Source organism: Athene noctua, chromosome 13 (assembly GCF_965140245.1).
Source record: "Athene noctua chromosome 13, bAthNoc1.hap1.1, whole genome shotgun sequence".
NCBI classification, from domain to species: Eukaryota; Metazoa; Chordata; class Aves; order Strigiformes; family Strigidae; genus Athene; species Athene noctua.
Window position 1 is genome coordinate 19,496,782 of NC_134049.1, and position 218,758 is coordinate 19,715,539.

Below are 218,758 nucleotides of genomic sequence, written 5' to 3' on the forward strand. Positions count from 1 at the left end.
TTTTGGAACCATGAGAACACATGAAACAGGGGGGAGTGAAAATTCATGAAGAAACAGCCCCAGAGTCTAATGTTATATTCCGGACATGTATGGAGAGGGGTAAAGAGGAGGACAGCATATAATTTAATGTATTCTTCTGAAGGTGACTGAGGAATAACCTCTTAAACTGAGAGCACCATGGATAGCTGAGGAGTGGAAGGTGGGACTGGTTTGTGTACATTATTATTTATAATTTTTATCAACTGCTTACTACATCTCAGTACCAGCTTTGTAGCATGTATTATTTTTGATTGGTCAAACTTTATTTTCACCATCTTTATTCATCATTCACAGTTTAATTGCTCAATGTTATTAGACTTGCTACCATCATTTGTGAAACTGGTAAAGGGAAGGGAAAGTTGACTGGAGCATGTCTCACTTCTGCCTAGATCCCAGGTAGAAACCTGCTGCAGAGCATGATTCTGGCCTGTTGCTGCTGTTCACCTGCAGCCCTGGCCTCCAAGCTAGGCAGAGGCAGGCTGCAGAGAGCAGCAGCAACTAACTAATGTCTTGTAGCCTTTTAGAAAGCAGCTGTGGTTGAGCTGACTCTGATACTCTGCTTAGTATTTTGTAAACCTAGATTGTAATTCTGCTTGTTTTGGTTCAGCCAGATGTAATCTAGAGGGAGAAGGTGTGAGCTATAGTGAAAATGTGTTTAACGTGGCTTTTTAAGTGCGAATATCCAAAAAAGAGGAACACTACCATGTTTATACAGAGGGGCAAGCTGAGTGTGTTGAAGCATGTGGACTATCAGCACACAGTTGTTGCTGCATGCAGGACCTTCCCTAAACTGCTGGCAGTTTGGAAATACCATTTTGTAGGTTTCTGTAGAAGTAGTTGCTTTGTCATCAGCCTTCACATAAGTGGCAACATGTCTGACAAGCTGCTAAGGCTGGTATCAATTACACTTGAAAATTATCTCCTCTACAAAAAGACCCTGTTGTGTAGGAGTGTGGACTGAGCTATTTGCCAAACTGTGTTTCCCTATCTCCTTCCTCTTTTCTGCTAGTGTTCTTGAAAAAAAATCACCATGCTGAAGTATGTTCTGATTCCTAGAATCTCCCTCAGCTCTTTTTTGCATTTTCACAATCTACACCTCTCCTTCCCCAGTTTCAGCTATAGTTTGACTTCACATCCTCGGGAGGAATTCGAGGCAGTGCTTGTGCTTTCAAGGCTAGCTAGATAGAAAGCTCTTTGCTTGCAAAATACAAGTCACAGAAAAAGAAAAAAACCCTCCCTGACACAGTTACCTGCCTGTATTCTGCACAAACCATGCAGGCCTTGCCATTTTATTCTATCTTTAAGAAATTTTAGGTTGCTAGCAGTTGATTTTCATCTCAGCATCTGTCTGAGGTGGAGGCAGAGCAGGCTTTTCATAGATTGATGGGGCTCATGAGAAGCAGTAGATTTGGATCCCCAGTGTGAAAGGTCAGGTTGAAATTTTCTGGTTTGCGTTTCTGAATCTTCAACTTGTACTGTCTCCTAACTTCAGTGGTGTTTGTTAAGGCAGTAGTAACATATAGACTGATGTGATAGTCATTCTGGAAAGTGCACAGTGCAAGCTTAAGGCAACTCATTATGCTGAAAAAGATCTTCCATGAATGTGGGTGTTTGCCATATTAAAATATATATTTACAATGCAGTATGCAATAAGTAGAGCTAAGAGCAGGGAGGATGAAAGATGATGTGGATAATGGAAAAAAAAACCCAAACCACAACCACCCAGCAAGACCAAGGGCTTCAGAGGAGACTCAGTATTGCTGCGAGATTCCCTGTTGAATGGAAGCACAGAAGTGCTTACTGTAATGTAAGATGATTCCATATCCTGTTTCTTCCTAGTTGTGATTTCCCATTTTAAAGCTGGGGCAAAGGAATGCAAAGGATGAATGATAGGTGGAGATGTCCCGGTGTTGGAGAAGAATTGAGCTTACTGTCCCCAGAGTGTGAGGCCCTGCCCCCGTTAGCAGGCAGCACTCCCCACTTGATGCAATTAAGGATCATGAATCCTTTCTAAAAGCAAGATCAAGTGCAGAGTGCTATTTGCCCTGAATATATATTTGCTTAGCAGCTCCATTATGTCTGTTCCTTAGTTTTTCTAGCTTGTTTTTCTCGAGAGCAGTTCATTGCAAAACTCTCAGTTCTGCTGTTCTCAGCTGATGAGATGGTGGAGCTTGGCTGGTTTATGCTACAAGAGTTCCCTGTAGTAATGGTACCAAAATATTTTCACCATCCAACTGTGATCTCACTAACCAGGAGTTTGCACTACAGGCTGATTTTTCTCAAAATTACATGGAAACTTTGGCTTCTATGGCACCTCAACATGACAAACAATGAAGTAAACACTACCTCAGTCTCACAGTGTATGAACAAAACTGCTTTAAAACCAGGTAATTCCTTCTCTTGAGGGAAGGGCAGAAGATGCACTGTTACCGCACAGTTATTTTCAGTTATATTCTTCTGTACCAATTTTTCCTCGCAGTCTCTGGGTGTAGAACTGAGAACAGAACAAAGGCGGGACATTTCTACAGCACTATGCTCTGGGAAGCAATCAGACAATGATAGGGTAAATGGCCATTAGGTAAGGAATATCAGAGAACACACTTGTGAAGATGGCTATGGCACTGCCCAGGTGTAATCATAAACAACTCAGCCCTGTGTTACATCTGTTCAAGAGCTATGTATTTCTCCTATGCTTCAGGTTATATGGAGTCATCACACTGCAGACCATCCTCTGGAGCAACTTAGATTAGCAAAATACTAATTTAGTTTGAAATTTTACTCTAATGTTGTTTTTCATGATACAGTTGAACATGTGCTGTCCTTCAGGAGATACATACCTGAGCTCTATTGAATGTAGTACACTGAGACTGCTATGACCATCAGCCAAGATTGTTACTGCTGCTTTCTGCAGTGATTAGGCTTAAGCGTGCTAAAAAGAGCAGCTCCTTTCTCATATTTGAGTTTTCAGTATGGTAGCGGTTGCAGTGGACACAGAGGTTGCAAGTAGATGGACGTGGGTAAACATCTTCATGTGTAAATATCCTTGTTTTGAAAATGGCTGTGCACACTTAGTTGGCCGGCACATGTGGTTTATTGTCAAAGGAAATCCTGCTCCATCTCCCTTACCTTTAAGCTCTGCTAATCTGACCTCTTGGGTCCCCACTGCTTCTCTCCTCAAAATCCCCATCCCCACGTATTCATTTTGTCCAGCCCATAGCACACCAGACGCAGAACAAACTCCAAACTCCAAGTGCAGATTGACAGGCCAACAATGACACTTGGCTCTCATGTTGGGAAACTGCTTTCTGTTGGCTCATGTTTTCTAATTTGTCCTTCATTTTTGGATTAATAAATACTCTGTATTTGTTATTCCAAGAATTACTTCATCATGGCAATGCCCTTTACTATGATCACAGCAGGTATGAGAACAAGACACAGGAAAAAGAAATTTAAAATAACAAGTGATGCTGTCATCATTTACAATAAGTCAATACACCTTTAATGACTACATAATATACAAAATAGATTGTGCAGGGTTTTTTATGACAGCTGTTCGTATTATAAATGAGTCAGAACAGCCATTTTTCCAAACTATATGGAAAAAGTTAAATTACCTCTGCAGTTGAGATTCAAGGCTGCCACGAACAGCCATATTTCTGACATGCAAATTGCCAAGTCTATTTACTAAATCAAGCTCTGCCATTGTCAAACAGACACATTTGACAATGGTGGACTCAAAAATTTTGGAAAAAGGAAATGAAGCCGATACACTTCTAGCAATTCCAGATTGCAAGGAATTAGAAATACTCCCTGTATTTTTATGACTGGTTTGGCTTTGCTTGCACAGTTTTGACAGCATCATTCAACATATGCTCAGACAAAATTTCTTTTGTTTCTCTCCTGTCTTCACTGTGCTTTGCCCTGTTTTGTTTTTCCTATGGAATAGCTGTTGTGCAGGCGTTACTGTATATACCTTGTTATATCCTGTGGATTTTTTTGCAAATCAATTCCTTAAGTGCTTCCCATGCTAGAGCATGGGAAAGGGTCATATCATTCCAGTTATGCAGAAATCAAATGAAGAGTCATCTATTCTAGCAGGAAATCAGATTGGGAATGTGGGCTTTCAGATATTCTTCAAGGAGTGTCAACACATGAGTTGATGAGCAGGTATATGAGAGTTAGCTTTTAGTGCCTGTGAGAGCTCTCTGAAAAGTTAAAGGGAATGTTTTTTGTTTATCTTATTGCAAGCTGGTTAGCCCAGATGCTGATCTGTCAATATGCACAAGTGGCACTAAATATTTGATACTCTCTGCCTATTAAATGGATGAGAGGAGGCCTTCTCATAAGAGAGTACGTTTGGAGTTTTCACTTGCAAATTTTGTGATGATTTGACTGACCACCCTCACTCCCTATTCCTGGTGTGTTTAGCTGCAAAGATGAAGCTGAAATAAAGTGGAAAAGAAGGCTTTGATGTGGGGAGTGTCAAAGGTCAGAGGAGATGCTGATACTGGGTGGGTATTTTTCTTTAAAAAACGTTTTAGCAAACATATGGACAACTGGCCAGAACAAATAGACTCTTTATGGAACACCATGCATACTGTAAACAGAAAGCAAACAAGGTCAGCTGGATCAGAACCAAGAAATTAACTCAACGTCTACGATAACTAAAATGAGTCTGGGCCATAGTGCCATCTAGTGGGGTCTCACCCGTCCACCCCCCAGGTTTGTGAGGCTGGTGGGTGTTGGGGTGACTGCTGGTGATGAGGCCCAGTGAGACTGGGTGGGTGCAGGGTTCTGCTGCAGCCTTCTGTGGCACAAAAGATACAAACCCATGCTGGTTTACTGGTAATCTTCTGTGTGTAAGCCAAAGGTCTAAGCCCAGGACTGTCTCAGGAGTTTTGGAGACCACAGTCACAGCATTGACAGACAGATGTAGTCTAGTTGTCTCAGAAACCCTAACAATGCTTGAGGAGTCTTGGGTGTTGGGCAGTTTGCATCAGTGACCAAAGACAGAAGTCTTTAAACTGAATCCTATTTTCAAGTTTGAACTGTGCTGGAATATAAACCTTGATGTCTATATTTGAAATGTTAGTGCACACTGCCATTAAGTCCATCCTCTCAGAGTCTCTAGTTGTGTAGATAAAACAGTTTGGTCAGAGCTTCAATATTTGTTGACTTCTTTTTGACACTAGCTCTCCCAGAAAGGTCACTGTTGTTCAACTGGCCATTCCCAGGTTATGGGATTTTATGCGTGGTATTTTTATCTCAGGTAAGTTCTTGTTCCCTTGACATGCTCTTCCTTCAGGCCTTTCAGTGTCTCAGAACTACTGTGCAGTGCAGGAAATTGTTCACTATCTTTGCTTATATTTACTCTACTGAAAGTTCACATACCTTCAGTGAGTTGTTTGTCAAACAGACGAAGCTGAGAATAGTTAATCCTACCAGGTATTGCCTGTCTGCCTTTCACAGCCAAACCTTAGTGCTAGGAGTGCCTTCTGGCAACGTGCACAGGCAAGATGAATACCATAGGACTATCCTGCAGCAGTTGGCTCCAGTCACATTCAGAGATGCTTTGCTGTGTTCCAAAACTGAGGTCTTGCTGGCATCAGATGACTCTTCAAAAGGCATTTGAAAAGTGGGAACTGGGGATAGCTGTAATTTCATCACTGGAAATTAGTATTTAGTCTTCTTGGCTGTAGAACTAGGACTTGCACCTCAGGAGTCACTAGATGAGGACAGAGAGATTCCAGAAAATGTGTATATGAGAGGGAGCCCTTAAAAAAAACCTTATTAATATTTTGGATGTCTCAGAATAAGAATATGTAATAAATATGTAATAAAACAACTAGGAGGAGATGGACATATCCATTTAAATTTTTAAAGGGATACATCAGGATATAAAATCATAACTAGGTAGCTAGCTATTAAAGATAAATGCATATTAACTCCTTAATGACAGAGAGCAGGGTTTGAAGTGAACCTTGCATAATCAGATAAACTGTGGGGACAGTAGATAACCTTTTCTTTCCTGGCAAAGGCACTGAATGTGCCTCCTGAGGCACAATGCATAGTGGTAGAGTTTTTTCTTCTGTGTTTTCATTTTGTTCTTGCCTCATTTCCATTACATCAGCAAGTTTAGAAGGTAAGAACTACTTTTTTGAAAATCCTTTGTATTGGGGATGATGCACAAAACCAGGATATTGACCACTGGTCATTATAAGCCCCAGAGTTAGAGCAGGAATTCATAAATCCAGTGCCCTGCCCTCTAAATTATATTTTCTCTGAAATTCCTTGTGTTAGTCATTTTCCATCTACCCTCCCCAAAATATTATGCCCTTATGGAAGAAATTTCTGCTATGGCGGAATAGCCCAGTGAAGTAAAATTCAAGGGTTCTTGCGTGTTCTGAACTCTATGCTAGATGGGCTGGGAACTGGCAGACTGAGCAGAGCAGCACTCCAGGATTTCCTGGCCTGAGAAGGCCAGGCACAAATTCAAATCAATTTCCCCAACCTTTATTTCTGTTCAAACTAGTAATCAGATTTAGAGCCTGTCTGCCCTGAAGTCAGCTATCGAACTGATCTACAGGAGCATGGAAGATCACATCAGGCACAGAACTAAAACTCTGAGTGCATATGTTGGTTTGTTCAGAGAATGTTTTCAGAAGGATTCATTTCCCTTAGATGTCTGGGTTGAATTTAACCTATTACAGTAAAACATCACTGCAAAGCAGCTTGGCCATAGGTCCCAGCTGTTGGGAGAATCAACTTGTATTTAAACAGTAGACTAAACTGTGGTGCTTAGAATAGGTTAAGCAGCACCCATAAAAGAAGCAGGCTGAATGCTGTATTTACAGTGGCTGTGACTATAACCAGTCAGAAATATTTCTAATCTTGGCATGCATGTGAGTCAAAAGTCCAAATATATTGGCAGTTAATTTCAAGGCATTACATTTGGTTTCAGAGAAAAAGACCTGCCAAGTATCTACTTAGTTGCATGTGTGGAATATATGCAATGAATGAGAAACTCAGTATATACAGAGCTAAACATTAACCTTTTTGGTGCTGAGAGATAATATGACTTATCAGAGGTTCTTGGTCACAGGGATGAGGTAGATATGTTACTTTATAATGAACTGTAGGTGTAGGGACTGGCCAAGGTTGCTGTGTGCTCTGCAAGGGTATGGTTTATTCTACATAACTTTTAGGACATGAGGATTACCTTGTACACGTGTGGGTTCTCAGAGCCCACTCTGGGGAGTGACTGATGCTGGTTCCCTAGGACAGCAGCATTCTGCAGTGGGGCTGTGGAAAATTTCCCAAAGATTGTGGAAAACTGCTGGCTGTCTATTTTCAGTAAACAATATTTGTTGTGTTTTTTTTTTTTTTTCTTGAAAATAGGAAATAATTATAATAGCCTCTCTAGTCTTTTGTAGTTAAAGTATTCCTTTTTGAATACATGGTTAGTTCCTAAACCCATTCAACCTTCTAGGAACTGTGAACTGCAGGGCTGGAGGGAGCTGGCAGGAGGAAAATGAACTCTGCAGACAGGCCATTAAGCCTGACTCATTACTACTGAAATCTGTGTTTTAATATTGTGCTACATCCCTGCAGTGTTGCACTGTTTGCCTTTTGTAGGGTTTGGCAAAGGAAACAGGAAGATGCAATTTTTGCTGAAGGCCTAGATGTAGATGGGGAACACTGAGGACAGAACTGGTCAGCTTAAACTAAATGCAGCCCATCCCTACTAGGGCAGCCAGCCTGGTGAGGATCCTGGGTTTTGTAGACGTGGCCAGGGAATCGGTGCTCTGCACAGTAGAGTGCTCCCCTGCTTCTCTGCCAGTAATTCATCAAGAAGGTCCTTTAACGAGCTTGAGCCAGTCATTACAATGCCAACTGTTGGCAAATCAGGGGCAGGGGTGCCATGTGCCCACCTTTCTGCTTCCCATTTTCATGCATTAGTGACATCTTCAGGCTGCCCTTTCCCCCTCTTCAGCACATTTCAGTAGGAAAACACGAAAACAATACAAAAATTTTGGGTGGAGTGCTGCACGTGACCATTTAGTTTCTTTTGGGAAAAAAAAAAAAAAAAAGGCAGACATGTTCTTTTTACGTTATGCAACTGATCTTTACCTCATGGCTGGGGCAGAAGGGAGGGGAGCTCACTCAACAGTACCTCTCTGTTTTTCCAGCCTGATGTGTGGAGATGCATGAATTTACAGAGCTCTTGTAAAGCAGAGTCATCTTGTTTTGGTCTTTGGCTCAGAGCACTCTCTCTTCTGAGATGCTGCACTGTGGTACTGACTGAGCAATAATGATGGGGCATGAAGCTGAGAATATTTCACTGTGATTGTGTTCTGAAGCATATTAAAATGGGGTTTGTAAGGCAAATAGAGGAGAGGCGTTAAATGTTAACTGTCTTCATCTGTTGCATTTATCTGAATAATGGCATCCCTCTAGAGAAAGATTCCTCACTTTTTTTTCACATTACAGTATTTATCAGCCTGTCCTAGGTTCCACTTAATCAGGTACTCAAGATCTCTCCCCGTCATTAGAGTGGAGCTGGCGACCTAGGTCACTGAATGGGGGAATGGAGGAGAAGTGATGACTATATGAATGATGTGCAACAAGAACTGGTATCTAAAATAGGCTCCAACAAATTTCCTTGTCACCTGCCAGGATGGTGACCCCTTCCACCACATGAAAAACACAAATGGTATCCTACGTTATGAAAGGTTACCTAATAAAGCTGTATGAAATAAGAAAAGAATCTCTTTTTCTGTGGTCACGGCTGTGACTAACAGCGTTTCTCTGTACTCATTTAAAAACATGTTGAGGATTTGCTTGTGTGGGGGGGATGAGAAAGGATCCCTGCAAGGTGGCAACAGGCCAGAACAAATTTCCAGCATAAGTTTCCAGCAAATCTAAAACATGAATTCATGGTGCTCTCAGGTGGGCTTTATATAACAACAAAATAATAGGTATACACTTGTGAGTCACTATATTTGTCCTGTCTGCATACACTGGAAAGCCCAAAATTGTGGTTAAAAAAGGCTCAAGCAAACAAGTCAAGAAGCAGAGTACAGCAAAGTGAGGCATTCTGCTAAAGATGGAACACAGCTTTCTCCTCATTGCTTCGTGCTCTGGATCCTGCCAGAAATACTCCTCAGAATAACAAGATCTTTTTTGTTGCTGGTCTCTTCTCTGTCTGTTTCATTCACCACACATGGTCGTGATGTTGGCTCAAGAGCTTACATGTGAGACGCTGAAGGACTGGTCAGGCAACAGTCTTGCTATAGGGAAGACAGAGGCATTCAGATACATTGTCAGTTCTGGCCTTGTCTAGGTTCTAAGCTGAAGAAGGCACCAGGAGTCTCCATGTTGGATTTCAGTTTCTGTCTTTGTGACTGACTTCCTTCTGCTTAGTTTCTGTCTCTACACCTTTGTAGATATCTGTAGATGCAGCATACTTTTCACACTGCAGCCAGACAGACCCATAAAGCAGTATGAACTGGGGAAGTTTGGAAAAATGGCCTCACTGCTCAGTTTCCTCCTTCCACTGGTGCAGTTGTGCTCTTTGCTCTGAGCATAGAGGTTCGCTGCAGCTGCTGCTGCTGCACAGAGGATGAATGCAAAGGCCCCTTGTCACCCCTCCACTAGCTTCAGCAACACAGGATGGCTGGCTAGCATCGGACCAGAAGTCCTTGCGTTTCTCTTGGATCGTTTACATGGCTGAGGGATGTTATGTGCTCATTAACTTCTATGCAATGCTAGTTCTCCTTCTATTACAAAGCAAAAACCAATACCTAAGCCAAGTCTGCTTGTGAATGGAAAAAAAAAAAAAAAGAGAAAGAAAAACAAACCCAAAAACTCACTTTACAGCTTTTTCCAAAATATCTTTAAGCTGTCTGGAGTGAGTCACTGATGTCTGCTACACATCAAAGACCTAAAGGTATATTTAAAAATAAAACTAGAGAGATGAATATTCACTCTTCTTCAGCCTCATCTCCAGATGTATTTGTAGCTTAGTGTTCTGGGTTGAGACTGTTCTCAATCAGCAGGAGAACCTGTGCTTAAGCAACTACAGGATGATTTAAATAGCTGTCTCCTCATGTTGGGTTTTCAGAATGAGCTCTGCTCATGCAGAAACTCAAGGCAAGCTGTTCTCCAAGCAGTATTTTATTGGCTTTGGAGACATAAATGGCTTGCTTGGTCTGTCTTGCTGGTAAACACTTTGCCAGTCATATGTTGGCTTTAAAAGCCAATGTGAAAGAAGTCAGTGTTGTAGTTTTCCAGAAATGTAAATCTCTTAACAGTGACTGCAAATGCCAAGGAGTTACGGGTGTGGGAAGAGGGAGAGGGAAATAGTGGCCAGTTCTTTGTATGAAGGCATGAAAAGTGGGTGTGTTTTAAATGAAATGTATTCTGCTTATATTTTAATAATGTGTTCCAAAAAATCTTTAAAAATAATAACTGTCATCCAGGAATGCAGGGAGTCCACATCTTCTGGCCCATCCTCCCTCTGGGAAGGCAGTGCCCCAGTGGTGCAGCTGCTGGTGTGAAACCTCCCCACAAGAGGTTTTTTCATGCAGTCCCTGGAACATGGCCTGGAACATGGGGCTGTTGGAGTTCTCTCACCAGCTTGTTTACTGCAGCAGTCTTGTGTCCAGAGCTGCAACGCGATATTTCATATAGCGATAATCACATTATCATAGCAAATGGGGTAAAAGGAGACCAGCATAACCTAGCACTGTAGATTGTAAACATTCCTGAATAACCTCTCTTATCGTGAACTGCTGCAAGCCATTTGCTTACAGAAGTGCTGTTGGGAATGGGAATGACTTATTCACTAACAGGCAGCACGTGAAGAGTTTTTCCACATTAGCTGCACAAATCTGTCCAGGTGATAGTAAGTCACATGGATTTTTAATTTCACCCCTTAATTTCAGCCCTTAGTGATGCATCTTCAAATCCCTGATTTGTAGCCAGCTAAGTAAATATAATCTTAAACTGCCAAAACTCTGAAATGTTTGTGGGTCTCTCTGAGAACAGAATAATTTGCAAACAATATAAGCAGCATGTACCAACAACACATAAAAAAAGGACACAGTGCACAGACTTGCAGGAAGTAATTGTTAAGTCTTACTTTCCTTGTACATAGATACATTGTGGTTTTGTATGGGTAATATTTTTACAGCACCATCAACAATCTGCTCATTTTCCCACATGACAAGGTGATGTACCAGTTCTCTTTCTGTAGTTGACAGCCAGGGTTGACTCTAGACATTAACAAAATTAGCTGCCTGGAATAGCAGCAGCCTGCTGGCAACAGAAATACCTGTGCCACAACCCTGGACAGCCAGTCTGGTTGTGGCTACGGTTGGTGTTCAGGCAGAAGGAGACAGAATGGGTATGGCAAAGTTTGGAGTCAGACTGAGCAGCAGCCCAACAACTGAAGTTGCTGTTTCCAGGATTTTTTTCATTCCTTCCTGCCTTCATGGCTGCAGTGGCTCCATCCCAGCCTTTTATCCTAAAAATGGCAAAACGTAGTGTTGTCTATGTGTATGAGAAGCTGTAATGAGAAGTCAGGCTTGTTAACCTCTGTTTCCTTAGAGGAAGACTTTAATGAGAAACTTTATCTTCATGCAGAATACTGATAGCAGTGGTGTAAAGCTTAAGCCCTGAATCTGGGGTCAAGATTCATGATTACATGTCTTGCTTATGAGTACCTAAATGCTCTAGCTATTTAGATCAGCCTTTTGATCTACTACAGCTGTTACACCCATCAGAAGAAAATTATCTTACGTTTGGCAAGCATGTCCTGATTAACCCGTATTTCAAAGTTTTGGCCCTTATGTACCTGAAAGATGTTGAGCCTGCCATTTTCCCTTGGGCTTGCATGAATTAGCATTAAGTAACACGAAGGTGAATTGGGTGTCCTGAATTAAAAGCCCTTTTCTTAAACTACACTGCACAAGTTTAATGATTTCTTGGACTTGGATACTGAGCCATGTTTACAAGAGTAAAATCTCATTATGCTCTAAATACAGGCCTGTCAGTCTCTACCTTTAAATACAGTGCTTAGGATAGAGACTGTACAGCAGTGAAGTCTCACATTGCTTAGGCTTCAGTAATTTTTAGAACATGATGGAACATTCAGAGTGATCTTCTGCTGAAACAATAATAATTTAATGAAAGGATCACTATGACGAGATCCCGGCATCATTTTTCCAGCTGTTTGTTACTGTACAAAATTGTGTTAACATGCAGTAGGGCTAGATGGTGATTAGTCATCTGCTTTTAGCCTATTTTACATGGCTTGCATGTTTGAACTGTGGGAAGTGGTTCAGGTGAAATACAGAATGATGTTGATAGGGATAAATGAATCAGTAAAAACACCAGAATGTAGTTGTGCAGCTGCTGCTGAACTATAAGTGGCTAGTGATGGGGCAAGGAGGGACCACAAAATGCAGCAGTTCTCACCAAGCTTACTCATTTACTGACTGGAACATCTATTCTGGTCCCTGCTATTAAGGCACAATTTTAACAAAAGGGAATTATAGTAATGAAAGGTTTTTCTGCAGTTCTGGGTCACCTTAGATTCTTTTAGACACACAGATCGCAGAACATACAGAAAGGCATGTTAACATGGTACAGTGTCACAGTGAATTGGGGATGGTTGCATTATGTGAGCGTAGATGAGTTACTAAGCACTTCCTGAGGGAATGCCAATAAATCATTTTTCATGGTGCACCATAAATTCCTGGCCACACAGGCATTACAGACGTTAGCCTGGGTAAATTCTAGAGTCTAGCAGGTAGAGAAATAGTATTGTAGGCCTGTAGATATTTTGAAATAGTTGCCTTTGTTATATTGAGTCTAACTGTACAAGACTGAAAAAAATAATAGGCATTGCAGATTTAAAAATCTATAAACGGTCTTCAGATAGTTTTCTGGAGTGTGAATTGTATCATGCTATGTATGAACTTCCTGATCCTCCCCATCTACAAAATGCGTGAGTTTAAATGATTTAAAATATATTTAAGTGTTGACATTTAGTGTGAAACAAGTAAAATCACAGAAATCTCAGCTGCATCTCTGTTCTTTGAAATTCAGGGCTATCTGTGTCAGCAGTTCATAGAAGCTCTTTGATTACCGTGCTGAATAGCCACTGGCACCTTCACATTTTGCTGTAATGAGTAAATCAGTTTGGTGTTTGGACCTTAGAAAGACTGCTTTGAAACATCTAGTACTGCTCATAGGGTGTCCTGGTGCCTTCTTGTTTTTGAACAAGCTGAATATCTCCCTCACACTCTACTTCACCATCTCGGTTCCAAGTTCCAGCTAAAGCAGAAAAATTTCAGAAGGCCTTGTTCAGTCCTTGAATTAGCAGATGTGAAGTGAAGGGAGTGAGGAAAGGAAATCTCAACCAATGGTCTCCTTTTTCACAATTAAGATTGCTACCCAACATTGTGAATAACTGGGCCTAAAGAATAACATAATAACAAATAATATAATCCTAGAGACATGGCAAGAAAATTCCTATTTCCCTGGTAGTGAGCTGACCCCCAAACAGGATAAAATGCTGCCATTCGTGTGCTAACACAAGTCTCATTCAACTCAGTTATCAGTGAAGTGTATATACTGTCTTTGTGTGGCAGGTTTTTCCCAGGGATACTTTGCTTTGAAGTCAAAACACTTCAGAATCAAAATGCTCTGAGACATTACAATCTTTTGTGTTAATATTTACAGTTGTTTGTGATCATTAAAGTAGAACCAAGATTTCATATGTGTGCAGTATAGTTCAAAATTCTTTGTACAGAACTAGAAGCAAGTACATGCAGCAGAGAGACAGGTGGAATGCCTTTGTAGCTTACAGCAAACAAAGAAGCAAAAATAGCTTGTAGAGTATTTTGGCTATCAACAGTCTTGTTTAATATAAAGGGAAAAGTGATATTGTTTGTGTACAGTTACAGTTCACAGATATATATGATACTTTTACTGTAGTAATATTCTACAGATAAATATATATGTATAGATAGAATAGCAAATGTTAGAGGTGAAAAAAGTCATATTAGTTCACCCAGTTCATCCTGGGACTTTCCCATCAAGTGTTTGGAGTGGGACTTTAGAAATGAATTTAAATACTTCTTTTACAATATTTTCTTTACATGTTCTTTTCACAGGCAAATAGATTTCACATTCTGATTCCTGAATTTTATCTGAAATAGTATAATTCTGTGAGATGGTTCTCACTCTTTTCCCAGTCCTCCCAGATTATCATCAGAGTAATTCTTCTTTTAACTTTTGTGACTGGATTATTTCTGTTTTCCTTAGATTTGTTAACAAGCTAATTGTAGTGGTGAAATTGAAAACCTGTGTGCCATTTCAACATGCAGTCTTTGGGGCTTAGAAACATCTATGGTTTTGCCCCACATGACATAAGAAACAGCACTAATGAGTTTTAGTTTCTGGTATTACTCAAGTGCTTTTGAACAATTTCCCCTTCCTTGATCAAACAGATAGGCAGAAAGACTGGTTCCAACTATCACATTTTCCAGGCAAATAGGAAGTACTAGATTTTTTTTCAATAGGATGCTGGGGAGTTCTTCTGTGTGCTCTGGCACAGTATGTAAACTGAACGCCTATTATTTAAAAAAAATATATACTTCTATTTACCTGTAGTTCCAAATGCAAGACTGCGTTTGGAAACTATATAGAATATAAAATTTACGTAACTTATTACAGTAAAAGCTAGATGCCAGTGACATGAAATAATACTGCTGGGTGTCACCCTGATGGACTTGCATTATTGAACAGACTTGGGAGGACAGTATAACAATTGATAAAGCTGGTGTTGAAAGCTGCCAGATGTATGAGAACTTCCAGGCATTTGTTTAAAACATGAATTAAAAATAACCCTTCGTCTGTACAAATAACACCTTAAGAAAGCAATGTGGAGAATTCTAAAACCATTCAGTTTATTTGTATCGTTTACTTTTCACATCTCCCTTGGTTTGTTCAAAAGACCCACTACACAGAATAGTCACATTCACCTTTATACCTTGCATTGTGAGCAATCTGTGGTAGTGCAGACAAGGCAAATTTTGGATCAGAGTTAAAGCGTTGCCTTTGTTCAGTAAGATGCTTCTGAAATCCTTGGAAAGGTGATGTAAAATTAGCATAGGCTTTCAGAAATCAAAGCACTAGATCATACTGATATCTGTTATTTTTTGTTGAAAATGGGAATTCTGGTGAAGACTACAGCCCTTTGCTTGTCTTTGCACTACTCTCTTCTTTCTACTGCTGCTCTCTTTTCCCCAGCCACAGTTCTCAGAATATGGTGAACTAGAGCCATGTCCTCCGGATTTCAACCCACTCTTCTGGGAGATAGGCTGCAGCAGATCTCCCACTTTTTGTATTCCCGTTTAGCATTCTTAACACTGTGTTGCAAATGACAATATTATTTTGGAGAGCTTTTAATACTAAGGTACTGTTTGGTTCCTGCAGGAGTATCCGGTCTAGAGGACTGCATCACCTCAAAGTACTCTTTCCAAAATGTCCACTGGATTTTGCAGGCATGCTCAGCAACGGGAAAATCAGATCTTTTGCAGCAGACTTCATGGAATACCAAGTTGTTGTGAAGGCCCAGAAGATGCTGTGAAAAAGGACATGTTTTTTTCTGCCAGTAGCACATTACCAAATTGTGCCTTTGTCCCACTCCGGCTTAAAGGAGAGTGAAACCAGCTGTTGATTTCATTTGAAAGAAACACACAAAGGCAGCTCCTCAGCTAGTCTGAACTCATGTTAATAGAACAACTCCAGCATATACCACCTAGGGAATCTGACCCATAGTTCTGATTGTGTGACAGAACATCCTTCTAGAGGAACATACATATACACACAGAGGGAAACACACAAGGAAAACACCCATGTGTATGTGTGTGCACATTTGTACACAATCCAGCCCATATGGATCTTATTGATAGCATGCAATTTCTTTGGCCAGTTTCCTTCTTTTCTGCGTTTTAGGGAACACAGTTTCTCTGTAGGCCTCGGATACATACCTGAATTAGACTGAAAAAAAGTGCAATCTTCTGTTCCGATGGAATCTGTACCAGCCCAATACAATTGTACTGCTATAGTCAACGTTATTCCCCACAAGAAGCAACTAATTAAGAAAGATAGCACTGGAGAGAACCATTAATCCTACTGAAAGTAGAAGCTCAGGTAGTTTCTTACAGTGAAGGTGTAATCAGGGGGTAATGAAGAACTGTCTGTCCTTTGGCACTACCTGGTACCTTTGCACAATACTTTGTGTCACACCGCCCCCTCAAGGTATGTGTACAGAAGTGTCATGAAGGAAGTCATGCCTATTTACACACTTTTATCTCATGTTCTAAATACTGTCACAGATGCTTGTTCTGGGCATTTGCCTAGTTTTAAACTTTTGTCCTTCATCTTGGGCATCTCGTCTTTTAATGAAGAATCTTGAACCTGGTAAAGGGAGTTGCCTGTGGTGTTGTGATCAAACACGGGGAAGGTGTGTGACCTTTATTTTCAGAGGATGTACAGGAAATGGCAATAGATTTGGTAATGAGACAACATGCTGCTAGAAATGTGCGTGTGGTATTTAATGTGCTGTAGTGTACTCTCATACACTGATGCATGCAGCTAAGCTTCTGTCTGCTGCAGAGATGGCTGCTCACTGAGCTGCTAGGCCAGCTGCTAGTAAAGATGTTATCAGGCCGGGACCTTGTATTAGAACTTACCTATATTCTTATGCTTTCTGTTGATATTTTCCATGCCAGTTTTCTGCCTCAGAGTTGCAACCGCACTGACTAAAGAATTAATTTCCTTGTGGTGGTTTCTGTGTAGTCTCCATTGCTATTGCCAACACATCTGACTGTTTCACTTTTACACCTTTGGGAAATAAGAGGTGAAAGCCCAGTCTATCAAGTTTCGACTAGGTCTGGATTGACATGTAGTGTTTTCAGAGTGTTTACTGCTTTATGTGTTCAGAGCAAAAGGCTTGCTAATATCCTTTTCAGTTGAGTGTTCAGGGCTCTGCCAGTCTCATTCCACACATTCTGTGTATACCACTTAGAAAAGAAGAAACATGGGAGATGATATTCTTTCTATCTTTAGGCATTTAATCTAGAAATAGAGGATGGATGTTTAGCCACAGAGATAGGAAGACTCCAACATGTGTGGTCTGAACAGAGCTGGTCTCTCTTCCTCAGCTGTGGTTGAGGAGGTTAGGCTTTTAACTTAAACAAACAGGTGGAAAAAAAAAAAAACCCAACTTGCTAGGTAGCATGCAAGAATTATCTGGCAAAGACTGAATTAGAATTAGATTCTAGTTCTTCAGGTTAGCATTCATTCCACTCCTCCAGCATTGTCCCTTCTTCATTCCACACTCTCCAATTTCTACAGCAAATGAGGAAGTCATCTAAGACAACAATCTGCTTCACTCAATCCATTGAGTGATGTTCATTTAGTGATTTTGAAGGAAGCCACAATCATGTGAAAAAGTCTGCTACTACATCACTTGACCGCATCATAATACATACACAAGGGAGACAAGGTAATGTTTTCAAATATTTAAGACCACAGATTTTATTTCTGAGAAATACAGCAGAACTAAGGAACCCTCCAGGCAAACTTCTGCACTGTAAATTGTTAGTAAATATGCAAGATACCAATTCAGGGCCAAATTCTAAGATCACATACTCTCAGATGGAGCCTATAGTGTAGATGGATGAATACATATAACATATATCCCACAAGAGGATGTTGTGTGGACTCTGTTGTAGTAGAGCAATGATGTGCTATGTTAAATAGAAGTTTCTAATATATAGTACTGATTCTCAGGCTCTTGTTCTGCACTGATTGCACACATTATGAGCATGCCTGTAGGATTTACCTTAGCTGTCATTTAAATTACTCTGATCTGAGGAAGGATGGGAGCGGGAGATGGGACTCTAGTTTCAAATCAAGTGATCTGTACTCAAGAAATCTTACTGAAAAAGCAAACTGAAAAGGAAAATTATACCTAGAGCTTCTACTCCTCTGCATTCAACATGTATGCCTCACTGCGAGCTGCTTAAAACTACCCTTGCTGTAGTAACGCTTTTGAGATCCAAGTGCTCACAGAGTTGCATTATTGATCAATTATTTTTCAGTAGGCAAAGAGGCTGCATTACAAATACACTTACTGCTCTTCAAATTGTCCTTATGCATCCTCACATATGTAGTAAGTGCTATGCATCATGACTCCCTAACAGATTGAATCATCCTTTCTTAAGTATTTATCTTGGCAACCAGAGATAAAAAATGTAAAGGCTACCACATTCGCTGTGAGCATGGCAACTAAAATGAAGAAACATGGAAATATTTGGGGAAAATTACCCTGTTTAAAGAGTTTCACTGAATGGCTGTCAACCCACAAATGAAAGGAGGAATAGAATGCCATTATTATCTTGCAAAGGAACAAGGTGTCACAGTGGGGATGGTTTTGGTTCCTAAATGTGAAACATCAGGGATGGAAGATGAAGGGCCTATCTTGGTAAGCTGACACCTTTTTATTTACAGTTTTTCACAGCTAAATGCTGCCCAGAGAACTTATAACTGGTATCTGTCATTCTAGGAAATGCTGTGCTTAGCAGAGTTATGCAGTCCCTCCCAACCTCCTTGCAAGTCCAAGCACCTTTTGTTCTTTTGTTCTGGAGATCTTAATAACTCCGCAGCAAGGGAGAAAGGACATTTTTCTTTGTGTGCATTATTGCTAGTTGAATAGTCACAGCTTAAAATAAAGTTAATAGATGATGGCCAAAGGCCTCTTAAAATAAACCAAAGTCATGGTTTTATTTTTCTTTGAGAAGTCTGCAAGTTTGCACCCTTCTGGATTAAAAAGAACTCTAAGAGAAAGCAGTGCATAGGCTTTACATCTCTAGACATTTTTGAGGATGTCCTTCTTCCACAGTCCACTATGTTTATTAGTTTTGTTGCAAAGGATCATGCCTCCCCCCCCCCCCCCCCCCCCGAAATAGTAACACTCCTTCCTATCTGCTACCCCATTCCAACAGTTACTCTGTTAAACTCATGAGGGACTTGGGGATAAAAGATGGTCATCTCCTATTGACTCTTAACTCATACTTGGATCTATTAGTATCTTGCCAGAAGATACTCTTCCAACACGGCAATGCTTATAAAAAGTGTTCTGATAGAAGGTATTATAGCTCTACTGATTTCAATACATTACCTTTAGTAACAGTTCATACTGCCAGGGGTTCAACTCCAGTGACTGTGCAAGGCCATACTGTTCTTTTGAGATGGAGCCTGTTTTTTTTTTTTTTTTTTACTTAGGAAAGGAATTAGTTCTTCCCTCCAGATATATTGTATTAGCTGTAAAAGTCATGAATGGGAGTGCTAAAATGAAAGCAGATAATTAGAAATATTTAAATATGTTTATTTTACTATATTTTATCTTTGTTAACTGGTTCTTTACTTCTGAAAGACTAAATATACTCCTAACATAATTCACACAGTGAGATAAGAACTGACTGTTTTGGTTACTCTGGTTGCAAAATACTACCGAGAGAAAGCCAACTGACGCTGCTACGGAGGGGAAAACCAGAAGGGCAGATCTAAGTGAGGTTTGTTTCTCATTGTTTGTGTGTAAGGATGGGTGGAGCATGACAAGAGAATTAAACGTATGCATTGGTTAGAAAAGACAGAAAGCAACTGCAGTCAAACTGCTGCTTTAATTTAATGTATGTCTTCATTATGCTTTGTGGCAGAGAGTGGAGAAGAAACAAAAGGATCCCTTGACTAATATATAAACATGCTAACATGATCACCTTTGCTACACTGGAAGGGAGTATTCTGAATAGAACACTTGTACTGATCCAGCGTCATCATGCAAATTTCTGAGCCATAAAGTTGTTACTCTGTGTTGTCTGGAAAAGCTCTAACACAACATCTGTACTTTTACTACCACGTAACTTAAAGGCTACAGTCATGGAGTGGGAAATTCAGTAAGAGGCTAAATTTGAGGGCAGGTAACTCTCTGAGAAGTGAAGACGCCTGCGGTCAGCAGAGGCCCAGGGTGACTGCGCCCTGCCGTTGTCTCCAGGGGGAAGGCAAACCCGGAGCTTGTCACACAGAGCTGAGGCGGTGGGCGCGCCGCAGGCTGTGCGTGCTGGGGAGCCGACGGCTCGAGGGCAGCACCTGTCCCGCCACACACACACACGTCCGGGGGTCTCCCTTCGCCTGCGGGGGGCGTGCCGGGGAACCCCGCGGCCCCGGGCCGGGCCCACGCAGGCGCTGCGTCCCGCGCCCCGCCGAGCGAGGGCGGCTTGGGCCCGACATCGCCCGAGAGCCGGTGTCGGGGATGGTCGGGACGGAGCTCCGCGGCGCCGCGGGCCCGCTCCCGGGGCCGCCCGCAAGGCGCGGAGCGGCACGGCCCCACCTCGCGCGGACGGGAAGCGGCGGCGCGCAAGGCCCGGCGAGCGGATCGGCGGACGGGAGGGCGGCTGCTCGGAAAGCCCGGCGGGGAGGCGGGGTGAGGCGGCCGGCGGGCGCGGACGGGAGGGCGGCTGCCCGCAAAGCCCGGCGCGCGGATCGCGAGGTTGGCCCTAAGATGGCTGTTGTGCGCGGGGCGCCGTTGCTGTAGCGCCGCGAGGAGCCGCCCGGCCGTCTCGCCCGCCATGGAGTGCCCGCACCTCGGCTCCAGCGTCTGCATCGCGCCCGACTCGGCCAAGTTCCCGCAGGGCTCGCCCTCCTCCTGGTGCTGCAGCGGTGAGTGCGCCCGGCGCGGCCTAGGCTGCGCCGGCGCTCCTGGCCCGAGGTGGCCCGGCCGCCCCGCGGCCCTCCCGCGGCGGGCGGGCGCCTCTCGCCGCCGCCCGGCCGCTCCTTTGTTCCCCGCGGCCGGCGAGGGCCTCGCGGGGCTTCGCTGCCCCTCGGCGGGAGGGCGCCCCGCGGCCGGGGGAGGGCCTGGGGCCCCGGCGGCGGGAGGAGGGAAGGACGGAGGCAGGCTGCCCCGGCCCCCCCACCCCGCCGAGGGCCGCCCCGCGGGACCCCTTTCCCGGCGGGGTGGGGGTTGCTCCTGCGCCGCTCCTTCCACCCCTCCCGCTCCCCGCGGAGGAGCCGCGGACCGGCCGCCACATGTCGCGGGGGGGGGGGGTGGGTGGGGGGGTGTTGGGGGGGCAGCTTTGTCCGGCGCGGGAGCGCGGCCGGCCGGCCCGGGGCGGGCAGCGGACTTTGTCTCCGCCGGGGGCCGGCGCCCCCAGCCCCGCCGGGCGCGGCGGAATGCGAGACCGCGGCTCCGGGCTCCTTTTGTCTGCCGGCGGAGCTGCGTGCTGAGCCCGGCCCAGGGGAAGCCTGGCCGCGGGGACCGGCGCGGAGAGGAGCCGCTGGCTGCTGCGGGGTCAGTGTGTTCTTTAAGCAGTCTGAGATTACTTGTTTTTTTTTAATTTTTAGTAGACATCTTAGAAAGGACTTTAGAGAGTGTAGTTCTAATCAGACTGCGGGGCTGAAGGCGACGCTTGCGCCCCCCCCCCAACCGTTTTTCCCCCCGTTCAATCCAAGGAGCAGCGCAGTGAAGGTGGTCGGGGGCGGGGCGGGTCACGCTCACCTTCTGCTCTGTGGGTTAGGAGGGGTGTAGGGGGCATCTTTTTTTAGCACTTAGCTCGCTGATTTAATAATGCAAATTACCGTCTTTGAAATGTATCCCGTCTTCAGTACTGTCCCTCCCATGATCTTGTTTGTTCAGGGGCTTTCCCTTTAAAGGTGCCGTGCCCAAGGCGTTTTAAATTTAGCGTTCTAATGGATCATCGCAGGCTTCTACACAGATGACCTCCGGTGATTGCTGTCACTTTTGATACACGTTGTTGTTTGCTCTAACAGTAATGTATTTAGTTATGCTCGATATGACAGTAGACACAACTAAGTATGTTGGACGTGGGCAGTAGGCCCCACTTAGAGAAGCAGAGTGACTCCTCGTGCCCATGGGCACCGGGGAGAAAGCCTCCTTCGGGAATGACCGACCCGGGAGCACGGGAAGGCTAGATGTTAAGGTGTTCCTTTTTTAAAAGGAAAGCTTAGTTGCCCTTTGTCTCGCAGTATCGGTGCTTTCGTGTGGAAAGGCTGCTGCTTACTTGCGTTCTTCCCTGATTGCAGTTTCCTGCAGCCAAGGTGTGGTAGTGCTGCTGCTTCCTTTGGCAAAACCAGTTGTTTTACTCTGTAATGCTTTTGATTTTAGAGGGAGTACACTTTACAGTGGAATAATGGGGAGAATGATTAGAAGGAAAGGAATAGTACAGGAAAATCTGTTGTCCCTAATGTTTTTTCAATGAAAAAAAATTAATGACTAGAAGTCTTAACTCTGTAGGTTCATCTGTTATCTTCAGAGTATCAAGGGTAAGCCGACTTGTCAACCAGAAGCATATGGCAGTAGGGAACCACCCTTCAGGCAACTTAAAAAAGATAAAAGTGCCAAAACTAAAAATACACGCTCAGGTATTAATATAACTTTCCGACGTCAAAAATTAACCAGTTTACAGCTACAGGACCCTGTTAGGCATGCTGCTTCTCCACAAAGAAGTTCAGCGATTAGAACAGTTTTTTCTTTGTTGTTCAGAGGTGTTTTTCCCAAACCAGCACTTAGAGGGACACCCAGTTGCTGGGCAGTCAACTGATTTATTACAGCTGAGAGGCAGGAGGAAGGTGCTGAACACTTTGGAGAACTGAATAGACTGATGACGATACCGTGTCTAGGGGAGTGTCTCTGCTTGATAGGCTTTTTGAGAAAATTGAGACAAGTCACACAGTGCTCACATAGATAACTACTGAATTCTTAACATGTGGCTATAGAGGAAGGTAGGTGCCTTGAATTTAAAGCATTCCGGTGAACAAACAGCAGGCTCTTGTTAGTTTAAAGCAAATGAAAATTCTTCTTTTTAAAACTGGATTTTGCATTCCTACTAGTAGAGTAAATATAGTGCCTCCCTTTTTCAGTTCCAGCAATAATATGTGATTATTGTTACATTAAATCCCTAATGTTATATAGAGCACTGTCTCTTTCTTGTTTATTCTCATTTTATTGAGATCAATTTTTGTAAAGATATGTAATACTAGTTTCTTATTTGCTGCTTTTGCTGCAACTTGGTAATATAAAATCAAATGGAGAAAATGCCATGTATAAATCAGTATCTTCTCAAAATTTAATGCATTTTCTATTGCTTTTGACGCTGTTTTCTATGGTTCTGTGGGCTTGGTTATTTTTGTTGGTGGTGTTGCCTCAGTTGGAGAAAAATATTTAGAAGGTAATTTTCTGCAGTCTGTAATGGTAAGGCATCTCTCGTGAAGCACGTTGTGTTAAAATGACTCAGAACTTGTTGTCAGTCCTGTTTGGAGTTGCTGCTGACCTTTCCAGAAAAGGGGATAGAGTAAGTGAAGATACTGATACAGGAAGCTTTCTGGCAGCCACGTGATCTGCCAGTGATAGCAAAGCATTGCGAGTTCTTAGTTCAGTGACTATTTTTATCGTTATCCTGCGTTTCTCCGATTTGAGGAGCTGGCATTGACATGCTGAGTGATGCATAGTGGTAAAGTACATTTTCCTTGGCTCTCCACAAAAAAATCTCCTCTTGCAACAATACCTTCACAAGGCATTTTTGAACGTTGTTATTTGATACTGTGTATTGTGTCATTGTATAATGGAGCAGTGTTGCATTTGGCACTGATATTTGGAAGCTAGCTTTACTGAAGTTAGGGAGTTGATTAGAGGAGCATGTGCACCAGCCTGAATTGCTCTTTTGGCCTAAATCAGTTCCCCTTGAAGCTACCCAACAAAGTTGTTACAGAGGTCTTGTGATGAAGGAAGACTCCTAAAAAAGCAGTAAGAGGAAGCACTGACAACGAGTATGAATGCTTTTGCTCCAAATTAAAAAGTAATGATGTATATGTTCATTTTTAAGTGTCTTTAGGATGTCTGTTACTGTTGTGTAGTTTGGAAGTCTGAGAGTTTAAGCACTCTTGTTTAGAAAATGGCATGCTTTCCCCTGAGTATTTAAGCCAGTCAGGCATGCTCTGTAGAGTAAGTGATGCAGAAAGCAGCACACATTTGCTTTGAGGAGCTTTAAGACTATCAAAAGAGAGCACAGAATGCCTTTTTGCAGATCCAGAGGCAGTTCGCTGTTGTTGTAATTGAGCATTTAAGAGGAGATGAATATATAAAGTAGAAATTGTACAGAAACTGAAAATGGCTTTTAATCAGTGCTGTCACGTGAAATACTGCATGCAGATGTCTGCTAATTCCAATTAGAGTGCAGTCTTTTTGTGCACTTTAATTTCTGAAACTTCTGCTGAAGTTGGAAGCAGAGTAGCTGGAGGCGTTGGCAAGACTGCAAAGTGTCACAGACTAAATCAGTTGAATTTGTATGATGTGCCACACCTTCAGCACTGTTGTGCAAATCATGTAATTATGAAAAGTACTCTGGAACAGCTCAGATGTGGTATTTCTCAACAACTTTTCATAGACTCATGAAACCACAGGGAGCCATGCCTCACCTAAATGAGATTGCAATCTTCTAAGCACACCTGTGCAAGTCTGAAGAGTTTTAACAAGGTTTTTTTCTGCATGGTTGAGGATTCATTAGTTCTCACTGGACTCATTGATTGTTCAATGTATAATTTGGAGTTCTTTTTTTAGAAAAACAACTGCAGACAGATAGAATTGTGTCTGCTCAAATGGAGATTTGGTGTTTTGGTTATTAGATTTTGGGGGGGGGGTTGTTGGTTTTTTTTAAGGGGAATTGTACCTCTGAAGTATGCTTAAAAATGTTGCTTTTCAGATCACTGTCAGTTGAATACATCTTTTTTCTTCAATAATGTAATTTTGTTTGGTATTGAAGAGCAATTCTGGCTGTAGACTAGTATTTCCTCCAAAAGCTAAATATATTTGCCTGGCATCTATTTCTTGCATTCTAACTTCTGTTGAATAAGAGCTGTAGCTTCACAGTTGGTCAGAAACATACATTGTGGCATTTGCAAATGACGCTGGCACGGTAAAAAGTACAGAAAGTGAGCATGAGGAAGCTGTTTGAGGCCTAGTGAATGATGATTATGGTGGAAATCCACATGCTGAAATAGTGACTTTTTTTCTGTGTTTGAAGTAATTTACTAAATTACTTAGTAAATTCAGTTAGTTCACAATAACTCTGAATATCACTGAATGCTTTATATGTGAGAGCAAATGTTTTGGGCCAAGTAGGAGAACTTTCAAGAACATGACTGTACTGAGTCAGACTGCTTTTGATGGGATTTTTTTGTTTGCCTCCCCCCATCAGTTTTTGTTTTTGTTTTCTCAGTTAAATCAGTTACACTGTTCTCTTTTCATTGGGGTAGGTAACAGCATTCTGCCGCACTGTGTGTTTTGGCATTGGACTGTTACAGTCAGTGCCAACACAAATACACTGTAAAAGCTCAGGTACACAGACTTTAACCATCTTGGCTTTCCTTTACATCTCAGCTCCTTGTTACTGTTTTTTCTCCATCTCCATGAGTAACTGTCTCTCCTTTTGCTTTTTCCTTTTTATTACTGGAGGTCTTCATTTCCTCTTTCCTTCAGTTCTTACTAGAATACAGGAGGAGAGAACTCACCAAAACTGGAGAGGGGGAGGTAGGACCTTCTTCCTGTGAAAAATTCTGGTCAGCTACATGTAGGCCCAGGGTAAGCTCATGGACCTAATGGTCTGTATGAGTGAAGGTTATTTGTCACACTACATCTGGAAAATGAATTTGGCCTGGGAATTACCAGCTTTATTCTGAAATTTAAACAAGTATGTAAAAAAAGTTACCTTTTTTTAATTCAGTCACTTAAATTTAATTTCAAAGTTGGGTAGCCTTTCATCTGTTTCTCTGGGTCACTGCAATTCAGGAATGCTTGTTAGTAACTCTGCAGACCCTATAGATTGTTACATCTCTTTAGATTAATTCCCTGGCTGTCTTTTTAAGTATAGCTTGTTAGATTTGGGGTTTTTTAGACTCAGTCTTGTTTTCCTTAAAACTGTTTGGTTTGGTGGTTTGTTTTTTTTGTTTGGTGGTTTGTTTTTTGTTTTTGTTTTTTTTCCATTTGAATCAGCTACTGTCGGTGGGGGCAGTAGTTATCTTTGCCTGTGTGATAGAGCATAGTGCTTTGGAACTGATTCTATTAGAAGATGGGGTAAGGGTCTCAATTTTGGTCTTAGAAGCTAGAACTAATTTTCCTTTTAACTGCAAAAAAGGGGAGTCTTTGTTTTCAAATACTTGGTATCTTTTAAAAGTCAAGAAAAAATTTATGGTGATTAATATTTTATAGATTTTATTTTCAAAAATGTGTTTATGCTCAGCAAAATCACAATCCATCACAAAACTTGAATATTGGTTAGCTGAGGGAAGAGACTGCTTCAGTCTTTGTTTAGAAACTCGACCTAATCTTCATAATGATTTTGAAGATAAACTTTTAAGGAAAAAATTTTACTAGTGACTACTCCAAAGTATTTAATGATTAACTAAAATCAGTGTTTTGAAATGACTCTTTAAAGTGTACTGTACGGTAAGGAGACAGGATAGTCTCAGGCATTGTGGAAATGGGATGTATAAGGACACAAGTGTGTAGGAGAGAGTCTCATGTGCATGGCAGACTCTTGATTTATCCACAGATTAGTGCAAATCTCATTACAGCTGGTTTAAATGTAAGCAGGATAATTTTCACCTGCCTTTCCCAAGCCCTTCAAGATGTGCAGGTGTTAAACAAGATCAATGCATTATTCTTTGTTTTTCTGATAGTTGCTAAGGTGCTAAGGCTGACAGAGTTAGACTAGTTAATTTTTTTTGTCACATCCGTGACTGAGGTTCGTACAGTGAAAGTTTCAGACCCAACGTTTGGAATGAAATTAAACTTTGAGCCATTTCTCATTTGATAAGTACCACTTGCTTCATTTAGTAACTTGTTCACGCTTTGCTTTCTGTTTTAGCAAACATTCATTACCTAGGTAAAAAGTGGTTAAAGGCCATTAATTAGAATAATCCATGGAGGTTAGAAAGTACAACTTAATCAGGAATTTGGATCTGAAAACTAGTTAAGACTTTTCTGATTTTTATTTTGAGATTGTTGGAGGAAACAGTTCATACTGTAGAGTAAATTAGAATTATATCTGATAAAATACTCACTGCTTTATGTTACCCTTGTTATGGGAGCAGTGTAGGATTTTGTGTCCTGAATGATTCATTTCCTTGATTATAAGGGGTGTTTTAAACTGTACGTGACACAATGAATACACTTAACCACTTAGCAATCTTAAATGGTATGTCGTCCTTGGGTCCTGTCCTCCCCCCCCCCCCCCCCCCCCCCCCCCCGAATATCTTGCGTAAATTTTGGATCTTGTAAACATAGTTATGAAATTTCTGTGATGGATTTTATTACGCATTTGAATCTAAGCAGAGTACCCACAGGCAACCTGGCAAAAGAAGGTGATTCTTCTGGAAGTTAGCCTGCCCCCCCAATATTGCAAGTAGACAGCTTTTTTAATTTTAAAGCGACATGATACTGTCAGACTTGGGGGCAGGGCTTGGAGGTCCTTATCCATACCAAACAGGCAGATACTGATTTTTTTTTTTTTTTCAGGGTAGCTCATACCAACATTATTTAGGATTGTTTGTGAATGTAAGCATCTGCTTGTCTGTGTCAAGATACGGTGCATTTTCTCAAGATAGCCATGACCCTTTAAAAAATTTTTTTCTAACCTTCAGTTGATAAGTTCTTCATTTGGTAATGTTTTTGTCCACTGAGCATTTGATTTCTTTGTTGGTTAGTAATGTGTCTTTTCCTAGTATTGGAGAAATAGCAATGAAACAGTGGGGGCTACAAATAAGTAGATTAATCACTAGATTATATAAAGACACCAAGCACACTTCTTGCTGTCTTTCCCCTCTTTTCCCTCCTAATTCTAGCTTGAATATTTTGACCTGTGATTGATTGCTAACTGACTCAAAGATTCTTTTCCCTGAGGGTTTAAGAACTACATTACACTGTTGGCTTTGCTGTGTTTTTTCTGGCTGCTGTCTGAAAATGAATATTTGTGTGTCTCACTTTAACATAAAGATCGAATAACTTTTTTTTTTCTTGGCATGTTACCACTATAATGAGGAACAATATCTGTTTTCCTGTGAGGGCTGAAAGCATTTAATTTTAAAATATATAAGTATATATGTGTGTATGTATATATTTAAATTTGGATAGTAATTAGTTATCGAGGTAGCCAAACCATTAGAAGTTGTTTTTAGAGTGTAAAGAAGAAATAGAGGCAGTATTTAAAAATGCTTTTGGCCACAATTATTCAGTAAAATAAGCCTGCTACTGATGTGTTACTTGTGCAGGAAGATCAGCAGCTGACATTTCTTGACCTACGGTTTGACTTCGACGTGTAGCAAGACTAAATTACTGAAAAATAAGGCACTACTGTAGCCTGAGAGCTAAGCATCTGTATGTGTGATTGGTAGTGCTATAAGTGACCTTATTTCTTTACCATAACAATAGCAGGAGCACAGCATGCTCTGTATGTCTGTATATTGCTGCTATAGGTGGTCTGACTTTGGGTTTGCACCTTCCCCCCGCTCAGCCCCCAGTTCGTTTAACCACTTCCTCAGGAACTGACACGTCTGTTTACACTGGTTGAAAGAAGTTTCCCTTGCCTGCCTGTCTGCTTTTCCACTACTGGATTAAGAATACAGGCAAATAAAAAAGCACGCATTTTTTTAACTGCCAAGTTTTTCAGTGTGGAATTCTGATTGCATAATCAAAATACCAAACTTTAAGCTAATGTGGTTGAGCGTAACCGGGGAGGTGAATTACATGCAGATGAAGTTAATCACATTGTTCTCTGCAAACATTCTTCAATGTTAGGAATGTGTTGGGGACTTCAGTGACCTATTTATTCTATGAAAAATTGTTCACCTACCCATGTTTCATATTCTTACTCAGTAGTTGCTTAGTATGTCTGAATTATGTATGGTTTTCCATTGTAATAGAGTGGTTCACTGTAACCATCTGTGAAATTTCTTATATGAGACTGAGTGATGCTTTTATGTAGTGACAAAGAGGAGGGAAACCACATGTACCATTATGCTTGAGCACAAACGTTAGTTGATTTAAGTTCACTCACTGTCACTTAATGGCTTGTTACTTGTTTCTCACTAAAAATGTAATCTTTTCTGGTTTTAGCTGAAAGATTATAGCAGAAGAAATAACTGGGTTTTTTCCATAGCTGTAAGGTGAGGTTAGTTTGCTTGCTTGCTTGTTTGTTTCTTTCCCCCTTTAAATGTTTTTCAGATTGTATTTAAATTCTCTTACATTTGAATGGGATTTGAGTCAGGCTAAGACTTGATACTGTTAAGACTTTCCTTCATTGTGCATCTCTTTGTATGAGGGTATGAGACACTGAAATAATGGTTAACATTTTTGTATTGTTAGTAATGCTGACCAGGAAACTTGATTCCATGTAATTTCTCATGCTTTGAATGAAGTGTAATTTAAATTTCATCTTATCTTCTAGTATGTGGGTGTTAGCTGATTTTAAAACAAAACATTTAAAATAGTGTAATTAAAAACCATTTCCCCTTCTGTCTGGTTTCATTTTGACTTGAATGTTGTTTTTGTAAAATAGGCAATAAAGCTGTCTAACATGAAACTTACGTAAAATATTGTTTAAATAGAATATTTATTTTTCTAATATCAAACAGTTTAGAAGTTCAATCTATTTGTGAACTTCTTGTAATGGGGCTGAGGGTAGGATAGGAGGAAGAGCTTTGTGTGAAATTAAGTTTGAAAACAAGTGGGAATACTCTTTAAAACCTGAACAGTAAAGCAGTTGGCTTGTAAATAAGGTGTAGAACATGTCTCTAGTTTTCAAAGCCTGTAACGTTCTTTTCTCCTGCACTCTGTCTAGAATGGGGCTTTAGCCTACTCGAAGGTTTAAAAAATACCCTTGTAACATTTACTTCCTTTTTCAGTCACCTGGTTTTCATTAGTTACCCATCTTGGATTGACTGGTCTTAAGTTCTTAAAATGTAGAGCAGATACTTTTACCAGATGTGTATACAGTTTAAACACACCACGCCCCACCCCCAAAAAAACCCAACCCCAAACAAAAAAAAAAACCCAACCCAGTCAACAACCATAGACATGTAACTCAGTATTTTAAGTTCTGGAATCTACTTATAGATTATAAAATAATATTAGTGTTCTACTTGGACATAGCGCACTTCTGTGTATGTTAATGCCTGCCTTGTCTTATGGTTTTACCAAGGTGTTTAGTTGAGATACTTGTTTCAATATTTTTGATTCCTCCTGAATGTAAATGAACAATAGGGTTAGGTAATAAAGCTTGCATGTATATTTGTAGAAACTGTCTTTTTAAATGCAGAAAAGAATAGAAAGTCAAAAACTGGGAATGTGATCAGTTGTGTTAATACATGTGCACTAAGTAACTTACATTGCCTGTTAGGAATTTTTACATGCTGTCTGTAAAAATACTGACTTACCTTGGAGGACACCTGTATTTTTTTTAGACTTATTTGATTCTGCTAATAAAGTGTTTTTTCAGTGCCAGTCTCCAATTCTGCACATATCCAGATATCCTGTAGTCTTGACTGATGATCTGATTCAAATTTCTGCCCTGAGGAGATGTTTTATTGTATATGCTGGTTTATAACCAAGTTTATGGGCCAAAAGGAAAGCGTGCACATGGCTCCGTAATGTTGTGATTTGGACAGTTCATTGTAAGTGGGAAATACTTGATTTCGGTCTCAGTTCTAATGACTGAATGTTTCATCTCGTGGATTTTGAATGTAGAATACATGGATATTCATTGCTGCGGAGACTGCAGCCTAGGTAAAAGCTGTAAATGCTAGGCTTGGTGAAAGTCACACATTCTCTTGCTTTGTCTCACTCTTCCCCTGAATAACTACTTACTCGTGGGAAGTGCTCCCTTTAACAGAAGGAATTGTCGGTCCTCCCTCAGCACTTAGGAGTAGTCTGGAAGGAAGGTCTTCCAAGGGTAGGCATGAAACTTGAGGGATTCATGTCTTGAACGAATGAGAATTGTGTGGACAAAACTCCTCAGCTGATTTATTCAGTCTTTGAAAAGATATGCCTGCGTCCAGAGGGAGTTTGAGCTGTAAATTCCAGTGGTGGGCAGTCTTTTTGCAGCCCCGGCATATAAGCCTAGAGGAGGAGGGACCACATCCGACATGGTTGTCTCCTTTGAATTTTCTGGTAGGCTAATGTAATTCCCTACTTAGAATACCAGCTTTCAGAGATGACTCTCACAGGTGCCTGATACCTCTTGTATATTGCATATGGGAAGTTGTAGGTGTTTGATTCAGAGCTGTTTTGGCAAGTCACCTTAAAAGTTTTGTGTGGAGTTTTGGGATGTCTTACCCTTGCCTGCAAGTAAAACGACATAAAGCACTAAGGTGTTAGGGCTAGAAGGCTCAGTTCTGATCTATGCTGATAAAGTTCTTTTGGTGAATTGTTTGGTCTTATTCTCCATTGTTCAGCCGTAAAATGCAAGTGGGCTCTCTGAGAAATGCCCTGAATCCTGTGACTGAAAAACTTCGCATTTGAGATGTTGCTGCTAAAGGGGTTTGCATAATTTTGGTTAAATGTGCAGAGTTTTGTATTTCCACCACTTGTGATTGTTTCCCAGGATTTTTGCTTGCAAGTTTTTCTCACCTTTACTTCCAGATCTTTGGAGGAGTCAGCTTTTAGGTCTGATTATCACAGGGAGAAGGATTGTGTTTCACGAAGCAGGGGTTTTACATAGCAGGGGTTTCACGTTTTGGTATGCAGGTTGTTGCTGCATTTTTCTTCATATGTTGTTAATGGAGGCTGCCCAGCTCGCTTGTGCTGCATTTGTCAGGTTTTTAGGACCAAATTGTAGAGTAACATTGTCATGCTACCAAATTTTAGTTCAACAGGGCACTGAGGGATTGTTAGGCAAAATTAAATTAAAGGTATGGGAAAGGAGAAGTAAATATCTTTCTCTTGAATACATAAACAGTAGTATTGCTTTTTTTGGTTTGAGATGCGTGTGTGTATACGCACATGCATACAGTGTGTATACATGCTACACATACAGCATGCTGTACATATGTAGCATATATACGTTTGTCACCAAGTGCTTATGTTGGTGGGACGATTTGCTCGGCACAGTGTCAGTGTAGCAATGCAGGCACAGCCATGTAAATACTGTTCCTTCTGCGGGTGCTGACAGGAGCAATAGTGTCCCCTTTCAGTTCAGCTGGTGTCAGTATGGCTGACCTACTATGTTGGCATAAACTGAAAAAAGGTACTTAGTCGCAAGATATTTCTGTGCAGGTCATTATGTTATTGTAGCTTAACTGTATAATTATACAAGTAAGATAGTAGTGTTCGTACAGCTCCTTTTGAGAATGAAGTCCAGGCTGTTTTGTAAAGGCTGTGGAGACTATTGGCAATAGTTTAGTGACCCGAATCTTGTTTCCATTCAGAGTGCTTTTTACAGAACGACCCAAGTATTGCTCTTACTGGGCTGACACTTTATGGCCTTTTCTTTAGTGCTGTAGTAAAGGACTATTTTAAAACTTGGACATAAGCACAGTTCTGTAATAGCTATGGCCTCAGGTCACTTGTGCTCCTGTGCCTGGCGAAGTCGCCAGTTTGTGTTGATCACATGGCTGTGCTACTGCCAGGTCTCTGGTGGACACTGTATCTTGCAGGTTTCTTAACTTGGCTGCCTTACAGAAACTGCTTCCTGTTTGTCTCCTCCTCTTCCTGCTTCTTTTTTCTTTTGCCAGTTTCTAAATTACACAGTGTGCTATTTAAACAAAACTGTTAGTTTCGCAGGTTGTTTGTATACTTCTACAGAGTTGTCACTTTCCTACAGTGGAAATCTGCAGCTTTGTTCTGTAAGGAATACCGTGTTTGCCAGGAGCATTCATGCTTCACAAGACTGCACTTGGAATCAGTTTTCAATAAGGAAAAAAAAAAGTCAAGATTCAGAAGTACCTATGTGAGTGATCATTAGGGTGAGATGGGGTGGGGGCCCTGTGATAAGAGTGCCAAACTGATTAGCCATATCTTAGTCATTCTACTTGGCATAACTCGATGAACGTTATCAGGATGATTTACAGAAAGTGGAAGCTGAAGGGATGGCTCTGAATGTTCCCATAGTTATGTATGAATCTGTATGTAGTGATGTTTGATTGTTTGTTCTCTTGAGGATGGGCTGATATTCCTCTTCCTTTACAGAGGGCTTTGTAGGCTGTATAACAAAGGAATATTCAGATTTCACTTGGAGAAATTATTCTGTAAAAGATAATATTTCCCCTTGCTGTTACGTGATGAAAAATTACGTTTCTAAGCTTCTGAATAACCTGTTATTGATGTAAAATGGCAAATGACTTACTGCTTCAGACAGCATTGTAGCATTGCAGACTTGCTTTCTCTTTTCTTTTGACATGTTAGTATCTTTGCCTAACCACTTGAAGCTATTCTAAAAATAAAGCAAAATGAGACAGTTGGTAACCATTGCAGCAGGCAGTGGTTCAAGCTGAGAGAGCAGCCCATGTTCCTTAGCCTGTATGCCAGTAAATAACGTATAACAAACACAGATAATTAAGGGGTTTTTAATGCGGTTAAGATGTTTGTTGTCCCTATTTTATTCCAAACTAGGGTGTGCTAATGTAGTGCACCCCTCCTCCTCTTTTTTTAAATAGCACTAAAAAAAATAAAAACCCAAATCCCAGTTGCAATCTTGATTATTGAGGGAAGACATATGTACCTGTGCAGATTGGGTTTGAGAGTCTTTCTTCACTACTCAGTGTAACTGTCTGACCCGAAAGTCCTGAACACCCAAGTCTGTTTTAAGGGCCAAGTTCCAGGGCTGTGTAATGTGCTTTAAATTGAGAAGGGATTTATGGATCTATGTCTCTTGTTTCTGGTCTACTTTTAAACCCAGTGCCTTCATGTCAGTACCACATCTGAAAGGAATAACATGCCCTTTCTTCGCACATGAAGCCAAACTGTCTACCTTTCATTTAGATTAGAAGCAGTTCAGGGCAGTGACTGCACTTTTGCTGTGTGTTCCACCGTGCCTGTCTTGTTAGAGCCCTGACTACGGCCTGAAACTCCCAGCCTAATTTAATTTATTAATAGTAAGTAACAGATGGTAGCTGCTTCAAGATCTGAATTGAGGAATACTTAGAGAGCCAAGCTTTAATGCAGGTATCTAAAAAGCCAACCTTGGAGAAATACAGATTGAAATCTTCAACAATCTTTAAAAAAATCAATTTGAGTAATCCTCTCAGAGCAGAGCAACTGTAGGTCACAAATTTAATACTGGCTTCTGTGTTTAATCTTAGTGGGAGTCACTTCTGTGTTATTTGAGTTCTTTGTGGGAGGAGATGTTTGTGTAGGAGATAAACTACACATTTCTAATGTGATGCAATTGGAACAAAGTTCTTCCTAAAAGTTAAAGCAAACAAATGAGCCATCTTTTCCTATTCCCTGATATGAAAGATGGAAAATTTTTGTGGATGCTGTTTTTTGGGGTTTTTTTTGGCATTGTGCAGAGTGGTGGACTTAGTTGTTGGCTTTGTGCAGAACACTTAAACCTGGTGGCAACGCTGCAGACTGAGCACTGCTTCAGTATAATTTAACACTTGACAAGCAAGCAGTGCAGGTATTTAAAATACCTGGATGTGAAACTGTAGTTGTCTGGCACATGGTGAAAAGTAAGACTAGCAGTTTGCATCATAATGCTTTGACCTACTGGTTGAGAACCGGTTCTGTCCACAGATGATAAAGTAGTGAAAGCGAAAATGTCATTTCAAAGTGGGAGATTTCTGCTGGGATTTTAATGCTAGAAGACTGTTTTGTGTTCCTGGCAAGGAAAGTGTAGGGTAGTGGTTTGTTCATGCAGCACTTAAGCTGTGTTTAAGTGTGTGAATAGTTTTGACTTCTGTTTCCTTCTCATTAATTTCTAAAATTTTCAGTTTGTGTGATTCAGAAAAATAAAATCGTATCAGTTTAGACCGGTGGTTCATTCAGTCCATTTTTAACTGATGATGGCTATTTAAGGTCTTCCATTTCTCTTCTGGTTGCCAGTGCCAAATGTTGATTTTCTCGACAGTGTTTGGTCAAATTAGACAAACTTCTTCCACTTTTCTAACTTGACATGAAAGCTCTACCTAGCTGTCCTTTTGCAAGACTGCAAGATTACCATCATAGTTGTGGGGACCCATCAACTTTAGAAATAGGAAAATTTGGTTTTGGAAAGCTGAAACCTGAAACTGAGACCTGTGAGAAAAATGTGTTTCTCAAATAAAGTAATAATTGCAGCAGTTGAAGAAAACAATTCTGGAGTCTTTTTTACTAAAGAGTTTAAAGTAATTGCTTTAAATAAGATTTCTGCGGAATGTGCTTTTTTTTCCAGCAAACACAGTAAAATTCTTAGTTTAAAACATTCCTTGGACTGGGCCTGTGAATTGAAATACAACTACTTGTAATAATGAATTCAAATCCAGAAAACAATTCTTAAGGAAGCACTGTTTTCTAGTTCATTTTTTCCATCTGATTGAAATAAAAAAGGTGAAATCTAATGGAGAAGATTATTAGCTCTTTGAAACAGCTAAGCTAATCGCTTTTCTCCTGATTAAAAATTGACCCCCTCCTTGCTTTTTCTTTTTAATTTGATAAACTTGTTTCACGTTTGTTAGCTTGATTTTTCTCTGATAGTCTTTGATCTTAACAGTTTGATATGTACCATGGTTTGATAGCTATTTTTGAGTTTTTCTGGAAGTCTGTATTAGCCTGCTTAGGTGATCCTGCCCTGGAGCAGCTTCTGTGCATGCTTCAGTTTCCCCAGTTCCTTTTTCTCAGGTGTGACTCCAGATAGAAGGTTGTTCTGAGGCTTTTCCACAATAAATAACAATATAATAGATTTTCATTATGCTAGGATTTAATCTACTTCACTTTGTCCCTTCTTCCCCCTGGCCTTACAGGTAGACAGTCATGTTTCTGATGTCTTGTTTTTCCTTTGTGACACTTTTGACTGGCTGCTCCAAGGAGCAGTTATTTATAGTGGGTAGAAAAATTAGGTGGCATCATACTCTTTTGTATTTTGGGGATAATTTTCTTTTTATGGTTGTTTTCTGCCATTGCAGAAGTGCACTTAGCGTTTTATTTTTCTTTTCTCATCATATTAGTTGGGTATTTGAAAGCGTAATGCTATTTCAGTAAATTCTGTGATAATGGATAGCAGTTAACAATTTTACTTCATTCAGATCTAAGCGTATATCATAGCATCCTTCCTTCAATGACATGATCCAAAGAGGAATTCCTCTCAAAATTTGAGAGTTCAATATCAGTTTAGTGTAGGTCCAAAATGGCTATTGTTTATAAAGCTGTATATACGGTTTTCTTGACTTGACTAATGGAAATTTTGCTCTGCTTGCCTGTTTTACTGTGTTCTGCCTACATGGGTTATATACTGAGATTTTGTTTCTAATCTGAATTTGCAGATTTTGCTACTGGGTTGAGGTAGGAGTTGGGATTATCCCATTTCTGTGACACCTGAGATGGTGTTTCATTATTTTCTAGTATCCACCGTTCTTTCCCTTTAAGCCATTTAGCTTAAAAAGATCCATGATGGTTTAATTTAAGTTTTCTAGACTTGGAAGACAGCTAAAAACTTAGGTAACATCTGATGGTTTGAATGGATTGGGAAGTTTAGCACTGCGTTACATTTTAACCTTTCGGCTTCTTGTGTGTGACTGGAAGGTTAAAATCTTTATGGATAAAGCCTTTACCAGCACTGCAGCATAAGAATATGTATTGTATAAATGGTGTGTATTATCATGCGTTGCACAGTAATTTATTCTGTGTGCTTCTTGTAAGATTTCCAAGCTTTCTTGCAATATTTTCTTTAAAATGGCATCTTGTATAATAAGTTTTACAAAGCAGAAGTGAAGTAGCTTTTTTCCCTGTGTTCGGTGGACTGCCTTATTAAAATCCAAAAGAAAGGCTTTTAGACTTCTACCAGTGTTTTTACTACTTGTGTTTGTGATATTTCTGTATTGTATTTCAAAATCAAGTAGACCTCATGTGGATGTAATACAAACAAAATAATTTAAATATTTCATGGGAAGTGACAGGTAAATGTGTAGCCTGTGGCTAAAACCCAAGCCAGGAGAAGGCTAAAGTGCTTTAGTGTCAATAGCTCTTCTGTCTGTTAGTTTAGTCCTTAATATAGGTTAATGAACATGACTGGCTATTTTATATAACTGTGCTGCTAAGGTGGAGTCAGCAGAGCTGTTGCTAGTGCTCAGGATGTGTTATACAACTGTAATATCAGGGCCAATACATTTGACGCTTTTTTTTTTTATTTAAATCTTTTATAGTGTGCCGGTCAAATAAAAGTCCGTGGGTCTGTCTGACGTGCTCAAGTGTCCATTGTGGAAGGTGGGTACAAAGTGTCAGTGTGCAAATCTTTTAATCAGACCTTTATCTTTTTCCTTTGTTCCTTGACTCTGAGACAATTTATCTGAAATTTTCCTGAAAGCCTTATAATTCCCTGGAATAAACCTTTCATGATCTCATTTAACACTATATGTTTATATGAAACACACTTCTTTACTACATTATGAGAGTCCAGAGATTATACTTAACTTTTTTTTTTTCCAAAAGAAAAGTGTACGGTGAATGGGATTACTCAACTCAAAAAGTGCCTGGAGAACTGCTGATTCAGTGGATTATTGTAAAGTTCCATTCTGTAGAAGATGTTATTGCCATAACATATAAGGACTAGCTACCATCAGAACTCCTTCAGAGTACACCTGGTTTTTTTTTGTCTGTGTTAGTTGAAGTACACCAAAAGAATTTGTAGAGGAATGATAGAGTCAATGCTGTTATTTATGTCAGGATAATTGTTGAAATTTGCTGCTACAGAAATGCTTGAGATGCACATATTAATGAGAATGAGTTAGTGTTGACATTTAGACAGTATCTGAGATGTGAACACGTTTTCATCTGTATGGTAGCATCTGTGCTGGTGTGCTTTTATTCTGGAAAAGCATCATTAAACTTAGTGACTTTGTCTTCTAAAGTGGATTCAGTAAACTCCAGGTTTTGTTTCTTTGATCTGGATAGCAGTAAGTGCCACAGTTTTAATGATGTCTCTTTCAGAGTTTTCAGCACAAACCCCTTTATTTCTCTTTTTATTCATTTATTTTATAAATTTGTATTTTGTGAGAGCTAAGAGAAGGGGAGCTACTTCATGTTATGTGATGGTGTGAAATAAATAGAATATTTTACTTGTTACTAATTTTTAATAAATATTGCTGTCCACATATGACCTTTCTTGTGTGCAGTTAGTAGACATTGAGTTGGTTATTTATGCAGTTTTGACTTGCCAAACTGTTCCCATCCTTAGAATGGAAAATAGTTGAATGAAAAGAATGTAATATACCTTGTAACAGGAGTAGTTCTGAACATGAAATCACACAGCATATTCTTCTGTTCAGATAATGCTTGAGATCGAAGGAAGAGAAATAGAGCTTTTCAGCTCTTGAAGTACATCCTCCAGGTTAGAGTCCTTGGGAACGTTACTGACCATGTTATAGCAGCAGAGCGTTTCTGGTGGAAGCATAGCTTTATAAACCTGTCATTTGCACTGTTAGGCAGAAAATGAACTCCTGCAAGCACAACTGTCTCATTTGGGTTATGACATAATTGCTGCAGGATTCTGCCAGCACAGCAATGTCAGTAACCCAGTGGCTTCAGTGCCTTAACAAGCACAGCTGCGTTAGCAGAACTGTTTACACCTGCATGTGAGAACAAGTGCAGACTAGGAAGACCTTCATGTGGAGCATGTCCAGAGTTCCTGTCTGGTAGTGTTACGGAGTTCGACAAGCAAGAAATGGGGGAGGAGGGAATTCACCTGAGGTCTGGCCATGCACTTCTAAGTCTAAATGATTTTCAGCTGATACTTAGGGCTCTTGCATTTGTAATGACACTTTTTAAATGAAAGATGCTTAATTTTGTAGATTTCAGATTTTGAGTGTGAAAATGCTCATTGTGTCAGCAAAAGAGCTGTAGGATTTTAGATTTCTTTTTCAGTTATGTGACCCCAAGCACTAGAGCCTTTCAAATTAACAAACTTCATAAAATGTAGAATGCTCTATTACTAAATCGTGCTGCAGAATGGGAAAACTGAAAATGGATCAGCACGCTGTTAAAGTAATCACAAACACGATGAGTGTTGAGTGGAGGAAAAAGTAGAGCTGTAAGAAAAGTATATGGGAAAGCAATGTGGAGAACTAATGACATTACAGGCATGGAAAAAGGGAGCTAATAATTTTCTTTGCTGCGAAGGTGCATCAGTCTGTTAAGGGCCCAGATCCTGGGGTTTGGTACAGGGATGCCAGTTTGTGGTTGCTGTGAAGGAGATGGAGAGATGAAATTTCTACAGTGTGGGAGAGTAAAGGGGTAAAAAGTTAGAAAATTTAACCAATGTTTTCACACAGGTGAATTGTCTATTTTAATGCCTGTCTAAATACTGGATGATTATTAGGCTGCCTTTTTTTCTTACTTTCAGTGAATGTTGGTTAAGTAACTGTTTAAAAGTATAAGACTTTTTGTTTTTCATTTATTTTAGATATGTGAATGGCCATGCAAAAAAGCATTATGAAGATGCACAGATTCCTATGACCAATCATAAGAAAACAGAAAAACAGGACAAAGTTCAGCATACTGTGTGTATGGATTGCAGTAGTTACAGTACATACTGGTAAGGGTTTAAACGCTGTAATTTGAAAACTTTTACCTACTAGAAGGTGAAAACTGTAGACTACTGTGAAACATTTTTCACACATTTTTGAGCACTTCATATCTTGATTTCCATACCTGGCTGTTTAAAAACAGCTTATGAAATAACCCTCTGCTTCTGCATGTGTATTGTAGAACTGATTGTGACTAAACTGCATTTCAACTGATTTAACAGAAATGTTTTGAAATAAACGCTATTTATGTGGTTTGGATATGCTGCTCTTTGCTTTGGGGTACGTTGAAAATCTAACCTTTTAATTGCAAAAGCTGCTGTTTGGTTGTAGTTACTCCTTCCATCAAATTGGTGAGCCTTTCATATATCCTTTATTGGACAGAATATCAGAAAGTAAAGTAATACACTATAGTTCCTGCCCAAGAGGTGTGTATGTGTGTGTTTTGTTTGGGTTTTTTCCCAATGCTGATTTTTTTTCTTCACTCTGAAAGGAAGGCTTCTTTCTTTTGGAGATTTGGTACAGCCTGTATGAGTTTGGAAAAAGGATGAATCCTGTTGGGAAGCAGCATCAACTCTGTGGCAAGATTAAGCTGCAGCATCACAGAAGTGATTCTTTTCACAGAAGAATGGTCTGGGCTGATTTATTCTATCAGTTGCTTGGGATGAGATATGAGCACTGTTTAGGGAGATTTAATAGTTACGTTGTTAATGTTGGGTTCCCCATCTTCCTCAGAGAGCAAAGACTGAAAGTCTACTGAAAGCAATGCTTCTGTGTGTTCAGCATCTTTCACCTTCTTCACCCCCAAGCAAAACTGTTGATAGGTGCTTCCCCATTTCCTCTTAACTTCATGGTTTCCCATGTATGTTGTTACTTGTGCAGTGTGGCAGTGCAGGATTTGAGCAGCGCAAATCTCAGGGAAATCTGTGTTACCGTTTTGTAAAATTACTGAATATACATCTTCACTGATGGGTATTTTATTCAAATAATTGGGTATCTTTTGTGTACTTCATCAGGTTTGCTGAAGTTTGGGTATCTAGTTTTATGGAGAATACTTCTGTAACAATATTTTTATCCCCTGCAAGTAAAATCACAGTTACGTGGTCTCCCCTGAATAAATTTTGTTTGGAGCAACTCAAAAATTATTCAAGATGGTGCATGCAGCTTTACGGATGTTAAACATAGAAGAAAGGTTTGAGTAGCTTTGTGATGTGTGTTGATTTTGCTTGTATATACATTTTATTTAAATGACCAGCATTTTTATCTGCTTCTATGTGAAGGCATTAGAAATGCATTAGAACGCATTTTTCTTAAGTCATACGTACGCACAGGTTATCAGCATTGGAACAGTTGTGGGAAGCTAATTCCACTTTCCTGATAAATGCAGTTGATAACTGAGATCTACATTGTAGCTTTTTTTTTTATTTGAAGTATGACTTGTCTCCTAGTCATGCTGAAGGTAATAACGTGTGGAGGAATTTCAGCAGGGTATTTGAAGTCATGATTATATCTCCATTTATTATGACAAACAGAATGTCCAACTTGCTGAGGCTTGATGAGTTATACTAGGAGCAAGTCAGAGCACCCTGCCGACCTTATCCCAAAGCCAGCAGGGGAATTGTAAAATGGCCACAGCCAAACTGAGGACTATGGGATCTATTACTGAAACAAACTATGCTTGTGAGGAGCAGGTAGGCATGCTCTTAGGAAGCTTGTTGGTGTTTCACAGCATATTTGTGGTAGGACAGATGAGAAGCATTTTAACATGTGATGTCTTTTCTGCTGCAATCAAATGGAAGGCTGAGTTGTCTGTGGATGAACTGGAACTAATTGTAGAGAGCATTGCCTTGGGGAGTTCCTGTTGTGTGTCATTCAGGAACAGATTATAACTCTCGTGCTAATGTGAAGCTGAGCAAGTTTCAAAGGCAGTGTCTCTTTGCTTTCATTTAGGGTATTCCAGTTTTCCCCCACCTGATAATCGGAAAAAGATACCTAGATTTGTTACTGCACCCAATTTTTTCAGTGGAAGTGAGCTTAGATAAGCTCAGATGTAAAGATGAAGCAGAAAGCATTCAGACCAGCTTCTGCCCCTTTTTTTCCAGACAGTACTGTAGGGGCTGCTGTCAAACAGTGCTTGCCAGTTAAAGCAAATAGTTGGGTGAATTCAAGTCATAGCTAGCTACTGTGGAGACTGAATTTTGAAATTTTATTTGTTAGCTTCTTCAGTGTAAACATAAATGCAGTGGACAGTGCTATGTTTATGCAATGATATTTCTTTTAAGTGAACTTCTATTTACAGATCAGTATTTTATGTTAGCAATGTGGGCAACGACAGTAATTCGAAAGTCAAGAAAATACCATCCTAAGACTTAATTGATTTTTTCTGCTGCTGAAAAATAATGGAGATATTTTGATGCAGTGCTGGCTTTTATATTTTTATTTGCAATTTTGCTTACTGCACAGAGTTAAGTAGAATATTCATGTTCTATTTTTATCCTATGGATTCCTATTTACTGTGTTCCTTAGCTTGCAAGATAGTAGCAGTGAACAGGCCTCTATGAGCTCTTTTTGAAGCAGAAGGCATTTAATCCTTTGCTTTTCTTTGGCCATGTCATAAACTTTCATGCAGTCATGAGAGCACAGTCCAGGGTTTGCCTTAGCTATTCTTGTCAGTCCAAGGGGAAGAAATACTATGTGACTTTTGAAGCTACCCTGGTTTATTGAATTTTGTTTCTAGCTCACATGCAATCTTGCTGTAAGCCAAAACCAGATCAAGCAGTCTCCATTAATTGTATTTCAGAGTGGAAGTCTAGGTGTGTATGTTTTCTTTTATGTGATCACAAGCTTTCAACATGGCTTTGAGAGGAAAATGTTTCAGTTCTGGTAGGATGATGGTTATCTGAGGTTTTTATTGTATTTGTGAATCTACTAATGTTTTGAAAAATTACAGGCATGCTTGAGGTATCATTAAGTATTGGGCAAGTAGGTGTTTGCTTTCCAGAGGGTTTTCATCTTTCTTCTATGTCCACCTGTTCAGTCTTGACAGTGAAAAATGTTGAGAGAATGTTAGCCTTCTATTTATTATGAGAGTACAACTCTCTTCTTGATTATTTGGTCACTTCTGAGACAGTAGATGCAATATTGAATATTCAGACTGAATTATGTTTGAGGCCCTAAGCACTGAGAAAAACAGAATTCCACTTTTTGGAGTTAATCAGCCTTTCAGTTAGTTCTAAAGTACTAAGCACAAAGAGTTTACAAGAAGCACAGATCTCTTTTCTCTTCAGGCTATTGTACGATGCTTTCTCCTGCTGTGTCAGTGGTGGTTTCTCTGTGCAGAAGTAAAACGATACATGTAAGAAGCCTGCTTTCAGAAATAGGTTTCCTGAAAGAGGACTCTTGTAAATTTGCTTTCTCTGTGCTAGTGCACAGACAGTTGGTTAGCACAGAAGAAGAAAGGCTGTTCTGTTTATGTATTTGCATAGTATGTTTCCCGAGTTCATTTAATCCTAGACACAATTTGCAGGTCAGATTTCTGATCCATTAGCCTCCTTGTTATCTCCTAAAGGGACATGGTTGTGCTAATGTCTGCACCACCACCCCCACCCCCCCCAAGTGTTTAAGTGTCAAGGAATTAAAAAAAATAATCTTTTAGTCTTTCTTTTAGTGATGGTGGTTCTATTTAAAAAACAGATTTACTGTGCTAGCACATCAGCATCCAAGAATGCGATTGCTTTGGACCTTTATTTTGCATTCTACAGTCAGTGGAAATTAAAGAAGGTAAAAAGCCTTTTATCGAAAAACTTGAGTTCTTAGTTTACTCATATAAGGTGTTAGCACAACTAAGGAAATTTGGATTTTCATAATTTTTCTTGTAATTCTTCAAATCTAATCAGGGCCTTTAAACATAGCATGAAGTTCTGCAACCTACAGAAACAGCCAGCACTAAGTATGTGTTTCCCAGAGCAGCGCATACCTTCAATGGCTTGCTGCCATTTTAGCAGCAAAGGAGGCCAGAAAAGACCAGGCCTCGGAGGTGGCAGAGATGTTAAAAATAGAAAGTGTGCAGAGGAAAATAGTTGTGCTGATCCATATAAGGCACCCTCCCCAAAGCACAGAATTTGTTCCGTACAATTGCTGTTAAAAGTGTATTGTAGAATCCCTGGATGCGAAAAGGTGTACTGTTAATTTGTGATAATTCTGAGGATCACAAACATCTGGTTTGAATGTTAGTTTTGCATATAGGAAGTAATGTCTCAGCAGTTTACTTTTAAGGTGTGTGCGCTTAACAAATTCTAAGCTATTAAAGCAGAAACTACTTCCTAGGCTGTTTACTTCATTTATCCAAAATAGATTGGTAGTAGTGCTGTTATTTCTTGTGGAAATGCTGCAAGAGAGGTGGTTTAAAAAATCTGCCTGTTAAAAAGAGAAGTAGAGGAATCTTGTCTTGTTTTCAAGTGAATCTTAAAATTACTTTTCCACTGTTGTAAGGACCGTGACATTTAATGATGTATTTAGTTTTATTCCTCCATCTTGGGGAAAGTGCTAATCTGCAATTTTATGTAAAGATGTAACTGGTATGTGAGATCAGACTAAAAATAAGGTTAACACAATCTTTATGGCATGGGAGCAAGTATCTATATCATCTTTCAGCAGTAAGCTGGCATAGAAGCTTTCATTCCCCATTTATAAACTTTAGTAGCTACACAACTAGAGTAGCAATGTAACTGTGCTGGTATACCTGGGTGCTTGATATTAAGAAGGAGTTGGACTGTAGTGTATCAGCTTGCACCATTATTTACCTCTCAGCCTGGGTAGTTTGCTCTGATGGTTGTCCTTGAGGTGTAGTGTCCTGTGAGAGTGGCAAATGCAGGAACACTTCACTGGGTGGTGTAGGTCAATAGATGCACTGAAAACATGGCTGAAAAATAAACATGTTTACAGACGTCTTCCCCCTCCCAAACTCACTAGGTTTGTAGCAATCTTTGAAAAAAGTTAAATAATTTTATTTGGCAGTAGCTATCTTAATAATTTCTAGATCTTGTTTAAGTATCCATAACTGCTGTGTTCAGTGCTTGGAAATCATTAGAGTTGTATTAATTTATCTTCTAAGGAGGCAAAAGTCCACAGACATCCTGGGCAGACTGGTCTTACAGACTCCTTTCGGTGGCAAGGGCCTTTACTGTAGTCTCTTCAAGGATTCAGTGTTTGAATTAACACAAGCAATACTGTTGCCTTTCAACTACCTCACAGATTTATGCAACAAAGAATGTTGTAAATTCCAGTTGTGCCTGAAGTTAATAGCTTCATTAACTTACGAAGCACGGATCTGCTCCAGCAGAGGAGTAATAGGAGACGATGAGGATGTATTTCACATTTGAGTCAGTCCTGTGCCAAAGGGAGAGGAGAGAAGGAGCTACAGTCCTGATATTAAACATATCTGAAGTGAGTTAGTTTTCTTCACAGGAAGCGTTCGGTTGCCTGCCAGAATCTGAAGCTGCAGTTTGGTGCTTCACAGTAAGCCCGGGGCTGACAAACACTGCTCGGAGCTGTTACCTTTGTGGGGTGTGGGGGACGGGAAGTTGTGACAAGTCTCTGCTCCCTTTTTGTCACGGTGCTCTCAAAAGAGCTGGTGCAAGTGGTGGTAAGTCTTTTCTTGCCTTCCTGTTTCTCATGCCAGAATAGGGGTTATCTAGCTCTTGGCTAACCCTGCCGGAGTACTGTGAAACGTCCTCTGCGGCTCCTGACTGCCTCCTTTGAGACACAGAATTCGTGATTTACCAACGTGCAGGTGTGGATTCTGCAGGGTTGGGCTTCCTTACTGACTGCAGCGTTTCTGGTTCTAGGTTTAGAGGGATTTTTGTCTTTCCTCCTCCCCCCCCCCCCCCCCCCCCCCCCCCTTTCTGCTACCCCACCCCTACGTACAGGCATTGTCTTTCCTTCACAAATGAAAGAAAGAGCATGAATAAGAAGGGTCCACATCACTTTGGGACTTCCATTCTCTCTTTTTGTGAGGGTTTTAAAACACAGCAAAGCAGCAGAAGTTAATGCTGTCTTGCAACAGTGTTCTTGTAACAGTTTGCTTTGCTACTCTCATTTCTTCAAATTGACGTGTGCACTTTGGATTTACATATACTCAGGAAAATAGTGGAATAAGGTGTGGGTTTTTTCCAGCATTCCATGAAAGACACCCCCCCACCCCCACCCCCCTTAGAAATGGTCTATAAGCTTTGCCTTTGTGCACTGTGTGAGGTGTTATGACCCTACAGTTTGAATATTAAATCATAGTGAACATCTTCGCTTCTTGGAAAGTGTGAGATTATTGTAGACCATTATAGGATTGTAGATTTTTGTAACACTGCTTCTGCTGAGAGGACATTTTGGTTTGGCTTCACTTTACATTTGCTTTGAGGCACTGTGGGGATCAGCTTCTCTCTTTTTCAGCTCAGTTACTCTTTCACACTATCCTGAAAAAGCTCAAAATGTGAGCTTCAGTTTTCTGTATATATAAAAACTACATGAGAGATTGACATGGCATTTGTGCTTAAAGCACGAGGTGTGAGTTGCCCCAGACTTCTGGTGTGACTTTGGACAAATTGTGTAATCTCTTAGTTTGTTTTCACTGGTCTTTTTAGTAGGAGAAACTTTTACATTGTGTGTATATCTGTTCAGCATCTCAGGTTTTAGTGATGGCTTTACACTGATTTTGCTATACATTAATAAAACCTTTGTCTTCTGTTTACCTGATGTCAGTTGATCTTTTCTGATAAATCTTTTGTGGATTATCTACTAATGCTGCCTTTGCTTACAATGTATGTTTGAATTTTTGTTGAATGGAAATTCTGCATTGGGACAAGCAGTACATTATGCTTTTGGCTTCTAATAAAGAACTGAGCTAGAAGAAAAAACATGTAATAAGATAGTACCTGTACCTTCTCTAGCTATAGGGTAGTTTTCAGAGGGAACCAAGCTCAGTATGCTGGTGGTGTCTCCCCTGTTCCCCTTGTAATCTTCCACTGAATCACTTCAGTGCTTCCCACACGTAGACTTGCATGGCTCTTTTGGAGTACTTCATTGAAATCCTTTGCACATTCTGATGTTTTTCTTGCAGTTATCGCTGCGATGATTTTGTAGTCAATGATACCAAGCTGGGCCTGGTACAGAAGGTCAGAGAGCACCTTCAGAACTTGGAAAAGTAAGTAGTTTGTTTACATTCGAAGAGCTTTGGGTGGACTTGTAATATTGCATCATTTAAGTGGTATTTCTTGTTTATATGTATATACATATTTATATATTGTGGTCCTTGTACGTGTGTGATACCGTGTATGTTGTTAATTGTCTTTTTGCATATAAATGAAAGAATTTCCATAAGAGAATCCTAGTTTTGTCAAAACCAGAATGGTTTCTGGAGTAGAGAAATGCAGGTGAATGCAGGTGGAAGTAGTCTTTGTATTAATTGCATGGTTTGGTTTCCAAACAAAAAGATTAAGAAGGCTTATGAACTTGGAATTGTACAGAAGATACATGTCTTTGCCTTTATTTAGCACTGTTCCACTGAAAAGTAGATAATACATTCTTTGTGATGCAGATGCTGTGGCCAGTGCTAGATAGCAAATAGACTTCTCACAGTTTGCCTGGAAATCTTGCCTGTTGTGAAGTAGAAGCACGTGTACATGTGGTGCTTCCAAATACATGTGAATGACCCAGAGTTCAAACAGGACTCTTGCTGAGAAATTGCTGTGATTTTTGGGAAGTCTCTGGATCCTCCAGGAGTTAAGTGTGTCACTCTGTAGGTAGTAGTAACATTCTCATTCTTTTCCTGTCTCTCTTTTGATGGGCTTCTCAGGCATGCAGTGAGATGTAAAGGTGTTTAAGTGTAATAAAAAGTGCACATTAGTATTTTGGAAATGTCCAGAAGATCTTACTCTTTGGGAGGTAAATAATAGCATGGAGGCTTCTGTTGTGTGAAATGACAGGTTTTGAATGTTGGGAGGACTTCATAATTAAAAAATGAAAAAAACCCTGAAACCGAACCAAACCCAAACAACAAACAAAAGACCCTACCTAAAATCTGGAACAAGTTAGGATTTTGCTGTTGGATTAGAGAGAAGTCACAAACTGGTGGCATTGAGGGGCCAGTAATTTCCAGTGATGTGGAAAAGAATAACTAATTGTTCTTGCAACTTCATGTTACACAAATGTTATAACCTCATGTACTTTTATTTAAGTAGAAGTCAGCTATAATACATAAGTACTAGCACTCGAGAGAATTTTGATTTTTTTGGTAACTTTAATTTGTCCTGATTTTTTTGAAGTTGTCTTTCTAAAGGCTGAGATGAATTTTCTTACAGAAGAATTTTATGGTGAATTCTGTATTGAGTATTCCTTTGAATATGGAAAAAGGTTGATATGTTAGATGAAATTACCCTGCGAATAAGGCCACTCTTAGGCACACATGCTGTGGCATGCATGACTTAATGCAGTTAACTTGGACATTAGTGTAGTGTTGAAAATAAGATGTGTGTCTGTACTCTGAGGGAGATTCAGTCTGTTTTAAGACATGGAAAAGTCTATGTTGCAATTGGGAAGCTCTTTGCTGTTTTAATGACAACTAAGCAGATGTAACCACTGTGTTAAACATTAGGATGATTACCTGTTGTCCAATTCATGCAATATTTTTATTTTTAGAGTAAGTAACCTCCTTTAATTACTTTCCAACAGTTCAGCCTTTACATCAGACAGACATAGGAAAAGAAAACTATTGGAAAACTCATCTCTGAACAGCAAGTTATTAAAAGTAAATGTAAGTATGATGGTACAGTAAGTTTAGGGGTGTTTTCTAAACCTGTTGAGTCTTACAGTTGGCCTAGACTTGAAATAGTTACAGTTACCCAAATTTTTGCTTGGTGCACTTTGTATTTCTCATCTTCTGACCACACACCTGGAAGAGCCCCTTCTCACAAACGTGTTTGATATTCTGCTGCATTTCTGTTGAGCTAGACTTTAAGCTTCCCTGTGCTTAAGAAGGGTTTCTTGTCAAAATGGAGCTTCAGGGCAGTTTGAGCTTGGTGGGATCAGTGAAGTTGGAAGCAGCTAGTATCAGTTGGTTAAAACATGGGTAGATATAAGCCTTTTTTTTCTCCTGAGCAGACAAATGGTGTCTTTTGGTGTGTTTTTTTTTTTTTGTTTGTCTTTTAACAGTGCAGAAGGCAAAGAAGCAGGTGCACTGTTTTTTGTAGTGATACAAAAGTAATTGTTAGGAAAAAAGTAAAAAATTTCAACAAATTTTTAGAAGAGTTTAGTAAAACTTCCTTTCAAAAGAAACTGTGAACTATTCTGAAAGCTTCTCACTCGCATCTTCTTGGTCTTTTAATTTCACATCTGCAGAACAGCACCCAGGAGAGGATGATCCAAGCCCTTGCTAGACAGCTGAAGGGCTGCATAGTTTCTTCCAGTCAAAGAATGCCCCAAACCAAATGTCTCTGTTTTACACAGTTTGGGTTGAGGGAGTTTCTAATCTTAATAATTTCTCCCAGATTTTAGGGAGGGATAGAGGAGTTACTAACCCAGCTGTATGTAATTGCTTCATTTTCACCCTCAGCCAGAAGGTGTGGTGGAGCAGGGCTGTTCCTCCTTGGACCTTGGGGCTGCAGGACAGCAGTGTAGTCAAAGGGAGCTGAAGAACAGCTACCTGATCACAAAGAGAAGTACTTCTTGAGTATGAAAGGAAGTAAGAGGGTGGGAGCAAAGCAGTCACTGTTTTGCAAAGTCTGTGGGGGTTTAGTTACTTCAAAAATGACCTACAGTCATCTGAATGTGATGAGTCCTCTGAATGTGATGTGTATGCTTCCTGTACTGTCCCAGTCCTGGGGTGACTGAGGAAGCCTGGGAGAGATAGTGGAGTTTTTTGCTATGGCAACACACCGCATCATTGTCTGGAAAACTCAAAGCTGGTAAAAACCAGAAGGAAGAATCTAGGCAACACTTAGATACAGAGAAGATGGAAATAGAAAGCATGAACTTAATGCTGCTTTAATTCTTCTTAGTCTGTGTGGTTTTCAGTTTTATCAATACTTGAATATTGCCCATGGCAACAGATGATCTTTTTATTGTTGGTACATTGGATCCTTATCTAGAAAAGATAGATATAAAAAGATAAACAGGGCACTGCTGTTTGCAGTAATACTGAGCTGTCTCACCCTGGGCAAGTGTGTGAGAACAGAATATGCTAAGGGAGCTGTGGCGTTTATATTAAAAATTTTCCTCCTTTATTGGAAAACAGGTCTCTCTTTAAACAATTTGGACTGAATGGGTAAATTGCTTCTGTAAATAATACTCTTTTTTTTTTTTTACAACCTATACACAAATATCCTACTGTCATTAGTTCTTCACCCGAGATTATGTTTGTAGTAGATTTGGGGAGGAAAAAAAGTTTTATTGGAACACTTTGAATACGTATTTGGTAACCTGCATTTGCATGCAGTCTTTGCTATGGAGTAGTATGCTCATTTCAAGATACTGCTACTAAAAGATAGTCTAGCTTTTAAATTCTGTTAGAATAGTGACGAATGCCCCAAAATTTGATGAACTTCCAATGTGGTACTTTGTAGACAATGGAATGTTTCCAAGTGTTTTGGATTCTAGAAAATCATAAATGCAACACTGTCTGCGTTTCTCTTCCTTCTCCTCCCAGCCCACCCTGACGATTCTGGCAAAAAGCAAGCTCATCTGTGGGTAACATTGCTCTAACCTGTTGAAACTCGTAGGCTCTAAATGATGTATATTTTGCTTCTCTTTATTCAGCACGTTGCTTTTGGTTTGCACAGTCTAGATTGACTATTTCTTTCCCAAATAAATGCTGTTATCTGTCTTTCAAAAACCCTCCTGGCTACCACAAGACCCAACCAAGACAGCAGGCTATTGCTGGTGACTTAAAAACAACCCGCAGGCTGCCACACTGTGCATATTAGACCTAGGACTACATGGATAAGGATTGGTGTTTTCATTTTTCAAAGTCACTTTAGGGAAATTTCTGTCCGGTTCTCACTGAACACTACTGGGGTGTGAATATTTAACGTACATACACAGAAATACTTTGCAGTAAAAGCCTATGATTACCTCTGTGTTGCCCTAGTCTAGATTTATTCGCACAGGAAAAGATGTAGTACAGTTTTCTGTTGACAGGAATGAGTAAGAAACAGGTTTTCTGTCAAGACATAGCTTCAAGGCAGTTAGAGCTGGTGAGGTTGCTTTGGCTTTGAAACTGCACTTTCCAAACAGTGTCGTTTATTGTTTAAATCTGCGCTGATATAACAGTAACAGCTCTGTGGGGAGAAAGTCAGGGAGCAATGATAAGTCTTTCTTCAACTGAACCTTTCTCATTTTCAGGGAAGCACCACTGCCCTTTGTGCCACAGGTCTTCGGAACCTGGGAAATACGTGTTTCATGAATGCAATCCTTCAGTCGCTCAGGTACCGCCGAAGCCTTCCCCGTGCCTCTGTGAGAGTGGCGGTAGCGTTAGGCAAGTGAATGTGGCAAGTTACCACTGTACAAAAGTGTACCTGGATTTGCAGGAAGGGGTGTGTTCAGGTGCCATACAGTTGTGTTTCTCAGTGTGAGGGACTCCTGTGGCGCAGCATTCTGGAGGAAGCCTGCTGTGTCCTCAGCAGAAGAGGAGACTGGCCTTTCGTTGCTGAGGCTGTTGAAATGCTGCTGCTTGTGGTCGGTGGGAAAGCAGAGACAGTGCTTTGAGGGAAGGGGGCTCTTGGAAGCGGGTAGGAGAACAGTGCTGAGGTGTTAGACTTCATTTCATTGCTGCCAAGACTGCCACTGCCCTGTCATAGTCCTGAATTTGCCTGCTTCACTGGGAGACTACTGAGTCAGGCTATAGCGGCACTCATCGGCCTCCATTTTCTTTTCCATCACTGGGGGTTCACTGGCAGGAGTTGAGGCACATGCTGCTTATGTTCCCTCACGGGGACTGGGGTGGCAGAGGCCAGAATTGAGAGGTGGCAGTAGGCACGGAGTTAACCTCCTCAGCAGCTGCAGTCTGCCTTGTTAAGGAATGTCTTCTGATACCTCGGTCTGTCACGGTAGCTCTCAGGCAAAGCAGAGCCAAAATATCATTATTTTAGATAGTTGGGATGGTGATAGTATTTACAGATCTGCTCAGTCACTTACAGAAGATGAGTATTTGCTACAGTATTTCTTGGAGCTTGAACTGTGGGTGATTGCAGTCTTCTATCACCGCATGAAGTTGCATTTATGCATTTCAAAGAACAGGCTCCAGAATATGTAATATTGCCTTCATTCTTTGCCTTTTAAGGACTCCATTAATTTTCCTTTTTTCCATAGTAACATTCAACAGTTTTGCTGTTACTTCAAAGAGTTGCCTGCTGTGGAGCTGAGGAATGGGAAGACTGCAGGCAGGCGAACTTACCATACCAGGAGCCAGGGGGATAACAATGTGTAAGCTGCGTGTCCTGTGTTAGCACTGAACTTTACAGAGAACAGCAGATGCTTGGGTAGTAGATCCACTATAGGCTTTCACCGTTGTAGAGTCATAGAAAAACTGATTTATGGGGGAGACTGAGTCATAGAAAAATAATTGGCCGTGCAAAAGAAACTTCTATCACTTGCAGTTTGTTTATATAGGTGTGGTGCTGCGGGGGAAGCAGTCATATATATCAGAAAGTACTGGAGTGTAACTGTGTTTAAAGTAAGGTTAAGACATGCTAGTTATATGTACTCCAGACGTGATGTTACTTAATTCCAGCTAATACATGGTCATGGGAATTAGGTTGCAAGTGAACGTACTACCAAACAGAACCTTAAAAAAAAAAAAAAAGAAAAAAAAAAGCAATTCACAATCTGTAACTTGTTTGAACAAGCGTTAAAGGGATGATGGTAGCAGAGTCTACAGTAAAATGGCAAAAAGGTGGATAGATTTCCAGGTGAGTGTTCAACACGTGAAATGTATTTTCCTAACCTGTCTCTCTCTGACATTATGAGTAGGATTTTGGACATAAAATCATTGAAGTACTGGAAAGGATGTTTACCCAATCATTACAATCTTAACCAAAGTAATGTCTGCTATTTGTACCACTGAGCTAATAAGCCTCCAAGGGTTACAACGCAAACCCGTATTAATCTCCAGCTTTTACTTTTTTTGTAGTTCATTGGTGGAAGAATTCAGAAAGACGCTCTGTGCTTTATGGCAGGGAAGCCAAACTGCATTTAGTCCAGAGTCTTTGTTTTACGTTGTTTGGAAAATCATGCCAAATTTTAGGTAAGTTTTGCAAAATAAGAACAAATTCTTGATTGCAACCTTGTATTGCTGCTGTCCTCTAAAACTTGCTCAATCCGTGGGATGCATTCTATGCAGCTTTCCCATATGCCCATAAAAAAAGGCTTTGAGAAGAATCTTCACTTTGATCAAAGTTTTGTGTTCGTTGGTAGTGCTTTTTTTACCCCTGCCCTTCTACCACATGCTGCATTTAGCAGTGTCAGGGAGGATGAATGTTTCAAATACTAAAATAGTAGTAGTTGTACCTTTGAGCCAGTGCTCTAAAGTGCAGAAGAATCAAGACAATGACTTGTAGGTAAATGCCAAGTGCATGGTGTTGACAGAACCTCAGCTTGGCTGCAATAACAAAGTGATGTAGTCAGAATAAAAAGGGTACAGCACCTACAGGTCTAAATACAAACATACTGGCTGAAACTTCCTTGATTCTCTCAAAATATCGTAGTCACCAGCTGGAATGAAAAAAGGTCTATAAGAAAAAAATTCTTGTGCATAATAGGCATTTTGTGCCCATACTGACAAAAAAGATAATAAAAAGAACGTTCCCCAAGTAAATCGAAGTATCGTTCCTCTCCAAGGTCTCCCTGTCCTGGCCCCTGAACCTCTTTCAAAGGAGCACTGAAACCTGTTAGGATATATTGTGATGAAGGTAAGTTGCTCCGTGTGCTCAGGTAGTAAAGATGTTCTGTTATCTGTTCCATCTCCAGCAGTGCTGAAAAGATGCTGTGAACACATCTGCTCAGCGAGCAACCCGAATAACACAAACCTGTTCATTCTGTTCTTCACACTGCCAAGTATCTTTCACTTGACTCATGAGAATCAAGGAAGTTTAATACCAGTAGTAGCAATCAGCGACCAAAACATTTTATAGGTAAATGAACATCATCCATAATGTCCTTGACCAGTTTCCCTATTACAATCTTCACTCTTAATTCTTGTTAGACTAAGTGAGAAACCAGTTCATTAAAGTTCCTCAAGCAGATTTTCAGCACTGTGGGTTCTATCACAGCTTTTAAAAGAAAAAGTGTTGTTTGTTGGGGTTCTTCCCCTTCCCTTTTTATTCCTAGTTAGCTGGGAGCATGTCTGTGATTAATTGGTAAGAGAACTCCTTAAATCACATGGAGAATGAAGTTAGCTGCTCAGTAGCTCCCTGCTCCCACATGATCCAGGGAGAAAACTTGAATTTGTTCAGTCCTTAATTGTACCTTGTAAAAGCCAGTGATGCTCTAATTGTAGTTCTACCTTGTGCGCTTCTTGTGAGATTGGGAGGAGAAGGTGGACGGATGTAGACGTGAAAGCAAGCTGGAGCCAGTAGCATGTTAACAGCAAACCAGCCCCTTGGCTTGTGCTTATGAAGCCTGAAGTGACGGGGCAGGGGAGGAGACGTGGTTGGAAACGTGGTTTGTTTTAGCCCAAAACAGATTTCAGTTGATAGAGGCGTGTCGTGCCTGCCTCCAAGGACTTGCAAGTGCTGTTGTTCTTACAGAAGGTTATAGGAGAAAACAGCTGCTGATGTGCTCCGTGGCCCTCTGTCCTCACACTGTGTAGAGGGAGGAGAGAGTATCGTTTATAGTCACTCTGAGCACAAGTGGAGCACCTCTGGGCTCTCATGCTGCTGTGGAAGTCCTGCTCCTTGGCTGTTGGACAAATCTGTGGCTGTCATCCTACTGCGTGCCAAGATAGTGCTGCAGCCTCACGCCGAGTTGCAAGATGTGTGTTTTGCTGATTTACTGCTGTATAAAGAGTATGCTCTCTCTCCCTAGTAACTGTTCCTGTTTGTATTCTGTTGGCAGTAGGAAAAGGAATGTTAGAGGTGGGCTTGAACTGAATTGCTTCAGGTGGATAGAGTTCAGTTTTATTACACAAGCTGACTGTCACAGAAACTGTGCATTTTGCTTTTAAGATCATTGTTTATTTTAAACAGTGTTCTTTTAAAGATCTGTATCTATACTTCAGCTTTTTAAGAAATCCAAGGAATTTTCCATCTGTAATTATAAACACATGCATCAGGAGCACAACCAACAATGTGGAATGATTGCAGAGGTGGTTTAATCAAATTTGTTGCAGAGCAAGTGTACTGTATACTTCAGAGCTGTTTTATGAGAAATTTAATGTTGAAAAGCAGACTTTCCCTAAATTTAATCTTTCTTTAAGACTTTCCCTAAATTTAATCTTCAGCTGTTTTGATTGCTTAAATGTTTATTAAATTGAAGATATCTGTATTCAGTAAAGTAAGCACAAATCCTGTGTTATCTCAGCACTTCCAGTGTTATCCTGCAGTGTGCACAGTTAATGTGCAGCTTGGAAGTTGAGTTTGTTTTCCTACTTTGTTTTGTAACAACATGTATTTTGCAACTTGGGGAGAATTAAGTCCTGGTTTTGGCTGTACAGGACTGTGGCCTGTTGAAGCACAGCAGTGTTTGTGTATGACAGTTTTTCTGTTGAGAAAGGTAGGTGGTGCTGCTGCTGCTTTTCAGGGTGCTCTAAGATCTACAAACATGGTCATTTCTTTCGAAGCTGCTAGTTTGGAAGAAAACATTAGTGTGATTCTACAAGAGGAAAAGGCTTTAAATAATTTTTATTTTGTTACCTCCTGGCAGTACTTTTGCAGGACATACCTGTGTTTCTCACTAAGCACAGTAACCTCACACTGCGTATATCTCATTTCGCTCCAACTCTGGGTACTGTGCCATGAGGCCATTTTCCTTTCCCCGAGCCGTAGCATAAAAAAACCCCATCTCTGTTGTTCTTGCCTATACATTCCTGTGTGACAGTTACTGCTAATGCTTACGTGGCATAGTGAGGAGGAAAAGGGGCAGGGGAGGCATGATAAAACAGCTTTAAAGAATGTACAAGAGGAAAGTCAACCCTCCTGTGTAGGGATTTTTGTAACTGGACCTACAGAGATTTGCACATAATTATGTCAGTGTTGCACAAAGTTTTCAGTTACACTATGTATGCTCTCCTATTTCATCTCGGCACACATCTTACAGCCAATGAATAGCAGTTTTTTGTTAAATCTGATGCATGATTTAGCTTAAATAACTGTAAAGGCGTATTTTACCCTGATGGCTTCTCTGTTCCCTTTGGTTGTGTGTGTTAACGGTGAAAAAATAATTGTAACTCTTTGAGCAGCATTGCTGTGGATAGCATGACACATCTGAGCCTGGATCCCTATCCTGCCAAATCCAAATGCTCAAGAGATGTCCTGGATGGGGCACACCATTACCTCCCTCTCCCAGCAAATGGTGTGTGAGTTATGCAGGGGAGGTGTGCAGTTCTGAGTATCACTATAGATCGCGCCCTAGAAGAGGAAAGAAATACCTTTCTCTCATCCTAATTATGTCAGATTCATGTTGTTGCTGAAAGACCCATGTGGAAAACAAACCCAATTCCTGGCTTTGGTAGGGAGGGGAGCAAACAGGCAAACAAATACCTGGAGCTGCTGAAATTAGTGGGATCAGTGGCTGAATGAAAACCCCTCAGAAGTACCAACTCTGAATCCCACATGCACGATATGTTTTGTGGTGTCTTTCTTTTGAATCTTGCCAGGTGTGAGATTTCAATATATTGACCATAGTTTTTGGTAGTTTCAAAGTAAGGTGTGCTGGTTGGACATTATTCATAATAGTTCTGAAGAGGTACTAATTAAATACAGTCAATAACAAAAAGGAGAAAGGCTTTGCATGAGTGAGGGGAAGTCACTGCTACCACTGTGTACTTCTAATTAACATGAGACTTGGGATGTGACTAGCACAGACTGACCAGTGAATGTGGCACCTATGTTAACTGAATATGTGAGCAAATAGTACATCTCTACTGCTCCCTGTTGTTTCTAAAAAAGATCTCTTTCTGTCTAAAATGTATATTCTTACACGTTTCTCCATTCCTCAAAAAGAGACATGCAGAGAGAAAGTGAGCTGCAAAGGACCAAAACTGCTCAGTTTGTCTAGACTTTGCTGTACCTTTCCAAAGGCTACTTGGAAGACTTTTTTGGTACAAAATATGTACATCTCTGGAAAGTCTGCTCAGTATTATCAACAAGTAATTGTTCTTTCCTGTGACCCTGCTGCTCTCTGTGTGTCAGCACTAAAGCAACCTGTGTATTTGTTGCTGTTGTTTCCTTTTCTCTTAAGGGGATACCAGCAACAGGATGCCCACGAGTTCATGCGTTACCTTTTGGACCATCTACACCTGGAACTCCAGGGTGGCTTCAATGGCGTTTCACGTTCAGTAATTTTGCAAGAAAATTCTAGCCTGTCTGCAAGCAACAAATGTTGCATGTAAGAAGTGTTTTAATTTCTTCAAAATGTTAATGACTTTGTATGGGTCTGTGTGTGGTGGAGCTGAAATTTCAAATTCATGACTCCTTAAGTTTTCTTTAGTTCCTCTGTAATGTTACAAATTACAAAGCTGCAGGTTATAAAGGATTAGCATCCTGTAGGATGTGCTTCCTTTCAGAAGGAAGTAGCTTAGATCAGCATTTTTCATAGGTGTGAGTGAGCATACAAACTAAGTTATAAAAACATCTTAATTCATTAGTCTTTCAGAAATAAAAAAAAAGAACTCTATTTTCTATTCGTTCTTCTGTTCAGTCTCACTGATGTAGGGTGACAGAGGGGCTGAATGGCACAGGAGCAAAAAAGATGGCCAATGATTGGTAGGTTTCAATTGTTAGCAGACCTCCTGGATTAACATCTGAGCAGTACAGTTACAGTTTGAAGTCAATTTTCCTGAAGATGATCTTGCTGTATTTGTGTATCAATTGACACAGTGAAAGGTGTTGCTTTTTTCCCTGGTAATTTTGATTTTCATGTTACTGTGTGTCTTGAAACAGAAGTAATCCATGTGTTTCACTCCTCTTTCTGTCCTTCTCAAAATACTGTTGTTTCTGAATTCTGTCCCAGGTGTGTTAAGTCAGTTCAGCCTGCACATTTGGTCCCTAAGTCCTTGGATTCCCTATGTAAGAGTTGAGTGAGCTTTCCCTTCCTATACTGATTAGGACATAGTAAGCAGGTCTGAGAGATGCAGGATTTTATAGACGCTTCATTAGGGAACGCCTAGAGTTGCACTGTGCTTTTTACCACATTTATGTTGCTTTGCTGATGCTTAAAAATCCCACAGAAGAATCTTAAAATGTTCTTAGAATTGAAGTGTACTTGAAAACTAAACCAGTTTTGTTTTGTAAACGTTCTGAATGTCAAAACCCAAGGAGAATTTTAACTTCATTCACAGCTCTACTGTAAATTTGGCTGGACAATGCATGGTGAAGGTGGAGTAAGCTGCCTTCTGTCAAGGGCAAATTAAGGTCAAGTAGACTTAAATGGCTACAGTAAAGTCATAAATATGCTGTAGTTTATTTGGGTAGCCATTTCCTTCTGCTCAACAAGAAGTGTTCTGATCAACTGTAAAGATGTGGGTGGAGTGCAGATAAGGTTTCTGCGGGCTTGTAGCATCAGATCTGCAAGCGCAAACTAGCAAGTTTTAAAGTTGTATCGTAACATAACAAAATTTTTGTTTAAATGGGACTATAAGGAGTAAGTCCATTTTGTAACCTGCTAAGAAGATCCATGAGAGTAATGAAAGCATGGAGAACAATGATGATAATGCATAGCATTTATCATATATTAATGCAACTTAAGCTGTCTTGGGAAGTGAAGAAGTGCAGAAATACGTTTCAAGAAGTCAAAATTACTTGTAACAAAGGGTGTAGAATTAAAACAAAAATATGCTTGACCTACCTAAGAGGGAAGAATTTTTGTCTCAGAAATGGCCCTAATTACAGGGTTAAAATACTGTACCCCTGTGAGCACCAGCTCTCCACTGTAGAAATGCAATCAAACAGAATACTTTCAACACTGAAAATTTGAGCATCTGCTTAGAGCATACACGGTCCACACTTTTTTTAGGTAGAAGTATTGTAGCAGCTAAATACTTGTACTGTCCAATTCTGGGGTGAATGAAGTGCCTGCTGGATGAACTCAGTCACTGTTACACATGGACAAAACTGCTCTGCCTAGTAACCATGAGGTGCAAACAGCAAACACCTAACAGGTATTGAAAATTAAGCTCGGACATTCTGACTGACTTTACCTCTCTGATGTGGTTTGTCTAGAAATGGAGCGTCTACTGTTGTCACAGCAATTTTTGGAGGCATTCTTCAAAATGAAGTCAACTGCCTAATATGTGGGACTGAATCTAGAAAATTTGACCCATTCCTAGGTAAGGTGCCTCTTGCTTTCAAAATACAGGGGGACTTAATGCAGAAAAGTAAATCAGAAGCTTGATATATTTAGATGTCACAGACTGAACCAGAGTTTTGGCCTGAAAAGATCAGCCCTATTTTTTCTGTTGTTTTTTTCTAGACCTTTCGCTAGATATTCCAAGTCAGTTCAGAAATAAACGTACTAAAAATCAAGAAAATGGACCAATGTGTACACTACGAGGTAAGAGTGCTTGGGTAATGAAATCATTACGAGGACTAAGAGCACATACTCTTCAGAGTACCTATTTCAGAGGGGCCAGGCCTTCACCTAGGGTGTGTGACTTGGTGCCACACAGCCATCTAATTTTATGATATTCTGTGATAGAAGGTGTCCAAATAATTTTCCATGCAGGTTTTACCACAGTCACTGTGTACTGACATAATACTATGATAAACTGAGGCTGAGAAGTGCTTCAGGAGGTCAGCTAAATATCAAGGAGTCGTCCAGCAGGGGTTTTCCGTTGTGGTCAGAGTATTCTAATGTATCCCGGTCTTTCCAACCAGCACTCACCTGCATTGTTGCCTACTGGCATTTGCCAAGGCTCCGTGCTTAGAGCCACTTGGCTCTTGGGTGTTCAGCTTTTTACACAATGTAAATACAATCCTGCAAAGTTGGGCAGTAGTGCTGTTATTACTGACCTTGTGATAAAGGATGTTAATTTTTTATGGATTTGTGAATGTAATTGCTGCAGATTCATGAATATTAATCAAAACCCTATTATTTTCTTCATTCACTTTATACCTAAAACCAAATCACCTTTAAAAGTTGAATATTCTTTGTTAGAAAGTAGTTTAGTTTCTTTTGAAAATAGTTGTGCTGAATGTTGGACAGAATTGTGTCTGAAAGATGGAAGGTTTTGTGAGTGCCTGTTTTTCTGTGGAATTGCTTATAGCTGTGTTTTCAGGAACAGGGAACACTGCACGTTACTCTATTAAAACACATTATTACACAGCTTTTTGCTGCACAAATGCATATAATAACTAGAATGAGCGCAGCAGATATGCATGCCTTTTCTATATTGCTGTATTTGTTGTATTTCATGTTACCAAAAATATCACTTGATGTGATCGTGAATCAGGTTTCTTTGTGTGGGTGTTTTGTTTTTTGTATCCTGTTCTTTTTTAGATTGTCTTCGCAGTTTTACAGACCTGGAAGAACTTGATGAGACAGAGCTGTATATGTGTCACAAATGCAAAAAGAAACAGAAGTCCACCAAAAAATTCTGGATTCAGAAACTACCAAAGGTTTGTATAAGCAATGCAAAGTTAACGGTGTGACAGTATGTCAAAGGAAATAACGACTCGACCGTTAGTAGACCAAGACCTAACCCTCCCATAGGCTATTGCAGATGTCTAGCACTAGGTTCAGCCTCTTCTTCTAAGGCATCCGTTGTTTTTTGGTTTTTTTTTAATCCTGTAGGTGCTATGCTTACACTTGAAGCGATTTCACTGGACAGCATATCTGAGAAACAAGGTTGATACGTATGTTGAGTTTCCCTTACGAGGCCTAGACATGAAATGCTACTTGTTAGAGGTATGAAGACTCACCGACACTTTCTGTTGAAATCTGTTCCACGACCTGTGTCTATTACAAATTATGGTAGGAGCTACTGAGATTTGAAGAGCTTTCTCTCTTTTTAACCGCAGCCTGAAAACAGTGGCCCAGAAAGCTGCCTGTATGACCTCGCGGCTGTTGTTGTGCATCATGGTTCAGGGTGAGTACATGGAGTAAACCCGCTTCTTGGCAGAGACCTTCTCCCCACTGAAGTACACATAGAGTTAAGGTTTTTCTGTCCCTTGTGAATGTGTTTTTACTGTTGGAAATAAGCAGTGATTTATAAACTTACATGGAACTAACCTGAATTAACTTCAGACAGATCTGTACAGTTATTCCTGTGAATGCCCACTGGCAGTCTGGGGGAGATGGAATGAAAGTAGTGTAGCTGTCTAGGAATAGAAAGCCCTAAACCAACAGATTGAAGCAAGGAGCCTTTCAGAAGTTAATGCCTCATTTTGGAATTGGTACAAAGCAGAAATATTTCTTCCTCTTGTTCACTTCGAAAGATGTGTGTGCAATTGTGCCAAAAAAGTGTATGTGTGTGGTTGGAACAACTGTAGACTTAGGACTGGCACGGTGAAAGCCTTCTCTCCCAGAGGAGTGACAGTGGTAGGCATGCCACAAGGCTGCTAGTGTTCATATTTTGAAGTATAGTTGCTGGGTATGTGTTGTTTTGGTTTTTTCCCTTTCCCAGCCCTGAACAGATCTGTTGAGAGTAGCAGTAGTAGGACCAAGACAACTGTTCATCCTGAGAGAAACCTGTTCTTGTCAGTCAGGCAATCACTCCAGGGGTGTGAGCTGTGAACGGAGTTTTCTTAAAGTCAGTCCCATTAATCAAAACCTTGCTGATACCTGAATTTAATTCCAAGATACTAACCCAAAAGTTGTGTCCAGAAAGCCCCTCCGTTTGCTTTCTCTGGAGGAATGGTCTGGACTCTTAGAAACTGACTGCTAGAGGCAGCCCTTGTAGCACCACAGTGCATCTGACTGGTGGTTCAGAGCCATAGCAAAAGTACTATATGGACAGCAAAGGAGAGCTGGTAGTGATTCGGATGGAATTAAGATAGTTGGAAGCACTGAACATGTGTTACAACATGTAAGCAGGTGAAAGCAGGCCTTGTCTTGGGGTGGCAGGGTAACAAAAATTGATAGATTTGTAGTTCTGGTATGTTAAAGTCAAATATGGCTCCACCGGTTTAAGATAAACTTGAAAAATTTTTTTCTTGGTCTTCTGAGATTAGTTTTCCTGTGAGTGCTTTTGATTATATTTAGACTATGTGAGTCTTTCTAGATCTAAATGGGGAAGATTTCTACAAATGGAACATCCTGTCATTTTTCTAGCTAATGCTTGAATAGTAACAGATAGTAGATTTGATTTTTATGTAGGCAAACATGAAGTTCAGCATTGCAAGAAGCCTTGCTTGCACAGAAACTATGGGATGCTAGTAAGTTCATATCAAAAAACCTTTCAACTCATCCCAGTAAGGGCTTATTTTACCTAATGTAAAACTTTAATTTGGAGAGCTTTAAGCCCCACAGATAAGAAGGGAAGCATCTTACCAACTGTTGTGGAGGGCTGTCAGTTCCTTTCTTCCTCTGGTTCCTGGAAGCCCTAATAGAAAATGCATCAGAGCATGAGGTGGTGTGTCTCCTTCTGATTGTCCTTTCTCTCCCCGCCTCCCTCCTGCTGACAGCGTTGGCTCTGGACATTACACCGCGTACGCAGCTCACGAAGGCCGCTGGTTCCATTTTAACGACAGTACTGTAACTCTGACCGACGAGGAGACTGTGGTAAAGGCCAAGGCCTACATCCTCTTCTATGTGGAACGGCAAGCCAAATCTGGATCAGATAAACTTTAATACCTCCTTTTAATTCTTACTTATCAAGTCCACCGGACAAAACATTTCCATTTTTCCATAAATACTTGACCCAAGACTATTAATTTCATTGTGCACTTTTCAATTTCCTTGTGGGTTTTAGTTTTGTTGTGTCAATGGTAGCATTTGACTTACTGAACTTGGACACAAACTAACTTTTTTTTTTTTTAGTTATACCAGAAAACCTCAGCAGATTTTGATTTGCTGCTTTAGTTGTGATAACTCAATTTTTATATATATAGTTTCATGAAATACTTAGTTATTTGACTTTTTTATATTAATGTTTTCAGTTCTCACTTTCTAAAGGCACATTTACATCAGAGAAGCTTTCTGTCCTTACAAGCAAGATAAATGTGCTTCTGATTATGAAGAGCAATACAACTTCATGCTGTTCTCACAGCTGTTATGTAGATATGATTTAATCTGTTTAAATCAAGGAATTGTTTGCACATACTATTTTCCCTTGTGCGAGAAACTAAACCGTGACCTCTGAACAATCATTCTTTGTCTGCAGAAGAGAGGAGATATGGCATCATTAAATAGACCAGGTAATTGCTGCTATATTGGTGTGTATTCAGGCTGCTGACTTTCAGGAATCATTGTAAATAAACAGTTGGTTCAGTTGTATCAATACTGCAGTTTAATTCAAGTATTCCTCACATGCTCTGCCTTCCCCCCCCTTCAAATTTAAAAGAAAAAAATCTTAAAATATATACATGTCTAAATTGTGTTGAGATTTATGTTTTTTTAACTAAACCTGAATTGCCTTAGACATCTCTTGTTTTAGACTGTCATCCTGAAATTTGATTATGAATATACTTACTTGCTTGAAAACGTGGAGACTTCCTGGCAGTGGGACCCCAAACCTCCTTCCTGGTGGAAACTGGGAGTACAGCCCCAAAGTTTGGGGTTTGTGAGAAGAGTCTTCAGTCTAAATATAGCTGCAGTCCACTTAAACTGAAAGGAAGCAGTTGGTGTTCCAGATGCCTTGCATGACAATTACCAGTTCCAGTGCAAACTCAAGGGAAGATGCTTAGTTTCACAGCAGAGCCTGCCTGGTGGAGATGATGAGCTGAGAGTGCTGGCTGGCTGGGGCAGACGCAGGGAGCTGTAGTGTTTACGCATTGGCCCCGTGCGGGATCTTTATTTGCAGTTTCTAGATGACACTGGTAAAATTTCTGTAACTCGGCTATGTAATGGAGAAAGACTTCTGCTTAAAAAAACCCCTGGATTTTAGCTGTACTGCCACACTGGAGAGAGGAACTCGGCTAATAAGATTTAAAAAAGGTAGACAGGAAAACCAATATTGCCAAAGCCAGAAGTCACCAAAAATCTGAAATTTGACAGATGGTGCATTTCAGATCTCTTCCCCCAGCCCATCCTTTCTAGCTGTCCCCCATGTGCCTAGCAAGGAAACAGACACTCCTAAAATCTTCAAAAGTGTGGTAATAAGAGTAGAATTTACTTAATGTAGGGTCACACAATCAAACAGCACCTTTAGTTATGGTAAGAGTAAGAGGTGGTAGTCTGAAAACACATAAGAACTTGAGGAAAATGTGATGATTATGCTTTTTAGTTAATGCTTCTGAAAGACAGTGTAGTACACAGTAAAAATTTCCCTACAGGCTGTACTACAGCTCAAGCTGGTGCACATGGAGTATGCATCAATTTCCTTGCTGTGGATTACCTGCTAGCTGTACACGGACAAATAGTGGAAATCACAATCAGATATTTTTTTAAAATGTCATTTTTCATAGCTTTTTCACAGCATCTTAAACCAGGAAAGAGAAATTGGCTTCATATAAAACTGCAGAAAGCATTCAGCATTGCTAGTGGTGTATGAATATGTAAACTGTACACTAGTTAAAACCTATTGTAATTATTATTATTTGATACATTAAGTAACATATATAAGGATGTCTTCTTTTACTTAAGTTGATCAATAAATAGAACTATTAATTGCTTTAAATTGTAGATAGTTTGTCACCTACCCTTTCTCTGATTCTTGCAGCCAGAGCTTCTAATCAGAATAGGTAGCTGTTATCATTTATACAAGAAAAAAGGTATTTGACAGATGTCACTGGTGTGTGGGGCAAGTGAAGTATCTTACCACATTATTACCCTGAGAGGCAGCCTTACTGCTCACACTTAGTTGGGAAGTTAAGTAGGTTCTCACTATAGCTGCATTTTGTCAGTATGATACTTGGATTGGATTGCTTTAGAATTGTAGTTTTGGGAACATTTCAAAGCTTAAAATACACAGCTAGCTATAGCCCAGAGCAGTTTAACTTACAGTAGTCAGGTGTATGCAGTGTTCTCGCAAACCAGTGATGTAAATGTGCCTTTCTGTATCTTTAGAAACTTAAATTTGTAATCTTCAGCAACATTCACTTATTTTAAGCAGCTTCTTACTTCTCCATTTAATTTTTTGGGTCAGAGGTATGTTCTCACTTCAGTATTTCCTTTCAGTGACATTTGCTGTGTAACATCTGTATCTATCCAGCATGGTCCATTAGAGACACGGCCATGGGAACACAATGCAATCACATCAGGCTTGTTCTTGCAGCAGGTGGTGGTAAGGACTCGGCCATAGGCTTTGCTGGAACAAGTACATTGTAAATCCTCTCCTAATTTAACTTTCTCTCACTGCAAACCCAGATGGACAGTATGAACAGTTTGTTGTGGCAACACAAATATTTCTCTTCCTGGTGGAGAACTTTGCTTATCCACTGTATTCTATTCAGTGTGGTGTCAAAAAAAAAAAAAAGTAACTGAGCACTGAACCAGTAACATATACTGCACCTGGCCTAGTATTACATTTTTAACCTTACTTGTATATTTTATATTTATCTACTAGCTTGGGGGGGGAGGGGGGGGACAGGGAATATCTCATTTCATTTAAGCCAAATGTTTCTTTTCTACTTACTGCTGATCATAGGACACACTAACGCAAGAATTTTTTTCTTGCTTGTGACTGCTCTGCAAGCAACAACTACTCTCTACAGTTCAAAGACTTGCATATTTTTCACCAAAATTTGTCTGATCAAAGGTTGTCCTTTTGTTAGTAACTGTTTAGCCATGTATACAACTGGAGACAAGATTTATGTAAAAACTAAACTGCAAAACGTCCAGCTCTGAGTACTTCTGCTTTAGTGTATTGGATAGCGAGCTGTTAAGTGCAGCATTATGCGAAACTCTAAGGCACTTACAAGGGAGCTCCTTCTCATTGTATAGTCAGAAGGTGCTTTCCAGGTGGTAACAGGTGTCAGCATGAGAGGAGAGTTTAAAACTTTCAGACAGGCAAGGACAGTGGATTTGTATCAAAAGCCCAAGGCCACTCACAAGGATTTTACTAAATCAGTGGAAAGCATAACGCGTGGTGTTCAGAAGTTTTCCCAACGATGTTTCATTACTGATGTGTCTATGTCTTACTGCTGAGGTAATCGGCACCTTGAAAATTGATTCCAATGTGCTTTAGGATATCCTCAAGTACTGTAGTGCCATAGTTGTAATTGTTTACCATTAAAACCTAGTGTGTAATTTTCAGTGAGGATTACTGACTGTGCTCATCTTGTGTGTGTTTCTGGAGCATTTCCAGGTTGAATGTGAATTATATCTCATGCACACAGTGTGTTTATGGAAAATGTGCCATTAAAGTGTCTCCTTTCCTTAGAAAATGAAACTCCTCTTGTCCTTCTACAGGCTTGCAGAGTATTCTACCTTGCTCTGGGGAAAACAAAATAAAGCAAACGGAAGTGTTCCCCCTGTTTAACACCTCTACCACAACTTAGCATCTAAGTTTGACCTGCCATTCAAGGGCCTTATCACCCAACAGCTGTTAATTTTTAGGTCAGATTGTGAGAAGAGGCCATCCTAGCAATGATAACCTTGTCATTCAACTTTGCTTGCTGCTTGTTTTTTTAAAAAATAATATTCCTGTGTGTAATACAACTCTGAGCAGTCTCAACTATTTAAACCTGCTCAAAAAATGAAGGTAAGTTCTGAAAAGTAGAAAGGGACAGAGTGAGAGATGAAAATGAAGACCACCACCAGCTGACACACCATTTAAGCTGCCGTTCTGCAGTGACTGGCTTATCTGGTATGTGAAATCATCTACTCTTCTTGTCCCTTCTGTGGTTTCATAAAGCACTCATGCCACTCTCCATCGCCTGTTTCTGAGCATGAGTGGGGAGCGGGAATCTCCTCCTCATTTCAAATGTTAAATGACAAAGGATATGAAACCAGAAAGACTGGCAGCTAAGTGCAGCTTACCATATGTAATAGAAAATTACTAACGCTAAAGAATTAAACAGATCCCCATTTTTAGATACTGTAAGCATGCACATTACTGAACCACAGATAGGAAGCTAAAATAATTGTTGCAGACTGTCAACAAATTTCAAATCCTGTTTTTCAGAGTTGAATTTCAAACTGCCTTCTCAGGGTAAGGAGGAAGAGGTGAACTTTGGGTTTGTTTCAGTAGATGACAGGGTTAAGTGGGACCAGTTAAAATGCATAGGTACATAAAATCTCCCAGCTACTAAAAATGTGCAAGCCACTTCATTCCTGCAGGGCTATTTTGCTGTTAATATCTACTCATTAGCTGAATGTATTATTTTCCTGTATAAACACCAGACAGAAGATTGGCATAAACTACCACTAGCTCAAACATTTTTATTTCACAAACATGAAAGTGATAGGGCTGTTTAGTACTGCTTTTAATTCCAACCTGCCATTTGCTGTAGATTTATTTTTCTTCTTGGAGAGACTCTCTGCTGCAGTTTCACTACTGGAAACCAAACACTATTATTGATAAAACCAATTCTATATATCCTTTTCCCACCAAAGCTGCCAAATCTATGGTAACAGAACTAAACTTACAAAAAACATAAACAAGAACAGTTGTATACTCAAGCTCATAGAAGACATCTATGAGAAGCACAGGTCTACAAGCAGCTAAACGTAGACTTGGTGTTCTATGCATGCCCTTCTGTGTATGGTTACCTTCCCCCTGCAAACAGAGGGGGAAGAGCTAGCTTTGTTTATTCAAATAACAGCGTGCAAGAAACTGCCTCTAAGTAAGTCTGAGGCTTGTCAATTGAAGCTGCAGACTTTACAAGCTGTTTGTGAAAGTTCATTATCCAGTATAACTGAAGCAAAGGTGCAACCTTAAAAAAATCACCGAACAACTCAAGGCTAAAACTGTAGACTGCAAACACACCCTTCTGCTGGGAATGCCAAATCTGGCTGTGAGAGGCGGGCAAAGCTCCTCCTTGCAGCTGTAGCTACACCTCCCGCCCCACCCCCAGTTCAGTAACTCAGCACAAGAACTTCGCTAACTTCAGAAGTGCCTAAAAGGAAAGAAATCCCTTTTAAGGAAGCATTTTGTGAAAGCCAAGTGCTGCTATTCTACATGTCCATTCCATTCCCTTGTAGAAACAGAACAAGAGTTTCACACATGCATGTTCTTTTCCTTTCCCTGTTCTTAGCTTCTGCACCAGTTGTTTGCCAAAAATAAACACCATTCCACAACCATATATGTGCAACAGCCTTCTGGGGATTCTGAGCCCCCTCCAGCACTGCCCTGATTCCACAAGGCCTGGAGACACTCTTCTTTCTAACACGCTCTGACTGGCTATGCATATAACCCAGCTGAATCGGGAATGCCTTTTACATCTATTTTCCTTTCTGGACAAAAATAGTAGGAAAAGTTTAGCGAAAACATGTCACAAGTTGCTAGAAGTGTTTCAGGATCCTTTACTGTGGTCTTTGTTGAACTTCCATTCTCCAGCGGAACTAAAGAAGGATAATTTTCTCCTGGGACCTGCTTTAAAATACTTATCCATCTGCTGGTATTCAGACAGAGTCAAGGTGTGTAACATTGAGGACTGGATGAAAAACAATTTCCAGAAAGACTTCTGTAACAGGCATGAAAACACTGTCAATGATTTTTTACTAGAAGTTTGCAACAGGTACGTTCTTTGGGTCTGAAACTCTACATCTGCTGTAAAGGTTAACAACTGCCTTGAAATAAGACAATGAGTGCTATTTACTCCATACCTCCTACCTGAAATGGAGCATTGAGTACGTGAGTGCTTTGACTTTGCAGTTTTAATACAGTGCTAAGTTGGTTTTCTAGTGGCAGTAGTGTATGCTTCATATTGACTTTGCTTAAGTCTATGTTTTTCCTCTTTTTATTTATTTTTATTTTTATTTTTTTTTTAAGAATGGAAAGTGCAATGCTGCCTACTACACTGCTGCTTAACTGAAACCTACCAGTCTGGCATGCCAGGCATTGTCCTGGGGGAGGGACTAGAGGAAAGACCTGGCTTCAAATAATGAATATATGTCATAACAAAACCAAGTTGATTAAGCATGTTACTAAACACCAAAATTGTTTCATTCTAAAAAATAACTATTGCCTTTATACTGAAATTTAACTCTATCTAAGCTTTTTATAAATTGCAGTAAAGGGAAATACCACTATAGAAAAGCAGTTCCAGGTGCACACCATTTCTTATAACAGCCTTACTGCTACAAAGCAGCTTTAAGAAAAAAAAAGTTAAACTACACTGGGAGGAGAAAAGGGGTAGAGCCAATCCTAGTGTTCAGTAACACTGAGGATGGCCATGGTCCTAGATGAGAGCTGGAAGGGGCATGTCAGTGCCTAGCCCGGAATGGCACACCTCGTGCCACAGCACAGTAGCCAGAAAGCTCTCTTCGGAAGGAACAATTTAAAAACTCCAGCAAATTACAGGATGGACACAGTGTCTTGGTGAGAACCAGAAACAGTGCAGTGTCTCAAAACAAGGGCTGAAATGTAGGTTCAAAACATAATGTTAAGTTGCAAGTATGAAATTGCAGAAGTAACTGTTCCAGAACAACTACTAAAAAATTTCATTAATTAGCCAAGTCTCATTAGGAAGCACATCTCTGCCTACAAAGGAGGGTGTAGGAGTAAGTATTCTCTCACATTGGCACCTGAATGTCTACCATGGCACCACATGGTATTTGCATTTTTTTTGCTCTCACAGATTAGGATTCAGGAGGACGACACAGGACCACAGCTCTGCAGAAACAGTTTAAGTGCCTTTCTCTTTGCAGAACCCATAACCCCAAACTGGTTGCTGGACAAGATTTAAAGCAAAGCCTGGGTACTAAGCAATCTCCAAGTCCATAAAAAAATCAACTGCCTTTTGGACTTACATGGATTCATTTCCACAAGTTAAACTGAACTCGTGACAGTTTATATGGACACACCCCCCCCCCCCCCCCCCCCCCAATCCCTTAATCCCTTTTAGCCTTCCTAAGACAAGTTCCTGCCTTTTTTTGCAGCAACCCATTGACAGTCCTAGCAAAGAAAAAGGCAAATTAAATATACAGCTTTTCTCCCTGAAGTCAGAGTAGCTTTATTCTGTTGATGAAGCCACAAGGGGTGACAGGTCAGAGCCTTTTTTTGACCTTGCCTGCTTTAAAACATTTGCTTTCCTAACTGTTCTTAAGTGGAAAGGAGAAGAGTAGAACAAAAAGATCATGCACTCACTTTATTACCACTCCTCAAAAGGTGAAGTCAGACAGCAGCAGGGGGATGGGCTGGGGTGTAGAGAAAGAGGAATGTGTTATGTACCAATTTTTAAGGACAAAAGAAAACGCTGCAGTGATGACAGAGACCCTTGTTTGCCCCCACTTCTGTTGTACACCTAAAACCCTGACAGAGGCTGTAAGCACGAATCTTTACATGGCAGTGCCTACAGACACCTTACAGTTCTTAGAGGATGGAGGGAGGCTGACAGTTCTGGCCAAAGGTCTCACAAGATCAGCATCACTGTAATCATTTTTCCCTGCAACAACTGAGCCTAAAGAAAGAAGTCCTGTGCTGACAGAGAAATAGGAAGCTGCATCTAGCTAAATAGATGGATAGCTGACCTGCTGCTCCCTGGAGAGAGGTGTAAGCCAGAAACCAAACACTTTGTACAAAAGGCTTTGCAGGTTGGTGCACAAGGGGCCTTGCGAACATGCCTGGTCAGCACAACAGCTATTCATAACTGGTCTGCTCTGGTTTTCTACACAGGACAGTTAGGGTAAGTCATCAACACACTGTCTTGGAACAGGCTCTTCTGCACTTTCCCAGATCTACCCAATCAACAAAAAAGAAAGCTTTTTAAATTTGTTGTGTCCATGTTTTACAGTAGAGTTCTTCCCAGTTTCAGTGATTTGAAGGAAGGTTTGAGTGTGATGTGGGGTGCCAACACCACTACTCAGGCAGTAGCTGGCACAGTAAGTTCAAGGAGCTGAAAGACACCCATTAACCCCCATAAAATCAAGAGTGGAAGTATCTTACTTTCCCATGCTCAGCGTGTCTACACAGCAGCTTCTTCACTCAACTGTCCTCAAATTCATCCTGACTTGAATCTAATCTCTACTGGGTCTTCATTCACCCTGCTTGGACAAGCACAGCACTGTGCATCTCCATAAGAAAAAGCAGTGCAGCTGCAACTTAAGTAGGTGTCCATGTCCCCTTCTCCACTATGCCAACTGAGCTATGGATGTTGCTACCAACAGAAAAAGCAAAGAAGTATTGCAAGTAATAAAGCTGAGATTCAAGGTCAACATATGCCCCCACTTACACAGTCACACCCCTCCTGATGGAAGCAGAAGTATTTTTCTAACTTTCCTATTTTGACAACACTAGCTTCTCCAAGCTCTAGTACTTATTTTTCCCCTCATCTCACCTGTAATGATCATGTTTTCAGATCTCCAAACCTGCGATCTCTGACCCTCTCTGGATGTGGCCACGTTACAGACGATTGCATCTTGCTTCTGCTCAAGAACTGCCCAAACCTCAAGACACTCAAACTGGAAAACTGTGTGCGGATCACTGACCAGACACTAGAAGCAGTGACCCTCTATGGGGGATCACTGCAAACACTCCACGTGGATTTCTGCCGGAACATAACACAAACAGGCCTAGAGAGAGTCAGGGAAAAATGTCCTTCAGTAATGCTGAGAGCAGAGAGAAGTGCTAACATGATTCCAGACAATAAGCCAGAAAAAAAGTTGATGCTTGAAAAAGCATCAAGAAAATTGATTCAGCTTTAAGTGTAACAAATTGTATAAACTTAGTGTGGCTATTTTACTTCACTCCTTCCACTCTTCCCTTGGGTAGCACTGCTTCAATCAGCTGTGGCTACTTTCCTGCATTCTGGTTTAAGTCCAAACAAATAGTTGCTAAGTTTTCTGAAGGCTACACTGGGGTAAGACATGCATCTCCACCAGGACAGTCTTAAGGAAAAAACCTGTTTGTTTTCTGTTATTCCTTGAAACTGGAAAACCTGCTGTCACAAAATGCTAGATCCGATTAAGGCTGAAAACTGCAATTCTGTTATTCTCTTGTCACAGATGAGTGGAATGCACCTCGCAGAAGAGAGAAGCAGCAGTATGTTTTAATTGGGTTAAAATAATAATGCGACAGTTCAATAAATTCGGTGGAATTTAACAAAGTTTAACAGTGGTTTGAACAAGGTTCAATAAATGTGATGGCAAGGTTCGCACTATTAACTCTGCATGGAAGAAACATACAAAGGAAAACTGAGTTAGAATCACGTTAGAATGATTCACACTGAGGCCAGCGTTGCAAAGAGTAAGTGACCCTCCCACTGAGTCACGAGGTTGAGAGTGCACCCCCTTGCTTTCTGTAATGGGAAAGGGCATAAAGCCACAGCAGAGCGCGCCTGGGGAACTGTGTGACTTACACATTCTGTTCAAGGATATATCCACAGGGTCACTATCTGATAAAGGTGATCATCATGCCATGTAAGCTCTTCCTAGCAAAAGCAGAGTACCTGACAGCCATCCCTTCCTCAGTGATTAACATCTGTCGCCAATTTGTCATTCATTAAATGAGGGATGCATGGTCATGTGCACAACACAGTCTGACCCTTTGTTTAATGTACTTTGTCAAGATACACCTAGTTATTTGTTAAAGTTGACATACGAACAAATTCTAGTTTACAGAACTAACCTACAGGAAAAGACAGTAACTTACAACCTGTAGCTTTAAATGCTAAATTAGGAACACACTACAGTGGAGAAACACCTGTTTCTCACTGCAAGGAAAAAACAGATGGCTATTTTAATCCTAAACCACAAGACTGTCACTTTCCTGCATGCTGCTCTGCTACAGGGAAGTGAAATATTTGTTTTATGAAGTGTTGGCTAGGGCATCATCTACAAAATCTGACACCAAAGGTTGGCACAGTTTCATTCTGCTGGATAAAATTTGCCTTGATGCAACACACTGGGATTTGGTCACGGTATTGAGTACTCGGGACTGGTAACACCATGTTCTGAAACTTAAAGGCACTTCCAGATTTTGACCTGAGGAAAGGTAAATATTTCTGAGTGCCACCTTACTGTGTCAGCTGTACTGCAGTTACATATCAAAAGTTTTATTTGTTGAGTCTAACAATACAGAAAAATCATTGTGATCATTTAGTTTGAATTATTCAGGCTTTTGTTTGAACTAGAGCATACTTTTTAAAAAAGCACTCCGTCTCAAACCCCATGCTTCACTCTATGTGGGAACATGTCCTCAAATTCTGCTTTCCATTATTTTCCATTTTCATGGAATCATCTAGGCTGGAAAGGACCCCGGAGATCATCTAGTCCAACTGTTCTCCTAGCACAGTTCCCACCTACAGCATATCCTTAAGCTCCAAATCGACCTGACTCTTCAACCCCTCCCGGGATGGGGACTCCACCACCTCCCTGGGCAGCCCATTCCAACGCCCAACAGCCCCTTCTGGAAAGAAATGCTTCCTAATATCCAGTCTGACCTTTCACTGGTGCAACTTGAGGCCATTCCCTCTTGTCCTGTTGGTTTCTACTAGGCTAAAGAGGCTCATCCCAGCTCTCTGCAGCTTCCTTTCAGGGAGCTGTAGAGGGCGATGAGGTCTCCCCTCAGCCTCCTCCAGACTAAACAATCCCAGTTCCCTCAGCCACTTCTCAGAGCACGTGTTCCAGACCCTTGACCAGCTTTGTAGCCCTTCTCTGGACATGTTCGAGTAACTCTATGTCCTTTTTGTAGTGAGGGGCCCAAAACTGAACACAGGAATCGAGGTGCGGCCTCACCAGCGCCAAGTACAGCAGTTCAGAATTCTGACTCCTAGAGAGCTCAACATAATATATAATCCTGCCCATTCTTGCTGACTCTGCAGCTGAACTTTTATTCACTTTAAACTTCTCCCGCATTCAATATAATCCACTAAAGAACTTTACAAAAAATGACCGATGGTTAAATCTGGCTACCGATAAGTTTCCTCTAGAGGACCAGATGTCAGTTCAGCTTAGATGTCAAACAGAAAGCTGCACACAGACCAGCTGACAAACTCTATGGATCCTGAACAGTCTCAGCTTAAGTCACAATGAATTCTACAGTAGTTAGGATTTCATTTTAAACTAAAACCTTACATAAAGTAGGAATATCTGAGCATGTGTGTCCTTAAAGCAAACTTAGAAATGTTAATGTTTGGAAATACTGTTTTGTCCCATAAAGACAGTCAACACTTCTGTTCCATTATACAACTACCCAAGACTTTGTCACTACAGCAATCTATGTGCATATACCATAGCAAGCCTGTTTTTCATTTACATGAGGGGCAATTGTTGATAATTATTCTTACTGCAGTGGTAACAAAACGCAGATGAAATCTGCTAGTTAAAAACACATGAACTGGAACTTACATCACTGGAATTCAAGCATATCAAGACTATCGTGGTTCAAAATAATCTGATAGCTTTTTTGCATTTTAACAGTTGTATCTACAGGTATAGCTTTGCAAAATTCCTGCTTGTCCACATTTTAATCTTTTGTATAACTGGAAGACTACAAAAGCTAGATTTTCCTCTTAAGGAACAGAACTTGTGACTTCTTAAATTGCTATTTAACACATTATTAAAGGCTGCCACAAATATCTGACATGATACATGTTTTTCTTTACATTTAGAGAATAGCATGACTGTAGCAGCTCTCTCAAAAAGTGTGAAAAACTACTATTGAAGTAAAGCAGACCTTTTTCCCCTTCTCATTGGCATCTAAACTGTATAAACGAGTTCTGAAGTTAGGCCTCAGTTACTTAGGAATAATCAGTTTGATTTTCCAATTTCTCGCTGTATTCTTTTTACAATACTGTTGATCCTAATATTAAAGCTATACAGAGAAAAAGCTTGGGGTGTCATAATGGATAACTTGGCTCAGATGCCTCAGCTGGTCTTGGAAGAACAACTGATACATTGTCTTTCATTCACATTTGAACGGAAAAAAAGGAAACATGCTATCAAAACTCCACTTGAAGCCCATTTTTACTGTGAGAGTAGTACTGTAAAACACTGTTTCTAATCAGTTTCTCTAAGAAGGTAAGTTTTGAACAATCTCAGCAGAAATATTTGCATAAGACTACACTCCTAGGGCTTACTCTTTCCTCTGCAAGAACTGATGTTATGAACTCCTGGAAACATTGTTTATGTGGTGCCTAAAAATTGGAAAGAGGACTGACTTTACAGCTCTCAACAAAAGTGATTATACTTACTCCTTCTTTCCATCCTGGTTAATTGAGCCACAAATATCCTTTGGTACTAATTTGGCTGAGCTAAGAAATAAATCACAGCTTTACAGAAGCTTAGTCAAACAGCTGAAATTCTTGAGAAATACTTGATCAGTATGAGTATCTGTAAGAAACACTCACCCAGAAGACAAAAAAAATAATTTCATTATTGCATTTTCACAACTTACAGATATTTAATGGCATGACACTAATATTCTGGTATTTCATTAACTCATTCCTAAAATTTAAGGCCCGTATGCACTACAGAGTAAGGAACAAAAACTGGAAGGACTGACAGGAAGGACAAACAGCAGTCCTAAAACAGCATTTACAACTTGGAAAGGAGATTGCTGGGCTGAACAAACATACTGTGATGTGGAAATCGGGATGTTGACACAATTCTTACCTTGGAGATGCAACTGGTGAAAAACCACCAGTTTCACATATTGCTGACAAGCCAAAACAAGGTGGGAATTCTGTATGGTCACATTAATAACCAAAGACCACCTCTTGATGGCAGCTCTCTAAGCACTCGCTGATGAAAGATATATCTCTGTAGAAGTAACACCTAACAGGTTTTCAATTAGCTACAAGACATGAAAGCAGTTTGCATCTGTCTACATATTATTTATGCCTTTTTGCCAGTGTTCTATCAGGACCAAGACTGTTTTGGGGAGGTGGCGGTGTTGTGGTTTTTGTGGGTTTTTTACTTTACAAAGTTAGGAAGGGCCTTGGAGCACTCTCCCACTTGGTTCCTTCGCCTACTTGTGTACAAATGCTCAAAGTCATATTACATTGCTCTTCCCTTCCTTGAATGGGCGTGTTTGTTCATGACATGGTAAGATTTGAACACAGTTGTGTTGATAAGTTTTTTAAGCATCAATAATAAATTTTCCAAGCCAGTTGAATTCTGTCAAAGATAACATCACTGAAACATTTTTTACTCTTCACAGACCCTAACTTTAACTTACCAGGTATGGAGGGAGGAAAGCTTCTTAACTATCATTTTATGAAAGTACTAAAAGAAAGGTGGCATAAACCAAGACACCTACCTGGAAACTGCATCAGGTTATCAGACGCCAGTGGCAAACAACTTTGTTATCAAAAGTTTGTGCCTTTTCCTACACAACAGGGGAAAAGCAACATCCAGAAGACCCTTCAGATTTCTGCTGTTATAACATAGTTCAGCTTGGCAATAAGGTAAAGGGAAATTAAATAAAGTTCTGCTGCACAGTAAAGCTGTTTACTTATCAGCAGCCAATAAACTTTGTCACCCAGTCAAAAGAGCTAAACAACAGATCTAAATCACCTGACCTGGTCACTTGTTTGCCTCTTCTCTGGAGAATGTGTTCAAGAACAAATTCTGCTCTTACCGGTTCCCTCTCAGCATGACAGACACATTCCACCTACTGCTACATTCCACCTCTGTCAGATGAACCTACACTACTGCCACTAGCTCCAGAAAGAGCAAGGCTTTACCCAGTTAAAGTAACTTGCCTATCTCTAGTCTCAGGGACTGGCTGTTTGTCTTCTCTCTGTTGTCTACCTGTTTCAAAGGGCTATCCAGCTGTCTGATAGCCCAACAGCCCAGAGGGCTAGGAATGTATAATACTTCCTAGGTGGGAAAGAAAAAAAAAAAAAAAGTAGGAAAAAAGTGGAAATGCCAGAGGTGGTAGAGAAGAAATTATCTCATCCCAGGGTAAAAAAAGGGCAAGAAACAGGAATTATGGGCTCCAAGAAGCAGCAGCTTTATAAAGCAGAGAGACTAAATGCTTCTTGGGAGTTATTTGAGGTGTAAGGAAAGGTTAGGTACTACTCACGTAAAGCAAAAAAAATAAGCAGGAGCAAACAGCAGTCATGTTCAACAAGAGCCACATGCTTTTGGCATCCAAGTCCTTTCCCATATAATACCCACCCAGCACATTAATTCTGTCGCTAAAGCTTTTCAAGCTGTTTTTCTCTAGTTATGTTTAGAATTTAACACTTCTAAGCTTACTGGGCCATTAATTTGAACTGAGTCTAGATACATTCATTGTCCCACACCTGTTCTTACCTCTGGTATGCATTTGTTACCACTGATACTCCCTGCTTCAGTCATACACATATGTCCCATCCAGTGCTGAAAAGTGGAAAGGAAATGAGGTATGACGTTTGAAAACTGCTTGCAGTCCACCTTGCTACAGCCAACTCTGGCTAGTGCAACAATGCAGCCACTGGAAGGTTTGTTACAAGATTGAGTTGCGTTTTTTTTTTTTCCTTTAAATAACTGCATACATGACCTACTTATACTACAGAATGCAGACATACACTGGTAATATTTATTCCCCTTTCTAAATAGGGCGAGGTTTGCATACACGAAATACCCTTAAACCGACAAGTTAGAACTTTCTCAGATGGTCTCCAATAGTAGGATTTAATCAGTGCTTCACATTCTTTATCTTTGTATGCAATTATGTATAAGAAGCATTATGAAAGAAACGAGCATGATTCCAGTCTCATTCAGATGCCTGGGCAACAGAAAAATGTCAATCAGCAGGTTAAAAGGAACATATACACAGTATCATTTTGGTGAAAACAAACTGCAGGATAAAATAAAAATAATTAAGCGCTCGATAGATTTAATGGTGCTAAGAATATTGAAAGGACAAGCACAATCAATAAAGTCGCAGTTAAAGCAATCAAGCACAATCCTTTAATCAACATCAATATTTACCAATATCAACATCCTCTTTCACTTCACCGTAAACTGCCTCCAAAAATACCCTCATTATCCAAGAAGCCAACTGCACAGTCCATAGAAAACTGTACTTTTTAGGCACAGTTCTATTATTTCCCGTGCCTAATTGAAACACACTGACAAATTAGCAGCACTACTTCAGACACATAAATGAAGTGTAGCAAGCAATAATACAGGACTTTATATGGCAGTATCCCCTTTTATTTGTAATCTTATCTTTTTAATACATTACACCTATAAATTTAAACCAAGATGTGAATGTATTCCCCCATAACATAGTGATGGGACACCAAAATCTCAGTCCAGTTTAGAACCATAATACATAATGAGGCAGGAAATCAGTCTGCATGATTTCAGAGCCCTAAATCCTTCTTCCTCCCAAAACTGCCAAAGTCCCCCTTCAGATGTTTCATGTTGCAGTCTGGTTCTTGGTCATAGCTCAAGAACCTGCTGTCTTTTTCATGAGCCAACAACCAGTCCTAACTGAAAGAAGTTCACCAGATAAAACCTGGATCTGCAAATTTTTACAGCTTATCAAGTCAGCCCTTTGTCCACTATTAGCTGGTACCAATACACCAGTTCACTCTCGGACAACTGGGCAGTTGCCCTATCAATCCCTGCTAGCATACAACAATCAAGTGAGAGAAAACATCAGGAAGGTCTACCTTCTTCTCCAGACTGAGGTGGACCAGTCTGGTCCCAGGTGAGATGAAGCCAATAAATATTCTTGCCCACCCTCAGGCCCCACGGCGTCCTTACCAAGGAGTTCAGTGAGAACAAAGGGGGGGAAATCGGGGCAGAGCAGCAGTGACTCACCTGGGGACAGACTCTACCCCTTGCCTCAGCCCAGGTAAATCCTGCTCCTGAACACCAAGCAGCATTTGTAGTTTGACACAAATCATGTTTTCGATAGAGACACTGGGAAATTACCTATTCTTCAGCACTTCCCTAAGACACAGAACAAAGATTTCTTTGTACAGTGCGTTACTGTCCTAACCAAATAGAAACACTACAGTGTCAGCCACGCTCCGCTGACCTTAATACAATTACAGCTGCAACAAAATGAGACCAAACACATGAAATTTACTAAAACCTAAGGCATAAACTAGGAATGTATATAAAATCCACATCCTGGACTACTATCCTGCCACTTACATTTTAATTTTTTTAATAGTCTGATCAGGAATCAACGACATCAAGCTGTATATTAAATTTTTTTTTTTTTTTTTTTTTTTTGACAAAGGATTTAAAAGTTTCTGGGTCAAGGTGGCAGTATGTTATTATTGTCAACAACTACTACTCTGAAGGAGAAAAATGTTGAAATGAAATTCAAGAAGGAACCAAGTACAACGTTAACTTGTACTGAAGTACGAGGAATAAATAGCGGGTTTATCTGAAAAAGCCAGTACCTCAAAGACATTAAGAATGCAGAGCACAGTACTACTACACATCAGATTTGTTGAAGATAAACACTTTTAAGATGCTTCAAATGTCACATTCTGTCTAAACACCGTAATGCTATAATTTCCTGAGACAAAATATAAAAGTATGAGGATTGAGTAAACCAATCACAGTTCACAAATGCATACAAGCAACCGATTCTTGAATTTGCTTTATTTTTCTCTGCATAAGGAACCCTGCACAGGCAATTCAAATTAAAACAAAATAAATATGTGAATATTCATGTAAAACTGTCCTTGCTAATGAACAATTATACACAATGTACAACTCTTCATGTTCACTGGGAGGGCTTACAAATGTACTATTCCCAACAAAAATGCACCAAAATGTCTCCATGCAAACTTATCAAAAGTGACCAAAAAAGGAGAAAAAACTTACTGCTCATATTTTTTTGTTTTCATTTTCTTTTTTTTTTCTTTTTACAATCACAAAAAAATAAAAACATCTAATTTTTTGTTACATTTAGAGTAACTAAAATGTGGCCACTGTCTATTAACACCTGGTTTTATGCTCCTAAAACATCTATGGTTACTGTAAAATTATGTCAACAATGAATTGGACTTAGGACACTATCTGTAGTAAAAGATGACTTTGTTCACAGAATGTTAATAATCTGTGTCTGAGCCCTCTGCATTGTCCACATTTCGTGAGAGCATATAATTGTCCATATCTATAGACCTGCAATTATTGATTGCATAGCGCAAACGCTCTGCCATGATTAGTTGACTGGAGTAAGGTGGGAGCCTCAGTTGAAAGAAACAAGTCTGTGAGGTAGGCAAGCTGTCGTAAGGCTGTGGAAATGGATAAAAGGTGGGACACTGTTAAGCTGTGAATGAAGTAAAAAATGCAACATATCCATATTTCATTGCTCCCTCCCTTCCTTGCCTCTATCCTTCAGCATTTTCACATTCTATCTCAAAATTCCTCTTAAGAAGCAAACTAGCCTCCCTTGTTTACATTGCTTGTTTCACCCTTAAGTACGTGCAAAACTACTGCTGTATTACTTGCTCTGCAAATAATTCAACCCACTAAAAAAATGACTGCACTATTTAGCAGCCCACTGGAAGACTCCAAGCAAGGTTTAAATGACATACCATAGTGTGCCTTAACAAACAAAGATGACAGTCAAAACACTGTTATCTTAGATTTTGATAAGTTTTTAAGTCATGTGATTCACAGAGAATGTGCTTTCACTGCACAAAACCCAAAAGTAATGCCAAATGAATGCATTCTGTATGCAAAGTAATACACTGTAAACTCATTACAGTGGTTTTAAGATGTCAAAGAGTTCACTAGTGGTCATATGTTGCCACTTACAGAGATTTAAAAAAGAGTGAAAATTATCACTTGAAAAAAAGGATTGGAATAGAACATGACTGTGGACAAGTTACAATACAAGACGGTTTTTCTCCTGCAAGAACTTGTCTTGAACTCCAATCATGTAACCATAGCAAATGCATCAAAAGAACTAAGATGCAATTCATGCAGTGTATGTCCTTCCACACAAAATGTTTGGTTGTAGTAGCTCAGAACATATCCCATCCCATACTTTTTCTGTAAATTTACAATTATGGAAACCTGTCTCCCATTGTCAAAGGACAGATTACACTAGACAGGAATAAAAAACCCCAACAAATAAAAGCAGGATCTTACCCTATCAACCTTCATTATTTGGAATCGCTGAGAGATATCAGCTGTGTTGGCTGGCAATCGAGATCTTCCTGACACAAACCTCATGAAAAGGACTCTCTCCTCATTTGAAAATTCTTCAAGGGTATGCCAGAACCACTGTACTAGCTGATGCTGCTCATCAACTTCTCTGTATCGCACAACTTTCTTCAGAACTTCGACTGATATTTCTGGCATTCCACAGACCATTTGCTCCAACTGCTTGGCAGTCAGAAGAGACAACAAAGGAACGGGAACAATCCAAGACATTCCTTCTCTTACAGCAGCTACCTATTGCCCAAAAGAGAAGAGACATCTGAAGTGCGTCTTATCTCTACCACTTACTGTACCATTCAAGTGCAGAAGTAATGTATCAGCAGAGAAATGGGATAAAGAGATAGAATTACAGAACATCTGCCAAATACAACCTCCCACACATGCATCCCCCGTAAGGGCTGTATCCTCTCTCAAAATCCTGGAGAATATTACAGGCATTTTAAATTGTAACTGCATGTTAAAGAACATGTTTTGATACAAAACAGAACAACTTACAAAAGTACAAGTTAGCAACACAAATGATGATGGCTAAACAAAAAAAACCTGTGTAAATACCATACATCTGAGCTGGAACAAAGTCATATTTGTAAGAAGTCAGTACTTGTTCTGGAAGACTTAGGATTTGGTACCTCTGATGAGAAAGTTACTTTTCTAACACAGATAATATCATGCGTGCATCTATATCGTAAGAAAAAGGGCAAGAATTTTCCTAGCATGTAATTAGTATACTGCTTTCACAAGCTTCACTATACAAATGAGAAAATACCCAAAGTATGCAAATGGGTAATTAAAGCTTCTCAAAATAATATAATGAAGTATTTGTAGTTTCTCTGCTAAAGCAGAAGAGAAACAGTTTTAAGTTAAATGTCTGTCAAGAATATTTACTTTAGCTAGTCTCTTATGTCGCTATGTCTAATTGCAGGTTATTTTCTCAAGTGGGGCCAACAGTTGCCGTGGGGCTACTCTAATGAAAGACAAGTTCTGATTTCTGTTCTTTTGTCAACTCATAAATTCCTAAGAAAAACAGGACAAATTTAAAACAAAACCCCAGAACAGTTCAGGGGTGGGGGGGTGTAAAGCCACGGGGACCTAAATGAGATGCAGAAAGCCAAGCTTTTCTTATTCTCTAATGAACTGTAACAGAAGCTTGCATAAATTGAAAACACCATTCACAGCAACAGTGGGGATAGTGTCACAACAAGATTCTTACCTGACGGTCGATTTCATGGAGTCTGTACTCAATTGCCCTCTCCACATACTCTTTCCTGTTTGAAAAGGTAAGTGGGATACTGTTCCCTCCAGGGATTATGGGAACCATTTTACCATCAGCACTTTGGCCAACAAAAGAATCTAAAGGAATCATCTGTTATGCAAAACAGGAAAAGTATGTTCAGTGTAAGTCACTCTAGTAATCTAGTTTATTTTACCATCTAGAACTATAAGAAGTCACAAACTATTCTAAATGCATATGAAGTGTTTGTTATCCCAATAATGGAGACATTGGATCATATAAATAGTGAAGTCAAGGTCAGCCTGATAAAGTAACTGCTTTCAGAATAAACCTAAAAGCTCCAACTTTCACATCTTACCTCATGGAAATTTTCTTCAGTAATCCCACTGTCTTCAATGTGAAGAATGCTGTTGAGGGTCTGCACATAGAGCAGATCTACCTCCTCCAAATCCTCCAAGATGAGTGGGATACAACAGAGTTGCTTCCAGACCATTGGAGCCAAATGAAGATCTAATGGCTTTTTTGTACGAATAGCTACACCCATGAGAATTCCCAAGAACTTAAACTGCATCAGATGTTCATCTAAACATGCTGAAGGGTTAAAAAGAAACCTGAAAGAACAAAGAATCAGTGAAAATACACTAGTATCATTTCTATGCTACTTCGTTAGAAGTAAAAGACAGAACATTTCTAAGCACAGCATAGTAACCCCATTGACACAATTCAGTAAGGGATGTCCAAATAAGATTATTGTTATACGTGTCTTATATGTTATCTTATATGTTATCTTATATTAAAATAATGGAGGACAAGATAGGCAGAACTAATCCTGACCACAAAGGTTGGCATTCTTGATGTTACTCTGAATTCTGCCATCAGCAATCCAGCAAGTTCATGTTAGAACCATGCCCTCTCCTCCATAATAAAGTACCATCACAACCTGAAGGAAAAAATATACTAGACACAATCATGAAGTCTTAATCATTTGGTATAAAACAGTTAACAGAAGATTTTAATTTTCACCCACTAACATCTGCAATAAAAGCAAATCCTGGACAACTTACCTATCCCTATTGTAGCCTACTTCAGCTGTAGCATTTGGGGAAGGAATAAGCAAGTCTACTATTCCAGTTTCGAGTTCCTTAAAAATTAACAAAAAAGCCTTCTTAGATACAGGGATAACAATCCTATTACAGAAATATTATGACATTATAGCACTACAAGACAGAATCCATTATAGTGATGATTACTTCTTACAAATTCGTGTGAAACATTTAAGAGAAAGCAAACATGGCAGGGATGATTTAGTTATAGAAGCATCTTTATTTCAAGACTTGCCCTTATGTCAGACTATAACCGTTATTTTACTGTGAATGCTCTTTGATACGTTCCTGGTACCTGTTTCAAAAATAACCAGAAGCCATAAGCTACCTGTGCACCTTTTTCAAGAAGCAAATTTTCCAATGAGTTCTGTTCTGAACCTGCATCACACCTCATACTTTATCTCTAGAAAAGATCCCCAAAATTATGCCTTAAGTCCTTACCTGAATCAACCCTACTCTTACAGGTTTACAGGCTTCAGAATTCCATTATTAAATGGAGTTCTTCAGTTTCTTCCATCCTGTATCCTAACTCCAGTGCCACCTCCAGCACTATTCATAGCTGTTGCCTTGTCCCAGTCTAAGCAGATACAATAATTATCCTCACTAATCATCCTCACTAATCCTCATTCTTTGGGTTTTGAGGCTCCTGAAAGATTAAGGAACAACTAAACTTCTGCACTTTCTGCTACTGACCTCCTTTCCAGTACTGAATCTGAGAGGTGACACATATCTTCAGGTATATGAGAACCACCTGCCTGAGATATTTCTGTATTGTATGCATGGAATGTGTTGGAATCACAGAATATGGTAAAACTTCTCTTATGGATGGTATTGGCTAGACAGAATGGGGGACTGCAAAATGCTCCCATGATGTGTACGGGACACCTCCAAATTCCAAAGGGCCTATTGTACACCAGTTACAGTGTGGCCTTATGGCATCTCCTTGCCACAATCTAGGAAGATTTCTTTATCCTCAGAGACACTACTAAGCAGGCAGCTCTCCTGTGGCTCAGGACTAAAGGACAAGTATTTGCTATGCTGCAAAAAGGCAATTTGAAAAATATTAAGACACCAGAGAGAATAAAACCTCTACCCAGGCATTTTGAACTAACAGACTTTTCATACCTGACACATTTCTGTAATAGTGTCATCAAACACTCCACCTGCATCATCAGCTCCTTCTCCAACCAGTTTCACTTTCCAGGCACGGGAAGGTAGGCGAAGGTCTGATGCATTCAGCTTTACCACTTGTCTTGCTATCTGTACAAAAATGGGCTTGCATTTTCGACCTCTTTCAAAAAAAAACCCAAAAAGAAAAAGAGTCATACAATGTAACTCAAACACACAAAGGCTACTTAAGTCACTTGATTAACAAAGTTGTACAGAGCTCAGTATGCCAAAAGTTATGGAAAATATACGGACATCGGTATTCATTTAAGGTCTAATACGATGCCTGTGAAAACAATACTGACCTGGTTGATATCCTTTTCACAGTAATCTGTGGCCCATAGTTTTTCCCCTGAACCATGGTTTTTCCTATAGAGCGTACCATGGGGAGCGTGTATACTCGTGGTGCTAGCAAGGGCCTTAGCTGTCCTTGAACTATTCCCCATGTCCCAGCATTGTAATGAGATGTACTGTTCTGCAATAAAGCAGTATGAGAATAAACATATTAATACAGGATATTAATTCCATTCTTTACAGAATAAAAACCTTCACTAGCACTTCAACGTTTCAAGAAAAAAGACCAGTTAGCAGTTTTTGTTTCCAGTTTTGAGGCTAAAAAGCTTTTGGAAACTGAAACATTGACATGTCCATGTTAGCATAAGCAAAAATATATAACAACACTCTAACAAAGTTTGGTTTAACCTGGACTTACATATTTTTTATTTATTACAAAAATCCTATAGAACCTATTACTAAGATCCATCTTGATCTGGTCAGAACCTCTCTAAGTGACACCGCATAACACAATGCAGCTAAGCTGCTTTTTTCCAAATAGAATTTTACCTGGTTATTGGGGCTGAGGTTAAGTAATCTCCATGAAGAGTACATGAGGTCAGAAAAATGGTACAGCAGTCTGAGCCTTGCTCTTACTGTATGAATGCTCACTTCTTTCAGTGCCCCATACTGTGGTGGAATGGCATCAGGTAAACCAAGCTGTAAAGGCACTGAAACACCTACCACAGGAAGAGAAAAAAGTGCATTGTTTTATAAAGGGTAGCTGTACTGCTTTTGGCTGGAATGGAGTTGATTTTCTTTGCAGTATCTTACGCAGTGCATAGCTGCCTACTGGAGTTAAACCACAAGAGTAGATAAATTAAGAGACTAAGGTAATTTGAAAACCTGCACAGATACAAACCAAAACAAATTTTGTCCCAAATGTTCAGAAGTTCTTGTTGCACTCATCCCCCAGGAAAGACAAAAACTAAAACAAATTACCATACAAACAACCTCAGTTCTTTACCTGGAGCTCTTGGCGGAACAGGCGGGGCTGTCCAGGCAGCACTGTGGCAGCGTCCTGCTGAGATCTGTCGAACGTTCTTTCCTTGCAGGACTGTTATTAGGGTTGGTTCTCTGACATGGTTGGTATGGCCCAGTCCAAGCTGACAATTTGTAACAGATGTAAAAGCCACAAAGAAGAATCAACAACTGTTCATGATATTTCTAAAACTCTTTAAGCAAAAATTCAGAGCAAACAGTAAAAATGGTATTTGTTTATGGTGTATACTGGGATAAAATATATTTACCCTATATATCTTTTATTATGCTAGCATTTACCTTTTCTTTTTGATAGAATATTGCATCTGTACTCAATGGGAGTAGCAGATCTAGGTGTCAAAGAGACCTTAAAACAGCTGGAGATTTTTTTCAAGCTCTTTTGCAGAACAAGGAACTCATCTATGCTGCTAAGTTATCTGTGTTGCAGTCTTTCTTGTGCACAGTCACACAGCTCGAATGTCTCTTCTGTGCCATTTAAATACCATGCACATAAATTCCTACAGTCATTTATGAGAACACAATTTATGTAGAGAATGCTTACTGAAGCTGTTCTGACTTTTTACTGTTTCATATCATGTGAACATCACATCATTCATTTCATATTCTAAAAGTGAAAGTTTCATGTTATAAGGGTTTTGGGTTTTTTTTACCACTTCATATAAAACAACTTTTTGCAGTGCAGTGGAAATCATATAAACAGGCTACCAAAATGAAGTGTCTCTGTAATTTTTTTACCTTAACAATTTTTTCTCTTCTAGAAATACAAAGTAAGCACCCTCTCAAAAAACTCCCCAAAACCAAAGAGCTTCCTCTCAGAATTTTTTCCAAACAACCTGCTCAACTAAATCCTACTCAGAAACTCAATCCTGAAATACCAGAAGACAAACTTACCCCAGACTTCCTGAAACACCAACAGCCAATATATCATGAGGTTCTTTCTTATCCTATATCATGCAAAACTGTCAAAAAGCTGAAGCCCTTTCAAAAATTTGAGTTATTCATGAGGTGAGGGAGGAAAATGGACTTTTAAGGACAGGGATAAAATTAGGGTCCCAAAGAAAAGAGAGCATTTATATTTACTATTTTTTTTTCCCCGACTTAAAAAACCCTCTTCTCTAAAGAAAGTTATATTTTCTTTATGAAAAGCATATAAAGAGTTGACAAATCTGATTGACACCAACAATAAATGTTTTCACTGCTTTCCCAAACTACTACCATGTAAGAACATAGGAAACAGAAAATAATGGAAATGCCTAAAATGTTGTTATGGTAAGGGGGGAAAGAGCAGAACAAAAATAAAAGCTTTCTCTTCCATAAAGGTATTCCGATCGCATCTGTAAAGTACAATTATAGCCTTACAAAGATCAGAAATAAACAGGGAATAGTACATACCTGCCCTTCAGAGTTGCTACCCCAAGCATATACATCTCCTGTAGAGGATAAAGCTAGTGTGTGCTCTGCTCCTACAGCTATGTCTTCAATGAAGATTCCTGACAGGACTGGAACCTGTTGGGGTCTGTTGTGATTTCGAGCCCGACCTTCTGGCAAACCTATCAGGCGATCTAAAATTGCAAGCACATGTCTATATATGTAAAGAACATTAAAAAGTTAATTTTACTTGCAGGCAGAAGTCAGGGAGGGATAAAAAGCAATTCTACATACTCTCGGAACTGGGACTCAAGTGCTATTGGTTAGGGAGAAATCTAGTGTATGTTTCCTACAAAACTCTGCTCCCTACAGTGGTCATTTACATTGCTGAAGCTGTTATTTTCACCTTAAGTCTGAAACAATCAAATTCTCTTAAAACAAGACTTTTAGATCTAAATGTATGGTTTTATAATACATATGAATTAACTGACTTAAGAAGTTTAAACATATTTAATTCAGCGCACTTGGAAATTTTCCTGTCCAGATTTATAAACAACTCGTGTAGGCATATGCTTTATTAGACAACGTAAACTTTGAAATAACCCAATGTTTCTGGACGCGTGAAATTTAATGAAGTTTTAGGAAAACACTCCTGAAAAACTAAACTGAAAGGCCCTCCTGATATCAAACTAGAGTGAGCTCCAAGTCTGGATTTCAGGCATATGTGAAAATTATGTCGCTGAGGTTCCAAAATTCAGATTAGGTCATTACAAATCTAAAAAGTAGTGTTAGGTCAGTCTATAAATATGTGTTTGATATTTCACTTTTGCTTGCAATACACACAAAGCTAGAGATGGAAAGGTCCCAATACCATATTGTCCTACCTTGTCCAAAAGTATATACATGACCATCTTTTGTCAGTGCAACAGAGAACTGGGTTCCACAGGCAACTTTTTTTATTCCAATCCCACAAAGAATATCCACTTTCTAGGATGTAAGTGAAAGGAAAATGAGTTAAGGTATTATGAAGACATAAACAGAGACCACACATGAATTTCATCTGTAACTCCTGCTTCCCAAAAGAAACTTTATAATTCCCACTGTGCAATGCATACATTGTAGGATTACTCTAAGTAATGCTTGTAAACTACCACAGGAAACTGAGAGTTTTCTCTTTTTCTTTAATGGAACTAACACCTTGTTCTAAGCACAATGATTCAAAATACCTTTTTTTAACTGGGACTGAGCAGGGAGTGGCATGGGACGAAGTAGATGAGTGACTAAACAACCTTCCCCCTAATTCTAAAATAAGAAAGCTCTCTTCTTTAAGCTAATCCTAAGATTTTCACTATTTGTATTGCCACTGAGATAAGATCATTATTATTTAAGTAAAATCCATTAAAGTATCAGGCTTAGCATAACACAGTCAGAATTACTTATGCCAGATTGTGTTAGAACAGTAGATGGAATTAATAATTTAACTTCTGAAAATTACACTCTGAACACTGTGTAAACACATTTAACAACACTGAAAATTTATGCAAAGAATAATCTCTCTGAATTCTAACCTGTGGTGAGGATTTTGCAGTGGAATTTCCCAAACCAAGTTTACCATAATCTCCATCTCCGAAAGCCCAAACCATTGATCCGTCTGTTGACACAGCTACAGTATGATTGAGCCCACAGGCCACCTGGTTGAGACAAATGTTATGTTAAATGTTATTACCACAGAAGAAAAATAATGTTTTAAAAAAACAGGTATCCTTTTAAAACCATTAAAACTTCTATTGCTTATTACAGTGTTTTGAAGACATTCAGGACCACAGTAGTATTTTTTAGGTATTTCCTTCATCTCAGCTCCTGAAACCAAAGGACAGTACTATGCTACACATACTCACTGTTTAAGAATATAAAATAGCTCATGAATTCATGCTTAGAAATGCCTAAATCTTGAAATGTCAAAATGTTAAAAACCATGGGCAGTTTTGCAGAAAGAGGATCAAAAGAGTCAGGAATTTAAGAAGTTATGCACAGTCAAATTCTGCCGTCATAATCAAAATAAAAGCCAAGGTAAAAAAAAAAAAACCAGAACACTTAAATATGTTGAAGACATCAGCTTTAAACAAAGATACATTGCTAGTTTTAAATAAACCATGCCTGTCCAATCTGGTAACCTTCCAGCGCTGTCACTCGTTCTGGAAGTTTCTTATTGGAAGTATTTCCAAGTCCTAATCGACCATAATCACCATTCCCAAATGTAAAAAGTTTGCCATCTGCTGTCACCACAGCTGAATGTTTGAAGCCACATGACATCTAGAAGAAAAACAATCATAATTTTTACGCACATTTTAAAATTGGGGAGAAAATATTACCTATTACATGTAAATACGTAACACCTTTTTCTCTCTTAAACAATATTCACTTTATGAAGAGCTAAAATACAAATATTTTAGTATTAATGATTTCTCCAACAAACTATCTCTTACTCAACAGTAATGTTGAAAAGGAGGACAGGCAGATATCTGTGTGAAGAAAGACTTTCAGGTGGTTTATTTATTTACTTTTACTAACTACTGTTTTGTTTAAGCAGATGATGTTGTACAAGTGTTTTATATTTTCATAAAGAAACCTCCTGTCAAAGCCAAATATGTTCTTGTGCATTGTTATAATGCACACTTAGTACTTAGGAGGAGGTCTCAGTGACCAGTTTTATAGGTCAAAGTCACCTAACAAGGACCAAGGGAAACTTTTAAATCATGTCTGCATTTTGACAATCTTTACATCATCGCTCTCTTCTCTGCTCTTTCTTATTTTCAATCTTCTCCAGTAATAACTGTCAATTAACATCACACATCAACAGTGAGCTCTGTGATATTAACATCCTTGGACTGGAAACTATCGACCTGCTTCATAATGCTCAGAGATGTGAAAAAGTTGCCTGTTTTCTTTCAGTATATGAATTCAAGCTGTCAAGACTGACACTGGTTCTGGAAGACTCCCAGCACTAGGTTACCACCCTTGCAGTTTGTAGGGGATTAAAAAGTATTTTGGAACCTGCACCACTTCTTCTCCTTGCAGAGCCTCTATTTGTCGAGGTCTGCGCTGTCTGTCGCTGTTGCCATGTCCCAGTTTGCCATAATCTCCATCTCCCCAGCTAAAGACTTCCCCACTTTCTGTTAAAGCCATGGAATGGCCATCAGATCCACAAGAGGTCACCAGCTGTGTTACAACAAAGCCTGTTAAAGAAAAATGAGAAAACAAAGTTTAGAGTAAATTATAATAAACTCTTTACATACATGTATTCAAGTACCCCTACTGGCAGCCAATCAAGTCTGGGAAAAGGAATCAACCACAATAACCGTTTTCCTGTTATAGCAATTTATTTAGTTTTATTCTGAACAAAACCTTTGTCTGCTCATGTACAACCTATGCTTCTGCCCTGCCATTAGTTTGGAAATTAAATTTTCCTATCTTGAACAAACACTTTTCCCATCTTAAAATTAAGGAATTTTAACACATTACTACTTAAACCTTAAGGAAAAATGAACACCTAGTTTATTTGTTCTATTTTTAAATTAAAGACTACAATATTTTAATGTTTAAATCGAAAAAATAGCTTCAACACACATAATTATATTAACTACCAAAATGCTTATTTGTGGTCTATCAATTCACTCATTTCAAACCCACAGTTTTACCTTGCAGTGCTGAAATAACTGTTAACACATGAAGATCATCAGAATTTCCTTGTCCCAGGCGTCCATAGCTCCCTTCTCCACAAGCCAAAACCGTGCCATTAGCTTGAATGACAAAAGTACAATTCTGACCACAAACCACCTAGTTTATGAAGACACAAAAGAGTTACAATTATTTCTGAATTTGATGCAGCAACGTGGCAACACCTGCATTACAGTGTATAACATCCTTTTATTTTTTTTCCTTTGTCTATATATCAAGGCAACAGACTCTTCTGTCACACTGAAAATAAGTTTGTGGCAACCCTATTAACATAAGACTTCACTCACCCCATGTTTAATGGAATTTTGTTACCAATCACAATAGAAATTCCTTCATTGAAACTTGCTACTAGTTTTGACAAACCTTTATGCAGTGAGAGAAATCACAATATACTCCTACCTGAGATTTAGTTTTGATGTTTCCATCCTGAATGTCAATGTTATTTCAGAAAACAAAACTGGCACATGTATTATGTTAGAGCTGTGCAGGTATTTTCAAATCATACCCATATCAAACAATTTTGTTTTGTCAGATTTCAGTGGCTTCTTGGTTTGAATTTGTAAAATAATTAAAGACTTTCTCCTTCGTGAAAACACATGTTTTGGGGATACTTTACAGTTAAATCAAACAACAAATTGAGAAGACATTTGGAGAGAGGTTTTGTCAAACTGTACAAACAATACATGGTGATTCATTAAATCATGACTGTTTTGACATGATCACCTGCTGAGCCTGAGAGAATGAAGGTGCTGCTACTGGTATCATGACATTTCTCCCAGCTTCTGCTAACTGCCCATGTCTTCCGGCTCCCCACAGATACACATCACATTTGCCTCCCAAGTGCCAATCCTATGGAATAGCGAGAAAGAAGGCTTTAAAACAAGAGTACTTTCAACAGATTACAATGCTTTAAAAAAAAAAAAAATAAAAAAAAAAAAATCCCCAAACCATAAATTTTACTAACCTCTGGCCTTGATGTTGCCCAAGACATTATCTGTTCATCCATACCATTGATCCATTTACTGTTATCCTGCACAACAAAAGCCACAGTTACCACATTCAGTTCAAGAGACGCACATTATTTTTGTGTTATGCAATATGTATTTACCTTGCTAACTAAGAACAATGTTGACATTCAAATTATTCTAAATGGCACAGCAGTAAGAACAAATGTGCACAGATGCAAATATCTTATTTTTGTCTATAGGCCAAGTTTATTTCCTTGCTATACCTATCTAGTAATGACAGTTATCCATGATTTGCAATCCAAATAAAAAAAAAAGAAAAAACCAACAAAATTAATGAAGTAATCTTTTCCTATTTACTGATGCTTAGGGATTTTTGAAGTTGTAATTGCAAACACTGGTTTAAAATGTTATATGTGTGCCGATAGATTTTTATTCCAAAATTCCTATTTTGCTTTACATATCATAACAAGTCATAAATATGACAGTTGATACTAGCAAAATAATTCAGTGTCAAAATGTTACTCTAAAAATTAGCATTGTAAACCTCTACATTTCTTGTTTCTATCATATATGAAAATTACTGTCACAGTTTTGGGTTGTTTTCTTTTGTTTTTTAATATGCAACTGAGTTGCACTCATTACACACAGAGAGAGGAATCTTTACAGTATATTCTAACCAGTTAATTAAAAAATAAACTCAGACACTTATTGCTTGTGCTATAAATCTTTACAGTTCAGAGATGTTAACTGCATCATACCATAAGCTCAGTAACAACATGCTTTGCTGCTGAGATGATACAGCACACTTTACCATTAGGAGAGCAAGCTCATCCTCTGGAACAGGCTCCAGGTCTGGAACAGTAAAGGATTCTGGGAACTGTGCTCCCTTGGCCAGGGCTTCAGCAGCTTTTATGGTAGTAGAGAAACACTCTAGCCAGGCCCATTCTGTAGGATTCCAGGCTGAAGGATCTGGGAGGCAATTCTGGTGATGAGGTGGTACAGGGGGATTGCACAAGAGCTGATCCAGGTGAAGGCCCACAGCGAGAGATGCCAAGCACTGCATGTAAGGACTATGAACCAGCTGGTCTCCACAAACAACATGGGGCTAAAGGCAAGGGGAGTGGGAGAGAGAAATCGAACATGTAAAGTTAGAAATATGTATTAATCAATTTAGAAGACCTTCAAAGCTAGTTCTACAGAAAAATATTTTCTGCCATGCTTAATCAAAGTTTTTCTAATAAAGTATTCTCAAATTAGGGGACTACTAGCTTTGAGAGTACTAAAAGACATTTTCAAATAGAATGTAGAAAGGTCTTCTGGGTACTCTGTGGTGGAAGACTGCAACCAGCTGAGATTCAGTGACCTCATGTCAGACACAGATTTTAAATGTTCACATTAGCTCTTCTTACCTTTTCATAAGCATACTGTTCCTGAAGCATTATTGGCAATCGTTCCAAGAAAGCTCGCATGCAAGGAGCCATATTTAATCCCAGAACTCCTTGCTGTTTCAGTGCAGTCCTACATGTTGCAAGAACGTGATTTGAAGATATCCACTCTGATGTACAGTTCACTACCAACACATCCTGTTTAATAGCAGTCACAAGACACATTAGAAATTAAAAATTTATAAAGCAGGATTATTCAGCCCATTAATTTATTACCAATCATCATAGTCTCCATAGGGGCCAGAAAACACACAAGCTTGAACATTTTTGTCTCTGTTGGTGAATAATCTGCTGACAAATGCTACAGAGTAGCATCTCCATTTGCCACTTCCTCACAGTCCCATGGCAATACTATGATTATCAATCCAAGGAAGAATGCAAATATGGTAATAAACAGAGTTCATTTCAGTGAATGCTGAAACCTTAGTTTAGTTTAAGTGTAACCTTCACTTAGGATTTGCCTTGTAATATGACCTTCAATATCTGGTCTGAATTCAGGGAAGACTCAGAGAATTCCAAAATACTGAGAACCACATGCAGCATGGCTCTACTAACAGGAGTCATAACTTGTGCCATTTTTATCTTCATTCACAAAAAATACTATGCTTTGGAATAATCAGCTGTTATGAAACTTCTGTTCAGATGCCAGCAGTTCCTGACACAGCAAACACTGAAGTAAATTCTGCTGCTCCTTAAAAATTTCTGAGGTTCAGGCAGCTTTTGATTAAGTTAGATCACTGAAATATCTTATTTGCTGGGGGAAATGTAACATTTCTTCATGCTGCATCAAGGAAAACAAAATTAAATCTGTCTTTTGTCTATTTTAATTGTCCATTAAACATAGAAATTAATATAACTGGTGTGCAGCATCCTTTATAGCCACCAGCTCAGAAGGATTCCACCCTGCCCCCGCCCCCCCCCCCCCATTTAAATATGAGATACTATTCAAAAAAACCCCAGTCTTTTTAGGGTGATAGTTGAAAGCCAAAAAAAAACATGTCTTGAAAATAAGACAGATATTTTTATCTGCGTATTTCTAAGAAATAAAAGAAAGGAAAAATAAATACAGACAAATGACATTTTATTGGAGTAAAAGATTTGAAAGAACGTTACTTCAACACATAGTGTCACCTTTGATCTGTTAGAGCAAGCAGCTACTCCAACTTCAGGTATCCATACTGCAGTCTGAATAGCTCCAGAACCTATCACAACACTCTGTAATACTGAACCATCCTAAAGAAAGAAGTGTTTTGAGTCAGTGTGTATACACAGCTACTTTTCTGTTTAAATGAATACAATCATATTCCTAAGGGATGATATTCTTCCAAGCTGTTCAATAACTATTTTAAAACTGAAAGGTTTCTACTAAAAGCAAAAATAATTTCTAGCATTTTTACCATATTAAGGAGATAACATAACTAAGGATTTAGAAGTGTTTACTAATCCACATTATTTGACTCTTGGAAAAGTTCTCAAAGTAAGAGAACATCATTCCCAACTACAGAGTGTGGCTGGTTCTGCAAAGCCTAACTTACATGACCAAGCTGACAGAATGCATCAATAGTAGAATCATAAAATACTTAAATGTTAAGTACAATTTCAATCTATATTTTATTATTTACAATTTTATACCATTATTTTATACCATGCTTTCTCTAATGTTTCTAACATGCTGGAAGGTGGGGGGGGATGAGTAAGCTAGTCTGATGCCTTGACCATTTTAGATACTCATTCAAAAAAAAGAATCGTGCCACGTCAAAGATGATCTTACCCGTAAAGACCAAATATTCATGAGGCCACCAAGTCCACCAGATACTAATGCCAGTCCATCAGGACTGAATGCAACAGTCCGAACAGGAGTAATATGTCCTCTCAGTTGAAATACACACTTGACTTCTACTGCTTTTCTGTATCCATCCTGCAAATTATTTCATAGTTATGGAACACTGAACTATTTACAGAAAATGGAATAGCATAACAGCTTCTGTATTCTGCAATAAATACTGATCATCCATAGAGATGGGGTAATTTCCATAAGATAATAAAAACGACCGGTACTATAATATAAATATCTTTGTCGCATTATCACCTTTTCTCCCCTTACAAAATGGCAGCAACATTAAAGACAGCATTACAATTTACATAGGTGAAATTAATCTTTACATAATTTTATGCAGAAAAAAATTTAAACTCTTACTAAATTTTACTTTATCAACTTTTAAAAGAATGAAAATAGATCAAAATACGATCTTCAGCCAAATAAAATTTATTTATGCCTGTGATTCTTCATTTCCTGTTCAGAAAATGCCTGCATGTATAGAAATGCAGTATCAATTTTTCAGCAGATATCTTCTGTCAGGAAATGTTGAGATTTGAGTAACCTGCTCACATTCTTCTCCTCCACCAATTTCAGAATAAGCAAAGAGAATTTCTTGAACACCAAGTTTACTCCACTTACCTTGGCACTTGTTTCTTGGTCCCACCATCCTTCTGAGCAAGTTGAGCTGGACTGCAATGTGATTACTATGTCCTGGGGAACAGTCCAGACACACACCAAACCATTGTGGCATCCTCTACAGGAAGTAGGATAAACCAGAAAAATAAAGTGAAGGTATTAATTAACAAAATATAAGTGGTCTGATATTAACTTAAAATACCAGCAGTCTTCACCAGTTTCCTATAAAACTATTCTGTATCAATTAATCTGAAGTGGAAAGGCATGTTCCCAATGGGCAAGTCTATTTTTTTTTCCTATTCCTCCCTGCCCCCTGCTTTTCAATTTTTACTAACAACATATTCTCAGAAAAGACACTTGGATAAAGCAAAAAAATTTCAAGCAGGAAGACAACACACAGGTCTCATGGCATGGAGAAAACAGTTGGTAACAGTTTGACCAGAGCCACTCTCTCCATTTGAATTTTGAAGCCTCATAGAACTCATGGCAACTGCCTTACTGAATGAATGTTACTTTAAAAAAAAGACAAAACTTCTTTGCTTTGGACATGAAAGATTAGTAGAAAAGATCTGCAAAAGAGCTATAGAAACCATTAAAAAATTACATACGTAGCTAGTAAAAGCTGCAACTTGGGTCCTTTCCCAGGAAGAGCACACCAAGCAATGCCATTCACAAGAGCTGGATGGGACAGTGAATGCAGACGTCTCCAACATCCTCCCATGTATCCCCAGAGTTTCACTGTTTCTTCTTTGGCACATGTCAGAAGAATCTTACCAGTTGGATCCCACTTCATACTAACGATCATATCCTATTGAATTTTTAGAAATTAAAAGTCAGTATGGAGTAACACAGCAAGAACAGAGGAAATTTAACTCTCAGAGCTAATGTAATGTTTAATTATTAATAACAAAGAACATTTTATTCTCAAATAAATTATTATAGAGATAGTGAGTTACAATTATGAAATCACAACAATACTTTTCAGAACTACCAAATGAAAATAAAATCCTAGGTTCCAGAGAGAAACTAAAGGAAAAGCATAGGAAAAAAAATATTCTCTTTCCATTGCACACCTTTCTTGAATCTCTATTTCCCCAAAGAAGTAGACAATTTTCCCTTCTTTTTTTATATTATGAAATTGTAGTATGAATTACCTTAATGATACACAGTTCATAAACATATTAGGCAATCGGCCAGACATAGCTTTGAGTCTAACCAAGATAGGAAAGGAGAACAACCCATAGTGGAAAAGACAAGTATAGTTTTATTGTCATAGCATGCTCACTTCTGTGACTACCATGCTTCAAACACCAAGCCCAATTTATGAAAGCAATTAAGATGCTTCTACTAGACCTGTACTTGAGGAATTTTCCTATTAGCCTAACAAATCATTTATGAACTGTTAATGACTTGTTATTACATCCTAGCCAAGCAAAGGTTCTAAACGTTTGCGGCTGCATATTTAGAAAAAACGTCTTTTGCACAGGAACTCAAACTTTACAAACACGTGACATAACCAAAATTAAAATTTATTATGAGAACTTCTACAAACTAAGAGAACTACAGTCTTTTAAATCCAGACATGCACAGCTGTATCCTTAATACACTTCTGTTGCTGTATGTACACACATTTCACAAAAGGCCTATAAAAAGTCTATAGAACTTATTTTCCTTTTTAAAAAAAATTGGTCGATTGTTCCTTTAAAATATGTTATGTTTAATATGTGTATCAGCAATAGGTGCATGTTCATGAAATAATCTGCACTTGACTTTATAAACAGCTTTCAAATAGAGAATAGCTTAAACAGATCTTTAACTACAAAAATTGTACATTGGTTTTAAATATATTAACTCTACCTTATGCGCATCAACTAGAATGATTCCTCCTTTTTCAAGTGGTTCCTTTGTTCCTATTAGCAATTTTCCATCTGAATAGCCAACTGCAAATGGTCTGTCTTCACTGAACCAGGCAAGGCATGTGACAGACACTACATAAACACACAACACAAAAATTAAACTAATTGTACTTCACTCCTGCCAAAAAGGTTTTTTGCAGTGCAGTTGTCTAAAATATGAAGTGCATAATAACTTCCACCACCACCAAAGTTACTGAACACATTTTTGGTCTGAAAATTTTCTTGAATTTGTATGGTAAAAATAAACCTAAGTGCCACTGTAATGACAGCTGTTGAGATTATTTTGTAGTAATTCTTTCATTCTTCTTATTTTTTAAAAAATAATTGAATTTATATTCTTGACGTGGTGAAAAGAACTATGCTAGGGAAAAGGAAAAAAGTAGACTGAATCCTATACATGTATCTGAGGTAGGCATGCTCCTAAAAAAAGTACTCAAAACAACTTGAGCTTTTCTTAGCATTTAGATATTGCCTCATTTGATTCTGCAAAAAAAATCTGCAAATTCCTGAAGAAGCAATACCCAAAACCACTCTTGCTACTTGATGTCCCACAGGACTGGAACTATAAATGAAAAATGGCAATAATTCAGTAATTCAAATTACACTGACTACAGTGATGTCTCTAGACAGAGCAGACACTGCAGGGAATCTATACTGATCTTATATAATGACAAGGAATGTCTGGATTTAGCTGGGTTGCTACAAACTGTCTGCCCCTCCTGCAGAGGAATCGGGGTGCAGATGGTGATCCCACAGACTTTCCTCCTCCCATGAACACAAGTGAATGATGCCTGCAGATAAGGTACCAGAAGTCATATTCCATGAACAATAACTAAAAATTGAGATTATATACTTGCTTAATAAAAAAAAGGGGGATTGGGGAGTAATAATTTCAATTTCTACTTAATTACTGATATAGTGACCTACCATCCTTTCTGTAGCAGTGTTCCAGTTCTAGCCGGTGCATGGTTGAAATATCTACAACTTCAATAAGACCAAGAGATCCATCCATACGACCAATTAATAATAATTCTGGAGCGTCTCCTGTCCATGCTGCAGCTGGCCCTTCTTCTGGCCAAGCTAGAGCAGATACCCAGTGCGGCTGAAGATCTAATAATCCTTTTCCTCCTAGGAGCACAAAAAGTCTTTTAAAACTACTTCATCTTCATAAAGAAAAGAAAACAAAAAAAAAAAACCTTCCCATGGGAAAATATCAAGAGGTCCTGTTTAGAGCTAGGGCATACTATAAATTCATGTACATTACAAGATGAAGCAAAGGTCCACTATCTACACAGACACAAAATCTAGCTAATACATCTCAATTATCAATACAGTTACATAGTTTTGTTAAGGAAGGAAGCTGAATTCTTCATGGGTCAGTAAATTTATGCTTTTTCTGTGGACTGTTTATTATCATGGGCTGCGTAACTGGTGTTTTACTTAAGTGCAAAACAAAAGAATGAAGATTCAGTGATTACAAATGACGAAGTGATGAACAGTCTTCCTCTCAAAGGCATTCTAAAGGTATTATGTTGGATTAGTCAATGGCAGCACAAATAACAGTAAAAATATAAGAAAATTTACTTAAAGATGATTACAAATAGAGCCATGGAATTGGAAAGCACCTTTCCTGGACCAGGTTCAGTCCCCTCTATCACAATGCAATCTCATAAATTTATCTAATTAATTTTACAGTGCTGCTTCTCCAGCTGTCATTCCTCCTTACAAAACACGATATCTCAATCTTCTGAACATTAGAAACCTTCTTGAAGTTATCCACAGCCCATTTATTTACATTTCTTTTTGTGTCAACATGATCCATTTGCTCACATAGCTGCTTTTTTCTTCCCTGGCCCTCTCCGAGAGTTTATCTTCCTAATGTATTTATTTATAAGCTTCTTCCTCTGAGAATCTTTTGTTCAAATAAATAAACTCATTTAGTCTCATTAGAAAACATTTAATCTAGTTGATCACTCTAGCAATCCTTTCCTCCATCTGTTTCAGTCCATTTTTGCATTCTCTCTCTAGCATGTAGAAAGGTAATTCTTGCAGACTATAGGAAGACAGTATTTACAGCCAAAAATTGCTAAGAGTGATCAAGCCTCACACCTAAACACTTCTGATTCAACAAGGACTCATATGCTGCTCAGATTTCTGCTGAATTAATTTTAAATCACACATCACCTGTGGTTAGTGCCCTCCCCTAATAAATGGCTGGTTTACTAGACGTTATGGAAGATGTTAGGCATTTAAATTGGAGAGCACACACAGTTAAATACTTTGGTAAACAAATATTCAGTAACTTAGTAGCTTCCCTAGAAAGATGTTGGATCATAAAGTGTTCACAGGTAGTTAAGAGCATACCATTGACTTGCCATATGTTCACCATCTTTTCTGTAGCTCCAGCCAGATACTTCCCACTGACGCTCCAGCAGACAAGAGACAAACTAAGGTCACTGGGTGACCCCAGACTTTCCTCTGAATCACCTTCTCTATAATAGAATAAAATAATACAATTAAAAAAGGGCATTTCTTTTAAGCAGACATGAAGACACAGAATTCATAAAATATCTGAGTTAAAATCTGGAGTCCTCCTGCCATCACTGCAGATTCACATAAATTTTCTACTCATAGTTCTATATTCTATTTAAAACCACTTCAAATTACAGAATGAGATACTAGTTATTTCCACAGTAAGAAATTTGAAGTTAGGCTCAATTAAAAAAAAAAGGTTTAATCACCTTTAACTTTACCTATTTATATCTCAAATTTAACATCTTTGTGAGGACTTTCTGGGAAGTCATGAAATGAAACAGAGTATCTGGGACAAAGGAAATGAAAGCTTTTTTCATCTTGCTTTTAATTCTAGCTTCACCTCTTTCTCCTGTTATAATGTTGTTACAGCATTCTAAAATTCTATTTTAAAGTTTGCTTTGGCTAACTGTAACAGGTTACTACCGGTATGTTTTATTGCCCTTAAGGTCATACATGACAGGTGTGGGTTTTACTGATTTTAGTAACAGGAAAATGAAGGCTGTAATATTGCCAGGATGCATACTGTAGGCCAAATACTGTATCACCATTGCATTTTTGAAGATACAGGAGGCATATCTCTGGTACCTTCTTGATTAAGAAATAAACATAAAAAGTTAATATAACAGGTAATAACACTGTATCAGGGAATAGTAATTTAGTATTTAAATAATGTTTCTCCGAAGTCAGAAAAACAAAACGTATTCTCACAGAACAAGGAACCAACTCTATCAAATCAGGTAATTCTGCTCACCTCTAAGGGCTAAAGGGGCTACAAAAACATAATTCTACCTTTAAAGAAGAACTGGCACTTACCTACTGCAATAAGCAATACAAACAGAATTGCGTTGCATTTGTATTTAAAGTCATTATTGAGACTGCTAGCAATGAAGCCCATGAAAGTACTGAACTCTGAAGCTACTGTACAGGAAGCTTTTCTGCCACATGAATAACAGATCTCTGTTAAAGGAAGATACTGCTCTCGTTACTATCTTCTGAAGCCAAGCTACATCGTTCTGTTTATTCCTTTTAAGGCAGCATCTAACAGTAGCAAGCAAACAAGAACTAAAACAACTACTGAGCAGTCGTCATGAAATAACCTTCTAGTTCAGTATTATTTCTTCATTCTCCTGAGTTAAACTCACCTAGGCTGTACTAAAGAATTAGTTTTCAATATTTCCTTTTTCTTTTCTGACACACCCAAATGATACAAAAGTACTTCCCAGACACTCTCATGAAGAAAAATTATGCTCAGTTCCTGAATAATCCCAGATATCACAAATTCTTTTTTCACAGTTGACTCAAATGACCACACTTATAATTATCATGTTATACATTGGAACTGTGCACTGGAACCCACTGAAGGGATATTTATGTTTTTTTATATGACTGCTCCTTACAGTTTCTATTTTACCTATTTCTCATTATATGAATTAAGAATACTTTTAAACAACTTTAACATGACCTCTTTATATCGTACTCTTACCAGCTTGATATTTAAGCTCTGTTTTCAGCTTTAAGCTATTTAATTTACTTTTCATGCCATAAAGTAAGAGTCTCAGAGGAAAAAATGAGAGAGAATGTTGGTGCAGGAGACATTGCTGGGTCATCTCCTTTCATTATGTTGCACAATTACAGCTTAAATTAAGTATCTGCTACTATAAAGAATGAACTTACAGCTTGTTGAGCACGCAAGTTTGTTGTAATGAATACTGCTTCTTTGTAACATTCCACACTCTTATGGTGCCATCATTTCCACTAGTTGCCAGAAGTCCCTTTTTGTTGCACCAAACACATGTCATGACCTACAAACACCAAAGTAATCATGGCAAAAGCTGAATTTCAATCTAAAGCTTAGACATGTTTGTTCACTAATATTAAGCAAACATTAACCAATGGGGCAGCACATTAGCTACATTACTGAAATACACTGTAACAATCAAACAAGGTATGTTTTCCTACTTCTATATTATTGTGTACAGTAATTAAGCATGCTTAGTAATGATGCTACACTTTGTTCAGACCCAGTCTCCACTGGCCACTATTGCACAGAATACTGGACAAAGACATTAACTACTATGACAGAAAGGCTAATGCAAATTAAAGTCTAGACTAAGAAAAGATTTAGGGTGATTCTGCTGACTTCATGTACTGTAAGAACACTTTCATGTTCCCTTTAATTGAAGCTTCAAAGAAGCTAAGCATTTTTCTGCATCAGAGGAACACTCAAACAGTAACTTCCATCACCAAAATATTATTTCTTGTAGCAAATAATTTCAGTCAGTATATCTGTAAAATAATAGTATTTTACTTTTTCTGTATTCTACAAAAGAAAGTATTAAAATTCATGCAATTCTGGGAGAAATCATGGCTTACCCTGTTCTGATGAGCCTCTAATTTTATGAAGGAACATTTTCGTAAGTCTCCCCCCATATCAGCGAGGGTCTGAGGAATAGTTTGATTATCTCGATCATGTGCTGCAAGAGTTCGCACCAGCTGCTGAGCAGCCCACTGCCTATGTTGTGAAGATAACCTTGAAGAGAGGCAGCAAGCTGCTAGTGCATTAGCCAGCTCCAGAGGGCCTACAGCAGAAGGATCATAGGAAGGATGGGCATACAAATGGGCAATTAAACCTGCTTAAACAAAACAATGAGATGATGCCTAGGATGAGTACCAAACAGAATTACACAAATGAACACAGCATTAGCCATAATTTCCAGAAAAAAAAAGATTAACAAACTTCTTATAATGTTGCAATCATGTTTAACTATCAAAAAACCCCACTCTTCTGATACTAAGAGAAAAATAACCCCTTTAAAATTTCACAAAAAACCCTTAAGAATAGAATTGTGAATAGCCTTATCCTCTAGCATATGGAAAATGGTTGTTCAAAGAGCAAGTGCTTTCTGAACAGAAAAATGCCTCCTCTGACAGAGATAAGCTGCTGTCGTGCTATGTCCTTCCCTCCCTCTAACACAGCAGCAGCCTGGGGTTGAGGCATAGCAATTGCTTTTTGACTCCCTGACTTCTCACAGCAGAGGCAGCACAGCTTTTTGCGTCAGAGACAGAACAGTACTTTGGTAGCAGTAATCAACTGTTACTCCCCTTAATTTCATTAGGTGGCACAACTGAGGCCGAATGGCTTAGCTGTACAAAGTTGACCTTTTTTTTTTTTTTTTTGAAGTGGCAGAAGATGCAATTATGTAATAAGATCATATTTCTAATTAACATTTGTGAACGAAACTATAATACTACTTTGATTAGAACAAGTTTTGTTCACTTTTGAGAGTATATTTATACATTATTCTAGCAAGTCTCTCCTTAAATGTAAATGAGGAATTGAAGATTTAATAATAAACATTTAAAAACAAGCTATATCATACCTTTCTTCTCAATTTCTGCTTTATCATAGTTTGGCCTCAGTTTGGCCCCTTTGTCTGCCAGCAATGCTACAAGTGCTTGAGTAACCACAAAATTCGGAGATGTGACGAGTTTGTTTTCTTCCGCAATTCCTCTTAAAAAACTTGGCAAAAATTTTCGCTGAATTGGATCATCAACTGTTGTTAAATTTACACCAGTTGCTGCAGAAATCAAATTCTAAAAATAAATAATGAAGACAATAAATAACCAGAACAAACAGAAAGATTAATTTTGGAAAACTTAGTTCAACAAATCATGCAGAGTTTTAAAGATTTGCAAGCTTTTTTTATAAATCCTCAGTTTATTTTAACAGACAAAGATCACTTGCAATATGGAATTTAAGTCTTCTCCCCTAGGGAGTACCTGGTCTTCATGTAATCAACTATTTGGATTCAGGGATTTAAAAACAAACAAACAAACAAACAAACAAACAAACAAAACCAAACACCCCCAAAACTCACCAAAAATACAAGAACTAAGGAACTTCTAGAACATTTTATAAAGTTATGCACCCAGTGGTAGGATAACAAGCAGTAACACAATAAAATCCATCATCCCAACCAACACTCATATTTCTCCACAATTATATTTCAAACTCAGAAGAACAAAACAATTATTCTGACTGTTTAGAAGTTTCCTGATACATAAGAAAACCTGCTACATGTCCACAGTTATAATTGTCTCTTTCCAGATATAAACAATCTGTGCTCATGCAGAGTTGACTCCATTAAAAAACCCAAAACTTTAACAGAAAAACCCTATCAACACAAAAAGCATGTCCATTTTTCTCCACTTGAAAAGAGTACTCAGAAGAAAAATGTAGTTACTTGATTTTTACCAACAATAAAACATACCCTTGTGCAAAGCCATAAACAAGAACTCTAAAGAGATCCTCAAACTGATAGCAGTCTCATCACAGTTCAGAAGATAAAAGAGAGATTATCTATGTGCCCAAAATGGATTGAGTCATCTCATGTATAAGTAGTTTAATATAAACATTGGTGTTGTAATAACAGTCCTACCTGTGTACATAACTGTACCAGCAGTTTTGCAGCACTGGGAGTGTTTGATGCCAAGCAGCCTACAGCTGTACTCAGATAGGCAAGACAAGATATAGGCTTGCTTGTTTTGCTGTGTATTCCTCTAGATCGCTCTGTTGAACTGGACACAGTGGATGGACTTGTGGAGAGGCCTGCTCTCCCTGCTGCAGCGAGGCACATCAAACGAACCAAAGTTCTGATATCTGTTAATCCCAAGGATTCAAGACCAGCTGCCAGGCTACAACTGGAACCACTGTAAAAAATGAATATTAATGTTCTTGGGTTTGTTAGTACATTTTAAAGAAAGTTATGTTTGGATAAAACTATTCCCAAACCATTAGTGAACACTGCCTGTTTGATTAGCTGGACATTGTTACCATGCAGGGGGAAGGGGAAGAAAAGTGAAATGGAACCGCAGCCCCTCAACTCCTTTTCTTTTATTAAGCCGAAGCCAAAAACACATTACAGAATTGCCCTAGCAAAAATCCATGAGTTAACCTGGAATCACTCATGAACAAAGTTACATGCATAATTCATGTTTAGAATTATGCTATGACAATATGCACAAGTACGTGTCAGATCTCTGTGATGTATTCACAGTTGCACAGGCATCTTGTACAAAGCCAGTTTTAAATATTCCATCAACTCCTGCACTTGATCTTCTTTCCTCTAATGTTTAAGTCTCAATACTTGTCTTGAACAAAAACTCACAAACACAGGCAGCATCTTTATGTTCTGAATGGTTGGGTGTTCATTTTCCATATAAGATGCGGAAGTTTCTTTCATAATGTTTGAAGATAGGGTTCAAAAGAACAAAAAACCAGAACTTTTTCTCTTAATAGTATGATGCAAGTACATAACATGAGAATCATTTTCCCAAACATCTTAAAACTGTATCCCTATCAAACATAAACTGATAACTGGTTCCAAACAGAAAGGTGGAAGTGTTACCAACAATGCTACAAACCTGACAGACAAAAGTGAGAGTGCTCTCATAACCATAGTTCTTGCAAGGAGGACTTGGGCAGCAGCTGTCACTCTTCTTAGAGCCATAACCCGGTCATGTGGATTTAGTAGGGCAGCTGCTTGTTCTCCTAAGGTTATCCTGCCAGAAGAACTTTTTTCTATAGAGCCGTGACAGCCTTGGAAATAATGATGATTTGTATTAGTGTTGAAAGAAAACCAAAACATTATCACGTAATAAGCACAGAAGCAAATTTGGCCTAAATTTGCAAATTACTCATTAATTTTTCAACATGTCATACATACAGAACTATAGTGATAATGAAGGACAGGAAAATACATTCCTGAAATGCCATCTGTAATTTTATTATTCCTTATTTTCAAAGACAGATGAGCACAACTTAACAATACTTAATGTTAATTGCTATGTTTCTCTTTTCCATTAGAGGGGCCTACAAGCTTAATTATTGATCTGCCATTTCAATAGGCTGGTCAGTAAGTCCCAACTTAAATCCATGAAGCCATCTTTGAGTTCCGTGAAACATGCTACTGGGCATCCATTGTAGGACTACAGTCACAGTTTCAAGCCTTCTGCAATATAAATGCTTCACGCCCCTCTCTCTAACTCTCCTATAATAAAAGGACAATTTAGAACCTGTCTTCACTTCCTTGTGGTGGGAGGCAGGAAAGACTGTCAAAGTGTTTCTCCATTGCCCCTATAAAATCCCACCAAAGGGGAGGCGTGCATTCTTTGAAGGAAAGTAATTTCAAATTTACCTATTTGCATCAATGTTTCTTCCATACTGTTGGTGGCTGTCACCATTGCAACTGAAGCACCCAGAGGGTCACTATCAGGGAACTGTACAGGTTCAGGTACAATACGTCGATCATTTAACCCAAGAGGTCCAGCCAATAACTCAAACTCCTCTTCTCCTGTCAGCTTTTCATCTTCATCTACATCTAACATATCCCAGTCTTCTAGAATTGGAGAAATGTAATTAGACTAGGTTATAAAAACTAAAATATTAAATAATTTCAATGCAACATAGTAGTCTTAAAATCTCATCTTCTGATGTTGACATAGACAGAACATAATAAAATCAGAAAAACAAAATCCTGCTCTTGTCCATCTCCATTAAATTTGATCTTTATTTCTACTGCAGAGAAGTTTCATGGAAGTATCAAACTAGCTTTTTTTCAAAAACCGAAACGAGAAGTCATCACATCTAGCACAACTCCAAAATCTGGAATATAGTGAAAAGCACAGACATACAGTTGTACTTTAAATCATGGTAACAGGTGCACATTCCAAAGGACTGAACAGTAAAGACAGATACTAGAAATTTCTGGTCTTCATATTTATCAAAAAAGTATGCACAAGTTCTTAGGTCATAATTGTACACCCAGGCTTTTGCTTTTCCTTCCTAGAGAATGAGGCGGGGGGGCGAAGAAAAAAGCACTATAATTGCAATTCAGTTATGCGTTCCACTTACTTCGCAAGCATTTACACACAAGACAGCTTATATTTACTGATCCCTCCCCCTCTATCTCACTGCCCATACAGCAAAATCTGTTTATCTTTTATCTATTGGAAACTGGACTTGCTGTTAAGTTCTGGAGCACTCAGTCTTAAATAGACAAATGTGGTCAATCATCCAATTGCGATCATACAAGCTACAGAAAGGCCCAGAATCAAAGACTCATCTGGGTAAGGTTTTCTACAGTCACTAGAAATAATATCTTTAAAGTGAAAGCCATCCTCATGGCACTCTTAGGTAGTGCAAAGGTAGAAAAAATAAGAATAAGCCTAATGGCAGACTTCTGAGACTCTAACTTATGCTAATTAACAACTTTCACAAAGGCAGCTGAAAACATGTATTTGAACACAGGGCTTTCAACATGCAGATTTGGATCTACCCACAATATCTTATCACCCAAAGTTAGGTATTTGTCATTTCAGCTACTTAGACAAAAGACATTGGGAAAAAACATTTTTTCCCAATGGGCCTAAAAAAAGAATTATAATACTACATCAAGTCTGAAGAAGATTTTAAAGTACAACTCCATGTACAGTTTAATGACTGTTTTATTTGCATGGAAGTACCTTTATGGAAAAATAAACCACTGTGCAAATGTTTAGTATCTCTAGCAACTTAAAAACATACCTTCATAGACACTGTCTTGTTTACCTATTAAATCAGGAGCCTGGCCTTTGTACCTGTATGAAAAAGTGACAAAGAAAATAACTGAATGGCTCTAATATTTTACATATACACATAATAATTTTAAACTTGGTTTACTATTACTTACTATAACTGTTAGGTTAATATATATAAGATTTCTGGAAATGACTAGTAACAAAGAAATAAATAAAAAGGCTTCTAAAAGTGTCTGTGGAGGGGGAAAGCATTTTGCAGTACTAATGTGAGAAAGACCCATAAAAATATCGTAACTGTCAGACAAAATTGAAAAAGGAAGTTTTCAAAAATCAACAAGAGTAGGCAACATACCAAGAAATAATTCTTCATTTTTCATTTAAAAAATAGAAATATCAAGACAACCTTTTTTCTAAATATGCATTTGTTGAATACAGAGAATAGTTTTAAGCCTCAGTTAAAATAAATAAATGCAAATTCTGCTAGGAATTTTTATTTCTTCAATCAAATTCCTAAAATGCTGATGCTAGTAAACATTTTAAAGTTGTTTCCTTCCTTTACACAGAGTATTCCACTGTCTTGTATTCCTGTACCTTTCAGAAGTTGATGCTTTAGATTTACTCTTCAGCGCTAAGTATTTCTCTCTGCAGATGCCGCACAATAAATAGTAAGGATTTCCGCTTCCACATTCGCCACCAAACCAGCCATCTACATAAGATCCATTGCTACGATAACCCTGGCGATTTGCACTGCGACCACAGCCTGGGTGGTTTCTTTTCATGTGTTGATTGAAGCTGACAACACTGGATTCACACAGTTCGCAAACCACTACTTCTTCTCTGTCTTCAGATTCACAAACATGCTGCATAGTAAGATTTTCATATGTTACTTGTACAGAGTAAGTATCTTCACATTGATATAAAATACGCCAATATTCTTAAGTGGGTGTTCCTATCCATTTCTGTTACACACACAGAGTGATATTTATATGGTTAACTTGCACTAAAGCAAAGCAGAAATAGACAATTTGTGACATAATGAAGAGCAGACCATCTCAGAACAGGAAAAACATTGAGAAGTAAGGTTTCTGAGGATGAGATTTTCCTATTTCATTTCAGATCTGACTCAAAACTCTTGACAGTTTAACTTTTCACATATAACTCTGCTAGTTCACATTCAATGCTGTCTTTAAGCTACCTGGATATCCGCAGAACTTGACAGAGACTATCATCCAATAAAGAAAAAAGAATCCTATTTTTTCAGACATTCAGACTTTCCTGAGCAACAATAATCATAACTTGTGTCAACAAAGGTTTTGTCTGAATATAAAGTTTATTTTCTATAATTGCATTTCTGTCCTAAATCAGTAACTTCACTATGATGTTCCAGTGAAACAAGCTCTGAAAAATTCAACATGCATGCTGAAACTTGCTTCTGTATCAGTCAGGTAACATCGTAATTAGGAGATTAAATTTTAGTCTTGTGGGTTGCTTGTCTAATTTGTCATGGATAATCCAAAGATTAACAAGCAGATGTTACACTTCTTTTCCATCTTAAACGTATTTTCAGTGGGCTATACAACAATTGAGTGAGGACTGTTACCACATCCTTCCCAGAGAATGAAAGACATGACATGACTAAGTTAAGAAAAACTGATTTAAGTGCAAATTATGTTGCTACAGACCAGATTATATTATTATTACTATTATACTATTTAAATAGAACAAACATTAACAACTGCGTGTGTTATCTCACACAGCTAAGCAAAGCAATCTGGAATACCTACTTGATTTCTAAACAATATCATCAAAACAACTATACTAGTTCTGTTCTCATCTCTCAGGGGAGGGAGAAGAAAATCTATGTACATATAGAGCAAGAAACACAAGAAAGAGTTATTCTTGATCTAAAAGTGAAGCTCAAAATACAAGAAGATTTTAAGCACTGCTGGCATTTAGTAAGACATTGTCAAACAGGCTATAAGCATGTGCATATTACTTCAAATTTTAAAATATGAACATGCAAAAAGCAGTAAGTTAAAGCAGCCCCCGCTGCAGTCACACACACCCAGGTAGGCCAATCCAATACCTCTGGGATCCACATTCCCAGAATATCATTATCACTAGCCAGGTCTTGCCCAAACATAGCTTCCATTGCTTCATCGTCAAGGTCAATTTCCAATTCCTCATCTAAGTTGAAGTCATAAAGCGCTCCTGGATCTTGCTGCAAAGATATCCCTTCTCTTCGACTCTGATTCCTGTGAGCCTGTACAGAGCGGTATAATCCCGCTCAAATTAAAAAAAAAAAAAAGTACTTTTACTTTGCATGTCAAAGATGACCATACTTTCAACTTCCTTTTGCTTTGTTTTTAATTCTTCTGCTAAACATAATCTACTTAATACCACATAAGACACTTAAGTTAAACATACACTGATACACATATGTGAAGGCGAGTTTTGTAACTTTCATGCTAAGTATTGATCCCCCTCCTCTTCATGCAATGGATAAGCAAAGACCTTGGAAGTCTTTCAGTATACTTACCAGCACGTGCTAGCAATGTTCGGGCAGCTAAATCAAATTTGTGTCTTCTTGTTACAGCTGACCGACTTCTAGAAGGAGGTCCACTTGCAGAAGCTGCATTATCCACATGATCCATATTATCAGGGCTACAAGAAGTGGTAATTCATAGGTAAATCAAACCAAGTTTTAAACAGACACATACAGTAAGGAAAAATACTAAGACCATATTTATTGGCTTTTTTTTTTTACTCTCTTGTACAGAAGGAAAAAAATGGGAATTTGTAATTCAAGAATTTTCAGTTCCATTGTAGCACACATTTAGTATCTTTTTGACTGAGGTTTACCTCAAACAAATTACATGCAGCAATGTCAACACGTATTTGATGCTTCCATAGTGCCTAAGCACTGCAGAAATTTTGGAAGAGCACTCATTTTATGCTGTCAGTGTTAACTACAGCTTGAATTAGGTTTCTTCTCCTTTTTAAGAGAAATAAAATCAACGTTTCTGTTGTAACTGCCTCAGTTATTCCCTGTTTTGCCCCATATCTTTTACAGAACATGAATTTAAGTTATTTAGTAACACTTGCTGCTTAGTTTATTTCTCCTAACCAAAATCTGTGAGTCCTCCATGAAATGACAGTTTACCTGGGACAAAATAACTGAGGAAGCTTAATAATGCATATATCTCAGTAGGATCAAGGAAATCTGGAAAAAAGTGTTCTCAAAATACATCTTGGAATTGCCATCCTCCCTATTAACAAAAAATGTGGTATGATTTCTAATAGGTGTCACTTAAAAAATATAACCACTACTTTTAGGATTCAAAACAAAAGAAAAACAGATCTAAGGTTGTGAAGGTGACTGAGAATGTAAACTTGAATTCAGTTTCATCCTCTCTGGACAAGCCAAGAATTAATTTAAAAATGTAGAAAAATACATGTTCATGAATACACTGAAGAAAAAAAAATTACCCCAATAAAGTTCTGCTTTATTACTCGGTCTTTTAAGTAAAATATAAGCTATATGCCCTCATTTTTTTCATTCCTCCTTCCTCTTTTTTTTGATGGAAGGATGCTCAGTTACATTCTTCCCCAGTTCTGTGGACAAACAGTACTGGAAAATAAATGCACCATGTACATCTAATTTAACTGCATCTTTGCTTTTATTAATCTTGTAACAAAATTCAGAAGAGACATTACAAAGCAATGTTCTGTCAGCAACACTGAACTTGTGAGATTTTCAGTTTCAGCAACAGATTATAAGCAATTAGAAGAAAACTACATTTCACCTTTCACTAAAGCCTTCCTCCATTTCAGTGGCATCAGCAGAAGGAATATCACCTGGTGACTGTAAATAACAATGATCACCAGATTTTCCACCACTTCCAGAGACTATTGTCCCATGTCGTGAATCTACAGTCCCTTCTGACTGGGGCTCTTCATCATCTTCATTTCCAGGGTGCTCTATCATCCACATGGCAAGCACTGTGATATTCTGCGCATCTGCTTCTCCTCTGGCACCTGAAAGCAGTAAAACCACTTTAGAATTGTATTATATCATTGATGGTGGGGGGAAAAAAAAAAAAAAGTTTTTTCCCCATAAATGGTTATAGAAATTAAAAATTAAGTATTCCATTGGAAAATGTGTTTCACATTAATCTAATTTTCAGTTTAAACAGATATTAGTTATATATTACCTGTAGCTTCCATAGCTTTTGCTATTTGCCTGAGGGAGAACCCCATTTCTAACAATGGAACAGCAATGGCAGGAGGAGGAGGGGATGTTGAAAGTCGGCTGCTTGGATCAGACAAAGCTTAAAAGACAAAAAAGGTTAAATGTAAAGGGCATAAATCTTTCTTCAGTATTACCTTACTAGCCCTTACTTTGATATATTAGCTTCATATAGGGGAAAAATTGCCCCTAACAACTTTCCTTTCTACTACTTTCTACAAAGTAAGATACTTACTGTAATGAAACCAGACGGTGTTCACTCTTATTAGTAACATATATAATGTAAGCCTCTGTTTATTCAAGTAGGATACTGGCGATATTCAAAGAACTACTTCTTTTAAGGTATTTCTAAGAAGTTTATTCCCATTTAAAAACTTTTCAAATTATCTGATTTATACTTGGGTAGACTAGATAAAAGTTATCCTTGTCCGAATCATCAAGATTCCTGAATGTTATGAAATTACACCAATACATGTTCCTCTTAAGGTACAGAAAGAGACCTCAACTAAGCTGGCAACATATCTGAAAAATCTCTTTGTAGATGATGGCTATATTTCTGTGCAAGGAGTCTTTCAGGGGACTATAAAAGGTCAGTTACTGCTCCAAAAACACAGTTTCCTTTTCTGCCAGAAAAGTGAGGTATGATCAACAAAGGTATCAACAATGTAGTAACAAACACTGTTGTAAGGACAGGAGCATGACTAGAAGCAAGCCATCTCATAAGAGAAAAAAAAAAAAAAAAAAAAAAAGATATGTGAAACTGAGCAGAGAAGTTGCTATGCAACAAATGAAACAGCTAAAAGACCCAACTAATAGCATGGATGTAAGAGCAAGAATAAAAAGTTGTATCAGTGAGGAATTTTAAAGCATGGTCTTTGTTTCTCAGTACTGAGCATGAAATTTGGAAAATATACTTCAACTGAAGTCTCTTCTGTTCATTTAATACAAAACACATACACATAGATTTATATTTTTCTTTTTAGTATTATATCCTTCGCATCACAATACTGATTTGTGCTCTTTAGAATCTCAAGATTCTCATGCAACAGTTTGCTCAGTCCCCTAGCTATTCCATTCTGTATGTACCCTGGAATAGAGCAGCTTTCTGTTTTGCGTAGTACAGTGCAAGTAGTAATAAAAGTTTTATGAACAAAAGCCTCCCATCACATGATTCAAGACAGAATCGTGAGGAGCCCATGAAGGTTGGAGAGACCCTTCTATCTCGTTAAACAAGATTAACTGGGAAGAGCTATACTGGTGTATGTATCATAAAATGCACCAATTCTTCTTTTCTATGTGATATATGGTCCAACAAAAGCTAGAAAATTAGTGCACTAAATAATGGCACACAACCAAGGAAAGAAGCCCAAACCATATTAACGTTTTGAAGTAATTACCAATTATACTGCATTTTTGTTTTATAGATGTAGTTTGCAATCCATTCCATAGCTTTTAAAAACTAGCTTCATTTGCTTGATAAAGTCTACAGCTAGACAAAATCTACAGCTTATTGTCCTAAGACAGTCATTAAAAGGTTTTCAACAATGCTTTGCATGTTAGGTTGCTTTAAAAAGAAATTCTGTTGGTTTTCAATGTCTTAAAAACTACACTGAACTTCTGTGGAATTACTACCTTGGCCACATTTCTATTTATACTGACTTCAAGTTTACCTGTACGATTGGCAGGCCTCGCAGACTGGGAATCAGGAGAAGTCAAACTTTGTCTCCTTCCAACTTCATCTGAAGGAGATGTTGGTAAAGAAGATATTGGAGGAGTCTGAGCACGTCGTGCTGGAAGTACAGTTGTAGTAGGATAACTGGAGAACATTTGCCTTTAAAAAAAAACCAATATACATTTATATCAAAAAAAGCTATGCTGAAAAAAGGTGACACAAGAAATATGTCAAATTAGAGTGTACTTGGCAAGTCATACTTTACAGCAATTGAGTTTCATAGGGGTAAAGTGCAATATATACACTGAGGCAGGCAGAAGAGCCCTGTCAGAACAGCTCATTCCTACCACCTTTGCCAAGGAAGTTAAATTCTAAGTATGTACCTAAAAAATCCCCTCACAGACCAAGAGCTATCCTAGGAGATAAAAGAAAAGTAAACACTCTTCCCACTTCCCCATATTGATCAGAACTAATAAATCAGGCAAGTATTTTACTTCCACTGTCCTGGTAATAGGACATTGCTCTGGCTTCTGTCAAACTACATCTGCAAAACCTGTAAGAACAGAGGTCAGATACACCAACAGAATTAATAAACTTAGGACAGGACTCTATTTAGTGTAAAGTAGATTTCCTTCTACACTACAAATAGCTGCTGTAGATAAACTAGCTTTATCTTACTTCCATTTCAGTACGTGAGGGTAGGATGAAACAAGGTCTTAGCTTGCAGGATGTTGCCTACAAACTAAGATCTACTCTAGTTTGAGAATTGACAACTATGTGTTAAAAATACAGAATTTCAGAGATTTGTAATTTAAACTATAGCAAATAAACATGAGAACTGAAGGGGACCATAAGGAAGGTATTTTCTTCTGTCTTGAAGAACTCAGATGTTAGGTATATATACAGTGCATGTTAAAAGCTTAACAATTTTTTATTTCTAGCAACACATGTTCTGCAAGGCAAAGTAACAAATTAAACTCTGTCCTCTGTCAGTAAATACTAATATTAACATTTTTAAAGGGTTAGACTGCTAAAGACATATATTGTATATAAACCACACAACTGGTTCCCTACACCCACATAGTTATTTATGCTGAAAATAAAGATACTTTACCTAAGAAGACTGAGAGGCATAACACCAGGCGATTCTGAAGCTGGAACGGTTTCAGTATCAGTTACTGGAGTAGTAGCAGTGGTAGTATCCTCCAGAGAGCTGCTCATGAAAGATGTCGTGCTAGAAGCAGAAGGGCTGGTTGTAACTGGTGTTTGGGCTTGCTGAGACTGATCACCTTCTTCTACCTGTTGATCTACTTCTGCAACAGAAAAAAAGGATGTTATAGGAACAGTAAGATATTTGTGTAGAATAAAACAGTAGCTGCGGCTAAACTTTCCAAAATAATTATTTACAATTCCTCCCAAAGGGGTATGCAGAAATGCACATCATACAAATACTTCTTTCAATAACTCGACTTATGTAAAGACATCAGTCTATTGGCTCTTGCTGTTGTCACACTAATACAAGGTAAATAGTAAACAAGTCTTTCCGGATGATAACAGAAACCATTTACTTGGTTAGATCTTAGGATATTTAGATTTGGAGATTTAGATTTATGATTGTAACAGTTAGGATTATTCTCTTAGGCAAAAGGGAAAGAAGTCTCAGATATAGAAATATATCTGATGAACTAGAAAGCTACTTTTAACTCAACTGTGTATGTAACAGATTTTTAAAGAGGGTTATTTTGTTGGTTTAGAAGAAGTCCTTAAGACAGTAAATAACCAGACAGTACAGTAATGAGCTTTAATATTTTAGATGCTTTTTTCTTTATTTAAACTGATTTAAACGGTTTCCCTGAAGATGCAGACTGTAGTAATACATGTATTTTTAAGAAGAAAAGGAATGATATATGATAATTTCTCTTGAGCTTCTGTTAGTACAGTGCCAAATATATCAGAAAATAAAACCCCCAAACCAAACCCCCACAACTGATTTAGAGGTTTTCACAGACAGAAACACAGGTTACTTACATCCTGAACATACACATGGCTCAACATAATCTGTTAACATGACTCCATACAGTCATATTTAACAACAGCGAACTTTATGATATTTACATCACATGCACATCCTTCTGACAAGCATATCCAGAACTGCTTATTTTTAAAAAGTATTAAAGACAAATCAGAAACTTCTGATTAACTGATATGCATTCACTTTTTATTAAAATAAGTAACTGGGGAAAAGATAAAAAGTCAGTATTATATCTACAAAACAGTAAAATAGGTTTGTAAAATTTCTCTGTCCAATTAAGATTCCTTCAAAGTATAACCACCAAAAAATTACAAGATTATGCTATTTGTATTATTATTGTTACTATTAATAGAGATTTTAAAAATAATTTAGCACTATACCTTTGTAATTTTGAAACGTACCTTGTTTAAGTCTGCCACCAAACTGATCCTCCAGCAGCCCATGAACCACTAATTTGTAAATCATGGCTTGTGCTCGTTCCAAATCTGCCAGTCCTAGAGCTCTTTTAATCGGTGAACGCATGACTGCCCGTTTCACCATGTGTCGCATCAGGAACTGCAAGGCAGCACGCATTTCAACATCTTCATGAACAACTGGAGAACTAGCACAATCAGAGTTGTGACCATTTTCTGCCAGGACTTTTGGTATTAACAGTAGTTCAGCATATTTACTACAACTAAGAAGAACACTAAGTGACTTCATAGCACCAAGATAAAGGTAAGATAGCTGTACCGCTCTGATTTCTGACTGAACTATATCATGATTTCTTGGAGTATGTTCATGATTCTTTTTTCTTCCTTCAGCAGGTTGGTGTTGGGATTCCATACCTAGTGTTGATGGTTCTAAAGAAAAGGAAGCAATTTCATTTTCTGACTTAGAACTTGTAGCGCTATGTCCTTTGTTATCATCAGCACTTTGTCCTAATCGTGTATCTGATCCAACATCACCCTCCGTTTTCTGGTCCATTTCCCCTTTATCTTCAGATTCATGTCTGTGTTTTTTCTCATGTCTCTTGGTGCTTTGCTTTCCCATATCTTCATGAATACCAGTCAGATAGGTAAGGTCCAGCAACACAGTAGCTGTCAGCCCACGAAATCTTGCAACATCAAAAGGCAGTGGTTCGCAGGGCTCCAGATTATACAATGGAGTATCACTAGGCGACCAAAAAGTTGGGAAGCTTTAATAAAGATCAGAATGACACAGGAAAAAGCAAGTGAGGGAGAGACAGGAGGAAAGTACAGGAAATAATGTAGGCAAAGTAAGATGTAAAATATATTTAATAAAATAAACAAACTAATTCTAAAAATTAAATGTAAATGAGGAAAATGAGGTTATGATCAGAAAACGGGGAGATATGGTATCAGAGTAAAGGCAACAAAGCATGCACAGGTTTTCAATAACAAGCATTAAAATCCAGAAGCATCATAGAAGCTATCAATTCTGTGCTGACAGAGGTTTCTGCTGTATTATTTAGAACTATGTAACAGACAAAGAAAACTACCTAAGACAAATTTTATCATCATAGTTGAGCTGAATTTGTGGATAGGTATAAAAGCTTAGCAAGAAAACACTTTAAACTTTTTTCTCATTAGGGAAAATCTTTGATTGACCTCATGTTCCTGTTCAGCTATTCATCACAAGGAGCACAGTACTGATAGGTTATGATAATTCTGTTGTTGTTTATGTCAGGATAGGCTACCTGGAGAGAACAGTGCCTTTTTACAAACACAGGTCAGAAAACCCAGACACACAAAATATACATCTGTCTATATGTCCATCTATATTCAGTGGTCATTTTTTGTTATATTTAGGACTGTTCCACTTGACTAATTTTCACTCTAAACAGGACAAAAATTCACCAGCCTGTATTTCCATACATCTTGTATTTTCCATACATGCAGCAGATAAAGGCCTTTTAAACCTTCCTTTTATTATCCCAAAATGTTTTCCCATGTTACAATGTTAAACTTCTACCTAAAAATGAAAGCAAACTTTAGCCTGGTTTTATTAAGAAGGTATATTCTGAATTTAATTCAGTACATTACTAAGAGCTTGCCTATGTTCAAGTGGTGTACCACTTCACTCAAATAACATTTCACATTATTTTAAGGGCACACTTACTCTAAGGCTATACTGTCACAGGGTCGTACTTGAAAGAATTTGTATCTGGAACTAAATTTGACTATCAACTGCACATCAGTATATTTAGTTAAGGTGACAACAACTTTTGCATAAGGACAAAACAGAACTGTTGCAACATTATGCCTAAGAGGTAAACTGACATCGGTTGATTCAGAATGTAATTGTAACTGGTGGCAAAAATAATTACTGCTCAATTTGTCCAGAAGATTATGGTTCAACTACAGCCAGGAGTTTATCAAAGGATAGCCAGGAGTCAATCAAATCTTTTCCACACTAAAACACAGACAATTCCTGCAAGAGCACCAGAGAAGCCACTAGCTTAATTCCAGTTTCCTTCTGAGTGCCTTCCCTTTGAAGGCATGACTGCAAGACTGGTGGAAAAAGGGGTATCTCCTTCCAGACTCCTCCCCAGTTCTCACCATCATATGCAGAACAACTCCAGAGTGTTAACATCTAATACAGGGGCACTCCTTTAGCTCTCTAAGACAGGTCAGAGAATGAATAAACGCTACTTCGAGGCAGCATTAATTTAAACCATCATCCAACCCACCTTTAAGAAGAGAGAATCCTCCCATCTCCTGACCTTAAGCCTCCTCAAGCCCCACAGAGCAATTTCCAGTCCCCTAAGAAGGGAATGACATTGCAGCCAAGACACCTGTTCTCAACTCCGATAAACTGAATCAGGTCTCTCTTCAGAACCAGGTTCACCATTTACAACAAAAGCAGGCACTAACGCCCAGTAAAAATCTGTGTTCTTTACAGACATAACCACGAAGCTGTAGTAAATTAAGACAGCAATAATGTTTTAGTCAGCCAATGCGTATCAAGCCTAAAACAAGCAATGCCCATTTCAAATCTAGGAAAAATGTCAGTTGGTCACATCCCAACTCTGAAACCTAGAGGTCAAATCTAAGAGGTCTAATGATGCTTATCAATTCAAAGCTATCAAATTTTCTTTTTTATATACAAGGCATTTTATTACTACATAGCATAAAAATTTAACTCATAGTATTTGTTTTTAAAAGCCAAATTTTGAAGTCTAAAGCTTTAAATAATTGATCAGCATGACTCTAACGTAAAACGTATGTTACATCTGAAGATTTCCAAGCACAAAACACCCCTAGATTGTGAAAAGTGTAGGAAATGAGCATACCTGATAGTAATCTCTGCTTCATCCCACTGGACTTTAGCAGATGTACTGCCTTCCTTCACTACTCCAAGCAAGGTGGCATGGCGTCCAGTTTGCTTGTGCACACATCGACCTCCAACTCTAAGACCAGCATCAACTCCACCAATTACTGCTAGAACAGGCCACACTTCCACACAGAGCATCTTCAGTTGCAGTTCTGAAAGGTCAGCCAGACCATGCCTACTGTGTTTGCTTTTCTCCTCCTCTTTATTTTCTTTCTCCTCTCTCACCTCATTCTCTTCTCGACTTTGAACTGAGCGACTTTTCTTCAGCTTTTGGCCTGCTTCTTTAAGACATGTCTTGATTTTATTCAGTCTTTCCATCATTTTTTTATTGATGCAATGTGTCCAACGGTCTGTGCGATGAAGAATACGAATGAGTTGGATAGTGGCTTCTGCCAGCACTGCAGCAACAGGACTACAGATGGGGTCACCTGGTAGCAAATCTCTTGGTGTACCACGCATCTGCATATCACAGATTTTCACCTGTTTAAAGAAAACAGTTTAAAAGTTATCTTCTCAACGTACCTGAAGAAGCTCATTTTCTAAGTACAGGAGTCTCCTGCTGAATAGAAAAAATTACTAGAATTGTCGTTTTTTGCTTTGGATCCTTAGGAAATCCACCTTAACACTGATCTAAACTTGCATCCCTTCAAACACAAGGATGATGAAATTGCAACAGTTCATGGTCTCTCACATGAGACTATCTACATTCGCCCTGCTTTTGGGGGAATGCAATTTTGTGGGTAGAACATTAAGTCTGTAAATCAATTCTAAACAATAAAATACATTTCAAATTTTCAACAGATTGCATAATATAGGAATTTATTAAAAGTCTAGCTAGTGTGCAAGTAATGCAGTGCTATGTATGTGATAAACCCAGATGAATGACCAGTGATGTTTCCCAGCACTTGTTAGCTACCATCCCCACCCTCCAAAAAACCAAACATGCATAACATTGACAAGGAGGAGAACAGAAAGGAAATGATAAACTCATGACCCTGTTAAGGGTTAACCCCAGTGAGGCAGCAAAGCCACATACAGCCACTCCATCACTCCCTCCAGCATGATGGCAAGAGAGTCAAAAGGGCAAAAGTGAGAAAGCTCATGGGTTGAGATAAAGGAAGTTTCATAAATAAAATAAAAAGGCAAAATTAAATTAAACAAAGAAAAACAAACAAGTGATGCAAAATGCAATCATTCATCACCAGCTGACCAGTGCCCAGACAGTCCCTGAGCAACAGAAATCCCTGGCAAACCTCCCTGCAGGTTTATTGCTCTGCGTGATGTATCACATGGTATACCCCTTTGGTCACTTTAAGTGAGCTGACTGGCTGCACTTTCTCCCAGGCTCTTGCCCACACCAGCATACTTGCTGGGAGGGACAGAGTGAGAAACCAAGAAAGCCTTGATGCTGTGTAAGCACTTCAGCAATAGCTAAAGCACTGTTTTGGTCATAAATCCCAAAACATAGCACCATATTGGCTGTTCGGAAGAATACTGACTTTATCCCCGCCACAGTACACCTGTACAGATGAACATTTAAGTTACCTTCTCTCCTGGATTACTGCTATAGAACATAACACATGGGTATAACTCTGCTGCATCCACATCTTCAAAAGCTAGTTTTGGCTCCTAGTTAAAAAACAGAACATAAAACCTCAAACATAGAACACTTCAACAAGCAAAAATATGAAACATGACAAAGTTATACCTGTATTATAATCCTTGTAAGTACTGAAACTGCCACGTCTTAACTATCATGCTTAGCTTTATATAAAATACCCATATCAAATTACTGTTGGAAAAAACATCAAAAAAAACAATTGATGTTAAATACCTCTCCATTTTTACCAAAGGAAATAGTTCTTGCTTCCATATCTAATACACATGTGATGAAATCTCCTTGGGTAAAGCTGGACAAAGTCAAAGTTTGTTCTCCATTGTGATAAAGGTTACCACTATAGGCTCTATATAGCCACATATCTGAGGTAGTGCGATGGTTAAAATCATGTACTGGCCAGCGAGAAACTCCTACACATGTGCCTTCATTGCCTCGATTCTCCTTCACAATGTAGAACTAGCAGGCAAAACAAAACAAGCAAACAGAGGAAAAAAAGACAACAATATACATTTTAACATAATAAAGTAATGTAAATTTAAATTACACATGCTTATGTCTTTTAACTGTTTTACTCAGAAGCTTTTAATAAAAAAAAAACCCAACACTGAACAAGCTAATAAGCTAAAATCATGCTCTACCTCTAAAATGACATCTTAGTGTATAAGGTCAGTCATTAACAAGTCATTTAAACTTAACATACTAGTAATTAAGAAAACTGTATGTAAATACACAAAGAAGTTGTTTTGTTTTCCAGACTCAAAACGTACACAACCCAGAAACTGTGTTACAAGTGCTAAAAATAGTATTACAGAAATAAATAACCTTTACTCTTCATGTTCACAGTGAGTGATTTACAGAGATTCAAGTAAAAAAAGAAGTGTTATGCTCAAAGATGGTGCTAAAATGGACTACAACTGTGTATGTATCTATGATCCACCAAAATTACTCCAGATGATGTATTAAAAGCCGGTCTTAAGTCAGAGATGCTGATGTTTCTTCTGGCAAGAAAACAAAATATTTTGTGTAGTGTTTTTCTAAAAAAAAAAAAAAAAAATTCAAAATCTATAGATTTCAGTAGGTAACTTTTGCAAGACAATGCACATTTGTGCTGACTATGGATCTTGGGGACAAGTACCATGACCTCCGTAAATACACAGCACATATATTCACAGTTCCAATCTGTGTATTGAAATACCCAAATGTCAGTGCTCAAAAGCAGCCACAAACTCTTCACTTTGGATTGCAAATCACAGAATCATAGAATGATTTAGACCCTTAAGATCATGAGTCCAACCATAAACCTAACACTGCCAAGAATGTCATTTACTCAAGAATGTTGTCATAAGGGAAAAAACATAGGTAGTTGTTGTTTATAAATCATAGTATATTTCCAAAATAACATTAAGAGGAGTTGAGAAATACACTCTTATGCAACCTACCTTCCACTGGTAACACCCAGAAGTAACTCCAGTGGATGCTAAACCATATCCTTTACCTCCACTTCCGTGAGTTAGAATCTGCCCATTCTCCACTATGCAGCATTGAGCTTTCTCAGGGTCAAAGGACACTTCCTGTATGGGAAGATTCTCATCTTCATCTTCAGACTCTCCTTGCTTCTACCAGAAACAGGACAAAATACTTGTGGTAAATATAACTCAACTGCATTCAGTCAAAAGAGAAAGTAAAAGCATCATTACCTGTAGCTTCATTTCTTGTTCTTTCTCCTTTATTTGAATTGCATGTTTAGCTTGAGCTATTGGAGTCTCCCACATGCAGTCAGACAGAAGTGAGAATAATCGTTCAACAACCTGGTGTATTAGAATATAATTCAGATAATTTTAAATCCAAGATAAGGACAACAAATATTATTATATTGTTTTACTTTGCTTTGTAGAAATAAACGTCAAAACATTTAGTGCTCTTAGATAAGCAAACATCTACACTGAGCCTCACTTGATTTGGATTCTCAACAAACCTGTGAAACATTTAGAAGTTTTATGAGACTTTCTGAAGAAATAGGTGTGAAAGCATATAACAAGATATAAAGACCTGAGCCATTTGATCATCTTCAACGCCAGATTCACAAGCAGGTAATACAGCTTCTAGTACGTGAAGTGCAAGAAGTCTAGTCCTCAAATTGCCAACCAGGGGAACTCCTAAAGATGGAACAATATGTTAATAATCTGAAAGTGACTTCAGCATCAGGCATGCCCCTATGATGCCCGCTGCACGCCACCAGTGCACAATTCTCCAAAGTGTAACTTGTTGTTCACTACATAACACACGTTCTAACAGGACCTATTTTTAGGAACTGCACTACAGAAATGCAAGTAACCACTGAGCACATTTTGAAAGGATCATACCTGAGCAACACTTCTGAGAAGCAATGTTAAGAAGTACTTCTGTCCACTTTGGAGATGCCATTTTTGACTGAATTGCTTTTGAAGACACAACTCTACGTAGAAAAACAAGAAAGTCTCCCAAGTGCAATTCGGCTGCATGTTGCTTCCGGAGGGCAGCTAGGAAGTTAAATTGAAAGTTTTCATTGTTATTACTACCTTATTATTACATTATTAGTAGTCCTTGTCACTAGCAACAAACTGTTCTGTAAGTAAAAATCCAATGATCAGTTATTACATGATGACTGGTTGTTAACTTTGGATGGCTGATAGGTGCCCACCAAGCTGCTCTCTCACTGCTGCTCCTCGGCAAGACAGGAGGACACAATAAGATGAAAAGCTCTGGGTCAAGATAAGGGCAGTGAGATCACTTAACAATTACCATCATGGCAAAACAGACTCAACTTGGGGAAGATTAATTTAATTTATTGCCAATGAAAAACAGAGTAAGACAAAACTGAAACACCCTCCCCCCAACCCCCTCTTCTTCCTAGGCTTGACTTCACTCCTAACTCTTCCACTTCCCCACCCCCGAGGGGAATTATTTGATGACTGTAATGTTATTTACACAGTTAAGAATGACCCAACAATAATCAAAATATAGTACAGTGGGTGAGGGCCTCAGCACTCAGTGGTTTCTTTTATTACATTTTTGGGTACTTCAAAATTGTAACAGAAATGATGCAAGGTAATTACCTCTGAAGTCTCTCTTCTCATTATCCCCATTTGAATCTGCCTTTTTTGATTCTACTTCATCCTCCTCACCTTCACCTTCTCCAAAGGAAGCCATAAGCATCACACCAGCTTGTGATAACAAGTTCTTCAGCTGACTGCATAATAAATCCAGCAAAGACTGGACCACCTTTGGGCTCAGTTTGTCAGCATAGGTTCTGTACACAGACACAAGGAACAATAACATAAAGACACAACTATAAACTCAGTGCAAGCGACGACCGGGCCTAACACAGCACTAATTCCCATTCATTCTATTGCAGTTGGCTACATTTCCTCATGCTCCATAATATGCTTGGCAGATTATTCTTATTTGAATCCAATTTTTAGGACACTTTAAAACCGTCCAATCTTTAGAATTGAAGAATACATTTCCAGTACTTCCTAACAGACAAAGAACAACTTAGTCAATTAAACATAGTCCACTGCAACTCCCAAGGACAGGGTGTTGTTTTTGTGGGTTTGGGGGGTTTTTTGATGTGAGGTTCTTGGGGGTTTTTTACATAATGGTTTTGACAGGTAAATGTAAAGTGTTGTATGAACACTGAAATGAAGATGCATGTACTGAATATTAAATAATAGCTTTGCTCCAAATAGAAAATACTTTCCCCACTTCTTTTTTCTTTAATGAGTTAAACTAAATATTTAAGCACTGACAGGATTTTGGGTGCTGCTCCCTGGTCTAGCATAGGCTAGTATTCGTCAGAAAATTATATTCTGAAAAGAGGCACAATATATTGCTCTGAGGAACTCCCACCACATTAATTGTATCGCTTTTACACAAATGACTTTTACACAGCAACAGAAAGTCTGATCACATGAATACAACAGATACAGATAAAAAGCTGAATTAGAAAAAGGGGGAATACCAGAATACAGTGTTTTCAGACCATAATGTTCTAACTGTTCTCGTCCAAACTCCTGACAATTTAAAAACATTTACAAGTCTTCTGTGCATCTTTTTTAAGAATAATGTGGCTACTCTGCTTTTTCCCACCCTTCACTTATATGCTTTTGAACAACACCCATTGTCCTAAAGAAAGATCACACAAAAGAAGTTATTTTTAGAGGGTGCCGAAAAGCTTAATGATTAATTTTTCTGAAAGCAAGGAAGCATTTGACACTTACCCTGTGGTGATAGCGAGTATCTGAAGTAGTCTTGTACTTGCTACTTTCAAAGCTGTGCTGAGCTGAGAAATACCAGTTTTGGGCAGCAACTGCAGTGGTTGTCCTAACATGGTGTCAGTGCCACACAACTGTGATAGCACATTTAGCAGACCAGTGGAAATGGCCAAGGAGACATCAACAGGCTGATAGTGTACACTTAGAGCAAAGACTGTTACCAACAGAAGACGCTGTTGTGCTTCTAAGATTAAAATAAAGTTGGTTTTAATTAATAAGCTGTTTAGAGTAAGACTAGTAAGACAGAAAAACCGCAGATAATTTTTAAAATAAAATTTTATTAATTCAGTTATCAAGTAAAGTGTTAGCCTTCTTTGTCAGACACTCTGAGGTAGTCTTTCTGATGTACCATTGTAGCCCCCTTTAACTCAATGCAACCTCTATGTCAAGGTTCTCCAAGGAAGAATATCACGTAGTTTGTGATTTAGATCTTCTGAGGCTAAATCTCAAACCAGAATCTTCTCTCCAGGTTAAGGATAACTGGGTGAAATACTTCATTTTCTACTTATACTTCAAGTTGATTCTTAAGACATTTCTTTCAGTTCCATTTTAATTGTTAGTTAAACAACAGAACGATTCAGGTAAGAATGCCCATTAGGCTCTAAAAAAAAAGAAATTATTCTCTTCTGTATTGGAGTTCTTGGTGAGTGCATGTACAAAGGCACAAAGGGGTGCAGAGTTCCGGCTATCCCTCAAGAACAGAAGCACACAGCAATATCTGGGTACAGGACAGGAGAAAGGCCTTTCAAAACAGGCAAGATGCCCTGTTCTTTGGTTAAAAGAAGGAAGAGAGTTTGGAGGCTTTTCGTCTCTTCAGAAAACTGCTTATCCCTGAAAAAACCTAAAAATCACTGTGAAGCACCAAAGACATGGGCGACTGTGGAGGACTGTAGTATGTGGAATAGGAAGACTGACAATACTTAAAAGTTTTAAAATAAAAAGGCTTAACGCTTGAAGAAAATTAAAACAGAAAAACGTCAAGAAGTTTCTCTCTTAGGAAAAGGTGCACAGGTACTTCAGTGAATTCTGGTCACTAACATCAAAGTCTGTCTTGTTAAACATATAAGCTGTTGTACTGTATATTAGGGGATGTATTTTGAAAATCTGGTTTTCACTCACCTATGTGATGCTTATTAGCTTGCAGAGCTCTTTCTAATGTAGCAGATAATTGCTGGTAAATTTTGTGCACAGCCACCTGGATTTCAATTTGAATACTTCTCTTAGCGGCTCTGATACCATCCTGGGTCAAACAAATAAACATTACAAGGACTGATATATTTTTATCACCCAGTTATGCAAATAGCAGAAACTATTAAAGTACATACCTGGTAGTGATGCAATCTTACACTCTCTCCTTTGGCACCTGCATGTCCTACGGTGCCCAAACCGAAGCAGCCAGCAAGAAACTGTAGTCTAACAGAAGTAAGCAATGAAGAAGACTGAAATCCTGGTACTTGACGACCTCCCATTAATGGTACACTGCCTTTTTCCTCCATCCCTGATAGAAGCACTAAAATCTGATGAAGTGCTTCCAGACGAAGCTAAAAATAAAGGCAGGCAAAAGACAGTATTAAGTAGCAAGTATCCTTAGAAATTAGAATTACAACATCTTCAGTTGTAAGCGACAACAAATGAGGTAGCTGTTTTCTCATCACCACTTCTTTAAAAAAAAAACAAAACAAAACACAGAATTCTTTATGTAAATAAACTTTAAAATTAAACTTAAATTTCCCAGTTACAGTTAAGATATTTTAACAGAAAAGAGAGGAAATATGTCCTTAATATACATAATTTGGATAATGTTTTTAAAAAATGAGCACAATATATAAAGAGTAAGAGAGGGTATTAAACTGAAATTCACCTCAGCCCTCAACTGCTGCTGCTCCATTGCAATTATTGATGCTTGTGGACTGGTGGACATACTTTCCTCTGGTTCCTTAAATCCTGGCGAGTTTCCCACATCTCCACTCACAAAGCTGACAACATTTTCAATCAGAGTATGAACACCGAGGGATCTTGAGAGATCAAAATCGGACTCAACAAAGGAGTAGGAGGAAGTGTATAACCAGTCTCTGCTGTGTTTCAGTCGAGCCCATGAGTCACTTAAAGATTCCACTTGACTGTGTATTGTTCCTAAAGATATACATAATGGAGTCTCATAAATTCCAATTCACCAGGTAACACATTTTGGCAGTAGGTAAAGACTAAACTGCTGCTATTCATACAGGTGGAAAATGGATATTCATGTTATTTATACCATGCATTAAGCAACTTACAGCAAAACACTTGATTTAAATTTACAGCAGTTTCCCTAAAGGAAAGGCTGTATTTCTTTCAATTATGTTAAGCAGTATTGCAACACGCTGCCATGTGAGAAAACAAAAGATAGAAGCCACTCAAACTGCTCAGCTTAAAGCTAGAACACTGAATAAAAATGCTTTGCAGCTAAATGACAAAATAGTACAGAAAAGATCTGCTACAACAGAAATTGTGCACTTTGGATATTTTAAGGTCTAACCATTAAACAAGAGTGGTTTTTGGTTTTAATCAAGCCACTGTACATTTCATAGTTTTGAAAAAGCATGTTATTTTGATGAAATATTTACAGAATCTAACAGAGAACATTTACTTTGTTATGATTCAAGATAAAGAGATACACGTATCTTACATTCTACCTACAGCATATATTAGGTCTAGATCTTTGTCATCTGGCAATTTCACAAGTCTATCTTCAAGTATTTTCTACTACATCGGCATGTCATTATACTACCTGAAACTTTACCATCACTAATAAATGTACTTCTTCAAATGACCACGAGCCATCCATTTGCAGCACTGGAACTTATTTATCACCATATATTTGATCTCATTTTCAGAATAGTTTTGCTAGAACTCTCTTCCTGACACAACTGAGTGTAATGTCACTAAAGTCATACCTTCATCAGCAGTTAACTGATATGCATCAATTAAATATACATATCAACAGAGAAGTTGGTACTTTATGATTTCTGTAAATGCTGTTAGCTGACCTGGAGCTATGCAAGGTATTACAGGAGGGCAGACCCTGCTCAAAAGAACTTCCCATCTGTATAGATAGATATGTGAAAACTTAACGTATGTTTAAATTCACTTGGAAATTTTCATTTGAATTATCTTAAATTATCTACATAGAATTTTTAAATATTAGTCTCTTGTGTACAATGAGCTACAGTTATCATGTGGAGAATGATATTCATGGTATTTGTACAGATCTATGGGATAATTCACAGTACTCGCACAAATCTCCAGTAACAGTTCAGGTTTTATAATCTGTCTGCAGTGTATTGGCCTCAAACACTATTAAACATAGCCTTTTCAGGGAAAACTCACACAAATTCATAGAGATTCATCTGTTGAAAGCTTTCACCAGTGAGGCTGAGTTCAAATGGTAACAGATGGATCCTAGTTTCAGGACCTCCTTTAAACACTGCCTACCTGCAGCAGCTTTGGTAAGCAGATGCTCATAGGAACAAGGAAAGACAGACACATCAGTTTTTGAACTTATGACAACTCTCCTAGCAACCATTCTACACCATTCTTTTCCTGAGGTAAAAGCAAAATAGTATTATTCTGTCAACCAATATTGGAGTATCTGGAGGTCACAATTTGTACCTTCATGCAATTTATGAATTCAAAATACTGTGAAATTTTGCTTTTCCTCTGTAAATTAGGTAGTTAATCTCCATTTAGTTGCCAAAAAATTTAATTGTCGGGGCTATTAATTATGAAAACCTGTTCACATCCCCTCTCCTTTTCCGTAAATAAGTGTTCACAGGCATTTGCGTGGCATTCCTTAGACTTGCTACTAAACAGATTGCAACGGCTTCACAAAGAACCATCACAGTACTTAGCTCATAATAACTATTTGACAAAAATATACACACACAAATTTACTTTGGATAATGCAAAAATTAAGTTTAAACATTGCTCTTCAAAGTGCAACCTAATTTCCTAATTTCTGCTAATTTATGTAACACAGCAATATTACCTGGTTTACAGAGAACAACCTATTTTGTCAAGTTTACTATGAAGGAATTTAAAGAAATTCTGTTACTCAATTTTACAATTTATATGTGGTGACAATATTTAAAGCAAAAGTAAAGACAGATATCACCTTACCCTAATTTTAATACTAATTCTTATTATGCTTGTTTTAAAACTCTCTATTAAAAACTGAGTTATATGCTGAAGTGAAATTACATGCAGGTGAGAAACATAAGATAAACAGGACAGAGTAAAATAAAATGGTGCTAAAATACTCAGTTTCATGTAGGAAGGAGTTTCCTAGCATATGCATGGTTAACAGAGCTCAAGGGAGAGGATAACCCTCAGATTACCTACAGGAAGCATAGTCAAATCATTACCAAGTCCACAGAACGTTGCCTACATAGTAACAACTATTTCAAAAGCATCCTTAAACCCTACAGTCTTTCAGAGCAAGAAAGTCTTTCAGCAAGAGAGCTTAAAGCATCCCAAAGTGACGTTAACTTCCTGGTTTTTAACTGTCCTGCACTATGCTATGCCACTATGAAGCACAGCACAGAATCAAAGGGTTTGTAAAGAAACAAAAAAGCAGTTCCAATTAAATCATAATCTTTGAAAGGTCTCTTCTAGCTTAACAGGACATCAGAAGACAATTTACCTTTGATAGACAACAAATCTTTTAAGAAAAACACCCGACCACATATTAATAAAAATCTAAAGAATTTAATATTTGAAAAAAGGCGAGGTCTTAGCTAATCATTTTAGTATCAAATGCAAGAATGTTTGAATGTAGGAACAATTTAAAATTGAAGTTATAACTAAAAGTATAGAATTTAAAAATCAAGCTGTCAGAAGTCAAAGTAGTATACTTCAGAATTAAAAACATTTAAGAATTAGGGCACACAAATCTAAAACATAGTCATTTTTTTTTTCCTTACGATGTTAAATATCAATAGAAGAACAGAAGAATCAAAAGTATGATTGTATATTAGAGCTTAGCTTGATTCTGTGTAATATCAATTACACAGAATGGATTGCAGCTTAGCACTTTCATAAGCCTCTACAATCACATGAACAGAGTTGCACATAAGAATAAACTTTAAGCTTACTGTAAAAAAAAGTTTATTTGTCCTTATAAGCCAGCTTGTAATAATGGGTTTTCTAAATGAATGTGGCACAGCTGCAATACACACTTCATAAAACAGAAAATATGTAGGGAAGCTATAGAGACAAAAAAAATAAACATGCCATCAGTTACTTGCTTGAAGCTCTTCTTTTTTCTGGGGCTCAACTGGCCAAAAAGGAGTAAATACACTACACCACACAAGAATCAGAAGACAAAAGCAGACATTTGAAACAGAAGGTAACATATTCACAAAATCTCTTCCTCATATTATTCTGACTTAGACTTAAATGAACAGTCTCATCTCAACCAATACAACAATATATAAAGCAGCAAAGTTTTGGGGAAAAAATATTTACTCTTGTTTTGAATTAATATAGCCTAGGTAACTTTCTAAATTCTTCACCTTAATTCTTTACAGGGGAAAAAAAATATACCCCCTTTAACACAGTTATATGCATACACTAAGACACATTTACATACCTTACACAAACACAACCTTTCAATTTCAAAATGCAGAACTCATTATTACAGGTACACAAAATTATTTCAATTTTATTTGGATTTAAGTTGCTACTTTTTTCAGAGTTGTCCAATTGTGTTAGTAAAGTACTACAGTACACACAAGCACATTGAAATCCACTGAATTAAGATTTATGTGAAGTAAGAAAATTCAAGACTGGAGGACTCTCATTTACCTGTCTGTAACTATGTCAACAATTGCACTGCTAAACATGCATTCTTTACTGTTGAATATCTAATGCAGTATTGAGTATCCCACGGGTACTGTACAGTGTAGGTACAACATTCTGAGGCATATTCTCTGGAAGCCCCCAAAGGGCTTCGATATGGGGGGAAAATAATAATGTGCTCATCACCCCTTATGGCAAAAGTAGTGTAAAATACTTTTGCTGCAAGAATGGAAGGAAATCTTTACTAATACAGAAATAACTAAATGATAGCAAGAAACAAGACACTCAAAGGATCCTCAGGCTGAAGCAGGAATACCGCAGTCGTATTTATGAACAGATACAACAAATGAAGGTGGCAATTAAAGATTGGACTGAGTGGCCAAGTCATTAACTGAGTAAAAAGAGAATGACTTTCTTCCATACTCATCTGCAACACCATAGGAAGACCTTATAGTATTAACAGATTTTCTACTGCTAGTTTTCTGTATTGCAATTTGTGAATAGGAACAGCTTTTGTGCCATAAAAGTAAGACTATAACCAACAGTGACTTTCAATTATTAAGGAAATGTGACATGAATTTCGAATAACAGTTGCTGCTTTCAATGAACAGAAGTTCTAAGACAAGCCAATCCACTCCAGAGGGAATTACTCTCTTGCCTGTTACAAAATAACTACTCACTGATACCCTATACACTCTACAACATTTTGACAACTCTGCAAGGATCAAATACTCTGCACAGAGTATAGCAGAGGATAAATTAACCCTCTAAAACCTCAGCTGGAAACAGCATGTGTGGCCATGGTTCTGTAGTGAGTAGTGTGGTTAAATTCTAGTAAACTTTTTAAGAAAAGATGAGAAGAACCTCATGTCTGTATATTAAGCAGCTTTTTAAAGTGAAAATTCCCTTTTAAGTCTCCAAAATAGCAGAACCTATAGGAAAAAAAAAAATCAATGGTGATAGAAGGAAAAAAACTTTGTTTTCCAATTAGCTCTGCTTGTCAACTTTCTTCACACAGTTTATGGAGAGACACTTAAGAGAACAAATATTTTCAAGGGACTGCTACAAACTGCAGTAAGATCCTATGTTAACACACAGATGTAGGAGGAAACCCGATTGAATGTTTTGAATAATAAACTTCAACTGAAAGAAATGAGAAGTGGTTCCTGTTTTTCCTATGGTTCTTCTGTAAGATTTCATTTGTTCTTTCCCACCTAACACTGCCAACTCTACATCCAATCCACAAAAATTTGAAAAGTTCAGCTGTAAGTCCCTTAAAGTAACAATAGTTAATGCTGTTTTGTAGAGAGACAAGAAAAAACAGGAGGCTTTACTTCACGTTAATTGCAATTTGAGAAATGTTTCCCATGTATATTTCTGTTGTAATGCACAACTATCCTTTGCACTCAAAAGAGATCTTGTCTATCATCTATAAGGCATACATGCTTCTTTCCTCTCCTTCTTATTTAGAGGGACATAAAATCTTCCACTCAAAATTATATATGAAAGTCCCAGTAGCACAAAGTACAAACATGAATATGGAAAGAACATCTCAAAAAAACCCACATAACAAATAAAAATATGCTGCTTGTGTCGCAGAAAAATTTCTAATCATTGCTTCAGGACAACCTGACTGTGGTGCCACTTAAAAATCCAGCTGTAGAACAACTTGATGAACAAGCCATAGTCTTCTGTAGGTTCTCTCTTCTACTCTGGTTTACTTGTCGTAAACAGGAAACTAGGCTTTTTCTAATCCTTCAGTTCTTAACAAATGTAGCAAATTTACATGCAGATAGCTTATTCTGATGGAACTCCTTGATCTCTTTTGCCAGCAACTCAGGATGGAGCACAACATAATGCAAATATGCTGTAATAAGTTAGATTTCTCCTATTCTTCAAGCTGAGGTAACAGTGAGCATAAATGTCCCCTTTATTAGTTACAGCATATCACAAGAATAAAGATGAAACTGAAGGGTCTTTACCAGTCAAAACAACCTTGATAGGGACTGCAGTATCTCTAGCACTTCCATGTGCAGGCTATGTTACAAGGAGTGGACAATCCAAAATGGCTGCAAGTTACATCTTCACCAAACACTGGGGCAGGGTTCAGTTCTAGAAGATAACTAGGATTCACAAAACCAGGTCATAAGAAATGAAAGACCTTAAATAGCACCGAACTGAATAGCTCACCCAGTGGATCACATCAATCTCTGTAGATCTTTTCCTAACCTTGATATAAACATTGGGAATGTTTCCCTGTAAATGTACCCTGCATTCACTGGATGAGTCCAGTATATACATCATGTATACACCATCCAAGCACAAGTAGAAAAGCTTTCATTGTTGTATGCTGACTAACTTCCAGTTGCCAATACTAGAAAAATAAGTCATCCAGTACCAGAAAACAGGTATCGGTATATGTTGTCACAGGGTTCAGTTTGCAAATGAGCTATTTGACTTCTTTAGGTTCTGGATAAGATAACTGTATTTACTCCTGTTTCTCCTCAGTGTTACACACTTGGTGCAGAACCTTCTTCTGTAATAAAAAGCATCTATAGACTGGTTGATATTCCTGCATTATTCCTCATTTCCTGAAGCCTGTGACCAAAACATCCTCATCAGTCTAACCAACAGTTCAGGAACCATAATCCGTAAAATCTGTTGTATCTCAAATCTAACCCAAGATGATTTCCTGGACTACTTCTAGTACATAGAAGAAAGCAAGTCAGATTAATGGCAAAGCTAAAAATAGTGGCTTCAGAGAATATACTGCAGATCAGATTGCTGGCAGAGTCTATCAGATCACTGAACACTTAGAATGCCAATGTGCATCCTGCTGTCACAGTATGAACAGCTCTAGTAAATTTCTTTACTTGCTCAACTGGTTCAATTGATTATCCATGTACAAGCAACTCCTTTGCACATTATTTACAAACTGAAGTGTAATAGGTGCTGCCCCTGATACAGTGCTTTACAATTCCGAAAGACTAAAAAGCAAGCAACCTCTCAGTATTCTGCTTAATGATGACAGTTATTAAACTAGAACTCTTACATTACCTAACAGTATTAAGACTTTTGTAATTAAGGCATATCATAACTCAACCTAATTCCTGTTAAACTTTTTGCAAGATTTTTACAGATACAACAGACATAAGTTGTGATGCTAGCAGAGACTCTGCATCATCCAGAGTGAAGTGGGACTTTTGGGACTCTGTATAAACAAACATCCTTTGCTCCCTCCCACTACCTTCTGTAAAAAAGCTCATTGAGATTCCCCAGGATGAAGCAGCAACAAAAAGCTAAAAATCTGATTTATACTAGAGCACGGGAAGAAGTGGGTGCTTGGTTCTTAGGTGTGCTGGTGTTGAGAGGATGCAAAAATTGAAGTAGTGTTTTCTGGATACGAGTTCTCTATGTTCAAGCACATTTTATGGTAAAAGTTCATTGTTAGCACAAGAACATGTGTTCCACTTGAACTTCTCTGCCAATTTTTAGTGAGTGAAAACAGAACGAAAGTTCCTAATTCACTTGACCTCACAGCAATCCTCACTTGCTTCAAAAGAGCATCACAATTTTAGAAACTAGAATAGTTATAACCTTAAGAAATACCATGACCAAGCCACAGAGCAGTAGGTGATAATTATTTCAAATGTTCTTTTTAAATACCCAGTTTTAACACCCTCATTTTCACTGTACTGTATTTAACTGCAAACATATTTTAACTTAAAAAATACTAATCAGGTCAACAATAAAACTTACCCCTTTTTCTGTGTGATGATGCCAAATCCAAATCAACATTTCGTCTTCCACTCTAGATTAAAAGATTAATAAAAATCCTCATTTCTTTAGGCAAATGTATGCAGTGAATAGTATTTTAAGTATTTAAAATGCATCTCTCGCCCATATAAGTGAGAAAGTTAACAGAGGTATAATAGTTTCAATTTGGTTTTACCACTATTACTTTCTCTTAACAATGTTGGTTATTAGAAGAAAAACTAAAGTACCAAAACACAGTACTAAACAAATGTTTAAAAGGTACTTCCCACATAGATATTATATTGACAATCTCTAAATACCTAATACTAGTTTACTTACCAGTGAATAACCTTCTTCATCTGATTCTGGCTGAGATAAATCGGATTCACTTCTTGACTTAATCAGTCTGTAGTTTGAGTTTGCATGGATTGAGCGACTTTCTGCAGTAAGACTTTCACTCCTGCTTGAGGTGCACACACATTCACGCACGCACGTGCACATACAGAAAGAAAATACTGCTATTAGGCAAAAGTAAGAGTTGACAGTCAAATTTAGCAGATATCACAGTTTTATTTGGGAGTAGACTATCACAGAAGACCACATCAAAGAGAAATAACGTGGTCTGATGGTTTCAGTTATTCTGCGTATAAAAGGTATTAATAAACTGCTACTTCTTAACACCCTTATTGGTCAACCGAACAAATGGCAACCTCAAACGACTGATCATTCAAGTGTCTTGGTAAGTATTACATGCAGTATACAGAAACACTTCTGAGCTGAGAGAACAAGAAAACAGAGTAGTGGGTGAAAAAGCACTGAACGTTTTAAAAACCAACCCATAAAATGCATCCTAAAGTTGATATGCTGGAGATCAAAGCCACTCAGACAATGACATCCACCCATGCTTTATTGACTAGATTTCCAAAAAGAGGCAGAAAGAATAAAAGGGTACTGAATATATGTAATCTCCCTCTGAACTTCCTGTCAATATCTTCATTTAAAGTATCAGAGCAGAGTTTCTGTATACTAGAAAAATAAGTAGACTCAAGAATTCACTAGTAGCACCATCTACACAATTCCTGTGTTATGTTCTAATAGACACACACAAAGCTTTCTGGAATAAAAGTTTAAATAGATCAAGTTTAGAATAAAACTCTGTTACCAAGACTATATCAGGTTATGAAATTTAAAATACATTATGTAGTGCTTATACTATTTAAATTAAACACTTCTCCAATTCAAGAGCTGTCTGGTATAGGAGAATAACAAAGCCAAAGAACAGTGTCTTACACGTGCCAATATGTTAGAAATATTGATAAAAATCAATCATGAATTACACTTCTTTCATAACAGACTTCGAAACTTTTTTTTTTAAATATATCCTACAAATTTTCTTCAGACACTACTATATAGGAAAAAAAAAAGAAAATTGAGAAAAATCACTATTCTCAACAAAAATGTAACATTACTCTAGGCAAAAATCTTTAAAAAAAATTCTAAGAAACCTCAGAGGAAAACTGAGGTTATTTAATCAATTATAAAGGAAGCAGAGAAAAGTTAACTATTCTAAGCGATCAGTAAACCCCACCTTGTCATGAGTCCAATACTCTCAGGAGTGGTAGAGGGAGGCTGCTGTAACTGTCCATCCTCCCTTCGTTTCTGGAGCTCCTCGATAACAGGGCTTACTCCTAAGATCAACAAGGCACATCTGTGGATGACAGAGTTGCATGCAGCAGTATACACATCTTGACCTTCTGTCAGATCAGTGCTGATTCTTCGTTCCTGCTGAGACTGAGGAGGTGGATCATCAAGTCTAGTCCCTGTCCCAGTGTTCATCCTATCTCGATCCCGACTGCGAGCTACTTCACGGGCTGATAGGAAACATTGAAATATTTCTGTAACATGCAACACAAAAAGAAGGTCTTAACTTCTAGACAAAGCTACATAGAATGATATATTCATCTACATCTTGGGCCAAAACCTGCCCCACTACAAAGAACAATGAACATTTTTCCAACAGTAAAAATATACATTAATAATACAAAGCTATAAAAGAAGTCATGTAAACAGGTAAAACAAAGCATTTACATAACGTTAAGTTTAAAACTAAGAGGACGGTGCAATCTGACAGAGCACTAAACACTCTTTCAGTGTTTTACTGCAACCCAAGTCCCGCTCAGATATCATGGAAGAGATTATTTCATGTTTGCCTTTTAGCAGATGTATATAAAGTAATGTTTGTGTAAAACTCCATTTTGGACACCAGAATATCTGTAATTCAATACTGAAAGCTTTTATTAGCTTTGGTCAGTACAATGAAAATCCTATCAAAAATCTTAACCTTTGCTTTGCTTAATTCTGCTGTTGTCTTATATGCCAAATTTTTCTAAAGAAGCTGTGTGAGAGACTGCATCATCTCTGTCCAAAGACCTAAATCTCTCTTGGCTTAATAACTTTCATTTTAAAGTTTCGTTCCCCTTTAGAAAGGCAAAGCTAAATCCAAACACTTTCTTCACTGATGTTAACAGAAGCAGTCAGGCATCAAGGACACAAACTAAACTCTGCATGTCAGGACCCGCTTCCCCTAGGATCTCCAGAAAAAAGTCATGATATTACTGCTTGTCTGTGCACGTAACACTATTGTCTGTCTGGGTACTTCTGGATACATATCCTTTATTGTGGCTAGAAACACGGTCCAGGTAGAACTGGAGAACACTAAGCATTTTCCCAGGCTAACTGTGTATCAAGCAGCAAAAGCATGTTGCATCTACTGAATAGGTAACACACATACACCTTCCAGAACCGTCTATCATCTCATAAATGTGCACTTCAACTCCATAGCACATGATTTCAGGAAAGCCTACCGCATTGTGGATATGACACATCATATAGAAAATAAAGGTGTAACATGCTTTTTGGTCTTTAAAACCTCAAACAGGAATATGGGAGTCCTAATGAGGAATATAAACAACTGTCAGCAAAATAGGTGAGATGACAGCAGAGGCTGGAAAAAGGTAACGATTCTAACAGTGACCAGAGGAACAATATTGAGGGGGAAAAAAAGTATCTACGGAAAATATTTCAAGTGAGCCAATTTTCTTTTTTACACTACATACATTCTACAGTAACCTTCAGAGGCTAACATGATTTCTGCCTTTGAGAACACTAGGGTAACAACAGAAAAAACAATCAAGCATGACTGTACGTTGCTTCACTACGACTGGAAAAATTAAGGATTAACTACCTAACTGAGCCTGATTACAAGCCCAAGTCAGCAGAACAACAGTTTGAAGTTCAACAGTGTGAAGTTCACCTTTTCCAAGCTATCTTCTGAAGTATTAAAAAAGTTTTTTTAGAAAACCTGTGAGAAAGTATCGCCAATAGTGTTACAAATACCAAACTTTGACTAAAACCTCAAAGTTTTTAATAAATTACCCAAAAGATATTCAAAGATACATGTGAATTCCAACTCAGCCCACAGTTATCAACAGTTTGGGAACAGCAGGTTTTTTTCCAAACTTCAGAATAACAGTACCCCTCAAAGCTTATTATAGACAAGATGAACATATACAAACACAGCAAAAACTCTCCATATAAATACCGATGAAAACTGGGGGATCTATTCAACAGAAGTTTAGAGAAAACAATATAAAAATCTATTAACAGATAGTGCATATAAGTGGTGTTGGTGTATGTCAGACACCCTGAGAACGCCGTCTGCTTGCCTACTATTCATGTTTTCTTGTATCAAAAGACTTTTCTGACCCAATAAAAGCACTACACCATTTTATAAAAATAAACTTATCACAATGTTTATGCAGATAAATCTTTCACAGTCTTTTAAATAATTTCTCCATTTTACCTCGGAGAGAAAAATATATTGTCCTTTTGAAGTACATTACATTATTGACACACATAACTAGTACTTACTACCGGCTGTCATAACTTCATGTTCTCTTTCCTCCTCTTCATCTTCTTGTTCTGGGTGTCCTTCTTCTCTGTCACGTTCTGCCTGCTCCTCCATTTCTGCTTCTTCATCAATTGTACGAGTAAAAGAATGTTCTTGAGCATCAACATCAGCAGATTCTTGGTTATCTAACATCTTTGGTTTAAAACAAAAAATATATAGTGAAATTAATTCTCACCCAAATGGTATTGAATAAGTTTTTTTCCTATCAAAAATGTGCTTTCAATATTGTGTGAAATAAAGACAGCTGTTTATATTCAAGGCTTTACATAAGTAAATTGGAAAATTTATTTTTCCTTTAATACTGTTACTCAGATTATTTGCAGAAAAATGTCTCCTTGTAATGCTTTCTCAGATTCTATTGTCAAACTTCGACACTTCAGCATCAAAGCCTTTAGGAACCACAGGCTGTTGTCTCATAAAATTTTCACCCTTTTTCAAGGACATGAATATGATAAGGTTTACTTTGATGGACAAAATTTTGTTACTTAAACTGATACCCAGTATGTTCCCATTTTTATTCTTAATGCTCCTGAACTTGCAGTTCTTTTCATCCCTTTTACTTCAACAGATGCGTACCCCAAGATCAAAGATTAGCATAAGAGGTGCACAAGAAGAATAACAGTCTTAGAATTTAAATTAAAAAAAATCATTTTGAGTAGATATATTTGGATTTATGTTTTCCTTCAATTTGAGGATAAGTGCTGACCAGCAAAATACTTACTACCTAACAGACAATTTTCCAGTGCAAGAAACAGTTTTAGACAACCTGAAGAAGACAAAGCTTTAAATATGAAACATACAGTTACACTAGAGGTTTTAGAAATCTGTGGAAGGTAATTAACCCTACAGATCTTGGGATATACACAACCCACCAGTGTAATTCATCTGCCCTCTCCTGGCAGTTTTCCCTTCAAAAAAAGCAGGTCTTGGTAGCAGCAGACCATGGGCACAATTTTTCTAGCACTTCTTATTTGCTTTCATCATTCTACCATTAAGTCTGTGTACACTATGCAAACGTAAACCAGCTATTTTTCCCCATAGTATCAAAATGTGAGATGTCCCTGAAGCAACAGATCCACTGCATACATTTAGGTTTGCCTTACTGCATTTGCACAATAAGCTTGAGGATTTCCGTGAGTAACGGAACTCACTGCACACACAGAGGACACAGTACCTGACTGTGAGCATACACAACAGCTACAACATGAACATGAAGCACAGATCTATTACGTGTGTACAAAATGACCACCCTGTGTATGCTTGGTAAGCCAGAGAACCACCAAACTTAATGTATGCATTCTGTCTTGAGTAAATACACTATACTCAATGCTTTCAGAAGTGCAGATTAATGAACTTCTAGTTATACATTGTCCATTTTAATTTGAAAACTCCTGAAAGTTTTTCAACATGGCAGAACAAAAATACCAGCAACATCTATGAAACTAACTTGATGCAGTATTTTCTTAATACACAGTAAAGCCTGAAGAACTGAAAAGGGATTTACCCATCTGTCTCTTGAGGACGATCTAGTCTGAATAAGTTCCATGTTCTTACAGGCAAGCAAGCGACTCCGAACTTTATATACACAACGGTATACTTCTGCCAAGGCTTTGCCAGGCTGGTACCTACAAAAAAGTGACCCAAACCGGGAAAAAATTATACAAACTTTCTTTTAAAAGTGGAAATTAAACTTTGTCCTGAGACAATCATTTGACATTTCAGTTTCTCACAAACTTCTAACAGGAGCTTCAAGTTACTTGCCTGCTCTCACCACAAGCTTGACTAAGTAAACTTGTATGTTTCAGAAGAGCCGCAAGAACAAATCTGGACACAGTATCTAGGAGTGATTCATTACTTAAAGTTGCAGTATCCCAATCTGAAAATAGAAAGGATTCATCAAAACTGGCTACTGTTTCCAACAAACATATTTTTAATGACATCACAAAAAAAAATCTTCACCCATTTAAATCTTATTTAGAAGTAGCTTTAATGCTTAAGAAATAAGTTTAGCATCAACAATTCACAAATACACTGCTTCAGAGAAATGCGTTTTGGTCTGCTCAAGGTACTGAAGTCTAACCGTCAGCCAAGGGCACGCACACAAAATGTCACCAGAAACTCAAATTGCTGAACTTAGCGTGTAACCTTCCTTTCAAGCTAGGATAACAAAGTGGAGCTCTTCTCTTTATATAGAGCCACTGATTTACAGAGAACTTGTTTAGATACACACCATATTTGAGACTTTCTGCTCTTTTACACGTGGCTGAAACCACATTCAAGAATTATTTCACACTCACTTATGGAAAGGTCTTGTCTCCAGTAGGAAAGCCAACTATTAACACAAGCACAAGCTGAAGCACAAGCTTCACTGCTAATATTAATAAGAGACATTTTCACGTCTCAAAATTAAGGTTCTACTACAAAATAACAAAGCTGCCAAGCAGACCTCTACAAGGCAATTCAATTTAATATTATCTATGAATCCTTGCAAACTACTTTAGAAATCACAAAAACTCACCTGGCCACATACAGTTTAATCTAACGTAGCTGCTCCTCAGCAAGTCCCATTACTTTGCATTTGATGCTGTGCTAACCATCACCATACAACTTTAAGTCAGCTCACATTATGAACCAAGCAGAACCACATCAACTTCTAAACACTCAATTCCATAACCAAAATAATACAAATTAGCCACTTCACCTCAGATTTTGCAAACAGACAGCATTTTTTTTAACTGGAATTCCTACTTCTGTGGAATTCTGCAACAGAATTCTCTGTGTTGCTCTCAACAGGCACACAATACCATTTGCTGTCTTCTTGATCTGGCTACCCTGGCCAGAGCTACAGAAAATTATTTTTGGATCCAGCAGAGAGCTACAGTACAACTGCAGTGCTTAGTGGATCTCATTAAAAGGAGACATGGGAAGCCTGATCAGGAATTCAGATTTCAGGGAATAAGCATTAAGAACTATTAATACTGTAAGGCTAGCCTCCCAGAAACTTGAAAAACAAAAGATAATTTATGCCTTCATCCCATTCCTAACATATTTTGCATGTTACTTTGTCTTCCCCCATCTCCTTCCCATCAATTTTATTTTTAATTCCAACTTTCACCCTACTCTACTAGAAAAACAGAAACACCAACAACTGAGTAAGTGAACAAGAGTCTCTTTTTTCTAGTTTGAAGGGAAAAGGAACATTGAACTACATGTTTGTCAAAGACTGGAATCAATGTCAAAAATAAGTAACAGTTAAACAGTCACAGTATTAAAGTCACTGCCAAAGAAAAATATAGGATTCTGCTAGGTATGTAGTTGAAACATGCAGTATGTTTTTAACACAGACACACACACGTAGTTTCAACATCTTACCTTTACTAACAGCATAGTCTTGCATACTGATCCAGAGGCTCCTTGCTGGCTCTTTTGTACAACCCAAGGCCAAATCTACATAGACTGTAATCTCAGGTCTCAATTTATAATCAAATGGCTTCTGTTCCTCATTTCCAGATAGGGCCACTTCTAATAAGGAGCTCATGCATTTGTCTAACAGAAGGGAAATACCTAAGAAATTAAACTCCACAAATTTTGAGGATCACATGCATCTATCTAAAATCATATTTAAAAGGTTTCACTCTCCATTAAAAAAAAAAACCACAAGACATTTCATTGTTCGACCACAAACTCAAGTTAGCTAAGGAATAAAGTGACTTAGAGTTACAACTTACATAAAACCTATGAAGATTTAGAAGCATTATCCAACTCTGCTTCAATACAATAATTCTGTATCATTAATTCTACCTGAACTGTAATACTCATAAACATGCAATTATTGTATGTACCCATTTCAAAACACTATGTCTTGTAAATGTCTTGAAGTAGTCTACTCAGAATCAGAGGAAGTAGGAGATGTGAACTAAGAGGAACAGGGCACAGCAAAGCAGAAGCAAGTGCATTATTCAGATAGAAAGGGATGATTAGAAACAGGAATGCTGAGTCTTGTTAACACTTCTAGCAGATCTAAAGTATTGAACTATGTTGTTAATAGTACTATTTCTAATTAAGAAAAATCCCACTTTGTCAGTAGAATACAATTTAAGATAATATTTTTCAATATTTAATATGAGCAATGGACCCCTGGTATAACCCTGGTGTGCCTGTTAAATGCTGAGCATTTAAGAGTAAAACGTTTGAAATTAACTCAGTGAAGTCTGTGTACTTCTTTCACTGAGAAACTGCAGATTTTTTTCTTCCATATGCATTTCCAAGACCCTTTGTAAACTACAGCATATACTTAAATATTTGTTTTCCAACTTTTTGTTTTACTACGTAAATAGACAAGAATGCTGAAAGACAAACCCTAAGTACACAGACTGATTCAAACATCACCAGAAATTTCAAAAAATGACAATTAGATACTTGCACTTAACAGCTTACCTAAATGAGGAATATCCATTTCCACTCCATCACTGAAAAGTGGAGTTTTCAACCAATAGGCTGTATCTTGTTCCTCGGGGGACACTGGGGGTCCTTGAAGCATGCCACCAAGACACCGCCCAATAAGCAAAGCTACAGTTCTCTCTAGATCTACAAGCCAGACCCAAGACTGGGCAGGCTGTGGTAAGGGCACTCCAGCAGGATCAATTAATTCAGGGCCACCTAAAAGTATTAACAAAGAATTGTCAAATTAGTCACTGTTGCTCAGATGTTAAAAACAATTCCAAAATTCGTAAAATTAAGAGCAGATCTTGTTAATATTTCCCAGTTAGTATCAGATTTGCCCCTCAGACAACAGTCTATAAACTGAAGAAGCAATTAGGACAAATAGATTGCTTAACATTACAACAGCAGCAGCAGCAGCAGCGGCCATCACCATTCATGGTGCAACTGTTCATACGTGGTGCAGACAAGGACTGTTTTAAAGTTTGACCAAGAACCTATTTTGTCCAATACACATTTGCTTGTGTTGATAAACATGCATAGATAAATGATACAACTGAAACCAGCACTGAATTAAAGCAGAAAACCTTGCCAAAAATATTATTGGAAAATTCAATGAATGGCAAATAAGTATAGAACCTCTTATCATAGATTTCAGTTGCTTTACCTCTGGTTTTATATTTCTATTTCACTGGCACCAGAAATAACTTCCTGAATTTGTGCCACCAGATAACAGGTTAATTAATGATTTTAAGTTAAAATTCTATTACACCACAAAATGGAGAACAAAAGTAAAATTTGATCATGGAAGTAAATAGATCATGACAAAATTATCTAGTTGCTGCATTAGAAGTTCAGATTGGACATTAGGAAAGTTTCTTCACTGAGAGGGCAGCTAGTCACTAGAACAGGCTGTCTCAGGGAGTGGTGACAGCACCAAGCCTGAGAGAGTTGAAAGAGGTTCTGGACAATGCTTCTTGTCATATAGGTCAGTTTTAGGTAGTCCAGCAAGGAGCAGGTAGTTGGACTCAATGATCCTTGCATTTTCATGTATTACAAACGTAGTATTTTCAGTTCGGCATATATTTTCCATATTGCTCCTGACTTCCCACACAATTCAATACACATTTCTGGTTGACAATAAATAAGTTTGCCTGGAAGCTCAAAATATTTCATATCAAGGGATGTTAACACATTTCAGAATTTGAAAAGGAGATGTAGCAAGACACTAAAAAAAAAAAAGCCATCTTAAAAGGGAAAGTTAAACTTCCACTACAGAAAGGTGACATGCCATTCTTTATTCTTCAGATTAAAAGTGTGTTAGTTATTAAACTTACCATGAAGTGGCCACTGTAATTCTTGATCTTCTAAAAGGGCTGCAGCAGGTAACAGTCTATTAAGACGATCTAAAGGTGGCAACAGATCTAGCAGGTAACTCAACAAAGGCCGAGCTACTGATACTGGCAGTAACAATAATGAGTTGACAATCTGAGAGAGCATACTACCAGCAGCTGATACATAAATTACGTCTACAGAGAAAAAAAAAAAAAAAATTCTGAATTACAATTATAGCAATATAATTGCATTCCAAGAACAATTTAACAAGTCAGAAAGAAGCACATAAAAATATCTCAGCTGTCTCAAAATGTCTCAACTGTGTTTGTTGAAATGGGGTGTTTGTTTAATAATTGTAAATCCATTCCATATTTTACTTCCATACTTTTAATTAATCTCAAAAAAATGTACTTTTAAAAAGAGAAATCTAGAACTAATGAAATGGAAACAATAATGCAGAGACAATATCCTCTCTATTCTATATTTTTCCTGTATGCAAAATGTCCCATGAGATGCTATCCTTGGGTAGACACTTAATCTCCTAATTGTGGATGTTTCAGATGTCTATTTTATGCAGATATAGGGAAAATAAGGTAGTTTATTCAAATATAAACAAACAAGAATTGCACTAAGCTTATGGAGCCACCATTACTTGTATTTCCATTAATATTTACCTCTCAGTTTTTCGCCAACACTACCATTCCAAGAGCTTTCCTTAAGCAGTGTTGCAGAACGGGAATAGATATCTGTAGCATGAGGCAATAAAAGCTGAAGGTGTTTGTGAAGCAGTGCCACACTGCTGGAATTCTAGGAGGAAACAAACGTAAGAATAATTCTGTAAATATATTTAAGGGATTCATTATTTAAATCAGTTTAGCTTTCAAATACTCAGATTTTCAAAAGGAACCTTACAACATTCAGGTGCTTATGCATAGTGAATTAATTTTTTCCCCCTAAATGATAACTATAAGGATACACACCTCACTAACACTGTTGATGTGGCAGTAAGCCAGCAACTGTTTCTGCAGTGAACATAAAAGCTCATGAAGATGAGCAGGCTGGCTGTTTTCTGATGATGATGCACCCAGTAAAAATTTATCACTGTTTTTTTCCAATTCTCCAAAGGCTTGGTCCTATTAAGACAAAAAGGGGAAAAAAAGAACAATTAACTCTGTCTTCAGATGCTATCTATCATCTTAAAACTTTTACCACATGCACCTGTAACTATCAAAGAAATTGGATAGTGTCAAGTGGATCATCGGATAACCAAACTTTAAATTAGAATTATTTAGAATGTCACAGTAGTGATTGTGATAGTTGTCAAGCAAACATTTCTGCTCTTATTTTCAGATGCAGAAGGATTCAACTCATCAAGGATAACTGATGAAAGAACTCAATCCCCACCATGGCGCCCACATCACAATATGTTAAAATAGGTAATAACCTCTTAGAAGTTATTGTGGCTGATACATGAAATGTTTCAGATTCAAATACTTCCTTGCATTATCTAGGATGGCAATAAAAGGAGCAGAGGTAGATGGCTGCTTGACTTATTCTGAAATTTATTGAAAAAACTGAACTAGTTTCAAGTAGAAAATTCAAAGCAAATAGCTCAATCTAGATCACTAGAGGTCTAGAGAAAAGAACAAAAAACTATCAACCCTCACCTCAGGAGCCAGGAATACTATGCCAGAGAAGTAAAAATCTCTGATTCTTTTTGGATGTTATACTTAACTGGCTAGCTGAATAGAAAGCTCAATTACTTGCTCTTACACTCCCCTAAACTTTCTAAGAACAACAATCTGTTTGACACACTATGTATAATAAGATGGCTGACCTGTACTTGCTGCACTATTATGAGGCAGTTACCTTACTAAAGTGAATTTAACTGATGCATGTTTCTGGTGTCTGCATATCTTTCTCCGGTGGCTGAGATTATACTGACAAAAAGAGTTCAATACAATCTACTTACTTGATGTGTTACAGTCTATCTTCCAAAAAATTTTGAAGCCAAAGTAAGAGTAATAAAATACTTTAGTCTGATATGAAACCATCTACATTTACATAAGCGAAGTTAAACAATAAATGCCACTATAATAACATTAAAACCACGGTATTTGAGATGATTTAACTGATTTTAGTCCACTTCAGCACAAATACATATGGCACTGCTACTTTAGATAAAGAAAAATAGCAGTATTTTCTGAAAGTGGGGAGAAACTTTTAACCCTTTGAAGTATTAAAAATCCCTTAAATTAAAAAAAAATTATTTTAAATACAAAACCTATACATACTGTATAAAATCCCAGATTTCTTAGAAGAGTCTTCATTAAGATTTCAGCTAGATGAGTATCTGGATGACTGCTCTGGACAGCATATGTTTGATCAGACAGATTTCCATAGCTGATACACAATGAAGAAGTTTCTGTGGCATCAGATGGCGAGCTATAGCCAAGCAGGGAAGCTACATGGGTGTGATCCTGCAAACTTGTCAGAATAATATCCAATTGCATTCTCTAAAGAAAAATGTTGAGACACAAAAAACACTCCTTTTTAATGAAGATAAAACAATGAGCTAAGAAGAAAAAAGTACCAGGCATAGTTATGCAATAAAAATATTCTAATGAGACATGAAAATAGGCTAGAGGACTTTACAAAAAAAAAAAAAAAATCCCAACAGTTTTCCTGCAGATTTGTATCATCAGAGAACAGATAACTATACCAAATTAGATGATCATACCTAGTGCAAATCTGAGCATGAGTGAGATATTAGACATTAGATTAAATCCTTTCTCCAGAACAGTTTGTTCTAGTTATCTGGTCATCTGGGGGGCAGGGGGACAATTACTCTAATCTATACATAGAAAAAGGGAAAAAAGCAGTACAAGCATACATTAGACCAAGGGAGGTGGCAGATGAAGAGTAATGACCTTCAATTTCAGTATTGTTCCCACTGTTGCTGGTTGTGAATCCTGAAAAATCTAAACTTTTTCTACCCTAGTAGTTGTTGGGAGTTAGTTTGTACTGGTACTAATCTTCAGAAAATTAGAATCAGGAGATCTTCTTCAAAGTTTCAGTATCAGTATAAACCAGTCTATTCCATAGCGTATAAAATAAAGGATTTGACCAGGATCCTATATCTACAGAATAGTTTCTCTCATTTTTCAATCTGAGACTACTGTTGAAGCTTCAGCAACAAATCTGTTAAGGACTGGAATAGATGTTTCTTGAATTTCTTTCCTTCCATTTGTAGGATACAGGTCAAATGTCCTAAACAGCATTAACTCCTGTTCTTTATATTCGAGAAAGAAAAAGAAATAAAGGCACTTCCCAGTCACCTTTGCAAAGTAGGCAGAAATCCATGTAGGATAAGCATCATCCAAGATTCTTCCCAGAAAACAGTTAATTTTCTGTTACCAAGACTTGTTAAATCAGGCTAGTATTCAAAAACATCTAATCTTTAAACTTGTCTAGATACTCTAACACAGCAATTCCTAATCTTTCTGTAGTCAACCTTCACTTAAGAAAACATGTAGTTCTCCCTACCTCACCGGATTCTGATTTAGCCAGGCTACCTACAGATTTTGTTAAGTTGGGCTTTGCACTGCATCTCACCAATAACGTGCGTGCACTCTGCAAATAAGGCTCATGTCACTGTTCAAAATGTTCTAGCAAAAAAGAAACTAAAAAAACCACAACTGCTTTCAAAGCATGGCATATTTTTACTTGACCTTACCTGTCCTTTTGATAAGCTTTCCCATCTATCAGGACCTTGGGGTAGAAGAGAATGTAGCAATTCCATCCTCTCTCGCAACGGAGGAAGTAGCATAGTTGCTCCTACTGAGAGAGTCTCAATTACGACCTAAAATTAGAGTAGCAGAAAATATTTTTAAAGTGGGGTGTGTGGGGGTGTGTGTGTGTGGAAGTAGAAACTCAACTCTATATCAAACATAGTATCTTCAAAAAACCCATTTAATTACATTTAACATCAGAATTCTATGACACAATAGCACATTAATCTTTAATTCTGTGATGCAAAGGTATGTAGTACATTGAAGGAGTGAAACGAGACCAGCGTTGTCAGAACAGAAGAAAATTTTTTGTAAGTTGCTATTTCCTGTAAGACTGCTATCTTAGGAGAAGTGACTCAAGTAATTGAGTTACTCAGTCCACAACATTAACATCATAGGCTCATTGTTACAAGCAATAATATAATGTTACAAAATAAAAGCAGCTTTTTAAAATTCTTATGCAGTCTCCTCTGCTTTCAGATCAAAAAACAGTGATGTTGATTACATGTTTTAACTTTAATGAGTAAAACTGGTGTTACAATCATGTTAATCAGAGTGACAAATTCATAAAGTCAGACAAATCTCTAATTACACAGTCAAAAGAAAGAAAGTAAAATTTCCACATGTAAACAAAAAAGCATTACTTACTTCCTGAATTTCATCAGGGACAGAAGAGTCCATAAGTCTGAACAACAAATTTCGAAGAGGACCAGCTTGCCGGCCAAGAATGCTAGTAGCTACACCTCCAGCCAGTGCAAGTGCAAGATGATTAGAAAGCAGCTTCAAACACAATTTAAGAAAATTGTGATGTTCCCTGCAAAAAGAAATACATCCCTGTTAATCTCTCTTATTATTAACCTTACTCCCTTTCACTTATTTGTGCACTAAAACTCTCATTTGATTTTGCATACCAGAAGGGTAAGTAAATTACAACTGGGACTTAAAAGAAACTCCTCTGAACATCTACTGCCAATCTGTTTAAAAGAACAAAAATCAAAACTAGAATAGAGAAAAGTGCCTTTGTGGGCAATGGTTCCAAGAGGCCTTCAGTTTAGCAAAGCAGTCCCATGAATTAGGAGGAAAAATCATCCCAAAATACACAAATAGACAGACAAATATATTCCTCAGAAAGGGGAAAAAAAGTAAAATGTTTTCAGAAGTAATAAATGTAATCTTCTCTCAGAAGATTCAGGAGTACAACAATCAGATTAAAAATGAAAAGTCAGGATATTAATTTCTTGTCTTCTTAAAAAATAAAACTTTTGAAAAACTTTGTAGCAAGGAAAAAAGATTCGTAAGGATCTTTGACATTTATAGCGGGTTTTGCAGATGTCAGTGAGGAAACTTTCATGCTTTCATATTTTATAGCTATATACTTAAAACATCACCTTTGGTGGGAAGACTCAAATATGGAAGCTGTAATTACTGATAATTTGTCAAGAGGCTGTTTTAGTCAACATGGCACTATCAAGACAGGCTTAGTTTTGTTGAATTTCATTTTCTGGAGCACCTTCCAGAAAACTCAAATTTGTGGAAATGAATAAAGGCTCCTCAAATTCAAAGCAAGGAGAATGCTTCTTGGACATGTATTTCAAACTTAAGTGACATTTCATGTCTATGAATCTCACATTTGCAAGAAGCAACTTGCATTTTCAAAATGAATGGAATATACTATCTTAAAAAAACCCAAACCAACCACCAGCTAAAAAACATCCCACATGAAACTGATCATGAAATATCCTGAACTGTCCCCTACTAACCTCTGTCTGCAACAGAAACAAACTGCTGTAACTGTAATACTACACCTCATTACAAAGTTTCATAGCCAATCAGTTCCTGAAAAAAATGAACTGCCTTTCTCCTTTTGTTCATTCAGACGGAAAACAGTTATGCTACTTGACCAAACCTGAACAGAATCATACATGACGTTTAAAAAAGTCTTTCATGCATTCTGAACAATTTCTAGTTCTCCAGATGTGATCAGAGAGCTTGAGTGGCAAGAAGGAAATAGCCCACACTCACATGCTGAAACGGCTTGTAAAAAAATATTCTAATTCCTTAGGTAGAAACAGGGTTTTATCAGAGCACTGACCGCAACTCAGTGCAACGGCAACAATACATTTCCTAGGCTGAACACCATACATGTGTTAATCAATAACTGAAAGTATGGATTGATGAATTATTACTTGAAGAGGGTTTTTTGCCAAAACTTATAGATTAGTCAGTAAGCATCCACTCAAACTGGTTACAGGAGGAGGAACTGCCAAAGTAGAAATAATGTACAGGAATAGTAAATGCATTTCAACTACACAGAAATATGTATTTTAAAGGATAACTCTGAAAGGAAGTATTTAATTCAGTGTATAATTAAAATTCCAGACAAAAGATCCTGCTAAATTTGAGGCCCTGAAAAGCTCCTGTGCTATACAAACAAGCAGCACCTGAATGAGCAAATAAACCAGACTTCTGCTTGTTAAAGAAAAAGACTAACCAGGACTAAGCCACGCACCACTGCTGTAAAGAAAAAAAAAATTATAAAAGTCTGTTATGTGCATATGCTGTATATACCTTGATGAAGGAAAAGGAAGAGGGGGAATTTCACTGTTAATTTTGTCACAGTAGTGCTCAAGAAAAGAACGAAGATGTGAAAAGGTACTTTCTTCAAGGTCTACGCAATAGGGTCTGTGCCATGCCACAACTTGCCTGGAATCAAACATCAAAGTTAAATTAACTACCGAAAATATTGTAACTGATTTAATAAATTAACAGTTTAAGCAGGTTGAGTACACGCTTGATCAAACCAATTTTTTTCTTAGAACAAACAAATATGATTGAGGCGGACTAACTTCCTGATTCTTGAAAGTCTTTTCTGCTCTTTTTTGTAAAGATCTTTACAAATCAAACACATTTCATTATGAACAAAACACCTCCAATGCCATAAATATAAAGCCATATGTATTTAATCTGACTCATGCAAAAGGTGCAAAAGGTCACCAGTACTCACAAAGCTGGTTTTAGTACAACTGCCAGATTATAAAGACTTTGATACAATGCAAGGAGGGAAAAAAAGGGTAGTACCACTTAGTACTAATTGAGTCTCACTAACTTCTTAATTGATTTTTCTAAGATAGTTCCCTTTAAAACAGGGTATTCGAAATTCTTCACAAATTATCTTCCCAATACTAAGTTTCTCTACTTCTTTGAGTTAGTCGACAGATAAATCTGAAGTTTACTGGTTCACTTCAATCACATGCTCATGTCTTTGGTGTAATAAAGTCTTATTTCAGTTACTGTATATTAATAACCAAACTATTTATTTAGGTACCTGGTTTTAGTTTAGGTTAACATGTAACTCTTCAGAAATTTGTGAAGTTGTTTAAATCCATGTCAATTTTTCTAAACTTCCCCATTTCCCAAAGTCTTCTGATTAGTCTACTCCTTGTAACACTAAAGGAAACTGCCTAAGCCGTAAAAAATCTTGTCAAGACGCACAAAATAAAAAATACTGCTTCTCCTACCACTGCCTACCTTGTCAGTTTTTAGTACACAGAGGTAATTTTTGTCTAAGAGCAGGTAAGAAATAGTCATATACAAAGAAATAATATCCAAATCTTTGGTGCTGTTATATTTTCACTTGCAGTCTATAACAATTTAAAAAGAACAGGAGGAGGAGAGAGAAGACTCATCAATCCAAAACATTACAAGCAGAATACTTGAAACGCATTACATGGTTAACACTTTCAGGAAAGAGTTAAATGTATCCCAAAATGGACTTGTATTAAAAAAAAAATTGTACCTGTCCCCCAATGTCATTGTTACCTGTCCCTTGGAAGAGCTGTCCAGGCAAGGCTATGGGACGTTCCTGCTGATATTTGTTGAATTGCGACTCCATCTAAACCACTTACTTTCTTCGGTTTAGTAATGGGACCAGTAGAGTTTCCCTGACCACACTGTCCCATTGAATTGTTACCCCAAGCATAAACTTCATTATCTAGAAACATAAATAAAGTAGAAAACAACACCTGGGATACAATTGCTTTTAAGCAAGAGGATGATTATGTATTTTTACACTTTATTATTTTTACCATGAGAAAGTGCCAAACAGTGACTGTCACCAATCGAAATATCAACTATTCTGGTAGCAGCCAGTTCTTCAATAAGCTTGGGTCTGAGAGCAGTGGCCTCTGAAGAGCCACAGCCAAGGCATGCACCGCAGCCCCACGCATAAACCTAGAGCAAACAAACCACAAAACATCAGCGTGTCAGATTTGTATTACTGGTGACCACGGACAAAGAAAATACCAGATAACCACTTGTTCAATAATTGCAATTACACCTCCAACAAAACACGCACAGTATTTCATAACTTTCATATAATCTACATTTCTTTCCCCCAACCACTCAGATCACTGGCAACAGAGAACACCAATGGGGAGGCTGCTGCAAGAAAAGAAACTGCTACAGTAAACTTCAAAATTCCTAATCCATATCTGAAGAACGCATTGCCTTTAAAACACGGTGGAATGAGGGTGGTGATTTAGGTTACTTGTGTAGAAATGTTTATTGTACACACATCATGCTAGTAAGAACTGTCATTTACCACCTAAACATTTATGTCCAAATTCTCCTGAGATTTTCCAGATTAGAAATAAAATTTTCAGTTAAACATCTATATTCTAAAATACGTGTGACATTTTAGAAAAAAAAATTAAATCACTTAACCGAGTTGGTTAATGCATTAAAAATTCCGACCATTTCACTGCTTTTTGCTTCCAGAACACACTCCGCTTCCCGAATTCAATTTGATTTTGCACTGGGTAAATTTATTAACGTAATAATGTAATTTCCTGTGGCTAAGCAAGACTCCTGAAAAGTGTACTGTTTCCCTTCAACACATTAGGATCTCAGTACTTTAGTCAATCTCTAATCAAGAACTTTACTGATATTTAAATACTACTTGAATATTTCCTCTACAGTCAAAATAATAAATGCTGAAATAATGAACCCACATCATCTTCACCAACTCTCATAATTTGAGTGAAAACTTGTTTTTGCCTACCTGCCCTGTTGATGTCAAGGCAAGTGAAGACTGGCTCCCAGCACAAACTTTTCGAATAAACATTCCTTGCAAGGCTTCTATAACTTTAGGTTTATATACTCTATTAGTATCACCATGACCAAGTTTGCCTACAAAAGGAGGAAACACAGGTGGAAGGTATTTTCAATCCATAAACTACGACAATTAGAAGTACCAAAAAGAATTCTTTTTGGATTTCCAAAAATGCCAGAGTATATTTTTAAAATCAAAACGTAAATCAATTTTTATAAAACTGATTCTCTTTCAATGGCAGTCATTACAGACTTCAGGAAATATGTATTTATTGTAGTGTGTTTAAAAACTGAGGTATTAATTCCATATATTTATACTATTCACTGCCCACTGTTTAATTACTAAAGCCTTCTAAAGCACTAAACATTTTCATATTTGGCAAAAAAGATTACTTTAGAAAGTGACTTGAAAAAAACCTCGACTATTTGTGCTTTTTTCCTAACAGCTGTACGCATTTGTGTAACCATTAGTATTTTCATTCCTTTATTCCTCCTTTAAGTTTCTCCTGAAAACAGCTACTCATCTCCACACCTTCACCATTTTCAATCAGTGACCTCAAAAACAAGGACTGTCACTAGACCATGTCAGTGTGTTGACAGAAAACCATTCCTCAAAAGGAAGGAGAAAACCCAAAATCAAATGTGAAATATATTACAAAGTGATAATTCCTAAAAAAGTTACGCTTTGATTCATGTTGGTTTAGCTTTCCTACAACAATATTTTAGTACCACATTATTAATATCCAAAAGCCAAATCATAATTTACTGAAACAGAAGAGCAAACGCCAATACTTTGTGAAGGTTAAGATGCCTGTCCTGTTAAAAACAGATTTTTTCAGCTGAAATTATAGAAAGAGCGAGACAGAAGAGTGGGAACAATTCTATACCTTCATGTCAGAGCTAGCTTTCGAATAAAATTCAAATTTCTACCCAGTTCTATTAGCCACCAATTTGATTATGAGATTTCTCTAGTCTGCATTTATCTCTCTCCTCACACTAGGCTAGGAAGCAATAATACAGCAATTTTAATGCGAGTTTTAATTTTTATTGAGCTGCATAACCAAATTTAGTTAAATACAGTAATAACAGACAATGAATGATTCCATGTTTGACAAAGCACCTACTGGTAACGAAGGTTAGAAGCCTTTCATTTCTGAGACAGGAAATGTTTCTTCATGAGACAGTTTAAATGCAAAAGTTTCTAGTATGTGAATACAGTTATTGTCATATCAAATGAGTGTGTTCATTTGAAAGTTATCAGCAAAACATTTTTTGCAGAACTGCTTGTGCATTCATTGAGCTTTCTGCTCTGTGAAACGCCTCCTCCTGATAATCTTTTGTTAAAGTCTACAATCTTGTAGTTAAACTTCAAATATTGTATTTTTTACTAAAATCCTTTTCTTGAACAGCTACAAAATGATGACAAAAACCCAACAAACTGCAAGGAGTACCAAAGCTATGAGGAAGATGGAATGAGATGAAAATTATTAGTTTTACCCACCATTGTCTCCGCCTCCAAACGACCATACTGTTCTACCATCTTTGGACAGAGCTATTGTGTGTGAACTGCCACAGGAGACCTCTCCTACATTGCTAATATCTTTTACTAAGGTCGGAATGTTGCGGCTGTTGCTGTCACCATGACCTAAGGAGAAAGAAAACATTTTATTTTTCTGAAGATTTAAGTTGTATTTATGGTTTGTAATTTCAGTGAGATTTTTCAAAGCCCATACACACGGTAATCACCACAAACTATAATTTCTGCCCGCTTTTTAGAAAGATTTGTAATATGGTTTGGAAGATATCAACAGTGATAACATTTCATTTTTGTATGACATACTCCAGAACGCTTGTTCATACCTTACTGACACTAAATCATAGGACTATTTTCTACCTAGTTTAAAAGAAATAAAAATAATTACTAGTGCAATTGTCTTCTTTAATACTAGTTGATTATGTAGCTATACTTCCTAATATTAAGCAGCAGGTAGACTGAATAGCACAAGGAAGCTAAAATAAAAGCACACACTTACTGCTGTCAATACAAGCATATGTAGTGCACAAACAAATAAAACCAGCAAACTAGTTAGTCACAATTCTAACTGCTCCTTTCTGCAAAAGCCCAACACATTACAGTATCACTTCACAAGCATGAGTTACATGTCTAATAAACTACAGAAATGCTGCAGATATGGAAGAAAAATGGGGAATGAGGAAAAGAATACTACATGGCATCCATAACTGATTAAATGTGAACAAGTTACTATGACCTAATTAAATGCTACTTTTTAGCTACAAATTGGAACTCAACATTGCACACTCCAAGCCCCCCAAAGCACATAAAACCCACATACATTAACCTAAAAGTCAGTAAGAACATTTCCACAATTACCCCAAAAATTGTAGGTTAAACCTCTAACCCAGTGTTGTGTTCTTAACAGCAGGGATAGGCTCAGAACTTCTACTAGTACCCTGGAAAACTGTGACAGTTTATGTTGTATATCACTGTCCTCACCTTCTGCCCCTGTCAGTTACTTGCTTTCACCCCCTCCACTTGGCAACTATGACATTCAAAGCAAAGACAGCAGAAAGGAACTAAAGCCCAACTTGAAGCAATTTTCTATGCAAAAATCTGTTGTTTCAACTGAACCTGCTTGAGAAGAGTGCTTTTATACTAAGTACCAGCTGTACAGCAAAGGTGATGAAACAGACAAGTGACCTTTAAGCAAACAGAAATGCTGTGGGTTTTGTTTCAGTTAAATACAACTTTTTAGACATATTAAAAGGACATTAAGTCATTCTGGCATCCTTATTAGTACCACATTAGAATCAAGCCCTTGATATTACTAGCACTGATATTCACGACTGTTTAAAGAACCATCCTACCATCACTGGATCATGTTTATCTAGAACTCAAGTCTATTTTAAATGTCTGCTTTTTACATTTCAGTGTCAGTGGCAATCATATATAGTCTTATGAAGGAATGCAACTTTTCAGGAAAAGAAAAATTTAAAAAATAGAATCTTTGTAAAATTAACCACATTAAAATCCTTTCAGAGTCTCTTGCACTAGTTCTAATAGTCACCTATATACATGCACGTGTGCATGTGTATTTAGATAAGGGAACAAAGCAAATACATGTACATTATCATTACCAGACACAAGAATTCTTCCAAAAGCATCTCACGACATTTTAAATTTACCTAATCTTCCAAAGTCTCCTTCTCCCCATGTATATAGTTCTCCATCTTCTGTAACAGCAGCGCTATGTCTGTATCCAGCTGATACACACACAACCACCTAAAATACATGCAAAAATAAATATCAAGTTTTAACACAAATTGAATAGGAAGTTTGAAAGCTTATGAAAGTCAAGTCTCAGAAGCAGTCTACATAAATGAACTTGTTCACCTGTGGGGAGCAAGTGCACACAAATTAATCTTTGCAATCTTTTCTATTTAGTATTTGGTTAAGTGGAAATCAGTACACAAAGAGACAAGTTCATAATTAAAACTAGTCATGATTTATTTATCAAGCAGATTTAACATAACGATGTCTTAGTCTTACAGCAGCAAAAAGAAGCATCAGTGGACGTTTAAAACACTGGCCAAAACTTGGACAGATAGGGAAGAGAAGGCCTTGTAGAACAATACAAAGCCACTTTTCAAATGTGGCCACTAGAAAGCTGTATACAAAAAGTCCTAATGACACAGCTATCAAAAAGCAACCGTCTCCCTGGAATGTCACGCTGTTCAGCAAAAAGCACATGAGCCATGAGCAAGTTTTACTCTTAAGACTATGAGAAGGTTTACTGGTAATACCATTGCCCAAATCACACACCTAAAGGCAGCCATAAGTTTTAGTGCTTTGCTGAAAGCAGATCCAGCTTCAAAAAAAGTTTAGAAAAAAACACAAAACTTTTTCTTAAGATTTTATGTATTTCAAATTTTACTCAACATCACAACTGAACAGAACAAAAATTGGTATTCTAATATATAAAACATACCTTTCCTTGCAGAGGACCCTGAATAAGCTTGGGATATTTCTGAGTTGAACTGTTTCCATGTCCCAGTTTTCCATAGTCACCATCACCCCAGCTGAAGACTTCCCCTTCTGTTGTAAACGCTAAAGTGTGACCATCAGATCCTTTTGAAGATGACACTTTTTTAATAGACCTATGAGGCTCAAAAGTCAATTTTTTCAGTGTGGACTGATTATTGGAGTCACCCAGTCCTAGTCTCCCATAGCTGCCTTTACCACAGGCTCTAACAGAACCATCCGTAGAAATAACAAATGTACAATATTGTCCAGCTTCAATCTACAAACAAAAAGGTTAAAACAATTAAAAAAGAAAGATTAATGTAAAATTCACGTCTAGGTCTAGAAGTCTGTATTTTTAAACAGAATGTCAGGTTTCTTTACACAACCCTTCCATATAACATACGTATAAATTCATTCAGATAGTTCATTCCACTCATGTGTATTAATGTTTTGTTTAAACAAAGTTTTTTGAATGCATAAACTTGCTTTATGATGTCTGGCCCTGCAATCCACTGGCATATAAAATATATCAGTGATGTCAACAGTTTCAGAAAATATACCTGAATTGTCTAGAGATCAAAAAAATGCTTTTACTTAAGTCAACCTGGAAAGACAATATAGTAACAGAAAGGCAAACTATTATATCCTGTGTTATGCATCAGCAGAAGTACTCAGTTGCAACTGCAGAATCTGTGACTGAGAGCAGAAAGAGCATACTGTATATACTGATTTTCAGAAAGCTAATTAAGGTTGCTGTGCCAGCAGTTAGCCCGGTTTGGACTTTTAAAACTAGGCAACCTTGGTGTGAAAATCACCAGTGGAATAGAAGACTGAGTAGTTAAGATACCTTTTAAACAACAGATAAAAAAAATTTTAAAACATGCAAGCAAATTAGTCTCTGCAAATGCATTTCATAGCAAGTTAGATTATACAGTCATTCTTGGTACATGGGTATTGATCTGTGTGTTTCATTAAAAATGAAATAGAATGTTTCTTCCAGGCATGAACAGAAGAGTAGTGACATACTTTCAGTAAAGTAACCCATGTAATTTGTTCTGAGCGTCACACCTTCATTACAACTTGACACTTGGAAATGAAGTACTGTTTTCCAATTTCATACTATAGCTTTGAAGCTATTAAATGTTACATAATGTACCACTATAAATGTCACTCACCGTCTGTGCATCAGAAAAACTTGGAGCAAGCTTGGGTTGAAGTATTTTTTCTTGAGTTCCTTCTACCAGTTGATGACTGCTGTTGCTACCCCAAACATACACTTCACAGGTCTCAGAAACAATAGGAGCATCACCTGTTTGAATGCTGTCAGGGCTGGCACATGTTCTTGAATAGTCCGATGCCATTCGACAAACCTATTAAAATGAGAGATTTATTACACAGTAGCATCTTCACTTCTTTCCATATAGCCACAGTGTTTATGATTCTCTGCTTAAAACACAAATCCTCCATCACCATATCATTAGCTTGCCCAAATTACTTACTTTCTCTACATCTTAAGTTTTTCACTTTTTTCACCTTCCTCTTCTACTCCAGAGTAACTCAGCAGAGACTGGACCACACCCACAGGCACACACCAGTCAGATGTGTGAGAGGGAAATAAACTAGAATTACCTTAAAAGTCACAGTTTGTTTCAAGACCTACCTCTTCAAATAAACACAGAGCTGCCTCGTAAAGAGAACATAAGCCATCAGACGTTCTAGTTGGCTCTCTCCATTGACTTCGATCAGCAGATGATCCCTACAATTTTTAAATGTTGTTATTATGAGAAAAATACTTCTGTACAGCAACAGTGCATCTGTACAAAATACATTAGGGGTTTGTTCTTATTGTTAAGCAAAATTAAAAACTCTTTCTATACGCATAAGTACCTTTCTCCCCTAAGCTGTGATACACTTCAGGATAACAAAAATGCGTCAAGAGCTAGTTAAACATTCTTATTAATTTTTGCAAAAATTTCTGGGTCTAGATTTGATTTCCCCTAAGATTGTGTTGTTCTGAAATCCATGTCATTTGTGTTTAATAGTTTAAAGTGATTATTATTTAACAATGACTAATCATCATTATTTTTGTGTTTACACATCTTCCATACTTTGATCTCTCATTTTATATATAGTCCAAATCCCAAACCAATAAAGTTGCCTATCAGGACATTCAATTCAATTCAGATCCTGCCACAGCCATGCTCTCCTCATGGTCTCCATTCTTTAAATTTTTTAGATTTAAAATTAGCAAGCATTACAAGCCTGAGAGGGGAGAAAAGAATGACCACTTCAGGGAAACAGTTGTTCCCTGTTTCAGTCTGAGCACATAATGCAGAAGCTTGCTGTAACTTCTGAATGCATGTTGTGCAATAATTTCACAGCTTTAAAAAGAATATTCATCTAGGACCAGAAGAAAGCATTTAACATACAAAGCAGTGTGCCATACTTCCAAACAGTTCAGCTCATTTTCTTACTGCATTAATTTCTGAGCAGTAGCAAAGACATTAAACATCTCACATCTGATTCTCCAAAGATGTATAAGCAAAGGTCCAGGTTAACTGGAGAGCAGGAATGTCCAATATAAATAACTTTGAACAGGAAACAAGGCATATTGCAAAACTTTGAATTCTAAGGAAATTCAGCAAATCTGAAAACAGTTCCACACACGCTAACTCTTCTACTATGAATATGAATGTAAAGTGCAAGTGGATCAAGTACATCCTTGATTCATAACACCAAAAGTGACAACTCAGGGATGGCTTTACTGTTTTACGTTTATCCACGAGGAAATGGGTGGGAAGGGAGGGGGAGAAAGAAACAGTGGGTAACAAAGGAAATACTAACAAAAACATTTCACAAAAAAAACCCCTTTTTAACATATTAAGCAAAGTATTCAGCAAACTGGCATTCAATGTTAAGAATCAATTTAAAGTTAAGAAAGCAATTACATTTGCAGTGTAGAAAAATCAAAGCTGGTATACCTACCAAAGAACGTCGCATCTGTGTTAATATACTCATAAAGCAATCAAAGCTGATCATCCCTTCTGGACTTTGCAGCAACTTGGTTTTCTCCATGGTGTTCACTACAGCTGAAGCACCTAAAGCCATCTCTATCCATTCAAGAAGGTATCGCAGGGAACCTCGCTGGGCAGCCAAACCAAGGAGCAATTCAGAAGCTAATCTACGGCCTAAAGTGTCTGCCCCAGAGTTTGGAATTGTTACTCCTTTAAGAAATGTTGTTACTTGTGATAAACAGTCTAAACCCATTGGTGGAATCTTGCTTTCATTTGCTAAAGATAAAGGTGGCAAAGAGCTCACGACTTCTATTGCAGTATGGATAACATCATTGCAAAGGCTGAGGCCAGGTCCTGACGCAGGCATCATCCAACTTTGTCTTAGCAGTGCAAATAATAAGCTTAATCCAGTCCGAACCCCCATTTCTATGAGTGCATCTGTACTTGACCTAGGACGTTCACTGACAGAATGCACATCTGTTGATCCAGAACTGCTTTCTGGTGAATGCTGCTGTTGTTTCACCTTACCCTTATCATGGTATTTATTAGAAAGTGCATAGAAGACACGCTGCAACACAAGGAGACGTTTTCGAAGAGCTCCAGCAAATGGAGAATCTGAGCATACCATCTTCGCCAGTGCCAGCTGGCTGCTAAGAAGGGCATCCAAGTAGTGGTCCTGTTCATCACTAGATAGAGATTCTCGCTCAAAATCTGGTAACTGAGGTCCTTTGAGGCACAGAACCTGCTGGGGCAATGGCACTACTTCTTTATTGCTGACTAACTTAGCATACAAGACAGAAACTCCCTCCCTTGTTGCAATAGATTCACTGTCTTCTGTGATCCAGGAGCTGTTTAGATGTTCAAGCCATTTCAGCTTCACAGGTGGGACCATAGCTGCCATGCTGATTTACTCCTTTGCCATTAGTCCTGAAGATGAAACAAACCTGTAAATAGGTGTGAAATATTATCTACATAACTTACTACTCACAGTAGGACAAACCCTCATAATCCTTAAGAAAGCAAATAACAAAAGGTTAATCACCAAGAATTACCAAAGTTCCACCATTTTACCCACATAAGTGCTGCAATCTGGAACTCCTACTACAAAACGTACTAACAAAATAGTTTAGGAGTAGTATAAAAAAGTCATTTTGCAGATTAATTTTTATCTTCATTTTAAACAAGTACACATGTATGTGCAACTTCCTTAACATGATGTAAGAATTCTAGTCTAAATCTGCATTTTCTAAATCCATACGCACACACACAAAAAACAAAACAAAAAAAACCACAAAACACGAAACAGGTTTAATACTGCTGTTTCAATGAAAATACACTTTTAACACCCTCTAGAAAAAATAATATTCTCTTTATAAACAGCAAAACTGAGGGTAAAGACTTTAAAAAAATGTACAAGATGACACACAACTGCTTACAAGTGAAGGGAGTACCAAAGTAAATATTTGTTTTACAATAAACGAGATCATTAATTGAGTCCACAACTAAGGGCTCAACCTGTGAAATACATTTTAAAGTCCTGTTGTCACAAGCGACCTCTTTCTAAGATAAGCTACAGATCTCCTTAAAATCCATGTCAGTGTTAAATGGAAAACTGGACAGATGGCTTGACTGCTACAGTGACACATTATGGAGGTCCTATTCGTTCAGTGAATAGGCTCTTCAGAGCCAAATGCACATTGCTGTTCCAAGTAAATTTACAGCTCAAAAGTTATGTATTAAATCACATTAATGTAATGTATGACTTTGAAAGTATTCAAAGCTTTCAGGATAGATTTTTAAGGAAGGTATCACTAACATTATGGAGATAAAGAGAAATCTCAATAAGGCAACACCACTGGTTCACCACGGAAGTTCAAACGGGTTGTCAAACCAACTCGACAGTTTACAACATTCATTCAAATCAGAGACATCAATGAATTTAAGAGATCTTTTTATTGCTGACAATTTTAGAAAAAAACCCCAAAACATTATGAATCATGATACTTTTACATGGATTCAAACCCAATTAAACATTAAGATGCTACAAAATTCCTGGGAATCCCACAGTTGAAATGTGATTCCTTGCCACATACCACAAAATTTCTTTTGACTAGCCCTAGCCCCTGGAATACATGTCTTTTCTGACTTTTGCACTACCTGAATTGAAGTCAACTTAATTTAGCTGAACGGAAAGATCCCTTTTCCTCTTGTTACTCCCTCTAGAGACGCAGTATGGTCTGAGCTCTACACAGGTAGTCTAAAACCTCCATTACAAACTCCATGTGTGAAACTTGAATGCTTTGATATTAAAACACTTATAACTTGGCTTAAGTGAAAAGTATTTTCAAAGTTTACAGTTAATAAGAAGGGATTGCTTTTTTTGTTCACTGCTTTAAAATTCAAAATCCAAAATAAATCAAAAGATAGAAAAGTTATACTTCAATAACAGAGTATCAAGCCTTTTTGAAATTTAATCTGAGTGCATCAACTTTCAAACTGAACATGGCAACAAGTCCTCTGATCACTTTCAGAAGGGAGAACATAGTGTTGGAAAAGCAGATCATTTTTTCTACAGAGTCCTCGTTTCGGGACCACACACCACAGGTGTATGGCATGGACAGTATGGCAAATATGCATATGGCCTTGTAGTTCCCCAATGCTCAGTCACCACAAACTTCTTAACCACACTACTCAAAATGAAAGTGTAAGCCATTTAAAAGAATTAATCTGAAAGGCATCTTCTATATTCAAAAGTGTGAACTATTACTTAGGCAAATGATGCTGTAATAAACTACTTCCAAAAATTAAGGTGGTGTAAGTTTACAGAAGAACTATGTTAGAAAGACAACAAAAAAAAATATCAAGTTTGGTTTTAGTTAAGTTTAGAGAGATCTTCTCTATCTTGAAACCAGCAACATAATATTTCGATTATTAAGTTGGTAAAGCAATGACAACACAAAGTGCAGAGGCACCTCTATCACTGTAGATGAGTATGTCATGGGAAGAACCAGGTGAGAAGTACTAGATTAATAGCTTGAAATGTAATAGTAAAATATGCAAGCTCATATAATTATGGAATAAAAACTTCTCCCATAAGCAGAGAATCTGTTATTTGGAGATTCAAAAGTAGAAGAATCTAGTGAATCACAGAGGGATCATTAGTCATTATGAAAGAAAATACAATCCTGAGTAGCATTAATAAGCATTTCCAAAATGGCTAGGGAAGGTTAGGTAAGGGAAGCATTTTTACACAGATTTATAAAATGCTAATCAATTGGATGAACCAGCTGGATTACTGTCACCTATATCCTGAACTCATTAAAGACTGACACCGGATGATGCAGAGGAAAAGATTATTCCTCTGATCAACTCTAACAGAGAATCTAGCCTGAAGGCAAGACTAGGAGTGTGGCTTTTCAGCACAGCAAACCAAAATAAATACATACATAATAAAAATGAAAATAAATTAAATGTGGTTTGTAAACACAATAGAGAAAAAAGGGGTGGGGGAGTAAATAAGTAAGCAAAAAGAGAATATGAGCATAAGAACAAATGGGTATGAAACAATCACAAAAATAGCTTTAAACTGAAATACTCCGAAGGTTGTTCCAAGTTAAATTCTGCGATGAGTTTCCAATGGAAATAGCAAACCCTTTTGAAATGGAGTACAATAAATTCTGATACACAAGACAATTTTTCTAGTCTCATGGTCATTCTACTAGGAAAACAATTATTTCAGGCTAACAAAAAGATCTTCTCTGAAGAGATTTCTATCACAAAAATAAATCCTAAGTAATATGCAGCAAGAACACAAAGAGAAATTTGTTCCAATTTTGCAATACTTAGAGTAATAAAGTAAATTAATTGCTTTTCCAATTTATTTAGAAAGTGCCTAGTGCTGTCTTAGTGACTGCTCTCTCGCATACAGATGAGGATGTTTGGGAGAAGACTGTTCCATATGAATGCAGCAATGCATGGCACTTCTTTGTCATGACAGACATCTGACAATAATTCACTTCTTCCAAGTACTACAGAATTGTATTTTAATATTAGTAACCTCAGTTTTAGTTTACCTGGTTATTATTTTAAAGCTATACATGAAGAGCATTTATTTAACAGATGAGGTAATTCAAGATATAGATCTGAAGCACTAAAAAGTTGCAGAATTGATAAGCATATCTTAGCATTATCATGATTTATGTCCACATTGAATTATACAATGGGTGACCGTGCCCTCACATTTTGGTATTTTGTTAGGATAAAGGAGGTTGACCTAAATGGGTAGCTTTTCTGACAGAAATGTGAACTGCTGAGCAGTCCACATCTCTCCTATAACAACAAGAAATTCCACAGACCAAAAACTGAGGAAATACAATTGACATTACTGTTCCAAGAATAAAGCAATGACTAGAACTCCTGTACTATACATATTGTTTAGAGCTCAGAAATGGAAGATGTTGGTGTTCTTCAAAAAATTATTCAAACAAAACCATAAATGTATGCCACTGGTACCCAAAGGCAAGCTGCTGCAGAGACCAGTGTTTGCCTGGTCTGGAAGCATCGGCCTACATGAGACTAAGCTGAGATACAGGCAAAGCTTGTATTAGGATAGCTTCTTAGAAGGGCTTAGTAGCTCAAGCACAGCACCATGTCATACTGTTTCTACAGGATCTAAGCTAGTTCACATATCTTGCTGCAGCATGTGTCATAAAACTTTTCAGTTTTTTCCTTTCATCTTGCAACTTCAGGCTGTTCTGTCAACACTTTAAGACTGAAAAAAGGAACACAATGTGGTTTTGAAATAATTAGCTTTTGGGATATCCAGCTACTTAAAAATGAAGTGAGGGTTTCATTGCCAGATCCTATTCATAGTTCTGGATCAGAACCCTGGCACAAGTAAGAGAAACCTAAAGAGTGTAAGTATGATGTGCATGGAGCATTTAATGTTTATGTGTCCCCCACAGATTTCAAGGACCATGTACTTCAATGTCTTATTATTTGTATTGTTCACTTGCAATCGAGCAGCATTTAAGTATTTCAGTACTTGGCAACTGCATTTAGGATACTTTTTTACTGACTTCGATATCTGTATTCCAATAAAATAGGTTTTTTATTCTTGTTTTGCTTGCTTAATATTTTTACCTTCATAAACACGGTATTTTCAGTAGACAGCTTTGAACTCAATAGTAAAAACACAAAGCACGAGAACAACATGCATGCAAAATAACAATGAAGTCATTAAAATTAACACTACTTCTTAGTTATCATTTATATAACATTCAAGTACAGCAAAAGTAAAAGCCTTGATAACATCACAAAAAAAAAGAAATTCCAAAAACAAACACCGAAAACTTCTCACATACAAGAATACAGACTGATTACAACTAGTTGAGTTCAGGTTTATTATAAGACTAAGGCTGAGAAAAAATTTTAAAATTAATAAATAAAAAGAACACCCTGCTTCTAAAGAGACACTTGCGTTATTAATTTTTATGCTAGCAGCATTCCAAACCCCAGTTTCTTCAAGAGGGTTCTTGACAACAGCTGTAAATTTTGTCAAGCTAACCTACAGCTTAATATGCAAAGAGGCTTTTTCAAAGCAAAACAGTGTTTTCAAACTGCTTTTTTAAAAACAAGTGTTGTTTATAAAGTAACCCACAAATGTTTTACCTCTTACTGTACAAAACAGATTTGACTCCTATTTTATAATCATTGACCACAATCAGTTTCTGTTCTTTGACTCTTCAGGTTCTAATGTATTACACTTTCACCAAAAAGTAATAAAATATTCCGAACGAGAGGTTTGTGTTCTTTGGTAGTCTTGAGTCCTACTTGATCTCATTTAAAACTAAATCTCAGAAAGGTGAAGGGAATCTCTCTGCCATCTAGTGAGAGGATGTGCTTACTACAGCTGTAATGCCTTAAATAGCAACGGGTAACATACAATGCCACTTAAAAAAAAAAAATCAGAGAACTATACTACAGCCCTTCTGCCAATATATTTGCTTAAAAAAGCACATTCTAATTCTAAGCAGCTGACTTTATTCCAGACAAATTTTCTCTAAAATAGAGTAGCACCTTCATCAAAAGTCTTATCTGAGCCTGGATAAGCCTTGTCCAAGTAACTTCAGTTGTGTAACAACAGCAGACAAAATCCTTACATGCCTATCACACAAAAACTGGAGCCACAACTGTTAACCACCATTCAGAGGCAGTGAGTATTCTCTGCATTTCATACTAAACACACCTTCTGTTTACTCACACTACAAAACACACCATCAGCTCAGCCTTCAAGTGACACAGATCGGTATTATTACATCCAGGACCCTGTTCATGAAGAAAAGGCAACATTTTCTCATTTGTCAGGAAGGATTTGCTAACTACCCTTTGATCTGAATTGCAACTGTAAGTCCAATTAATGCAAACTTCCAAACTCTGGTCTTCAGTGACAAAGGTAGTGCCTTATCAAGTGGCAACACATCAGGATCTGGCTAGATTAAGAAATTCCCTGAATAAAGACTCATTCATTTGCTTTATGTTATGCTTACACCAGCTATTCTTCAGCCAGAAATTTTTAAACTTGTCCAGGTAATACTGCTCCTTTTTCTGAAAACTGATAAGATTTTATCTCCTCAACTTGTATGCACTTCTAAAAATAGAGACTGAATCTTCAATCTGAGCTCTTAATAGTCACCTACTCTCCTACTGAAACTTTCAAAAGAAATGTTAGTCCATCTTGAAAATAACATTCAGTTTGACGTGACAGGTAGGAGTCCTTAAACCAAGAGCCTGATGGCAACAAGCTGATTTTGATATAATCCTGAAAAGGCTCTCTGAATACAAATGTAAATTATCACTGTCTCTGTGTGGAGTACAAGCGCAGTGACTATGTATCACTGAAGTTAACAAGAAACTACATAACAAATAATTCAGAGCATGGGCAAGGACATCATATTTCTTTTTAAGTGCAGGCAAAAGGAAAATATATTTGACTTTGAAAGACCATATGAATATACTCACTGATGGTTTACTACATCTAAGCACTACAAGGTCAGCTGACAGTGTGGAAGGTACCAGTTTTGCAGCATGGGCCAGCGTGTAGGCCCACCAACTTTCTAAACAAGCTGACCATATGGCCAAGCACAAAGGGAGAAGGAGAAACATGTGACAAGAAGTAAAGAAGTACTCTTCTTCAAACATCATCAGCACAAATCTAAAACAGTCTAAAAGTATGACAACAGCTTTATAAAAGTATTTCAGCACTGTAGCACTTGAAACACTTTGAATTCAAAGTTCCAAATTCAAAATTCCCAGAAGTTTCTGAGATTTCTATTTTAACAACAAAAAAAACCCCAACAATCAAACAAAATGTTCCTCCTTAAAAACAGCCTTATCCCATTTTGTTATGCATTTGTATTTTCAAATTTGGGGACTCCAATTAGAGCAAATATTATTTTCTGCAATCTGAAAGTAACTTCTACTGTCAAATCACTAGCTAACATTTCACATGTAGTAAAACCTCCAATGCTTCCAAGTGAATGGCTCTCACTGGTTCAAAAAAGCTAGGATTTAACCAAGATGATGCCTTGAACATTACCTATTGCATCATTTCCAGATACATAAGAAAGTTTGTAAATTAGAATTAATAAAGTTTTATATTTTACTTTATATAAAAATGTATTTGACCAGCAACAGGTGGAACAAAATCTCTTCACACTGAGAAAACACGAACCACCAAAGCCCAGCTCTCCTTTCCTTATTCCTTGTTTTCTCCTTCTCCTCAAAAAAAGAAAAAAAAAAAGTAAACAGCAAGAATTTGCAACACAACTCATTTGTCATATCTTTTAGAACCACAGTTCCTGTTGAGCAAAGAGCCATTTTGGGGCACTAAATGCCCATATATATTTTCCTGATGCTGATCAGTAAGTCAACTAAAATGGACTTAAAACTCATAACTGAACAAGGATTACAAGACAGTCTTACCAAATTTAACACTTATTTCAAAAGGTTACTGTACGGAAGAGTTAGGACAAAATGAAAATATCAAACCCTAAAAAACAAGTTCTGTGTACCCTGGATGTAGGATTTTTTTCAAAATAGCAGTGGCAGTAACTTGAGCTGCACTAGAATAAATCTGAAAGTAACTAAGACTTCCTTCAGAACTTGTTTGCCTGCTCTGAATTCAAAGTTCTTTATAAAGTTAGAAACCAATCTGGAAAACCTCCACCTAAGAGTTGACTCTCAGAAAAAAAATAATTCAGGAACACATTTAAGTAAGTGGAAACACTAATCAAGTATAGCCAATGAAACTTCATTACACCACAAGCAAACAAGAAGCAAGAGAGAAAGTGAAGCAAATACACAAGCATGAGACTACCTTAAGCAAAACCCAGGGCAAGGTCAAAGGTCAACTGCATTCCTTATAAACATTATTTGGACAAAAGAATTTAGGTATTTCTTATCCAACTTAATTCCTGCCAAAAATGTGGTCTTCATTAACAAGTGCTAAAAGGAAGATTCAGAAACCTTCCAGTAGTACTACTGACAGTTTCAAAAAGAAAGAACTGCTGCTGACCAGAAGATGAAGAAAAAGGCATTTGTTCACCACCCTCTTAGAAACTACTGTTAAAGCTGGGGGGAAAATGATGCTTAATAGCTCTGTGAGTCATAGACAGTGTTGCAGACTACAACTGAACTGAAGAAAAGACTCAGATTCATCAAATACTCTACTGGAATATTTGCAAGCTGCAGAACAAAGCTCTTGGTTACCCTTCACTTCAACTAGGACACTAACTGCTGGTTTTTTCCTTTTACATCATATGAAAGGGAATGATAAGAAAGGAACTTTAAAATGAAACCTGTGAAAACAAGAGGAACATAATCGGGGTGGGGAGTGGGGTGGGTGATGTCTGAGCTAAGAGGATAGTAGAACATTTAAATAACAGATTAAAATATGCTTGAGAGCTCTCTTTTAATGTTATAAGAAACACAGAACTTACCTGCAGCACAAAGGTCTTTTTCCTTTTAACAGTCTCCCACTTAAAATGCACCCAACTTCCAAAACTGCATCTCCCTGCATAATGAATGATCATGCCCCTATGTTTCAGATTCTGTGTTTTCGAGCACAAAAGTACAAACCAGCTACATCTTTTGGTCTGTTCATGGTTTTTCCCATTATGTAAACAAACTAACAACAAATACACAAATTACCTCATGTTATTATCACTCAAATTCTAAGCTCAGTATGATGTCTTCACATCTTGCAATAATTAGTAAGCATAAAAAGAAGATAATAGGCTGCACTACAAAAATCAAATGAATCAACTTACAAGAAATTGTAAGCATTATGAAATTCTAATAATTAAATGGTTGGCATGCATTTCCACATGGCCAAGAATTCAGGGAGAATGAAAGTTTACAATAAATCTAATTTCCCCTTTTTTTCCCAATATTTCTATTCATCTACTTACTTGCACAATGATTTTACAGATGTTTTGCTTTAGACAGTGTCTGCTGCACCTCAGAAAAAAACAAACACAAAACCAACAGCCTGCAAAGCGTTTGCCAGCAAGACAGAATAAATGCTAATAATAAATACATTTAGGATCTTCCATTCTGAGTTAAGATATAAGCTGTCATATTTCAGAGATAGAATGCAGTCTTTAGCAGCCTAGCAAACACTTTTAAAGAATTTTAAATATACTGTGTTATTAAAGAGTTTTATTTTCTTAGATAGGAATTAATTCGGCCTGAAACCACCAGCTACTTCTTACAGATCACTTCAAACATTCATTTTGAGATGTAAGCTTGCCTAAAATAACTAATAAATCACATGTATTAAAATGTGAAAGGCCTGTTACAAGTAATCATTAAGTACAACAGTCTATTGAACAAGTGAGCTTTCACTTAAGATTAAGTTTATATCACTAATGAAACAGGCCAACCAGTAAATGCTTTTATTGAGGAAAACTGTGTATTTTCTAAGGAAATAAGAACTATTCCTGTATCTTAAGTAAGAATAAAATGAGACTGGAGCTGCCTATAACTAAATTTACAAGTTACTTCATGAAACGGAAATAAATTATGAAGTGATAAAATATAAATACTGCTCCTTTCTTCTCTCTGTCACCATAGCAATTTAAACACTCAGAAACAGAAAGAGGAACTTGGATTTTACAATTAATCCCAGCTTGTATACAGTACCACTGACTGCATGGATGCATGAGCAATATCCTGGTGTAAAACTGACTAGGAGTTAGAACAAAATAGGTATTCCACTATAAATGCTCTGGTATTTTTTTTTTATTTATACATATATATTTATGTATTTATAGTATATACCACAAATATTTCATTATTCCATGTATGTGTGTCTGAAGCACAATTAACTTAAGAATTTCAACAATAATAATAAAAGCTCACAGATAAGGAAGAAGCTATAACTGCTGCCCAGACTGCTAAAAGAAAAATTAAGCAATCGACTCAGAAATGTAGCTAAACTTTCAAGTACAGTGATTTCCCATTGCTTGTATACACCTGAATAATCCTGCTTAATTATTACTCCACAACTTCATGTTTTCCTCCCTGTGTACAAGGTCCAAACAAGTAAACACTGTAATACAGGGATAAAAACTGATCTTACATGAAGTGTTGTCAAATGGACACGGTAAACAAGGGGAATACATTTTAACCTAGTCTTTAGGCATCACTTGTCACAGTCCATGGAAGTTTTCAAACTTACAAAAATCATTCTTCAACTAACACAATTACAAGTTTAGGAGTTTTCTATGGCTCATGAAAGTGTATTCCTCTGCTACTTTTCTCTCAAACAGTAATAATATTTCCCGGTAAGCATGCCTGATTGCATTTTTGAAGTCTGATGCAACTCAAACAGAAAGCAGAGGACAAATCTTCAATTTACTTTTTTAATTCTTTCAAACTAAAACCCAGATTTTTAAGCTATTTTGCAAACATTTCTTTATGACATTCAAAAATACTGGAAACACTGTGTCTTGTACAATAACCATCTCTAACACAAGTATCTCATCACGACTTACACAACTAAGGTTTGACCATCAGGTCTTCATCACAAACACCTACAATTATAAACGTATACGAAACACAAAAGTCTCCTGAAGATTTGGAAAATGCGGTCATGTTGTTCTGCTCAGAAAAAGCATGGCATGTCAGCCAGAAAAATAAGAGAAGAGAGTCATGTGTTACAGGAAGCAATATTATGACTCAACAGTAAGTTAATACAACATTTCTGGAAAGAAAAAACCATACCTATTATCAATATTAATTTTTAAAAGATTGGAGCAACTCTTAAAATATTGGAAGAATGAAAATTAACATTCTATACAAATTCTACTTAGGTAATTTTATTTCTCCCTACAGTGTCAACTGAATAAAATGTAGGATTATTCACTGCCTATATAAATAATGTATCAGGTATAAAGCAATTAAAACCAGCTTCAATGGTCTATCCCAAAGCTAGAAAATACATGGAAGAGCTAGAAAATTACTTTAGAACTTATAAAGGGTTAAGTTATAATATCCTGTAGCAAAGCCAGGAATAATTTATGGAAAAGTGAAAAGATGTCTTAGATAGCTAATGAAAAAAACATTTAAGTATCATCCAGAAGGTTCTGAATTCTAGAAACATGAAAACAGCACATCAAAATCTGAGAATCAATGTGCATAAAATGAGATACAGTGTCTTCAATCATTATGAAGAAAATACATTTTCTTAAATCAGTGATTCTAGCACACACACTGAAGATATTAACAAGGTCAGAACTGAACAAAGCTACATATTACCACATTTTTCTTCAGTCCTACTACAGCAGAAATTAAGCACAATTATTCTGATGGAAGCCAAGTGCTCACTTAGAACAGCTACAAAAGCAGCTGAAAACTTTATTTTCTTCAAAGCTCTTGAAAAACTGCACCTATAAAGCTGCAAACACTACAGGTCCTAAAAATCAGAATTTTCTGAGGAAAAATAAACCTCACAAGCACTCTCTCCCTCTCTGTGATTAGCAATTTCAGCAACCTTTGTAAGATGCTGACTACATTTAACTGTATTTTATAGGAACCTAATTATAGAACCTTGTAACACAAGAAGCTAGAAGTCTGTACAGTCAAATCAAAGGCAGGAAACACCATAACTAGAGAACACGCAAAGAACTGGTTGTGAAACGCGCATGCTTGAATTTTATTTACTGCCTGTAATGTTATACCACCTTTCCCCAAGGGGCAGGTAAAGATATTTTCTAAACAGATTCCAAAAAAAGAAAAGCTTTAACAAATAAGCAAAACAAGTAAGTAGATTTGTGTATTTCTGAAGGATAGAGTTCTGCAGTATGGTTCACTGACAATGATCTCTCTCAAGTTCAGTTTCATTTACTATTTTCAACATGAGTGGTCCTAGAGTAAACTGTGCTAGAGATACTTTAAGCATGATGTCACCTGGGTGGTTTTTGAAAAGGATTAGAAAATTTAGTATTTAAACAGATGGCAGCCAGGGCACACTACATGTCTTAATATTGCTAGAAGTAGTTACATCTTTCTTTGCAACTGTAATTTCTGCAGATGGGACAGAAAAATCAAGTTCTTTGTGGCTTACACAGAACTCAGTAAAGATTTCACAATCAGAATAATCAAATAATTCTATTAGCTCATTAAGAATATAACTGAATTCATTCACTGCAAGTGACTATTCTAAAACTTCTTTTTTCTGGGATGTTAATTTAGGTAAGTTCTTAAGAAAGCAGAAGTTCTGTATACATAGCTGATCACAGGTCTGGAACAGTTAATTTATGTGAAATATGACTGAAAACTTGATGCAATATGGTTGTGGTTTGACCCAGCAAGCAGCTGAACACCACAGAGCTATTTGTGGGATGGGGTAGCAAATTTGGAAAAAAGGGAAAACTCGTGGGTTGAGATAAAGACAGTGTAATGGGACCAAAAAGGAAGGGAAAATAATAACGATAAAAGAATATACAAAACAAGTGATGCACAATGCAACTGGTCACCACCCGCTGAACAAGGCCCAGCCAGGCCCCGAGCAGTGGGCTGCCAACCACCTCCCCCGATTTTACCGTTCAGCATGAACAGTCACACGGTATGGCACAGCCCTCTGGCCACCTGGGGTCAGCTGTCCTGCCTGTGTCCCCTCCCGGCTTCTCGTGCCCCCCAGGCTCCTCGCTTGCAGGGCTCCATGAGAAGCTGAAAAGTCCTTCACTTCCTGTAAGCACCGCCCAGCAACAACTAGAACATCAGTGTGTTATCAACATTATTCTCATCCTAAATCCAGAACAGAGCACTACACCAGCTACTGGCAAGAAAACTAACTCTAACCCAGCTGAAACCAGGACAAAATACACCCCTTATTCTACACCATCTACGTCATGCCCAGGTCCCACACTTTCCAATACATCCCAATCCATCACCAACACCTTTACTGTCTTTTGATATTTACACACATATATCATTCCCTTAGTCTATGGGCCACCCTTCTAAAACGTTCGTTGAGTTCATTTAGTCCATGTCATTGGGCTTCATCTGTCTTAATAGTCCTTCAGGGCAAGAAGGATGGTGTGTGGTGCTGGATAGTTGCATGCTGAAGCTGGTTCTGATTTCATCACTCCTGCCTTTGTCTAGTTCTATCATCACTACACTTGCCTCAGTTTCATCAGAATTCATTCTTCATTAATCTGGATATTCCTACTGTAATATCACTGATACCGCATATAGCAACCATAGTAGTGATGACATATAGTATTAGATAGCAATTAACATCATACATTTCAAAGCATTGGCTATTCTCACCCAAAATCAAATCCCCTTGAGGTACACATCAGACTTCACCATCCTTCTTCATTACCCACAAAGTGCACCCAGGTCTCTGAGCAAAAGCAATGCCATGGATAAACGTTTGCCTTTGCCTGAGGTAGGAATAACCCAGCCTGCCTTCCCCAGCATATTTTTATGTGCTTTATCCCCTTCTACAGTACATAAAAGTTTTGATTCGATCTTCCCGGAGGCTGGTGTATGACAGGATGTGATATGCCCCCTCTATGCCATGCTATTTGTCCCAGGTGTCTATGAGGTTGCTTGGGAAAAGAGTCCCATTGTCTGACTCAATTCCTTCTGGGGTGCCATGTCGTTGTAAGACCTGTTTTTCAAGGCCCAGGATAGCATTTGGGGCAGTGGCATGGGATATGCCTCCAGCCACCCAGTGGTTGTTTCCACCATTGTAAGCACACGGCACTTGCCTCGGTGGGTTTGTGGGTGTGTGATACAATCAATCTGTCAAGCCTCCCCATATTTATATTTCAACCATCATACTCCATACCAAAGAGGCTTTAACCGCTTTGCTTGCTTGACTGCAGTGCATATTTCACATTCATGAATAACCTGGGCAATAGCGTTCATGGTTAAGTCCACCCCTCAATCCTGAGCCCATCTGTATGTTGCATCTCTCCCTTGATGGCCTGAGGTGTCATGGGCCTACTGGGCTATATAAATAACTTCCCTTTATGTTGCCAGTCCAGATCCACCTGAGTTGCTTCAATCTTTGTAGCCTGATCCACCTGTTGGTTGTTTTGATGTTCTTCAGTGGCCCAACTCTTGGGTACATGAGCACCTACATGACATACTTCCACAACCAGGTTCTCTCCCTGGGCAGCAATATCTTGCCACAATGTGGAGCCCACATGCTTTGCCTCTGCGCTGCCAGCTGCTCTACCTCCACTGCTGTAACTGTGCACCCATGGCACGTGCCACCATCCATGAATATAGAGATGGCGCACTGGCCACATTTCTCAGTCAGCAATGTCTAAGGCCAGCTGGACAGCCTTCACATCTGCAAACTGACTCAATTCACCTTCTCTGTCAGCAGTTTCTGCAACCTGTCGTACAGGACTCCATTGAGTAGCCTTCCACTTCAGATGCCTTCTTACAACACAAGAGTATCCATCAGGCAACAGGGCATATTGCTTCTTCTCCTTTTCTGGTAGTTTATTATACAGTGGGGTCTCTTCAGCACACGTCACCTCCTCCTCTGTCAATGTGCTGAAATCTTTGCCTTCTGGTCAGTCCATGATCACTTCCAAGATTCCTGGGAGACCAGGGTTTCCTAATCAAGACTGCTGTGTGATCAGTGCAACCCACTTACTCCATGTGGCACCAGCTGCATAACTTATAGAGGGGACCCTCCCTTTGACCATCCAGCCCAGCAGTCAGGGTGCCAAGAAGAGCTGTGCTTCAGTACCAACTACTTCTGAAGCAGCTTGAATCCCTTCATATGCTGCCAGTATCTCTTTTCAGTTGGAGTATAGTTGTTTCAGATCTTCTATATCCCCAACTCCAAAACCTAGGGGTCAGCCTCAAGTCTCCCCTCATGCTTTCTATCAGAGGCTCCAGGTAGGGCCATTCCTCTTGCTGGGGTGTAGAGCACATTTTTTACCTCATCCTGCCTGGACTGGCCCAAGAGCTACTGCATGAACTATCTCCCATTTAATTTGTTTAAAGATTTGTCACTGCTCAAAATAATTTGAAATTGTTCTTCCAGGTCACTTGATAAGAGAGGGCTTGCAATCAGAATGCAATCTGGAATGTACATTCTTCAAAAACTGAGAACAGCTAGCAAAGCTTGTGTTTCCTTTTTGCTAGTTGGCGGAGATGTAGCTGTTACTTTGTTGATCACATCCATTGGGATGTGATGACGTCCCATCTTGCCATTTTATTCCTAAAAACTGGATCTCCTGTGCAGGTCCCTTGACCTTACTTTGTTTTATGGCAAAACCAGCTTTCAAGAAGGATTTGGACTATTATTTTCTCTTTCTCAAAATCATCTTCTGCTGTGTTACCCCATGCGATGATGTCCTCAACGTACTGCAGGTACTCTGGAGCATCACACTGTTCCTGTTCCAGTGCAGTCTGGATAGCCCATGCCAGTCAATTCCAGGTGTACTGGATGACCCTCCAGGTGAAAGCAAACTGTGGCCTGTACTCTGTTGCCAAAGATCAACTGTGGCGTACCACTCGGCTGCCTTCAACTCCAGTTCATACTGAAGTGCTAGCATGTCCAGCATGGCAGCACTCAGCAGCAGCATGACTTCACTCAGGCCACAATAGTCTACTGTTAGTCTCCACTCTCCATTAGATTTTCACACTGGCCATATGGGGCTGTTAAAGGGTAAGTGAGTCTTGCTGATGATCACTTCTTGGCTCTCCAGTTGTTTCATCAGCTTATAGATGAGAATCAGGGAGTCTTGGCTGGTGCGATACTGCTGCCGGTGCACCACTGCAGTAGCAATTGGCACCCACTGTTCTCTGACCCTCAGCAACTCCACAGAAGGGTCCTCTGAGAGACCAGGCAAGGTGGACCGCTGTTTAATTTCCCCCGTCTCCAAGGCAGCTATGCCAAAAGTCCACTAGTACCCGTCTGGGTCCTTGAAATACCCTCTCCTGAGATAGTCTATGCCAAGGATGCACAGAGCCTCTGGGCCAGTCACAAAGAGGTCCTTCTGCCAGTCATCCCCAGTTCAGCTCACTTTGGTCTCCAACACAGTTAGCTGTTGGGATCCTCCTCTCACTCCTGAAATACACATGGGTTCTGACCCTTTATAGCCTGGTGGCATTGGGGTACACTGTGCACGGGTATCCACCGGAGCCTTATACTCCTGGAGATCTGACATGTCAGGCCATCAAATCCACACCGTCCAATAAACCCGGCTGTCCCCTTCCTCCACCTGGCTGGAGGAAGGGCCCCTCTAGTGCTGGTGATAGTATTCATTACTTACTCCCAGTAAATATGAATCAGAAGTCCCTTTATTAAGATCAGAAGTAGACTGGCCCTTCCACTTTGCCTGGGAAACTGCCCACTGGAAACTGAAGCAACAATTTTCCCAGAACCACCCCTTTTCTGATTGTTTTTCCTTTCAACTCGTGTATCTATGCCCTAGGGTTGAGGTAGATTTTCCAACTCCCTTCCTCATGCCCTCTCTGGTCACACAGATAAAACCACAGGGCAGCCTGTAGTGTATACCCACTATATCCTCTCTCTCGAGCAGAGAAATGCTTACTCTGAATAGCTGTGAAACTGGCCAGTACAGGTGGGAAGTAGGACATATCCTCTTCAAATTGCTGAAACTCCCAGGACAGTTTCTCCACAGCCAAGGTGCAGGCCCTTAGGGAGGAAGACTTTCTTCACTTTGCTGGAGTTGGCCAGCCAATTCATCCACTGTCTGCCGCTTTCCGTCTTCCCAGGTCACTACAGCCAATGAATTGGTGTACGACAATGGTGCACTCCATACAAACTTCTGCCACATGGGTCATGTGCACTTGACTTCATGTGGATCTCTGGATAACTGCTTGTTGTCCAGGTCATCATAAATCACCTTCACCATGACTAGCTCCCTCAGGTACCAGATACCTCTCTCCACAGTGGTCCACTTGCCTGGGTGACATACAACCTTACTTGGAGGGATACCTTTTCTTCACACCTGACAGGAGTCATCTCTAGAGGGTGACAGCTTGCGTCCATTTTCCAATCGCTTGCCAATGCCCCCTTCCTTAGAAAGGAATCGCAGCTGCTTAGCTTCTCTATCTTCTACTTCCAGGCTCTGTTATTCCAGGACTGAAGCCAGATGACAATATGCTCACCTGGACAATGGCTGAAATTTTTTCACATCTCACAGTTCATTCAGGGATAGGAATCAGGAGGTTACTTCCTCATTTATGAGTTCTGACTCTTCCTCTTCTCATGATAGCCACGCTTCAGAATAGCTTGCCTTGTCCGCTTCCTCTTCCTTCTCCTTTTTAGTAGGAGTTCCTTCCCTGACTTTCACATCCAATATTTCTTCTTGTGTATAGGGGCAACTGATACTGGCATGGGTTGGTTCTCTGGTTCCACTGCAGTGCCTGTCACTGGGGTTGGAGTAACCACAGTGCCTGTCCTTTTGTTGTTAGATCCAGAGACCTTCTCCTCCCCTTGAGGGTACTGAGTAGTGTTAACAGGGCTCGGTAGGCATGGGCCAGGCCCCAACACATTGCAATGATCTGTGTGTCTCTGAAATTGTCAGGGTGACAGCATACTACTTCCAAATATTCTACTAGTTTGTCAGAATTCTGTACTTGTTCAGGGGTGAAGTTCCAAAATACTGGAAGCGTCCACTGTTTTAGGTACATGTCCATGCTATCCCACACACCCTGTCACTCATAACTATCCAGCCCTGGGACAGATCTCTGGATGGTATTCTTAAATAGTCTGAAACAAGACCTGAATCACATTCAGGAGACACAGCAAGAGGAACATGCTGGTTTGAACATCCCAAGGATATTCAAAATTCTCAAGAGCTATTGTAACTAGCCTGGAGGAGGAGAAGGTGAAGGCGTGGGGAAAGCATGCCCCTTTGTCTCCCCCATAGATTGGCTCTCCGAGGAGAAAAGGTGAAGAGTGTAATTATTAATAGTTTCCAAGAGATGGTTTCCAAAGCACAGAGATGACAGCAATGCTGAGTACAAATACCAGATTAGTCTCACGACCAGTAATTTTATCGTAAGCCAGTGTTACACAGTACAGCAAAATTATAACCTTAATCCAGAGATGATAAACAGCACAACAGGGAACATATACAGCACGTAAGGCGTTACATAACACAACTCCGAGAACAAGCACAATGACTCTGAGAGCAAATAAATCAACATTGTGACCAGTGACTATTAAACTAATGTAATGAATGCTTGTACCAAATTTGTTTTAACACGCTCTGGTCAGTTCTGTCATTATCTCAACCCTTCAAGCCCCACAGAAAAAAGGGAAAACTCGTGGGCTGAGATAAAGACAGTGTAATGGGACCAAAAAGGAAGGGAAAATAATAACGATAAAAGAATATACAAAACAAGTGATGCACAATGCAACTGGTCACCACCCGCTGAACAAGGCCCAGCCAGGCCCCGAGCAGTGGGCTGCCAACCACCTCCCCCGATTTTACCGTTCAGCATGAACAGTCACACGGTATGGCACAGCCCTCTGGCCACCTGGGGTCAGCTGTCCTGCCTGTGTCCCCTCCCGGCTTCTCGTGCCCCCCAGGCTCCTCGCTTGCAGGGCTCCATGAGAAGCTGAAAAGTCCTTCACTTCCTGTAAGCACCGCCCAGCAACAACTAGAACATCAGTGTGTTATCAACATTATTCTCATCCTAAATCCAGAACAGAGCACTACACCAGCTACTGGCAAGAAAACTAACTCTAACCCAGCTGAAACCAGGACAAATACATTTCTATTGACTGCCTCACTGTGATGATAATACTACAATTCCATTATACAAGTGGATTCTCTTCAAAGTTGCAATATTTTAGTTTTGTAGCATAACCACTGAGGACCCTTACAAATTACTTTGTTAATTCAAAAAGTGTAATATTCTTACCATAAACAAAAGTCTTTATTCTGTATCTAAATCCACTAAATTATCATCTCAATAATCTGTCCAATTCCTGCTATAACTATCACACACAAAATATGGCTGTTTTATTTATCCTCTGCACTATCAACTGAAACCAAAGACTCTTTTCACAGGGGCACTACCTACCCTCTAATCATTCATATCATATTCCTTTGCCTTTTTCCTAGCTCCTTCACTGTTATATGACCTATACTGATATAATGACCTACCCACAGCATCAGGATATGTATATCTGTATGTTCATCTCTACGACTCCAGAACTGAACGTGGAATTCCAGATACAGACGTGCCTTGAATTTGTGCAACAGAAGGACCGTCTTCTGGTTTTGCTGAGTTCCCATCCTAACAGTTCCTAACATTCCGTAAAACAACATACTACCTGAACTTTTTACCATTCCAGTCTTTCATGCTTCTTACAAAGAAGGCACAGTAAGAATCACGCTTCGTATGCTACCAACTGCTAGAATGCAGCAATTTTTGCAATCCTTATTAAAACTTCACAATCTGAAAGTACAACTAAAAGAAAAACAAACTGTTTGCTCTCCTCTTTTCATAAATAAAGGGTTGTTTGTATATATATGATTTAGCAGCAGATGTCAGAGCTCCAAACAACATTTACAGCCTTTTTCTTGAAAGGTTAATTTAGAAACCAGGAATATATAAAATCAACTAAAATCCTGCCCTCTCATAGGCCTATAATGTAAAACCTACAAGCAATGCAAAACCCGCGAGATGTTCCATATCACTCATGACCAGAGAAAACCATGTCAATTAAAACCAAGGGTAACAGGACATAATGTTGCCTAAAAGAATTATTTGTTCAATATTTTACTCATGCCAAAAAGCACCGTAGATCATTGTGCAAGGTAATGTTCCCCAAACGTTCTTTTCGGCCAATACATTTAGTCTATACGCAGTGTCATGACAGATGCAAGGTGAATGGAAATCTATACAAAACAGTCATGGGAAAGAAAAAGAGAAAACAATATATTAGAAAATACTGACACTGCAGAGAAATTACTACAAATTAACAGAGAATTGAAACTAAAGAGACAAAAAGAGACATTGGAAGCAGAAAAAAAAAGGAAAAAGGGAGAGGTGCTAGACAATAGGAGATGGACAGTAAAACCATGCAGAAAAAATAAGCCATGGTCTCCTACAAATCTGGAACAGCAAGACAATGAGCAAAATGAACTAAACCAGAAAGAGCAAGCAAGAACAGAAGCTACAGCAGATTGTTCTTCATGTGTAAGAAAAACACTACAATGAAATACACACTAACATTCACTGATTTATGTGAACATCTGTCTCCACTGGTCACAACGTCCACTATCTTCCCTCCTTATATTATCCTTCTGTTCAGCATATGGGAGCCAAATTACTGATATCCCAATTCAGATTAACTCTGCAGCCAACTATCAACTTTCCTTGCCAAACATTAAAGTCCACCACGCTTTATAATATTTGTCAGGTAAGCCACATTGAGGTTCTACTGATTTTCTTCCAAATTTAGTCTTCCTACATATTTTTAGGTTCCTTTAGGAGTACTTATTTATTACCAGATCTACTACTGAAACCAATATAACCCTATGCTTTCAGATAGTCATAACTGGTCACTTCAAAAATCTTTTGGGAGACAGACAAAAAGTGGACAAAATTATTTTTAAGTTGATAAGAAATTTAATCTATTTGCTATTTTGCCCTTCTGTCTATAAAGAAAATTATATAAAAACCTAATCATGGTTTGTGAATGTAAATGCTTATACCCTTGGGTACTGTACAAAACCTACCCAAGCAGAGACAAATAAAAGTTTATTACTATTCAGCAGAGAAACTCACAAATATCAATTTAATCCATTACTTCCTCAGATAAGTAAAAGTATGTTGAAATAAAAGCTGAGAATGTAGAATACATTCCACATACATAACCATCAAAAGCAGTTAGTAAAAAGAGGAGCTGAGAAGCAGCCATCCTCATGCATCAAAAAAGTTCCAACAATTTGAGGAAAGAAAGGTGCCTGATCTTGCACTGAGAAAGGGCTGAAAACCCTGGTGAAGTTTTAACACTACCATTCTCTCTCCCCTAAAGGTACCATCACTTGTACTTCTACTAACTTGTACTGCTACTAACCAGGTAGACGTAATACTTCCAACCACCATAAGACACAGGAACAGACATTTCCTTGTAAAAACTAGAAAAAATAATTAAGATGTACTTACTAGTAATAACGATTTTAAATTGCGAAAGCCAGCAATGGATAGGAGACTGCAAAATCCACGTAAGTATAGACATTCAAAATTCAACCAGATCAGTGATCTCATTTAACTTTCCAGTTAGCTCTGATGTAAGAAGAGAGGTGGACTGCAGCCTGTCTATGTATATAAAGGGGTCATGTAAGAAAGACAGAGAAAGGCTTTTTATAAGGGCCTGTAGTGACAGGTCAAGGGGCAATGGTTTTAAACTGAAAAAGGATAGATTTAGATTAGATACAAGTAAGAAATTTTTCCCTGTGAGGGTGGTGAGGCCCTGGCACAGGTTGCCCAGAGGAGCTGTGGCTGCCCCCTCCCTGACAGTGTTCAAGGCCAGGTTGGACGGGGCTTTGGGCAACCTGGGCTAGCGGAAGGTGTCCCTGCCCGTGGCAGGGGGCTGGAACTGGATGATCTTTACAGTCCCCTTCCAACCCAAGGTGACTTACAACCTAATTATCTGATAGTTCCCTTTGCAAGTTTTTGAATCACAGCCCTCTCTGGAATACAGTAAGGTGTAGGTAATTATACTTTAAAATACAACTGAGCCCATTTTTGCTTTAATATGCAATTTCTAATTTCAGAGAGTAAAAAAAAAAAAAAGGACTCAAGATCTAGACCACAACTCAATTGCAAAATAAGCAAATTATACACTTTGTGTTAACATTTCCATTTCTTGACTCAGAGTACTCCCAGTAAAACTAACTGAAAAGAAACTTTTGTTCTATAAATGTATGCATTTGTAAGGAAATGTCTGAGGATCAAATTTCTGTCTTATGCAGTGCTGACAGCAAATTTATTACTTATAAGGAGGACTTAAATTGTAGGCTCTTCTTTAAACAGTAAATTCCAGCTTCCAGCAGAGAACATGATCCCGTGTGCCCCCTGAACATACTCCCAACTAGCTTGATGAATTCAGATCAATCACAACAGACAGTCAAGGCCAGAGAATATACCTGGCGAGTTCCCAGGCCACAATTACACTTGCTGTTGACTGGCAAATTCCATAGCCACTGGGTTCCAGACTATTTTTTTTTTTTTAATCTTCAGAAATTATAAGGGTTACTGTGAAGTTATTATGATGCACAGTAAGCATTTGCAGCACACTGCCAGTTACTTCAGCAGCCCTAGGAAAGCAAAGCTTCATTTTCTGAGGGCTACTTTAAAAACATCTAAAGAGAAAACATCTAATAGATTTGAATATTCTGTCAGCCACTACAGGAAGACTGAAAAAAATAAAACCTGCCAGCAATTTCAGAGTGTGAGTACTTCTGAGAACCAATCATGAGAAAAATATAACAACGTAGTACTCACCATTCACTAAGATGACTTTGACACCAGAAAGTCAAATCAGCCATAGACAAATGCACCCTACATCTAAATAAAATATACTAGTACAAGACAAAAAATCTTCCAAGTTATATAAACAGAAGAAGACTGAGTATCTGTCAGTATCTAAATGAAGACTGTTGTACTGAAAGAACATGGACTTCATAACAACCTATGATGAGAACTCAAATGCCTGCTCCTCCAAGTCTTCCTGAAATACATATGATTTTTGTCCCCGTGATAGTTATAAGAATTAAAAATGGAAAGAAAGATGGGAATACTAAAAGTGAGTCTTAAACAGAAGTATTTAAATGTATGTACTGTTAATTTTACTACCAAAATACAAAGACTAATTTCACATGTAGTTTTTCCCATCCATAAAATGGTCCCAATCCAGTCATCACTGATACTTGAAAACATGCAGAGCACCCCCGCACTCTTTCCTTCAAAAAAGGAAGATTACAGCTATCTGAAATTGGTAAACTAAAGACAAAAAACAATGGAGATTTTTAATCAGGCCACTTAAATCCTTCCATTTAATTCAGTTCTGAAATAACAGAAGAAAAAGGTTTTGCTGGTAAACTATCTTTTAGTTCAAGGATTAAATGAATTTTAAAAATGCTGTTATATTCTTACCATGCCAAGCAGTCCTTTAGCAAAAATGTCAAAGACTTTATATCCCTAGTACTCATACTTAACAATTTGATATCAATATCTTTTATACACAGCTTGCAGAAAAAAATTTCAACATCCCCCACGCCCCTTCAGCTTATATACTTTTAGCCACGAAAACATGGTTATCCTTAACGTTAAGAGAATGAACCAAACATACACGATACATTTAAATAAGAACATTTTCCTCAGAGAGGAAAGCCTCAAACATATGAGTTTGTTTATACTTGGAGACAAGGAGCCCTAAGATGTTTCATTCTGACAGACAACTACTGTGTATAAAGCCACCTAGCAAATTCCTTGTAGATGCAAGGATACAGGAGACTGGTAATGCTCTTCTTCTGTCCCGCAGCACATTAACAGTGTACAGCTTTTAATCCTTCATACAAAATTAAGAGATTCCTCTTAGAATATTGGGAAGCAGTAGCAGGCTGACCAGGTGTACAATCTACATTTCCAGATTAAATGTCTATTATATTTTTTTCCCCATAATTACGTGAGACTCAATCTTAAGATCCAAGTGCTCCGCAGTCTCACATCCCTATGCAATGGGGATGTTGTGGTTTACATGGGGCCTCTAACAAGGAGCATTAAATTCAGTAGATGTAAATTTACAGCTTTGAGTTTTTGTTATAAAGTAATAGCACAGGACACTCCGCTAAACTACAAATCTGATCGAGCTCATGACACAGTATGCATGCATGTATATATACATAGACAGGTATCTATGTAACATGTATGCATGCATACAGAGCACATGGTCCCAGCTACAGCAAATTAAACAACCCATGAGCAACAATCAGCTTAGATATGTCACATGAAGAACAGGTCTAAAATAACGACGATGTTTCACCAACTGCACATAAACCTCTCCTATGTACACTGCGAAGGGGAGAGAGCTTAACATGGTTCTGTCCCTAAAAAACATGAAAAGCAGCTTGTATACAGTCAGTTCTAAAAGAAGTTAACCGTATACAGTTTTAAAAAAAAAAAAAAAAAAACCAACAAAAACACACCACCACCAAAACAGCCCCACCACCTGCTAGGACATCATTTTAGAATACAAAATAAATCATCTCAAAGTACACACACAATTCTCCAGTACTGCAAGCAAGAGCCAGCAAATAAGCCATGGGGAGATATGCAATTCAGCTGACAGGTCTAGGGGAACACTTACGGCCATGCACACAGTTGATAAAGGCCAACATAACATATTTCAGACAGAATTTTATGACAGCAACCAGAAATACATTTAACTCCGAGGAAGAATGCACGGCCGTGCCACAACGGCATTCACGAGGCTCAAGGGGAAAAGCACAGGCTCCGAGGATCGCAGCACACGCAGATCTTGTACAGTTGGTGCTGCTTTGAAGAGATACAAAAAGCCCCCCCTTCCCGCCCTACAAAAGAAGAAGAGCTGCTGGGCGCCGGTCGCTCTCGCAGCCCCATCAACAGGGCGCTGACATCTGACCGGCCCCACCTGCCCCCCCCTTCCCTCCATCCCGCACGCACCTTCCCCCCTTCCCAGGCGCCCGTGGCTGGCGCCGCGGCCTCGCCGCCCCCCCAGCGGCACAGGGGGTGCAGCCTCCCCCGCACGACAAGGCGGGGGCCGTGCCGGGGTGCGGCGGGGCTGCGGCGGCCCCCCCCGCGGCCGCGCCCCTGAGGCGCCGGTTTGTTTAGGTGGGGAGCGGCGCTGAGGAGAACCCCCCCGCCCCCGCCCCCGCCGGGCTCGCTCAGGCCTCCCGCCGCTGTCCCCCCCCGGGGCCGGGGCTCGCCAGCCCCCCGCGGCCGGGCGCTCACCAGGCAGCGGGGGGGAGGCGGCGGGCCTTAGTCCGGGTCTTCCGCGGGGCTGGGGCGAGCGGCGAGTCCCCGCCGGGAGCCGCGTCCTTTCCTGCGGCAGCAACGGCGACGGCGGCTTGTCAAAGAGAAAACATGACGCGGGCGGCGAGGGGGAGGGCGGCGCCGAGATCTCGCGGGGCCGCCGCGCCGCTCTCGCGAGGCGCCGGGCGCTCCCCGCCTCCGCGGGAAAGCGGGAGGGACGGACGGACGGACGGGCGGACGGAGGGCGAGCGAGGCCGCCGCAGCCCCCGGCAGAGCCCCGGGGCCGCCCTGCCGGCCGCGGGGCCTCCGCTCCCCGCCGGGCCGAGCCGCAGGGGGCGGCTGCCGGCCCGGGCGCGGAGCACAGCCCCTCGGCCCGGCGCGGCGGGCAGGTGTGCCGGCAGCACCGGGGCGGCGGGGCTGCGCCGCCCGTGCCTGTGTCCGAGCTACGGGGGCCTGGTGAGGCGAAGAGGCTCCTGCCGGGGCCGTGAGGCACCCTGCGGCGAGAGCCGTGGAGCCCGCGGGACGCCAGCCGCCAGGAGAGGGGAGCCCCGAAGCCGTCACACGGGGCAGGGCCGCAGCAGGGACGGCTTTCCTTCACGCAGAATGGAAGGAGGCTGCTGGCACCGGGCACTAAAACATCACCAAAACGCTGTACCTGTTTTCCTAAAGCACAAGGAATATCAGACACCTGCTTTTCCCTAAAAGCAGTCTACAAGAGGTTAGGGGAGCGAAACGCCTGATTTAGATGAGGGTACTGATCGAAGAGATGTACTGGAAAGTCAGTGAAAGGAAGAGAAAGGAATGCTGTATGCAGGGGTAGAAAGTCTGCAGAAAAGGCAAAACCGGCTATATCAGTGGACAAGCAGGAGCATACTGAAAAGAAAGCGTTGGGCTTTAACAAAATGAACAGGATAACAACAAGAAGTCAAGCTGTCGCTGAGGATTGAAATTCTGGGTCTGAAATAACAAAGGTATACTATCAGTACTGAATTACCGGCCAAGATGGTGGCAGCAACAGTGACACGCCAAGTGAGATCATCAAGGCCACACTAGCAAGGAACAAAACGATGAGAAATTTCAGTTATACCCTCATCAATTGGTTATGGTCCATACAATGGCAGGGATGTCATGACTGAATTAGTATATATTGTTAATGACTTTCATTAAATAAACAGGAAAACTGACAAGCAAGAGAAAAACTTCTGTTCAAGGAGCAATTGCATAAGTTTGGATCAGCCCAAGGTAGGAATATAATGGAAGTTTACAGAGATTGGTGACATGAAATAGGTGAACAGAGAACAACTGTTTATTGTCGCTTCCAGTAGAAGAGCTAGAGGCTGACAAGTGGAACTAGTAGATGTCAAATTTAGAACAAGCGAAAGAGCAATTATTTCTTCATACACACATAAATTAAGCTGTAGAACACCTTGCTGCAGGACACTATGTAGCAAAGGTTTACCTGGACTCAAAAAGGGACCAGAGAAAACAAAGAAAAAAAATCCATCACAGATTATCAAAGGCATCTTCTTCAGTGCCCTGACCTGCAGACCGCTGAAGGCCACAGAGTATGAGGACACATCACTATGTGCCTCTCTTGCCTCTTCTTCCCCAGGCATCGGTTGATGGCTGTCAGACACATTGGCCCCGATGGACCACTGTTCCCATCCTTACATCCTTGTCCTACAGACCATCCTTACTGCATCTCTCTCCTCAGTGTGATCTCCCCTCTCAGCCCAAAGCACATACCCTTAATAGTTTATTCTGAGGGATAAAGCAGGTACGTGATTTACTAAGGGTAGAGCTCAGCTCCCTGGAGAGGGCACTTCATGACACAAGCTCCAACCAAAATTAGATCAGATGACACTGGCAACTTTGGTGGCAGATCCCAGCTATTCACAGCTCTTTATTCTGTCTCCCTAAAAGGTTACTCATGTATTCATAATTCTTTCCAGCAGACTAAAATCCAAATGCCTTACTTTGGAAATAGTTTTTGACCCAACCAAGCTAAAAAACACAGACCAAAAAAAGTCTGGTAGCAACTTACCCATGTTATATCAACCCACAGAACAATGGTCAGACAACCCATTTTTGTTCAAGAAGTCTTAAGTTTTTTTAGTTTTGTACTCCTAACTGCACCAGCTCATCTTCTGTCTAAAGCCACAGACAAACTCTGTGGTGAATCAGCAGCTTCTTTGTTGATGAGACCACCTGTGCAAAAGCCACCAAAAATGGGGCAAATTATAAAAACAGTTTAAAGCATTCTTTAAGTATTTAAAATATGCCAGATAAGGAATGCTGTGTAAGAAATAATTTCAACAGATACATCAAACTACATTCAGTTCAGAAATGTCCAGCAAATCCACCATTCCACAGAACAGAAAGCAGAACAAACAGACACACAGCAGTGCTCTTCAACATGGAAACATGCCCCACACCCACATACTTGCGTTAACCACAGCATGAAGACAAACCTTATCATTAACTGCAGGTTTTTATGGCTTGCAGGCTCTACCAGCAACTGAGTGTTGTACAATTCTCAAGGAATTTCTTAGGTTTGCAAATGTTTAATGTTTTTAAGTTGCGTGCACTTAAATATTAAGTTCATAAAGCTGCAAGGTCTTCTTGTTTTGTTTGTCAAGTCTTAACACAGCCCATCAATCACCTTGCAATACCTAGAGTCTAGAACTTTCATCTTGCAATTTGGCTATATGTAGATGTATCTGTTTCCACAGAGGCTCATTTGATCTCAGAGTCTAAGCTACACTGGAGACATTATGCAGTCACTTTCCAGACTGGGACCTAAGGTGCCAAGAACATGAGAAGAATCAAGGAAGCAAATTAATAGTAATGTTCTAAATCAAAGATCTTCCTAACATTTTAGAATATATATATTTTTAAACATACATGATGACTAGGATAAAGACTGTTGTAATCAAAGTACCTAATTCTCCAAGACATCTTGAAAATCTTTGCCATGTAATTTCCAATCATTACTGTTGCAAAATAGCATACTGCCAACTAAAGGTGGGGTAAGAGGGGCAACAACAAAACCAAACCAAAACAAAAATAATGCAGTTTGGTGCACCCAACCTTCATAAGGTTTTCAACCCATAGAATGCTGCCAACATCACAAAGGAGCACTGCAATTTATCATTTTGAATTCTCTCATGAGGTTTGTTTACTAGATAGCAACTCTTAATACTTGATATTAACCACAATCTTTGATAAATCTCAAATGGCATCTAGAAGTCAAGTGCCTTCCCCAATTTCTCTGGGAGTCCAGGAGGGCTCTTGTAGAGCTGGAGCCCCCACTCACTGAGGGCTACGCTGCCTGAGAGCTACTGTCTGCACTTACAGCCAGCTGGCACTTGGCACGTCCCTGACTCAAGGAAAACCCAGGATGGCAAGTGATGCAGGATGAGGAGGCCTATTCCATCTCCCTGTACTAAGCAGGCAAGTATTGTCAGAATTCCTGAGAACCCAAATGAAGCCAACAGCATCCCAGACTACAGCAGTACCAGCAGGTTTAAAAATAAGGGGATCAAGATCTACATTTGCTCTGGCATTGCCTATGGCTGTCACTAGAAATCAGCCACTTCATTTGAGAGTCAAACTATCCTTAAATGAAAGCATAGCACTTCCATTCTTTGGAAATTGCAGGGGTTCCTGAAACTCTTATGGGCACCCTCAGGACCCATCGGAGGAAAGACTAGCCCTCCAGCCACCTGCAGCTACGTATTAACAAGGCAAAAATAACAAAAAAGATTTAATAGATTTGTATGGAAGAACCCCACACATAGGCCAGGAAAACCTGAATCACGGCTTCTCAGTGGGCAACATCATTCATCCTCTCTCGCTCCTTCCACTGCAGGCATAAGCAAAACTCTTTAAAACCTACAGATTTCTAAAGTTCAGCAGGTAATACCCCTGACTGCAGGATATTTACGTTCAACTTCTATTTCCAAGACAGTCTCCATCTTAGCTTCAAAGCACAGAGAAAGGCCAGGAGAAATCCCGTACGATCATGCAGGTTTCAAGGGAAAAGAGGCTATAGATACTGCCTCCATTAGCTCTGTGCCCCCACCTCTTTTTTAAAAACAGAAATAATCCCTCCTGATGACTGCAGATCTCTCAAGTCCCACCCCTCTGGCTTTCCTCCTTCTCAGCTTCACATGGACCAAGGCAGATTCCTTCTAGCATTCAGCTAGACCTGTTTTTATCAATGATTTCCTATTATTTTATATGAGTTGCTGCATTATTTATTAGTTTTAAATGTGTTGTTACGTAATCCCATCAAATGTACTTTTAATTTTAGGCAACAATGAGAAAGGTACAATGAAAGAACAATGCGCACTTTAACATGAAGTCTTTCTTTTTCTAAAACTGTTGGTAATTATCCTTTATTTTTAGTAACCATGTTTAACTCTTTATCCTCTTTTGATCCAGACATTATACAGGGATATGACCAATTCCACTCTCACTGTTTTTGTAAGATCTTTTTTGTAATGCAGGACCCAACATTCAGCATCAGACTACGCTATTTATCTAGGGCTTGTTCTTAACTACTTCTCCACAATGCAGGATAATTTTCGATCATTACAGAAAATCACATTTACAGATGAAACATCTTAATTAACTGTGTTTTGCTTTTACTGACATTTTTTCCAGCAGACACTGCTAACATCAGCATGCCTTACTGTTGTCATGGCAATGAAAGGAGTCTATATGGTTTTGGATGTGACTCAGAAATCATTTTATACAGAAATGGGACAACAATTAGAATAATGGACATTGGACGTTTCTGTGCCACCAGTTAATAAATGGTGAACACAAAAAAAAGAAAGAGCCCAAACCAGCAACAAAAGACATTAAACAAACTCCTCGTTTGGATGCAAGACACCAAACTGCTACTTGTGACCCCATCTTGTAACTAGGGCTGTGTGGGTAAAACTTTGTCATTCTCAACTGTTATGAAGATCACAGTGCAGTTACTTGTGCAGTTACTTAACTAGACAGGGACCTGGATTTGCCCAAATAAATGCGGCTTTTCATGTTCAGAAATACATGAGAAGAGTCTTGCACTGTATACTCATACCGATAAAGACAGGTCTTGAAACAATCATTTCTCTACAAGGTCTCATTCAAAGGTAAGAAAATTCTTTTGGCCCATGAGTTCTCAATTTACATGAGGCAAAAGAAAAAGAAAAATATTTCAGAGAGGCAAGTTTACCAATCAAAACATAATGAGCTTGTGCCAGTCACTGATCAGGTGTGGAAGAAGCAGTTGCAAACACGAAGAAACATGACTAAAGCCGGCCTACACCAATCTATGAAGTGTCTGGAAAAACTGACTGCCAGGCTAAAAATACCATTCACCTATGTCTTCTATATGTTACTCATCACAACACTAGCTCCTTTCCTGTAGATCCAAGGTATATGAAGGGAGCTGTTATTAGAACATTTTGCCTGTGCAGGGATGCCAAATGTGGAGGCACTGAAATATATGCATCTGTGTCAGTCACTAATTTAATCTTCTGACTCATGTTCTGGAGTGACAGTTCTTCTGCATGACACTTCCTGTTCATATCAAGCTGAGCCATACTAACTGTTATTTATTAGAAAGCAATCTAAAGCCACATCCACACGGCCAGCTGGCTCTTACCCCAGTACAAATCATCACTGCCACATAATCAGCACTTTCAGAGCTCAGGATTGCAGGTGGCTGTGTCACTGCCCTTCTTCTACTGTTGGATCCCAACACACTGCGAAATGCAGGAACCAGTCTGAAGTAACCTCGAATTTAACAGCCGTTTCAATCCACCACCATCCCTCTCTTTCTTTAGCTAGCTGATAACTTTTTGAAATTGTTATAAGCCAGTCTGGGCGAAACAGTGTCATGCACCTCAAAAATGCCCTTGGCCAGGCTAAAACAGCAAGCATGCACAAGAACAAATGGGAAAAACACATGGGAAACAGAAGGGGTTTGGACTGGAAGACAATGAATGAGACTATAAAGGGGAAAATAAAAGATTATACATGAATGACTAAGTAAAAACTAAATTCATACTCAAGACTAATTCCAAACTAAGCTATGCATGGGTACAAAACATTTTGAGCATATATAGCAAGAAGGTTATTAGAACTTCAAAAGAATCAGTAATTCACATTAGCTCACTGTGATACCATCCAGTGCACAGCCAAAGCGCAGCTTAAATATTGTGTCATATAATAATTATATGCATAAAGATATTACAAAGAGTGAAACAATAAATGGCCAGTGGTCAAAGTACCATTCATAGGATTATCACTCCCCAGCTTACCAGTTGTTCAGAATACCTTTAGGGCCTTACGAGTGAGTTTTGGTCCTCTGCTTTCTTTTAAGAACCACTGTGGAGCAATCCTGCAGTTTTGTCCCCACTTCATATCCCTTCAGCAATACAGTCAGGAAAAGAAACGTACTTGTCACAATTGCTTCCCCTGCACTGTAGCCTTTCCTACTCAGCGAGCAAGGCAAACCAAGACCTCTGGACGGAAAAATGGAAAAGAGACAACACAGAGCTCTAACATCACCTTTGTGCTTACTACTGGAACACGCAGATGCAAACAGATGGAGACTAGTTGTCCCTTTGCATTCAGAGTGGAGAAGTTACCCAGCTGTCACGGCCCTGGAGCAACAGAAGCAAACAGACTGGTTAGTCTTGGCAGGACATAGAGGGATGTACTGGAGGACTGCCAGATATAGTACGCAAGAGATATGTGCCTGTACACATTAGCTTAATGCACAGTAAACTCACTGCTGTTCCAAAAAGCAGTCGCCACAGTATTTCACGAGTTAATGTTTACGCAGAATTGCATCATATAAAATTGGACTCAGTAGCAAAATAACACTTGAGCTGTTTCCAGCAAGCACTAGTGTTCTGTTTTGCTTAAAGGAAATTCTAGAGGCAAAAAAATGTAAGGAATAAAGATTAAAATTAAAGTTTATGCAGTCATAAGCACAGCACTGATCCAGTCTCTATTTTCAGAAGGAGAAACAAAAATAATACTTAGTTTAGAGGGTTTCAGTTAAGCAGAAAGCTTGTTTTTTCCATTGAGGCCACCTGAACTTGAGTAAGCCCCCTTCCTATTTATTCCTCTCTGATACAGACATCACAACTAGTTAGATGTTTTCAAATAGCTTTAATCTTTTTGCACAAATGCAAAATATTACTGTACTTCATCATAAGTTCCATGTAAGATGCTATGTGTGATTTCTTTCAGCAAGAAGCACTTACTTTAAGTCAGAATACAGCATTAATGTTATAAAAGTCACTAATAAATATTAAGCCTAGGAAAAGCACTTTATAACTGTGATTGTTTTAATTTTTCTTTGCAGAATACAGATGCATAAAAATGCATTATCAAATTAAAATTAAAAAGCTATTATCAAAACTAAGCACATTCAAAGACCATGGTTACACACTATACTCAGGTAATTGCATCACATGAAGCCTGAAGGTCTGAAAGATACTGTAAAACATCTTGTCTATACAGCATATTCTAACACATTGGACTTCTTCCATTTTCTCTTGGAGATAATTCCTCAGATAAAAAAAGATTTTCCCAAAAAGTCTTTTCTGGGGAAAAAAAAAAAAAAAATCACCCCTCCATTTTCCTCCCAGAATTCCTCTTTCTGAACTTCAGCTACAAAAGCAATTCCTTTTTCTGAGTTTATCATCTTTTTCAACTGACAGCTATGTCAATTCCTTGCTTATGCTCCATTCCACCAATTCACTAAGCTGTATTTTTCTTTCTATTTTCCTATTAGTTATTCTCCCAGTCCCCTAACATTTTTTTAAGTGACTTTTCTTTGGCTTTTGTCAGTTCATTGGCAGTTTTCTAGTCTTTAAATGGAAGTGAATATTCTGACTGTTGTCTGAAAGCTGTACAATGAGGAATTATCCTGCTTTCATGAATCAATGACTACTCTGTAGGGCTAAAAGCAGTTTTTCTCTTCCCATTGTTTTCATGTTTCCTCTTATTTCATTTGTTCTTGCATTCAATTTTTTCCAGCAAGCACCACAAGACAAATAATACCCTCCCGCAACTTTCACTTTGAGATCTCAAAATGTTTTTCAAAAGGAGTCATCCTGCCCTTCAATGGGGAAAACACAAGGTATAAATAGGGTAATTATCTCATCCCAGTATTTCTAGCATGGGTTGTGTTCCAGTTCAGCATGTTACCCAATATTCTACTTTTACAAGAAAACCCCTGCTCATACTGGTCTTCTTGAAAAGAGACTGGTAAAGTTCAAGCATTGCTTTTTTCTGTCCCATGGAGCTTCTTGGGCTGCTACCACCGCAGTACCTTGCTGCTGCTGGGGAAAGAAAGTGCCCACTCACAAGAGAGATATGGAAATATACAGGTCACTTTCAAAATGAATACTGGAAAGAAATCTTTCACACAGAGCACTATCAATATCTTCATTTCAAAGAGGTAAAAAATGAAGCCTAGATAGATGAAGCAACTTTTCCAAGGTTATTCTGGAGTTTCAGGGTATAACTTGAAGCAGAGCCAGGAATACAGCTCCAGTCTCCACAACCCAATACTAGGGTTTAACCCAAAAGCCCAGAGGTCCTGCCCACAAGCATCTGAATTTGTATGTGCTGTGAAGTCCTGGACTTGACAGACAGAATCACAGAGCAACCAACAGACACTTCCTCCTTGCCATAGCTAATTCAGCCCCAAATCATCCAGAAAAGAGATGAACTAAAATATTTATATTGTGAAACAGTAATAAACACTTCAGCCAATTAACAAGTCAGTAAAAGACCAATACAGCTGTGCTGATTAGGGGGTGATCTTGTCTGTCCCAACCTATTTATGCTGGTAAATGACCAGGATTGATGCCACTGGCATCAGTACAGAGGCTGACATTTCCATCTTCTGTTCTTGCACTATTGGTTAAAGACACATGGCTGTCATTATAACTGCACTTACTAAGAACACTGCCCACCCCCCCCAGACCTAGAATCAGACAGGCAACAATCTGAAGTCAAGACGAGCTTTAGCATGCACAATTTGAAGAAATTATTTCATTTTTTAAATCTTGAATGAAAAAAAAAAAACAAACAACGTTTTCTGGAACTGGCCACATAGCTAACTGCAGCTATTTCTAATTTGTCCTGCATCATCCAAATTAAAGAATTAACTTAAGCCTGAATAATCATCCAGCTGAGAAAAACGTCAGAAATTGAGCCAGAAACCTGTTTATTGCTTCTGAAAAGTTAGTTGAGGTGCCATTTGAGGGGGGCTGGGGGGGGGGGGGGGGGGGGAGGTAAGTGTTTCTAATATTTTGTGTGTTAGGGATGTACAGCAAATGCACGTTTGAGTGGTTCATAATAATGGATTTGGGACAGGAAAAGCCAAAGGGACAATTTTCTGTGGATGTGCCTTGAAGAAGAACACATGTCTGAAAAATATATTCTGTCCACTTAGCTAAGGATGCTAAACTGCCATACCTGCTCATGATGGGTAACGCTCTTTGAAGCATACAACCAGAGAGCAGAAGTGTTCTGTCAGGCTATGAGAGAGGAGGAAGAAGGAAGTGGTGAGAAGCCAGCTGATACACTGTGACACACTCCTGAACACAGGCTACTTCATGGCAGAGACATTTTTCCCCCAATTTTTCTAGAAGCGAAAAACCCAGTAAAATGCTATCATAAACATTAAGTGGATTTAGCAAGTGAAACTATTTGTTCTTTAACTGTACCTTCTCTTGCAAGAAGCATTTGCTTGGCCGCACATTGAGGATTTGGTATAACCTACCCCCATGCCCAAACGCTGTGCTAAGAGGCAAACACATATGGCTATACTCCATTTGATCCTCCTCCTCACCCCTCCCTCAGCAATCAGCTGATTACTGAACAGGTTTTTCTTGCTGTTATTTTTAATTCCCTCAAGCCGCCTATTTTTCCTTCTTGCCAAACAGCAGTATTCAGCTCCTGAAAGGCCCTGAATAGCTGCTGGCTGGGATGCAGGCCCTGAAGGTGAGAGAGAGGCAAGGCGTCCAGGGCAGGCACCAGAGCAGCCCAGGCCGTGCAGCAGGCGTCGAGCGGGAAGGTGAGAGGGCCCAGCCATCCCACACAGCCTATGCACTGCTGGTCAAACAGCCTTACATGACATTTTATGGCCTGTCCGCATACTGGCCCACTTGCCCCCATCCTTACCCACCCCTCCCACTTCTAGGCAGATTTCAGACACATACTTCTGAACAGTATACAGGGTTCAGTGGGAAGTAGTTCTTGTGACAGTTCTTCCTTCAACTCACGGGGACAAGCTGCTCATCCCAGGGGGATTCAGCCACTCTCAAATTTCCCATCTCATTCCAGAGTGAAATCTCAGCGAAAGTACTGTCCAGATTCAGTGTGCTAAAACCAGAGCCACAGTCTATCTTCGGAGCCTGTCCCCTCATATCAGATCTCACCAGCAGCTGCAGCAATGCGCACTTGATCACTGCAGGTCAGCAGCTTCCAATGGAAGAGTACAGCTATGGTGGAAGGTTTCATCAAATACAAGCTGAACACAACTAGAATAGGTTCTTAATTTCGTATGATGTTTGGCTTTAATGTTGCTATAAACATATATGTAACAATAATAAAAATTTAAAAAGAATAATCCACAAGGAAAATTATGAAAACAGATAGGAGCTGGTAGAACTATTAAAAAAAGCAAGTAAAAAAAGAGCAAGACAAATACACACCAATATATATTGATGAAATTATAATTCAGTTATAAACCCATCCTACATTTACTTTTGAATTTTCTCCAAATTCAAGACTTTAAGATCTACATAGATAGTGCTAAATCCATTTAATTACATTATCACACAGAAAATAGCATTAAAAACCTTTCAATTCCTCTTCCCAGGAGCAGTGCACAACACCTTACTTTTAGTAGCTTCCTGTATTTGTTTGTTTGTTTTAACAAAAGCCTGAAATTCTTCTAAGAGGAAAAAAACCCGCACAAAATAAACTAAAAATTTGATTTGACGTTAAAATATAGCAATGTTTGGCTAGATGAATAGAAGGCTGTGTCCATTGCACAGAAAGGGCTGCAAAGGGCACCCTATTTAACCAAGCTAGTGTCCTGAGGAACAGTCCATCAATACATCCTCCAGGTAATTTGCAGACTTAGGATGGGATGCACGTTAACCCCATCTGAACTTTCTGGATGCTATTTCTGTACTTAGAATGTTAATAAAATGCTAATAAATAAATATTCTGTGCATAAAGCAACTCACAGGTGTGAAATGTCATTTTGTTTTTTTCACAAATTCCAAGAACTCAGCAAAAAAACAAAACTCTCCCTTCAACCTGTTTTCTTAGAATATTCAGCATAACTTGTCATAGGGTTACATTTCCCTAGAAAATGTCACTCAAAGCTGTGGTTCCTCCAGCATTCCAACAGTTCAACACACCATTCTGAAATTTCCCTTAAGCTGTATCACCTGGAGAAATGTTTAGGTATTTTCAAGCCCTTACCCTCGAGGAAATTGGTATGACATCAGTTTTCAGTTAATTCATCTGATGTACTGTCATTCACATTCGAACTGCAAGAGCCTAGTTCTGCAGGCTAAAATTGCAGTTTTGATCAGTGACCGAAAAAAAAAGTTTTTACAATAAATGTAACATTCAACAGTCACAGAATCCCAAGTATGAAATTCTACCAGAGGAAGATGGTTTGCAGTAAACTCAACAAAACCTCAGATCTCTGCTGCCTGTTTCAGAGCCTGAATACCCTCATCTTGAGACACATACAGAGAACACAAGACACTCTCTAATACACCATGACATTCTTCAATAAATTTTTCTCCTTTTAAATTCTCTGTATACCTTCTGGATGTCTCTCTCTCTCTCATATTCCTATTTCTGAAGTCCTAGTATTCTGAAATGAATACTAGAGAAACCTCATCAATTCTTGATTTCTGGGATCCAAGCAAAGAGCAGCCTCTAAATTCACGTGAACAGTTTAGTTGAGTGTGTTACGAACTAAATACATTTTACATTTTGCAGCACCCTCAAAACTTCAGTAAGGAAGTTTTAAAGACAGAAATTAACCCCCGTAGTTTGCAAGAAGGTCCAGCGTAGCCCTACTGCCCAACATATAATTAAATAAAGGTCTCAGGGAAATTATACAATACTGGGTCTCATTTCAAGGTTTTAGTCCTTAAAAAAATAAAGGTATACAATTAGCTGCAACAGTTTAATATAGCCTTGAAACACCCTTTAACATTAATAACCACAGCATCTTGTCATTTGTCAGTAGAAAATGCTAACATGGTAGTGCAAATACAGAACAGCTGCATTCAGTACTGTATTCATGTTTGATTTTTTTTTTTCTTTCAACTACTCAGCACTGCATCCACCAAAAATGTCATTAAACTCTTTTCCAGTTCAGTAGCAAGGGAGTCTGGTTTCGCCCCAACTTAGGTGTGTCTATCCCCTGTACAGTGTGTTGTCAACTATAAACAATGGAAATGACAAAGAAAAATTATCAATTCCAGTGATTAAGTGCATGGGAGAATCCATAACATTCAGTTAAACTAAATCGGTTCAATAATGTGGATATTATTTTAAATTGTTTTCCTTTTTCCTTCTATAAAAGAATTAGATAAACAGGGCAATTTATTCAGATTATGTTGTGACTCAGCAGTTTTGAATGGGCTTTTTACAAAAGTTTTCTGTGTAAGGTTTCTTCATTTTATTACTCTGAATATTTATCTTAATTTTTAAAATATAGCCCTGTTTATGCTGCACATAAGCAATTACAGAAATGAGAGAGTAGCTTCTAGCATGGAGAAGATAAATCAAAGACAACACAATAATATAGTACTGATTAAACTTTTTTTCCTCCATATTTAAATAACCAGCCAGAGTGACAAAAGGAAACATTAAAAGGGTGAAGAAAGCAGCAAAAGAGACAGAAAAATTCTGAAAGCAGCATTTCTTGAATGAGCTTAGAAATTCACTAGGTCCGTTGCCTTTTCCAGCTGAAGCACTCAGTAAGTTCAGTCTCTGCTCACATGTAGAGTTTATCATACTGACGTACAATTAGATGCTCAGTGTGCCAGCCTTTGAAGTGAGGCAGAGGCTTTAAGATCCTTTCTGGTCACACTCCCACATTCATATTTCAGAGTGAGGTTATGCAGTGTTGAATACTGGTGCTAGGATCAAAGTCCAAGCTACAGAATTAAACATACCAACAAAACAAGTACCAGGACAGCTACTTTCAGCATGGTGACTTGGGAATGACAGTAGGCATCTCTTTTCTGTTGCTATGGGGTGTCACAGAAATAAAAATTCCTGTTGTATTAGAAGGTACCAACCAGGAACATGGCTCAGGACAGCAGAGGAGCTCACACCCACTGCCATCACCTCCATCTCCCTACACTTTGCTCCCCTCGCTATGCAATCCAGTGATCCTTCCCCACCTCTCCCAAACTTCTCTGTATCATTCCCCTGCTCCCCTCATTCACAACCCTTTCTCTCCTTTTTAAGTACATTGTCCAATTTCTTCTTATGTCCATCAACATCTGAACCAGCGCACCCGCACTGCGCTGCAAGGCCAGCCAGCCTGCAAATACACTTTATTCCAGTTGGCCCCCGCTCAGTATACACAATATGATCGGCCTGGCAGTCACTGCCTTCCACTGTTGTTTAGGCCTGGCATGGAGGAAATCTAGTGGAACACTGTGTGATCCAGCCACGTGAAAATGCAACGTGTCCCAATTCTATGCTAGTTAATGTTAGTCTCAAGAAGAGGAGAGGCTCCACCATCAAGCAGGTACAAAAGAGAAGATGGGGGAAGCACAGGAATGAGTTAGCTTGGTATTTTGCCTGCAGTATTTTCAATGCCTGAAGTATAACCTGCCCACCATCATTCACAAGCCTTCTGTAGGACGTGTAACTGTACAGAACAGAGAGAAATCTATTTTAACATTTGGAGAAGCCACTTCAAGAAATGTCCTTAGCTCTGTCTTCTACGTAACAGGTATCTTAAGAAGCATACACCAAGGACTAAAAGAATTAGAAACAAAACAGGTGTCACCTTTTCATGCAGCAGTTGAATAAAACAATATAAAATAATGTTATTGCTTACATGCTGCTGGAAGAATGATTTTTAAAGTTCCTGACTGAAAATATTTAAAAAGTAGTCATTTACCCTGGTCACAGTTTATAAGGGATGCAACAGTCATGATCCAGCTAACTGAAAGCAGCAAGGCAGTTAAAGCAACATGGACAACACTTTCAATCATGTTTGCACACTTCATGTAAGGGTGTCCTCCTCGAGACAAAAGCTGAAATGCTACTGTGAAAACTAAGAATCAACATTACAGGAAGGTAATTCAGAAGTAGTATTTGCAGCAGCAGTTTTCCTGGAAGATGATTTTGGACATATGGATTGAGAATGCTGTCACCAACAGAGGAAAATCCTGCTCAGACTATTCTTAGACTGCTGCTAGATTTGAGGAGCACCATCACTGCAGCCATGGCTGCACAGTAACAGAACACAAGCCTACAGACGCTGTCTCAAGAATTCCCATCTATGACTTTAAAGCATTAATAAAAAGGGAGAATGTAACTTCAAAGAGATGCTAGCCTGAAGAAACATTCTTGCCTCCAGATTTCAAAGGAAGCATGTAACACATGATACTTTAACACTGACCAATTTTTATAAATACACTGGCATGAATAGTGAAATAAATAGTGATCACCTACACCATGCCTGTCTTAGACAAAAGTATAGTCACAGTGGCCTGGGCAAAGAAGCAGTTCCCTGACAATACATACCTGTTATGCTTTAAACCTGACCAGCAGCCAAACACCATCCAGCCACTCGCTCACCCTCCCCCACCCCCAAGGAATGGGGGGAAAGTTGGAGAGGTAAGGGTAAGGAGACTCACAGGTTGAGATAAAAACAATTTAATCACAGAAATAAAACAAAACAACAATGATAATAGTAATATTAGAAAAAAAGAACATGTAATGCACAGTGTGATGGCTCACCAGCTGCTGGCTAGTGATCCCAGAGAAGAGAGGATCCTGAAACCACCATCCCCAAAACCTGAGTGGAGCTTCCCAATCTACCGTACCTATATTCTGAGCATGACGTTAAAAGATATGGAATATTCCACTGGCCAATTTGGGTCCGTTGTTTTGGCTGTGTTCCCTCCCAGCTTCTTGTGTACCTGCACACTGGCAGGACACAATGAGTTGAAAAGTCCTTGATTTCTTAGCAACAACTAAAAACATCAGTGCATTATCAACATTCTTCTCATATCAATCCCATACTGAATCTAAAACACAGCACTATTCTAGCTACTAAGAAGGGAGAAAAAAGTTAGCTCTATCCCAGCCAAAACCAGGACAATACTTCAACCCAGAGTATTATCTGATTACTAGCACTCCATTACTAGGTAAGTCTTGGGACAGAAACAATGTGACACAGCAGGGACTGCTAGTGCTGCTCTCCAGCTCCCCTCTGCCAGGACATACCCTTGCACTCACACAGCCCTTTGGGTTTATTTTATGGTGCCATCCCCTACTAGGGAATTACTGGCATGAAGCTGTACCAGAGTTGAGCACTGTAGAACAGATTAGGCCATCACGCACATGGAACAGGGAGATGGTAAGGCAAAACAACAGTGAAATAACAGGGGGGGCAGGAGAGATGGTACCTGCCTGTCCATCTTTCCAGGCACCGATGTGGGACATTAGAAGCTTTCAAGCAGTGCTCATTCCATTCCTGGCTGCTCTAACATGCCCCAGGATCAACAGCTACGCCTAAATTGAGGCAAGACAGATAGTCTACAGCAACAGAAAGAGCACTGGCAGGGGCTCTTCCCTTGAAGGAGGCTGCTGAGAAGGATTTTCAGGCTTTGCAAAGGCGGCCAGGGATGCTTAGGTCTAAACGGAGGGACAGAACAGCATAGGTCAGAAACCCATTAGAAGAGCATCTGGAATAGATGCATGATCCCATCCTTCAGAGAGCTCAAGGTCAGGCTTTTAATTCAGTTCCAAATGTTTTTCTCTATCCAAATATGATGGTTTTTACAGCATGAAGAATCAGGCTGTGCTGCACAATAGTTTCGCATACAAACATGACATGGGAGCATGACTACAGGACAATATAGGGCAGGAAACAAAAGACAGACATTGCATCCCATTGAAGCAGCAGGGCACATCTCAGGCACGCCAAAAGCAATTACTGAAACGGGAAACTGGCCAGCCTACCCCAGCCAACAGCTACCCTTACAAAATAGCTATAGGGCTTCTGGACAGCGGCCTCATATTGTTTCCAAGATGGGGCACCTCCAAACACACAATGTCACTTAGTATTTTAGGATACTGAATCAGAGAACAAAAATAACACCTAGCCAAGTACCAGCAGCTTCCCATAGCAGTGAATTCTGTATCTTGGCTACGAAGTGATCAGATGCTTAACTTCTCCTAAAGTTACAGTTCAGTAAGAAGTTAAGGAGATTTTAAGCCTATATTTAAAAATAAGCATGAATGTAAGTCGTTTCATGAACATTAGTGATTTTCTGAGCAAGAACCTAGGTGACAAAAAAAGTCAAGTTGATCAGTTTCTTGCTAATCCCTAGAGGATATTTCACACAACTGTGAAAGCTGTCCATGACTAGAAGGTGCTCAGATACCATGGTTACAGTCATGGTATGAGATTTTAAACAGAATAACAAGTTTGCTAGGTTCTTTCATGTTTTAATTAGCTAAGACATTGGAAGACCAGACAAATTTTAATTATGTTGTGTCTCCGTTCCACTGATTTTTAGCATTTGCATCAAAAGAAATCTTGACTAACATTTTGTAGCTGTACACATACTCACTCTGAAGTAACTGCCCTTAAAAATCACAGTCCTATTTATATTTTACTAACAAAAATCAGAAGTAAATGGTGTTACTTCCAAGGTACTTAAAAATTAGCATGTCATCAGGTGCAAATCACACACCTGGTCTGTAATGCCTAAGAAGAGTTTAAGGAACAGGGCATATGAAAGTTCTAGTAGTCACTTAGAAAGAAAACTTGGTAAGGAAAGAAAATCTTTACTTCATACAGTTAGAACAATACTAAGACATTAACACTACATTTCTTTCGGCTGGCAATAATTGTACATAGCTATTAAGTAGAGGATTGGTTTATTACACATAAACATTATGGAAGCTTGATTTAAAAGCATCTGCATAACAAAAATTGATTTGAAAGTTACATAATATTTTGTAACTTTTAACAATTTTCTAAATTTTGCAAATTTGTGGGTTTTATAAACTTTTTTAGAAAACTTCTGTGTAATCTTTTGTTCCCTGGTTCTCTAGGGAGTTCATAAGCAAAGCTGCTACAAACACAAAAATGCATAAAAGACCGGGGGAAAAAAAAAAACACACCTGTTGGAAAAAGCATTTAAACATTCTTAGTTTTCCTTTATTACCAATAAAACAAATGAACATTAATGTTGATTCAATATGGAAAACGGGCTTTTCAACTTTTTTAAGCTTCCCATAGGAATGCTGGAAGTTCATTTTGCTCAATTTCCAAACAGAGTTTCCATTTCTTCTGAGAAGTTTTACTCTATATTCTGAAGAACTAGAGCAAGTTGAATATATGTTTTGTCCAGAGACCATGCAGAAGTATGAATCCAATGTCACACTCAAGAAATAAGTAACAACATTTACTGTAACAAAATAAGCATGTGCATACACAGTATGAGACTCCTAATTGCTCCTAATCTTGTTTTCACTATTTTTTCCTTCAAACTGAACAACTGACACATTTTGGTTCCCATACAGATAAACAGCTTGAAATTTTAGAAAAGTTTCTTCTAATGCTAGCAACAACTACAGTACAAATTATTTTAAGAATTCAGAAACAAGCGTCGCAAATAAAAACATTCTCAACCAGACACCCTGAGGAAATTCGAATTCACTGGTGATATGCATGACCAATTCACAATGAAGACCTTTTCTAATATTGGGCATAATGTAAGGCTAAACCATACTCTTTTTCGTCACTCATTACAAGTGTGAGCAACTACACCACTAAGAAGATGCTCATCTTCTCACAGGTGAAGATTATTACTGTATCCAAATACACTGAGTTGTACTAACATGAAGCCTCCGACAACAACCTTTTAGTAAGCCTGCATCAGACCATTATGCTGCTTCTATACGCTGATCTGTAGCAGACAATTTCCCACTGACTTAATTCTTATTCAGTCTTTAAAAATGTGTGAAATGTATGCTGCAAGGCTGGAAAACACTACCAGTACAAAGAGAGAACTCTAGGCTAGAAACAGTTATTCCCGTTTTGCACAAAGAAAGCAACTATGTCAAGGTGTATGTGGTAGTCCAAAATTAATCCTCTATCTATTTGCTAACACGTTGTATGAACCCAAGTTACAGAAAATACTTAGCATCCCCTCATCTGTAAGTGATACAAAGTATACTGTAGGCAACACTTGAAGAAGGGAAAAAAATGACAAAACCTAAAACAAAACAGCACCAGCAACATAAAGCTAGGACACTGATTTCAGCTGTACAGTTAACCACCTCAGGCTTTTCTGCTTTGTACCCTGCTGTTAATTCTAGCATTATCTACACTTATCAGAAAAAAACCAAACCAAAACAAAACAAACCAAACACAAAACACAAACAAAAAACCCCAAACCAACCAAAAACAAACCCCAAAAGGCTAAAATAAACAAACCTGTTCCAACAAGCTGAAAGCCTATTCAAATTCAGACATATCAAGACACATTCCCATGGTGCTGGCTGGCCTGCATTCACAAAAGGATTACATGGACCGTCTTGGCTTGTTGCTTTACAGTCCTGTTTAGTGTTTCTTAGGTCGGAGAAAACAATTGTAAAGAATGTAGCTTACTTTGATCAGGTGCTCTTTCCTCAGCACAGTCCCAGAATGACTGTATATGGCATATCTTCTGTCATTTGGTGTGTTATGGCCCCAAGCCTAGATATATTTTTCTTAATTACTGCACATCATCTTGGGTAGGCTTAATTAGTTTCAAAGTAGTCTGAGAAAGACACTGATACTACATCTTAATAATACTTACTATACAATTGCTTAATTAAACTCCTCAACAAAAATAACAAAATTAAAAATTTGTTAACTGCTTTATCAGTCTTAAATTTGGGTGCTGAGATTCCGAGGGAAAGCACCCCTCACCATCCACTATCAGGTCTTGGCACAGGTGTAATACATAGCATGACAAGTGTTGCCATGCAAGATGTATTTACTTGAGTTGGTACCATCTGTATTACTCATGAGCAGTGGAGTGAAATGGAACCAGATTGATTTACAGTCATTTAGGGCCATGTGTTCTATCAGCCTCCCAGGAAAGCCGCACTAAGCTCATTTTATGCTCAAGTGGGAGACATGAACAAAAATATTAGACTACCTGTTTCGGGAGGTGCTTTTTGGTCCCACATAACACAACTTTTTCTTGAGGAAAGTTTGTTTGCTGCAGCCTCAGAGGAGGGTTTTTCACCGATTCTTTCCCTAGGGAGTGGAACTGAATCTAATTCTTTTCATGGATGTGCCCTGACCTCTGGGTGGAGCTTTCTCTGCACTTGCAGAGTCAGGAACACAGCCCAAACCCTGCTGGGGACTGTTCAGCAAGTATCTGCCTTTAGCCACCCTCCAGAGCCTGAAGGATTCCCTCAGTCAGTCCTGTTGAACTGAAAGCCCCGCAGCTGGGGGCCTCCTGTCAGAGGACAGTGCCATTTGGAGTGGTAAGAGTTTTCTCACTTAGTGTGTTACTTCCAGGCTATGCTTTGCACAAGTGGTGACAGGAGAAGAAACCATTACATTCACCTCAGCCTCTGAAGAGTATCTATTCACCACTTGCAGATAAATACTGCCTTGCAGCTATGTAGCTGCCTCCCTAACGAGCACCACTCAAACCAAAGTTACAGTTGCTTCAGCTGTATGCAATGAACCACTTACCTGAGATACATACAGCAACTCCCAACCGATCATCAGCAATCCCCAGAACTCAGCCCTCTGATTTTAAGCATGTTTTCCAAGAAGCTCAATGTCAGTAAAACCACTATCAAGGACAGGTCAGTCGTCTTCACTGCTGGGGCTGGACTGCTCATCTGTGTCTCCCAAATGAACAACATTCCACCCAGCGACTTTCAAAGTTTCTGCAAGTTTAAGGAACTGCAAAGTTCCTTAAAGATCAAGCATCCCCTTATACATGAGCAGTAACAACTGACAAAGGGAGAGACAGACACTTCAGATCACAGCAGGTCATTAAGTATTTTAATTAATGTTAATTACACAAATTGCTTGAAGCTGAGGTATGACAGACTTCTAGCGCAGATCTTGCCATGAAGAGCATGCATTGCTTGTCCCAAAGGCACTGAAAGTCATGTCCCAGACTTGAAGGCAGCATTGCCATTTTTGTCACATTCAGGTATTGTTTTGGTTTTATTTCAGGTTGAAGTTGTCAGAAGAGACTTTTATTGCCCTCTTTTTTTATTAGGAGAGTTTTCTGGCAGCAAATAGATTCAGTGGTGTGAGGACACACTGCTTGGTCTACCTTTAATACAGGACATAAATTATTTGAACAGACAGTTCTAAACTGAGCCAGGCAGGCTAGGCATGACATCCACTGGTGAAACAGTCTGTATTATCCCATGTTTCTTTGGCCCATGTAACTTTCTGTTACCTGAACTTCTCAAAAGCAGAACCCGTCTGAACAGTCCATTAGGATGTGTTTCACTCAGTGAAGCCAAAGCCATTAAACAGAATAAACATTTCATTCATCATCATTAATGGAAAAAAATTCTCAGTCACATTTTTAACAGTCTGTAGCCTCTTGAAAGGATTTTAAAAATAAAGATAATGAACATCTGCACTTCCCCCACTGTGAATTTTTAAAGCAAAAAACAGCCAGTGCTCCTTGAAATGAAAAATCTGAGTGGAAGTACAGTTTGGGGTGGGAGAACAAGGCAAGAAAGCTCCTGTGGGAAGAAGAGAGCAAGAACTTCGAAAGCAAGACAGTAAGAAAGGAGCCCAGGTGGTCTCCAAAAATATTCCATGCTTGGTATTTTAGAGAAGTGTACTAGCATGTTTAACTTTGTTCCTACAGATTTTGTTCAGAGGTCTTTCCCTACAAACCCAAACTTTTCCTTTGCGTGAAAGCCACATCACTTTTTTCCACACTATGTTGTGAAAAGTGTAAACTGGCAGATTTTCCTTATGAACATATGGATCTTGTTGACAAAGCTATCTCCAGGCCTTAGTCTGTGCTATGGTATACAGACTGTGACACCTCAAGTGCGTCTCATCCACATTTGGGAGGCTGTGAAAACTATCCCATTAAACAAAAACAGCATCTTTTGAGATGTGCTAATGTTCAAAACAGTGCAATTCTACAGTTAATTAATTAGCATATCCAACAAACTGTCTGCCCTCTGAAGTGTGTTAAAAACCCATGAAACAGACACTTAGGAACAGTCTTGCTGTCCCTGTGGTGTGGTCAAGGTGAAGGTGTAATTTTGAACTCGCATATCTTAGGTACTAGGTGCAGTGACCTAGTATACCAGGTTAAGCTAAACAACTGGCGTTACCATTCCTGAAAGACACTAAATGCTTTTCAGCACTTTTTTTTTTTAAAAAAAAAAAAGCTTTTCAACCTGTTTTTCAGCACCTTGTTATACATTTCAAATCATTCTACACAACAGAAAACAATTTCCATAATTCTTAACAGATCTTAACAGGATAACAATAAATTTCTAACCACACTCCCCCATCTGAAACTGGGAAAGAAGGTCACACTTCCTAGCCAAAGAGAAAAAGCAAAGATTAAAAAAGGATTCTAGCTGACAACACTTTCCTAAGGGAGCTCCAGACTGAGATCAGGCTATCTGGCAGTACCTGTCAACTGAAGCTCTCAGATCACTTTTACATTAACAGTTTATATCAAGAATCAGCAAGCATGAAGGAAAGCAAACTCCTTCCTCCCCCATTCATTCTCTGCTACAGGGCAAACCTTCAATGAAGTTCAGTGATTAAAAAGAACAGGCTGTAGCATGGCACTCAGACTGGCTACAAGTCCCTGCTTCACCACAAACCAGAGGGATGATTAGGGCTGTGTAAGCCCTTCAGGCATTATCTAGTAGGACTGTGACTCCCACCCTCCACCTGAAGCTGGCACAAAGCACCTACACTCTCTACATTCCCAGAAGCAGTGCGATCAATGTGGAACTACCCCAGGAAGCCACAAGGAGAGGTTGAGAAAAAAAAGTATATCTGAAACCTAACTCTTCTTCAAGGTTCCTTTCCTTCAGTGCTGTACTGGACTGTGGGAAAGTGTCTCCCTCGGTTTGGAGGCAGCCCTGAACTGTTCCCCAGAATCAGGCACCAACCTTCTCCTGTGGGGAAGGCCAAGTCTTTCAACACAGCTCCAAGAGGTGCTGCTGCTTCTCTACTGCATACAGGACTCAGAGCTTGCTCAGACCAAAGACAGTGAGCATTGTTCTCTACCCCAGGGATTAGAGCTCTCAGCCATGAAAAGGTGAGAACTCTGATAGACACAAGCCACACAAGAACAGTTCGTGTATTTTAGCTTAAAATGCACTGAAAGCACATACCATTGCAGGCTAAATGGCCTCATCTTTCAAAGCAAAAGAAGGTTAGATCAACTGATTCCGAGCACTGAGACCCAGGAAATCAGTTCTGCAGTGTAGGTATTAGCTAACTGGGAAGAGAAACTACAGGAAGGAAACAGAGAGCAAACACTGAAAGATCTGGTTCAACCTCTCTTCAACTATAATATGTAAAACGCAAGATCCCCCTCCTGTAAGCAGCATTACCTAGGTTCCTCTGACGTCTGAAAAAAGCTATCAACTATGGCAAAAAGTCAAGGTACTTGTAAGCTCCACATGCCTGACTGTTCTTACTACTCCATAAGTAACACCAGGATACACTCAACAAGAAAATCATAAATTGCCTTACATGCTCTAGAAAGCCCAAAAGTAGAGATCTAAAATCATTTTATACAGCTCACCCTGCTAACTGATCAATCACTTAATTTACCACGGTCACACTCAATCCAACTGACTTTGCATTAATAACTTCAGAAAATCGTATGTTCTCCTGCATAATATCTCTCTTTCAACACCGCGCATATGGAATAGCTCTATGAAGTCAGTCTTTAAAATAAAAAAATCATAAATAAATTTAGGCCAGCATTTATGTAACAACACAGGCCCCAGTTGCAAATCTGTTAAATAGCAGGGTCTATTCTGGACCCTGGCATGACAATCCACTGTTGGCAAGTGATCCGCCCCCAGTAAATGGCTTTCTACTGCAATTACACATCTGTCTGCTTTGTATCTTTCCAGATGTTCTACATAGGATTTCTTCCCAGCAGAATAACCAAACACCAAGAAAGGATTTGGAGTCCCTAATTCATTGATTTGCCTTATAATAGTATAAATACAGGCACAGATACGTGTTGTGCAGGGGACACTGCATTTTTAAATGTTGACTTCTAACTACCACTAGCTTACACTCTGTAAGCTCCTGCACCAGACTGAGAAAAGCCTTTCTTCTTTGCTTTGATCTGGGTGCAGATGCAGGGAAATGGAGTCCTCTAGATGAGAGTAGCATTACATATTCCAACTTTTCATGATCATGGACTCTGAACCATTCACATTTCAAAATTAGACTTCACTCGTTGCAGACTTTTGAGGGCTTAGCTTTACTTCCTGCAGCTTTTAAGGGCCCAGCAGGAGCTGGGACAAGATTCAGCACCAAGACCAAAACTCACTCCATCCTTACATTGTTTTCTGTTGCTTGAATTACATGAGCAGGACTAAAAATTTAGCATTTCCTGTCCTTTATCGACTGAATGAGAGGCTCTAAACTAAATCTTAGAAAGGCTTTTCCATGTTTCAAAACAATAATGAAATTCAAATTTGATACCAACACATTATAACATTTTAGGTAGAGAGAGCAAAAAGATTTAAAAGCCAGCTGAATTACTTAAAAGCTTTTTTCCCAAATAGTTGTTGTATTAAGACAATTTTCACACACTACTACAGGATGCCTCAAACAATGACCTTTAACAAAGCATCATATATGGCTCATGAGGCTTATCCTCAGAAATAAAGGTATTTTAGGAACTACTGATGTGACACTATTTTTCTTACTTGATTTTGTTGAGCAGATACCTCCCACCCTAAAAAGGCCTGTGACTGAGCACAGTTCCAAGTAGAATATGAAAATGTTACACCTCTGATGGTCACATGTTACAGCGAACTGCTATAAAAAGCTAATGCTCAGTGACAGTCTCTTCACCTAACCCCTCAAAAATAACAGCAAACTATAACTGCAGTGACACAGTGAGAAACCTGAGAAGCAAAGTCTCCAGCGTGTAGAGCTGCAGGTAGAGACAAAGGTCCATGCTATCAGGCCTCTGAATAACCCACAGCCTCACGTTTCCAACGTGGGGTATGCTGCACATAGGGCATAGTCACAGGCTTCCTGGGCAAACACCACCCCAGACCCACAACCAGGTCAGCCATTCCTTCCCATCGCATCACACAGCCAAAGCCCATTCTCCACCCCATCAGGGCTCCCCAGGGCTTTTTCTCAAACCACTCTTCCCTCAGCAAAGTCACTCTGATGAGGGCCTCGACTTCTTGCCTGAAACCTTCATGTTCTCAGCTCATCCCAAGCTCTGTCTCCAGACCAAACTTCTGCCCCTGAGCCTCAGGCAGCACATCTGGTCACCCCAGCTGGGGTACAAGCACCCTGATTCCTCCTGCTCCAGATGGAATATCACTTCATCAGGCTCATAATCATCTCCAGGTGATGGTGCCCTGCCATATCTGCCCAACAGCAAGGTGGATCTGGCCCACCACTGCTTTTAACTCCTCTCACTGAAACACACATGCTACCTACCACTTGAGTACTAAAGCTGATAAAGTTTGAGGTTTATATGTGAAGACAGAGTAGACATTTAAGTGAAAAATATGAAGAATGGTCATCAAGTGACCATATGGAAGAGAAGTAAAAGAAATGCCTCTGAGTTCTCAATTCTCAACTGAACATTGTTAAACATATACCTGTTTTTTCTCCGTGCCAAATACAGATTCCCTAATCTACATACAAATGTGGATAGGAATGATACAAAAGTCACTAGATGCACAGTAAAGGGATCTGAGACGGCACAGACTAGAGGTAACACCAGACACAGTGCGCAGAGCTTCTGGGGTCAGGAGACAGGCTTACCTCACTCCCTAAGGCTGCGGGACACAGGGCTGCGGTGTAGGGACCTCAGTCCTGGAGAGGAAGCACGGTCCATCACACCTCCCCTCCCGCGCCAGCACGGGGCTAACAGCAAGCCTACTGCCTCCCTCCGGCTAAAAGGCCGCTTGGTGCTGAGGTGCCGGCTACTCCGCAGTCCCACGCAGCACAACGGTCCTCCTGAAAAAGCCATCGGATCCGCTTTCTCCGGGAGCCCATCCTTACCCCAGGCCAAGCTGCCTGCAGCGAGCGCCGGCTGCCCGCGGGCTGTCCCCTCAGGTGAGGGGAATAACGGTGTCGGCTGCTCCAGAGGGCCTCGGTGCCGTGGCCCGACCCGCGCCCGGACCCGCTGGCCGCGCCCGGACCCGCTGGCCCCACACGGCCGCCGCCACCAGGGCGGCCCCTCACAGCAGCGCCTCCATTTTCTCCTCGACGGCCCAAGGGCTGAAACCTGCGGGTGCGGCCCCGAGCGCCGGGCCGCGTCCCCGGCAGGGAAACACCGCCCGCCACCGCCCGGCTCCCCGCTCAGCCGCCCGCCGCCGCAGGGAGGGAGGGAGGGAGGGAGATGGCCGCGGCCCACCGCAGCCCGTGGGGCAAACCCGCCTACCTCTGCTGCGGGGGCAGCTCCCGCCCGCGGCCGGCAGCGGCCCCTCGGCCGGCAGCGGCCCCTCGGCCGGCAGCGGCCCCTCGGCCGGCAGCGGCCCCTCGGCCGGCAGCGGCCCCACCGCCCGCCCGGGGCCGAACGGGGCCAGCCCGGCCCGCGCCCTGCCCCGACCGTGCGCCAGCTCGCGTGCCAAGGCAGAAGGAAAGAGAAGACGCTCGTCCTGTTTTGCAACGTTTTATTAGCAAATCAGAACAACAAATATACTTCTTACTGTTGTGCCTGTACTATTTCTGGGCACATAAAAATCAGTCTTTCGCTTAATAAAAATCTAGGCACACAGATTTTAAAAAGTCACCGCTAAAACAGCAACAAAAATAGTTCTTATTTTAATAAAAAAATACTTGCTTTTTTCAGACTGTCACTTCACTTATGCCAGGTTCCTTACAGCTCAAAAATAATACACAGAAAATAGATTTTTCTCCCCCACCAAAGTAAATTCTGTAACAAACTGCTTCAGTGAAGTGTACTACATCTCCCCTCCCACCACCACCCTCCCTTCCATGCCTTTTTTTTTTTTCCTCTCCTTATTAAAAGGAACCTTGAGGTTGTTCCTCAAAAACCACCGATGGTAAAGAACAAAACTAACTCCTGCACTGAAGTGGTGCCCTCCAGTGCTGTAAACAGTTTAATCAGACACGCCTCCCTGAAGCAGGGCTGAATTTCCACCTCAGTGGAATAGCTATGGTGATAAATACAGACAACCACATGTGGAAAAACACTGTAAAACTTCCTAACAAATCACAAACATCAGCCCCGAGAACAAGAGATTATACACTTACAGTGTGCTCCTATCTGGAACAGTCAGGGAATAGTTTGGCTTGACACGAGCGCTGCTGGTTGTGGTTTCTGTGCAATGAAGGCCCCAGCACTCGGGAGCCACGTGAAGCCACGCAACGCTTGAGTGCCGCAGAGAACGGCCAACCCTGCTGCTCTTCCGTGACTAGCCAGTGCTCCTGTCCTTAGCTGACCTGGGCAAAAAGATGACTGAAGACCAAACGCCATGAGCTGCCTGTAATGTCTTTGTTCTCACACCACCTTACATCTTTTATTCATGTAGAAATAGCAAACTGGAGCTTATAGCTCCAGACTGCCTTGCACTCCTGTCTGCCTTTCTACTGCATCTCATCCTGCTCAGCACTTGCTCGGATTTTCCAATGAAGAACGACCTCATCTCTGTAAGAGCACAGTTCTGATGCAAAAACTCAACAGCTCTTTTGAGCAGGGCTTAATTTTCAGAAGTGCAATTTATGTACACATCCTGCAAACTCTTAATTTGGAAACTGAAGGTGTTTTGAAAGTCCTGTAATTCAGAAAAATATCCCGGCTCAGAGTTTATCTGGTTTTCCATAGCCCAGGGAATGAAGTAATAGTGATGCATGGGACAGGGCAAGCAGGAAGCAAAATTTGGTGGGTAAGCTGGGCAGCTTTTTAACCAAATATATATGTTTAGTGTTCTATTTAGGAAAGATCCCCTCCAGATGCCAAAACAATAGTTTGTCCTATTACTGCTCCCTCTTAATACATACATTATTACAGAGCTTTTGGAAGATTCTGCCTCAAAAATTACACAGAAAGCTCAGAAATACATTTTTTAAGTGGATGTGAAGAAAAGCCCATTCCCTGCTCATTATCCCTTGACCAGGCACATGTCACAGGCTAAGGCAGCACAAGACATGAAATTAAAGAAACAGTATCAAAATGCAGTGCCATATTTGCCAAAATATTAATTCTCCTGCTCCCACAATTCCTATATCCACATTCTCTTACCCTTCCTTCAACCTTCCCAGTCCCTCTGCTCCCTACATATCCTCCTCATACTCATTCCTCCCCAATGCTTTTTTCCCCCCCATCTCCTTCATTTTATGCTTCTTCCCTCAAATTCTACTTTCTACCTCTCTCCTCCAATGCTTCTTATACATTTCCTTCCTTTCACAGAAATACTTTCTCATCAACTGCATTTTAGTCTCTGCCTAACCAAGGATAAAAAGCTACAAATAAAAGCAGTGTATTTTTATTTCTTTCTTAGAAACTGGAAGCCAGGCAATATTAACCTGATACTAGTTTTCAACACCCTGAGCTCTAAAACCTCAGCCTAGAAGTGACAACCATAAAGCCAAACAAAACCAGTTTCCTTGTCAATCTATAGTTGTTTCTAGTAGCCTTGCTTTCTGATTTTTAATTTATTAAATGGCAAAATAAATAAAAACTTCTAACAACTGATATACTCAATTTTAAAAATAACCCAGTCTATGCACATTTTTTGGTACCAATTGAACAATACTGGCTTAGAAGCTAATATAGTTAAAATGATGCAACTTCCTAGCACAAAGACGTTACATTAATATCAAAGTGCTTACTTCCTCAATTTTGCATACAACCCCCTGAATAAAACACAGATGTCCGCAGTTTCTGTTACATGTAAACAGCACCTATACAAATAGGTGTTAATGAATCTCCCATTTGCCAACAATAAATTAAAACAATAATAAACTCTAAAAAAACATTCATATACCTGGGGTTTTTAAGTGCTCTATTTTGGGGAAACATCCTGTCATCATTCTGTAAAAATGTATTTGGGTGTATGTAAGTCACTACAGAATTTTTTCTCCTTTTCATCCAAAAATTGCCCTGGCCTACCTCATCCTCTCAATGGCCACAATCAGTTGTACTCAAATTGACAATGGCAGTTAAGTCTTCAGCCAGAGATAATGGCCAGAACATATTCTTATTGCAGTACAGAACTGTTTATTGCTAGGTTCATGAAATCAAGGTTATGGTGTGTAATGGCACTATGATTTTCTCCTCAATGACAGTAATAACAGAGTACTGCACACAGTTAACAAAATCTGTCAAGATATCTACCATCAAATATTTATGCTATTAACAAACATAAAAATCGTATTAAAAATTTTTCTTAAGACTCAGTAACAGTTTCCCTGACTGACATAATAATGCACAGTCCTAATCACTACATGGAATGTGAATTCTGCAGTAAAAGCACATCAGCAGAAACCGTATGTCCTGAGTGCAGTTGGTATCACAAGTTGATTGAAGTATCGCTGAAACCCTCAACATGTAGAAGAACTCCAAACAGTGCTTGTGCTGTGGCATTCCCCTGGGAATCCGTATCCCCAGTTTTCTAAAATGCTCAGTAGGCATTTAGTAACATCATCCAGCAGTTGGTATAGTTTGGGAAGTGAGAAGCATCATACCAGGAATTCAGACAAGAAGTCAAAGCCCGCTGCCAGGACTGCTATTTTCAGCAAGGATTAAAGTTTTCTCTGTCTCCTGCTCATGGAATTCTCATTACATTAAGATATGCTGCTTCTCCTTTGATGAGTGGCTTTTCTTTGTGGAAAATCCTCACTGTCACTTTCACAGTTTCTCTGAAATAGAAGAGCCACAATGTTTCAGTCATGTAAATGAGATACCATGTTCCTAAACACGATATTGTAATTTTATTAGTGTATCATCTATTGAGAAAAGCAGAACTAAAAGAAATCTCAGAGTTTCATCCAGAATGTCCACTGCAGGGGTCCCCCACCCTCCCTCACACAGCTGGGACAAGAGCAGCAGCAGCACAGGCTCTCTCCACAACAGCTCATTTCTCAGACAGCACCCTCAGTGCTATGGTATCCAAACATAACCCGCAGCCTCCATGCTGCTCCTTTACAGAATAGACGTGGCTAGCACCTAAAGGGTTTACAGAGTCACCAGTTCTCCTTGCCTAACATTTTTGTCACAGTAACACAACTTAACAGCAGCATTAAAGACACACTAGGGATGCCCCAGTTCCGTCTGGTTTCCCACTCTAAACCATTACCACCCTGTTGGGCTGTGCAAGCATACAAGGACAGCAAAAATCACTGCACAGTATAATTGGTCCTTCTCTTCTTCCCGTTTGAGAAATGTACCTACCAAACTTTCATCTTCTATCAGGACCTTTTTCACCAGCGAACGAGATAAGTGGTTGCACAATGAGACAATACAGTAAGAAAGCTACAGAGAGAGGGAAGAATGAGTATTTGACCACACATATGCAGTGCAGACACATCTAAACCGTTTCATTTATCCACTGTGTACTACAATTTTACATTCAAGCTCTTTCTTGCCCTCTGATCCCATCAGGCTTGGGAACCCTTACATGAGAAGGATTAAAGGCTCACTGTCATACCTTCCATCGCCTTCTAGCATATTGCCTTTTGAAGTTTTCCATGTTAACAACAGATGCTTGCCGAACCAAAGCCTGTCGCTTGTCCACTGGCTGGAAGATAAGAGAGCAATGTTATTGTTTGGCTCCCTTTGGTGCATAAAATACATAAGATTCTTCATGTGCTCTGGAGCTGGCTGAAAAGAATACTGTCTGGGGAAGCTGTGGATTCATACAAGTAAAAGTGGAAGAAAAATACTTAAATCTAGTCCACCCTGGGCCTGGACAGGACATCTGAAAACTAGCAGTCAGCGGTCACGCTTGGCCCTGCGCACAAAATTGTTCGGAGAAATTCCACTGATGCCCCCTTCTAGCCACTTGACTTGGCACAAAAGGTGTTATCACATGGCATGGACTTTGCTCCAGCCTCCACTTCTGCCTGCAGCCTTCATAATGATCCACACAAAAAACAAAAAGTCTGGGAACAGACTTAAAAGAGGGAGGTAACTAAGGGGATGCGAGAGGGTGCTGAGGCAACACTTGCATTTTGTGAAGTTGCTAAGGTGCTTCTCAGTGCACACCTGTGCCATGTCCATTTTCTCTGGGTTGAGCAGCTGGCCTTTATGAAAGGTATTAGGAGAGCAACAAAAAGGTTCCACAGAGGCCTGACAGAAAGGAGATGGAGCTGTTGTCAATGCATCTGCGGCACTGCAGCACACTGCTGCTCAGGGGTTTTGCACATGCTGGCTAGAAATCACGACAGAATAGGACTAAACCCAGCATCATCACACTGTTAGGTCCCGTGCTACCTTCTAAATTTTCAGACACAATTTTTCACATTTTGCCCTTTATGAGGATATTTTAAAAACAAAGATACACTGGGGCCCCTTCCTAACTTCCAGCATGTGGCTCTTCATTTTATTCTAGCACATTTTTTTCTGAACTGTGTTTTTACAGGTTCTTCTTTTACCAGGCTGTTTTAAACATCACAGGTAAGTTTGAGGCTGTCATGTCAGATCTGAAAATGGAGAACATGTGAATTCATGTGAATGTGAAATACCTCCAGAGATCACTAGCTGCACTCTACCCACATATTAAACTGGCACAAGACAGTAGCTAGGCCTCTTCCTGCGTCTCACGAAGCTGGTTGATAAAACCCTGTCTGCTTATCAAAATCTCAGGAAGTCTCAGGGAAACTACCACTGTGAGCAATCTTCTGCAATTAGTCTGAGACTGACAGATCCCAAGCAAAATTAGAAGGTGGCCCAAGGAAAGTAAATCCATAGCCAGCTTGGGTCAACATTGGACTCACCAGGAATCACAGAACAGCTGAGCTGGAAGGGGCCTCTGGAGATCATCTAGTCCAATGCCCTGCTCAGCACAGGGTCAGCTACTGCAGCTTGCACAGGACCACATCTCACTTGGGTTTCAAAGGATGGAGACACCACAACCAATCTGGGCAACACATTCCAGCTCCTTTAGTAAACACATTTTTTTGTGTTTAAATAGAATTTCTTTATTTCAGTTTCTGCCTGTTGCCTCTCATCCTGTCACTGGATACTACTGAGGAGAGCCTGGCTCCATTTTAACTCCATTCCACCATGTATTTATACAGATTCAGAAGATCCCCCCTCTAGACTTCTCTTTTTGACACTGAACAATCCCAGCTCTCTTAGCCTCTCCCCCTTTGACAGACACTCCAATCTCTTAATCATTTTCACAGCATTTCATCAAACTCCAGTACGTTTAGCTGACATTACCATAATAAAATGGGAAAAAGTTAGCTGTCATTTAGTATTAGTGATGAGGGTACATGCTACAGCATATCTGAAAAAACTCAGTCTTTGTCCTTTAACCATACCCAGAGTGTGTCAACACAAGAAATTGATACCCTGGCAATAAATACATTAAGAAAGGACTGCAATACCTATGGAAAAATAGGAAGAAACATATATATATATATCTCAGAATGCAGACATGTGTCTAAAATTTTTGGATGCTAATCTGGTGTTAAGAAACAGATGATCCGCTAACCCTGACACAGTCCTTCTGAAAGTTAAGCACCTTTGAACTCCAAAACCACATCAACATTTGCATAGACCAGAAAACTGTATCTGACTGATTGAGGGGAAAAAAAAGGTTCAAAACTGTGTCTGTAAAAGTGAAGAGAGACAGGCCAGGAATCAACCCTCCAAAGATTATGGAGTTTATGGAGTGACAACCATTTCAACAGTTCTGATCTGCATATGTAGGAGGTGGATAACCCAGAAATATTTCCACTGA

At 38.9% G+C, this 218,758-nt stretch overlaps 3 protein-coding genes across 12 annotated transcripts; 2 read left to right on the top strand and 1 right to left on the bottom strand.

The window, feature by feature from the left end:
- The first annotated feature begins 20,596 nt into the window (after positions 1-20,596).
- Positions 20,597-66,452, top strand: USP3 (ubiquitin specific peptidase 3). Of its 4 annotated transcripts, none has more exons than XM_074916726.1 (15): positions 20,598-20,838; positions 37,522-37,582; positions 39,777-39,908; positions 47,009-47,092; positions 48,619-48,700; positions 51,286-51,368; positions 52,252-52,365; positions 53,072-53,185; positions 57,337-57,483; positions 59,316-59,422; positions 59,566-59,646; positions 60,592-60,710; positions 60,886-60,999; positions 61,113-61,180; positions 62,718-66,452. In XM_074916726.1, exons 1-15 carry the CDS (start codon positions 20,748-20,750, stop codon positions 62,881-62,883), a joined length of 1,563 nt encoding a protein of 520 aa, XP_074772827.1. In that variant the 5' UTR covers positions 20,598-20,747; the 3' UTR covers positions 62,884-66,452. The 4 variants fall into 4 exon arrangements, with proteins under 4 accessions (XP_074772828.1, XP_074772827.1, XP_074772830.1 ...); XM_074916729.1 differs by lacking the exon at positions 20,598-20,838 and adding an exon at positions 21,299-21,466; XM_074916728.1 differs by lacking the exon at positions 20,598-20,838 and adding an exon at positions 22,889-22,917.
- A 1,516-nt stretch (positions 66,453-67,968) lies between these two features.
- Positions 67,969-72,801, top strand: FBXL22 (F-box and leucine rich repeat protein 22). The gene is made up of 2 exons (XM_074917183.1): positions 67,969-68,873; positions 71,655-72,801. The coding sequence occupies exons 1-2, from the start codon at positions 68,539-68,541 to the stop codon at positions 71,998-72,000; spliced, it is 681 nt and encodes a 226-aa protein (XP_074773284.1). The 5' UTR covers positions 67,969-68,538; the 3' UTR covers positions 72,001-72,801.
- A 4,082-nt stretch (positions 72,802-76,883) lies between these two features.
- HERC1 (HECT and RLD domain containing E3 ubiquitin protein ligase family member 1) lies at positions 76,884-186,425 on the bottom strand. 7 transcript variants are annotated; one of them, XM_074917581.1, is made up of 78 exons: positions 186,305-186,425; positions 160,752-161,724; positions 159,427-159,522; positions 158,942-159,136; positions 157,732-158,043; positions 156,929-157,025; positions 155,226-155,369; positions 153,675-153,802; positions 152,701-152,845; positions 152,435-152,606; positions 151,184-151,318; positions 149,264-149,429; positions 148,561-148,686; positions 147,119-147,340; positions 145,805-145,957; positions 145,499-145,631; positions 144,827-145,018; positions 143,487-143,708; positions 142,422-142,595; positions 140,811-140,925; positions 140,554-140,674; positions 139,010-139,181; positions 136,668-136,950; positions 135,419-135,539; positions 135,083-135,134; positions 127,347-127,618; positions 126,811-127,026; positions 126,605-126,725; positions 125,432-125,669; positions 124,268-124,461; positions 123,536-123,691; positions 123,222-123,328; positions 122,870-122,980; positions 122,612-122,788; positions 121,389-121,628; positions 121,100-121,183; positions 119,514-120,034; positions 116,620-117,395; positions 115,301-115,499; positions 114,185-114,345; positions 112,480-112,596; positions 112,072-112,303; positions 110,805-110,929; positions 110,331-110,551; positions 108,857-109,125; positions 108,273-108,325; positions 106,885-107,085; positions 106,112-106,286; positions 105,127-105,397; positions 104,068-104,281; positions 103,061-103,317; positions 102,362-102,489; positions 100,517-100,644; positions 99,080-99,280; positions 98,094-98,224; positions 96,845-97,044; positions 96,240-96,354; positions 95,553-95,699; positions 94,913-95,014; positions 93,746-93,919; positions 93,148-93,441; positions 92,333-92,398; positions 92,092-92,217; positions 91,329-91,467; positions 90,685-90,866; positions 89,788-89,943; positions 89,199-89,321; positions 88,515-88,617; positions 87,655-87,824; positions 86,228-86,366; positions 85,771-85,940; positions 85,233-85,402; positions 84,886-85,051; positions 83,722-83,798; positions 83,016-83,268; positions 82,637-82,789; positions 81,355-81,660; positions 76,884-80,492 (listed from the first exon to the last, which is right to left on the bottom strand). In XM_074917581.1, exons 2-78 carry the CDS (start codon positions 161,679-161,681, stop codon positions 80,307-80,309), a joined length of 14,619 nt encoding a protein of 4,872 aa, XP_074773682.1. In that variant the 5' UTR covers positions 161,682-161,724; positions 186,305-186,425; the 3' UTR covers positions 76,884-80,306. The 7 variants fall into 7 exon arrangements, with proteins under 7 accessions (XP_074773682.1, XP_074773678.1, XP_074773681.1 ...); XM_074917577.1 differs by having other exon boundaries at positions 122,612-122,785; positions 136,668-136,974; XM_074917580.1 differs by having other exon boundaries at positions 116,620-117,371; positions 136,668-136,974.
- Between the last annotated feature and the right edge of the window lie 32,333 nt (positions 186,426-218,758).

Bases quoted from the DNA above. Each gene is read 5' to 3' on its own strand.
- USP3 (XM_074916726.1), top strand. From the start codon at position 20,748: ATGGAGTGCCCGCACCTCGGCTCCAGCGTCTGCATCGCGCCCGACTCG. The intron at 59,647-60,591 runs GTAAGAGTGCTT...GTTCTTTTTTAG, and splicing joins ACCAATGTGTACACTACGAG to ATTGTCTTCGCAGTTTTACA. The intron at 60,711-60,885 runs GTTTGTATAAGC...TTAATCCTGTAG, and splicing joins GGATTCAGAAACTACCAAAG to GTGCTATGCTTACACTTGAA.
- FBXL22 (XM_074917183.1), top strand. From the start codon at position 68,539: ATGCATATAACCCAGCTGAATCGGGAATGCCTTTTACATCTATTTTCC. The intron at 68,874-71,654 runs GTACGTTCTTTG...TCATGTTTTCAG, and splicing joins TTACTAGAAGTTTGCAACAG to ATCTCCAAACCTGCGATCTC.
- HERC1 (XM_074917576.1), bottom strand. From the start codon at position 161,681: ATGGCAGCTATGGTCCCACCTGTGAAGCTGAAATGGCTTGAACATCTA. The intron at 126,726-126,810 runs GTATGTACTTTA...TGTTTGACCCAG, and splicing joins TAAGATTGCATCACTACCAG to GATGGTATCAGAGCCGCTAA. The intron at 93,920-94,912 runs GTGACACTATGT...GCTATTAAACAG, and splicing joins CTTGCTCTAACAGATCAAAG to GATGTGTTGGTAGTGAACTG.